At 40.9% G+C, this 263876-nt stretch overlaps 5 protein-coding genes and 1 long non-coding RNA gene across 9 annotated transcripts; 5 read left to right on the top strand and 1 right to left on the bottom strand.

The window, feature by feature from the left end:
• The first annotated feature begins 2687 nt into the window (after positions 1-2687).
• Positions 2688-15616, top strand: wdr81 (WD repeat domain 81). 2 transcript variants are annotated; one of them, XM_020088227.2, is made up of 12 exons: positions 2688-3001; positions 3750-4242; positions 4830-8365; positions 8456-8563; positions 8704-8903; positions 9086-9267; positions 9553-9718; positions 9950-10115; positions 10251-11084; positions 11194-11339; positions 11509-11691; positions 13838-15616. In XM_020088227.2, the coding sequence occupies exons 2-12, from the start codon at positions 3881-3883 to the stop codon at positions 14162-14164; spliced, it is 6210 nt and encodes a 2069-aa protein (XP_019943786.2). In that variant the 5' UTR covers positions 2688-3001; positions 3750-3880; the 3' UTR covers positions 14165-15616. The 2 variants fall into 2 exon arrangements, with proteins under 2 accessions (XP_019943786.2, XP_069389994.1); XM_069533893.1 differs by having other exon boundaries at positions 2714-3001; positions 3737-4242.
• A 384-nt stretch (positions 15617-16000) lies between these two features.
• serpinf2b (serpin peptidase inhibitor, clade F (alpha-2 antiplasmin, pigment epithelium derived factor), member 2b) lies at positions 16001-19795 on the top strand. 2 transcript variants are annotated; one of them, XM_020088231.2, is made up of 10 exons: positions 16009-16297; positions 16699-16790; positions 16981-17051; positions 17161-17235; positions 17359-17632; positions 17810-17953; positions 18129-18317; positions 18473-18615; positions 18745-18949; positions 19076-19795. In XM_020088231.2, the coding sequence occupies exons 3-10, from the start codon at positions 16998-17000 to the stop codon at positions 19426-19428; spliced, it is 1437 nt and encodes a 478-aa protein (XP_019943790.1). In that variant the 5' UTR covers positions 16009-16297; positions 16699-16790; positions 16981-16997; the 3' UTR covers positions 19429-19795. The 2 variants fall into 2 exon arrangements, with proteins under 2 accessions (XP_019943788.1, XP_019943790.1); XM_020088229.2 differs by lacking the exon at positions 16699-16790 and having other exon boundaries at positions 16001-16297.
• Positions 19796-21277: 1482 nt separating this feature from the next.
• Positions 21278-45477, top strand: rpa1 (replication protein A1). The gene is made up of 17 exons (XM_020088228.2): positions 21278-21476; positions 21786-21833; positions 22498-22576; positions 23150-23258; positions 23414-23502; positions 23654-23734; positions 24833-24947; positions 26129-26231; positions 26327-26395; positions 26716-26908; positions 28260-28396; positions 29687-29835; positions 36883-37012; positions 39679-39855; positions 41075-41182; positions 41450-41536; positions 44706-45477. Exons 1-17 carry the CDS (start codon positions 21447-21449, stop codon positions 44808-44810), a joined length of 1809 nt encoding a protein of 602 aa, XP_019943787.1. The 5' UTR covers positions 21278-21446; the 3' UTR covers positions 44811-45477.
• A 29646-nt stretch (positions 45478-75123) lies between these two features.
• rtn4rl1b (reticulon 4 receptor-like 1b) lies at positions 75124-203214 on the bottom strand. Its single transcript, XM_020087960.2, has 3 exons — positions 202345-203214; positions 80788-81239; positions 75124-77875 (listed from the first exon to the last, which is right to left on the bottom strand). Exons 1-3 carry the CDS (start codon positions 202355-202357, stop codon positions 76991-76993), a joined length of 1350 nt encoding a protein of 449 aa, XP_019943519.1. The 5' UTR covers positions 202358-203214; the 3' UTR covers positions 75124-76990.
• Positions 77893-96022, top strand: LOC109629977 (uncharacterized). 2 transcript variants are annotated; one of them, XR_011244517.1, is made up of 3 exons: positions 77893-78844; positions 80082-80205; positions 94824-96022. It is a non-coding gene; the product is annotated as an uncharacterized lncRNA (long non-coding RNA). The 2 variants fall into 2 exon arrangements; XR_002202749.2 differs by lacking the exon at positions 94824-96022 and adding an exon at positions 83726-87130 and having other exon boundaries at positions 77894-78844.
• Positions 203215-204153: 939 nt separating the features above from the next.
• Positions 204154-254108, top strand: dph1 (diphthamide biosynthesis 1). Its single transcript, XM_020088596.2, has 12 exons — positions 204154-204314; positions 206098-206247; positions 214689-214752; positions 231586-231707; positions 234702-234856; positions 236800-236921; positions 240431-240499; positions 241153-241309; positions 243718-243818; positions 249143-249221; positions 251773-251907; positions 252426-254108. Exons 1-12 carry the CDS (start codon positions 204263-204265, stop codon positions 252507-252509), a joined length of 1290 nt encoding a protein of 429 aa, XP_019944155.1. The 5' UTR covers positions 204154-204262; the 3' UTR covers positions 252510-254108.
• Positions 254109-263876: the final 9768 nt, after the last annotated feature.

Here is a 263876-nt window from a genome sequence, read left to right as displayed (position 1 = left end):
CTGAGCCAAGGAATTCCATGTTCTTCGGAAGAAGTGTTTCTGTAAAAGTGCTGACAGTAATTATGTTGCATCGGTGGTATGCTGAGATGAGAGAAGCTTTCAATTTGTTTCCCTGTAATTCTGAGTTTATAAGCCAGTGTGGGCTTTCAACAATCACACAAATAGACCACGCAATTGGCTAATTGTTTACGACGTGCAAAAAACAGTGATTCGTAGAGCTTTGACAAGAACTGCATTCTGCCACTCTGTTCTGTGACCAGTTTTATCTGCTCCGCATGCCCCCATACTTTCAAAGCACCCATTTATAAAAATATAAACATTTAAATACTATTTTAAAAAGTGTCCTGTGTGCTTTTTCTTCCAATTTACCTGCAACAGCATCTTGATGATCTTGTTCATATTAATTTAATCACATCTGTATTACATTTACAGATGTAATATCTGTAATATATATTTATCGACTTGATACACGTCCTCACAAGTTATTCTCAGACATCTCAGAGAATATATCTAAAATATAAGCATTCCATTAGATATTGTAATGACCTAATATATATTGTATAAATATATATAAATATGATGCATTTTTGAATTCCCCTGTATGACAATATACTCTACTTCTTAGTTCAACTGTTTTCACATTTATGTAATTAGCAGGAGTTCTTGAGAAACAAATAAATAATGTACTTAAGGAAATAAGCATGTACATTAAATGTTATGTGTCAGAAATCCAGATTTCAATGTGGCACCAGACAAACTTTGATCAACATCAACTGCAGTAGACAAAGATCCTGATACAGTTACCTCCAATAGACACTACAATGGCACTCAGTTATCTAGTTCTTATAGTACAGATATAAAAGAAGAAAGGAAGTAGTGGTCTTATGATTTAATTATTATGAAACATAGTTAAAGACAGAGAAAAAATACTCAATTAACAACTGTTGAAAGACAAAATGTACTATTTAATTTCCATGCACAGACCCCATCCCTACAAAGTTTGGTGCACAATGCATAGTTTATGGTCTGCACAAAACTGCTGAAGGGTTTGACTGTGAAATTGCAGACATTACGCCACCTTGTGGAGATATTTCTGTCTGCATCCTGGTCAGGTATTAGAGATGAATTTTTATTTGTGTTGAAAGTAGCAGACTCTGACGCTGGAGTCATTTTACTTGGGTCTTACTTGGGTGCGATAAACAGAAAAAAAAATACAGAATCAAAACAATATTTGGTTTAACCCTGTAACTTGACAAACACACCAGACTGTTCCAAATATCCTGGAGAAGTTCTCCTGTGTCTCCTCATGTCAGTTCAGACTGACTCCATGATGTTGAGATCAGGGCTCGGTTGCGACCACACCCTCTGTTGTTGTTTTTAGACTTCTTACTCTCCAAGTTAATTCTTGTTTGGGCTCATTGTCATGCTGATTAAGGACTAATCAGACACCTCCCCCATATTTCTGTGTGATAGATAAGGATCCAAACATATAGAGTGCTTAAAACATTTGCACAGTACTGTAGTAGTTTGCTATTGTCACTTTAAATCAAGAAGTTAAGCTTTTTATAAATCTTATACACTGGACCTTTAAAAAGGTTCAGACAATGTGCCTATAGTAGGCCTATAAGGATAATGCAGAATTTCTCCTCATTACATTAACCTCAATTTATTGTCAAATCAAAGTATATATCAAACAAAAGCGCTACATATATTGCAAAATTGATTATTCTGCTCAGGTAAACAGGCACTGGCCTATCTTCTTTGATTATTGGTGAAGTACATTGACTAGAATATTCTTGATTTGATATCAAAGCGCTGCATGACCAGCAGCAGGTTACATCTCTGACCTGTTCATTCCTTATTCCAGTCACCGCTCTCTATTTTACATTTGCAGCACTGGCCCCAGCTGGGATTTGCCCCTGAAGAGCCCCTGTCCTACTAACTAGTAAAAACAATACTCACAATAAATATGACAATCTGTCTATTTTCAAACCTTTTTAGAAGTAAACAATGCGTTTGAACAAGAAACTATTTTCAAAATATGTTGAGTGAGGTGTGAGTTTGCTTAAAAACACCAACATGACATCAGGACCTAAATGTGCACTTCACTAAATTAGGAATTGTGCACAGGTGTTATGTCGTGTTCCATTAAACCTCAGAGCTCGAAACCTTGAAGTTGCAACTGGAACGCCCCCTCAAATTGGAATTTTGACTTGGACCCCCGACTTCGAAATCCAGTATGGCCCCTTCAAATATCAACAATAGTGAAAGCTGTAGTTTTAACAGTTTATCAGCACTACTCTCGTTAGATGTGTGGTACACATAGTACTGTCCAATTGCTTTCTGTGGACGCTTTACTTATGTGTTAGTATGCGTGAAATGTAGCGCAATGCATTATTCTGGTTCTGCTAACAGTGGCTAGCTGGCTAACATAAACATTGTTCCTGTGTCACTGGAACACTATCAACTCGGGTTATCCGGGTGTGAAGTCTGTCCAAGGTGCAATGGAACCATAGACTGTATATAAAGAATGGAACTCAGCATCAGTCATTCACCTGGCCCCTCTGTGCAAATTGTGGGGCCCTGATGGCCCTGATGGCCCTGATGCAGAAAAATCCTAGACCCGCCCCTGTCTCCTCTGGACAGTCCCTGTTGTTGTGTTTGTCACGTGCTGCTGCAGAGGAAGCGTCAGTGTCCTGCGGCAGCGTCACATGAGCTGCTGTTGTGTGTCACGTGAGGCGTCGCTTCAGCAACATGGCTCCAGTTCGCTCAGAGCTCATCGCCTCCGCTGTGCGTGCCCGCGCTGCGTCCGTCTGCTGACACGCACCCGGAGACACCGGGACACGCAGGGAGCTCCCGCAGCTCCCGCAGCATGTCGTCGTGTTGTGGAGTTCGTGCGGTACAAAGTCAGCGGTGCGTGAGACCGCCGCCGGCGCTGCACCGTTAGCTTAACGCTAGCTAGCTGCACAGGCTAGCTGTCATCTGCTACAAGTGGTGGGAGGTAAATATGAAACAGTGCGCTGTTATTGTGTGATTACACTGTGGCCATGTTTAACATGTGTAAGCACGGTTATTTGAAACTGTGTCGTTCTATATAACTGCTCTATGTTTGTTTGAGCGAGCATTTCATAGCGTTAGCATCTTCGGTAAGCTAACTATTGCATCAAGTTGACGTTACTTCCCCAATTGTCTGAACTTCTTCTTTAAGCTGTTGCTGCTACGTTATGTAAAGTGTTGAATAAGCTGCCATTAGCTGTATCATATTAGCTTATTATAGTATCTACAGTTTAAGTTGACCGCTACTGTCTCTTGGCTGTTATCTCTTGACAGCCAGCTAGCAACCCAGCTAACGCTTTACAAAATAAATTCAAAACTTGTAGCTGCTGTTACTGTGTGAGTGTTGAACTAGACGTAACTAAAGTAGCTCTACACTTGATAAAGATAGTTTGAGATCACTGAAGTTTAAAACGGGAAGTGTGTCAGGAAACCTGCCACCATCCGGGTGTTGATTGGTTTATAAGGCAGAAGAAGTTCAGTCATGTGAGATGGGATCAAACTTCAGGGTCTAGGACAAGAATAACAACACACACAGTGCACATTCATTCAAATCATATTACTCTTCTGTTGAAAAAACTCTTCACTTTCTCCTCTGTAGAAACTGAACACATTTCCACATGACATGGTAGTATTACAGTTAAAGCATTCACAAAGAAGTTGTCGTTATCTAATTGAATAGTTATGTCTTGCAGAAGGAGAAGAGATTATCTCAACCCTTGATGACCTTGATTTTTTCCCTCATGGACGTCTGAAAATAATCACTGGTGTGAGAGGGTGAGGACAACACAGCTGATCAGTGTGTGACAAGCATTGGAGACTCACCATGGATTGGCTGATGCAGATCGTTGAAAAAGACTTGGGGATTGACCGACGGCAGCAAGGCCCAGGCTCCCGTCCCCGGGAGCTGGTCGCCCTCGTTCCTACGCGCTGGCTGATGGGTCTGAGGGAGAGGAGGGTCATGCGCTGTGCACGCTTTGACAGCATCAGTGAGGCTGAAGTTTCCACATACCTTCAGTGTTCCCAGGCAAAATTGCCTCCTGGCTGGACCCGAGTTTGCATTCAGGGTCTGAGGAAAAGCAAGCTCAGCTACAGATTGTCGAGAGACCCATGCCATCGACAAATGGAATTCATGTCGCAGGATTCTTACGTCAAATCCATGCAGTGTGTGTCACAACATAATGTCAGGTACAGTCAGTTATACAATTGTAATACAATTAATTGTTTACTCAATAAGGTTACTTTTCTAACAAAAGTGCAAACATTCTCTGGTTCTTTCTATTGAAAATTAAGATTTCCTGCTTTTTTCCCTCTTTTTATTATCTTGGGTTTTGTGAACATGCTGGTTGTTTTCACTATTTTTGAACATTTAGTTTTTCGCTATTGCCTAAAATTATTTATGGAGTGCACATTGAAGAAAAAATGGTTCCATTATTAATGGACATTTTTGTGGCAGCCCTTATGTCATAGTAACTTGATCATCACTGTTTTGTTTTTAATTCAGTTAAATCTCTACCTACAATGGGACATTTCCTGTGAAGTGAGGTTGCTTAATCATGCTCTTGTCATGATATTAGGGGTTTAACTTAGTGTCACACTTAACTGTTTGCCTTTTTTAATGTTTTAACTCTTAGATTTCAGTAAAATGACATGCATACATTGCATTTATAGGTTAATGGTGTGAGATTTATGTTAAGTTTAAAAAATGTAAATGATGAATAATTAATGTTGATCATGTTTGAGATTGTAATGTTTCGGTTGTTCCTTTTTTTCAGGAATCTATGGCATGAATTTCATTCCAAACTTGTGCAGCCATATGTAGGAGCCAATGAACAGATGCACGTTGCAGCTGTAGATGCAGTACGTCATGCTCTACAGAAGCTCTTCAATTGCACTTTTATTTCATCTGAGAGAGCATCACCATCACTTTCTCCAGCCAGAGAGAGAGAAAGCATCTTACCATCCAGTTCATCTTACTTTTCCAAGTCCCAGTCTGACCATCTGTGTCCAAATGTTCTGCCTGCTGAGTGTCTGCTGGAGACGGCGGAGATGTTGTACGTAATTCTACCATATACTCAGTATTCACTCCAGGATATTGTCTCCTTCAGCCCAGCCAAGCTCGCTAACAGCCATGCCAAAGTGTTGTTCATCCTCTACCAGCTGATAATAGCTCTGCAGGCATGTCATGCAGCAGGTCTGTCTTGTGGAGAGCTCTCTCTGCTGGACATAGCAGTAGATGAGCAGCTCTGCAGCCGTCTCAAGCTCAACCTCGCTCATTATGAGGAACTGGGGAGAGATGGGGATGCAAACAGTAATGCTTCTGGCCGACATGTGCCAAAAAGTGCCCTTCCAAGGGACAGTGTATGTGTGAGCCAAGAGAACAAAATACTTTGCAAAGACTGCTTTGATGAGCTCAAGACGTTGGTTCTGGACTGGGTTCACGGCCGAGTCAGTAACTTCCGCTACTTGATGGAACTGAACAGGTTGGCAGGACGGCGAGAAGGGGACCCTAACTATCACCCGGTGCTGCCATGGGTGGTGGATTTTACTGTGCCATTTGGAAAATTCCGGGACCTCAGGAGGTCAAAGTTCCGGCTCAATAAGGGGGATAAACAGCTGGACTTCACATATGAGATGACCAAAGAGGCTTTGGCAGCTAGTGGGGTTGGTGGAAGTGGTGTAGGTGGGGACCTTAGTGGCTCTGTAGGTGCTGGTGGTACTGGACATTCTGACCACCTCCATGTACCTCATCATATATCTGATGTGCTCTCAGACATCACCTACTATGTCTACAAAGCCAGGCAGACACCCAAGTCAGTGTTGTGCAGCCATGTTAGATCTCAGTGGGAGCCTAATGAATATCCAGCCAGTATGGAGCGCATGCAGAGCTGGACCCCAGATGAGTGCATTCCAGAGTTCTACACAGATCCCACCATTTTCCGCTCTATCCACCCCGACATGCCAGACCTGGATGTGCCTTCTTGGTGCAAGTCTTGTGAGGAGTTTGTTCAGGTCCACCGGCGCCTTCTGGAAAGCAGAGAGGTGTCCCAGCATTTGCATCACTGGATCGACCTCACATTTGGCTTTAAGCTGTCTGGTAAAGAAGCTGTAAAAGCCAAGAATGTGTGCCTGCACCTAGTGGACAACCACACCAATCTGACTACCTATGGAGTAGTTCAACTGTTTGACCAACCCCACCCTCCCCGCTTATCTCCCTCACAATACGCCCCAGCAGAACCTCCTCTCCTTGGCCTTGCTGCTCTTAATGTGCCTTCTCTACACATCCCTCAAATCAACACCATTGCTGACACTGTGGATGGAATGGTGCCAGAGTCCACAGGTTGTGAGTCCAGTGGCTGGACCATGGTAGACAGAGATGATGAGCTGGAACAAGGTACAGAAGCTCTGGACTCATTAGCGTCCACCGGCTCATCCGGTTCTGCATCCTGCTCCGTGCCATTGCCAAGTGTCAGCACAGCGGGAGGTAAAATGGGAGGAGAGCACACAGCACTTATTATATCTCAGTCCCCAAGTTCATTCCCTGGTGATTTTCCTGCTTTACGCAGTTCCATGTTACAAAGAGGTGGGCCAGTGAACAAAAAACATGGGGAGGGAAGTGTAACTGCCTCTGCAGAGGAAATCAAGATCTCCCTCCCTGAAGGCTTCAACCCACTGCAGCCTTTGGAAGAGTTGGAGAAGTTGAACAATTTCCTGGTGAAAAGCCTCCACGCTGAAGTACAGCATCCTGCAGGATCAAGTGAGTGCACAAGAAACTGTGTGATAGTTGAATCTCTAACCTCTCTCACACAGCTCTACCAAAGAGACATGCAGGCCCTGGGTGTTCTCATTGCTGAGATATTCTTCTCCTTTAAACTGAGAGGACTGAAACCAGGCACCCCTCTCAGACAGCGTTTCCAAGCTGTTATGAAACTATGCTCTGCCAGCCTCCGGGATGTGCCACTGTCTTTGCATCATGCTCTTGAGACACTGCTGCTAATAGAGAAGCACTCTGGAATAGCACATAGAGAAGTACCAGATTGTCCACATCCACTCCTCTTCAAATATGATCCCATCTGTGATGGTCTCCCTCCTCCAAACCCCTGCCAGTTACTGAGCTCAGTCATCACCCCTTTTCCATTTCCCTCCTATTTTTCAGCACTTCATGATTTTATCTTTTCCTACCACACTAAGATGGAGATGACATGTAGCACTCAAGGAAGAGATGTTGTCTTTCACCTGTGGCAGCAGCTTGAGACTCTGTTACGTGGTAACATCACAGCTGAAGGTCTTGAGATTCTCTTGCCCTTCATTCTAGCCCTCATGCTTGAGGAGTCCACAGCTGTATACGCTGCCTGGTACCTTTTTGAGCCCATCTCTAAAGTACTTGGTCCCAGAAATGCAAATAAGTATTTACTGAAGCCACTGATCAACGTGTATGAAAACCCTCATTGCCTGCGAGGACGTTTCTATCTCTACACTGACTGTTTCATTCTGCAGCTGATTGTGAGGCTCGGCCTGCAAGCCTTTCTGTCCAGCCTCCTTCCGCATGTGTTGCAGGTCATCACCGGCTTTGAAAGCTGCGTCTCAGGCTCTGGTGGGGATGCGTGTAAAGGCCTGAGGTCTGGCACATGTAATCTAGGAGAGGAAGAGGAAGAAGAGTTTCAGTGTGGTGAGGTGAGGCCATCGTCTGGATCTGTTAGCGGGAATATGGGGGGCAGCAGTGGAGCCAGTGGAGTTGGGGGAGTGGGGGACACAGGGCTGGTCGACTACTCCTCTGGCATCAGTCTCAATGATCAAGTGTTCCTCTCAGAGGCAGAAGACTTTCAGAATGGTTTCTATGTTAGCAGTGGAGCAGGAGTGGCTGCTGGGAAACAGCATAGTCCGAACTCTGCCAACAAGGATCAAGACCAGGAGTCCATAAGTGTGGGGAAACTAAGTGACAAAAGCAGCACAAGTGAACTTTCACTGGGTGATGGAGACTCAATACGGGATCGAGCCAGTCTCAAATCAGCCGACAGCAGCCAGGACCTGAAACATGCGAGTGAGGGAGAAGAGGGAGGAGAGATGGAGGAAGAGGAGGTGACTGAGACTAATGAGGGTAAAGAGGGGACAGATGACTCTATTGTACCCGACCCGGAACTCACTCTTTCTGGTTGTACAGAAGCCTCGGGAGCCACAATTGTTACTCTAGAGGGTGAGTTTGTTAATGGAATGGCACTGGAAGAGACAGAGAAAGGCATTGTGGGAGAGCAGGAGGATGACCATGATCTGGCAGAAGACACTGAGGAGAAGGAGCAAAAGATTCTTCTAGGTGGGTAAATGATGGATGTTTTTGTAAAGCATGTGTTGATCAACTGATTAACTGATCATTTTAACGTTTTAAACATGTTTCCAAACACAGACACAATCTGCAAAACAGTTCGATGGCTCTCAGCGAAGCTCGGACCAACGGTGACGTCTCGATACATAGCCAGAAATTTGCTGCGATTGCTCACCAATTGTTACATTGGTATGAAAATTCACAACATAAAAGTCTCATCTCACCATTTGCACACTAACCCTAGCACATCATCTGGAGTTTGTCCAACCAATGTTAACTGACACTGTTTTTCGATTTCTTCTTTTTCTTCTCATGTTCTCTGCCTGTAGGGCCCAGGAACCACCAGTTTGTGGCCCCTGCATCTGAGGAGAGCAGTCTGGACAGTGTAGGAATGGGCAACGTGTATGAGAAGAAACCTGTGGTCGGTGATCAGACAGCAGGACCTGTGTTAGACTGTCTTATCTACATAGCTCAACTTTATGGCGAACCTGTACTGACCTATCAGTACCTGCCTTATATAGGATATCTGGTAAGAGGAGAAAATCATACCTAAAATATAAATGTGGTGCATAACCACCACCAGTCCCACCACTACCACCCTCTCCTCTTTTTGCCCTAATAAGCTATTTTGCTTCTTCATGGTGAATTCTTCGTTCTGAAATATAACTCATGAAATGCTTTTTTAATCGTACCAATGTGCTTGTTTTCCAGGTGTCTCCACCATCTTCGCAGCGTCTTAACACACGTAAGGAAGCAAGTCTGCTGGGAGCTGTTGCACTAACACAGAAGATCATTGTCTTTCTCTCTGATACCACTTTGATGGACATGCTTATGAAGATCAATCAGGATGTGCTTCTGCCACTGCTCGACCTGCTCACCACCCCCAGTATGGGGTAAATAGCAAAACATCTCTATACACATTCATACATGTATTTTGTGGCAACACAAATGATGGGGATAATTCAAACCTGACCTGTCAAATGTCAGTGTTATGTAACATATTTAATGTAACATATTTAAAAAAAAATTATTTGATATTTGTCATATACTTGAACCTTTTACAATTTTTTAAAGTATTTTACCTTTACATGTTTGTGTCAAAAAACTAATCATAAAACAAGCTTTAATAGATCTGTTATTCATCCTGTGCTTGGTTGTATCCATTCTGCTGTTCACAGGTTCCCCAGCGGGGTGCAGACACGCACTGCCGTCTGTCTCAAGACGCTCAGCCTTATGGCTCTTATCTGTCTGCGCATTGGGAGGGAAATGGTGCAACAGCACATGGCTGACACTCTGCGTCGCTTCTTCGCAGTTTTCTCTCTGCTGCATTGTCTGCAGCCCCAGGTACTCACACAGGCACACATAGGGACTGACTAAGTTTACTTCTCTGTAAAAAATGACACAATGGTGGATGAAAATATGCATAAATAAAAGAGAAGAGTGAGACATAAGAGGATAGGACCTGTCTGACAGACAAAAAGAGAGAAAGCATTTGTGAGTATGGCAGGATGGTTGTTCTTGTTGTATCAGATGATTTAGTTGTTAATAATTTTACTTACATTTCTTATGCTGTAGCTGGACAGCTCCCCTCGCAGGATTGTGGGAGAAGTCACGGTGGTGGATGTTTGTACACCTCAAGAGTCAAACGTGACATATGAGTTGGGGGTCTTGGAAGAACTGCAGACTGTATTTAATCCTGAGATGGCCCACGCCTCCTACATCCCCTTCTACTGTCTTATAGGTTGGAAATTATAGGCTTCATCTTTTGTCAAATACAAAATACCCTTAACTGCAGAGAGACTGCGTAAACTGATCAATTCAAATATACCTTTAAACTTCATGTAATGAATCAGTCTTTTTTTTGTGATTTCTGAAGGTGACATGGCAATTCGTAAGCTGGTTCCCAACCACGAGCTGGTCTGGCAGTTGGCTCAGTCTTACCATCAGAGTGTGAGCCAGGGGACTACAGAGATGAATACCACAGCAATGTCCAGGGCAGAGCTGCCTCCATCCTCCATGGGGCTTTCTTCTGGTTTTGGTAGAAGGGTCAGTTGCAGCCCCTTTCCCGCACCCTCAAGTAGCTCCACACTGCTGGGAGACTCCATCCCTGAGTCAGGAACGTTTGGGAGCCACCTGGTTGGAAATCGTATCCAAGTGCCCCGAGATGCTGATTATGGCACTAGTCCCAACCTGGGCTTGGCCAACTCTTGGGGACGCACCAGCCATACCACCCCGATCATAACCACTTCCTCAACCTTCACCACTCCATCTGTCGGCGCATTAGCTTCCTTTTCCAATGCCTGGGTGACAGGCTCCAACCTGGAGGAAAGTGCCCTGAAGCAAGAACTCCCTCGCAGTGGCCGCTCCCTGCAGGGCAACTGGCTGGCCTACTGGCAGTACGAGATCGGGCTCAACCAACAGGATCCACATTTCCACTTCCACCAGATCAGACTGCAGAGCTTCCTGGGTCACTCAGGCACCACAAAGTGTTTGTCACCACTGGCAGGAGAGGATTACTTTCTTTCTGGTAGTAAAGACAAGACTGTGAAGCTTTGGCCTCTTTATAACCATGGTGATGGAACACAGGAAGTGGAGCCCAGGCTAACGTACACCGACCATCGAAAGTCAATCTTCTATGTTGGACAGCTCGAGGCTTCTCAGGAGGTAGTCAGCTGTGATGGCACAGTGCACCTGTGGGACCAGTACACAGGTACAGAATATCAAGCACAGTGCATGACAGCTCACTAATAGGAATGTGCATCTGGAGCTTATAGTTTGTTTGCGTACTTTTCTATGTAATTAATTTTTTTTGTCCTTAGGCAAGCAGATCCGCTCATATGAAGCCGTGGACGGAAAGAATCCGATTACAGCTGTCACTACGATGCCAGCTCCACACTGCAGTGTTGTGTTTGGGAGTGCAGATTCTGTTCTCCGCTTCATTGATCCTCGCAAACCAGGATTGCAGGTAGCAATTTCACATAGCAAGCTCATTCTGTCAAGACCTGTGCTGTTTAATATCTAGAAATGATTAGCTGCTAGTGATTACAAAAACAGTAGCACTTTTTATTTTTACACTTCTCCACTAAATACTTATTTCAGTCTTGACATTGACAAATCTTTCCCTGTTTCCCCAGCATGAATTTCGTCTGGCATATAGCAATTTGAGTGCTGGGCTCATCCGCTACCTGGCAGTGAGCCCTTCAGGACGCACAGTGGCGGCAGGTTTCTCTTCTGGGTTCATTGTTCTGCTAGACGCACGCACCGGGCTGATTCTAAAGGGCTGGCCAGCTCATGAGGGAGATATCCTCCAAATGAGGGTACATTTGCAGTGTGTGTTCATTTTTAGATGTAGTTTTCTATTTGTTACATCTCTATCACTGAATAGAGATGAATCTGGAACACGACCTCAGGAGGAACTCCGGAGAATTGAGTCCGGACTTTCTCCAGAGGTTGCCTTTTATCCATGAATATGGAGCAAGAGACTTTGCTCAGAGGCATTGACAACAGGAACAAATCCTCCAGAGGATTCAGGTGAGGGGTGGTGCAGCAGTCAAAGGCAGGACACAATATTTATACTTCTGTGGAAATACCATGTTTTTTAATTTTTTAATTTATTTTTTTACAGTACATCAACACTAGCGCCGGTTCTTATCACCACCAACTCTCTTGACATCTTCGTGTGTCTTCTGCGTGTGTTGTACTGTTTCTTTGTCCTGAGATATCTGTACATGTTTTTGTGTCTGTCGCGTGTTAAGAAAAGTAAACAACACCCCCACTCACTCGCTGTGAATCCTATGGAGGATCTCCTGCTGTGTTCTCATATTTATACTCATGGGCCAGATGGAGAAAGTCTGCAGAAATTCTAAGGCAGCAGACGCAGAATCCAGAGAATCTCTGAGTTTGGTGCATGAAAGCATCTTGGGTAACATATTAGTCATTGGTGTGCAATTAATAGAAATAGTTAGTTTAACATTTCTTTTACATTATGTAAATACTCTTCATGTTCTTAGACTGGGGAAGTTAACATTAGTTTCAGCAGAATTCATAAATATATAGATGAGGGATTTTAGAATAGTAAATAGTGTAAGAAATGCTCATAGGCTTATAATTAATGTAAAATGCCTAACGGTCCAGAAAGCAGGAAGAGAACTTGTAAAAACATGAATGAAAACTTCTGACTAAGAAAACAGTTTGCTGTACCTGGTAACTGAGGTAGCCTAAAATAATTTTGAATAAACATAAAACGCTATTAGTTGCAGCATATAAGTAATTTTACCCTTATTCTTAAACAAACATTCTGATATTTTCCGAAAATGTTTACATTCAGAGCCTCAAGTTTCAAATGCAAAAGTTGATGGAGCACCCTGACACAGACAAGTTAGCTAATGATTTTTGTGAAAATATCATATTGGTGGTTGACCTGTGGTATGTTAAGTGCCGTTTGTAAAGTTAATACTTTACTTTTTTACATTTTAACAAATTGCAGCCACATCAAAGACTTCACCGACAAGGTTTTAGTTTGTTGCAATGGGGCTGTTTTCAAAAACGAAAGCAAAGCACAATCAGACTTTCCGGTAAACAAACTGCAATTCACAACCCACGCAGTGCACATTAGTCAGGTACTCACTGTTGACTCTCTTTATCTGACTAACCCACAATATATGTGAATAACTAACTTTTGTCTGCATTGATTCATGGGTTATTTAATGCTAAAACCTATTTTGAATGCACAATGAGAGTTTTTGGAAGTTTTCTCCAGCACTGACCAAAAAATGAGACGCTTCTTGGAAAAACATCACATCGTCTGCTAGAAGGTGTCTCAGTCAAGTGACAAAAATTCAAGGAGACAATCAGCCAAGTGGCTTTTGACATCCCCCAGAGGTAGTGATCCAGAGATGGTGAAAGTTGTACCCAGCAAACTGTTGTCAACAGAACGCAAGGATGAGCAAACTTTATTTAACCCCAATTTAGGTCAAGGATTGTATCTCTAGTTTTAAAGGCACAAGTTTAGGCAAACATGGACACAAGTTACTCATTAGAAAGCTCATGGCGGTTCTCATTTGCACGTTCATATTACTCAGACTTTCCCTCCCCCGACGCTTATCAACCAGTGGCTGCTGTCATATTAATCTAGAAAATTAATTTCGATCACACTGCTTGTCAGATGTTTTAATATTTTCATTTAAGTTCCATAGAAGGACAGTCAGTCAGTAACTAGACGATACCAGCGAGAAATGAAAAGAAGACAATAGATCCGTGTGCTGTTGTTGTCTTTTACACTTTTAAATATTATGTTTAGTTCAGGTTTTTATTATATTCTGTAATGTCAGCATGTTTTCAAAGAAATGTTGTAGTTGCATTGCATCGGTATTAATTATAATTTAATATTCTATTCTATTTTGCCATAACTGGGATATGGCTTCAGCAGTCAGTGACTTGTTTTTTCTTGTTTTTTCTTTTCAGGCTGCTGAGGGAAACTTGGTCATCACTTCATCCACTGATTACACACTTACTGTGTGGAAAGATCTGGAAAACAAGCCTATACGCCAATACAAGTCGCAGTCTGACCCTATCCATGCCTTTGACCTTTACGGTTCGGAGATTGTAACTGGAACAGTGGCTAACAAGATTGGGGTGTACTCCATGGCAGATATCTCCCTGAGTCCTGTCAGCAGCACTAAGCTGAGCTCGGAGAACTTTCGTGGAACTCTGACCAGCCTGGCCGTCCTGCCCACCAAGAGGCTTCTGCTGCTGGGCTCTGAAAATGGCGCAATTCGCTTATTGGCTTAAATCAGTGGTTCCCAGCTACACTCGTACTGCTGACCTTTTAAAGCTAATTTACAAAGACAGCAGGTGTCAGAAGTCTCTCTGTCCCTTTTCCTGTGCTTGAGGTCAGTTGTAATGATTGGGATGGATGTCACATTTTCTAAATTGCTCTTTGAACAAAGCAGCACCAGTAGTGGTGTTTCTACAAGCTTCGCGTCTACGGAATCTCGCCTCCGGCTGTTGGGACTGCATTTAATGGCCACACTATGATGTACAGTAAATCCCATGATTTAAAAAAGCCTATGTATGTATAAAAAGTATATAATTGGAAACTCTTGACAAGGTCAATTCTTCTTTTGACTTGGTCCACTATTCTGTTCAAAAGAATGAATCAGAAGCTCAGGAAGGTGGAACCAAACCTGGTTCTTTTATAGTGTTTACACTTTCCAAATAGATGCATAACAACACCAAAAATACATCGACCTCGCGTTTCATTTCCCTTGACATCAGAATACATGCATATCCAAATGCACTGATTAAACTATGCAGTATTTGTGTACAAGTGTGTCAACATATCTCCATTTTCCACAAGAGTTTTTTCAAAGTAGGTTGTTTGTACGCTTGCTGTTTCGATGACGTCTTAGAGTGGAGAAACTTCAGCTGTTGTCACTCATTTAAGTCAGTTACCAACGCACAGCCTTTATTCTACTGCACATGTATGGCCTGAATTGTAACATTTAGATTCTCACTCAGATTTTAAAGACTGAATGTTTTTATCTACTAATAAATTACTTGAACTTTGCTTTGGGATTTTCTAAACTGTGTTTAGGGATTCTTGATTTCCGCAGTTAGCACCAGTAGCAACATTGGGCGAGTGGGAATCTCGGCAGATGCCATTTGGACTGGGTGTGTCAGTTTGTAGACACAACTTTCTAACTTCTCACTACAACAGCTGACATAGTCAATGCCAAGATAAACAGTTTGTATTTTAACATTTATATGTAACTGCACATGAACATGTCGAGAAAAGTTATACATCAATAAAAATGTGGTTCAACTTGCTCCTTATTGTGTAATACAAATTCATGTACACTAGTGATTTATGTTCCTTAAATCAAGCACAGTTTTCATAAAACCCATAATGAATCTACACAGGGTTTCAAAGCCCAGTATTATCCAACAATCAAAGCTTTGCTCTTTGTATGATTTCACCACTGTTGTAAAACACATTTTGCCTACTTTTCTAATTATTTGCCCAAAGCTCAAAATGCTTTGACAAGTGTACCACACTTTTGATATGTTGTGTTTTTTGTAAACCTGAAGTGAAAAGCTCAATCGTGAAACAATCAGTTTGATTTTAAAGTAAAGTTTGTAGTTGCACGAACAATGTTGTTACAACAGATCCAGGATTTATGTGGACATTTTAGGAGAAATGCTTATTTATTAACTGGTTTAATAAAAAATACTACCATCTTGTTTTGTGGTACAGTTGTTTTGTGTGTGATTCACCTGGATTCATCATAACTCCCTCTCTATCCAACCACTGAGTCACTGGAGTTCAGATTGGACAAAGTCCTCTCTTGTGTTTGCAGTTGAATGTCATGTGATGTAGAAGATATCTGCTTAGAAATGAGATCTAATCTGCTGAATATGTGTCTTTTCGTCTTTATCTCTTTAAGCCTGTACGGACATTTTGATCATAACGTACAAACACATCTTTAGTCGAAGCAGTCAAGTCTTTATCAGTTTAGTGGTTGTATCTCAAAGCCAGATGTTTCCGGGAAATGTTGGTTTGTGCTGCCTGTCATCTGATTTCTGACACCGAAGTCATCAAGTAGTATTTGTTTTTCCACACAGTTTGGTTAACCAAGCTTTAAGCTGTCAAAACATTTAGATGTGTCACGAATTTATCAGCAGCCCGGTGACAGACAAAATAGCTGAGTGTGTCAGGCTTCCATATTTAACCTTGGAAGAGTCTCAGTAGCTGCATTTACAAACAAATAGTGGCTTATACGAGGCCCCAATCAATGTAAGTTGATATTTAACTGTTTGCTGTGCAAATGCCAATCTTTGACTCTGAGGAATTCTGCCATCCACGGTCACTTAGTCGCTCCTTTTTTGGACAAGGCAGCAAGTTTTTTTCTATTTAAATTTAAGGTAAGATCAAATACTATATTATTATATAATATTATATTATATATATAATATTTAAATACTGTTTTGGGGACATTATTGTACATTTGAGTGATTTGAAGTTTTGATGGACTAATAGAAATAGCGCTCAGTTATTCGTGAATTTTCATGTTTGTGTTAAGTCTGCAAAAGGGGCTAGGGTACTATATGAGTCATTACTTAGCGATATGTTCTTTTGAATAATAATAGAGACAAATGGAATTTCTGCCCCATGAGGTGAATAGTTAAGTACAGCGTTTTTATTAAATAATAAATCTCAGATATTAGGATGTGTTGTAGGACTGTCTGTGTGACTACACAGACTTTGCAGTTTAATAATGACATTCCTCGTGCATTGTCTACAACAAGCATATTTTATGTTATAGGCAAATTTCCAGTTGTTCTTGGTTCTTCTGACAGAGTGTGAATAATTAAGGAGACAGTTTAAGACCTGCAGAAAATATAAAGATAAACAAAGGTGAGACTGTCATGTTTTATGACTTGATTTTTTTTTTTGTAACTAAAACTGGAGGAGTGAAAACATGTACTTCGGAGGGATGTTGATTTATTTTACAATATACCAAAGCTTTTTTAACAAGAGAGGTGTATTTATTGCTCCATAAAAGTGACAGACATTTTTCAGCCAACATCATTTCTCTTTTCTACAGTTTTACGTTGTAAGGACATGGACCTCCGTCTGACACTCCTGTTGATCTATGTCTGCAGCCATGGAGTCACTGTAAAGCACTGACATAACAAATAAATTAATCATAGCCTGAAGATTACAGTTTAATCTTTTTTGATTTTACAGGTTGATTAGATTATATTGTGTTCTTTCTACTCAACAGAGCATTGAGGTGACCGAAGATGTGTCAGTTCCCCTGGTGCCTCTTATTCCTTTAATGCCAAGCCAGCCTATAGAGGTGAGAGGCCCACTGGAAAACTTTGTAAAAAGCTCACTGTCACAGCAGCGTGCTGCTCATCTGACTTCACAGTTTGGAAAATATGCCCTTGTGCTGAACATTTTATCCTATTTCTGCTTGCAGAACACAGATAATGAAAGTACAGCACAACCAGAAATTGCAGATAACACAGAAGCAACAGCAATTGTGAGTCCGCCCAACGGGGACTCGTCAGAAGAAGTGCAAGAAGAGGGCTGTCAGTCCATCGGCCGGAGCCCAGAATCGAGGGGGGCCATCGCTGCTTCCGTTCAGCGGCTGGGTGTGCAGCTGCTGCAGAACCTGCAAACGACGCCAGAGCAGCCAAATGTCATCATATCTCCTTTCAGCATATCACTAGCCCTGTCCCAGCTGGCTTTAGGTGTGCAAGTCCCTCTGTAGCTTTTACATGACACATTGTCCCAAAGCAGCTTGTGTGCTACACACACTGCATGTAATTACCACGTTTGATTAATCGTGTCAGCAACTTGTCCCAGTTTATAGTCGCCTGGAGACTGTCACTGCTCTCATCCAATTATTGTGCCCCTCTTCTGTACAGGTGCAGTAAATGAGACAGAGGAGCTGCTGATGCATCATCTCCACCAACACACTCTCCCCTGTTATCACCACGCTCTGCATAACGTCTTAATGCAGCTCAGAAACAACGATCTGCAAATTGCCACACGCATCTTTCTGCGCCAAGGTCACTCCCTAAAAAGACAAAAATATTTTTAACTCTACTAAAAGTTGAGACTACAGACCTGCACCTTGCAGAAAGTGTAGCTGTTTATCAAGTGCTGAACTAAAGAGCAGGTTTAAGAGAAATGGAGTCTGAGAAAAGTGTGTGTGTGTGTGTGTGTGTTTATGGTGTGTTTTAGGGTTTGAGCCAAAGCAAGACTTCATAAACGAATCCCAGCGGTTATACGACTCAGATCCAGCTGTGTTGGAGAGCTTGGAGCAGATCAATGAGTGGGTGGAGAAGGCGACACAAGGAAAGATGACTGACTTCCTGTCTGCTTTACCACCCAATGTGCTCCTCATGCTGATCAATGCTGTCCATTTCAAAGGTGAACGAGAAGAGAAATGTCTTAGAATTCTGCCTCTTTTCTGCATTTTGCTGAGGATCCCAATTAGAATAATGAATGTAATGACTTGTGCTTGTGATCAGCTGGATATTTGAGGTATTTTTCTGACTGAAACTGAGACCCTATGTTTCCTACAGGTGAATGGAAAGCTCGATTTGACCCGCGCTTCACCACCAGAGGCGTCTTCTACCTTGACGACAAGCGCATGGTTGACGTTGAAGTGATGGAAGATGCCAAACACCCTTTGAGTTTTTATATTGATAATGAACTGGAAGCTCAGGTGAAACACAAACACTTATTCTTAAAGGTTTCATTGCTGTTCTCAAAGATGCATCCGCCTCTTCTTAAACATGTAGTTTTGAAAGAAACGTAAAACCCTGACGGAACGGCATTTCCTCTCCCTCTGCAGGTGGCGAGATTCCCATTCCAAAAGTCCATGAGCCTGTTGGTGGTCATGCCTTTGTCCGGCCAAATAAACGTGTCTTCTCTCCTCCCAAAACTCAATATCTCGAGCCTGTATGAGCATCTGCCTAAGGAGAGGGCAGTTCAAGTTAAAGTCCCTAAATTCAAACTGGAGTATGGTCAAGAGTTACAGGATGTTTTTACCAAACTTGGTATGAGATGTTTATTTTTGCGTAACTTCACAGATCAGAATGTTGTTATTCAATGAAGCTGCTACAGACTGAATATAAAAACATGTTATATCCCCTGAGCTGAGCCTGTGCTTTCTCCTCTGTTAGGCCTGGGAGAACTGTTCTCCAGTCCCAACTTGTCTGATATGGCGGATGGCCCCCTGCTGGTGTCCAGTGTCATACACAAGTCCAGCATGGAGATTAATGAGGAGGGTGCAGAGGCTGCTGCAGCTACCACTGTGATCATCTCCCGCGCATCCAACCCCTCTTTCCACCTCACCCAACCCTTCTTCTTTGCCCTCATGGACGATATGACTCAAGTACCCACCTTCATGGGCATCATCAACAACCCCAACCCCGGAGCTCCTGTGATGCAGAGAGGAGAATCTGGAAACAAAGATAAAGTGGGATTCCCAATTGACAAGAATCAAGTTGGCGCATTCGGAGGCCCACCTAAGTAGGGACTGGTAACCTGCCTGGGTTTCCCAGTGAAACTCAGACCAAGACCTTCATGATGTACAGATTAAATGTACAATGTCACTTAGCTGGATCAAAGTCTACAAACAAGTATTCCCTTCAATAGTCAAATATTCCTATACAAAATAATTATAACTTTCCTGCATTATATTACATGTCCGGGTCAGGAGACTCAAGAAATGGTTTATACACAGAGTAAATTATCTGCTTTTCTTTTATTTGATATCTTATAGTTTCCATGGTGTCAGCTTGTAAAGCCAAACTGAAAAGTGTACAGCATCAGTGTGCATGAAGTTGACTTTTAAAATGTGTTATGTAATGGCATAATAAACTGAATTGATCTGGATCACATGTCAAGCTTATGAGTTTTGCTGTGAACTATCTTGAATGAAAAATAGAAGGTTGTACTTGCTGACTTTACAGTTCAAGATGTGTAAATTCAACTGGGCAAAATGCAAAAAAGATCGGTGAGGTGAACTGTGGGTCATTTTACATTCTTACATGGGTATTTCCAGCAAAAGACAGTAAATTGTGGTTGTACATAATAGGAATGTGTCCCTTCTTTTAAATGTAATTTGTGGTATTTGTACATTTTACATAATGACTGAATGCAATGTGAATTCAGGTTAAAGTAACCAAATTCCTCTTTTGTAGTAATTATATATATATATATATATTTTAAACAATCAATGTATTGATCATTACCACCTTATTCATATTTTAAACACTGACACAAAAGCACAGCTTATGTGATTCATAAAAATGTATAGATGTATGTTCTTTTTTTCAAAACAACTTTTATTTCAAATTTTTACAATATAGAAACATTACAGGTATGTGTGCAACAGAAAATACAGTGACAGTACAGTTGAATGAACAGACACATAGATAAATTAATACTAGCAAGAATAAATACAAAAGTACATACATACATTATTACATACATACAAATCATCAAATCGTGTAAATTAGCACGATAACAAAAATGCATTTAATTTTTTAAGAATTCCCTGCACCATCATTAGAAATGCATTGATTTGAAAAGAAATCCAACAGTCTTTAAATGTACAGTGTGTAGAATTTAGTGATATCTAGTGTTGAAGTTGCATGTTGCAGCTGAACACCCCTCACCTCACCCTCTCCTTCCAAACATGAAAAAGAACCTGTGGTAGCTTCAGATGTCATAAAAAGTCAAAAGGTGTTTAGTTTGTCCAGTTTGGACTAATGTAAAAAACATGGCGTCCTACGTAGAGAGGGTCCCCTCGATGTAAATATAAAGTATTTAAATATAATGGGCCTTTTCTGGGGTAAAGGAAAATACAATTCATACAATTTAGATGAAACTAACTATTGAAAACATCATGAGGATTATTCTACATTCAATTTCTGCCAAAAGATCCCTTTCACCTAAATCTTACACACTGGACCTTTAAAGCTAGTGTAAAATGTCCCATTGAAAGGAATAGAAATATACAAAACAGCAGATATGCACTCTTTTCATATGGGCAAATGAAACATTTAAATGGATGAATAATAAAAAATCAGTAAAAACAAAAGTAAGATAAATAAAAAGAAAGGAAATCTAATTCTCATGTCATTCCTCGTTAATTAAATGTAGTTGTCCATGCTCTGATCGCATCATGACGTCACGTTAGGTTGGTCTCAGACCAGTTTTACACGTTTAAATATATATGTATACTTCAATAATTATTATGATTATATAATATGATATTATCATTATAAATAATATAATATTGTCATTATGCATAATATACATACAGTCTAGGGTTTTAATCAGACCCTGTGCGTGCTGACGTCAGTTCGTCCCCGGAAGCGGAAGCTGCAGGGCGGGCACGTTGGACGTTTGGCGCGTTTGTGGAAGCTGTTGGCGCCAGTGACACAACTCCCAGATCATCGTCAGTGGAAGAAGCGAAGTGTTCACCGAGCCGCGGATATTCCTGGAAATTCGTCTCTCTCTGTTCGACATCTCCTCCTCACGGACATGGCGCAGCTCACAGAGGGAGCCATAGAGGTGAGCTCCATGATAGCGGCTGTAAACATGGTTTTCAATGACGAGATAGAGCATTAAGAAATGGCCTGTTCCGGTTCCTTACTGTCTTTGTTCAGCTGACTCCCTCACTGTCTGTAATGTCAATATGAAGCATTAGCTTAGATGCTACCTTTTGTTTGTTATTAAAACGCCACTCAGCGTGTTATTGTCAAACTGAGCTTCAGCGTTAGTTTCACATGTGATGTTGATGACGATAGTTTTGTGTCATCATGCTAAGGTATCAAACTGATGATGTTAAAATGGTTTCACGCAAACATCTTGTGTTTCCAGACTCTGTCCAATGGCTCAGGAGTCAACGACGCGGTGCTTCAGTTGGTGGTGAGTGATACAATAAAAAAACAACACCTCACGTTGTTCCTTGCCAATTTGTGACATCACTGCAATTCATCCTGTCGCAACTCACGCTCAAATATTCTCTTCAGTCAGTTGAAGAAAGTTGACAGCAAAGTGTAGCTGGATCATTTATTTGCTTCAGGGTGCAACAGCTCCAGAATATGACGTACAACTTTTAATTCAAGATAATACAACATGCAGCAGGTTCAGACTGGACTGTGCCACATTACACACGATCTCCAACAACAGCAGTGATGCAGGGAACATGATGGAAACTGAGTGACTCAGCTGCTGCAGGTTTTATTCACCAAAACAAAAGCAGATTTAGTTGAATTGGTTTGTGACATAAAACAAAACTAAACAAAAGGAGCCCACTTACAGGATGAGGGATCACAATATCAGACAAAAGTAATAGATGGGAAGTGAAATGTTGATCTTAATAATAACTTTTTATTTATAGGTGCCTTTCAGAGCCCTCCAGGTCACCTTACACTGCAGATAAAAACACAACAATACAAGAAACAATGTGTCAAAAATATCTATAAAACATATACAATGAAGTAAACAGTGAATAACAATGTAAGACAATCAAAAAGATGAGGAAACTATTACTAACTAAAACAGTGTTGCTTGTTTTTTCACTTTTCAGAACATTCGCAAGATTGAAGGGGGAAGTGGTCCAGCTCGCTTTCGGGTGATGATGAGTGATGGGCTGCACACTCTGTCCTGTAAGTTTGGATTCACTGACTGATTAAGATATTACTTTTGAATGTGTAACATTTATTTTGTCATTCATTAAAAACCATATATATTTAGGCAAAGGCCAGTGCAATACAAATTCACAATGTGAGAAACAATGAGGAAAAAGAAAACTATGGACGTAAAGGTAAATATGTATTTGAGACTATATAATAAAATATGAAAAAACAATTAAATAATGTAGCATATATTAAGTTGATAAAAGTACAGTACATTTATATAAGAGTTAATTTTATTAACTCAAACAATCCTGACTGGGAGAGATCTTGAGAAACTAAAGAGGGATTGGCTGATGCTATATTTCTCTTTTCTGCTTGTTGTCCCGCATGTGTGGAGCATAGCATTTAAAAGCCAATATCTCAATCTCAGTGCTAACATGATTTTGACAGTGCCACATGCATATCATTCCCTTATACCAATATGTAAGGGATGCCAAAGTTCTGACAGTTACTTGTCCTGTTTCTGGGTTTTTTAAAAAATGAAATAAAGAGCCCCTGGGTTGAATCAAGCTGTGACCCTGACTCTCTGCACTTTCTTTTTAGCTTTCATGCTCTCCACCCAGCTGAACTGCATGGCGGAGGACAACAGACTGGCCCCCAACTGCATCTGTATTCTGAAGAGGCACGTGACCAATAATCTAAAGGATGGACGGTATGTGTGATGTCTAAGACTTAAATAATTTTTTTTAAATGTGCTATTATTTGATGGAAAGAAATTTGGAATCATTATTGCACAGCTAAGAATGAGAAGAAATGTGAGATTTGTACAAAGATTTTTCTGTCATTCATGGACATTACTAATTACAGACGGGTGGTGATCATTTTGGAAATCGAAGTCATAAAATCTGCTGAGGAGGTTGATGGGAAAATAGGAGACCCTACTCCATACACAGAGGGTAAGGCTCTTAATAATAAGTGCTACCAGCAGATTAATTACTCTTTGTCTTAACATGACGCTGATGAGCTGATGTTTAGACATACAATAAACTCAACATATTGAGTTTTACTGTCAGCGGAGCCATTACTAATGTCAAATCCTTCTGGCAGGTACTGCTAAAGCCCCGCAGTCAGCTCCAAAGCCTGAACCCGAACCCCGTCTTCCACTGCAGCAACAACATAGAAATGAAGGTGAAAGCCTGTTATTTTTAAAATTCTAACAATGGTCAGAATTCTCATTGATGTGGAAAAACTCTTTTCCTACTAGAGTGAATTCGTAAAGAACCACCAGATGGCAGTATTTCTCTACTGCTTTTTGTAATTTGGTGCAAGTAATTTTGACGAAACTTCTTCCATCTTTAGGTCTCAAGTGTTATTGACACTCACTGTTGCGTCGACGGTTGATCTGTTTCTACCTGTTATTGTTTTTATTCATATTTTGGACACAGTAGAACACATAAACAAACTCTTGAGCACCACTGACCTCCAGGGGAGTTTATATCAACCCTATGAACATAAAGATATATTTATGAAATGCTGTTAGGTGTTAAGTGTAAGCAGTGGATCACTGCATAGCAAATAACCTGGACCAGGAGAGATGTGCAAGCTGTCAGAAGGGTTTTGCTATCTTCTAGTTTCCATCATAGCAGGTATTCATCCCACTAATCTACCGTGTGGGAATTGAGGATGTGGCAAGCACCTTCCTCATCAGCACAGTCATTGTTCATTTCTCTGTGTGCGCTGCTTGATCTGGGGGCTTAATTACCAGAAGTGCAGTAGTTGGCAAAGCGGAAGGACTTAAGTGGACACTTTGAACTTTAATCCTCCGCGTGAGACGCACACAAATCAAATGTGCAGCGCTTGTTCAAACAGAAAATCTCAAAGTCAGGCAGCGCCACTCTCCTGGGGAAGAGCAGCTCCAGTTTGTTATAGCATTTCACACTCTGCCCCGATTCTGTGAAATGTGAGTCATCCTTCTCACCCAAACGTGGGATCACACGTCTCCAACAACTGGGCTTGATGAGATTTTTGGTTTTCTGTTAATCATTCATCCTGTTTGGTTCAAGTTGACGGTTAGTTGTATTTACTTACAGTCATTAGGTATTTTATCTTTGAAGAAACCTCCCTCATGAAGTGAGATAATTACAATGATCACATTTGCAATCCAAAGAAATTGGATTTATGTAATTCATCACTCTGATGAATAATGTATGTGTCTCTCTCTCTCTTGACTTCTTTCCATCACTGCACTTCATGGATCATTTATTTCTCGCTTCACTCCCCAAACAGTGAACAGAGGTTCCAATAGAGACTTCGGGAAGAAGGCCCCATCTGCTGTGCCCAGTACTCCAGGGGGCAGCTCCAAAATTGTACCCATCGCCAGTCTCAACCCGTACCAGTCCAAGTGAGTATGTTCCTGTCTAAGCTTGTACATTTGGAACAGTAAGGATTCTTTGCTGCATACATAAATGCAGTAAAAAACAACAACAAGCAACTAAGCACCAACAAGACCCAGGTGAAGTGTTGTATGTTGGAGATAAGGGATTAATAATTTAATGAAATGTTATACTCAAGTCCTGCCACAGATTCAATGTGCCACTGAATCAGTTCTGTTCATTGTAAAGCTGTAGTTTTTGATATGGTATTAGATTCTATTCTACTGGGTGTAGTAGTGGAAATATATCTGTCAGCTTTAATGACCTAATTGCTGACATATTGAGGTACTGGTGTAAGTCGTCTGATAAGTAACAAGAGATTGCAGATTGAACAGAAACATGAACGTTTTGATAAGATGTCAGTGCCTGGTTTGTCAGCTCATGAACTCATGAAAGTTAATTTTATCTATCTGAAAAGGTGCAAATATTCTGCTTCATAAAATCAAGGTCGCAGGTTTTCAAATAAGAATATTTTGTATTTAATGTCAGAAAACAGCATTGGTTGATATATTGTCAAAACAAAGCTCTTCCACACATCACAGCAATGTAGAAGGCTCTTTGAACATTTAGACCTTGACCAATACTGGATTCGATTCATATAACCATATGTTGAATTGGAAAGGCAAAAATGATGGGATCATTGTTTATTGACTTTGCAGCAATGTATTTCACGAACTAGTTAGCGACTTGCTGTGAAGGCGCAGCTTGAATCTGCATCACCATCTGCTCAGCAGTGATGAGCTCTCTGCTACATGTGCTGCAGACAGCGCTGACAGAGTAGTGGAGCGTGCACTGTTGGACAAACTATGAGATGACACTGTTTCTAGATCACCCCCTTTTCTGCATTATGATCTGTGGAAGGTTTTCACATCGTACAACATATAATCGGAAACCGATGTGTGCGATAAGCCAATATTGTTGGGTTCTAGTTTTCAAGTGTGAAAAACTGAACCACAGTGGGACCGTAAAGGTTTTTCTTACAGAGGTTAAAATAGATGGCAGGCAAATGATAAAGATCACTTTACCGAGGTATGTTATGGAAATGTTGAGTTTGTGAAGAGTCAACAAATACGTGCAGGTTTAATTTCTCTGCTCTGAAAATGAGCAAAACACGGACAGCAGTAACTTGAGCCTCGTCTGCCTCTGATAGGTGGACCATCCGTGCCCGGGTAACCAACAAGGGCAGCATCCGAACCTGGAGCAACTCTCGCGGTGATGGCAAACTCTTCTCCATGGAGCTCGTGGATGAGAGCGTGAGTGTCACATTTTCACGTTATGCAAATAAAATCAAAACATCCTATGTTGTTCATGTCCTAATTTTAATTTCAAATGCTTTATTTTCTGACAGGGGGAGATACGAGTGACTGGTTTCAACCAAGAGGTGGACAAGTTCTACGGCCTGGTGGAGGTCGGCAAGGTGAGACGTTGCTGCAGATGATGATTCCAGGTGTCCCAGTTTTCTGCCAAAACTTTCTTTCACTGTGCCGTTAAAGAGCGATTTGGCCACAGACTATTCTATCAACAGCTGCCACGACTTTGTGAGTTAAAACCACAGAGACTATGAATGAGTCATCTGGCTGCACTGTACCCATACAATAAGCAGCTTATGATCATCTGCCAGCCTGTGTTGATCCCCCCCGACTGTCTGAAGTCGTATCTTGTTTGCACCATTCTGTCAGGTGAAGCGCTCCCCCTGATCTCTGATTAACACGTGCTTCATCTGTGTGTATGAGCCAGGTCTACTACATCTCCAAGGCCTCCCTGAAGATTGCCAACAAGCAGTACACATCAGTGAAGAATGATTACGAGATGACGCTAAACGGAGAGTCCTCCGTCATCCCCTGTGATGACAGCTGTGACGTTCCCATGGTGCAGTGCGAGTTTGTTCCCATCAGTGACCTGGAGAGCAGAGACAAAGATGCCATCATCGGTAAAGAGCCCCCCATCAATAATCTACATTAAAACACATCAGGCAGCTGTCGGGCTTTTCACATGCTTACAGACTCTATTTTTAGATGTTTGTACTCAACACCTTGCAGCACCAGCTACATGTAATCTCAAAAATGAAACATGAAATCCTTAAATCGGCAAAAATGTGCCAAGTAAAGGTTAAGCCTGGCCCGTGAACATGCACAGCAGCAGCAGACACTGAGAACTCTAAGCTTGTCTCAGCAGAACACAACAATGGTATCTGCTGATGTTATGCCTGTGCTCTGCCTGCCTGCAGAGGGGCGCTGCACACAGCTCTCTGACGCAACCGTGTAAACTTAATCCTTTATGTCATTATGAGACATGTTGATAATGTGCAGCTATTATGAATCGATGCAATCCAAATTAGACTGTGGTGGGCTGCCACCGTCTTGGTAATTAATGAGAAACACTGGCTCTGACATAACAAATGGTTAAGGTCACTCTGACACCACAGACCCTGTTTTTGGCCACAACTCATGAATTACATACACTAATGATGAAAAATTTTCCGACACCTGTCTAATTTGATAAAATGATGAAGTGATTTCACTTTGACTTCATGCAAAAACATTTTTCTGGTCATTATGCAACACCATAAATCACAACCAGTGGGGTAGGATCATATTTGCTGCAACTTGACTGGTTCATGCAAGTGTACATTAATGAGAAAGTAATTTTACATTTTCATCACAGTTAAATACATTTAAAATCCCTTTACTCTGTGGTGTGGTATTTTTTTTAACATGATGAATAATGTCGGTGATGCCACCCTTGCACCTTTTCAGATATATAAATCTCAGCATTTATTGTGCTTGATTGCATTAGTCAACAAAGTGTGATTGATTAAATATGTTTGTAGCAACAATTAAAGCCTATTTCACGGGTTCTCTCCCACATTATGAATGTAAGTGGCTGGTGTACAGACTGATGACCTGTATGAACTGAGTGAATTGCTTATTTCCCAGGAGGCAATTTGTGCCTGAAACCATAGGACCTAGTGTGACCTGTGGGCGTAAGCACCACAATGAATATTTATAATATGTACACACAGATCAGCCACAGCATTGAGACCCGGGAACTGGTTTTAATGCTGATGCAGAGCAGTGTTCATATGTGGCTTGTTTTGAAAGTCATATTTTATAGTTTCAATTATTTTCTTTGGCCATAACTCAAGATCACACGCATCACCAGTCACCGTCAATAGAGGAAGTGATGCAGTCTATGTGCCACAATGTGAGTCTTTCAGGTAAGAGAAAGTCAATCAGTGGTTTCCGCATATGTGTAACACTGATTTTTTTTTTTCAATACAGATGTGATTGGAGTGTGCAAGAGCGTGGACGAGGTGACCCGCCTCACAACAAAGTCCAACAAAGAGGTGTCAAAGAGGACGCTCAATCTGATGGACATGTCTGGCAAGTTGGTGACTGTCACTCTGTGGGGAGAGGAAGTGAGTATAAGCTTGAGATAGAGGGTAAAAAAAAAAAAGTACATGGTGGAGATGTGGAGCTTTTTAAATGGCCGATGGAAATCAATACCGGCTCCATAATGCATCTGTTGTGATGGTTACGTTTGCCGCTCAGAACACCATTAGAAAACAACTGTCTTTGATCTGTGAATTTGTCAAAGAGATTTTAAGACTTTTTCAGAGTGAATGATTATTTGTTCAATACGTTTTCTGATCAATGTTCTGCAGTTTCAGAACCAAAGACGTTTAACCGCGCTCTCTGTGTTTATCGGAGGCAGAAATAGTCGAGTGAATTCCCTGTCACAGGGTGATGAAGTAGCGGCTCCTGCAGTTGATTTTTACCTGTGGCTCAGAGGGACTGTGCTGAGTTTGCCACCATTTCTTTCCTCTGACAAGAAGCACAGTGTTCCCTGTTTGTTTGTTCGACAGTTACCGCTTTTCCAGAGGGACACACTGAGCTACATGAGCGGTGTAGTTTTTACAGAACAATGGCAAAACCGAGCAGCAACTGTCTGAGATATTTTTCCTCGTTTTTGAATGTTTTTCTGTGGCCCCCCTCCTCTTCCCATTATTGCTTTACCTCAGTTTGTGTCCCCAAGTTATTATTGTAGTGAAGAAGAATGAAAAACTATGAAAGTGAAAATCCAAGTAAATAAGTAATTATTGAAAAACAAGTTAGTTTTGGTCTTTTGTTTCTGTCGTAATATCTATTATGTGGATAAGAAGACATTTCCATGAGTCTCAGCAAATGTTAACATGCTTAAATGATGAAGTAATGCAATCGTGAACATTCTAAACTTCATACCTGCTCATTATAAGAATGTTTGCATTGTAATTATTGACCATAGACTATGTAGAAAGATGAAGAATAGTCTCGACTAAAATGAGGCCACCCGAGTATGAGCGCAGGTGTCAGTCTCAGCTAACCATCAAATCATTAGAACCTACTTACTATACAAATTATTTACTTTGATCCATGTCCTATCCACTAACAAGGTGGAGCACAGGTTTGTGACTTGTACTGCAAACAGCCACCAGGGAGTATCAAAATGATTTGGCTTCCCTTTTGGGTAGCGGTCATGTCATCCATCTTTATATACAGTCTGTTATGAGCACTGCTTTGCCCCCCCAGAAGTTTAACAGCACCACCAGCATGTAAATTATTCATCTTTTTATACATGGTAGTTGATAACGGAAGAAATAGAATCCAGTCAAATACGAGTAACAAAGTTGTAATCATTGTCGTTTGTCCTCTTCTGTTTCCTTGTGCAGGCAGAGAAGTTTGATGGCTCCGGACAACCCATCGTGGCCATTAAGGGGGCGAAGGTCTCTGACTACGGAGGCCGTTCCCTCTCAGCATCCTTCAGCAGCACCCTGATGATCAACCCAGACATCCCTGAGGCGTATAAACTCCGAGGCTGGTGAGTGAGGTTCATAGATAATGCAGTGAAGAAAATTGCTTATATATCATAGCAGTTGTATACTCATGACAAGGTGCTTTTACAGCAGGTATAAAACATAGGTACACATTTAACATTTAATGCCACAGGGCTCGTTTTTCTTTATTTTTCACCTGGAAGCCGACTTCTCACAAAAAAGTATTGCTGTTGAAATTGAAGAACTCGAAGGGTTTTAACAGCGTGTTTCCATTTCCCAAGTTGTGAGAGTGCATGCTCTGGTTCTCATTACCAAGATTAGCTTTCCCCCATTAGCCACAATGTGTGTGTGTGTGTGGGGGTGTACATCAGTGAAGCATTACATATAAATGGAAATCATACTTGATCTGTGGAAATTTGATTTTTTTTTTTTTACTCCTCTAATCACCTTTCCAGATTAAATGAAATCCAGACTCATTTCTGTGTGATTATGTTGATCGTAGGATATTTTTTATCTTGATGCTTGTGTGCGATTGCGTAGTTTGTGTAAATATGCTCTGTCATGTTTGTTTTCTCTTTCCCACATAGAATAATATGGAAATTATCCAAGATGTCCCTAAAATCAGTGGTTATCTGCACGTGTATTCATGCGTACTGTGCCACAGCTGAATTTGTCAGAGAAACTGCAGCTACTAGCAGATTCTATTATACCACAGTAACACAATTAAGACATGTGACTCTATTCCTTGAAGATTTTCTCTCGGCTTGTCTTGCAGAGGAATAGAGAAACATTTAAAACCCAAGCTTTCATCTTTTCTTTGGGCTCCCGTGCCAGTTCCTCGATACCTCATTTCCTAAATTATTTCTTCTCCCTGCTGTATAACATGATCTGAAATAAGTCTGCGCTGTATGCCTTTAATTCTTTTGCACCAGGGGTGTAGATAAGTCTTTTTTTCCCTTGTCTATCTTTAAAGGAAGACCTCACCAAGTCAGTGTGTGGTGTCGAGGTTTATAGAGATGCATTGGGAAAGGGCTGAAAGAAGTGATGTGAGTTTACATGTGATTGATAGAGAAGACAGTGCTCACATGGACTGAGGTGGGGCGTGGTGATACTAGCATCACTCCAGTGTTGTGGCGAACTGATTGACTCGTCCACCCTGGAGATCAAGCAGGTCACGTTTACACCTCCTCTGTGACATGAAGGCAGATGTCTGTATCAGTGAGTGGAGATCCAGTTGTTTCTGTCTGAAGGGTTTCATTTATTTACCTCCCAGCACCACTCCCTGCCCTGCACCAATAAATAAAGGATGGTGAACAGTTCAAAAATGATGAAGTGACCAGTTCAGTGTTGTGTCTTCTCTCCTGCCTTTGACAAGTTTTTACACCAATCATCCACAAAATTAAAGTCAAGCCATGAAGTGATGTAACATATCTAAAACTACAAAATAAGTTTGAATTCACAGCACAGACAGTTCAGAACGAACCGGTTCAAAACAGGCTGCAGATGTACACCATTCTGCATTAAACATTAAAACCAGTTGCCAGCTTTAATGTTGTGGCTGATCGGTGTGTGCTTGATCAGGGGGACTGATCTGCATAATCACAGCAGTGAAATGTGACTCAACCTGGCAGGTGAGAAAGAGGCAGCTCACAGAAATCACTCGTTTGTGCCTCATCAGTCAGATGTCTTCACTCGCAGTAAATTCCACATGATGGTTTCAGCACTCTGCTCTGGCTTCGGTGAATATAATGTCATGCGATTTCCCAGAATGCCATTAACTGCAAACTACCATTATTTATTTTTTACTTGGGCAAAGGTTCTTTTTAAAACTCTGCCCCTTGTTTGTAAGTAGGATTATGCAAAAACAACATTCAGATTTCCACAAAACGTGGTGGAAGGATTCAGTACGGATCAAAGAAGAACTCATTAAATTTTGGTGCTGATCCGTATCAGGAGGCAGATCTAGGAATTTTTTCCGCCCACTTCCTTAATGATGTGAAATTGGGCATTTTTAAAAACATTTGAATATTTTTCTGAAGGAATAATTCTCTGATCTTGATTAAAAAAAATCAGGTACATTTAGGAAGTGGATATCTTTGGTGCAGCTTGATTGAATTTAAGGAGACAGACTTCAAAGCAGTATGTGCTCTATAGAGTGCCATTATAGTTTTATAATGGGATTATTTTACTTTTTTGTAGTAATAGAAAATTCTGTATTATCAAAACCTCTCCTGGGTTTTCTGCTTTCTTTTACCTGAACAACAGAAAGTCCTGCATCAGTCTGTGTATCCATGCTGCAGCAGAGGCTCTCCACACTTCCTCTGCTCTCTTCTGCTCAATGCCAGAAGCTTGTTCATTCCACCTCCTCCACTAACTGCTCAGTTGGACATGTGGAGATAATGATCCTTAAATGCTCATGTTGGTTTATCCTCTGCAGAAGTGTGGGTCCTCTTGGACAGGGAGTTCCTGCAAATTTGAAGGCATCCTCCTATGAGCAGTTAAAAGTCACGGATGGGGAGAAGCCGTACCCGATTCATAATCTAGATCCAAGTCAGTCATAGTGAGAGCCACAGTGAAGACAAGATTGTTAGGCTACGTGTCTGAGAGGTGAAACACCGCCAGGGATGGGAGTAGAGAGAATGGCCTTGTTTTTTTTATTTATTTTCAGGCTGCATTTCAGAGATGATGCAGTATGTTGCTGAGAAGTAAGTTGTCACAGTGTGTTGTCACTGCTAGACTGCGAGCTGCTGTTGTGTTGCTGATCAGCCCGGTTGTCAGGATGGTACCTGTTCACTGACGGGTGCCTTTAATTATTGCTCTGACACCAGAGATGTGAATATAAGAGAACAAGGAATCAAATGAATTTAACTTTTTCGATTATTAGTTTTACTTTTTGCACAGAACCCAAACCTTTTCTCCCCAGCCTCTGTAAAGGTTCTCTGCACAGCCTTTCTGCTGAAGCATCTTTGTGTTACTCATGCACAGGTGTCTTCAGTTGGAATTATTATTATTTTTAAGCAGACCTTTAGGACTTCCTCAAATGAATCGTCGATCCTTGGTGGGCTGTTGACTCAAACTTTTGCAGCATTAATGTGGTGCCGCTCAGCACTTTCCAGTGTTTTTCTATGGAGAGCTGAGTAGTTTCCTTTAACGTCGCCCTAATTAATCCTGCAGAGATGAAAATAGCTTTAATTTCCTCAAATAAGAATGCTGCCCTGTGCACTAATTTTCTTGATCCTCTGGTTAATCTGGGCTCTTGGTGCATTGTTAGTTTGCACGTGTTGTGTGCACCCACCCAGAGAAGTCGACTAGGGCTGCAACAAGAAATCAGTTTAATCGATTATAAAAATTGTTGGCAAGTGGCAACTCATTTGTTAGTTGATTCGTCGGGTCTGTTATTTTTCACAGCTCACACTGTAGCAACGTCTCCTGAGGTGGAGGCAGTAAACCAGCCAATCCCGTGTCTTGTTTTTAGATAAATAAGGATTGAAATAGGTGAAGAACAATGTATGCAGAGGGCCCCATGCCTGTGTTCGACTTGGTCCCCCAAATTGCTAAATCTGCCACTGTGTATACAACATCATTCTGACTTACAAAAACAATCATTAATTCTGTTAACTACTCAAAACTTTCCAGTTGAAGATATCTTTGATTTGCCTCAATTTAAGATACCTTAAATTAAGTTTGAACTTCTGAGAATGGTGGTGTAGACATCATGAACTTGAATTATGAATAGTCAGAATTAAATTGTAGATATCTGAATCTGGAATTATCATAATTAAGTTGCTGATGTGTGTAATACATTTACAACCAGTATTGTACAAGAAGATGAAGTTGTCTTTTCCTCCCATTAATCGAAAAAAGAATCGACACATTAATCGATTAGTTGCAGCCCTAGACCTGACACCCCCTGCTAGCTTAACATTAAATCTACAGTAGGTTCTTTGTGGAAACTGTCAGTGTAGAAATCACATTCACTCTCGTCCATCTTACTGTGCAGAGGCACTTGTCCATTAGGTGGCAACAGCACATTGAGAGATGGTGGCGCTGCCTTTTCCCACACACCACTTTTCTGTTAGCAACACTCTGTCATGTTTATTCTCAGTTCTCAATTAGTCTCAGATTCATTTATTTAGTCCAAACTGACATTTTCTCTGTCTTTTCCTGATGCCAGTATTTTCACATACACAGAACAGAGAACACATAGTTAGAGCACTAATTAATCCGATGAGAAGCAAACAAGCTATAATACGGTTGTGTAATGAACATGATGATTTGATTTAATGATGCCTCATTTAATTGACTGTTATTTTATCATAATGTTTTACAGTGTGGTATTGATTGGATAAAGATTTATTGTCACCAGCTAAATTTGTGATTTATAAGTCACTGACTCACTGAATGTTTTGAGACAAATTTGGTCCCGGAGGCATTGGACAAAGTGAAGAATCCTGGGAAAAAAGAAGCTGTTGTTCTCCTTTTAGTTACGATTGTCAAAGTGTATTTCAGACAAAGACTTATTCCACACATGTTTTACTGGACCCGCTCATTGTCCTTTAACTAGGACACTGTATTGTTTTTGGTAAATTGTTTCATCGTCAAATTCATTTGTTGATAGAAATTTAATAGAATAGATCAATTGAAGCGAAATATTTTCTGGTCACAGCTTCTCAAATGTAAGGATTAAATGCTTTTCCTTGTTGTAGATATTAGTAAACTGAATATCTTTGGGTTTTAGGGTTTGAGTTTTGGAAAACTTGATGAATGACTTAATGAATTTCAGCAGAACAACATAATATTAAATACACTCTATCCAGCCCACTTTTTGACTCTCACTTTTTTAAAGAAACTTTATTTTACTGCAAATTCTTGCCAGGCAATGATTTGCAACTTCCAATACTGAGATTAAAGCTACATTATACTTTGCCTTCGAATGTTTGCAGAGATGTAAGATGTTCCTTTGTCTCGTAGACTAATATCTTTGTATAGTCTTTATACAGATATGTTGAGGTAAAGTCCATTTAAAACACAGTAAAGTAATATGTGAGCAGGAGTGTAGTTTGCATTAACTGCACCATTTAAATTCCATTTAATCAGAACAATACCGCAGCACATTAAAAACTTCTGTTCTGTTTTTCCATGATATCATTCCTCCACGACGATGCCATTAAAATGAAAGATTACTCATGCATGCAGAACAAACCTTATGTATAGGGATGACGTGAATGTTTTTCTCACAGTATTCTCTTACATACATGATTTTCCATTTGCAGCCTGTGTGATCCTTCTAATTTAAACATGGATGAAAATATAACACCGACGGTGAATCAAACTTCTTTCAAGTTGCTGCTTGTTCTGTATTTGACCACGTGTCAGTCACTGCAGATGTCTCACACATCATGGGGTAATCGTGTTTGTTGTGTGTTTGCCACTCTCAGCCGAGGCATTAGAGCCTTTGCCTGCAGCTGCAAACAGCATTCCCCATCATCCCTTCATGCCCCCTCCTCTGCCATGTCTATGCTGCTGTCCTGTCCCTGTTCTTTGACACACTGACACATGACATGTCGGTGGCGTGCACATGCTTGTCTGTCACCCTGCAGTCGTCTCTCTAACTCTTGCAGATAGTATGTCTCACCGAAGCCACGCTGCCTCTCTAAGCTGAGATCTCCCTGCGTTCAGTTGACTCACGTTGCACATTTTCTGCCAGATCTAATTTGTCCTCCTTTTGTCTCATTGATCACGATCACTGTCTTCGGTGCCATTTCTGTTTCCTGTGCTCCTCGCTGTCTGTGACGATAAAAAAAGCAGCAGCTTTAAAACTTGAGGCCTCTAACAGTTTTCTATCAAATCACCGCCATGTTAACACTGTGAAGCCATCTGCAGTCATACTTTTTAAAAAGCGATGCATTTTTAATCACCTCAGCTATGTTGTCCCTTCACTTTTGTCCATCATCCAACATCTGTCTTATGAGAGATGTTGAGCCGTGACAGAGAGACTGTATCTCCATTAAGTCTAAATTGATTTGTCGGGAATATTTTTTTCCCCCCGATCTCCTAAGTGGGGGCAGGAACAATTACAGCAAAGCAGTGCAGGTACACTAGTGAGGAATTTGGTGCCACCATCACAAATTGGTCACATTTGTCAGTAGTAATGGGAAACTGGCAGCCTCTGCGTTGCTCAGGCCACAGTGTGAACCATTAATGGGGATATTTTCAATTAGTCATGCCTCCAGGAGCAAGGCATTCACTCCCTGTATTTACAACCCGACCTCCCCATTGTGCACCACTTTGCCTTGTGGCCAACAGATTAGTAAGCTTTATTGATTTCTGTAACCATTTTAAACTCCCCCCCCCACACACACACACACACAACTGCATTTTACCTGCACTCATCTGTCGTCTTCCTCTAACCCGCCTTCCCTCTTCCCTTTCCCATAGTCTAAAATGGGTTTCTAATATCACTGTAACAGCCCTGACCCCGGCCGGCTCATCTGTCCCTTTGCTGTTGATTCATTTCACAAACCTCTTGGCTCGACCTGCTTTCAGCTGAGTAACAAATGGATGCTCTGGCTCAAACAACAACAATCAAGGCTAGACAATATAGCCTTAATTAAGTACAATAGCTTGTATTCTACTTATGGAAGAATATTTGCAATTCACATGTATTTTTATACATATTTCTTTAACTGTCTATTATAAGTCTGATTATGTCGGCTTAAGTGATTAGTTGATTATTGGATGTATTTGGCAGCTTCTGAGATAATCAAATGATAGATTAACATTTAAATACATTTTAAAGCAAAATTGCCAAATATTCACTCTTTTTCTAAAATGTGACTATTTCTGATTATTTTTATTTCATCTTCCTTCTGAGATACTAAACAATTTAACTATTAGGTGTTAATTGGACAACATGTGTGAGATAATCACACCAACCAACAATCTCTAACTATAATCTCACAATTGCAGCAAACAGTTAAGTGAGTTCTGGACTGATTTATGTGTAAGGAATACTTTTGTTAGTTAGTGTCTTAAAGCTACACTGGGGTCGAATCGGCAAGTAACTGATATTTTCTTCTTATTTCACATAGGTACGATAAGGAGGGCCATGCCATGGACGGACAGTCTCTGACAGAGATGAAAGGTGGCGGTGGGGGTGGAAACACCAACTGGAAGACTCTATCTGACGTTAAGAACGAGCACCTGGGACACGGAGACAAGGTACGCACACGCTCAGCTTTGCCTTAACTCGCTCAAACAATCACGTTATGGTAACCCCAGACATATTGTTATTCAAGGAGGACTGTTTGAAGATATTCAAGGACGGACGAAAAGGCCTGTGTTGAATCCCAAACAACAAATAGAAGCACTCGCAGTCGAGCTGCATTTGTAATTTAAAATCTCACAGCACACGTGACAGGTCTATACAGTCCGTCTGCACTGTAACCTTGTCACTGCTTTTCAACGCCATGAATCTTGATTATCATTGATTAATAACAATCACCAGGTATGTGTGATGAAAATTGGATCCCACAGACTCTTGATTCTGCTCTTCATTAATCCCACTGCACTGTGGCTGAGTGTTCCATATATCCCTGAAATTACATATGCTCTATTCTTTGCCCTCTGAAATGAGTTAACCGCCTTTAAAATAAGTAAAGTAATATGTATTCTTTAATATCCCTCCTATTTTATTACATTGTCGAGGGAACATGGCGCTCACTAAAGTGTTATGAATCGTCTATGGTGGCTAATTTGACCTGTGTGGAGATCTTAACTTGTGTAATTTAACATAATTTAACACATTAGTAATCATTACAGTGTGGGGAGAATATCCCATTAAGAGAAGGACAATTAATAGATGCAAGTGATTATGATAAGGTACGGAGAGGCACAAGAGTGACAGTTATGCCGTGACTGTAAAAGACAAAATGAAGACATTGGACATTTTGTGTTGTCGGAACTTAAAGAAGATTTGAGGTTCCATTGTTCCTCAGAAAATAGGAGAAATAAAAAAAAAACCTGGATCAAACAAGAGCAGCAGTTATCTTAAAGCCTCAGTTAAGTGAAAAATATGTTTTTGTGAATGAGTAATGTCAGTTTTTTTCTTTCATGCCTGAGGCTGTGAGTGACTTTCTTCTGGTTACGGGTTTATTGTGACTCTTCACGCCTCTTTTTAATTTACGCGCTTCAGCTGTTTTGTCATCTGAAGACCTTCAGTAGAGCTTAAGCAGTCACATCCGTTGTTTTTCTTTTCTCGTCAAATTTCACCTCCAAAACCTGACTAGAACCATTAGCCCCCTGTCAGGTGAAAGGCTTCTCCTGGCATTAGCTCCCTGCTGTTGCAGAGGAAAAGATTGACCCTGGGGTACAGCGGCTCTGGCTTCTCCTCAGCAAGGCATGTGATGAGGCCTGGTTCTGACAAAGGAGCTGAGCTGAGGCTGTCCTCAACCCCTCTGAGACATCCCATACACAGGGGCATGGAGGGTCAGGCCTCACAAGAACGACCCCCACGCTACCAAAGTCTGTTGCAATTAATTATCCCTGTCACAAAGTCTTTGTGTCACAATCTCAAGTTTCCACATTGCTCCCGTGCCCCCTCTGACAGTATGCAGTCGCCCTCCTCTTGTAGCCTTGACACTTCATTTGGAAAGGCCTATGACAGGAGCAAGAAACAATCTCCTCTATCCTCCTCCTCCTCCTCGGAGCTGGTCAGTCATGCTAATTTGATGAGGTGTTTACTTGATTAATTGAGGTTGATGTTTGGGTTGGTTTGTTTTTAAATCAAAATGGTAATTAAAAAGAGACAGGGCTTTTCTCTTTCATTTACTTTTCTGACATTTGTCACACTCTTTTATTCATCCAACGTGGCATGGAGCGTCAGTTGTCCTGTTTTTGAAGTTAATTGGGGTCTAATGTCTTTTCGTGTACTAATGTTATGGTCCGAGGGAGGAAAGAATGGATTCTGATTGTACTTTGGAGACATGTTCTGTTTTTGAATAAATTGCCTTCCTGTTTATTTCTTCAACAAATTTGAGTTTGTCTCAATGAATCAGAATGTCCAATGTTTTTCAGCCCTTTGTAAAAACTAATTACAGCTGCCTGTGGCCTTAAATTGTTCTCCATAGTCAACATCATTTTGTTGACATAGTGGCATTAATGACTGGATGATGCACTAAGACATTAAACACTGCTCCCTGACCGTGAACAGGCAACTTTAGCCTTTATCAAAGCTCTCAGAGGCCAAGTCTCGTCTATGTTGTCACAGCCGATGCTGAGATTACTAGGAGGGCGGACTCTGTCTTAAACAATCAGCCATCAGGGTGAGACGACTATCTGTTGTGTGCATTAAGGTTTTGCCCTGCATGAGTAAAGCGTTCCACTTGACGAGAGGTAATGTGACTCATCTGTAAACATGTAGAAACTGCTCCTCTCTTCATTACAGCACATCCTGAGCTTCTTTTTTTATTTCGTTATTTCTTGTCCAATGTGAAATTCATTTCACTCGCCTGGGTCTTTTCCCCGCTGACCACAAATGTTTCCTGAAGGCTGTTTACGTGCTCATGGTCACCAAGTTCACAAAAGCAACCGCTTCCTTGCTGATTTACATTTGTTTCCGAGCCATTAGGATTCCGGTTGGGAATGTCACCTGTGCGTCTACTGCACAAATGTGGCTTTCCTGTCGGTTCACATACTCCACTACATACTGCTTAAAACGTCATATTTCATACTGGTTCATTCCTGGTTTTCAACCGCCAACATATTCATCAAAGAAGAAACAAAGTTTGTGAAAAGTAGAAAACTGCATCTCGTGAGAAGAGCCTTTCAGTAACTATATTTAGAACAGATCTTTTTTGATGCATTCTGTTGTTTATCTTCCTTTTCAGGCAGACTACTACACCTGCATAGCCACCATTGTGTACCTGCGCAAGGAAAACTGCCTGTACCAGGCCTGCCCGAGCCAAGAGTGCAACAAAAAAGTGTTAGACCAGCAGAATGGCATGTTCCGCTGTGAGAAGTGTGACAAAGAGTTCCCCAACTTCAAGTACCGCCTCATCCTGTCTGTAAGTGACTCAGCGATGGCTTCCCTGAAACTTCTCACTCCTTTTTTCATCTGTGCCACACATGCGCATGCTGTTCTTCCTGCATAGACCTAAACAGATGCTCCTCTGTATCCTTGTCTTTCTCCTGACTTACTCTCCCTTTTTGTCTCTCTGTCCTATGGGACTGGAGCCACTCATTCACCATATGCATCACCCACTATGGTCCTACATCACCCCATCCTGCTCTGTGTGGTTGAATTTAGAGAAGTTGTGCTGTTCCTGTGACTCAGCATAATTAGGACTAAATCTTAGATTCTTTACATTCGAGCTGTGTGGGGTTAATTGCTGCAACTTACCCATACTGTGCTGTTTGTCATTTTACAGAAATATGCAGCAATAAACAACTACAGATTCCTTTTCTCAGCTCATTTGCAAACAGATATTATTTACAAAAAAATAGTAAAACAAAAACTCAGTCAGCATCAGAGCAGTTGCAGCCTGAAAGCATCTGAAATGAGCAGGTTTTGTTTTGTACCACTCACCAGTCGACATATTGTTATTCCTCACAAGCTGTAGCATAAACTGTGAATTTGCTTCCACTGTATGTATCGCAAGTGACTATGTTCCGCCAGCAGAATATAGACTAATTAGAGGATTTTATGACTTAAGAGTAGAGAGTTGTGTTTTACTTGAAGCATCTGGCAACTTCTCTGAAAGACAAAGACGCCTTTATACAAAATTTATACGAGGGTACATTTGTATCTGCAGGATTCTGGATTAAAAGGGGATTTTTATTCATGCTTAAATTCCTCACAAATCTCATGGTTGTTTTTCAGTGAAAATGTGCGTTTCACTCATTCATCTGATACAGAAGTTGTAGAAGTTCAGTTGTTTTTAACCTTAAAAAACTAACTTCTCTTATACAACCTTTGGTGAATAACAGAAGGACAAAGAAAAATTACAATAAACCCAGTGTCTCACTCTTTATTTTCCTCACTGCCAGTTGCTGCTGCTCTGCATCACCTGGTTGAACACAAATGTGTCATTTACTTGGGGAGAAAGTAGGAGAACTTGTTTAAATGCAGCTGATGTTTCTATTAATAATGCAGCAGAATCTTTGTCATTCATAAACATCATCCCACAAATTCATATAGACTCATTTTTTTATATTATTAATTGTGCAGTCCAAGTATGCATTACACTTTCCTACCTATGAACTCTTTTCTTTTTGATCTGTCAGGCTAATATCGCAGATTATGGAGACAACCAGTGGGTGACTTGCTTCCAGGAGAGTGCAGAGGCCATCCTGGGCCAGAACGCAGCTTACCTGGGGCAGCTCAAGGAGTCGGTGAGAATCCCCTTCCTATTATAACACAATGGCCAGAGCAAGAGCTAAAACTTCGGGCTTTGTTCCTGCCAAACATGCACAGACTAATTTGTGTTAAGACACCTACTGTGCTTTGTTCTTCCAGGAATAATTACTTTGAAAGTCACAGGAGTCGTTTCTGAGAATTCACTTATCAGACACACGATATATAACTTGATGAAACTCCCATTTGATTAAAAGACTTTATATACTGTCTGCTTTGATTTAGAATATTTTTCTCACTTTCAGAATGAAACTGCCTTCGATGAAATCTTTCAACAAGCCAACTTCAACACGTTTGTCTTCCGCAGCAGAGTGAAGCTAGAAACATACAACGTAAGTAAAACATGAGATGCCTGCAGGTTTGTTGTCATCCCAACATGCTTGATCCCCTAAAGCACCAACCTTCATTCATAAGCAAAAAAAAAAAAGAAAAGTGGGTTTTTACTGTTCTCCCATTCATTAACAAAACTACCCCAGATTAATTTTAACTGATGCAACCATTTCTCATCTCTAAGAATAATTTGAGTATTTGAACAGTGCACACACAGATTAGTTGCGGCCACCATTTCCTGTCGACCACACGGATAGAGGTTTGCTTTGAGGGGAGCACATAAAAGGATTGATTGGGCTGGGACTCTGAGCAGGAAGTCTGGAGCCGAGCCAGAGACAGCGTCCGCCTTTCACGCACAGAAGAGGCCACTGTGTCCATCACATTCGGCTCAGCATCCTAACTGCCCATGGCAATGCTACAAGCTGGTATTGGCTGCTGCCTCGAAACCCCCATATTCCTTCAACAGAGACACCTGCAGCCCCTCTTTCACTTTATCTTCTCCTCCTCAGTGTTAACAAGTCAGCCATTGTGGCCGGCTCTCGCTTGTTGTCATGTGTACAATGTTGTATCGGCTGATTGCGGGACAAAGCAGGTTCTCAACAGTTGATGATATTCATCCGTCATGTTTAGGGAGACGTCAGTTTTGACCAAAAGTCTCTGACGAGGTTAATAAGAAAGCTGAGAAAACTTAAAACTGAATTATGTCTCAGATCTGCTTGTTTGTCTGGATCCACTCTATATTGATTAGGTTCTTTGGTCACGCCTCACCTCTCCACTAAAGTTCATGGAAACCAATTGAGTAGTTTTGTGTGTACTCCTGCTAATTAACGAAGAAACATGTAATCTTCTTGCTTTGAGGTTATACAGACCCTACAGCAGTCACATGAGGAGTATGATAATTATCCCTCTAATGAGATTACATCTCTAAGATACACTGACTATGTGTTAAAAGGTCAGTCTGTATGTTGGAAACATCCACATCAGACACTTTTTTTTTTTTACACACAGAGCATTAACATTGACCCAATTAATCAATTAGTTGGTTGAAATAAAATCAATCAGCAGCACTTTTAATAACTGCAGCCTCTCGATGCTGTTAAATCAAAACACTCCATGATGATTAATTGCAGTTTATCAAAACAAGTGTGATGAACAGTTTGTTCATGTGGGCGTGATGCATAATGTAATTAACACAGATCCAAATCAAAGTCTCATGCATTCAAAGTATTGATATCATTCCGATCTTGTTTGCAGACAATTGTGTTGTCACTCAAAATGTCAGTGATGGATGATTTTATTTACGTGGAATCAGGAACGCCTGCTCATGGCAGTTATATTCAAACCATTGTTAAAGTCTCATTGTTCCTTTATGTTGTAATTAGATACTGTAACTGAATCTCCACCACATCTCTGTTTCCGCTGTGTGGAGTCTGTTGCACCATTCTTATGGTTATAGTGAAAGGTTGAGGGGGTGTCGAAAGTGGAGAGGTGGTCCGTCAAACTTTGCCCCCTGAGCCCTGCTGGCTCTGTATTTCACTAAAGATCAACCAGTTTCCAGAGCTGAGTAAGAACCACTGATACATCATCATGTGCCAGGATCAAATATGCAGGTTACACACGAGACGGGTATTTAAAGAGCAAATCTGACGGATTTGCAAGTTGCTCAGTAGATATTAGTTTATTCCAGTGACTCGTCGTCCCTGCTGCTCTATATTAAAGGCTGTATCAGAGATGAAACGCCTTGTTGTGCTCGTAGGAAACGGTTATTTTTCTTGGCTCTTGCTTTCTGTAAGTGTTTGTGGCAAGTTTAATGTTGTTAGGAAAAGGTCACAGCCGAGCAAATTAATGTGTTGTTCCTCTTGTGCTTGCTTATGTGTGTATGCGCACACTTGGCACAAATGTCCATGTTTGGAACAACAAACAATGTTGGCTACTTACGTACAAACACAGCTCATCTAAACTCAACCACCGTCGACACTACTGCTTTTAGAATAGAAGACCATTGTTATAAAAATCTCCACCGAGAAATCACAAGTACTTGTTTTAGATAAACAACAGGTGTGCAGTTTTTAGTGAAAGGAGTTTCTGTCACTGTTTGGAGGGAAGATAAATCCTAATTGTGGTAAGAATATAACAACATAACAGACATCTGTTAAGAAGATTTGATCTCAAAGCTTATATATATATATATATATATACACATATATATCTTCAGCTGCTAATCTTCAACTGCTACAGGGGGTGAAATGTGAAAAGAGAAACATTTGAAATAAAAAGATATGATTTATATATATATTTCATATCTTTTTATTTCAAATAAAAATGAGTGTAACCTCAGTTCAAACAGAGAATAACGCTCCTGTTACTAATGACCTTCCGCTGTCTAGACGGCTTTAGAGAAAGTTATGGTTTTAAACGCTGCCTCCTTTTTTGTTTAGTTTTAATTTGATGAGCTACTTTCTGAGTCACTTTCACATCAACACACGTCATAGCAGAAGGGAAGATGTCTGCATCTGTCTCCAGCTGAAGATTATTCCATGTACTGCAGCGTTTGGATCTCTGACTCAGAATGGGAAAGTGGTCTGCCACTTTACGATTTTCCTTTTTTGTGATATGCTGATTTATAAGGTCTAATGCACTTTCATATATTTACATCTAGTAGCTTGTAAGATATAGTTTTAGCCTTGGGGACTACCACAGGCTAAATGGCTGTTTATTCATTCATGTGTTTATGTGCTGCATACATACATGTCAGTGTTAAACATAGACACAGTTTCTGTGTCTTAAATCCTCACGTGTAGTATAATGGCCTCACAGTATACTGATACTGGCGGCATCTGTAAATTCTGACTGTGTAATGTTGCTGATTATTTTAATTTGTTGTGTGTGGCTCCTGTGTCATTGTGGCGTATAAATGAATCAGCAATCAGTGCTGACAACATAGCGTCTTTCCTTGGCCGCACTTGGGAGCCACATCATGTGGGTGCATGTAGTGCACTGCATGTTGCCATACTTGTCAGTGTGAATGCACTTGTACACTCAAAATAGCAACGTGTGAGTATGGAAGCGTTAAAATAGAAACACAGCAGGCACGTCCTGTTCTCTTGGTGTTACAGCAAAAGAAGTGAATGTATGTCATGAGCTGCTTTTTCTTCTTGTCCTCTCTGACAGGATGAATCCAGAATCAAGGCCACAGTGATGGATGTGAAGCCCGTCGACCATAAGGACTACTGCAAGAGGTTGATCATCAACATAAGGAAACTGGCTGCCCAGTAGGAACCTGTGATCTCTGCTCTGTGCTTTGGTTTTGCTTTTGCAAGTTTCCCTTTGTTTCTGTACAGCCAACAAACAGCTCTAAACTTTTTTGTTTTGTTTGATGATTGATGATTTGTTTAGTGTCGTTATGAATCCACCCCTGCGATTGAGTTATCCTCTAAGTGCTAATGAAGCGAATGTTCACCTTTCCTTTTTTAAATAATGATCGGTGGCCTGATTCTGGAAACTCTTCGGTCGGTGAACATAATAGAAGAGTATTGTTTTCCTTTCTGTTGTTTGAAGCGGAGCAGAGAGTGGGTCAGTAAGCCACAAAAGAAATCATCACTGTGTCTGTCTTAAGTCAGCCAGTTGTTCCTGCTTATACTGTGGTCATGTGGGGGATGGGGCTGCTTTAAGCAGCACAGTAGCGAGCACTCTTTTCACCCTCTGACGCGCACTCAAAATGGCTGGGCTGGACCTGCACATCCCTGATAAGAAGGTTTACTCTCAAACACTTTTTTTTGCCCCGTCTGTCACGTACTTGCAAACATAAGCACATATACACATGCACAGTTACAACCCAATGGGAAAACTGCTGCATCCTACAGTAGATGGAAGATGTATTTTCAATGCCTGTAACCGTTTTCTGAGTTCTGTAGTTCTGTGAGAATAAAAGTGTTGGTAACCATGTTATTGTCTTTGACCAGTGATTCTCAGCTCTCTGTCAGTGTTAACTGAAGCACGCAAGAGTAATGTCTGTTTAGCTTACAGCACCTGAGCCCGACCTGTACCAAAAAAAAAAAGCAGGCTATTTTTATTTTAGGAGCTGTGTGCCGTTCAGGGGATTTATTCAAGGGCTGGCACACAATGCCCTCTAGCTCCTCAGCTTTTGCTCAGATGTGCAACAGATTTTCCTCCAAACTTGACTTTCATGTTGTATTAAAACACAACATCAATGGGGCTGCACCTCCCAATTTTTCCTCTGATAACATCTCGGTTCTGCTGAGCGAGGCTTCTGTTGCCTGTAGTTGTAGATGGATTAAACTCTTCTTTTATGGTAAGGAAAGGTAAGTTTGACTCATTTATTTTTATCTTGCCTGCCATGCTGGGAAGTAAGTTTTGGAGTCTGCCCTGCCCAAGCTCGACCTACGTAACATTTGAGAGTTTGTTTTATACACTTTTATAAGTCTGGTTGGTAGCCTCAAAGTTTGGCCTCACTTGATTTAGCAATTTTCACCTAAACCCTCAAGTTTTGGATACACTGATGAGTTGAAATGAGCTTGGTTGGGATGAATTACATTAGTTAGTCAGAGAGAGTTTCTGCTCTGTTATATTAGCTGTGTGTGTGTGTGTGTGTGTGTGTGTGTGTGTGTGTGTGTGTGTGTGTGTGTGTGTGTGTGTGTGTGTGTGTGTGTGTGTGTGTGTGTGTGTGTGTGTGTGTGTGTGTCTTGAGTATATTAAAAACTATTTGACTTTTAGATTTGTTAGCATAAAAAAAAAATCTACTTCTTTGCACAACATTGATAAGGTCTGGAAAAATAACCCTCTTTATTCCAGCATGTCTGGGATCAAACCAGCTACCAAAACATCACCCTTCTGCAATATAGAATTACATATTATTTATCTTGATTTATTTTGAATTTAATTGGCCACAAGCTCGAGCACCTTAGGCACACTGTAACAACAGCTGCTGATCTGTGATCCGTGACCATGTTTGTCTTCCTCTGGCGATGTGTTGATCTTGAAGCCTCGGTCCACAGCTTCCATCATCGTTTACAGATCAGATGCCGTGTGGATCAAACTGGTCTCTAGTTAGAGATGTCGACCATTTTCATCAGCTGCTTTTCACATTATCATTCTTCACATAATTTCATAAAGATATATATATTCAGGTGGAGTGCGAGGTGTTGCAAACAACAGCTTATGTTTATGAGGGTTGCTGATGATGCCACTGTCTTTAGCATACCAAGGAGTTTTCTTGGGCACTAACTATGTTTTTTTTGTAACAATTATATCTGCAAATCATGAGGAGTTTTTGAGATCATTGGCAGTCGACTGTTTTCTGCCCTGTCCGTTTGTTTGTCAGCAGGATTACAAAAACTACTGAAAGGAAAACTTGGTGGAAGGATGAGACATGGACTAAGAAAGAACTCATTCCATTTTTGCAGTTCGATTTTTCTTCTTTAACATTGCAAGATTTTTGACATTTTCACCTCTTTCTTAGGCAATAATTCAAGGACCTTGACAGAGAAATAATAATAAGAAATAATAACATAGATAGAGGACTGATATCTGAGAGAGTGTTATTTGTATTGAAGGGGACTGTTGATGTATATGCACTCAGAGCCATTCTAGTTGCTGCTGCTTTTTGTTTGCACTTGTGGAGCGTGTTGAGACTTTCAGCTTTGCTCAGTGAAGAAAAAAACAACCCTGTGGCTCTGACAGCATGGAGACAAATGGGCGAGGTGAAGGGACCCCTGGAGTACTGTTGTAATGAATGGGGTTAAGCAATGTGTGTATTTCTCATGATTCATGAGTCTGGTGCGTTTCCTGTGCCCCAGGTTATTTGCTTATATGCAGGAGACGGGGCAGGTGCAAGACTTTTGTGTCTGAATATGCAGCAGCAGCCACGTCTGGTTGAGGAACCTGCTGAGCAAACACTGGTCATGTGGGTGCAGCGTTGCCTTTTCCCCTCTTTGTCTGGTGTGGCGGGGGAGCTGGGCTGGAGACGAGGGAACGAATGAGAAAGAGGCTGTTTGCTGGAAAATTGCACCGACAGTCAAAATGTCTGGCAGGTGGAAATTGTTCCAATAATTGTTGCAATCAAATAAAGTAATAATCCATTGTTGCCTCTGAAAACAGCTCAGATTGAATGTGTGGATACAAATGTGTCTGGGACCTCCCTATCCTGTTTCCACTTGAATTGGATTTGCATGTACAGATAGTGTTTGTCCCTCCTGCAGTAGATTATAAGGACAAGTGGTGAGTTTGTGTTTTTTTTTTTGTCGCTGTTGGTGCTGGATGTTCTGAAAAACCCACAGTTGCAACTGTTTTTTCACTGATTTGTTTTGTTTCCCCCTCACAAATGTAGTTGCAGAGATTTATTCTTGGGATAGTATATTATCACTAGATGAAAGCTCTGTATAGTTCTCCCCATGGTGGCAAATATTTATCCCAGAGATTATATACTTTACACAATCTTCTATGCATTAAACAGTTCAGGTAAGAGTGTATGAGATGGACAATGGCTTTTTAAAGCCTGATTTGATCTCTGGTTAGAAACAGAGTTTTTCTACCATCAACCCTCCACTGGAACACTCACTGGTTTATTTATTCACCTGTTTAAATTCTGATCTGAGAATCAGCATCCAGTAACCTTCAGACTCATTTATAAGTAATATTAAGTAGAACAGATGAGACGTATTAAGAATCTTAACTGAAAGAAATTAGAAAACAGGTTTTGTCTGTCAGGAGCACAGCTAGTTCGGTGGAAATTCATCTTTTATTACTGGGACGTTTCTTTTCACTGAAACAACCCTTATAATTATCTTTCAGACCATGCACATAAGAGAAGAGAAATTAGATGGAGAATGTTGGTTCAGGGTTTGTGCCAGAGGTGACATTTTGTTTTTCTCTGTCTTTAAATCTGTCTGGCCTCTGTTGATGTGATTTACACTCTCGTCCGCCCTCTCCACAGAGCAAGTGACTTTCTTAGCTGCTGATTAAAGATCCTCTGAGGAAGCTACTTGTGTTAAGTCCACTCTCTTGGCATAAATATGAATGTTTTTTTCTGCAAAATTACAGGAAGAAAAATCTAATTCAAGTCAAATATTCAGTTTTGGCCAAACTGAGCCATTCGATCAACTTCATTTTGTTCACATTACCTCTCAACCACTATTTGTCCTTTTAGGTTCAGCTTGATTTTCATATTTATTAGGAAAGACAATGTTGAGTTTGTTCTTTTTAAATGATTAGATCAGCACCACAGGGGTGTTTTGAATAGTGCTGCTGGAATATTTTTCAGATACTCATTACATTGACGGAGCAAAAAAAAAAAAAAAAATTAAATAAAGGGAAAAACATCAAAGGTTCTGCACGTCACTGAAATTACTATTCCTTGTGTGGTTTCCGATATCAAAATAACTTTGAAGTTTGACGTTGCTCTTGTAAACCTCACAAAGGAACTGACACCCGATGCTTTGAGACCAGCTCCTCTTCATTCTGTATGTACAGGTGTGGCTGACCTTGTCGAGGGTCTCTTTAATTGGCCGACCTATTGCCTTGTGTGAGAACTGCTCACCACTGATTACTGAGGAGTGGTATCATCCCCGAGTTCACTCAAGTGTCAAGATAACCAGTGATCAGACGGTGCAAGGAGAGAAACTGTCAGAGCCCATCGCCACGCTGCAAATATACAATGCACGTGTCTAGTTTTTCTTTCTCCCACTCAACACTTGTCTCCCTGAATGAACTGAGAGAGCATCATGAACCATCATTTATTGTGTTGCTGATACTGTACCGTTCAGTTTGTGTGCATCATCACTCCATCCACCCTTCAGTTCCTCTCCTCTCGCCTTGCCTGTCCACTTACACCACTTTGCTTTGCTCATCTTTCCAGCCTCCATACAGAGATATATATATTTTTTAAATAGTCTCTGTGGTGTGGGATTTGGACAGGCATTAGTTATGTAACTGGGCCCGTGTTGCATCCATGCCTCTTCCCCTACCCTCCAATTTTTTTTCCCCTCTCTCTCTTCTAGTCACTTTTTTTGTCTGTGTACTTGTGCTCTTGCCTCCTGGGCACCATAACTGTAGAAAGGTACTTCTACATTAGTTCAGACTCACTATGCTTCCCTTGCCTTCTCTGTAGTACACTCCACTCAGGGGCTTTGCAACATTGAAGGCAAAGCAGACAAATCTGAACACCGAACTGAGAGGTGGCCCCCAAGAATGGCTGATGATGTAAGTCCACAGCAAAGTTTGTGGGCGCCCCCTTAAATTCCACGATCGGCTATGTATGTACAGGAGACTGCATCAACACCATGGCCGGAAACCCACAAAACACATCAGCCTGATTTGTCAGTCGCAGACGAGTTTCCAGATCTGCAGTCACCAATCATTGTGTCCGTCTTCAAAGACACGATCAGAGAGCTTTGCCGACGAGTCCCGTACATTCAGATTTCCACCATGCTGGATAATGAGTCTGGGCCTTTTTTAGGATTAAATAAAGTGTGAACAGATGTCAACTGCAGGACTCCCGATCATAAGACTGTGTTGTGTCGTGTGAACTCAGCTTTAGAGGTTTAGTTGAAGACTAGAAGAATCATTTTGAAGATTAGAATGATGCAGTATATACCATGTTTCTTGGTATTTGTTTCTTCCCCCAGGTCCCTTTCGCCTGTGGCTCCCAAAGCTCCTGACTGCACTCACTTTCCCTTTACATTGTCATACTGTGTTTCCCATCAATCTGCCTCTCTGTCCTCTGTGAGCACCTGCACATTATCTCTGTGTTGCAATGGGGGTCCAAGTAGAAGTCCTGCCTTCAGACATGGTTATTTGAATTTATGCCAAGATGTTGTTGGGAAAACCAAATTTTCTCGCTCCTCAGTTTCTCCCTGGGATACAGATTATATCTCCATGTGAAGTAGGTTATGCCGGGGGAAAAGTCACCCCTAGAGGGGGAAGCTGCAGCCTCAGGCCTTGCTACAATATGTCTCAGTAGTCCAGCCCTCTTGATGTCCTGTGTAATGCACCACAGTGACAAAGTAATTCTTTTCCCCCCATCTGCACAGCGCTCAATTTACACAAACCCTCTCTTGAGTTGCCCTCCTCCTCGCAAAGTGAAAAGGAATTGGCTTATTTACTCACTGTCAGTGGAACCTTTTCCTGTTTCTGGATCACGATGAAACGGGCAGAGCGACTGCACCGTCTCGGGAGCTGACAGAGCGCCGGCTCCGGCAGCTCCACACACATCCTGGTGGAGATGATATTTTGACATCTACATACCCCTTGAAAACAAGGCTGAATGTGGAGAAACCCTTTAGTGTGTGAGCTCTAAGGAGAGGGAAGAGGCAAAGCTGCTGCAGAACGAAGGCTGAAAGTTACCATCTACTGGCTCTGCATATGCATTGCTCTGTTCATGTCATCACTGTCTCATTTAAAGCATTTCCAAAAGAATGTGCCGTCTTTAGCTGGGTTCAGAGAGGATGTATGTGTTTCGACCACACACTCCAGGCTATAACAACCGGAGCTCGACAGAGAATCAAACATTAATCTCAAAGTGTCAGGTCGTACTATTACACAAAAAAACAGTATTACACAGTAAAAGGAACATTTCTGTGCAGTCAGCTCTTTGGTCAGTTTGACACATCAGCACTGTCTTAACACCAATACAAGCAGAGCTGGTAGTGGAGAGATCTGTCAAAGCTTGTGTCTTTTTCTGGTGTACGACTTCTAAAATATCAACTCTTGTTCCGTCTCTCACATTATCATCCCAGAAAAAGGCAAAGATACCGCGCCTCAAACACACTGCCCAGCTGACGAGCTGTCTCAGCTTCTGAACTGCCCACTCCATCGCTTTAATTCAGTGGACGCCCTGCAGCTCCGACATCATTGTGCTCCGTGTTTGACTAATAAAATCAACATACTGAAAATATGGGTAGAAGCCAAGGGATGCTTTATGGCAGCCATTAACGAGGGAAAATGAAGGTAATGTGCAGCGTTACTCTGAAGAGCTATAATTAAACAAGAGTGTCCACCATAGGGCGTCCACTGCCAACTGAGTGTCTTGTGCGGAGCTGCGGGCGATGCATGCGTGTCTGTAGTGGGAGAGATAATGCTGCTGTGTGGGTGGGAATGTCTCCTCGAGCCAGTCGTAGCCTGAACTAGCACTCTTTGTTTTTGCCTAATTGAAGTCTGGATTTGGCCATGCAGTGACCTGTGTGTTTCCTGGCTGGCGTTTGAAGCTTTCGTGGTGAAGTAGCCGCAGGAGGGTGAATTTAATGGTCTGTATGTGTTTGGCCAGAATTCAGACTGTTTATTCCATCTGCAGCTTCACCATCGAACCACACAGGGGGAAACGTAACCAGTGGACGAGCTGCGGGAAGATATATCAGATTTATACCTGAGGACATGTGCTGGAAGCTTCACAGCAGAAAGCGAGGTGGCGGTGCAGTGTGGTAGCGGGGCCTTACTCGCAGGCTTCAAAGCCAGGTGGAGATATGTTTGGGTCCACATCTAAATCCCCTCTTTCATGCCTGTCAGTTCTGAACTCGACAACAACCCCATAAGACCTGGGGTGCGCACTCTGTTTAAATACACAGGACCCGCTGTTGTCCCTTGCCATGTTCTGCACCCTGAACCTCCTGATAAAGAAATAAGCCCAGGATCTGGTGTCAGCACGAGTGTCCCTTTCGTCCCTGGGGATTCTGAGAGATTTTCTTTCTTTCTATTATGAATAAACTGTGTTGAACAAGAGGTTAAGGCAGGGGGAGAGAAAACACACTTTGTGCTGGGAATAACAAGAAGCAGAGGATGGAATAAAAATTTCAGACTGGGAGATGATACAGTATTTTGTAAATAGTGGTGGACATGTGATCATTTTATTACAGCATGAACTGGCTGAAAGTATAGGAGGTGTGATTTTTCAAGGGATGCCCCCTAAAAGTTGAGGATTTGAATCATCTGTCGGACATCCCGCAGTCGACTGAGTTGGTTTTGATTTAAATATTTACGTACTTCAGAAATCCTGTTTTGTAGGTCAGGTGATGGCTGATGGCTCTAAATTAAACAGGCTACCCATAAACATCAGCTGCCATTACCAGAGAGACAACTAATGGGTAATGGTGAATATGAAATGCATGTGAATGAATCTAAGTGTCTAAGTATCGTTAGTTTTCTCAACAGTGTCATTTTGAGCATCTGCCCGTCGTTAAGGGTGCTCAACATTTAGATTTTATGATTGGAGGCTTCTTAACTTCTAACCACAAGCTTGGTATTGCAAGTTTTTATTAGATCCTGATACAAAGGTCATAGAACCTGCAAAATGCAAAATGACAACATCAGTTAAACATTTGTCAACATTAGTTAGCATACACTAGTGGTTATACTTTATTTCTTATGGATCATACTGGTTATTATTAAATTATTATTCTTATATATTGATTTACCCAGTACCCAGCCCTGAACCCAGCTTTACTCAGGTTTTCCATCATCATCAAGCCAGAAGAAATGGAAGAAGGAGAAACAGGATTAGAGGACATTATACTAAAAAGGTTTAAAGGTAACGATCCTGGACGTAGACGTGCACATTAGGATCTTTGTCTTTTTTGTAAATGATCCTTCACATGAGGTTCTGCTCCTATGTGTTTATTGAACTGAGCCACAGTGAAGTGTGTTTTATAATCTATAAGAATCTTTATTTGTAAAAACAGAATGTTCTAGTTTAGCAATATTACATTCTGTTGCATCAAGGAAGAGTTGGAGCTGTACAGTACACAGGTTTTTATTGTTTGTGTGTGTGGACCATGTTTTCAAGTGAGTATATCTCACAGTTCACAGTAAAGTCTGCAGATTAGCCACAGAACCCCAGGCATTGTTTTCGAAAGGCTCTCTGCCACTGAGTTGTTTTTTTTGTTGTGATGTCATTATGAATTTTTTAAGAATAAACAGAATTCCATTCACCTCCTTTATTCTGGGGTGAGGCATGAGTCTGAGCGCCGGATTACTTAAAAAATATATATATCTGCACCGTGACTCAGATATATGAGGAGTAGGTGAGAAAATGTTTCATATGATTTAGTGACGTGACCACTTTCTTCTTTGTTTTGTTTCCTTTTGATGAAAATGCCGGTGCACAAAATATGAAATCCATTAAACTATAATGTGGTCCAGCACAACAGCACCAGCAGAATACAGGAATTAACCCCCTCACGATAGAGTCAGAAAAGATATGAGTGTGATGAGAGATTTTCAGAATTACATTGAGTTACATTGTACAGGTGAAGTCTGTCAATGGACTTTGGGGGCCCCAAGCAAAATCGACCTGGGGGCCCTACATCAAACCAAAACGCCTACCAACATCACCCAAAAAGAAACACATGATAGCAAACCACATCATTCCAATCTTCAAACAATTTTTTATAATCAAAACTACTTATCAGTTCCCTAATATTTCATGTTTTACATCAAGAGCCAATGTTTAATTTATTTAGAGATTAACCAAAAAGGTCAAAAAAACTCACAAAGTTGAAGAAAGAAAAACAAATCCTGGATTCCCTGATCCAGATCAGCACCAGAATTGAATGAGGGTTTTTGAGTAGTTTTTGCTTAATCCTGCGTACTCGGAAGAAAACATGAACTCCTTGGCGGAGGTAATTATAAAGGTCATACTGTGCATACATAAATTAAAGTCAAGTATTTAAATCAGTGCAAACCCCCACTATCCCACGTTACATCACACACACACATTTAAACATTCTACTCTTCAACCAAGCTTTTAAAATTCTGAATATTTTGGCAGTAAACTAGTGGCATGGGGCCTCATGAGGGAGTGTCCCACCATGCAGCCTCCTGTACATTACTGATCATGGGGTTCCTACTAAATTGTTCTAAGTAATCAGGGGGTCTCCTCTCAGCTCAGGGCCCCAGGCAATCGCCCTCTTTGCCCACCGTGCTGCCACGCCCCTGGATATAGTGAATACAGTGGTCTCTCACTGTGCATAAACACAACAGAGCAGGTTTTGTATCTTCCGTTCAGCAACCTGTTACCTGTAGTTAAAAAAACAAAACACATATGATTTGATAAATCAGTAGCTGCATCTTTAGTGGCAGCTGTCACTGCAGACCTCTGGGGCTGATGTTGATTGTTTCCAAATAAAAGAGAAGCCCACATGCCATTGTGGACATCCGTATAAATATTGACGTATCTGTCAGCCGGTCTAATCCTCAATGATGGCTTCCTGAGCCTGTAGGGACGTCATTTCTTCAGCGAAACCACGTGTCAGGGTTTTTCTGAAGAATACGTCTAAAGAGAGCTGGTTGGGTGTGGATTTGACAAAACATTGTGAGTAATGTTATCTGCAGGTTGATGTCAGTGGGCAACAAATTGTTGAAACCAAACTGACGCCTCACGTTGAATAGGCCTGACGCTCTGTCGTCTCATGGGGCAAACACACAACCAGAAATTCAGTGTGTGTGCGTGCGTGCGTGAACACAGCGTTTACCACTAGGAAAAGTGCTGGTGAGTCAGTACGCCACATTGTACCAGATCCCCGAAGGCTTTCTGTGGTTCAGGAGGCCGAGAAATAAGCAGAGAATCAGTGGTTCCCACATGTCCAAGTGTCTTATCAGTGAAGTCCATAGACTCTGTATAAAGATGGACAACATGATATAGGTCATAAATAATGTCTCCTCCATGTTAGCAGGTGGGACATGGATCAAATTAAAAGTCAAATTACATGTTGGTTTCAATCATTTTAGGTACTTCTTATCACACGGATGCATGTGCTCATTATTCTGGTAAGTCTGGTCTCAATTAGTTACTTGATACCATAGAAACGGGTGAAACATCATGAGTGACAGCTGAGACGGACTGGTCATTGGTTCAGGGTATGCATCAGTGGGATCTCACTACTGCGGCGCTATCCTGCTTTTGCTACTGTAAAGACTGTGTGGTTGTTCAAACTAGAAAAAGCACTTTATGATGGAAATTTGTTTTTCATTTACAATATTATTGTTACTACACATTGTAGACTTTTTTGTAATCAACATGAAGGAAGCAGTCGTGGTTGAAAACAAAGGAACGTTTGCATCCTCATCTTCACAAAACCAACCAGAGGCAGTGTATATACTGTATCTTACAAAAACAGTATTAGATTAGTTGTTTTTTCTGCCTAGAAGCTTCATGCATATGCAGGCAAAAGCAATTATTTCTGTGAGACCCTTGCAGCCCCTATTAAATCACAGACCGGCCAAATCCTGCATTATCTGCCACTGAAAAACTGCAGCAGTAAATACGATAAACAAGCATCTTTCCTGCAAATATCAAAATTGTTTAATGACACATTTCAATTATCCTCAGCTGTTTTCCCTGCCCGCCTGTGGCAGTATCAGGCACAAATTAAAACGAGAAGCTAAAACTGCAGCTGTAAGGCCGCGCTCCTCAGTGAGAGTGAAACAGCAAATTTATTTTGCGTTTGCCTCGGTGATGTGGTCGTAACGACACATTTCAACATGCGTAGGGGCGATAGAAATATTTCAAAATCACATTTTTCATTGGTTTGCAATTACTGTTGATTTAAAGAGTATCGTGTGCGCAAAGGAGCTGTGAAGTGAGAGTTAATAAAAAGCAAGCGGCATTCAAGGTAATACGACAGATTGGTGTGCTGAGTTGATTTTGTGTGTGTGTGTGTGTGTGTGTGTGTGTGTGTGTGTGTGTGTGTGTGTGTGTGTGTGTGTGTGTGTGTGTGTGTGTGTGTGTGTGCGTGTGTGTGTGTGTGTGTGTGTACTCGCTGAGCAGACAACAGCGCTGAGCCAGATAATGGGCAACAGATAGAGCAAACTGTCTGAATGACAACTCACTCAAAATTGAGTGCTCTTCTCCTACCTGCGCTTATTGATTGAGCTAAAATTGATTATGACTTCAAATGGCTTTTCAGTGCACTCTGAGCTAAGTAGAAATGTGGTGATAGGGTTAAGATATATTGTTGCTCATTAGGTTTGAGTAGAGAGACATCCCTGCCAGGACAGCGAGTCAGCAGAGGCCGTTCTGACCATCACCAGTAACGGCTGAACGATGAGGGCGAGACAATACCTAACAGAGCTGCTGTAAGTTAACTTTCTGCTCCTAGAAGGTGGCTTTTCTCTTCCCTCCATGATTTCTCTTTGACTATGAAGTTCTCCCTCTAAAGCTGCTCACACACTGTGAGCCCAACTGATCACTGGACAACTGGACGGTGTTTACTGGCAGCCGCAGGGCTCCTGGATTGGGTCGACTGCATCCGTATTATTACTCTAAACACTTCTTCATTAACAACATCATTTATGCACAGGATTAGAGAAGCTCTGCCAAAGCTGCTCCTTAATTATTGAAGTCATAGATTAGTTTGAACCACTCTTCAGTGGCTTCAGTGTTTCTGTGGGTGTGCATTAATTTTTTCACATCCGCATGGAAGCAGCAGAAACATACACTAAGATGTCATCTTTTCATTTCACAGGTCAAACAGTCACTTTGTTACACATGCAGCAAATAAAGATCAACATTAGCATCCGATTGAAGGCATGTCTCTCACCATACTCAGCTATGTTCACGGCAGTTTCTAACTATGTTTGCTGTTCTTTGCTGATCTAGTGCACTAAAAGACTTTTTAGAGTCTTTGGGGTGGAAAACCTTCAGGCGGCTTCTGGAAATGATGGTAAGTATGATTCAAGCAAAGTTTCAGGTTAGAAAACCAAAACAATAACCTGAAAGATTTGCAGAGTTGAAGGGAACTGCATAGGGGCTGATAATTGAAATTCGCACAACGCTAATCTTAGTTTTCTAATCTTCTGTTAATATAACGCTCTTATAAACAGTTTTAAAGACACTAATATTGTTAAAAATTAATTACTCTCCAGGGATGTAGAAAGTTCAGCTTCTGTTTGCTATGTTGTCTCTTATTATGATGAACATCTTTTCTTAACGTACATACAGTTTGCTATTAGTTTGATGTGTTTGGTGTTTTTACATCTGAAGGTCAGAGTTTACATTTAATCTGGTTTGTTTTGGCATCACTTTGTAATTAAGGGACCAGGCTTTTGTGTGATGTTTACATACGTCCTGTCATTATGTGGGCTGTGTCTAACTATACTTGACAGTGATTGGTTTGTAGAAGAGCTCACGCCTGATGTCTGTGACTCTGACGTCTATTCAGCTAATTAACTCACTTTTTTTTAAGTGCATAGAGAAAAAGTAATCTTTCCATTGGAATGGAAAAAATTAATGAACCAGGTCAATTAATATTGTTGTCACTGTTATATCAATACTGCATCAAAATTAACATCAACATCATTCAAACATTATATGAGGCGAAGACTAAAAGCAATCCTGTCAGACACTTCTGCTCCTTTTTCTTCTTCTATTGTTTAATGCTGTCTCAACTTCCTGCAATTAAAAATCCAAAACATCCAAAGACAAGGTAGGTGTGAATGCTCCTTAAAAGCCTGAAACACTTGCACATCTCCACAGTGTTTGTTAAAATGTTAATATGTTTTGTTGGGTTGGGAAGAAGTTTCAAGTAGGACTTTCTTAGATAAATAAGGATTGAAATAGGGGGAGAACAACGTATGCGGAGTGCCCCGTGCCTGTGTTCGCCTTGGGCCCCCAAATTGCTAAATCCGTCACGGTCTCCACCTTTATAGTGAGTCAGCATGTTGTAGTGAATTCAGACACAACTTTTGCTTCACATGCGAATGCCGCTTCTTTTGTAAACAAACCTAAGTAACCGTGTTGCAAGCGTTAAAGCCAAAGTTTGGCACTGAAGGTATTACACAAGAACTAAAGACCTCTGCTGGTGCAAACTAAGCACATTCAATATAAAAACATAGAAAAATAAATCAGCTGACAGGATGTGCAGGAAGCTTAAACAATTCTTTGCAAAAATATCAGACACTTTTTCTAGGAAACTGAGCAGAGAATTTATTTTAGTTTATTTTTCATTGAAATCCCCAAATTTCTTGGAGAATAAATAAACTTAATCCTTGTATTTCTGATGTCAAGAGTCCATGAAATAGGTAGAGGAGGGGTGGGCGCCTCTGAAGTCAATGTAAACTGTCATCGCATTGGTGGTGTTTTCTTCTGAAAGGCCCAGGGGGAGAATTGAGGACTCTCCCTTTAGTACAGTAGGACTACAAAAGAGCTTTTCATTCACTGTACATTCTGAGAGAGGAATAATAAGCATGATGCTACGTAAGCTACGGCTCATGACTGGGAACATAATGCAACTTTATAGCGTACAGCCCCTCCAATCATTTTAGATTTTTGCCCTCTCATCATTTCAATATGTGAATATCTGATGATGGTTTGTGCGTATTGTATCTCTTAACCTCATACATCTGCTGGATTTCTGAGTGGCAGAGAATAAAGCCGCTCCCCTCAGGGTCAGAGGCCTCTGTCGTGTTGAGTGTATGTATTTGTGACACATGCTGACAAATGCTTTGTACTATGTGAGTATGCAGAAAGACATTTGACCTGATCACTGTCAGTATGAGCTGATGGTGAAGCCTAACACTATGTCGGCCAGGTGGCTTGAGCAGAAATGTACAGGCTGTGGAAGGAAAAAGAGACACAACCAAACCATTTTTTTTTCTTTAGAAACTTAAGGGTGGACCTCACTTTCTTTCATTTATTTGTTCTGATGAAATGTGGGAAAAACCTTTCAAATTTCATCTGGTCTAAAAGGCAATTGTATAAACTATAAACAAATTCATCTGCAACTTCTGTGAGTATTCATTTTGCTTCTTTGTTTCCCTTAATTTGCTCATTTAATAAAGTCAAGAGAAGACACTTGGGAGCATTTCATCAAAAGTTTTGTTGTTGTTTGTTTTTTCCCCAGAAATATTTATTGTATCCTTTGTTTTATCCTTTATGAAGATTTGTCATTTGACCACTTAGGCCCATGTTCCTCTGAGTTACTCTCTGGGTAGATAGTTTTTGTCATTTTTCAGCTGCACTGAGGTCAGAGACACAGGCTGGTCTGCTCTCTCGAACAAATCAGACTCGTAATGGATAGCAGGGAGGTAAAATACCAACAGGGCAAATGTGTGTGCATTTGCCAAATGATACTTTTAACGAGTTAACTGCAAACTACTTCCTGTAGAATTCTAACAATTGTAGCATAGACAGATTACATATGCAAGGAACAGTAATTGTGCATTTTGCAATTAAACACCTTGATTACATCCATCTATTTTCATCCTTGCAGGACGGTGTGAGCACTGTGTTCTTGCACTTGTAGGAATAAATGCTGAGCCATGTCCACAGCATATGAGAGCAGATCAAAGCCTTGAACTGGGCATCTTGTTAATCAAGTGCATTGGACACTGTGCGTGGCAGCGTCTCTGGGCAGAACTGACACTTGTCGGCAAATGTCAGCCTTATTCTCCTCACCGGGATTTAAAGGCATTGCCTCCCTCCCCTGTGTCCTTGCGGGGGGTGGGGGGGGGGCTGTATTTGCGTGTGTGTGCGTGCAAAGTAAGTTTGTTTGATCTGACAGGCTTGAATTTAATTGCCTGTGATGGGGGCTACAGAGGACATATGAGAAGGACGGACAAGCAGCGAGTGCCTTTTTTTTTCTTTTTTTTTTTTTTGCTCAGCTCTTTTCCAGTGTTGACAGAGAGGAGTGCAAAGACTGGTGCGGCTCCTGTCACTTTGAACCACAACAACAGTGTGTGTAAGCCTCACAGACTTAGAGGATGGGTTATGAAGGTGTGAAATCAAGTTTATCTGCAGCCACAGAGCTCCTTAGGTGCACCTGAAAATATTCTGTTAACCGCCGCAGAGAGTTAGAGGTGCTTCTCCGCCGCCTGCATCACAGCGATCTGTGTTGTTTTTGGTTTGTGTTTACTAATCATGGCATCACAACCATCCTGAAATATTTCAAAGTCTTTGATCAGAAAGCTCGCTTCATGAGAAGATGTATCTTCTGCACACCACACTGATGTGAAGCTGTTCAGAGGTAGTCATTTCAGTGCACAACATTTTTAGATTGTGACAGTTGCCTCCCTGGTGTCTGTGGGATGGAGAAGAGTTACACCAAAGCTGCATGGCATAGATGGAATCTCTTAGAGTCTCCCTGTTGAGACAACTTAGCAAACCAAGTGATATGGGAGGCAGGTTTTTCCAAGGGTTTAACATCTTATTTTTAGCGGCGAGGAGAGAACGGCACGCTGACACGAGTAGCGGTTCCACTGGTCCCCTGTGATAGAGTGGCACTCGCAACGCCGCCTCACCGTTTGCTGTCAGTGCTGTGGGGATGTGACGTGGGAGCTTGATTCTCCAGATCAAACTCCTCAGGGAGATGGCAAAGGACACTGCCGGGTACATTTTTACATTTTTATAGCATGTGCTCTACAAACGCTATCACAACAGACGGCAGACCATTTCCCCACCATTAAATTACAGTGAAAAGGAAAATCTTTACTGTTGTGTGTTTCCTTTGTTCTCTGTTTGTGTTTCCATTTATCAAACCTGTCCCTAAGACCATTTTCCCATTTTGGCCACTTTAACCACAAGATTCATGAGCCAAATCACTTCTCCTTATTACTGTATTATTTATATAATCCTGTATTTTTACATAACCTTATTCAGCTTTTTTTGTATATTGTATTTAAATTCACAAATTACTTTCTGTTTTACCATCTTTTTATTTTATTTTGTATTTCCTTTTACAGTTATTGTCTTGGTCTGTATATATTTTCTTGGCTGGAGCTAGTAAAACCTAATTTCCTTTGAGGATCAATAAAGTATCTCTGATCATGATTAAGGGTAATTATCTTTGAAACTAGTTGAAACAATGCAAAAACTCCATAATAGGATGCTGTCCAGTAAAGGAACACTATGATCTCCAAAATGAGCAGAATTTAATCAACTCTCCAACACAGACTCAAAAGGAAACCACCACAAATCATAAAGCTGGGTGTTTTTAATTCCAGCTGATTGGATTTACTTGGATAAACAGTTGGAAGGTTGATGGAGGTGCAGAAGTTCTATTGCATTACCAGCTGTATTAGAAATCCACAGGGCTGCTGATATTCCTCTGCTGTACCCACATCACATTCTGCATTAAATCATGGACATCAGGGAGCAAAGAGACCTCCCTAACGTGGTGGTTGCACATCTGTGTTGGCCAGCTGTGCCGTCCCAGAGCCAGCAGAAACATGATGGGTAAGGTCGGCAGGGGCTGGACTTCATAAGGGGTTCACACCTGAGTGTGGAGACTTAAAACTGCCGTGTGTAGTCCAAATGCTTTTTAATGAGTCGATTGGTAGTTTGTATGAATCCGATCTGCTCTATGTTATTCTGCATGAGTACACTTACTCTGCCAAAGGTATTTTTCACACTCTTCCACTGATCAACAGTTACATGTAAGCACAGGAGGGTCCACCTGCTGGGTATTTCTGCTTGACACGCCAACACTGGTGCAAAGAAGCCGACTGCGTCATAAGCCAGGAGTCTCTTCACAGTTGTTAATGCTCACGGGTAAATGGAGCCTAAGGCAGGAAAAACAAAAAACTTTGGTTTTAGAGCATTAAAAAATCACCTTTTCAAAAATGTTTAGATGAAGGAATGAGTTGGTAAATACAATTGATTGTGATTTAGTAAAATAAAAAGAACTACGTCCACATCTCTCTGTAGAGTTACTTCAAGCTGGTCTGAAAAGTATTGTTATGTTATTGTTATTGGTATGGATATGTTTGACAGGCACAGTCAGAAGGGCTTTATGGCACCTGTCATCAATTTTTATGAAATAATATAATAATTAGCTTTTTGTCATTGCATCTTTTCATTGTTATTTTAAGTTTGCACTTGTTGCGCCGCACTGGCAGTTTTCACATCTCACCTTTTTTTGGATTTTATATTTTCTCGGTTGAAGATGCAGCACCCTGAAGAAGGATTCACACCTCTTATTGGATAATTGACAACATTTCAACCTTTCTGTAGTCTGCAGCTTTCAATTAATCATGTATAACAGCATGATAAAGAGAAACTCTTCCAGTAAGTCAGATAGTTCTGCAATTTTTAAAAAATTATAATTAGATATAACACCTCAAACATCCAATATTACACATCCTGGCGTACTCTTCTACATGCTGCAAGGTGAGAAACCAACGGTGGAGGTCGGCAAGGTTGCTGTTAATGTTAGGGTTATTTATCTACAACAAGATCACCTACAGCCGCCCAATACTTACTGTAACAAGGATGTTTTTCTGACTTCACACTCCGGCTATTGACCCAAACTCCTGCCTCTGAGATGATATTGGTGTTTGGAGTTGTCTCACCGGAGACACGTGATAAAACGGGGGCCTGTCCTCTGCCACCTGGAGTGATTATTCTGTGCTGAGTATCACGCCGGTCTGGTCCCAGCAGTAAGTCCTGAGCTGCTGTGGCCTCATGCAATTAGCTTGGGGGACTGCAAGAGCACATATCCAATTAAAGCAAAGCTTGATTCACTTGTCACAAAATCAATGCAGATCTGTCCCCAGATGCGAGAGGCAGCTGTGCCTGAAATGGTTTAAACAAAGTGACGTATTTCCTGCCCCTGCTATTATTTTCCCCATGCTCACTGAGTGTGATCTAACAGCCCGGTGGTATTGAAGTACTGTCACGGAGCAGCAAATGAATTGTTAGAGCAACTGCAGCGGATCAAAAATAAGTATTTTGTTTTTCTTTGTTGTTTTTTTTTGGGGTGTGGTGTATTTTGTTAAAACAAAACATCTTTTGGATATTCTGGCCTTAGTGCCGCCTGCCATCTCTCATTCCTGCACATTTCAAATCTTGCACGTTTCAAGACTAATGAAAAAAGAACTGACCAATATCTGAGAGGAGTATTTCTCTTTGATACAACATGTTGTTTTAACTGCATGCTTACTTAACTTCTGGCAGTTGCTGGCCTGTAATCTTACTCATCTTATTCTATTCTCTCCCTTTTATTAATAATAAAGCAAATTAAGAATCAACCCTCTGAACATAGCAAGAATTCTTCAACACAAAGCAATACAGGAACAAAAGAAGTTCTACTTTGTGATTCAGCACTTAATGTTTTTCCTCATGTCCTGCTTTCTACTCACAGTCATCTTTTCCAGGTTCAGAGGTGACTGACAAATCTCATCCTGCTTATACGCACGTCAGAAAATGCTTATGTTATTTTGGAAGAGAAGGACTAACATATTCGTCAGACTTTCGAAATGTCAGTGTCATTATTTTACAAAGTGGCGTATTCATTTTTGGAAAAACAAACTTAAAAGTGTATGTTTGCATATTCTGAGTGAAGTAAAATAACATCCCTGAAGCAGTGGAATATAGTGTATCAGCGCTAAAACACACCTTTCCTCAGGGGTTTTTCTGGTTCGTGCCTGATCAGCTACATCCATATAAAATGTTAGCAGACTTTTATTACTGTGTGATGGATGTTTCAGGTTTTATTGACTTTACAGCTACTTTTATTTTGCATTGTTTTAATCTGTTAATTAATCTGTTCAAATAAAAGTTCAAATGATTTCTAACAATCAAATGATATATAAACAGGTTGTTTTTTGTTGTTTAATTCTTAGGCCTCATTTATTCCCCCACACAAATGTAATTGTTAAACATCAGTATCTTGGAAAACATTGTGTGACCTGCAATTGGGAATATGACCACACGGAAAAGTTGTTGCAGAACCCAGTTGAATCCGTGCAGTCCTGCTTGCCTTCACTTTGCCTCTTGATGGCATCAAAGTGTTTGACTCAAAGTCTCTGGAAATCTATAGAAAAGGATTTGAAATCACATAATTATTAAACATCTGTGATCACGTCCTCCGACCTGAACGACCATACCTGTTGTTTGTCTCTTCCCTCTGGTGCGTCCTGTAGGAGTGTCTCCTGAAATGGCGTCCCCACATAATAAACATCTAGTGTTGAAATGTCATGTTGCAGCTGAACACCCCTCACCTCACCCTCCCCTTCCAAACATGAAAAATAACCTGTGGTAGCTTCAGTTGTCATAAAAACTCAAAAGGTGTTTAGTTTGTACAGTCTAGACTAATTTAAAAAAACATGGTGTCCTCCGTAGAGAGGGTCCCCTCGATGTAAATATAAAGTATTTAAATATAAAGGGCCTTTTCTGGGGTAAAGAAAACTACAATTCATACAATTTAGATGAAATGAATTAGTGAAAACATCATGAGAATTATTCTACATAAAATGTCTGCCAATAGTTCCCTTTCACCTAAATCTTACACACTGGACCTTTAACACATCACCTGACGTCCTCCTTTGTTCCCGTCATGGCTGCAATGGCCAATTGTCAAAATTTAAAATGACAATATGCCAACTCTAATTCCATTCGTTCGATGCAGTTGTTGAATAATGCACTGGGTCAGAAATGCGTCTGTAAAAATCTGTTAAGGAATAGTAAAATCATGTGAAAAAGACGTGCAGATTGGGGTTAGGTTAATTGCAGATGCTAAATTGACTGTATAAATAGTTGTTTGTCTCTGTGTGACTGTCTGTGATACTCTGGCACCTGTCTCTACCAATTTCAGCTGGGACTGGCTCCAGCTCCCCTCACAACCCTCAAAGGATAAGCTGTTTAGATGATTGTTGAATAGAGGCTTTAGTTCCAGAATCACATCTCACTTTGTTGCTTTTTTACACTTGTATATAATACCTCTTATACTACATGTTAGGAAACATTGTACATGGTGTGTGTAAATCCAGATATAGTATGAGTATATGCAGAAGCCTGGCATTTGGCCACTGTCTCTGAGTTCATCTGCAGGGTTTGTTTACTGTAAGCACAGCTGGGGTTTGGCGCTTGCGTGGGTGGTGCAAATCTACTTGGAAGCCATACAGACCCACTGATACACCCATGTACGCTGGTGTATGTGTCTCACAGAGGAAAGGGCAATCAGCATCACATGTATAAATACGTGCTTTTAAGTGCATGCTTGTGTGAGTATTATTGTAATGTGTCAGTGTGTGTGTGTGTTTATCTGAGTGATGTGTGTGCCGCAGGGCAGGAGCGCAGAGAAGCGAGTGAGCTGAGCTTGAACTCAACCTCAGAAGCCCTGCAGCTTCCCACTGAGTGGGAGCGGGTGGATGTGAAGGGACACACTGGCGGCATCTTCTTTTGTTGGAGTGGCAAAACTTTTAGTGATAGTGTAATCACCATAACAACAGATACAACATTTCATCCATCGGGGTTCTGTTTGTGCCTGTTGGTATTACAAATTGAACTTGTATCCACTTTTAAGTCATTTTTTTAATGATACTCTTTATGATCCTTGTTGTTTACTTACATGTTTTAATTGGGTGGAAGAATTTTGCCATCGGACATATGAATCTGATATTTGTTGTGTTCATAGCCTTTGTTTGTAAGCTTGTTTGTTTTGCTTTGATGAGTAACAATGTCATTCCTCTGTTTTTAGTGAATGTAGAGCACTCTGAATATGACTCTCAGGCTTCCTCCCAGCATTTTTTAAATTTGGAATGAATGTGGTTCGCACATTTGTTTATCAAGTTGTTTATCTGTCCCTGTCGTTAAATTTATCTCATGTTGAACTATTGATATTGAAATAATAATAACATTTTGTTTTGTTAAAAACATTGTACTGTGAGAGCAGTATTTAAAGGTTTATATCATCTTTTTATTCATTTCACACCTACAATACTGTTGATCATCATATTCAGCTGAAAAGCCTAAAACCTATGGTATTTGATAAAGAAAAACATGTATCTGTTCTGTAAATGATCTCGGTTAATCAAGCACAAGATGTTTTTTTCTGTTATTTATTAATCCAACTTAAACAAAGGTGTTCCACAGGGTTCTATTCCAAGACCACTCACAATTTTTATAAATGAATAGGTTGTAAAAGTTAAAAACAATTACATTTGTATCATATGTACAACAGCACCCTCTGCTGAAAGGGTATTACCTTGTTTAAAGGCTTGATGATAAGACATAATAAATAAAACACGTATTACCTTCATCCACAGAAAAGCAAATTATTCAATGGACATAACGATGCAATTTATTTGCATTTTCCTGCCTCAGCACTTTAACATATACATTATCATTCAGCACATAGGTTTACAACTGGCAACAACTCAACATTATTTACTTTATGAGGAAGTTACATGACAGTCAATCATCAGCTTTGAGAAGACACTGCATTTTATCTTGGCCTATGTACAAAGTACTTGATGAACTAACACCTGTTTTTAAGTGTAGATCAACTGCCACACTGGCTTTTAAACACTATGCTCAACATAAGTGAAACAATCTGCAGTAGCTTGTAAAACTAGACAAGTTAATCCCTTTTAATCATTTTAAATCCCCTTGGAATGACAGAGCAGCATGAATGCATGTGTTGTCTTTGAATTGATGTTGTCCCTCATGTTGATGTCCTTGTCCCGTTTGTTGTTCTGTACAGCAACGTTTGTATGCTTTTATTTTTTAGGTTTACTATTCCATTATGAACAGTAATCTGGGCGTCCTTGTAAATGAAAGCATGTTCTCAATAGCCTTTCCTGTTCTTATCAAGGTTATAATAATGGTTTAAAAATAAACATGATGGCAGCATAGATGCCAACTTCATAGGGAGAGATTCATTCTTTAATCCTGCAATGCAGTGATGTTTTTAAAATGTTAAAGGTTGCTGTAGCTGATGCTTATCCCTTTCTTTGCGATTTTTTTAAGGGCAAAACCAGAAAGAAACAAACCCCTCTTTGATTGTTAAACAGTGTTTTGTTATAGAGCACAATCAGCACAAAGCTTCAAAGTATTGGCTTCAGGAGTGTTGTCATTGTGCTATTGAAATATGTGCAGAATATATCACCATAATTACCACTGCTGGCCTGTGATCAGGCCCATCAGCTTCAACAAACACCCTTCATCACATTTTAAACTGTGCAGGAGTGTGCTGACTCCTCTCTGCTCTGTGCTTAGAGAGGCAGAGGGGATGAAGTGGCTTAGGGAGGGTCTGTCACTGGCTTGCCTCAAGGTGAGTGACAAAATCTCTACAACATCAGCACATTTCATTCTCTTTGTACCCAGCAGTAAGAGCCAACGAGCCAGTTTGTCAGTCGATCCGAGTTTTATTCAAATTTAAAACTGCGAGATATCTGGACTCCTAAAATGTGCTGTGAAAAAAGCTCAAACTTCAACTTCTCTCTGTGTTGAATTTAACACCATGTCATGCTCTCCTGGAGAATCTCCTTGATAGAATTTCTGAGTTTAAAGTAAAAGAGCAGTAACCTGGAGATCAATCAATAAATCAATAAATCAATCAATCACGACACTTAGTATTGCAGGTAGTTGGATTTTATTACCTATTAACAGAGCCAGACCAGCGGTTTCCCCTTGTTTCTAGTCTTTGTGCAAAACTAAGCGTCTCCTGGCTGTTGCTTAAAATCTGAACATGAACGTTATGGCTGAACTTATAATCTAAGTCTGAGCATGAAAACAAATAAGCATATTTCCCAGAATATCAAACTCTTCCCTTGAACCCAGGTAAATATTCATTCATTATTCATTTGGTTTTGTAAGTTTTCATTTAATGTGTGTCTGCAGGCTAATTTCACGTCTTTTCATGTTCTGGTCACCTGCTGTGCACTGACTAAAAGACTGTTGACGTTTCCTTGGCAATTAATTGTATGTGTAACAATAGTCCACTTGAGTTAAACACTTAATTGTCTAAATTGAAAGGTTCATTTTCAGGAACATTTCTATGAATGTACAGTCACAGAATATAAATGTTACCAGATGTCTAATAAAAATAAAGAACTACTCAATATATTCACAACAAAAATTTAAATAAAACAGCAAAATCGATGTATCCCATCATCTCCTGAATCTGTTTTGTTGTAACCTTTAAACCAAATCTATATACCAAGAAAGTGTGTTTGATGATAATCTCTACAAAAATTAAATTGTAATCTAAGATCTGCTCTTGATTCCCTTACACTTGAATCTATTTTGCTTCTGTTTGAGTGGGAGTTTGTATTCCTGACCCCTGAATTGTGACTAACGGAGGTTCACAAGTTAAATAATTCAGAGATAGCGCTGAGATTACAAAGGTCATTGGATCCTTTTGAAGAGGAGTCATCAGTAAATCTTTATTTCTGTTTTAACCTTTTGTGATCAGAGGATTATCACAGTCTTTTGGCACTGTTTGCACTAAATAAAATAAAAAAACTCACATATGCACACTTTGAAATAGAATACTTAATGTAAGATGGAGTTGCAGTCTGAATTATTTTTGTTTCCATGCTACAATAATAACACCTGGATGTTTGCATAGACTCAGAATGTCAACAGACCTGATCTTACAACTCTGAAGAGTTTTCTGTCTATCAATTCCACCAGAAGAGTGATTGGGGTTGAGAGCTGTGTGTGTGTGTCATTAGCCTCTCGACTGGAGCGTGGACCCTTTCAGGACTGATGGGCTCCGCAGCTGCTTCACACTCAAAACACGACATCTCTGTTTCACATGCCTCCACCGATTGATTGTGTGAGTTAATTGTGGTCATTGATCGGATCGAAAGCCGTCAAAACAGCCTTTTCAGTATGAGCGGAAAGAGGAAAAAAGTGAATAACTAGAGAATTCAAGTTCAACACAATGTGGCTTTTAATTTATAGTTTTGTCCATATTCTCCTCAGTAATGAAATCATACTCACCAATTTGACACAAATACAATAGAATAAAAAATAATGTGGGGCAAAACACAGGCAAGTTAGCAAAACTTCTATTTGAAATAGAAAATTAAGCTGAACTGTGAAATAATGACCAAACTCCCTGTTATAGTTCAAAGTTTCAGGTTCAACCCTGACAGAGGAACTTGCCACATCCTGTGAGGGTGGATGTGACACGTCTACAGGAGATAATCGGTTTCCATTCCAACCTGTGTGCCAGTGTCCTCGGGGTGAGTCACCTGAGCTCCTCAGCTCCTCTCCTACGTCTTTACACACAGCCTCTGCCAGAGGAGCCTGCAACTCTCTGAATGTTTATGTTTAACCAACGTTCAATTTCTCACAAACACTTGACCTGAAGTTTTTTAACTACTTTCATTACTTGTTGATTTACTTTTTAGTCCCACCCAAAAAATAGGAAAATGAAATGTGGCTGCAGCAGAACAGGCTTCATGGAGATATTATGAAACTGGACTTGTGAACCGAGATGAAAACTGGATGGAGCAACTGCATCTGTACTGATTTATTTGGCTTTAACAACTACCTCAATGTATCTATTTGTTTCTTGCCTTGCTTGTCTTTGCCCTGCAGTGTCTGTGCGTTGGCAGATTTGAATAAATTCTATAATGTAATGTGGAAAATAATTTTCCTTTAAATGGACACGACGTACAAGCAAGACTCAGCATTCAACACTTCAGGTCAGAGGGAAATGTGATACTTGAAAAGTATTTCACTAACCATCCCGTCCCTCCTCTACCTATCAACAACAATAACAACATCCTAAAAAAAATGTAACCTACATGCATTGTTATGGAGAAATGTGCTTCGCTGAATTTCAGTAATTTCTCTGCATATTCTCTCTGACTTGAGGTCGAACACGAGAGGATTTGTGAGTCTCTAATCCATGCAGGTGGTGGTGTAGCCTTGGGCGGCTCCGGTCCTCTCAGTTTAGTATGCTGCCTGGCTGGTTTTGCAGAATTGGGGCACACCAGCGCTCTGGGGGAACTTTAAGCTAAATAAATAGACAAAATAAAAGAGCTGGAATAAGAAAGGGTTTTAGAGAAAGAGGTGATATTAGCTTTGTGATTGAGTGGGGAGAATGGGACTGGGAGAGGGAGAGGGAATGGTGCAAGTGTTGTGGCATTTTTGTGGCGTTTCTGCACCTAATTATCATGTCCTCCAGTGTGCCGTCTCCCCTCCCGGCTCACCCACTTTCTTCATCTCCTTTTCAATTTTCTAATTGCCTGGTTTTAATTAAAGCCACACAGTTGTGACAGTGAGTCAATTAAAAGCCAAGGAATGGGCACAGAGTCAAAGGCTGCATTTTTTTTGGGGGGTGGAGGTGAAGCAGGGAGGAGGTTTCCAGTGAGAGTGTTGTATTCACAACACTGTTGCACCTTGGGATAGCTCAACAAGCTTCCTGAGCCTGCATAATGTGTAATCTCTCATGCTGCTGCTATGTGACGAGACCCCATGGTGTGTTGCGGTGATGTGTGAAGCCAGTCTTGTACTTTTTGTTTCTACCAGTTTGTGATGAAATTCCATCATCCCAGGGTGAGAGGGTTCATGCACATCAGTTGTCGTGTCAACATGGACACTGGTACTTATGCATGCAGTCCACCACTCCTCTTACCTTGAAATTCGTCTTTGATATCCAAGCTCTTGCGTCTTGCTTTTTATTTCATCGCCCATGTTATCAGGTCAGTGCGGCCACACGCTGCACGTCTCAGGCACATCTCACACGTGTGACCTGCACTGCTCTCGGGGTCATGCTTATCCCTCTGAGTACTGCACGTGAGTCACAGCAAAATAGAGAAATTAACTTTCGCCACAGTTCCAATGTTTATCTGTTGAATCCGTCACAAACATCAAACATGCAACACTTCCTGTACCTGGTTTAAAATAAAAGCACTTTGTTGTCGTTTGTGTTGATTCCATTCCATTAATTTTTTTATTTAAAAGGTTTTTATGGTAATTGCAGGACCAGAACATGCACAGCTTCATATCTTGGCATTTAGGTGAGTACAAATGCCTGCTTCTGTCCAAGGTAATACAATAGTCATACCGGAAACCCATATAGCAGCTTCGCAGCAGACAAGCAACAGATACGCAGCAGGTCAATGCAGCCAGAACGTGCTGCAGATGCACCCAGTGTAGCCCGGGCATAAGACACTAAGACAACAGTGGACAATATGTTTTTTATTGTGGCTCATATTGGAAATATATAAACTGTGTCGTCAGCTTTGCTCACTCTTACCTCAGCATCATTAGCTACTTCGAGCTATAGCTTCGTCACTAATGCACAATTAATCCTGGGACAGGTTCGTGCACAAGAAGGACCCACTGACTGTTCCACTTTCAAGCTTTTGAAATGCGACACTCCGCTCGCGCCACCATGACACTATCGGTTTTCAAGTGTGACCTGAATGACGAGGCCCCTGAATTGGGACACAGCCGCCACTGATCTACTGCATGTTTCTGAAACGCGTCCAAGCTGACTCCAAGCGAGGCGTCATCAGAACAACTACGTGCGAGCGTCCTTATGGGAGTTTAATTGACGCAGAAGAGGGACTTTTGTGTTAGTATTTATATTCACAGTGTATTTATAGGACGACTCCTGGAGTGTGGTGGAGTAGCATGCACCTATTTCTTTTATTATTTTTTCCTCACTTCCTTTCTTCTCTGTTTCATTACTGTGATATCATGTTGGGTTGTGTTCCCTCTGTGTGTCACTTGAATCCCAGTCAATTCCCCTCCCTCTAACTGCCTCCATTACTGTAGCCCCCCCGCTCTCTCTCTCCTTCCTCTCTTTTCATTTAGTTAATAATACCACATTCCACATTTAAGAAGTTATTTCTCCTCATTCCTTCTTTTAATTATGCAGCAGTGTTTTGGCTCCAGCTTCTGACAATGCGGCCACGTCCTACCTGTTCTTACACAGAGGATGTTTCAGCTGAACTGGGTCCTGACTGTACGCTGATTGCTCCTGGATCTCCTCTGCAGTGAGACAATTACAATTACGTCCTGGTCTTTGATGTGCTTTCCAAATAAGTGGGTCAATTCATGTGAGAGCATGTGAGTCAGATTCCAATTTACCCCCATGTTGAGGAAAATCAAAGAGTTCTGTGTAAAACTCCCCACCGACAAGACAAGCTGGAAGAGATGGCCATGATGCTTGAGTGCCCCAGTTGTGTGGGTGCCATTTATTTTCAGGTTCTTGTTTACATTTATTTCAGCTTCATTACTCCAGAAATAAGTGTAATTAATGTGTTTTTTAAAATTCTTGCTGGGGAAAAGCTAGTGGAGCTCAGTGATTACTTCGATGAAGTAGATGAATTAATGACACAGTGACATGCTCATACCTAATGAGTCAATGGAAGTTTGCAGAATAAACCTATCAATAATGACTAAGAACTTTTGAATTTTACCATATGAAGACATTTTATAAAGTTTATATTCGCACAAGGAAATTCTGAGAATTACTGTTAAAAAAAAGAATTGCATTAAATATCTTGATCTTGATTTTAAGATCCAGTCATTTGCTTTTTTTTTTACCACATCATTTCCAGCACTAAATAAACCAGGACCTGTCATTGTCATGCAACATTGGTCACATGATAACAATCCCTGTCAGGCTCTTGTGATCAATGTGAGCTTACTCCCTCAATGTTGGCTTCTACCACAGTTGATGCCCTGACCAATTTCTAATAAACAGCTGATGTTAGGAACAGCTGCTCGCTTGCCAAAACCTTTACAATAGAAAAGTTTGACATTTTAGCAAACACTCTCAAGAGTTTCTGCAGATGAGAAGTTAAACCATGTCTATTAATATGGTACAAATGGCTTCAGCTAAAAGTGATAGTTTTCAAAATATAATGTCAATACTCGTGTTTCAATACTACATGTATATGCATACTACTCAGCACTGTGCATATACATGTAGAGGGCTGGGTGAAGTGTTTGAGTCCACAAAACACTTTTGGAGTTCAGGGGCAAATAACGTTGCAGCCAAATCCAATACAATTGAAGTAACTTGGGACCATTTCTTCAAACATAAAATATATATACTACTCCTGTGGTGCCATTCAAATTCGATTCAGGACGGCATCATTCACACCATTTTTTGGTCTAAATGTCTGCTGTTACCCTCTTAGCCCCGAGCCGTGTTCACATTCCCGCCTATAAACTGCATTGATATTTAACACACAAATATGAGAGTGATGTTTAAAAGATCTCAGCTGGGAAACCTTACACACAGAGGAAGAACTTGAATGATGCATGACATTACGTGCTGCAGCTGTAAGAAACACCGGTGGAGGTATGAAGATGAAACATGTCTTTAAACCACATCTCGTGATATTCATCAGTGAACAGAGCAGGCTACGATATCTTCTCTTGTCTGGAGTTTAGCTGTCACCCATGAAGTTGTTAAAAACTTTTTAATTTACCTTATTTTTTGTGACACGTACAAAGATCAAAAATCACCTTGCATTCTTAAGTCAATCAAATAAAGTATCAGTTTATAAGTCTGTTAAACTATCCCTGGAAACATAATCTATTCAAATTAATTACTTTTGAAAAACTTTGCGCTCAGCAAAAGTTGAAATTTGTCTTTTATTTACCCTGCAGCAAATAAACTGTGAGTAAATATAAAAATGTAAAATGTTCCATTAACCACTGCTGCAATCGTTGTAAATAAGCACTTACATATTGACATGCATTTCTGTTCCCATCATTTTAGTAAGAGCATGTTTCCATTTCCTCTACTTTGCATTAATGGATCTTTATGTGCACAAACTTATTAGAGAATCCACGCCCCATCAGCTCCTGGAAATAGTTACAAATGGATGCAGGGATGCCTCTTATTTTTCTTGATGACCAGTTAACATCTCATTCAGATCGTGAACATGGACATGGAAAATAGAAAACCAGTTTGGACATGATCACAATGGAGGACATTGACTTCATATAGATATACTGCATATACACTATTTGGATCCATATCAACTAAAATACATTTATTCAGACCAGCATGAGTAGGCCAATTTGTTAAAGATTAAGTGTAATAAAATTAGTTTTAGCTTTTTTAATTTAATTTCTTCATTTGGTTTTTGGTAAGTTCCTAGAATAAAATGTTTAAACAACCAAAATGAGAGGATTTAATGAGTATCGTTAACGAAAGCACAAAAGCAAAACCATTGAAAGACGCAGAGTAAGAGTAGTTACACCAGATGCCAGACCAGCTATCAATTTAAACACAATTACAAAGCACTCTTAACCATGCATATCACCAGTCCTTCTGTGCTCATTTATCATTTAAAAGAATTTGAAAAAAAAATTAAATTGAACACTTACTCGTGGATCAATTTCTATCACGATGAGGGATATTTAGAGAAAAGGAAATAGAATTTATGTTCTAAAGGTCCATTAATAATAATAATAGCTTGGAATATCTACAGATTCCATGTGACACTTTCATTAATAACCTTAGTGTTTCTTAAATGATTTATTGACCTGCAGTAAATCATGAATTTTCTTCCCCCCCCCCCAGGTGGCAAAGTACTTATTTCATGTGTGTTGTTGATAAAATCCCATGTGCAGCAAATATTTCTGTAACAGTTACTGTGTAATGCACATAAATCCAAAAGACATTGCAGGACGAAGCCATAGTTTAGACAGCGAGGTCTGATCAGCGGAGACAGATTGCACTGCAGAGCAAAGACAGAGGGGGAAACAGGGTGTAGGAAAGAAAAGCTAAATTTGCTGACAGAATCAATTTCTGGTATAAATGAATTAAAAGAAACGAGAGCCTGTAGAAGGGAATTGAGCGTGTGTGCCTTCTACCTCCTCTGGATAAGCCCATAAAACCTCAAACGCAACAATAAACAGACTCAGACTGCAACGGTAGACATAAGAAGATATAGATTTTAATATCTTTATAAACATTTTTGTACTGTTGTTCTCCGATGATAACTTACGGAACGACTGAAGTATGGCAAAGAAAGAGGATGATGAGGCATACAGTTGAAGAAAAAAGAGGGAGGTGAGGAATTTGTGCATCAACAAAGTAAAGGTTCTAAAAATATAACAATGAAAAAATACGTAAATAAGCAAATCACCAGGAAATCAACAATTGAAAGACTCCCCCGCGACAGCAGGAGGAGCAGAGAACCCTGTTATCATCATTGATGTCACTGATATTGTTTTTGTCATAGTAATACAGTAAATGATTAATATCAGCACTGCAAGAAGTCCTTGTCTCCGTTGTCTAATGGTACAGTTCACATCACTGATACAAACACCATCTTCTCCGTGGATACAAGAGAGGCACAAATGCTCCAGAGGTGCAACAAGATGTCCGTCTGTCAGTCTGCATTGTGTTGCTTTCCCCTTACTCCTTCAGAAGCACTTGTCTTGGTCTTGGATCCTCACGTCCACAGACAATCACGTCAGTTAATTAAGAGGCAAGATTCTCTCTGCACAATCCCTGTTTTGCCAATGCTCCAATTTTTTAAAATCTTTTTTTTTCTCATCATGAGTCATGTAAGGTACACGCACATTGTTTCCTCCTCATGTTCTTGTGTTCCTCAGAAGTTATGTGAAAAAAACATCTTCCACATGTTCTCAACGAGGGAGGTACGCCTGTGCTGAGGAGGGATCAGCCCAGCACGACCTCAGTGGGAAACTGAGAAAGCCCCGGTGGACCCTCGGGCCACTAAGGCTCCTGTTGTCTAGGTCCATTTTGTGTCTTAGAAAAATTAAAAGAACAACATCTGACACAAGATATAGACAGACTCCTTAATATTCACAGCTTGATCAACCAGAGACAGTTTTTTGCAAGCAAATAAAAATAGCACATGGCAGTTCCCCGTCATCTTGAAAAACAATTAGCAGCTTATTATTCAGTTGCTCAGAGGGAGAAAAGTGGAGTAAGTGAAGATGAAAGCAGAGTTGTGTGTAGAAATGTGGTTAAATAGGCAGAAAGCTTGTTGCAATACCTGAATTAAAAAGGAAAATTGCGATTTGTTATAGGTTCATACAGTGTATGAGCAAACTGCTTGTTCTGCTTATGGCCTTAATACATCTGTGGCTATAGATTTCCAATAGAGAGACACATTCCCATTTCTCACACTGACAGACAATTTATTGCCATGTTTACACTGTCCCTCTGTATGTTTGAGAAACTCATGTTTGGACATACTGTTAAGGGTGCAACAGAAAAATATATTTGGCAGAAAGCATGAGACCAAGAAAAGACTGACACCAAAGGCTTTACAGCTCCGTCGACTTTTCCTTTGTATCTTTTGACAGAAACTTAAAAACCGAAAATTAAAGCTGGAATGATCATTTAAAGACCAAGCTCCTCTGTCTCAGAGCTCAACAACAAGTTTTACCTCACTTGCTCTGTCATCTCTTATCCTTTCGCTCTCTTTTCACCAAAAATGTTGGTTCCGTGAGCTCCAGCTGAGGGAAAAACAGAAGTTACAAAAATAGATTTGATGATGAGACACAGGGAGATGAAATTGTAGTGGCTTCAGTGGCAGTGCAAGCTTGGTCTATGTTCATCTTTCCATTCTCAGTCCCTCCATATTTTGTGCTGCGAGTCTCTGTGCTGATTTTTTTTCAGTCTGGACAGTTAAGCCCCCTACACAACATTTACACATATAATCACACACACACACATACATAAGACACACAGGCCTTGTAGTGCAGGAGCAAGAGAGGGTCTGAGGGCTGTGTTTTTTGTGATTAGCATTAGCAAACCCTCTGAAGGTCAACGGAGGATATTGTCAATATTTGTTGTTATCAAGGCCACAAGGAGGGCGGAGACATGTAGCAATGAATGGGATAAGGATGCCCTGTTGGCTTGCTGAACCCCACTAGGGGGGCGAACAGTGGTCCGGGGGGTGCACTTGTGCTTCCTCCTCGTGACGGTGCCATCTGGGGACGTGTGGTCATGTTTTCCCCCGTCTGTGAAATCTGGGGACGAATCCTCCTTGTCTGCCATGACCTCCTTCGAGTGGACCTCATTGTCACCCTTCCCCTTGCTCACCCTGTTACGAGACTTTGTGCAGTTCCGAGAGCGTCCGGGCCTGGAGGGGTGCACTATGTGGGTCTGCCCAGAGCCCACCGCTATGCTGCGATTCATAGACGGATTCACTGTGCCAGATAAATTGTTAGTCTGGGCTCTGGACTCAGAGTTAGGAACAGTTGGTGAACAGTTGGGGAAATCCTCCTTGCGCAGCTCTTTGAGGTCTTTCCCGACCATATCAGCTGGTGCCTCACAGCCCACAGAGGAGGTTGACCCTCTGAAACGTTTCAACCATTCCCACAGCGTCAGGGCCTTGCAGTCACATGTCCAGGGATTGTTGTTGAGGCGCAGGTATTCAAGGGCAGGTAGCATGTCCAGGCACTGTCCAGACAGCTGTATCAGGGAGTTGTTGAACAGGAAGAGGGTGGTAAGACGTTTCAGGTCATGGAAGGCCAGGCGGTCAACCCACTCGATCTGGTTTTGGTGCAGGAGTAGTCGGTCCAAGGCTCGAAGGCCTCTGAAGGTGTTCTGGTTGATGCTCCACAGACGGTTTCCATGCAGGAACAGGTGGCTCAGGTTGTGGAGGTCCATGAAAGTGTCATCCTGCAGAAACTTCAGGTGATTATCCTGAGGAGAGACAGAGAGCATGCAGTCACTTATTATACATTATGCAGTATTTTCACTCAAATATTGTAACGTAATACTATAAATTTAATATTTGTCTGTAGGCATTTGTATAAATATAAGTTTAACAAACCTTTCAATGTAAAGAAACTCAAAGGAATACACGTACGATCGTAAGAGAGTAACAAGAACAGGTCACTAAAATATGTCAGGGTACATTTGGTTTTATTGTATGGACATTAAAATGGTCTGTATGGTTTTGGTTGTAATTCAGATGTTTAAATGCACATTTAAGTTGTGAGTTGGTTTAAGCTGAACTGTTTACCTTTAAAGAAAATATACATAAATAAAATGTCCACAGAGAAAAGATACTGAACAGAATATTTTGCAAATCTATGCTTTTAAAAAAAAACTTTTTCCAATAAGCTTTGTGTGTTTTGTTTGGGCTGGAGGCCTTACTGTTAGCATCAGTCTAGTGAATGCAGTAAACCAAGAAAACCCAGAACTAATGAACCTCTAGAAAGGTAAGTTAGTTATTTGTCTGCACACCATGAATAGCATTTGGGAATCAGTTTGTGTTGTGCTGTGTGTTTGTGAGCTACTGTTTAAACATGGGAACAAACTGAATGCCAATATGTTTGGAAACCAGGTTGCCTTCTATAGTTTACACAGTTACAGATGTTCATTAAATGCATCGTCTGGAGATGTGGGTAGTTTACGTAGCTTGCAGGAATCCCTTAAATGCATCACCTGCTGAGCTGCTGCACACAGAGGAGACATGTTCACGAACAAGTTTGGTCCGAAGGAAAACTAAATAACTTCAGCAATCTGTGCAAGAGTGAAAGTGGGTCTGGAGCTGTCAGTGTCTCCAGAGGGAGGAAACTACTGAAGTGTCCCCGAGCTGTGAGACAGAAGTTCTCCTCAGCTCAAACTTCATTGTGTGCTCGCTTCCAAACCACGAGGATCATCCAGGTGAGTTCAGCTGTCAATTAGATTTCTTTCAAAACAAGAGTTCACTGCCTGTTGCTCTGTTTCAGTTAAGATTTACTTCGGGAAACTTTTTAATGTGCCATGAATTCTGTTATTTGAGTGTTTGTAAGTGTTGCTCATGAAAACCACAACGAAGACCAATCAAATCAAATATCATGTCAGAAAATTGTAAATGTACCGATTAGTGAAAGTTTACCACAGGTTATTTTACATATTTATCCAAAATTTAGATTTTAAGATGGACTGATGTAAAAAATGTGCAATATTATTTTGAATGTAACTTTAAGGCTCTATCTGCTGAGTTCAATACATTATTTCTTTCTTTTTAATTTTACTTTAAAAACAAACAAACTGTTCAGTACAGTAAACCCCATAGCTTCATGCAGCTAAGTGATTATTTTTAACTTTATTTTATTAAAGGGTTTCCTTGTAAAACGTCCTGAACAGAAACATTCTCTGACAGTTATTCAGAACATTTCAATGTTAGTAGTTCAAGCAAGACATAACACAAGACATTGATATTCTTAAAATGTATTCAGTACTAATATTGAATGTTTATAAAATCCATATTGGAGCCAAATACAGCTTTTGAGTCAGATCCACCAAACAGGCCTGGGCTGCTGTCCTTTGGCACATTTATCCAATAATGGCGTGGATCCAGTTTCTCTTATCTTGCCCAACTCTGGTCTTGAGAATTCATCTGGGCTGCAGCTGACCTCGACGTGGCCCAGACAAAACAGAACGGATCCCCCAGAGTTTTTGCCCGTTGTGCCAAAGGACATGGGCCCAAGCCTGTTTTGCTGATCCGGCCTAGAATAAATGACGGGTTCAGGTCAGATCCAAGCCAAATCATTTCTTCTATCTGGGAGAGCAACACCAGTCAGGATGTTGTGTGCGATGTGAAGTGCAAATACTGTAATTGATGTTAATGAGCTGTTTCGCTGCCCACTCCTGTCGGTTTGATTGAGGTCTAGAAGCTTAACATTCATAGCTGCTGCATAGCTCAAGTGAAACTGTGTGTTTTGTGTTTACTTAAATTGTGTTAAAACTGATATGTATACACTGTGAAATGAGAATGTACAATGAGTGCTATTTAGAAACTGAGAGCAAATTGGAAAAGGGTCAGAGAGAGTTCGCAAGTGTTTTATTATAGTTATTGTAAGTCTTGCCAGTATGAAGTGAAAAGAGATATTTGAACTATAAAATAATTTGTTTGCAGGCTGGATTTGTTTAAGGGATGATTTCTACGCTTCTTATTCTACTGCTTCATCATCATCATGCTGGTCGATGCCCTTGTTTCACCTGGACGCTGATGTGTGGATGTTGGTGCCATTTAAAGAGTGGTAGGAGGAAAATCACACAGAATGTCACAAAAGATTTATATCTTTTTTCCTGAGATCTTAGTTTATATTCTAAATAAGTTTTTTTTTTTTGTGCCCGAGACTAACACGAAGTCCATTTAAAACTGATATTAAGGCTAACCACTAAATTTAATGAAGCAAGTCAATTAACTCAAATTAATACACTTACAATCACAAGAGTAACAAAAACAGGTCACTGAAATATTTCAGGCTAAATTTAATTACATGGTATGGACATAAAAATGATCCGTATGTTTTTGGTTGTAATTCATTTGTTTCAATGTAAATTTAAATTGTTAGTTGATTTTAGAGGAACTGTTTACCTTTAAAGAAAATATAAAAAGTGCACAGGGAAACAATTTGGATTTATTGCTTTGTTTTTTGCCGTATCAAATTGGGTATTGAGAATCATGGAAACTTCATGTTATCGATATCAACAACTTGATTTTTGGTACACATGTATCCTCTTACACAGAATATCACACATGGTTGTATTTGAATTGCACATGAGTTGAAGTGACAGCCAACTATAGTGATACAATGAACCAGAAACATAAAGCCTACCTGCAAGTAGAGATACTGCAGATTTCTGAGGCCTTGGAATATGTTATTAGGAAGCGAACTGAGTCCGCATCGGTAGAGGTGCAGGGCATTGAGCCGACTCAGGCCGTGAAAGGTGTCTTCAGCCAAGGAGCGCAGGTGGCGGTTGTCTCCCAGATCCAGCTCCTCCAGCAGTGTGAAGCCGTGGAAGGTGGAGGGCTCAATGTATGTGATGTTGTTGGAATAAATCCAGAGAGTGACTGTGTTTGAGCTGAAGTGGCCCCGAAGTAAGCGGTGGATCTTATTGTTCTGTAAGAAGATGCGTTCGCTGTCGGGAGGGATGCCTTCAGGGACAGACAGGAAGTTGTGGGCTTGGCAGGAGACAGTGGTGGGTGCAGTGTAGCAGATACAGTGACGAGGGCAGGACCAGGAAAACTCAAGTCCACAGAGAACCAGCAGGAACTCCAGCCCGCAGCCTGTAGTGAACACATACAAAGAAAGAAATTCATTTAAGTTCCTTTTTAACTTGAAAGTTAGATTTAGTGCCCTCTGGTATAGCTCAGAATCTGGAAAGAAGAAATATACAGTAAATTAATAACACTCAAGAGTCTTATCCATGCTAGCAAGAGAAAAATGTACCATGTTTAATATCATCATAGTTTGAAGTCAAGGGATCACTAATGATCCTCTAATGATGCTTAATATCTGCAGCAAATGTCGTGGTAATCGATCCATCACATGCAGTTGTCAGAAGATTTCACCCTGAACCACAAATCTGAATGTCATGATCATGAATGTCTGCACTAAATTTCACAGCAAACCCTTGAATAGTCGGATATCGAGGCTGAAAATGAACATTACAGTATGTGCTGAGATCAGGTCAGGATACAAGAGCACCAAACAGAAGCCTTGATGAGTCAGGTTGTGATTTAGCAAATTAATTCCTCATGTGATTCTGTGCCAGTTGGGGATGTGTTTCTCGTCACGGGTCCATTTAGCGTTTTTGTTTTCACACAGCAGAGATATTGTCTTTCTTATCTGTTCAACTCATGGCACAGTTATCCCCTCTAATATTCTGCCACCTTAGGGAGATGCACTATTAAGCGTGCAATCTCTTGCCTAAGTCCATTGGTACTACTCTGCATCGAGCGGTGCCTGTCATCAGTCTGTTTGAGCTGTTAAATGGGGCATGGAATGCTTATTTAAACTTGTAGTAAGCTGCTCTGAGGCGCTTTCCGATCGGTGTCATGATTCCCCAGAACCCTGAGACAGGGTATGTGACTTATCCACAGTCTCATCTAAAATGAGCACAACTCAAACCCCCCTCCGCCCGCCGCCATCACGAATGTTCCATCTGACAACCCCTGGCTGTCTTGTGCTCATTTTATTATTCACAGCGTGGCAGAGACCTGATTCACTGCCACTAATCGATATGCCTTTGTTGCCTTTGAACTCACCCTGTAATCCTGGGTCTTAATGCTCAGAATTCAGGAGCTGCTGAATTACTCTCCGCCGAGAGACAAGCGTATTTATCTGAATGTATTTTCTTGCCAAATTGTGGCTAAGCTGTGACATTCAGCGTCTGACTCCACTGACCTTTAACAGTAATTCTGCGTCTAGCCACAGAGCCGGAGCGCAGAGCTGCATGTCACCTGAATGGGAGTGTGCTCGGGCACGGATCTAATCCTATTTGTTAAACCCCTCCACTGGGCGACAATGGAAATGTATGCATCCTCCTGAACCAGAACTGTGCCCACTAAATGAGGTGATTATTCACGGTTGAACATTGTCAGAAACTTTAATTTGAGTGTATGCTCACATGCAGGTGAAACGCTGTGTTTTTGAGCCCATGATTTTCCATGAGAGCACTTTATTTAGACTTTTCATTATAATGTCATAACCCGCATCTTCACTTTGTTGCTGGCTGCCAAGACCAAACAAGAATGTATGACTATTTTGTCACTCCACAGTCGACTTCCCATGAAGATGTATCAAGCCTGGCACCTATATTGACTGAGTAAATTGACGAAAACGTTTTGCATTACTCTCGCAAATTACATGTTTGGTTTATTTATCAGATAAATAAGTAATACAAGGCACAGTAAATTTCCCAGCCGCTCTCTGAGGAACATTTGCATAAAGCAGAGGCCACTGGGAACTTGAGACGCCGCTCTCCTGTCAGTTAGTTTGGTATTGGTTCACATTTTATTACACTACTGACCCTCACAGAAGATTCTTCTTTTATAAATAATGCACAAAATGATGGAAATTTAATCTTTCTTTTGCCTTTTACATTTGTTCTGAGATGAAATGATACTTGTTTCAATCACCTGCCTGAGCAGGAATTCATGCAGGATGTTCCATTATTCATAAATCTGATCTTACTGTCACTCTAAAATTATTTTTTTTCGGGGCCTTAAACTATTTCCATTAAATGCATGACTTCAGTGGAATTAAGTACCAGATAGTGAAATTATCCGAGAAGGTGAGAGACACACAGATAAGCAAGGGAATGAGAATGTAGATGCTGCCTAGATAGTGAGACAATTTGAATCAGTGATCTGCTAATCATCTTGGACACATAAGGATGCACCTCCTCGCCTCTCACTCTGCTCAGCTTGTCAGGACAAAGTAATAGATTCTTTACCCTGCTTAATCTAATCCTCTCAAATGGCTGTTTTTACTGCTTTGCCAAACACCGCTCTATTTGTTGAGAAAAACATTGAGACTAAAAGGATGGGGATGGAGTTTAATGTCGTTTTTTCATTCCCTATGAACAAAACCAAAATCTTTCAACTTCATCCCTGGTGAGGCTTTAGAAGATGTGAACTTATGATGTGGAGGCTCTTTTTGATGCTGCAAGTACGATCTTTTCCGCATGCAGATGGAGTGACTGGGGAGAAGCGTACACTCTTTTCCTTGTTTTCTGCAGCACTGAGAGCTTGTGTGTTCTCTTTTACAGCGGCAGAACATGCACTTCCACTGGAGACTTTAACACCTGCCAGCTCACTGGTCTCAGCCCCCATGTATTTACACTGCCAACACTCGCATTCACGCAACACAATGCCACATGTGCCGTACGTATTTACCATTTGTATTTTTCTAGAGCTACAATAAGACATACATTCTCAAACACATGGATCAGGTTTGGGACTGAACGCGGCCAGACTGTGTCAGTGTGACAAGCATAAAAGGCTGACTGACGCTTGTTTACACAGCTTTGAATAGGGAGACTGGTTTTCAGCACAAATGAAGAATTAAGTATTGTGTGGGAATGCTGTCCTTAAATGAAATGTAAGAAATTAATGTGTGTCATAACTACATTGTGCTTTGGCACAATGAGCCATTCAGCTCAAATTGTATTATAAAAATAGCTTTGGACACAACGTATGTATGCAAATGGTGCCTATTAGAATTTGGCAGAATAAAGGAGAGGCCCTGAAAGAGAGATAATAGGTTTTTGGAAAGGAAAATGTGCATCTATTTCTGGTAGGAGTCTGGGCTGTGTATTAAGACTCTCGGCACAAGTGTTTCACCTCCAAGTGTTTCCCTATGCAGCTTTCCGTCACCCTTTCTCCCTGCCTACTGGTTACTGATGGCAGATGCTATTGATGGCTCCTTACAGGGAGAATCACGTTTGACACCGCGACCCTGTCCTCACCAGATTCTCTTTTTTCTTCTGGGGAGTGAAAAGAAAGTGGATAAATAGATGAATAAAACAGAGTGGTGCGGGTCCCTCGACAGACAATGAGAAGGGACTGAGTGGAATATCAATGAAACATAGTTCACACTAGATTTGCCCTCATGAATAACACATCTCTGCTAATAGGAGGGAAATGGTATGTCTGTAGAGTTGTGTGACTCTGTCCATCATTAGACTGGACAAACTCAATTTCCTGTGTCTCTCCAAAGACCCTGATAAGCACCCTGGTGTTTTCGCTGCAGTTATTACCTGATTCTAAATAACGTCTTGGCTCCACACTCAAAGGTGTTTACGGTCATGTTCATGCATATAGCGGTTAATAATGGTAAACTCTGGTGAACTTTCACGCTGTGGATCGAATTAAGGTTTCACTTAATACTATAATATGTAAATGCCCAAAGTTTTTCTGTGTTCAATTTTTTTCAACTACATTTTATACACATAAGTTTAACTTCCAACAAAGTCAGATATTGTAAATCATGAACTTTTGATTTGTATTCGAACCATGCTTTCTAAAAGTAGAAAAGTAATCTAAGATGTTTAGCTAATAAAAGGAGATAGAACTGAAGGTCAGATTGGTGGTCATTTTGTATAACTCTAAACATTGTATGTTAGGAAGAGGCCGAGTTAGTCTGAAGTGTCTATGTCAATAAAGTAAGAAAGCAACTCACGATGATCTGTAATGCATCACGCATGGTGCCAGACTTAATCAGACTATTTATTAAAATAATTTAAGATTTAAGATTAACTAAAATATTACTGCAAAAAATGTGGAAGCTGTTTTTTTTTTTTTTTCTATTTCACGTGCATCATATGTTTACATCTGAATTATGTATTTGTATTTGTTTACATCCCAAATATGTTGTTTAATCTCAAGCATCTTTTAATAGACTTGAAAACAAATTGAGCAATATTTATAAGGAGTCACATCAATAAATTATAAGTTTTACATAAACTTGCTTTCTATTTATGTTTATTTATATAAGCTTTGGTTTCACAGCAAACTGAACAATGCTCCAAACAGATCATCAGCTCCTGACATTTTCAGTGTGGGTCAATGACTATTTTATTTTAATTAGCAAAATTGGAATTAAAGCTTTCACGCAAGCTGTTTTTTACAATATGCAAAGAAAATCTCTGCCTTGCAAAAACCACTGATGACTCTTATTATTTTTTGACTGAACAGCAGACTCACTCATGAGTGACCCTGCCAACAGCTGTGACCAGCATCAGGTCTGCCCGGCAATATTTGTTTTGTTTTTTACAGCCAACTGCAGAATGTAATAGATTCCGTCTAATTTGCCATTTCCCGGCCCCACTGCAGGCAATATAGCCTCATAAGGTTCCCTGACTATTTTTCTAGTGAATGAAAGTAAAATGGGGGAGAACAACGACAACGCTGAGGTCTCGAAATATTTCTGAAATATATCACGTTGCTGTGATATCCCATCTGCTGCAGATGCATGAGTGTGTATGTGTGCGTTTGTGTTTCTGTCTGTACTGGAGCTGGTCTCATCTCATATCTCATGGTAACACACTACACAAATGAGGTCACACAGAGCTGGGTAATTATCCTATACAGTCAATTTTTAAAAAATATCAAGGGTTTCTTTCTGATGAGTATTTTCTGCTCTGACAGTTTTTTTTCTTCCATCTTCTCTTGTGGTAGATATATATCTCTAATATAAATATATCTCTACATATAAGTCAACTTTTACCTCATTTACCTCATCATTGTTCTTCATAAACAAGACTTTTTAATACTCTGGGATATTGAGGCTCAGTGGGACTTGTGCTATTGATTTCATATTTGGTTGTTCTGCTCCATTTTTCATCAGAGCCATGTCTGTCGGCACAGTGTCTGCTGTGCATCTGCAAATTGTCAACTTCAATGTCGTCATCACTTCCTGCACACTAATTGTTTGATAATTTTTTTTCTCAGTTTGGCCTAAATTTAAGCAACACAGTTTGTGATTCTATTCCTGCCGAGACGGGGGAACGGGTAGAGTTTAAAGCTGGGGCTAAAGCTGGAGCTGGAAACTGGGGCCCAGTCACATCAGCATCACATCACAGTGTCAGGGTTAATTGGAGCAGCTTGTTCTCCACAGTATTGATATTTATGTCCGCTAAGTGCTACTTTATGGCCTGTTTAATATTGTGAACAGCAGTAGCCGGTCAATGATGTGGCTCTGTCGATGAATATCTTCAGATTCAAAAAGGGAGAGAAACTTCAGTTAGCGAGAGAAGAAGTTTGTGTGGGAGGTCTCTCTCTCACCTCAATAGAATAGACTCTTGCAACTGCAGAGGGTTAGTTATGATGCTTATTCAACACAATAACGCATTAGGCAAGCAACAAACCAGAGGGAAGTTAAACATGAAAAAGCCAGAGATGGTGTGAGTGACAGCAGTGTTTCTCAGGTTGAGGAATCAAGAGGGCCTAAAAATAACTCATCCAAACAAGCTGCACCATATGGAGCATGTGCAGAATGAAGATGAGGATTTGTTGAGGGTGTGCAGATGAATAAAGCACGACGCAGAAGAAGCCAGGCAGAGAGGCAGGTAGCTGTTATAGCTGTTAGCTCAGCTATCCATGATGTTTAATACTGACATTTTAATGAGCAGACTTAATGGATACAAAGTAGATGCTGATTCCACTTCCTTACAATTGGAGAGACACATCTGTGCCTGCAGGTCTTACACTCGTCACGCTTCCACCGCGTTCTGTTAAACGTTGATGGATGCCGCACACACACACACACACACACACACACACACACACACACACACACACACACACACACACACACACACACACACACACACACACACACACACACTTTCATGCATCACACACACTCCATCGAAGCACAAACGTACACAGGAACGCTCACCAAATCACTGCTGTCGGGGCAACACTGTCAGCTACCAACTAAATTATCATGACAGCACAAAGCCAAATGATTCAAATATATTGCGTTTCCCGTGGCAGTACTGCAGAGCACTGGCCCAACTAAACTAATGGCTCCACCAAACCTATATAAATCATCCAATGTGTGTTCATATATAGTTCATGTAGTTCAATTTAGGTGAGAGCATCTATAATGCACTTCCTATTGGTGGAGTGACAAATAATTATCTTCCATGGTTGATGGTCTACGGCTCCTGGAGGTGTCTAATATAATGTCGGATCTTTAGCTCTTCAAATGGAGAGAAATAAGTCTCATTCACTGCACCTAACATGGATGGTAAATATGTGTTATCACAGCATATGGCAAGTTACATTAGACCTAAATGAAAAGCTTCTCGATACATGTTGAACAGGCTTGTGTTTGACTATCAACCAGTTATTCTAGACTCTTCAGGAATCGCATGTTTTGGCATTTTTCTTGAGAAAAATTAGCTTTGACTGCTGCCAGTGCAAGTAAAGCAGTACTGTCAGGGTCTTTGAGGCATCGAAAACCCACCAGCATGAGCTGTGGTGATGAGTCAATCAGAAAACTACTGTTGAATGTTCATTTAACAACAATTTAAGTATGTGTTGCTTCTCAAACTGGTAAATGTGTTCAAAAGGTCCTATTCGTACCACTTGTTCTTCTTTGACAAGTTAAAAAATGATAATAATAACATGAATTTAATTAAAGGAGAAAACTGCAGTAAGAATGTCTAATTTCTTTATAAATGAAAATAGGTTGATGATAAGATAATTACTTAGTAAACAGATGAGAAAAAGACTGTGGGTTACCACACAAGCACACAAGTGGGCAGAAGTAAATCTGGATTAAATCAGAATTTACTATTTGATTTAATTAAACATGTAGATAATTAACCATTAATTAGGTTGCCTTTTTACACAGTAGTGGGACCAGTCCCATCCAAGCCTCTAATCACACAGATTAACATTCTGCATCCTGGTTCAAACACTTGATTTGTTAGTTACAGTTAACTCTGTTGTGCAGAATGTGTGTTGTGAGTACAGGGCTGAGTTAATAGCTATCAGCAGCAGGCTGGACACTTGTCGGTCTGCCCGGCTCGTCCGGTTACTGCGTCTCGTTCAATCATGCGCAAGTATGTCAAATACAGAGTCCAGCGCTGCCAATCATTGCGTGCCTCTGTCACAGTAACAGCTGCGTCGTGGTGACGATGTGTGACAGCGAGCCGACAAGCAGAGAAAAGGAGAGAATCAAACACGTTGTTTATATTGTTGAACTGTTCTGATGACACCGATGTAGAAGAGGTTAGAGATCTGTTTATTGCACAGTTAAAGAAACATGTCTGTAGCGCCTGTGCTGTCGTTACTCCATGAACCAGATGACCCGGTTTCAAGCCTTGTGTCAGTGAGCATCTGTCCAATGAAGAAACTAAGCAAGGTTTTAAATCATTACTAGCTCCAGGGCTGCTGCTCTTTAACTGAGACCGTGCTTAGATGTTTCTGTTGAAGGGGCAAAACAAAAGAGAGACATTTCCCCACGGAGTTCAAAAATGACTGTGGTGTTCAGGATGGCCAGTGCACGGCTGCAGCCAAAATTAAAAAAACATTTATTTTCTTTTGTTGGATGTTTTTTTACAGTGGAACAAAAAATCAAGTTATATATTATGTTTCAAATGTTCCAAACAGTCTAATAGCATCTAAATCTGCTCCTGTGTCCTTCATTTCAGATACCTGTCGGCTCAAACACTACAATCCTCATAAGAACGGCGCCAGACAAATTTACAGCATGACTTAACAATGTCTGCGTGATAACACGAATAATTTCATGTTTTTTACCAGGCAAATATTCAATTTGTCTTAGATGCAGAGTTGTTATTGTGCCGCTTGCTTTTCAACAGGAAAGAAAAGCGGTAAATTGTGTTGCTGAGTGTTTTGTTGGCTAAGAGGTGTGTTTTTTCCTCAACAATTTTGTGCTCCACCATCTTGCCCTCATATTTTTAATATCGCACATTGTTGTGATGTAAAGTCTCAGCCTTTGTTTGTCTAATCGAATCTTCTATGAAAAATTGCATTGAGTTGACATGTGTAGATATAACATTCACTAACCCTGGAGACACAAACACACACTTTTACATGCCACTAAAAGCTGGATTAATGATTTAGAAGTTGCACAGCCCTCCTTAGGAATCATCAGGCCAGTATAGACCTACATACGTCGCCTGAGAAGTGGCGTTTTCCACCACACTGGTCTCCACCTCCTCTTACGTGACTCTTAAGACAAACTGTACCATCCTGCTGCATCAGCTGCCTCCTGGCATACAAACCTCAAGCGCCCCATATTCAACTGATCAATTATTCATACCAGGTGAGAGTTTGCTGCTCCATGTATGTAATGGTATTCACACACACATACAGAGACTTTCAACAGTATTAACTAATGGCTCCAAAGAGGCAGGTAGAGATGTGAAAGCAAGCAGAAAAGCGTGTGAGGAACGGGCGATGCACCGTGGGTCATTAGTTCAAGAGACAGCAAAATGGCCACGACACCAAAAGGACTCATGTAATGGAAGTGCGAGCTAAAAGACAGAAGAGTGAGTTTAAAGACAGTAGCGAGAGCTAAAAGACAGTAGTGCGAGCTAAAAGGCTGAAGGGGGAGCAAAGGCACGTCTGAGGTTTGACTCGTTTCGACAGTGTTGCATACAGAGTGTAAAAAGAAATGTATATGTGCACTCTAATGATGAAGTAAGCAATATGCTTTGGTTCATTAATACATATATTATATGAAGCAGGTGTAAGTATATTTGAATGAATACTCTGTTTACTCCGGGTAGTTAGCTTAGATTTAGTGCAGTTACACTAGATTAGACTGGTGACCCAGACTCAAAAATACTGAAACACTCAGATAAACTTCTCAAACAACTCCTGCCCTGTGAGCTTTGCTGTTGATCCATATGCTCAGTATACTTAACATGCTCACTATGTTCCAACAGGCAATCCAATCACCAATATACTGGTGAACAGGCCACTCTAAGTCTTAGGAGCTATGACAATGCAATAGTATATTGAAAGAGAGCCTATGAGTGATTGGAAGAAAGTGCTGAACACAGATCATGGTCTGTGCTGCAGAAACTGTCTGTGAAGTTTCTATTTGCATATGTTTAAATTCCTGGTCGTTCCAATTGGAATTGTTGTTGTTGTTGTTGTTGTTGTTGTGAAGCAGTTAACGCTGGCAATGACGCTGACATTGACCCTGACAGGATTTTATATAATCATGCCCAGGGACAGCTGATGCAAATTAGCTATATAGCTAACTCCGGCCAAATGGTTTTCTTGAGCTTGGCTCCTGTTAAATTAACTAATAGATAAACACATTGATGCTGCTGCTGTGGATTCACTTTTCTAAGCCAAATTTTAAATATAATACTTTTTAATAATATTTAATAATTATATAATACTTTTTTCTGAAGGAAAGCTTTTAAGTGCATAGTCTCAAATTCTATTCTTCCCTCCCTTTGAGGGTTGGAGCCCATCCCAGCTTACATTGGGTGAAAGGTGGGGTACACCCTGGACAGGTCTCCAGGTCATATAAACATCTATGGTCAATATCGGGTCTCCAGTTAACCCAACTCCAATCTGCATGTCTTTTGACTGTAGAGCCAGAGTACCTGGACAAAACCCCCACAGTCATGGGGAGAACACACAAACTCCACACAAAAAGCCGAACCAGAATTCAAACCACAAACCATCTTGCTGCAAGCCAACAGTGCTACCCACCGCAACACCATGCCGCTGAAACGTGTAGACAAAGACACGTTCGGTGATAATTTTACATCTGCTTCTCTCCCCTAATCATAGTGCAACAAAAGCTGTGCAGCACTTTCACATTTCCCGACAAACTTTGTATGTAAACCTGTTGAATAGAGGGGCCTTGTCAGACTGTGGACATAATTTGAATTTGTGTGTTTTCTTCAGAAAGTGGGCAAGGAGAGAAAACACAACAGAACACACAAGAAAGGCAAAAAGCAGCTGAGGGGCAGAATAGAAGTGGAAGACCTTGATCTTAAGAGAGTAATCCCATTTCATTAAGTCTAGTTTTTCAGACCCTGAGAGCCTCCCCATTGATCTTGGTGTAATGTTAATTCATTAATGTAGTGGGGCCTCTACAGGGCTTATCACCTTCAAGGCCCCGACTCTCTCTCTCTCCCCCACAGCAAACACACACTCAGCATTTACTGCAACTTTCTCACAATGCGTGAGGGGGAAAAAGACTACTGCACTTCATGTCAAATTGTCATGAAATCACATTCAGAACTGTTTCGCTCCCAATTGGATTCCATTTTGGCTTTACCACTTTTCTAGCCCCACTGTTTTGTCTTCATTCAGTCTGTCTTTGGTTTCATATAGTCCAGCTCCAACTGAGGATGATAACTTATCATCGTTCCATTCGCTCAATTCTCTGCAGTGTATTAGAGTTGCCCTTGAGTCCCTGTTGTGGCTCCATCTAGCAAAAGCTCTCATACCTGTGCCTGTTTATTGAGTCTAAAATCCTGAGGAATTTACCAGCCCTCGCGGTGAAATGTTTTTAAAGTCTAACCAGCAGTATTTTCCTGAGTGTTACCTGTTATGTTACTATAAATTGATATACTTAATGTCCCTCTGACTCATGTAAATGGCTGCTCCTCTTTACGACCTGTCTCTGCCATTATTTACTCCTCTCCTCCCTCCTCTTTGCTGTTTAATTGATTCCGCGGTTGTTTCCCCAAGCTACAAAGCAGGAGGCTTCGCTGGATAAAACACAGTCACTGTCTAGTTGTGATTAAAGAAACCCCGGTCTGGCCGTTAGAGATACTATAGCAGCTTATGGGATTTAGTGAGTCACAGAAAAAGCATAACACCGAACCAAAGATTCACTTCAAAGAGTTCCATCAACAAAACCTTAAAAACATACAACACGATAATGAATTTCTTCCCTGTGTTACTTTGCCCACATGCCTGTGTTTTATCCATGAGGTGGAATGAGAGTCACTGTAAATCACTCGATCTTTCTTCGAGATGTCGTCGTGTCGGTGTGTCGTGTCGTGAGGTCTCCTGCTTTTGCTGCAGCTCTGCCATTTTCAGTTTCTATTTTGTTTTCCTTCCTCTCCATCGTAAACCTGAACCCTCCGGAGGCGAACCACACACACTACTCAGCTTGTGCGAGTGCTTTCCCCTCCCTCTCAGCTGCCTGTCTGCATGCAACTACCACTCACTGGTGACTTCTCCCAATCCCCCCTCTCTCCTTATAAAGCTAAGTGCCTTGCTGCAGACGTTCCACAGATAAGTGGTTTATTTTTCCCCCGCTCCACAGTGATGGCCTGAGACTAATTTACGTTGCATGTAATGACTTGGTCCCTTGAACTTTTTGCGATGTATGACCAAAAAGGGAACCTTCCCATTTAATATTTCACATAAGATTTCACAACCAACCAACATGATAGTCAGACTAGCAACTGCAAAAGAAGATGTCAGGCTCCATCTGAGTTCATATGGCTGGATGATGATGAAACATGATTCCCTCCAGCCACTTTAGCCCCATCTCTCCTTGAAGACGGATAACGAGAAGTAAAGTCAAGGACAGGGAGAGAGAGGGAGAGAGAGTGGGCCAGTGAGGGGTTTGTTTACACATGAAATTGCGAGTGTGGTATTTCAAAGATGGAGGGAGAGAGGCAGAGAAACGAAGGCATGGGACAGGGAGGTCGTCGGTATAGAGAGCTAGAAGAGGAGAGAGGAGGGGAGATCTAGATAGAAACAAAAGGAAAACGATGGATATTGAGCTAAATTTAATTAATTAACATCTTAATTATTTTAAAGTACTTCACCTTTTCGACCGAATAAAAAGCTTAAAGAAAATAACTGATCGTTTAGAGTTACATAAAAACAGTAAACAAGCCTTAAGTTCTTAGGTGAGACAGATGAGCTGAGGAAATGGAGTTCAAGAACTAATACTGTATCTATCCATTCATCCCATCATCATTGGAGTCAATCCCAGCTAACATTGGGCAAGAGGTGGGGTATCCGTGGTCGCCAGCATATCACTGGGCTGACAAGTAGAGACAAACAACCATTCACATGCACACTCACATGCACGTTGATTTAGAGTCCTGTTTAAACTAAGACCAATCTGCATGTGTTTGGAAAGTGGGAGGAAGCCAGAAATTCCCCAACAGGGATTCGAATGGGGAACTCTCTTGCTGTCAGGTGACAGTGCAAGCCACTTCATCACCGTACACCATACAGTGTAGGCTTCTTTTAAATGAAAATTATGACACTGGCCAATTTGAATCAAACACCACAGCGGGGTTAAACGCCAAAGCTCTCACACAATCTCTGTGCCGCCAAGAGGAGAGAAATCCCATCAGCCAGCTGGGCATGAGCCTCAGCTCCTCTAGCACAATCTGGAGCGCTAAAGATGAAGAAATGTACATCAACCACTGGACATGCACAACAAAAAAACTCTGTTATTTAGCACTGAATAGAAAATACCAACTGGCACATTATGTGTGAGTAACAAGAAACTGAGAAAGACAAACGGTCTGGCCACTGAGGCTGGAGGACACAGACACTCGACATCCCTGAGAAAACAGACCCGGTTCTGCCAACAGCAAGATAGGAAAGAGAGCAACCATTCCTGCTACACTACACAGCCCTGCACAAAGACATAACAGCCATGTTATATAAAAAGAAAATACAAATTCCCTCATACCAAAACAAAATTCAGTGTTCACTGATAACATACTGGTATTGCCATAGAAACTGTAAAGATATGTCAGAACATATCACAGCCTGAGGGAAAAGCAGCACAATACATGAAAACCTTTTTCTTCTCCATGTTCCTGATCATTAATTTTCATCTCATCATATCATGAACATACAGTCATTTCTCTTTTTAATGGTGTCTGTCTGGGCAATGTCTTTATGTTATAATATAGGGCTTAATACATACAAATGATACATTCTTTTTCCAAAAATAGATATATACCTTCATATACAAAATATTCATATATGCAGTGAATATGCGATAGATGCGATAGTATAAGTTTTCATTTTTATATAAACGAACAACCACCTTGAGAACAACACACAAAAACACGGTATCCAGAAGAAGAGAGTGTGGAGAAAGAAGACGTATTTCTATTAGCTGAATACTGTATTCCATGAAGTATATAGAGGAGTGAATTGCTTTCCCTTTTGTTGCATTCAGAATACTTGTGAACCTTGTGGAAGAATGCTTAGTTAATTAGTGTTTGGCCATGCTATTGAAGAAAATTGCAAATAGATAATAATAATTTATAATTTGATAAAAGCAGTAAAAGAGAAAAAGAGATCCAGAAGTAAAACAAGTGAATAAGTTGAGGATTACTGTTTCACTCTGTGTGTGTCTCTATGCAGGACTCCTTCACACCAGACTGCCCAGGCCTCATAAAGCACCCCTGCCTTGCATATCTCCCCATTGGGGCTATTATCTTCACACCTCTGTGCCCTCACCACCACCACAAACGCCCCCCCCCCCCACCATGTCGCCCTCTCTCGCCGACCCGTTCTGCTCTCGCCTCAGGCAGCGGTGTCGGTCGGGCCGTTTCAGAGGTTAAACCGGGTCCCACTCAACCATGGGAAGCTATAATGGCGAAAGCCCAAACTCAAACACGCCAAGTTTGCCAAAGTGATTCTTTCCCCTGAGCTCACACTGTTGACAAAATAACAAACTTGATGTGTGTGTGCAGCAGTTTTAAAAGGGATAAAATGTACTTTCCAAAGAGCAGACAATGGAAATAAATGATTTATATAAACAATGAAATGTCTTGATGTGCAGGGTTGAATGACCTGAACAAAATTATAAAATAAGTCATTATTACAGTCCTACAAAATGAATTTTCTTATTTTCTACTCCAACACAACTATAGCTATGGTTTGGTCAGGTGGAGGCAACCACATTATTTAAGGGGGAAATATTCTAAAACTTTCTCACTGTCAATACATTTAATGAAAATACATATTGATTGATCCTGTCGTATGTTTATTTACCCTTTTCCTCTGTATGATAGACCTCCATTCTTGTTCAGTGTATTGATGTGCAGCTGAACAGTTTCATTATTCGCTCCTGTTTGAGTAATGTCTGCAGTATTTCACACCCCTTTTTAAAAGGTTTACATTTTCAGTGATGAAAGAGCCTGGGGCTGAATGCCAGAGGGAAGTCAGAAAATACTTTGTTGACTAATACATTGCTGGTGTAATTTATTCATGGGATTTGTTGACAGTAAGAATAATGTAAAATAAATGACGCCTCGCCCTGTGTAAGGGGAAGTCATGGTCATTGTCATGAGAAAACAATTAATTGTTATGAAATTAAATAATTTAAACCATTGCTTTCAGTCTGAAAGTCAAAAAAAGATCTTCGAACTGAAGTTATAGTTGCTTGGAATTCTTCATTCAGTTTATTTTTTTTGTCCAGTACCTAACAAAAATATTTTTCACAGTGAATATGGTGAACATAGAGATCAAGAAAACCTGTCAGACAAAAGAGGGAGTTCAGTCAGTGAAACCTCTCAGGGCCTCAACATAATATGACTCAAAGTTATGTGGCAAATCAACCAACACTTGATGTTCCTCTGGTTGCTCTTCTGTCTACTTCCCCTGTGGAAATGCTCACTTTTCTTTACAGAGAGTTTTTCTCTGTGGGGTAAAAGAAAAAAAAAAAAAAAAAGGAGTCACGTTCGGCTGCAGTGGAAGTTGAATGTGTGGGCGAGTGTGTAGGAGGTTTGGAGAGGTGGGGGATTCTGTATTGTAGTTGTGCCTGGGATGATGGTGGGGCTGATTAATAAACACCATGTGGTTATCTTCTCTAGAGAAACAGGGATTAGTACAAAGTTAGAGATGATTAAAGGTAGAGCAATGTCAGAATTGCATGGATTCCCTCACAACTGCGAGGCTTGAAATGAAACTTTATTAGTGTTGAAACACTCTCTCTGATAAACTGACTCCCACTCTGCAATAGTTAAAGTACTACATCTCACATTTATGTTTGTAGAAAGGCAGCAGAGACAGGGAGTAAATGAGCAGTATATGCAAATGCTGCTCCGCTCATGGCAAAACCTCTTTTTACTCTGAAAATAGTCCACACCACTACAGTGTGTTAAAATTGTGATGAAACTTAATGTACTTTACTTTAAATGCTACACATTTCACCCTTTAATTCTTTATTTGCTGCATTCAGTCTAACTCCCTTAGTTTTAAATCGATCATATCATATGATCTTTTTTATGTCTCTGTTCCCTGGACCTAACAATTTATTTAATCAACAGGTTAAATTTTGAGAGAAAATCCATCTGTGTAATTCATTTAGAGTTAAACCATATACAAATCCATGAATACATTATCCATAATTTGTGTATTATAAATACCTGGAAATCTAGTCAGACTCACCTGTAAGACCCTGGAAAGTAATTTCCATTCAAACAAGTTGTGTCTCTTTCTTGTGTGACTTCCAGTGTACACTCTATAATTATCGTGATTATTTATGTGTCCACCTTAAAGCCTCAGTGCACAGCACAGTGATAAATTGCTCACTAACCATTGCATGTTATATAAAAAAGGTGGGCAGATGCTCTCTGGTCTCGTATAAATAGAGAAGCTTTCTTTTAATGTCCGTTGATTTAACAGTAGCTGCAACACTTGTTTAAACTAAGCTTGAAAGAACTTGATTCAGATGAAATGCTTGTGTGTGAGTTAAACTAAATTAAAGCTTGAAACTAAAATCAAAGAATTTCATGTTGAAGTCGTGACTCAAATATTTGCAATTACAATTGTGAAATGTCTTCTTGTTAAACTAGTGTATAAACAGTACATGTGAATTGTGAGGATTGGCTCAGATTACAGGTGTTTTCAAATTCTGGTTGCCTCACGAGCATCACTGGAATCTACACAGATATTGTTCTCTACAGACATAAACACGCTCCCACTACAAGATTAGAATATGACAGCGTATCACACACTACACGATATTTTTAATATTATTGTTCCAGGGGTGGTGATGCTCCAGTTCACGTATCTCATGTGACCTCATGGGGAGGCGGACAAAACACAATGTAGAGGGACGTGGAGCGACAAGTTGCTCAGCTGTGAAGAAAATAAAGCCTGAACGAGACTGGATGAGAAACTGGTCGGACAGACGCAGTCAACACGAGTTATCTATTTTTCAGGTGAGATTTCATCTGTCGGTTGTATTATCTGTCAGCGGTAGCACACAAACTGACGGTAACCTCAGAGTGTTTAGCGTTGCTTGGAGGCATTGTCAGCTGCTCCGCTCTCTCGTTGGCTGTTGTGGCTCTGAAGTAATCATCCCGCTAAATCCTAAATATCAAGATGTTTTATAAACATTGGGGTGTCCCATGATTCTGCGAGCAGCTTTGAGAAAGGCTCCAGGGTTGAAGACCAGATTTCTTTAGTTCCTAGGTTTTAAATCCGTGCAAAATTCCTGCAGACTGAGCCCAGTTTTAAAGATTGGGATAAGAAAAAAAATCAAATAATCTGCCTCATCAGGGATCTATGGTAGTAATTTGATCAGACTTTAATTGTTGGTTGTTGCAACATAAGTAAAACTAGAGAAAAAAGGTTTTCAGGTCCTCTAGGATGTGATCCAGTGCGACAACACAGGTTTGTTTGTCACAGCAACAACCAGCCAAAGACATTTTAACACGTCTGGAGCTTATTAGTATTCTGCAAAAACAAAGCAAGTTAAACCTTTTTTTTTACCACATTGTTCGCTGACTGGAGCGGATGTGGCAGCTGCACAGAATATGTGCCAATCTAAACGCACCGTTGGTCATCTGGTGCCAGAAAACACTCAGTCACAATCAGCCACTATCAGCATGACCCGCCTGCCCCGGAACACCTGAATCCGTCTATTCCTGTCTCCCTGCTCGACACAGAGAAGCACAGTAGGCTGATAAACTGCAGGAGGGAATGGGATCACTTTAGAATAAGGTAATGCACAGTATCTCATGTGCTCGCTCTCCTCCCTGCTCTCACTTTGCAGCTGCCTTCAAGATATCTGGATGTGACACGTATTGATTTCATTTTCAAGTTCTCGAGTGCGAAATTCTTTCAGTATTCCTTCGAACATCTTAAGATATTTGTGTTGAGGCTGCGCCATAAAAGCCAGATTCTTCAAGTGTGTGTGTGTGTGTGTGTGTGTGAGTGTGTGTGTGTGCTTGATAGCGTGTAAAGCTTTTTATGATGTCAGCTCCTTTAAGGTGTTACAGTGAGCACCTTCCTCGAGAGAAATACTGTGTGGAGTCATAAACTAGCTCGTCTGACTAACAAGTGCAATTTTTAAAGGCAACACGGTGTCACTCACTTGAATCAGAAACTCTCTGTAGGATTATGCATGTTTCATTTGGCCCTTTCAGTTGATTTCCCAAATCTGCTTTCAGTTGAGCAATTTTTTACTGTCATGTGTGAATGTAGTTGTGGTCAACAATTGTATAAGTATATGAAGGTAACACCACAGTTGTGTTGGGAGTATTTAGTTGTGTATTTGGTTGTGTTGCAAGTATTTTGCTGTGCTGGGAGCATTTGCCACACATGTTATCAAATTGTTGATAAGATGTTTACTCCATTTTTCATTTTGTTTTTAAGTTGCAGTGTGATGAGCTCTCAGGGCCACTTCCATTCCGCAGGAAACAAAAATGTACATGATGCTTCAAAGAAGAGTCACAGTTTTTATTCTCCAAACACATAGCTTGTGAATGTGATGCTGCTGGATCTCAAACAATGAGATGCCAGAGCTTCCTGGAACACGCTGACGAGTTTTCAAAGCTGTCTCCGCTTACAACCACGTTACAATGAGATGGTTATGTAGATTTGACAGTAAGCATTGTATGTGTGGTCAGAAGTAGACATGAAACATGGTTACTGGGCAACAACATGGTGTGTCAACAACAATAGTTTAATCAAAAGCACAATAATATATATCTTTTTCTCCTGCCAATATCTCCACTACAGTAAAGACTTTTCTGACATGAGTTTGTGTCAACATAAAAAATGCCATTGAACAAAAATATTTAAGTGCTGTTATTGTGCCACTGTGTGATGTTGAAATAATAAGAAAATATGTCTAATTGAATTGGTCGTGGATCCATGTTTTTTGTCACCATGGATCAAATAATTGAATCGTAAGTCATGTGATATGAAATAATTTCGTGAGGGAGGGAATGAATGACTATGAATGAATGATTATCCTGGCCCGCTCTACTGTCAATGATTGCCCTCGTGTTTGAAAGCGAGTTAATGCCCTGTGCACTGTACTTGTAGGGAAAGAGAAAATTAACCTTTTTTTTTCCTCACCCAGAGACTAATGACACCGGGGGAATTTGAGGAATAGAGATGGGGTTGCGTCGCAACTGCTTGTCAGTTAAGAAGAATTATTTCCTGTTAAGTGCAGGAGATTTTTTTTGTGTCGTTCCTTTTTCACTCTGCCCTTCTTTCTCCATGCATTACTCTGAGTATTCATTCTGTGTATAGCTCCAGTTAGAAACTACAGATCAGAAATTTCCCTCACAGAAATTACTGAGCTGGGCCTATGGATTGAGCTGAATACTGCGGAGCGCTTTATGGCATTTAGAGTTTTCAGATTTTTACAGTCCACCTAGAATTACAAACTATGCTCTTTGTGTTCCACTCACACAGTCAAATTCACATGTTCTGTCATTTCAATATCCTGCAGATTCAATGCTTATCATCATCATTAGGATGAACCAGCTGGTGGTCAACAACTTTAGATGTGCAGTGCAACTTCCAGTGCAAACGAATCAATATAAGATCAGAGGATGTGTGGGCTAAAATAATACTTAGTGTGATTTAAGATTTACTATTTGTATCCTGCTAATGCAAATGTTTTTGAGCAGCCTTGCCTTCTTAAAAACAAATCCTCTGCTCTGTAGGACTGGAAGCGATCCTCAAGCTACAAGAAGCGAGCAACATCACAGATGACTTTTAAATATGTCAATTTTAAAATGTCATTTATGTCTTAATTTTGAATTGTGTCAAAATCAGAACCAAAAATTATTTCTTTCTTAATCAATTACTGTTCAAACTCTGACAGACATCTGCCTACACTAAATAATTGCTTTATGAAGTAGATTTTCTTCTATATATTGATTAATAAAAAGCTGGGTACTGGTTTTGGGTCATTATTAAAACAACAATATTGGTTTGGTGTTGGAAACAAATTGGAATCTCTCTTTTCCAATGTTCACATATTAATCCATCCACACTGACCTCTTCTCCACACATAAACAAGTCACCTGACTTCCTCCTGTACGTCCATCATCATTTCTACAGATGCTAGAGGCCTTTGCCACTTGAATGTAAACAAGATGTTGCCTAACGCCTCCTAAAATGACTGATGCTGTAGTTCTTGCAGGTTACAATGCCATTTGCAATGTTTTCCTCAGTGTTTAAGTGTTTTCTGATTGATTTTCCCTCAAGACAATCTACTGTCTGTTTCCAGTTTGAAAAGAGGATGAGACGAGCACAATAACGCTGCATCAATCATACATCCCCTCTGTTGCTGTAAGATTAAATATTGTGAATTATCTCTGTCCAACACTGCTCGCCTTTTACGAGTTCATATCAAATACAGTTCATATAGCTATTGCTGCAGCCTGGAGCATCTTCGGAGTCAGAGGGAACTTTGTAAGAGCTCCATCAACATAAATTATGCTCGTAACTTCAGGAGTGGGTGTCGACAGGTTCACACAACAACTACCCTTTGCCCAAGTGAAACCCCTAATGGATTATCCAGTGAAACTGTGAATGCCAAGCTGGATAAATGAAGTCAGTCTCGATTTCCCTGATAAATGCTTGGTTTTGCCGTGGCTCACTGCTGTGTTGTATAGTTGTGAGTCTCTGAGGTGTCTGATTTCCAGCCTCAGCAACCAGTCTGTGACTATGTTGCCATCTGTGCCACCTCTCCGTCTTTGGTGGCGGCTGTTTCCTCCGCGACATCACTCACGTCTTGTCTGCTCTCAGACTCACAGTCCTTCGTCTGTTTATTCACGGCATTTGCGCGGTATAGATTATTCATGTGCCTTGTGGGAGTTCAGGTTAATTTATCCTTTTTAAATATCACACTGACTTCTGTTCCAGTGCATTTTGTAGTTCAGCTGCTGCACAATTGAATTGTGCTTTTGTTAAACCTACACTGACATTTGCTTTTACATTTGAACTAGATGCCATGAATAAATCACACATTTCTAAGAAAGTTGATTTCCATGCAAGAGTTTAAAGCCAGAAAGATAAGAATTAACTTTAATGAAAGCTTGATATTATTATTATGTGTTGCATTTTATCTCTTACACCAAGCTTTACTGGCATTTAACTCTACCCGATTACCACAAAATCCCTTTTCAAACACAATCTTTATACTCTCGGCAGTGGGGAAGCATGTGGCAGCTTGATTCACTCCACATGGTGACTAATATTTACCACATTTTGAGATGGTTTCTCCATTGAGCTGTTACTGGATCGACCTGAAACCTCTCAAAATACTTTACATTAGTATTATACATCAATATTTACGAACTATAGTTGACATTCATGCATGCTTTACCTCCTCTTACATACTGCAACTCTACAGAACATGAATACAACCAATAGCGTGGCCTCACATTTGCAATTGGAATTGGAAATAACAGATAAACCTCCAGGTTACGTCTGATGGCATAAAAATGAACCCTTGTGAACTTGCATAAATGGCTCTAGCTGAATTAGAGCGTATGCTCATCGCCCCTCTGGAGTAAACATGGCGTTACTAGGAAGTGATTTCTCTCAGAACGGTGTCATTTTGTATTTTTACTGATCTACCACAAACCCTCTATAGTTGCTCCAAAAACATCCTGTGTCTCTTGTTTTTCAGCATTTATGTGCTTCTCCTTGAAGAACCTAATTTTTTGCTTCTCATTTAACTCTGACCATCCATATTCATTCACTCTTGGGCTGTCACCTGTTGCTGAACGGTATAGCAGCACTTTCACTGGCAAAACTAACAAGCTAATCCTGCAGCGGACACATTGATTGATGACATTTTTCACATTTCTCCCTCACTTTTCATGATTCAACACTGTCGAATGTGCAGGATACTTTCCACCTCTCAGAGATTACATCCGTTCACTTCTGTTGACAGATGATTGTTTGCTCTAGTTCAACTCGCCCATTTTTTTCTTTGTTCTGTGCTTTGATCGCTGGCCACAGCTTCTGTTCACATTATTTGTGTGGCCAATGGGGCATTGGAGGTTGTTCCAGACCTCCCACTGGTCACACTGGCTTGTTTCTTACTGATAAAAAAACAGTTACACACAGGAAATGCTTTTATTGCTCAGTCCACACAGATTAGAGTCCTGAAAGACTTATGGAGGAAGTATTCACATACAGTTACTAGAAGGACCCTCAGAGTGCATACCTCCTAATGCCCTATCTTGCCAAGTCAAGCAGTTTCCCATTCATTATTATGTAGACTGTAGGCCACCATATTCTAATTTGTCTTGTCCTTTACACTCCAAGAATAACAGCAATAAGAGTTATGTTTTTTTTCAGGCTGTCGTTCTTATTTGACAAGATAAGTGGCCAAAAGTAGATGCCACAAGATGTTTCCAGCCAACTAAACCCTCAGAGAAAGCAGAAGATAAATGATTTTGTTTGAGTTTGACAGCATCATTTTTTTTTGCTGTTGCTGAAGATTTCTGTGTCAGTCTGTGTAAAACAGCAAATTATCCTTTCTTGACTTTGTCATTAAAACCAATGCTCAATTCTCATACAGCGACAAATATGTCATACAAGAGATTCAATTTGTTCACAGCATTAAGTAACAGTATGATGCTCACTTCACCAAATCAGGAAATCCTCTCTTGTTGCTGTTGATATTGATGTTTCTGCAAATAACTCAACTGAATAAGTCAGTGAGCCTTTCTCTAATGGTTGTTGAAAGACATTTTGGAAATCACTATTTTAAGAGAGAGCAGACAGGCCAGGTTTGAGAGAAAATGTGAAAAGGTAAATGTCTGAAGACACTGAGTATCACACATCTGTATTATTTTGGGCATTATTTTTTTTTCCAGACATGCTTGGAATGGGTTGATGTAGAGTGAGCATAAAAAGGTCAGTGAATTACACCCTTGGAACTTGAGTGCAGTTAGGAAAGAAAATGTAGCCGAAGGTGACGTTGTCACTTTGAGGAGAGAACACCCTGCTTGACATTGAGGTAATGAACTCATAACATGTATTTAAATGTACCATCTGCTTGAATGCCATGCATGATTTGGAACAAGTATTTATGATATGTATAATTTAACCCGTTTCTCTCCTGCACATAGCGTTCCAATTCCCCAGCCTATGATTTAGAGTCATATGGCCAAATCTTCTACTAACCACCAATCAGAAAGTACTGAGGAAGGGACTGTCTGACCATGTTTGAGTGGGACCATGTTATTGAATGACATTCTGCTCAGGAAGACATTTCAGAAAAACTAAATCTGCATAATTGCTGCCCTAAAATGTGACAGGCTATCATTATCGCTGGACAGCAGCTCTCTCAGAGATGTGCTCCTTTTTTAGAATATGATGTGGTCAAAATCGAGTGGAAACAAAGCCCTTACTCATCCCCAGTGCCTCTCCCAACCCCCAAACACTTAAAAGCTGCACTGTTGCAGTAATTACAGCCACATGGCTCTGATCATCTGCCAGAAGTTGGATATTTAATCTTATCAGAGGCAATCAACACGAGGAGCAGCGTCCATATGCCTGATGAAAGCCTGTGAATTCAATGTCCCCTGATGTTTTCTTCATTTTTTATTTTGCAAAGCAATATATTTGAATTTCTTCATATGTATTAGCTTTTCTGAACTGAGGGAGTGCCAGTAGCTCTGCCATACTCAATTACAACTAGGCATTCTGGGTAATGACAATTCCAGCTCATCTACATAATGTGAAGATGCACACACATTTGTTTCTTTTTCATTTTTAAAATAATTGATAAGAAACTTGTTCCGAGTATACAATGCCACAATCAAAATGCTCTTAATTGGTTTTATAAATATAAAAATGTGGCACATAAAGACCTAAAAAAGCTCCGACACATCATCTGGCTGACTAATAGACACCTCAGTGAGTAACACCCTCTCCAAACTTTGGTCACAAATGTTTCTTGCAGGTGTTTCTTTCAGGCAGCATTAATCTAAAAGGAGAAACCAAGGACAAAAAAAAAGTATTTAATCTAAAATAAGTAAATGAAGGAGACTTAACTCAGATCTTCTCTCAGCTGAAATGTGGTAGCTGGACAGTCAGAGGACAAATAGGAGATTATGAAATGGAACATGAATAATCCTCCTATGTCGACCTGACGAAGGTCATTTAGACCTGATGTATGAAATGAACCAGCAGTTAGCCAGGTTGTGTGTGGGAGTTTTTCACTTCAAGATCCTAAAATACAGACTGTCACCAGCTGCCATAACACTCACAGGGATTCATGCACTTACACAGTCAAAGAGAGTCACACAGGAATTGTAAGCGAATCATCCTGTTAGTTAAACCCGTCATAGATCGGCCAAGTCCTGTGGGTTTTATGTCTTTAGAAAATGTTCTGATTTGATCGAAAAGAAAACAGACAGCATTTCTGTACCCTGATCCAATGAACGCGTCAACTCCTCTCATGTTGACTTTCATCCAACTGAACAGAACATACAGATTTATTCGCAGTACCCTCTGGTTATACTGGCTCAGTTAAATTACCTGTCACATGTCACAAATGGAACTTGTGTCAAATGTAAGTAAAATCTGCCTAATCCTTTTTTTCTCATGAGTCATAGTAAAGGTTGGAGCTTGACCTCTAACATTTGAGTCAGGCATGGAGACAATCCAACCCTCCTCCTGCTCAGGGAGGAACATGTGAAACAGGGGAGTAGGCAGCATAATCACCACATGACATGGATCTCCACTGCCAGACGTTAAGGCAGATTAGTTTCCTTCATGCCGATTTAGCAGCATCTTCATGGGACCCAAATTGTGTGCCGTTTTCTGGAATCAAAAAAAGAGCTGTTTTCTTTATGGACAGATTTGTCATCTCGCAAATTAATATTTCATAATGATCCAGGGAGTTTTAAATCAGCATCTCCAAGGCAAGTATATACAACCCTAACTTTCTTGGCGTTGCTACAGTGAGTACATGTATTCGGTCTAAGCTCCTGCGAGCTGCAGTTTCCTCTTCAGCACTTGAGCTTGATTGACTTTGCTGTGGTAGAATCCTGCTCTATAATTACCAGTAATTGCATGTTTCCCCTCCATACCAGTGTTTGCATGTGTTGTTTTTATTTTAGATTGCACCATTAAACGATTCCCAACTCTCACTTAGTTGTGGGCGCAGTAATAATTATGCTGATTGTCGGTGCTGGATAAAAGCAGGTAATCACAAGAGGCTTTCAGTATGAAAGGCCGAATTCACTCTGTGTTGCTGCTGCTGATAGTAGATGAGGGGTTGGAGGCTGAGTGGCAAGGCTGAATGACAGTTTTAGGTACACGTGTAGATCTAGGAGTAAATATCTGTCTTTCTGTCTGTATCTCTGTCTCTTTTGGTAGCTGGCAAGTAAAACTTCAGCAAAGGAAGGAAACTGTCTTCCCAAATATGGAAAAACACCAGTCTCCCCAGCCTGAAGACTGTTGTTTTTAACAAATTCCAATTATTTTCCCTTAATGAGCTCCCGTCGTGGTGGATGTGCTCCCCCCCATCATCATTACTGTAGGGACAGCAGTTGCAGTGCTGAGCCTGACTGGCAGCTTACACAGACCTGTTCCCTCTGACTGAATGCAGGCTGCACTCCCTGACAGCTGGAAGCCAGCCTCCTGGAGCACAAACATACACACATACAGATGTATGCACGTACACACACACACACACACACACACACACACACATATATATATACACACACAGAAAAACCAAAAGCCCATAAATGCATGAACTTGACCACATCGTGTAGATACTGAGAATAATGTCTTTCCTTAAATATTATAATTATCTATAAGGTACAGTGTGTAGAATTTTTTGATAACTAGTGTTGAAGTTGCATGTTGCAGCTGAACACCTCACCCTCTCCTTCCAAACAGGAAAAATAACCTGTGGTAGCCTTCAATTGTCATAAAAACTCAAAAAGGTGTTTAGTTTGTTCAGTCTGGACTAATGTAAAAAACATGGCAGCCTCCTTAGAGAGGGTCCCCTTGATGTAAATATAAAGTATTTAAATATAAAGTGGCCTTTTCTGCAGTAAAGAAAACTACAATTCATACAATTTAGATGAAACAAACTTGTGAAAAAATCAGGAGGATTATTCTACATCCAATTTCTGTCAATAGATCCCTTTCACCAAAATCTTACTGGACCTTTAATATCAAGGAAATCAATATTACCATATTACTACCAGGCAACAAAGTTGTGACAAAGAAAGCCTTTGTTTTAGTCTGAGACGCCTGCACTAGTTCTGCCCTTCAATTTGTACAAATTACAGAATAATAATACAAAAATGTTTCCTGACCAAGTTAGATTTACTGTCATGTGACTGTAGCTAAATATCCTCCAGTTTTCTTTATTTTTGCATTCATCTGTTTTTATCTGTTTCTGTCACAGACATTAGACCTCTGAAGATGCTGACATTGAATATGAGTTTGCACAGACTTTAGCTTGAACATTAAATGCAAGTATTGGACATTTGTAAAATAAGACCACAACCTCAATCATTCCATTTCTCTCCAATTCAATCTCTCAAAGAGAGAATAAGTATTGCACTCATTTGCGATTGCATTACTACACGGAGGAGTCTGGAGGTCAACAGGGATATAAAAAGCAGCAGCCATGGTAGACCCACACATGACTGCTATTAACCTGGCATTATGTTCTCCGTCTGTGTTTGATTTAACTAGCAACATAAGTATAGCGGTACATTTTCCTTTCGTCTTTTATATGACTTTCTGAGAATCTGCGGTTGAAACTTCTCAGAGTGCAATTTCTTTGCATTATGTGTCATTCTGATGATTAATATAACTTGCATGGCTCCACAATAGATTTCACATCACATTTCACAGTATTGACTCTGCCTGCTGGCGCTGCACGCAGAGAGTCTCAAAAAGAGGGCCTGGAAAGGAAGCTGAAATAGAGAGCTATTGCATTGCAGAACGTTGTAGCTACACCTTCACCCAACTATAAGGAAGGATGTGAACACAGTGTGTAACATATTTGTAGATTTGTTCCCTGTTGGCAGCTACCACACTATCTGTGCACAAAAGTAGCCAAATAAGTTTGACTTCTGGAAGTTGGTGGAACTGTGTCACGCACTGACATCCATGAAACAAGGAGCTAGTTTGTTTGCATGTCTAGCTGTTAGGGACGTCACTATACATGACAGTCCTCCTCCTGACACACACACCTTGAACCGAACGTAAACAAGTTTTTCTCTTTTCGCTGTGAACTCCTCTGATGGAGTTGTTTGTCCAGCGTTGGTGGAAATGAGGCCGTTAAGTCAGTTTCCTCCTCTCAACTAACGTTTCGGTGGCTCACGCAGACAAAACCTAACCCGCGAGAGTTCTCACCTCGCGGCGCACACATAAATTACGTGACTCGCGAGAGGCAGAACCATAGTTAGATACCGTATTTTCTATCAATTCTTACGGTTCTGAAATCGTGATGTTATCAAAACCGTGGTTATCGCAAAACCGGTTAATTCCAACATCCCTAGCAGCTGTTTAGTATTGGGTTAAAAGGAGGTAACGTAATTTGCCATGATGCATATTTGTCCATAGGCAATGCTGGATTAAAACTATTAAGGAGATCTGGGGTAAATATTTGATGTTAGACCCTGGGTGAGGTCAGTGGTGCGAAGTCTTGATCAAATTTGCAATTAATTCAGTTGCAAAAAAACACTGAAAATTGCAATGAACCAGTAGGTTTTGGTGGTGGTGGGCAAAAGGTCAGTTGCCCATGTAGCAGGTAAATATGCACAAGCACAATAGAGAGAGAAGAACACTGACATCCAGTTTTAGGAAAGGCTTTTATGCTTTGCATACTCAATACATGCTTTCTATGGTAAGAAAAATATTTGTATGAAATCTGTATTAACTCATCTGTCATTTCTACAGAAGTTGCCTTAACGTTTGACTATAATTTATTTTAACTTTGTTTACCTGCAAATCCCCAGTTTGTTTTATCTGAGTGAAGATCCATCAGGCTGATTTACAGACTGCTGAATGTTTGTTTATAGTTTGTTTCATAGTAACGGATAATGGACAGATTGTTTTCTGCCTTTTCACATGTAAAGTGAATTGTAGTTGCTGTTGACTTAACACTATAAAGCAATGGGTGGTGTGTGTGTGTGTGTGTGTGTGTGTGTGTGTGTGTGTGTGTGTGTGTGTGTGTGTGTGTGTGTGTGTGTGTGTGTGTGTGTGTGTGTGTGTGTGTGTGTGTGTGTGTGTGTGTGTGTGTGTGTGTGTGTGTGTGTCAGCCGCTCCTGCAGACCTGGTCAAAAACGGAAAGTAGGATTTCTCCTCTCGCTGTGAACTCCCCCCAATGGAGTTGTTTGTCTCGTTGGTGGCAATAAGGCCGTTAAGTCAGTTCCCTCTTCTCAACCAACGTTTCAGTGGCTTGCGAGAGGCAGGACACCATTGTTGATATCATAATTTTTACAATTTTTACAGTTATGATATCGTGACGTTATGAAACCACGGTTATTGTAAAATTGTGACAACCCTAATTACGAGATTTTGCCCAACACTTTTGAATCATGCACCTGGTGCACGGATCCTTACTTCTGCTGTTAAACTTGCCAAATTCCCTAAATGGACTTGCTCCGTGCACTTTAGACCACAACCACATTAGATTGTTCAAATAAAGCCATAAGTGTCACCAGTTTCAGCCGCCGCAGGTCAGAGTCCCACCTTCGTTCCTCACCCTCTGCCTAATGAGCGGCCCAGCTGTGATCCGGGACTCGTGCACTGCCAGCAGCGAGTGAAGCCGAACACAGTGACTTTGATAGCCGGGCTCAGCTCAGAGTGGGAAAAGAATGAAGATTGACAGAAACGAAATGAAGTGTTTGGGAATATTAAGCGCCATTCTCACTGACATTATTATTCCAGGATTGCCCACTGCAACTGTAGAACATATATCTTGGAGTCAAAGTCACCCCATGAATGACACAGAGAGAAGAAAACATGGCTTAAGGTGATATTTCAGCCAACACTGCCAAACAGCCAATTCCCTGCTTTGCCTTGATTTCATATTTCGGAAAAACTGTTCCCTGCCATCAAAGCAGATTTAAATAGTTATTACTAGCAGAGATGAAATGTTTGTGTAATCATATAATAGCTTGAAAGGTAAAAGACATTTGACTCTAAACATCGTATACATGGCAGACAGTTGGAGTGTTTGTCTGCTCTCCCAGACAACTATTTGCCACCCACCCATTTCTCTGTGACCAAGATCCCCACTCCATCGAAGCGAGATTGCTTCTTGATGACACTGTTCTCACTCCTCAATCCCCACTACTCACAGCCACAAACACTGACATGATTCAGAATGGGGGGAAAAGGAAAGAAAATGATGGCAATGTGGCAAGGTGTCTTGCACGTATCTGGGAATGAAAAGTAAGATCTCTTTTTTGATTCGCTCCCATACTCTCTCATTGATGTCAAATTTCATGGATTTATGGAAGCTTTTCCATCAGTCCTTTGGGATATACACCAACACCTGCAAATTACTGTCACAAACTTTCCCTTCGTAAAGTTCCTGACTACAGCTAAATCCAACAGATCATTTAACTTTTCTGAGTCACTGGATGTCACATAATGACGGATATGAATTTCAAATCAATTTTTTTGTGCACATTATTGTTGAGCATGAAATGACTGAATAATAATATATATATATATTTATATATATATATAATAATAGGTCTGATGAAATATTCACTATGCAGCAGAACTGTGCATCCTAAGCTTATCTCTCGCAGTACACTCCCCTGGTGTACCGACTGTGTCCCTACAGTCCCCCCAAACATTGAGGAAACTTTGTTGATGATAAACTATTGATAAAACTATTGTGTGATGGATGATGCAGGGATGGCGGATGAATCATTCTCGAAGCTCCTTCAGGAAATTTGCACCCTCACAGCCACAAGCTGAAGGCGAAGGAAGACTCCTTCAAAAACTCTACAAAGGAAATTGGAAGGCATCGAAAAGAAAGTAAGAGAAAAGTCTTTATTCTATATATCGGAGGACGCAAAACCATTTCAGAGAGGCTGCACACAATAAAAAACCTTTCATCAGCAGTAACCAGCGGTAGTTTGTCTACCATTCCCATGCTATGGTTTGTATTTTCCTTGATGTTGTGTGAACCCATAAAAAGCAAAGTCTTCTTGTGATAACTCATCACTGTAGGCTGCCAAAAGATTGGATATATGGTATATGGATGTATTTTCTGCAGCAGTTAAAAAACAAGTCAGGAAAATAATCAGAAAGAAATTCGTTTGACAATTATTTTTCATGTTAAGATTTATCTTGCTGTGTCTTGAGGATATTTCAGCCTTCTGCTTGGGAACCATTGGTCGAGAAGACTTCTTAAGCATTTCTTTTTTTATTCTCATAAAACATTTCCAGACAATACTTGGATGAATTTAAAACCTGTGTTGATCCTTGCATTCGTTTATAGATTCACTAAATTGATGTCTGTTGGAATGGGTGAATGCAAAAAGCTGTGAAAAGTGCAATATAAATACAGACCATTTACCATTTATTTGTCCGTACATATAAATAAGACCTGCATCTTAAAAACATTACTCTACAGCACTATGGTGGTCAAATACTCTCAAATGTAGGAATTTACCCTAACCTGATATTGTTCAATTGTTTAATTTCTTTATTATCTTAATAGTCATTTTTTAAATCAAATTTCACTTGTGTCACCTGGAATCACGTTTTCCGTCTCACAGATGCAGTGGCGAGTGGCACCTCTCCAAATTGATTTGTCAGGATTTAAGTCAAAGATATCATTGAGCTGCTCTCTGCATGTGATGCAATGAATAAGTTACAGGCTCCTCAGGGAAACTGGTTGCAGGCAAGTGGAGCATTTTTGTTTCATAATGAGCTTGTGACTGATTTAAGTAGCAGATAATTATAGATTAAACATGTAATCCTAATGCTCCAAAGGCAAAGAAAGATAGTTTGCCAGATTAGTCTTTCAGTAGAATAAGGATTTGGGACTTTGCAGGTGATAATGAGGTTGTGAGACAGAGACCTGCGTCACTCTAATATGCCTTAAAGACAGGATTGTATTCGGTGAAACTTTCATGGGAGGATATGTCCCACAGTGATACATCTTAAGAGAAAATTGTTGCATAACTTGAAGTTAGCTTCCACAGTGGTATCCGGGAACAGCCGCCACTTTCATCCGAGCTCATCACAATTACTTTCGGTGGCATGGCCCACTTCAACACCAACATAACACTCACTCACGGCTTATTATATTCCTTCTGCATGCTGGTCCTTGCAAGCCAGATTTCCTAATTACTCCACCTCATAAAAATTCTCCTTTGCACTCAACCTGGCATTCTGGTGAGAGAGTTTAACTGGCAAGAGTTCAGGGAGTGAGAATAACACCCACCCACCTTCATCTCCATTTATCTATTCCTAATACATTTTGCATTAATGCTAATATTTGTAAATGGTGCGCTGAAATGCCGCTCGGTGTTGTTCGCTGAACTGGCTCAGTGTTTGTAAATGCATTGAGCACTGAGGTAGCTAGAGGAGATAATGGGAAGGTGTGTGTGTGTGTGTGTGTGTGTGTGTGTGTGTGTGTGTGTGTGTGTGTGTGTGTGTGTGTGTGTGTGGTAAAAGTGCAGTTAACTGGCACAGACTGGATGGACAGGCCTGGCTGGTCCAATTACACCTGAGCTGAGGTCAGGAGGAGTGAGCGGTAGTAATGCAGGCCTGCGCAAACAAGTCTGCAAATATAAAACCTATCATCTATGTCAACAGCACTTCATTGCTGATCTACTTCAGTGCTGAATCATCAATCAGAGTAAAGTATCGCTGTGTAATGTTACTTAAACAGTTTGATTTGTAAATTTTCTATTTAATAAACAAGAGTCAAAGTTAACGTTTAGTGAACAACAGCGTCTTACGTTAGGAGTTCTTCGGAGTTCGCCAGTGAACATGCCTTTTAATTTGCGTCATCAATATTGAGGTTGGTTTGATCAGATTTTATTGACAGTGCTGGGAAAATATTTATGGTGATTTAGGATTCCACTGCTTTTAGTAAGACACTAAAAATTCACTTTCAAAGCCTTCATGTTCATCGTCACAGCCCTTATTCTCTATTATTATAGTTCTCTGTTTGAATACCTGATAAATGCATGTTTATCTCTGGTATATCAGATAAAAGAAAATGGAGACTCAAGTTGTTTGGCTGTGTTGTGCTGAAACACCACTTGTAGATATGTGATTGGGACCAATACAACAGTATTTCATATTCAATGGTGCAGGGAAAATATGTCCTTCTGGTGGCTTCAATTAAAGTCTACGCTTTAGTGACGTGGTACATTTTGCATCTAATGACCTTTTTAAAGCTCGTTCAGGCTCCTCTGAAGATGAACAGATCAGTGGCTGTAAGTAACATTGCAGCCTGTAGGGTCAACTAATGGGAATGAGTATTTTAGACACAAGACCCAAATGTGATCTTTTATGCATTGGAAACAAATACTGTAAGTTTTATGACGTTAATATGCATTTCCAGCATCATCACAATTGTAATCAACCGAGTCATGCTGATTATCACCTCCTTCATTTTCCTGCAGTGAGTGGAAGATGCTTCTGTTTGATGGCGCACCACTTTTGTTTATAGCGCTAGCGCTTCCAGGATCACTGGCCTGTATAAAATATTCTATCGTCTGCACCGATTTGTCTTCATTGTGTGAATTGGAATAACACAGAGTCTCTGTGCTCATCCCGGAGGTGTCGTCTCTCATTTTTTCCACAATTTGAACGTGCTCAATTAACATGGGAACAATGCTATTAGGGAATGCATCCATTTGCTTGCCCATCACACAGTTTTATATTACAAGTGGGAGCACATGAACAATGGTGAACATCCTTGGTATCGATGGAAATTTCAATTCTATGAGGGAAGCTGATTAGTCTGACACGAGTATTCCTCCACAGCCTATTCTAACCTGTGTAGTGGTTTATTTCACTGTGTGCAAGTGACTTTCTCTGTGTGTGTGTGCGCAAGTTTGTGTGCATGAGTCAAAGTCTGTTCTTGTAATCAGCCTATTTTATTAGAAGAGTTGTGCAGTGCAAAGGTTTTTTTGTATTACTGTGGGAGCAGGTGGTTTGTCATTTTGGCTGATCGATATTTGATCTTTTCTTTTGTTGTGTGGTGGCGCAATAGAAGCAGAAGGCAAAATAACCGGGGGCTCTTCTGGGGCATCAGGTAGCCCCCATGGCAGACAGAGAAGCCCTTTAAAGTGCTCCCCAGGAGGCACAATGACTGTGCAATTGTTGTGACCGACAGATGAGTTGCAGAATGGATAAGAGGAAAACGGAGCAGGGGAGGAAATTGCAGAGCAGGGAAGTTTTGACGGAAGTGACGCTAACTTGTTTTGTGTTGCTTCCATCGTAACAGTTTGCTCTGTTCACCCACAGTGTGAAGGCCTTCCTCTGACTAGTGAGATTTTTCTCAATCTTTCTTTAATGAGCCTCTCCTCCATCTGATGCGTGCCTTTGTTATTTGTTACTGACTGCTGAACTTCTTTATGGAACCGACCACTCTCTCACTGGCTAACTTAAAGCACATTTATTCATTAAATGTCATATTTTAAAGTATCAGGGGCAGCTCCTCTGCGAGCTCTTACCCTGGCTCCTTCCCATCACACTAGCAGAAGAGTCAAAAATATGCATCATCACAACCAGAAGGATGACACTTACACATAACAATTTTGCTCTCTGCTAGATTGGAAAGGTAATTTACGGGGAAAAAAATGTCTGCATTCTGCTGCTTGGGCATTAAGTGGTGTTTATGCAGGGGGATTGTCACTCAATGTAAATATTTATTTGTAGTCATGCTTCCCTTGATTGATTTTCTGGCAACTCCTTTCTCTGGAAAAAAAGGCAGAGGGATGGTGCAGCATTGTTAAACACAATCCCCCCTGAATATCTGTAACTACAGCCCCAATCCCATACAAATCCATGATAACACAGGAGTCTATCTATTTAATTTTGTACATGCTGTCCCCCATTGTCCTCAAAATACAGCAAACCCGGCATGAAATTGCAGATGCTTTACTCCGGCTAAATTACAGCTTGCGGGCTCAACTGGCGCTTCCTAAAATAGATGAGAGACAAGGGGTCAGTTACACTTTTGTCATGCACTGATAGGAGCAGCTCTCTCCAAGTCTGCTCCACCTGCTTATGTCACTAGAGACAATCCCCTCATGTGTGATGGGCACGAGAGCTGTCGCTTTGATTAATGACACAATAACATTTGCAGCCACCGTCCAGTTCTTTCTCTCAAATGTGTCCCCCTGAACTCTCTGCTTTACCCGCAGATATTTTACTTTGACTCCTTTTATATGTGAGGGTTATTTGAGGGGAAAAGAAATACAGTAAGTTCACTTTCCTGTCTCTCCATCTTTTTCAATTATAATTTGGTTTGTCCATTCAGGAACACTCCCTGACTTTCATTTAACAGTAAATCTAAACTAAAGGTCAAAATAACTGAGGGCAAAATGAGGAGCAGTGGCAGTCGTGCTTCATAGAAAAAACATAGACTGTGGATTGTCTCCACCCTGCACAGACTTTGTGACTTTATACACATCACATCCCATAATGGATCTGTAACTGGCAACTCCCAATATAGAATATGGCTTTCATGACATTGTTATGGTTCATGAACAAAGAACATGGATTACTGTTTACACAATATACTCAATACTCCAAATAATAGACGGGTCTAACCCCTTTGTCTTTGGATCACCTCCGTCTAAAACACTTATGTGCTTCCTCTCTTCCCTCCCTCTCATTAGAGGATCCAGAGAGGGGGCGGTGAAGCCTAATCGAGACAACGTGCCCCTGGCTTGAGTTTCGCTCCCTGGGTTCCTGCACACCCTCTGGCATATCATTGATCTCATTTCAACTGTCTGTTCCTCCCTTAGTGCCCAACTCTGACACACACACACACACACACACCTTACTTGCCATTTGTGTGACTTGCATACCTAAATGGTGTGGTCTTCGTCACCTACTGTTATTAGACTCTACTCTACACACTGATGTGTGTGTGCTGGGCGGTCAGGCTAAGAGCAGGGCAGTGACAGGTTCCGAGTGTGAGATTGATAGGCCCACTGGGAGTTGGACAAGAGATGGATATGGCTGCACTAATTGAACTGTAAGAGCAGTGGAGCTTTCAAAGCAGCCTGACTGAGCACTGTTTTCACTTAAAATAAGTTAAGGCGCCTGTTTCTGCATTTGTGTGTGTGTGTGTGTGCCCTGCATGTGTGTTTGCACATTTGTATCTCCTGAATCTGCATTCTGCCAGGGTTGACATGCCTGCCACAGACAAAGAAAGCCCTGATTGAGATTTAGCTTTGTTGTTGTTGTGAATTGTTTCTGACAGGCTGTGCCGAAGCCCCACGCCTCATCATTGACAGCTCTACTATTAAGTCAGTGTGATGTTACATTTGCTATTTATCAGCAGCCTCAAAAGCCAACTTTATTAGTTCTCGTATGTCAATCCGAGACCTCAGGGAGGAACTTGTTATGGACCTAACACCCTGTGATGTGTACATAGTAGTTCTGCAACACCAGAGGACACACACGACGGGTCACCATACAAGGTTGCACTCACACACACACGCCCATGCACCCACACGACGTGGCCTTCTTCTGTGACAGATCGATGAATCTTTTATATGTTTATCCATTTCAATTCGGTGGCTGGTGTATTATTAAAGTGCTGGTGTGCAGCTTACATTAACCCTCTCAGACAGGGGCAGAGACAGGCGAGGACAGGGCGGCCTCTCTCGCTCTTGTTATCTCGCCGTCTATCATCTATCATCATCTGTTCATCTGCCGCTGTGTGTTTACTCGCCTTGTCTCTCTCCATCTCCATCCTGCCTCTCATCCTGCACCTTGCTGCACGTCGTACTTCTTTCGGTCACCCCACCCATCCGCCTTCGTGCGTATACATACATATATGCTGTCAAGAGACCCTATGCTTTTTCTCTGTCTCACAGGAGCTATCTATCAAGATGAACTGTGTCTGTCTGTCTCTGTCTCTCTGTGCTTCTGAGCCAGGAGATCAGGTTAGAGTCTGACTTTGACTGTGCTTTGGCGATGGAGCTCACAAAAACTTTAGAGAGACCGTCTGGAACAAGACAGTGAGGGGAAATCGAGAGGGCACTGAAGAGGTTATGAATCCCTGTACCACATCCTTTGCTGACAGACAGATCCTCCCTCCTGGCCTCCAGTCAGAGGGTGAGCTGTACCGGGGGGGGATATAGTCGGGATGGACGGGTCCCAGCTGGAGAGACTGCTGTGAGAGGTGACGCTGGCAAAAGCAGTGACATGGGAAGAACCGGGCGATGGAAAAGACAGTAAGAGCACGAGCGCAAAAATGTTTCTTTACAGCTGTATGTCTGTGTTTATGTGTATCCATATGGCCTGGGAAGAAAATATGTGCTGAAGCACTCTAGGGGGCAGATAATGACTGAAAATCCCTGCATACAACATTATAGGTGTGTGTATGTGTGTGAGAGAGAGAGAGAGACGGAGAGTAAAGCCAGACAGGCCATATCAGGCCATGCTGTCTCAATAATCTTTGATTCAGCAAGGCCTCAGCTTATGTCACGTCTCTTTCCTAAACCTGTTTTTTGCGATACACCTTGCCTGGCAATGGGCTCTAGTTACACCTCAGTCCGTCCCATCTGGGCCTGTGGAGGAACACGGTATTCCCTCCACAGACAGGGCCTATTGATTGCTGTGTCAGAGGCCATATTATACCATCCCCTCACCGGACTGGCAGAGGCTTTATTCAGTCCTTTGCTGCCTGTGTGAACAGCCAACAGATGACATTTAAACTATGGCTGGTGCACACGCCCGCTGGACCGAAGCTAACCGCCTTACTAATGGCTACTTTACAGATGGCATTTCACTCTTGGCTTATTAACACTATTAAAACACAGCTTGTTTTGCGAGGGGAAGGCCAGTCACGTTGTTTTGGCCGGACACTTTGTCCTGCAAACATCTATCCATTACCCCTACATATTATTCACTCAGGGTCGGAGGAGGTCAAGCTCCAGGGTCTAAATATTTCCCCATTAGTAGAAGCTTCATATTAGCTTTGCAAACATGACAAACAGTGTTTCATTTCTTCTTTTCTGACCTGTAGGCAATGCTACAGCAACACAGAAGAAAAATAGTTCACGCGTGTGTGATCAAGCATGTAATTCACTTACAGTAAACATAAAGGTCACGCCAGTGTAATGCAATGCCTCAAATGACCACCGTAACTGAAACGTTTCAGCACCAGTTCAGGGACCAGGAGCTACAGCACCGTAAACCCTGCGGCTCGGCCAAGCGCACCAGCTCATTTAAATCCCATTTAGAGAGAAATCCCTCATTATTGTCACGGTATTAACCAGCTTGATGCACACCGCAGCTCAAAGACATGTCAGATTTGGTTTCACATACATTTCGATCCAACTATGTATAGATCCCGGGGTTATTGGCTCTCTGCTCACGTCCGCAGGTAGATGATATGGTCTCATGTGGAAAGAAAGGATTGCCTTTGACCATAATGGAAGCCTGATTATTAAATATAAATGGGGCAGCAACGCTCACGGACAGATGCTTCAAGTGTTCACAGGAAACAGCAGTTTAAATAGTTTTTATGTTGCGGAAACTCATGATAATTTCTGGACATGCTGTCATGTCAGATGGCAGTGACTTGTTTGCAGAATCATGATTTACATGTCGAGCGTACACCATGAAAAAAAGTAATGGTAACAGCATTGAATAATTGGCTATTCAGTTGAGGAAGCAGATTGCAGTTATAATGATTCCTTCATGTTCCACGTAACAACGATGACACGCACAAGGTTCTGCTTTTACCTGCAGGAAAATTAATTGCTATTCGTCGACTTGAAGCAATCCAAAAAATGGCAAACATCACTAAAGAGCAATGTGAGGAATTAAAAGTGTGACTGAATAAATACATAGTGAGTGATTTGAATAATGGGAATGGATATTTCACAATGAAACACTTAACTCAATTATTTGCTTTGCCTCTAATCCGATGAAAATCTAAATGAATAATGCAATTACTTTATTATGCAATTTACCACATATTCATTTTTGTTTAACTGTTTTTTAATTATCTGCAATTTAATCAGTTTTATTTCCTCAGTTCCCTCAAGTAACTTTTTCCTTATAACATCTAACAAACCTGGGAATATTCACCTCATGTTGAGGGAAAGGGTTGTTATTACAGAGCTTTTTTTTTTACACGTCTTTCTTCATCCTCTTACTTTTCTGAAGCACAGGAGCCTCCGTGTTTTCTCAATGATTCCCTTTTGCTATTCAGTGGCTGCAGCTGCATCTTGGTAAAAATCCTCAAGTGGTTCATAATCAATTGCAAAAACAGCTTTTTGGGTGTTTCGCTGCCGCATCAAGCTTATTGCTATTGCAAAGGCATTTGAAACACACCTCTCTTATTAGATTTGTGAGAAGAAAAATAGGAAATGCTGCTTGGGAAAGTGATAGAAGAATAATGATCTGGTTCTGAGAAAATAGGAAAACTGAAGCGTTATTAAAGTGTTTAGAAAGTGGCAGGAAAGTGAAAACTCATTTTTAGTTTGTTTTGTGGAGCGATTGGAGGCTCCAAAGACTTTGTTTTTTTAACATTATTTAACTCACTCCATTATTTATTAGTGAATGTCATTAAACTTTTGATTAATCAGAAAAGCCTGTCAGTGATGTTTGTCAGAGAATCCAGCTGATCCACCTTCAATCTGCGTTAACGCTGCCTGAAAGTGTTGTCCAACAACAACACCGATGAAAAACAACTGGTGTGTGACATTTTCCTTCACATAATTAGGGCGGTATAGACAAGGACTCAGGAAAACGAATGCAGTTTTTATGTCAGTGCTAATAAGGTGATGAATAGTTGGAGTCACTGTCCTGTCGTAGGATGAGAGGAGAGCTGGATGTTGGGGTTGAGGCGGGAGCTGAAAAAAATGGTGAGTGACAGAGGAGTGTGGGATAGCGGAAGGAGTCATCAGATCGGAGAGAGAAAAAAGGGGGGATGCTGTCAGTACTCCTGAGAGGACAGGTGTGGACCACGATTAAGACTGAGTTTCACTCGCAGCCATCTGGAAACAGCTTTCACTTCACCCGCAAGGGACAGGACATTTGCAACCATCCACTGCTCTGTGCACACGCACGTGAGGACAGACACTCATGTATTCACAGACACACACGGCGCATCTTTATGAGTGTGCTGCTGGGGTGAAACAAACAAACCACAGTGATGCTGCAGTTGAACTGGAGGCTAGGGATGCTTGAGATGAATAATGAATGCAATAATATTTCCCACCATTTTACATCTTCCTCCTCCAGATCAGTCTCAAAAACAGACACCAAACCCGGCTATAGGTCTCAGTCCGGCTGTCCCTACCACTCGGCCGGCTCAGCCCAAATCATTTTCTTTCCTTTCGCAGCTGCAGGGTAATAAGGGAACAGGAAAAGGGAGGGAGAGAACGAGGTAGAGTCTAAATGAAAAAACGGTCCCGGTTTAACATCTTCTCTTTCTGGGGCACCGCTAAGCTTTATTGGATTTTTTTTTTCTTCCTCCCACTTTCGTCAAATCAGAAAGAATTTTCTCATAACCTTTGGCACATGTGCAATGTCAAATTTAATCACTTTCCTTGTCAAAATACACTGGACATTACATTAAAATGCAAAGACATGGACAAATAGTAATTTAGTGTCTGACAAGTATTGCGTATTATCCGGTTCCACCATCCTTGTTGGAAAAAGTGATGCTGGAGTGTCTGCTCTGCATCTTAACACTACTTTAATCAGAAGATATATGAGATTCAGGAGTCTCATGAAGCCACTTAATACCCGGCCTCATTATTGTTACACAGCACAATAACTGAAAGATAATCCTCAGACTGCTCTTTTCGATTGGAGACGGCACACTGGTACAGTCAATTTCAGCTGCATACCATGAGGGTCAAGATTCTAAATAGAGCTAAGGCCTTGAAACATAATAGCATGACACAGTTTTGGGGCAGAGATGGGCTCTTAGCTGCGTGCGTCACCAAAATAATACAGTGTGTTTTTAATGTGAGTAGAACAAGGAGATGTTCCCGCTGTAGAAAGAGGTCAGACTGAATTGTCTTAGTTGTTGTTTCTCTGTGTGAAACGAAAACATGGAAACCTACTTTACAAATATGCAGCTCCTCCATTCACACAAACGCCCACGCAGCCATTTGTCCATCCATTCACTCGCCCATCAATAACACAGTAATATAATTTGCTGATGAGGAGATGTAATACATGTTAAAGACCAGTCATAATTGCTTCTAATGGCCCGTAGATGATCACACGTTCTAAACTAGAGAGTTGCCCCCTTTACATTTTATTGCAGTTATTATCTGTCCCATTAATTTTAGTCTAGTTGTTCAGAGGACTCAGGACCAGAAATGTAGGAATTTAATAATATACAATAGGAATGCACTCATTCTTCATTTCTTAATTTAGCCTATAATGTTTCATGTAAATACATACTCCTAATAAAGCTATACTGTAGTGGTTTTTTTGACAACAAAACACAAGATTGAGAGGTTTTGGTGATTCAAATGTTCAGCCTGTACTGCACGATCTGTCATCCAGTTTAAATTTGAGTGTTTTGATATTGATGTTACATCAAAAACTCGTCTCAATACATGAATTATTGATGTTAACTGATAACAGAGTCAGTGAACGACTTTTAACAGTCTGACCAATGCATTAACTGCAAAGCTGCATTTGAATGGGGTTTGTATTAGAGTCATTTCCTGCTCGCTGATCTCTCATTAATGGATACTTCATCATCATCAGCTCCGGATCTTTTTAGCCCCAAAACATGCTTGTGTTCATCACTGGGATGGAAGAAACAATTCATTAAAAAGCAGGAGACTAAATGTTAGAAGAGACTCGTGGGAGGAACTGAAATCAGAGTATTAAAACCAATATAAAATGCACTAATGACTTTGCACAGTTCTTTATCTGATGGCTGCATTGAAACAATACTGAACAAATGTTTGTATGTCAAACATGCATGACTCACCAATTAAATTATTATTGCATATTGTCATCACCTATTTTTTGGTGTTGTCAGAGGAGACCAAAATTGAAATAGTAATTTGTATGTGCTTTTATTCAGAAATGAAACTAATCTCAATTATGTGTGAACACAGCAGTGAAATAAACGTTTGGTTTAGAGTGGCTCGTATGGCTCAGTTTGCTGGTGCTAAGATAACTTGTATTGTTTGTACACTGTTAACAAATGAGCTTTTATGGGGGTTGATGAAAAGCTGCTATATGGCACTCCAAATATTCTCCAGATATTCTTGCAGCTATCAATACTCCAACTGCTACACCCACAGCTAACAATGCCTTTCTGCTCTCAGTTATTACACACCTATGTCATCAGTAAATAAACTTGGTTATCTCACACATGAGAATGCTATTACATTTTCTGTTATGTTTCACCAGGAGGATGTCAGAGATAAACCCACTCAGCACAACCTGAAGATCTCTGTTGTCTGATGAGCAAAGACATTTAAAAATAAAAATCTTCTTTCAATGGATGAATAATGCAGCATGGTAAAAACTACATTCTAATAATATTCAGTCTGTAAAGTCAGTAATAATTAACCCTCTTTGCGGTACTCGGGTCCTGAAGACCAGGACCCTCTTTAACAGCTCAGAATAACCTACTTAACATTATTATATGACCTCTTTACATCCATTTATCTTCTATTAGAGTGGATGGATCACCAGGTTAAAATGTTAATATGAATTTAAAAAGTTCTGTTTATTAAAGTAAAGTGAAATAACCATCTTGTGGTCAGTAGCCAACACCAACAAGTGAAGAAGCAGGAAACGGTGTTAATTAATGTCAGGAAACATTATGATCACAGTGAAGTTAACCTTTGACCCTCTGGATATAGAACGTCATAATCGTACAATATTATAAGTGTAAGTTGAGTGTATGAATTTGTGGATTGTGACCTTTCACCAAAAATTTAGGACAAACCAGCAGATAACAAATAACATAATGTCTCCGGCCACGGCTGTTGTCGAGACATGAAAATAAAAAACATTTTTGCCGGTGGGATGAATTCTATATTTCGTAATCTTTTTTGTGTATATAAACCTTGATAAAGAGGTCTCTCAGGCTTTTCTATCTTGTATATTTTCAATTTTCTTTTCTTTTTTGAAGGTCACCGATGAAGAAAAAAAAAAGAAGGAAAGTACAGACTTCACAACACCTTTTATGTTACTGGCCTCTGGCTGACGTCACTGACACTCATATATAATGTACTGCACCTCCACGTTCTTCTTCGGGTCTACAAGTTCAGTCCTGTATATACTTCAGCATCTGCATTACAGAAGTGACCTTGAGCAGGAACCTTGTCATTTCTACCTTCTCTGGTCTGTTAACTTCACACAAGGATCAATATACATGTATTATCACAATGGCATTGTAATGAGAATCTGTATGATTGGTTATCTCAATCAAATCTATCACAGAAGTGCCAGAAAGACAATGGAAAACTGTATCATGATATTTTTTTCTGCTGCCTATTTAAATACAATCCTCACGCAGCACTGCAGCATACAGCACCAGTGCGTAGGCCACAGGAACATCTCCACCAGAATTTGACTCCACCCAGTGAGCAGGTTGAACCAGGCGGCCGGCTAATGGGCCGGTGTGGTTCATGGCTGGGGCCGTCGTTCCTAATGACCTGTAACAGAGCAGCACTTCCCTGTACAGTAAGAGCACTCAGGAGCCTCGTGAAATCTAACGCCGATCTCATTTTGTAGCAGCGTTTGCTTCCTCTATAACATGGCATCAGTGGTGGGCGTGTATAATAGAGTGAAATAGGCTCCGAGCAAGCAGTCTGACAGCAGCGGCTCCCTCTGTCCACCCTAACAGTTTTACTACATTTGTTACAGTTTCCTCCCCACTCCCTGTCTGCTGTTGACCTACAAGCATTGTTGACCTGATAATAAAATCTGCCCCGGCTCCGAGAATTTCTTTCCACTCCACATTTATTCAAGTCAGCCTTGCGAAATTCACTTCTGCATGCATGTACACATGGCTGAGCTGGTCCATCGCGGAAGGAAGGGGAACGAGAGAGAGCGTGTGCTGATGCTTCATGGCCCCTAATTGCATTGGAAGTTAGGCCTGCTGTTTCCCTGTGTCGGCCCTATCAGTCACACTTAGATGAAGCCAGAGGGGAAGTAATATGGGTAGATTGGGCCTGAGTGGCGTGGGGAAGTTACCGGGGAAGATGGGAGACTGCGCAGTGATACTGTGTGAAGTACCACATCCAGGGCTTCAGCTAGCTGTGGATGGATGTGTGATGGTAATGAAGAGAGATGAGATAAATCTGATACTCAGAGGACTGAAATGTCTCACACACGCAGTCCTCCCAAGAACGGCCCTGTATGGATTATGCACAGAAACGCTTGCCAGCGATAAACATCATTCGGCACAGTGCGGTTTCTGCAGTGTCTCCACTTTTAAATGTTTCAAGGGAGAAACTTAGAAGAATAGTATGCCCTGATATAGAATATGAAGGGAATGTGCTGACATAATACCATGTTGGTTCTTGACTCATGCATGCCTTGAAATACAGATAGGATAGAGATCCACATGATCCACAAGCTGTATCAGTGGGTAATGGACTTTAGTACACACTGAACAAGGACTCTGAGAGATGGAGAGCAAGATAGGCTAGCATTTTAAAATGTCTGTACTCAATCTGGGCTCTGTCGAGCTTGGTGGGAGAGCAGTGTCAATGGGATTATTCAGTGTGCCTGTTTTTAAGCATGTACCAGACACTTTAATGCGCAGCTAGCCCCTACCCCCCCCACTACATGTTCTCTGAGAATATGACGTTTAAAATATGCATTGATGCATGTCACTTGCAGTCAGAGTGCATTTCTATCCCGTTGCAAATCAATAAAATATCGATGTGATCTACTTTTTACATAATTTATACCAAGTGTGTAAATAATCTCTAATATAATAAATAAATCCACCTTTGACAAAGCTTGTTATCTAAGAACCAAGTAAATAATCCAGTGCTTCCACAGAGCAGCAACATCATGAGAAATGAGAGAAAATGAGAAATGATTCTGTTTTCCTACCCTAGCCTGGTGGCTAATGATCTCTGAGTGTCTAACAATATCTCTGGGAGAAATGAATGAGGGGGTTGGGGTTGCGATTTTATTCAAATTAGGGTAAAAGCCATCAATAACACTCTTTAGTTGGTTGCAAGTATAATGCTTTCACCGTGACTTCAGACCTACACGACAAAACAGTCCTGAAATATCTGAAAATAGCTCCTTCCTCTTTCTCTACCTACTAATGAAGATTTATGGCTGCTGGTCTCCAATCATAGGCGATTTACATAACACAACGGGTAGCCTGCCACCAGTGCAGGGAGAGCAAGGGATGGCAACGCAGAGAGAGCCATTGGGAGCTTTGAGGTCCTCCAGCAGACATGACACACTATTAATATGCATACATACAGTTTGTGCCTGTGTGAAATAATTTGGAGGAGATGATCATATCAGTCACATTTATGAAGCAACAACTCTAAACAGAAGATATAATGGTGGTTAGTACACACACACACACACACACACCTGCAACCTGGCACAAAAATGTCCCAACTGGGATCAATAAAGTTCATCTAATCTAATCTAATATAATTTAATCAAATACTGGATGTAAATATCAGAAGCAGTTTTAGTTTTAAAAATTCACACAAGATGATTTGTCTTTTACAAAGCTAAATACAGCTGTGACTCTCTGTTACAGCTCAAAAATATCCCATTCACATTAGATGACTTCATGGAATAAATACTATATTATAAATTATAATCAACTATAACAGTTTAAAGTGATGTGTTTTGAAGGTCTTTTACGGATAATTACAGGTCTCATGCAGGGAAGACAGTCCTGAGTGATTGAAAAAATATAATGTCACCATTTATGATATTTATTTGTCTCTGAATGTTAATTTCTGGCAAACAACATTACATGCATTTGTTAATACAGCATTAAGCCTAAAAAATACAACCTTATTTGTATTTATTTAAAGTATGTGCTTTAAAATCTGTATTCAGGTACGTACTCTGTCATTTTAATCAAATGCACAACATTGATTTCAAGAGTTAGCATTTATAAGTCTTGACTTTACAAGGGTTTAAGAAGGTCAGAGAGATAGAAAAACATAAAATGTTGCAACTGCAATTTCAATATAATAAATACATAATAGTCAACCATTCACTCTCACATCCGGACTCAAAGTTGTGTAGGAGAAATTGATATTAAAAAAAGATTAGTTTTGAAAAACGGGTCAAGAGCAACTCCCCTGTGGTTTATTTTAAACGTTAAAAAAAGGTAGTGAAAGGAATCTGGGCCTCGACTTTCAGGATGAGAGTGATAGTCATCAAAATGTCATTTCACTTCCACCTTTTAAAGGGACCCAAGAAGCAGGTGGACATCCCGAAGCCCGGGGCTTGGAAAATCAATCAGGAACTTAAGTGAGTGTGAGTTCCACACAGTTCTCTTGTGTGGCTGTCTTGCTATTCCTGGGTTAGCTTTAATCATCACTGATCTTTCGCTGCTATTCAGAAGCTCACAGCTCCTTCTGCTCAGCCGAAAGCCTTTGATATGGAGAGGTGTGAAACTGGCTCTCATTCGCTGAACCCTACCACCACCAGGCTCACCATCCCATAGTAATTCAGTTTGGAGTCACCGGTTTGTGAATAGATTACTTTGCTTTGCATCTTTAAAAAGGTATCTGGAGAGACCCCCCCCCCCCTCACTGTCACTCTCCACTCCAAAAAAAGGAAACTCCTATTAAAATCAAATGGAGATCTAGGTTGTATTGGGAATGAATAGTTGACCTATTGTTCAATTTGATGTGGACAGGTGAAGATTTGACATCTGCAGCAATGCATCCCACTCGTCCTTCACTCTCAGGGTCTTAAACAAGCCGGCAGAACTGCCTCAGGAGCAAGAGCAGTGTGATACAGATCCAAGGTCGGATTTCTGATGCACTTATCAGAAATGTTTTTGATGGGCAAATAACAACAGAACAGCAATACCTCCTTTGATTCTCTCTCTTCCTCTCCTCTCTCACTCCTTTTTTTTCCCCCTTTCACTTCCTTGTATCCAGCAGATCAGACCACTCGTGCTTGATGCACTCTGATCGTATGTTGAGATTACATGCTTCATAGCTTTGCCAGCACTTAGGATGTTGCCAGTGAAGCAAGACGTAGTCTGGTAGGGGGCAAGGATTTGAAGTGACTGTATTAATAATTATGTAGGTATGTATTAGTCCTTCAGTCTAAGTAGTGCATGTAGTACATTTGGACAGGCTAGAATCGCCTCCTCGTGGTGTGACACTTTATCTGTGTTGTCATTTTGCAGTTGCATCACAACCAGCTTATTTTCTCATGTTCTCTCATGATGTCTGTTCTGTATGCCTCACCGCAGTGCCACGTCTAGACAGTCATTGTTGAGGCAGAACTTGCCATATCACTGATCGATGAATCACCCGGCGTGATACATGCAGCACAGCTGGGCAGTATCATTTTCCTTGGAGCCACAAACACGACCACATAGGTACAAAGATTTTGATATACTTCACCCCTGACTGGGTCTATATATACTGTAATAGATAAGATTTTTCCCTACAGGCTTCCCTGCTTATACCAATCAATGCACTACATGGAAAATAACCTGCTGCGATGTTATTATCATGTGTGAAGAGAGCCGGTGGGATGTAATTTCAAGGGAAAGGGCATCTGAAGGGCGTCTTTATCCCAATAGGTTACAACAAAACCTATGAATTACTTATGGTGTTGTTGCAACTGACATGCCCACACTCAAGATTCCCTCCCTTTATCCATCCTTCCCCCTCGTCTCTGCTGGATAGTGTAAAACTCCACTGACCCCAGGCAGCTTGCAGCCTTGCGTCCAAACCCCACAGACCAATTTTAGTCTTTGCGGACGATGTGTTGACATGCCATTAAACAGAAACAGAAATGTTGGATAAATATTTCATCAGCCGAGAGAAAGAATAGCAGGGCGAGAGGACGGTGTCGGTTTTAATACATGCGCAGAATCTTCTGAGAGCGAAGACGTGTTTTTTGTGCGTGAAGGAGTGAGCGAGTGTAGAATGTGGTGGAGAGGGGAGGGATGGATAGATGGAGTGGCAAAATGTGACAAGACAATGGGAACATAGGAAAAGTGAGTGAGAGGGAAGAGAGTGTAAACAGAGCGAGCATGTCAATATGTTTTTGCTTCCTCGGTCAAAAAAAAAAGGCCTAAGGGTACGGACGTCTTAGCTTAGCCACACGTTGTGTAATTAATATAAAAGAGGCCATGGATGGATATACAGAACAGTGCATATTCTCAGAGAACATGTAGCAACCATAATCTTGTCCCCACTGAAAAATTCAAGACGATTGTGCAGTGGAGAAACTTCACCAAGGGAAAGAAAATACAATCCAACACCAAGGACTCACTCAAGGTCATTTCTTCCTTTTTTTCCTCCCTTTTCTTCTCTCACAACAGCTTTTTCAGAGCAGAACCACTTTGTATCATACAGACTTCAATCACTGCGGGTTAACGAAGCAGCATATGCTCAATTATTTAAGGAGTCGGCTCAGTTTTTAGAAGAGCAGGTTAGTTTGCAATGACACATCAATATATCTGATCAGCAGCAAAGTGGGGCAGCTACACAGAGGTGCTTTGTATGAATAGAACTATGTTGTCCTATTTAGATAGTCATGTAATTTACTTTATTAAGGCTTAACTATTATATATGAAAAATCTATCAAATCAAAAGGAATGCGTTCTCCCTTCTCTCATGTTAATATCTACATGCAATGAATCATCGAATGACAGATGAAGCTGCATTTTATCCTCCAATGTCACATGATATATGAGCATTTCAATTTTTCTAAATTCTTCCTCTACTCGGAGCTTAAAAAACCCCTAAAAAACTCCAGGCAACTTCAGTGCAAGCAGAGCTGTGCATCTCTTGTTCAGTGTGCAGCCTACATTTCCTCCTCCTGAGATTGGTGACTCCCTGGCGACTGTCTGGTCCAATTCAGCCCAGTGCTGATGGTCTGTGAAATCCCAGTTCCTGGAGTGCTGGCTTCTAAAACATTCATCATTCCCTCACTTCCCTCTAGGTGCTAGCTCAGCCTATATCAGAGGATTTTGACAGGGGCTTTTTCTTTGGCCCCAATGGAAGATTAACAGAGCCCCCATCCCCCTGCCCCTTGCTCAAAGAGCAGGGTCAGATAATGGAGAGCTTTCTAATCACACTACTTTTCTTCTCCCTGGTCAACAGGCCATCCAGGTCAAGACCCACGCGCTTGCTTCTTTCAAAAACCAGCAAATGCTGACTCACCTGGCATGTCTCTGATCCGTTACCTCTGGGTAATGTAGTTGAGTTACAGAATTGGGACAAGCTTTTTCTATGTGATCCTTCAACAAGTCAAAAGATCCTTGTGGAAAGTTAACCCTTTGATTTCTGCAGCACTGAAACTACACTGCATAATCAGGAGCCAACATTTTGCTGATGGTATTAAAATTCACATTTCCCAGAAGTGTTGGGATGTAACAATGTTTATTTACGTCATTTCTGTACTTAAATGCATTTTTCATAGATCTGTACTTAAGTAGATTTATTTTAAGGCACTCATTATTCAACTATATACATCTGTACTTTCTACAACACTGCAAATGACAATGCATTGCACATACTCATGTGTTTTTTTAAATATTTAAAATTAATTAATAATGAGAGGGGTAATTACATTCACTAGATTTGATTAGAATGATTAGGCTCTGCCTCTTGCAGCAGGAGGATCACTGGTATAAAAATACCTAAATTCAATTCAGAAAAGACCACCGCCAAGACTCTGCCATAGTTATGCAGTCGACTATTTCATTGTGGAATTGGCTGCACTGGGCGAATACTTTTAATACTATATAAGTACTCAAGTAGAAACATTTATTTGGTACTTTTACTTGAGGACATTTTTGTCTAACTTTTGAAAATCTTTGAGTGTGTGCTCCAACACTGTATCACAACCTGTTTCTGTGTATGACTTCAAAAGAGGTGATGGAGGTTCATTTTCTATCTTTGCAGAAGTCAGAGCTTACACAGTTATTTGTTGGTATTCAGCACCAGGCCTGCATGCTGCTTTACCTTCACATAATGAAATTAGTTGATGCTTTAAATCAGCCTGACGAATGAGCAGTTTTCCACAGTCCTCACCATACCTCTCTACACATGCAGCTACAGGGCTATTAAATAAAGATCAATACAGAACAAGAGATCCATGCAGATACTTGTACTCATTGGTTCTGCACATTTGTGTTTGAAAATCTCCTGTTATAGTCACAGAGGAGGCAAAGGGCGCAGAGAGGAAAAAGAGGAAAAAGGGATTTGCACTAAAGTTACAAGTAAACAAAGGGCAAATAAAAAGATTTAATTATGTAAAACATTGAAATCTATGGTTTCTAAGGCCTCAAGATCGCAGCTATTTTTTGTCTGCAATGGGAATAGATACAATCAGCATTCCCTCCTGGGTCAAATGACTCTGCAGTAGACACAGGGTTTCTTTTTTGGCAGTGATGGAAACATGACACCAGGTTGAATGCGCTAATATCTTCTTTATTTCAGCAGTCAATATGCTGACGCTGCACCTTTGTCCCTTACATCTTGGGGACAACATGCAATAGTAATGTTTTTCTTCGTACCATGCAAAATGTAAGACAGCGAGCTGAGAGAGCTTACAGCCCGTTTGCGATGAACATGACTCATTGGGGGAAAAAAAGATAGGCAAACTCCTATACCACCAATAGGAAAGGAAATTTAAAAACCTGCATATAACCAGATATTTTGGTTTAAAAGAGGTTTTACGTAATGCAAATAATTGTGAAGTGTATCTACGTCGCAGTGGCCCTTGTTAACTTTGCCTCACATAGATGTAGTAGCTCAAAATGTATATACAGTAACCTTTTTTTGTGTAGCTGTTTAGCCTCGATCAGAGCAAACAGAACATGTCCTTCAGTGCTCTCACTCTCCACCTGTACCACTTTCTGCAGGCTCTTCTTCTCCTGTGTAAATTCAAAAAACCCTCATGGTATTTCCCCCCCCCCCCCCTCGTGTTCATGTTTGATTCTATTCGCTGTGATAAAGAACCAGTTCAGAGGTCTGGGCTCTGATGTTTGTGTAGTCATCCAAGGCTGGGTCCTAAACAAATGGATCTCTTCCCTGTTTCTGCTGGTGCCGTCTGTTGACACATCCCTGAGTGTTCAGCTTTATCACTATTCCTCAGAGAGAGTCCAGCCAATAGAATTAATTGCATTTCATGTTCTGTTTGTATTTTCAATTGTTGCATGCACACTCTGTTAATTCCTCACCGTGGTTGTCTTTATCAAGGTAAATCCTTATATTTAATGGCCTGCCTGACAATATAACATCACAACGACCTCACTCTCACCCGTCAGCCATTTGCTCTTTGTCTCGGTGGTTGATTGTGTCCTCGGCCGCAACCAACCATGAAAATAAACATCCTACTGATAAAGAGGAAGACAACTCCAAAGGCTTTGCATCTGAAAAATCTGCCATTTTTCTTTATGGCACTTTAACGCGGCACAGTCGGCCACTACAAGTTGGCAGATCAGCTCCTCAGGTGAGAAGCTTGAGTGGAACAGTTACTGTTCTGTTCCTGGGACTGATAGAGACCAGAATTACCACTGCAAGGGCACCTTGAAACCTTGTACAGTATGTGGGCTCATGTCCACCATGGTCATGAAGTGAAGATACTGTCAGAGTGGCAATAAATAACATACACAGTCTCACAGGCAGTATCTTTTCCTCTGTGAAAATCGAGGCAACTATCTTTTACCTGCTACTTGTGTTTTTACTAAAGAAACTACGTTTGACGTGAAGCTGGGGACTAAGCTAACAGCCTCCTGTGTATGCTGGGATATTAGAATTAATGGGTGGCCTGATTAATTATCAACATTATCAACACCCATCAGCTGCATGACAGTCCCCTTCACTGGTCAGCCTGACACAGCCACTGAGACGCACTAATAACTTTGCTCATCTAAACAGAATTAAACCTGAAAAGCCTCGGTTATTGGAAGGATCACTCCAGACCTGCAGCTGAATAGCCGAAAGCAGGAGCAGTCACAAGTGATTTAAAGAAAAGTGCACATGGAGACAAAGCAGCATGCAGCATTAAAAGGAATGTTTTAGAGGTGATCCGATTACATCAGTAATAATGTAGCCATATTGCAATCTGAATCCCAAACTGTCCATAATGCCTAAACTCTCACAGCAGCATTGTGGTGTGAACAAAATGTCTGCTACATTCAGCTATTGTGTAAGTCAAAGCCTATTTGGAAGGGATAAAGGGCTTTCTTATGAAGTTCATGGGGGAGTCAAGTTCATTAGTGGTTGTGATTGAGTAGGAGGTGTGAATCCAACATGAGTCAGGGAGAGGAAGAAACAGAAAGAGAGAGAGAGAGAGATGATGAGAACCACTGAGGATTTCACTTAGAGCTGAGCAAACCACAAACTTTAGCCACCTGTCAATACAGGGGTGATTTGATGCTAACTAACAAAACAACACAGTACATTCACTTCTCACTCTAATCTATTTTTCTGATAAAGTTGTCAGGGCCTAAAAATTCAGGTAGAGTTGGGCTGTTTTCTGTTTTTTCTCGAGCGATTACTTCCATATTCAGAACACTTTTCTGATTCCCGGAGGATGTGATGACTGGGAATAGGTGCAGTTGCCAACTGCAGTTAATGGCGTCCCAATAGTTACCTCAGTTTTGGAAGTCATTTCACCATTCACCTGCTAGTTTCGTCACAGTGAGGACATGATGCATTTACTTGCTGCAGAAATCCAGCATGTGACACAAGCGGCTAAATGACTCCTAACAGTTAAGAAACAGCTCAAGCTCAAAATGTTCAATAATGCACCCTTCTTATGAACTTAATTTAGAAACTGCTCCTTCTGCAGAGACGCACAAATGACTTGCAGCCTAATGAAATACTTGTATTTATGGGCTTTAGTAATCTGTTGGTGTTTATCAGCAGATAAAAGCTAACAAATTAGCAGCTTTGCTCATTTCTTCCATTTGATAGTTAACTCCAAAGAAGATAAATGAAATGGTTTTGCTGACAGATATGAACAAGCTCTCCTGGAAATCAAGGCTAAAAGCAACTTGGAAATAAAATCACTTTTTAACAAGGCTTCCACTCATGAGCGGTGGGAGACTGAGCTTCCACGCAGGCCAATTAAGTCCAATAAAATAAACAAGACTGGAAGCGACCTGATGAAACAGTGACAGTTTTATTTGCTGACAGGCCTCATTAAATCAGTTAAGTGTCAAACAGGACACAGAAGGCAACTATGACAAGAAGCAGAACTAACATCGTCCAACCTCAGAGGTTGTAGAGAATCGCATCACATGATAAGTGAAGCCGGAGCTTGGACGTTTGTTTCCCCTGAATGTGCAGCATTCAGCATGATGAGTGAGAATAATTCTGCTGAAATGGGAAGGAAATTAATCAAAATATAAAATGCTTCCAAGACACCGTGACCTGATGAGTCGAGCAGAGCCGCAGCAGTGTACGACCTCACCACTGACATTCAATCAGTGGGAGTTTGGGTGAGAATAAGCCGTCTGACTGACAGTGTTAAAAGGGGTCAGGAAGTCCACGGCTATTGATCAATTATTGTGAGCATGTAACACATACACACAAATACACTTTCTGTCTCTCTCCCCCACCACAGGAAATATACCTCATTTCAGACTGGAAATCACTCCCTTCATTCCATGACAGCACGCGTAGTAAGACACGCAGCCCTTTGAACACAACCGACACATCTCCTTGTTGTGTATTTACTACATCACACCCACGATTGGGTTGATGGTATCTCCTTGAAGCCTCTGCAAAACATTTAGCCATACATTATTAAATGTCCTTGTCATTATTTCTGATCATTTCTCTAGTGTGTTCCTCTGAAAAAAGATCTCCCTTGTTCAGCGACTCCCAGGTGGGTAAAGACAGACAGAGGAGTGGGTGGCAGTGCCGGTAACACTGGGAAAGAGATGGGTGAGAACGTGTTTGGTGGAGAGAAGGGGAAATCTGATCAAATGAGCCAATCCCCATGTTTAGTGCTAATGATGAGCCTGGAGGAGAAGCCGCTATCCGCTCAGCAGATGTGTAAGATAAAAGCTATATGAAGATTGCCTGGTCCATTATGGGTAACTGCCTCCACTAAAATTTTAATGCGATGCACAGAAGAGACTTTACATTACAGTGAGTGAGCTTCTGTATTTTTCAAAGACTATCACGTGTTCCTGGGCTGACTTTCTACCTTCCAGGCAGCAGTTCAGTTTCTATTCAAAGTGCTATTAAAATCAGCGTGAACAGCAGAATATTTGAGATCATCACGTCTTCAGCTATTCGTCACAATGAGTCAAGTCAACTTCTTCAGGGGCCATATTCATCGTATTTGAAAGTGTTGCTTTTAAGCCAAATAGAAGGCTAAAATTGAAATTTTGACAAGGAGGCTGTGAAGTTCAGAATTTTTTTTAGAACACAAAGGATTGCTGATGTGCAGCATACTATGTAATTTCAGATGTAGGAGAACTGGTGGTTTAAATTCTTGCATGCAACTGCAGGGACATGTGAGTGTAACACTAGATACTGTCCTCCAGAGAAAAAAACATCACTCTGCACAAATTACAGCTCTACACTGAAAAGAGGGCTTAGTTTGATGTTAGAGCCACAAAGCCTGCACAGGCTGGAGTTAGATGGGCAAACAAAATTTCAGGGTTTGCCATTGTTTGTTTGCTTCCCATTTCCTCGTAACAATCAACCCTGGTTCCTTGTTATCATGACCATTGTAACCTCACATTACCAAACAATTTGAAATCCATAACCTTTCTCTAACCAAAATGTGTTTGTGCCTAAACCCAAACCTTGAAGCTAGCAGTCAAATCAGAAATTTGATCATTTTGCACCGGTTTTGCAAACCACTCTTTCCCACATATCAAAATTGGTTTGGCCCAGATTTGACAAACATCCTACATTTGGCCCACGAAACACATGGAATGATGGCACTTGCGCGGTCTGCTCTTGTTTGCCAGATCTGGGCCACTACCGCAATACCGCATGATAACCAACGATAACAAAGGTGGCCCAAATTTGTTTTGGGATATTTGTGCCACATTTGCATTTTCTTATTTTACATTTTGCTATACAAGCTTAAACAACGTGCCGTCCTGTAAAGCAGTTAAAAACCACCATTTTGTTGATGAGTCTACAGGAGTTATTTTAACTTCCACTCTCTAAGAGGGAAAAGCTAATGAACTATATCTAGTGGTTTGCCTGAATGGTACTGTAGGAAATCAACCTTTGGCACAGGCCTATTCAAATGTTATGGTTTAGTGCTGCACTTACTAAGTCGATTTTGTTTTCGACAGGCTGAAACATTCAGAACTGCTGATGTTGTCCTTACAAAGTATAATTTCCAGTTGTTGCACAAATACAAATGTTTTTTTTCCTGAACATAATAAGGTCTGCCTGCAAATAACCAACTTTCTTTGGGCCCAATTACCGTCTATTTATTGACCAAGGCGATCCTGATTGATGTGTGTTCACAGTGGGTGATCTATGATTCACAGCCATTCTTTCTTTGAATATCATCACTAATACTCCACATGTGCATTAATGAGTCATGGCTGTAATTAGGTTGATGAATAATTCATATTGTTGGTATTCAAAATTGTCTGCACGTGATACATGCGTCGAGTTCATCGTTATGCATTATTTGCCTTACAGTACAACGATGAAAGCCTGTAATGAGTGATTGTTGCAAGGTAGATTTCTTGGAAGAAAGAGAATTCTTTAATTAATTAATAATACCGTATTTATAAACTCTATAATCTTCTGTTTTAGGCTGTAAACACGAGTTCACATGTTCCATCAGGCTAAACCATAGCAACAACAATTCATGGCTTTATGTAGTTGTGGTATTGATTCTAATGTCTATCCGTCTACTTATCTTAACCTTTGAGCGACTGGTCTAACTCCCCAATCCATAATCTCTGGCTTCATGATGTGTGGAAAAGGGCAGAAAATCCACATGTTAGCTTCACGGTGGAGTTCCCTCGAGTCAACTGTCAGGGGAGTCACAGTATTGAATACTTCCTGATCCCAGCATTACCTCCAGCTGTTTATACTACTGATGGATATGATTAACAGCTGCGACAGCTGTGTGTGTGTGTGTGTGTGTGTGTGTGTGTGTGTGTGTGTGTGTGAGATAAAATGTAGTGGAGACACTAACTGTACTGGACTCACACAGAAGCACTTTTCAGTATTTTGTGCCTGTCGGTCCTGAGTATTGAGTAGTCCAGTAATAGGAGTGTAATAAATTAAAAATCACGGTTCACGTTTTCTCTTTTCAGCCAAAACAAGAAATATAAAAAGTTAAGAACATTGATAAGGGCTGCTTATCCTATGCTATTAAAAACACCATTGAATTTGTGATTGGATTGTGGACCTCTGACCTGGTCGGGTCATGTTGGCTGTTGCTACCTACTTGATTTTTTTACACAACACGTGCTGGTCGGGCAGTTTTCTCTCGGGCTCGGTTTGTGTTTGTACAGGAAATCGTGGTCTAAGCTGCACTCTATTTGTAAATGCTTTGGTCTGGTCTCAGTTGTTGCGGGAGACTGCTTAAATGCATGGGGGGCTGGGGAGGTTCTATGTGCAGTGGCTGCATTCATTTATTAAACACATGATTACCCGAAAGGCCCACACACATTTTTTTGCTCCAAATACATGAACCATCAAACCCCCAGTCTTTGATGCCAACATGCTGACAGATATTGTGGCAGGTGTGATCCCATTTCAAGACCATCTGTAGTTCTTTTTATTCCTTCCATCTTTCCCAGGAGATGCTTGCCTGGGTGTCACTTTCTGAAGATGACTCATGGATTCACCCTTTAACAATAATCTACACATGTCTCACATGTACATGTACAGGCACACGCCAACAAGCACACACATTCCACACACGTGCACAAATGTTCTCCCTCTTCAAGCGCAGGGACAGGCACCATTTCTGACTCATCTTTCCCCCTCGCCCTTTGCTCCTCTCATTTTCCACCTGTCTCTGATCCTCTACCTCTTTTACAATTCAATCCAGTGCCTGTTCCTCCTCGTCCTGACAGGGGAGTGAGCAGTGAGAGAGCAGGAAAGTAGGAGTTGTCCCCTTTGGGTAGCTAAGCGATTACCGTTTGAAAGATCCAATCCCTTGCATCATACCTCTCTCAAACCTCCTCTGCTCTCACATTACTCTGTGGGAACCCGTTTCTGCCTCCTCTGCACGTCTGCAGCCTCCACTCCTCCTTTCTTTATCTCCCCTTATCCGTTTATTCGTACCTCCTTTATTATGACTCCCCTTGTTGTCTCTAATCCCACCCACAAGTAAGCTATTTAATTCATGCTTATTAGTTTCTATGTTTGTGTATCTAGGCACCAGGCACCAGACTGGAATACACTGAAACTGTATTTAGAATTGAGGAGAGATAGAAAACAACAAGACTTTTTGAGAAGAGAATCATCCTGTAAGTATTTCAAAAAGATCCCTTGTGCATTCCTGTGTCTACACATGCACATCCACACTCGCAGTTTTCCTGTATGTGTGTGTGCAAGCGTATATCCCAGTGAGTGTTAGCATATGATGTGAGCTGCTTCAGGAGCCATTTCTGCCTTATCTGGCTGAGTGAAGTGCTGGCTGTCCACTGCCCACTGCTTAAATGGAAGAGGACTAATCCCTCTTCTTAAAGCCCACTCTAGTAAACACCACTTCTCCAAAGCCACCCATGCACTTGCAGCCTGTCCAGCATCGTCCCCTGTACACACATGGATCAGGTCATCTGGAGCCTGGGGTGTCTTCACGAAGGGGGAAATTATTGCGTACGCCTGATATCATATCGTATAATTACCAGTTTTAGTGAGAGTTGAGGGAAAAGATCTTGGCACATATGAGCACTCAGCCATTATTTGTCCCTCAAATACTTGAGCGAGGCAGAGCAGGCCTGGGTGCACCTCACAAGCAGGCCTCTGCATCAATATACCAATCTGCCGCATTCATTACCCTTCATCTCCATGATAAAGGGAGGAGATATTATTATGGAAAATGGAGCAGAGTTAAAATGTGGGAAATCTGATCCATTTAACAGCTGGAAAGGGGAATAAAACCACATATGAAATGCTATTAAATGGGTTTTCATATAAACCTTGGGGTAATGTTTCCCATATATGTATATAAATTTAAATATATATTCAATTGTGAAAATGATCTACTCCAAGCTAGACATCTTTAGGGCATGATTTCTTCTAATGTAAAAATGATTACTTCTTGCTTTAAAAAGTGCTCATTGCTGACCAGTACACCAGACATGGAATCAGCGTAGAGACAATCAAAGATCGCTATTACTGCTGCAGCTTTTAATCACTTCCTCCAGAATACGATACCTGTTTAAATACACACCTCATTCTAATCCCATTGCTACAGTCTTAATTACAGTTGGAACATCTGGAGCACATGCAGCTTAGTAACATAGCATAATGGTTTGACATGAAGTACCGTTTCGGGCTTGTTATGCTTCGTCGTGCACGAGGAGTTTGACAAAACAGCAGTTTAAAATAGTTTCCTGGCCCCAGCAGAGCAACTGAAGGCCGACATCCACTTTCCTTTCTACTATGCAACAAGGCATTTAACAGGAGAAGGTCAGATGCGAAATAGAGATCTGTCATATGAAGTGACGAGTTTTTGATGAGAAAATTCATCAAAATCACTGTATCTGGCAGCCCTGTGATTTCCATCCTAACACTTCCTTTAACCGTTTTGGGTGCATTTTAAAGGTGGCTTGAAATTCATTAAAGTGAGCTTTGCCTGCACGCTGCACTCTGCTCTGCATGGATGGTTGGCTCTCTACTCAATCAAGTTTGGTAAAAATATACCAACATCATCCATTCCTCCGCAAGTCAGGAACAGTGTGTAATGCGGCATGCTTTTTCCATTATTTCAGGGTGGTGTTGCTTTTGATATTTTTTTCTAGAATTACATAGGGCATGAAAATGTGTTCTTCTGTGCTACAGGACATCTCACTATACCATGCAAACAAAGCAGCTTTTCCAAAAGGAAAATAGAACATGGCAGGTTCTTTTCTTCTTCTACCTATTTGCAAATGATACAAACTCATATCCTGCATACAGATTCCTGTACAGAAAAGGAATACCAAAGAAGAATACTTAAACCGGCCCTGTGATACACTGGCAGCTTGTCAAGGATGTATCCTGCCTCTCGCCAATGTCAGCTAGGATTTGCCCAGTTCCCACTGCAACCCTCAGAGGATAAGCGGTAAAGATAATAGATGCATGAATGGATGGAATAATTAAACCCCTTCAAATGTTTGTCACATAGTTTCGATGCCAGGTTTGAAAAACAAGATGCATGATAAATCAAAACTTGATAAAAACCAATATGAGACGGGAGGTTAATCTAAGTCTTATTTTGTTATGTCAACAATTTATTAACTTTTTATTAAATGTATTTATTCAAACCAACCGACATACGCTCATGCAGCCTTTGCAGTGACCTGTGGCAGAATTAGGGTTAATTAAAGTTCAAGTCTGTTGAAATCCCTGCAGAGGACACAGAGGAAACTGTGGATCGAAGAGTACTTATTATGAAACGCACGCTGACAAGGCAGGGCATCACATTCTATAACAGCCTGAGTGGAGGAGGGTGAATTAGAAGATTGAACCACATCAGAGTTGTTGATTTGTTGAGTCAGGGTGAGACTGGTCAAGTCAGGATGTGTCTCAAAGTTCCATTAGCATCCCCCTGCACCTGGGAGACCGCTTCATGCTCTGGGTGCTCATCAATCTTTCAGGATTCTCGCCTGCAATGGCAAGGTGGCTCTGGAGCTGGGTCACCGCCAGATGTAGCACAGCCAGACAGAGCTGGTCCAAACAAGCGGAGACAAGCCGCAGCAGCCGGCTGAGCTTGGCTGCTCTGCCTCGGTCTGGTGGAAGGGCACACCAGAGGAGCTCAGCCTCTTTGTTTGTCTGCAAAGCAACAAAACAGTCCAGCTCAGCACAGTCAGGGCTGATATTAAGGCCACAGTCAATGTGTGTGTCAGACGCTTCAGTAACAACAGGGAATTTGGAGAGCTGGGACGATTCCAGGAGCACCAAGCATGCTGGGTAAAGTGCATTTCTCTCTGCCAGTGAAACCACAGAGTGCTTTGATCCATTTTACTCATCTAACCCAATACACACAAACACAGAGGCTGTCTGAGACCGTCTGTCAACTGTCAGAAAATACACTTGGACTGAGCCCTATCTTTTTCAAATTCACTCGCCACACGAAAGCAGGAATCACATTTTCCGTGTGAGATCTGTTATAGGTGTAACCCTACATTGTTGCTGTCAGGAAAAACTAATGAGCGTCAATTCCCATTCATCACTTTTCACTTCACACAAATTCCAACCAGCACACACATCCCATCTTAAGCAGCAGCCGGGGACATACTCCAGCACACAGCGGGAGCAGACACTCTGTTTGCTGCTGATTCTGTTTGTTTCTCCTGTTTGATGGAGTTGAGTGTCCCCAGGGAGCATACTGTGGGCAGCCAGAGAAGCAGAAACGATCGGCGGCCTGCTTTTCAGGTTGTGCTCACCACCACACCCACAACGACAAAGTTTGTGTCTCGTACAGAGATGGTTTGGATTTTAACGATAAAATGGCAGCGTTTAACTGGAGATGCATTGTGAGGCTCCTGATAATGACGCTCTCACCAGTCATTAGTATGTTGATTCCTGTTAAAGTTAAATGATGATGGCATCGTAGAGTCTTTGTATTTCAGAAGGACTGCAATTAACCTTTTTAGCGATCACACAGGAAGACTCATTGGAATACATTGTTAATCCAATGATTATCGTCTGGTGGATGCACTTGAGTTCTCCCCGTCCGTCAGCTAATTCAGTTAATTCACTTTGTTAAACACATGAAGTGAGTCAATAATTCTTCTGATTAGAATTGGATTTGCAATTGTGAATGCGTCCATCAGGTTTTTCTCCACAATCAGTTAACATGCCGAACACACAGGTCCATGTAATTTACATGTTAAGTTGCAAAATAATCGGCACCTTAAGTACAAAGAATGTCAAATTCTATCAGGGAATCAATGTGATAAATGGAAAAGAGCATATTACCCTTTTGTTTTGTTGACTTTTCCTCCACTTGAACTGTTGTTTCAGGTCTCAACTAAAAGTGCTACAGTACAAAAAAACCAAAAAACGTTTATAAAAAATATTTTCTTCTGGTCTGAAAAAATCAATAGGCTATATACAAAAATACTTAAGTTGTAACCTTTTCCTTTGTTTCAGATGGATCGCACATTAATGAAAGTTATCTTAAAAAATCATATTTTGTTTTTAAGTTATTACAACAAACAAATTATAACATATTTGTAGCTAATGAAGTTTATGTATATTATTTTTGTTTGTCGAGAAAATCATTAGAGCACTTCTTTAGAGAGTTATCTATCTTTCTGTTTGACCTCTGGAGTCTAACTGACCCCAAACACTACAAAACATGTTACAAAATTCAAATGGCAGAAATCTAAAGACAACTAATTTAGGATTTAGAATTAGGTAATATTGAACACAGATGGAAAAATGTTGAAAACAATTGCATTTAACCATGTTTTATAGCTGCCAAACAGACCAAGTATTTTTTTATACAGAAGGTTCCCATACAAAAGGTTTAGATTAAAAATATTACATTAATCAATTCTGTATCAATTCTTCCTTTTGCCTTTTAAGACAAAACTCCTAAATATGGGGGAAAAAAGCCCCACTCTTCTTGAATCCGCTTGGAATTTCTTCCTGAATTGGTTTTACAGGCAAGTGATGAGCTCCAAATGACTCTCATCTGTCTGCTGTGCTCCACAGCATCATAAGAGCACTTGCCGTCACAAGAGCACTATTCCCTGTCAACCACAGTGCAGCCAGCCAAACCACAGGTCCAGCTACATTTGCTGTCTCAAATCCGTTTTGCGACTCGGTTAAATTACGCCCTGTAGGTTGTACAAGGTTTTTGCTTATATGTTTATGGAAAAATGGAATAGACTGGGAAGGCAAACTATTCGTATTATTATTCACTGCAGAGCTCAGTGACAACGGGCAGCCGCTCATCCCCGTCGTCCTCTCACCAAGCTATTTCTCCTGCTCTCCAAGAGTCCCATCTGTTGTTAGAAATCTATTTATTGATAACTATTTCCCTCTCTTGGTTTGTTTTTGTGCCTCAATTTAGCCCCCAGAGCCATTCCAGCATTTCAAGTGTTTGTCTAGCAATTCAAAAGTTTAAAACACAATGGTGGAGCCAGAGCATGTCTGCAACCTGGTTAATATTCCAACAAGTGACAGCAGAGTGGAATTTGAAAGCAAAGTCCTTTCAAAGTGGTTCATTTAACTTGTTTCTGCCCACACTCTGACATAGTGGAAAGACTTGCGAGGAAAATCCCAATTAAGATTTGAAAGGCTTTAAGTGGTCATTTGCTAAAAACTAAATTTGCCACTGCTCCTGCACAAGAAAAATTAAAATGTTGCCAGAAGTGATGGTAATTGTTGTGACGGAAGGTGACTAAGCCAGAAAAACACAGCAGCGCACCTCATCTCTAACAAAGCAGCTACAGGCAAGAGAGAGTTTAGTGTCTGGAATCTGTGGAACTGCAGCAGGTTTTTAAGGGTGACAGTAAAGGTTGAAATTAACAATGATGAAACACCATGAGAAAATGAATCTGAAAATTTCTACCATTGCAAAATGGTTCTAATGAAGTGAGACAATATCAATTAATAAGAGAGGGGGGGGGGGGGGGGCGGGGGGGTACGCACAGGGTGAATCAGGATCAGGAGCGAGAGATAAGAGCTGAGTAATGGAGGAGAAAGGTTGCGGAAGAGGAAATTTAAAAAGTGAATGTTTTCAAAAAGATTCTTACACTCCATTGCATGGCTAAGGAGGTCAATTTGAGCATGGCAACAAACCGCTGTGCTTTAATGATTGATCTTCCTAATCTGATGCAGATCATTAGACAGAGGCCCAGACAAGGCAAGCATAAAAAAATCAGTAAATCTGTCCTCTCCAACAAAACAACACAATTCTTCCCACTGCAGCACTTGCTAAGTATGTTTGGCAGCCTGCTTGGAAGCATCCAGCAACGTCGAAGGAATAGATCTGTCCTCTTTTCACTGACGACTGCCAAAACCTGACTGTACAATGCTGAATATGTATAAGTCAAATTGCCAGCGTCTCTTCTTCTCTTCACTCCATCTTTTCTTGCAGCTAGTGGGAGGTGTGTGTGGGGGGCTAAGCCATGTGTGATGGGCTGGTGATTGAATTTTCTTATTAGCAGTGACTGATCAGGATGGGTATGTGGCAGGAGGCGACGAGCTTTGAGGGAGAACCGGCCCAGCTGAGACACAGCCTCACTGCTGGTACGTTAACAGCAGTACACACACACATATGGAGGGATGCATGCTTTCCTGCGGCGTGACAGTGCTCATCTCTCTATCTCTCTGTGTGTGTGTGTGTGTGTGACAGCGCCGCGTGTTAACGCTGGAGCCTGTCACATGCTCTCCATTATAAATGAGGATGGCTCACTGGGGCAGCTGGACCAAGCGTGGGGCAGCTGGGTAATTTGGAGAGTTGTGGCAAGTGGTTTGTTGGCCCAGCTGTGTGAGCTGAGCTGGTAAAATGGCTCTAGATTGCATGATAGAGTGTGTGTGTCCGTACACAGGCCCGCTGCTCTGCATGTATCCGCATGCCTCTGCCAGAATGGCTGCACCGGGGGTAACTCATCTCAAACCCTTGATGTAGACAGAAGGAATAAACAGGCCTGGAAGTGAAATGACACTTCACTGAAATATTGATCATCCTCCACAGCAGAGGGAGAATGCACAGACACACACAGAGACAGATAGAGGAAACAGAGTAATGCAGATTTGAGGTTAAGGTTTCTAATAAAAACTATCTCGCAGCACATGGCATTATACACATGCACATTTTTATCTTATACTTTGAACCCTACACTGATAATTTGCTGGGATGTCAATAGATGCTGAATTATTTATTTTCATTGATTCTGTGTTGACAACTCATATATTGAGGATCCTGAGATAACTTTAAATAAATGAACAGATAGGCAAACCACAGTGCTGTAAATGGAAATGCAGCTACTATATCGGCCACTCTGAGCAAATAAATTATTCAGCTTACAATCAGCTCACGTTATCTACAACCACATACACACACACTCTGCAGGTGTAGGTAGGAATGGGGGTGGGGGGGATTGGGTATTTGATAAAATAAAACTTTGGATTGTTCTGTCTTGCACTCAAGTCCTTAAAATACCATGAGAGGTCAAGTTCCCTTTAACAAATCAATTAGCACCATCTCCCTGTGAGCCAGATTACTGAGGAGTGAGAGGGAGTGAAAACTGGAGGCATTGTGAGGAGGGAGAGGGCATGTGGAGGGAAGCACAAAAACGGAGAGGCCTTTGTTTTTCCTTCTTTCTGCCTCACTCTAATTAGACAGGCCAGTGTGAGCAGAATCCCAATGGCAGGATGCAGGGAATAATAGATGTAGAAAGGAGAAATGGAAAGCAGAAAGAGGAGGGGGGTATACCATGACACCAACCTGGGCCTACACAAGGAAGAAAGCTGCAGAGGTAAATAAGGTCTGGTGCTGCGAGACGGGATGATAAAAATTTGGCGTCTGCAGAGCAGACAGGTGGGGAGGTTGAGATTTTCTCGGTAGAAAGAAGAAAAACAAGAAGCAAGACAACAAACAAACCCTGTGTGTGTCTCACCGCAGACAAAATGTAATTTAGGAGAGATGCTGAAGAGTGCAGCAAGTGGCTCCTCATCCTTTGGAGCTATCAAAGACCTTAATACTCTTTGCTAGTTCTACTCCTGTCTGAGTGATAGGCTCACTCAAAGGAGAGCTGTGTGAGGCTTTTGCAGACAATGCACTGTCATCCAGGTTAAGTAAACAAATTATTGCAATGTCCCCAACCAATGTTTTTGTAAAATATATGAAAATATCAAATGTATCCTACAATATCTGCTCATGTAAACAAAAGCACGGTGTGTAGGTGATTGAAGGCACTTGGTTTTCAGGAAATATGAAGCTTGTGGCTATGTAGTATATGTGGTTACAGTTACACAACTAATCTGAAGAAAACATTGTTCACAAGGTGAAATGAAATTTGAAACCAAAGCAAGATATAGGAGACAAAGCCCTGGGCCTTAGTCATGTAGTTGTCAAACCATCCAGCTCGAGCAAAAGCTAGATGCATAGTTTTGTTTTCTATTATCAGTTGCAGAGAATGATGTTTTAGCAACTGAGGTGTCTTTTTTTTTAACAGCACCCTAGGGCTGCTCAATTATGGCAAAAATCATAATCATGATCATTTTGGTCAATCATGATTACTCATTGAGTTTGCAAACATCATGCACCAATCTAGATCGTTCCGGTCACTTTGACACTGATGCTCTGGCTGTATGAGTCACTTTACGTCTCGTCAATATGTTTAAATAAATGTCTCATAAACATTCAAGCGAATCACACATACACAAAGAAAACTTCAGGACTCTTCAGGTCCTTATAACGTCTGATTAGTGTTAACGTTACCTGGCCTATAATGGTCGTCTGAATTAAGTGTCACCTTCACAATCAAGCAGGGCATTATCACACACTGTCTCTAATATTAGGGCAACATTAACTCTGATTTATGTCATGTTCTAGCAATTATATTAACATGAACAAATTCCATATTTGCAAACGAGGTACAGCAAAGAACTTGACTGATTGCAGTTACACGATCTCAGTCTGTAAACTAATGAAAAAAATACACGTGGGACTTTTAGGACTTTTTTAATAAGCGACACCTCTCTGCGAGCCTGTAAATGTCGCTGTCAGTTGTGTCAACTTTCAGCGTAACTATGCACTAGCTATGAAAGAGCGTCTCTGCAGAATATTTGAGGGAACAAATGGATTATATGCCTGGAGCTCAGCCTCATCGTCATAGGCCAGATTTGTCATTCGGCAGGATTTAAAATGTCTTCCTCCAAGCTCTTAAAATGGCTTTCCTTTATTTGTGCCACTATTTGGATACCCAAGCCCTCCGATGAGTCAACACGAGGCTAATTTTTTTTTTCAGGTGCCGAGAAGAGGATTTCCGGACTGATGAATGTAAGCGAACCTGACTTCAGTTCAACATTCATCAAAGCAATTTCCAAATATGAGACTTTAATACGCTGAACATTTTTCATTATCACGTGGAAAATGATATAAAGTATGAAAAAAGAGCAGTTGAACTCATTTACAATGACAGAGAAGAACCTCACACACATTGAGCAGCCTAATACAATGGCTGCTCACAGAGGAGATCTAAGGTGGCTTCATCAAATATTGAGCAGCATTTCAAACACAACTGTCAGACTGCGATTGAGAAAAGCAGACTTGAAAGTGAGATAATCCATCAACACATTTGAACCTGCAAACACTGATGACCCATTTCTCCCCAACACCTTTTTTCAGCACACTTAAGTCAAAGATGCATTATTAATGACATTTATCTTTCACCTCCTCAGTGTGTGGGTGCCAGCGCCAACATTTGTGTGTCTGCTGTTTATAACAAAGAAGAATAACTCAAAGCTGGATTCAAGGAACTCTAACAAAGAGATAATAATGGTTGAATGATACAAACAGTTATAAAATAATTTTCTTATCTTCGACAGAAATAAGTTCCTGCCAACTCAAGTGGCAGAACAGTTGACATTTGATTTCTATGAATAAAATATAAACTAACATTTGTTTAGGTGTTTATGTGGGCTTGTGTTTCAACCCTTTCAACCCACATACAATGCTCAGATTTTATAAAAGGTATCTCTTTCATATGAGAGCTTGGTTGCTATGCTTACATGTGCTCCTTCAATAGCTTTTGAATGGCTGTGAAGTCCATATCCCAGCATCACATTGAATGGACCTGTTTAATGGTGTGTTTTGTCTAAACCCTGTCTCTAAATGGAGGCTAGCAAGCCCTAACAATGTTCTGGAAATTTCCTGGAAGCCTGCTACTCTGACACAAAGCTTCATGACCACTGTGGATAATCCATCTGATTCAATTTTTTCAGGAACTGTAATTAAATTTCCTAACGATCGAGTCAGTATAACAGTGGGGTACTGGACGCTGAGTGGAATTGAAGTTCAGAGGAGCGAGACCTCCGTAATGAAGCTTATTCATTTAAAGCATATAGCACACCGCCAAGCAGTGCTATCTCACTTTCACCGTGTAGTTGCCAAATGACCCGACAAAAAAAAGAATGATATACTGGACTCTGTGCAGCAGCAGCAATAATCCAGTCTAATAGGAAAACCTGGTGGAGATCGCAAAGACGCAACACATGTTTTTTAATGAGGGAGACAATTAGGCTGTGATTCGAGGGTTCATGGGTATGAGATTGTTAATTTCAATTACAGGATACATCAGTATCCACCTCAGCTCTCTTCCTCGTCTGTGGGGAAATCTCAGAAGTGCCACTGTATTAGGGAACACAACTGTGTCAGGAATATTTTGATGAGCCTGCAGTCAATATCAACAGCACTGAAAAAGGGGGCCTGTGCTTTGAAGACGGGAAACCTACTTCTACAAATGACATTTGAATGTCGGGAGCTGCTTCCTTGCCTGAAGATAGAAGTGGTGATCCTTATTTCTTATGTAGAGAGGAGTCTAAACATCTTGGTTACTTGCCCATGAGTGAAGTGAAATTGAGTTTTTGATCAAATGCCTGGGTGCAGGGACTGCTCTCCAACAAAACCTGTACCAGACAAGGTTTGCAGCAATAAAGCCCTGAAAGCAAATTCCTAAATCTATTGGGATCTATATTCTACACCTTACCTCCAGCTCTGGTTAGTGACTGAAAGGTTAAGATTGAACCTTTGGGAGAGTGAGAGGGAAAGTAACAATTGAGGTGATGCCAGAATATCGTTAGAAACCCTCACAGTTGCATAGGAGGGCATTAGCTGACAGTAAGGACACAAAAAGACATTTATTGTAATGCTCTTAGATAACGGAGAGAATCCGCCTCCTATCTCACTTTGTGGATTTATTCCTTTTGTAGAACCTTGCTGCAGGGAGTCATTTGAGATGAGAGCTTGGTTCATTCCAGGTTGTGATACTGTTATGCACGATGTCAAGGTGCACCCTACCGAGTTTCCTATGACATTTTGATTGAGCTGGGATTGCGATTTGCAGATGACGCCTTCTATCTGGCTTAAGTGGCTTTTGATCTTTGGCGTGCGCTGACACATTTTGCAGTTGAGCGCGACGAGTTGGGATGAGCATCGCCACCTTAAAGTGTGAGGATTTTCTGGTTTCTCCATCCACGTGAGAGGGGATAACATGTCTTCAAATCTTACTCATGTGTGACAGTAAGTAGGATCCTGGGATTAATGGTGGGTGTCGGCTGCGGTTATTGTAGGTTTTGTGTTGGGATACAGTGGTAAAAGGGAGTGTGGGCCACAGATTGAGGCTCTAAATTTACGGCCATTTGTGAGATTTTGGAAGAAAATAGTGAGTTGGCAGTGATGAGGTTTCATTCTGCGTGATAAAACGAGGACGCCTTCTAAAAAACACATTAAGTTGTATAGAAGCTGGAGAAAAAGAACATCTGGTCTCTCCCTCCTGGCATCATAACCCTTAAACAGATTACTGGGTGGAGGACGGATGGATTGATGGGTACATGACTGGAAAAAAGAAAAATGAGCTAGAAACATTGTCACATCCACAACTGTTACAGCAAAACTGAAAAACATCAACATGAAGCCTCTGCAATGGCATCAAATGGCTCCACTCCCTAATCTTTACTGTAATGCCATTATTATTGGTGACATGGTGCCGGCTCAAAAGCCATGATATTGTGCATCACAGAGTCATTTTGTGTTCATATCTCACAATTGGATGGGGAGAGTGGCGTGCTTGAAAAAAAAAAGGGAAACAAAATTAATCTAACGAGCTTTTGCTTGTTAAGTACGTGCTCTGTCTCCAGCTGAATGACAATGATGAGACATCCGCTTATACCACGACGTGCATTCCATTGTGAATAAATGAATATGTGAGCACACTGCAAAACAAAAGGCAAACAGACAAATTAATTCAATGAAATGAAAAGCCTGCGTTGCCAGATAAGCCATAAGGCTTCGCCGCCGAGTTATGAAATATGTCGGCGTTTGTTGAGCCACGTGAATACGGTGGCTGGGTCTCCATGTTACAATCTGTCCATGCACTGTCCCCCGTATAGTTGGCTTGTGGCACTGGCCAGATCTTCTTGCATCATTAATTCAGCATCTCCCTGACGCAGTGTTCTGGCTGCTTCCTCTGCAAATGGGCAAAGAAACTGCAGAGACACATAGAGGTAAGAAAGCAGTAGAAAAACTTTCAAGAGAAATGAAGAAGTGTAAGTGGTTCTTACAACCTTGACATAAATGGAGAGGTTTCGGCTGGATTGTGACAGCGGGGCCAGAACTGTAAGTGCAATTATCTGTTGCTGACTATCTGAGTGATGAACTAACACGATTGGTCGGCCGGCTGAGTGCTGGGTTTTCTCCATTGTCTGTTTTATGATGAATTGTTTCTATTAAGTCATCAAGAGGTCATTTTTTTCCCATGTTGATGTTTTAGATCCCTGGAGTCAACGTTCTTTCAAAAATACTCGAATGTAGAGAATTTGGAGTAGTTTTTGGAGACTTTTTCTACTTTCTATAGTGGAGAGTCACCAGTACCACCCTGTAAGGGTTGGCTTTCCCTCCACAGGCACACTTCCCTATGTGTGTAATTCAAATGTTGCAGTTATAAAATCAGGACTTTTGCAGCACTGCAGCTTGGACATGGAAGTGACTGCTGGTGCTCTGCTCCCATCACTATTTCATACTTATTGTGTTATCTGACAGAAATAGAAAAACATCAAAATGAGAACAGCTTAACTTGGAATTTGTATATGTATATATTGTGTAGTATATGCTAATTAGTGTAATATGCCCTCTCGTGATATTTAGTGACTTTCTGTGCAGAGTTTAGAGACGTTTCATTGAATGTAGCTGTTTACAGTGCTTTTACAACAGTTTTCAGCAACACCCTCTATTTCACACAATGATCATTCACACTCCACTTCAGGTTTTAATCGGGTCTTGTTGCCATAGGGATCTGCAAAGTGAACCCATATGTATTTGAGGAACATCAGGCGTGGTCTGTTTTGAAAGGTTTGGCAGAGAGAGAGACCATGGAGGAGCTTAAAGATAAATATGTATTATGTGTGTCTTCTACAGTGGGATAGATGAGAGAGAGAATCCTTACCAAGATCCACATCCAGCTAGACCCACAGCAGTGCGTCAGAGCCAGTGGCTACCCAGGGGGTAGGAGGCTGCAGCTCCAACTCCAGCAAGGCCACTTGGCTATCAGGGCTGCTAAAACAGGCATGGTTCTTGGCAGCGAGCTTCAAAGACGAGGGACCTGCAGGGGGTGTCCTGTCTGATGGGGAGGTGATAAAGTTCATCCTGCCAGCTACCTCTGAGATATGAAGCAGGGAAGGGTTGTGGGCAGGACTGAGAGATATGTCAGTAAGGCAGTAAGAGATGGATGGTTAGAGTACAAGCTGCACCAAGTAGCTCTGAATCCTGGGTAATTAGGGAGAGCCCTTGATGAGAGCTCAGTCTCACAGCCGTTAAGACCCTGCTCACAACCTAAGGAGATATTTTCCACTGATGTACTTTATTTCCTGCCACACCTTACCTGGACTGTGGACAGAGCCATTGAGTTTGTCCTGGCTCTCTGTTGCAGACTGTTTGAATTATTCCTACTCAACAGAGACAAAGACAAAAGAGGGGACAGGAGTTTCCAGCATGTGACTTATCTACTGGACAAGCTATGACAGCATCCTCGCAGCACGCTGCTCCGCCTGAATGAGCTCATATGGTGACCAAGATGGGTAGTGTCCTTATCACTCAGCGTAAAACAAAGGCAACTTGAGATGTGCAGATTTTTCAGGAAGAAACAACTTTCCAGGAACCGACGTTAAACACATGTAATGGATGTGAGATTAACAGCATTTACAACAGAGAAGAAGGAATTGATATGCCTAAATTGAAGAAAGTTTAATGTGCCTAAAGGGCATCTAAAGAGCAAATATGTTGATGAACATAAAATCGACAATTTGAAGACACAGCTTGAGAAAATAAATATTTGAAGCACTTAAAAGTTCAAGTTCAAATTGATTTTTTTATATTAATGATGGTTTTGACTGGTTACTCATTAATACAGTGTTTAAATAGCAAAAAAAAGAGAAGGCAAGATGAAAACTCAAATGGTGTGAACAGGGGAAATGCCATATTAAAATGCAGCTCAGTAAATGCTCGTTATTTTTGCACTTGTACAGTCAAAGATGAAAAAAAGACTCTGCATTATATTACATGAGAGGAACACTTCAGATTAGTGGAGTGTAAAGGGAAAAAATGAGTGAATTTGAATGTGTTCCATAGACGATTCTCTGAAGTGTTTCCAGAATGACGGGAAGGTACATGAAAAAGGTATTTAAGCATGACAGTGGGGCTGGAATTAGTTAAAGCTAGAGAATACTGCTGCCAGAATCCCTTCTGTTCAGTCAGAGACAGGCCTGCAAGTGACCTTGAATATATACATAAATGTATGAACGCATGGAGATTATATAGAAATATTTACATTTAAATTCACTGGCACAGTGAAGTGTCAGTTGTACATTGGGAACATTGCACAGATATCAGCTGTGATTAAGAAAAGATATTGTTCAATCAAAGGTTTGATCGATTTTGGGATATTCACAAAAACGTGTTGAGATCATAATTCCACAGAAACGGATATCAATCCTCTTGAGTGTCTCCAGGTTTGAAATGAAACAATTAGATGCATAAAAGGGGGAAAACATATTATCATGTAGCCTATACTATAAAATAAGTGTATTGTTCCAAGAGTCAGTCAAAGGATAAAAATGAAAGAAAAAAGGCAAATGAGGAGAGAGAGCAAGAGCAGTGTGAAAATTGTACCCCGACGCACATATGTAAGTTTCTGTTTTATTCAATTTCCATTTTACTTTAGCCTTTTACCAAACAACTTCAGAAACATAAGAACAATGTAAAAGTACATAAAGTAAAACGAATAAATGTACGTTGAGGTTAAAAAATGAAAATTGGTTATTACAGTTAAGAGCATAAAAAATAAGCTGAAGTAGAATAGGATAAAATATGAGAATAGAAGTTGCAGTGCAGTGCAAGAAATGTATAAAAAGACTCATATTTGACTCAATAAAAGATGGTGGCAAACAGACTTGATTTATAAGAACTGAAAGTTGTAGCACAAACAAAATATAGCTGCATACCATTATTAATATTTATTAATAAATCAGGTATTACTTTATTTGAATGTTTTTATTGTGCAACAACGATGAAGTATTTAATGGCAGAAAGATGACATCATTAGTGTCCAAAATTAATTTTACCTAGAGCTCATAATATAGTCTAAAATAATAAAAAGAAATAAAACTCACTAGACACAAATGGGTAAAATGGATCCACCGTTGCCGTTGTCTGTTTATAAAGATGGACGACATGCTCCTAAAAGTGGAGCCAAAGTGTCCCTATTGCCCCCTGGTGGCTGGCTGCAGTATAGGTCATAAGCGCTGCCTCCTCCATGTTGATAGATGGGACACGGGCGAAACTAAAAAGTCAAAATCCACTTAAAAGTGTTCACTTTTGTGGTATGGACTGTTTAAGATGGAAAATTGCTGCTTTTCAATTTATGTTTTGCACAACTGGATATATGAATGAAAAACTAAAATGAAAAAAAAATATACAGATAAAATGTTAAACGATTGGGTGACTTTGTAATTCTTTTTTGCAGACAGTCTATCTCAAGCAACTGTAAATCTGCGGTTACATTCCCTGATGTGTCTTAGCATATTATTCTGAGTTATAGGCCTTCATGTGTTCCATTTCTCTGTGGCTCTCACTGTGCCTCCTGCCATTTTTTAAAACATTTATTTACCAGGAGAAAGTTGACTGAGCAAGTTTGCCCTTTGTCTTTATAGCCCAGCTAAACAGTCTACACACATTTACACCTGGGACGTGCATGGTGCAGCCACAGACCATTGCTATTAGTCACCGCGTCCCTTCCGGGGCAGTTGTGGGTTCACTGCTTTTCTCAAAAGATCATTAACAGTGATTGTTTGGGCAGAGAGGAATAAACTTGATTCATTACTTTCCCCTTCCGGCTTTTATCTGCTCATCAGGGGGCATTAAAATTCTTCGGTGACAAGTGGCGCTCTCTTACTGTTTGGCCACATTATACCTCCATCAGCCAATTTGGATTTGACTGTGTATAGTGATATTTTGTGTTTTTACCTCCCAATCAAACAGTCTCTTCAATTATTCTCTCCACATCAGAGGAATTGAAGTCAGCTGTGGGTCACCTAAAACATTCATCAGACTTCTTATCTGTCGAACACTTCTCATTAAGACTCACATTAACTTCATCATGCAGTCAAAACAAAGGAAAGCATTAATGACTGTAGATGTGAACTTCCACTCTCTCTCTTCTTGTTCCTTTTTCTCTGCTCCCTCCCACTCTCCAGTGGCACTACTCCTGTCGCTGTCTCTTATTCCCATGCTATAACTATATATCATGTCATATCATACATTCTCACTCCACCATCCGTGCATACATACATTAACCTTTGCACAGTGCATTAGAAAAATACCATAACAAATAATGTGGAGGACTGGAGGGGTGAAAGGTTAAGTGGTCTACAGGGAGCCTTTTCCTCTGCCTGCCAGTCCATTATTAAAAAAAAAAAGCAAGCAGGGCAGTGCAGATACCACAGGCTTTTTCTTCTCGGTCCCAGAAGAGAGCTTTACACGTTCAACGTCTTCAGAACCCACTGACCACAGAGTCCACCAGTGTTTGTTACAAGTCATAAAAAGACAGGACCCCTAAAACTATTTACAGTATGATTTCAGACCACAGCCACACTAAACCTTTTCAGTACGTGGATAGAGAGGCTGGCTCGACCAACACAAAACACTCTTTTGATTTGTGGATGACATTCATGTTGTTAAGTCCTGTTTCTGGAACAAAAACTAAACTAAACGTCACAAATAGAAGCTGCTACTGTCACTTCGACTGTGGTCCTGCCAGTCACGGGCTTCCATTGTTGTCGAAAATTAATTAGAAACAGCTCGCAGACACACACTGCAGCGTGGACTGATATAACACATTGTGATGAAAAGCTTGTGTACTGCACTTCAGCTCTGGCAGAAAAAAAAAACAGGTTTGACACAATTGCTGTGATTTTGAATTGAACGAGTCATGCGAAGAAAAACGTGGCTTGTATTGGTTTAAACACCATGCACTATATTTATATTAGCAGCTTTAATCAAGCTTTGACAATAGGAGGCCTTTATGATGTTGGGTCAAAGAAAGTACAGTGACAATAGTTGCCTCTGATTGCGTTATATGTATTGAATTTATGCTACGCTATATGCCAACTTTAGTTAAAGGACTATGAAGGTTCCTATTGGTAAAATAATTTTCCTTTCGTCACTTTTTTGTTCATGTAGTTTTTCACAGTCCACAGTTATCAATAGATAACTTGATTATTTGAAAAACATTATTCTCTTGCCAGGTCATTGAACAGGCTTATCCGGCAATACAGACATTGGTCAAATATGTGTTTTTATATAAATGCAGCGTGTACAGTAGAGAGAACAGCAATCTCCCTGAGGAGTTCTGTCTGGCAAACTCCTTATCCTCTTTTGAAACACTCAAAGACATGTTTTTATAGTTGTGCTTTCTCCTACCTATGATCCTATGGACAATTTTAATCATTATTTAATCATCATTTATTCTATCTTTTTACTCTTTTCTAGTCTGTAACTTTTTTTCAAAATGTGTATTCTAATGCTGTGTGATCTTTAAAGTGTTTTCAATAGTTTTCTAATGATTACCTTCAATTTTTCACTTGTAATATTTTTGTTTAACTCATACAGCACATGGTTACTATAAGGTGCTGTTTAAATAAAGTTTATTATTGTTGTTATTCTGTACTTCCCCTCAATATTTTCTCTAATAATTATATTTCTTTGGTATATGCTTTGTTCTCAATACTTGGCAGCAGTGTAAAGTAATTAACACTAATTAATCAACAGATCAAACTAACACTGACGCCTTTAGCTTCCTATATTTATTTGTATCTATTTTTACTCACATATTTTGACACTGTGCAATGCAGCTAAAGTAGTACTTAGAAAGTACTTCAAATAGAAGTGGTTGGACAACAGTGTGTGTATTTCTATATAAGTTGGAAATGTTGTCTACATAAGTGTATGAAGCAGTAATGTATGAATGCATTACCACTTCATTCAATGATAATTTAATGTAGAGGAATCTAAAATTCATAAACCTCGGAGATGTGAGCTGTTCCCTCATGCTCATAAATTAATATCTCTATCTAAAAAAGCGTGAGTAACACTGACGTGGGGAATCTTGTTTCAAGTTTTTTCTTTTCAAAAACTAAAGGCTGTGATATCTTTCCAAACACCTCCACCCACGCTGATGCAGCAGAACCTCTTAAGTCAGTGAGAGGGTGAATAGCCTCCAGTATGAGGAGGAAAAACCAAACTTCATCCAGCAGCCCCCGAGGCACTAGGTGTGTGTGTGTGTGTGTGTGTGTGTGTGTGTGTGTGTGTGTGTGTGTGTGTGTGTGTGTGTGTGTGTGTGTGTGTGTGTGTACATTGGCCTACAGTGCACTTGCTTTCTCTGGATCATTCTCTCTCTGGCTTTCACGGCTGCTCGCTGTATACTGTATTTAGTATTTAGCCAAAAGTGGTGTGGAGCTACACACCATTTCCTCATGTTGTTTTAGGGCATCAAAGCTTTATTCAAGTATCTAGCTCAATTATTTAAGCTGGCCATGGTCAGTGGTTGGGAGAAGGATAATTTATTGATGGCAATGTGAGTGCAGCTGTATGTTATTCACTGCAGGTTGGTGGAAATGGAGTGAGAGGGCGCTTTGTTTTATTTTGCTTGTGACAGTGAGAGTTGGGAAATGCTTTGTCTCTGTCACTCTGCCTTTCATAACCAAACTTACAGTGAAAGATTCAAACAAATATCCATTCAGATGCTCTTACACTGTTACACATCATTAATATGATGAAATGTGGTAATTTTCACTTTTTTCTTCTGGCTCCACTTTGTTTCAACTTGTCTCAGCGACTGTTTGACAGTAATTTCCCAGAGTTACTAAATCCAGGTGCCAGATAACAGCACCTGTACAAAAGACAGGATTTCCTTCTCTCCAGGCATTTCAAGGCTCATTAATTGTAAAATTATTGGATGTATTATCACAATCAGAGATGCTCAATTAAGATTATTATGGTGTCTCTGTGTCAGCTTCTATCAGCACCTTTGAACACAAAATGAAACTAGAAAACACCAGGCAACTATGTGTTGTGTTATATGAAAATATACAGATTATTTTGTAGTGATTTAATAGCTCATACATGAAGACTAAAGATAACATTTTTGTTATAGATGTTGGGAATCCATTTCATTCTATATTAAGATAAAAAGTCTACTGATATTCAATTTACTAAGGTAAATTGATTTATTTTGGCCCTAATTCTCCACAGGGTTTTCAACAAATGCTAATGTTACTATGGCTTCCTGATTACATAAAATTGTTGTGTACAAGATATATAGATAAACAGACAATTTTATGTTTATATCAAAGCTCAGAGACTTAAATGAAACAATCAAAATCTTCAATTGTTGTCATTATCATTAAACTCATTAAACTCAATTCAAACTTGTTTTCAAAAGACCAACTGGGACAACACATCCACCTCTGGCTGGTGGGATGATGGATTTTTGAAACAGCATTCTGGCATTAAAGGAAAGAAAAGTGATTGGCCTGATGGGTACAATAAAAGGTCAACATTTCACATTTTACAAGATGAAGTATCCTCTCACTGATAGATCCGAGGGGCGGGCTGCGTCCTCCTTCTGCTGTTTGAGTCAACAATAAACCCTCCCAACCCTGTCTCTCTTTCTCTGCACACCCTCATCCCACCGCTGCACTTTTCACAGCCCAGACGACCTTACGCATTGTCAGCAGTTGCTGCATACATACTGTCCTCATTAAACTCTTTTATGATAGTGATGAAAGAAACAAAATGCCATTTTAAGGACATAAATCAACACAGCTCTCCAAAAAGCTGTGGTTGGTTATACAGGTGGCGTATCATTGTTTCTCACCCTCCGGATCCACAGCCTTCTCACTGCTGTGGCTGAGTGTTTCAGCCTTTTTATCTGTGTCCATTTTACCACCAGCACAACATGTCGCAGCGCAAATACAGTCTAATAAATACCCGTATCTCCTCCAGTGAATAGTAAGAGTGGAAAAGAAACCGGGAAAGAATGATGTCCGTGTATAACTTCAAAAATTCAGTGTGATGGTGTAGATCAAAAGTGATCTATGTTTTTCTGGCCATCGATCACTGAGACACGCCGGATGATTTATGTTGTCTCCGCATAACACTGCCGACAAGAGTAAGTCACGCCACTTGTTTTCATCCTCCCCACCCAGAACCCAATAATAAATGACCCATCACATAAAATGTGAGATTGAAGGCTTTGAATTTATTTTACATTTACATTTAGGGAGGTGTTTAGTGCTGATGGTGCCACGGTGGTTCGGATAAAATCATTTTGATGTTTTGTAGCCTCTGCCGACGGAGGACTGACGGAGATCAAACACAAACAATGAAGACAATTTTTTTGCTTTTACATTGGCAGCCATAAAGCAAAGTTTTTCTTTATCACATCATGTTTCCATGACCCTTTCACACGACAATGCTTATTGAGTGAATGCCAGTACCAGACTAAAACCCTGTCCAAGGACAAGTGTCTTCACACACACATTCAACACACACACACACCCACACACTCTCTCTCTCTCTCTCTCTCTCTCTCTCTCTCTCTCTCTCTCTCTCTCTCTCTCTTCAGTCTCTACAGTACACTGTTTGTGTTTGATGGCAAGTCCTGTACAGGAGCAGCTGCAGACCCTGAGCCTGCCTATATATACAAAAACATGTCTCAACCCTGCTGCTGCTGGAGGACACTCATCCTCATGTAGGTTTCTTATTTCTAAAATCTAAATGTCTCAGTCTGAGAGTTGAGTGTATACACTCTAAAGACAACCCAATCTATTCATGCTTTAGATCCTTGGGTGCTTTCATGGTTGAGATTTTGTTCAAATGAAAGAAAATGTAGCTTTGTTGTAACAGTTTGCGAAAGGCCTGAGCTGTTAATATGACATTCAACAGCTTTGTAGCATGACTGCAAAAAAGTCACTGATGCACTAATGAGACAAAGGAAATCTTGTGAAAAGCCTTGAATGAAGAAAAGGGTCATTACAGGTGTAGATGTACATCCATGGTTTAGAGGTTGTTCAAATGTCCTCTCTTACTTTCTTCTATATGTAGCCAATAAACCCAAGCAAATAAAGCTGCCTCAGTCCACAAGTGTTGTTCTGGCCTCTGTGCTGATGAATGTGTCTTTCTGCTCACGAGGGACTCGACTCAGGTTCAGGTGCATAAAAACTGTGTAAATCAATGGCTCCCAATAGAAACGATGTTGAAACTACAGAATAATTTACTTGGCAGACAGATTTTAAACCTCTGCAAAAATGCTGAGCTACAAACAATAACTTTCTTTTTTCTGACAAGCAAAACAAAACCCAGTTTTTCACAGTACATCTTTTTAATACGCAACATTAATCTTTGTATCACCAAGCAGCATTCATTTCCCTCTGAAAAATAGTGTGTACGTATACACAGTGGACATAATCACTTTAACAGCAGTACCTTGACTCCTCTGTGTCTGTGTGTGTGTGTGTGTGTCACCGCTCTCCTCTTGATTCATCCTTTTCTCCCTATTCCTCCATCCCTCTTTTCGTAGCTAAAACATGAGGACATGCTTCCATGTAAACATCCACAGCGATCTTCAGCGCAGCGGACCATTTTTAACATATCACAGACCAAATCCCAGCTAACCCACAGTCTGCGTAACCCGCATCCACTCGCATGCCTGGAGGCGTGTTTGTATTGTACACATGCAAATACACAAAAACCACCTGGTGCCGTAGGGTGCATGAATATATGAGTGGGGTGGAAGTGATGGGTAGAGATATGAGATTATGGGTAGAGGCTGCAGTGCGGGGGGGGGGGGGCACTGCCACCAAGCAGCTGTTAGGCTCTGCTGGCCTGCCGTGTGTTATTTATTGCAGCACTGGTTCGCATCTCAGCGTGGTGTCTGCAAAGTGGGTCAGCGTATTACCTACCTCCCTCCTCTGCTTCTTTCCTCCATCACTATCTCAAACTCCTCATCACCATGTCGCCCCGTTTCGCCAACTGTGATCTGCCTGACAACTACATATCTGGCATCCTCTCTCTCTCACTCCATCTCTCGTACCTCGCCGTTAAGCCTCTCCTTTTTGTTTCCTTAAACTTGACTCGCTTTCTTCACACCGCGCTGATTCCTTTCATTATCGCTCTAATCCTTTCTTTTCCTGGCTGTCCCCTGATCATCGCCTCATCATTGCATCTCTGCAGTCTCCCCCATGTAGCCTCAACGAGAGATTGAGGGAGAGAGAGAGTGGGACAAGGGAGGAGGAGGTAGCCAGTAAACAGCGGGAGTGAACTAGTGCAGCCCAGACGCCAAGTGAGCTTCATTAGCAGCCTTCCACTGTGATTCCGGATTCACATTAAAAATAATAAATGCACGGCATTCCCGGGAGAGAACATGCATTGCCTCACATTCGCACACTAAACACACAAATACACAAACACAAACAGTCCCATGTCCCATGCTCAAAGGCTTTTTCAACAAGCGCAAGTTCATGGACGTTGACTTTGCATTTCCTCATGCACGCTCAGCGGGCCACAAGGCTGTGAGGGTACACCTGCTGCGTCATCAAGGTTTCTCCTGAAACGTGGCCTGGTTTGGTTTTTGGGCCCTCAAGGTTTAAGAGCTGCCACGGTCCCACAAGTGTGATGAGCCGAGCCGATGATTTGCAATCCCCTCTCCGAATGGCCCGAAGCCTTCATCAGGATCCCAATCCCAGCAGCCCCTGAGGCATGGGCGGGGCACCAGCCTATTCCCACTGCTGGGTTGCTAGGATACAACACTTGCACCTGCTACTCTATGGGACAGATTATTAAAATGTACGCCAGCACCTCTGCTCTAATCTCTCGTTCCTATTCATCCTCATTTGCAGAGAACAAGTTCAATCTTAATTTAAATAGTTTGTAAACACAGACGATCCTTCTGCTTTGTCCACCAACAACAAAAATAATCCTGTCAAACCCAGTAACAAGCTTTAAACAGTTTTTTCTCAACCTTTCATGTTTCTGGACTGACTAGAAAAAAATAGAAGACGACGAAGAAAAAACACTGAATCTAGGCCATGCAAAGTCTGAATGTTTCATATTCTGCTTTTGGAAAATGCATGCACGCGCAGTGAGAATACGATAAAGAAAATTAAAACACTCCAGCAAGTCTTGCAGCTGTTGGTTTTTCAGAACCCCTTCCTTTACTTTCCTACCCATGGTTCCTCCTTTTCAAAACAATACAGAGCATGTGCCTGACTTGTGAAGAGGAAATTGCTTTGGAGGCATTGCAACCAATTAAAGGGTGCGGTGCTACTCTTTGAGGAAGTGCTGCAAACAAGACAAAGCGGTATGTTTGTAATCTAGCCCTGTGTCTCCTCACTGGCCCATTCTCATCAATCCTAGCTACAGCAGGTGGCAAAGGGGCAGGGAGGAAAAGAAGTAGCGCTATGCACCACGGTCACTTCATCATCACCCTGCACCAACCCACCACTTTCACGCACCCTATTTCCTCATCCACGAGGTGCTATAAATGTCAGCAGTGTCCACCCTCCTCTTCGGCCATGCCCATATACTGAGAACCAACCCCCTGGGACTTGATAGATGTTTCTGTCCTTCGCTGTCCACTCCTCTGCTACCCCAGAGAGCATAAGGCTATACACTGGGCTGCATAACAGGCATCAGTCATTTGAGCTCACTCATTGTGAGGCAGTGATGTCATGGTGACAACCATTACTGGCACTGGAAACAAATTAAAACAGCCTATTCAATGCAGCCAAAACAATCTTTTCCATTTTCACAAATATCCCATTTTTACCTAAAACAGCACATAATCTTCTCTTTGCATCCCTAAAAAAAACATGTTTCTCAGCGAACAAACAAAAGCTCCTGTGGCATAAAAGATTCACCTTGACAGTGGCCAGTTCTTCTTAACCCCAGCGCCTGATAACAGCGACTGGAACACAAGACCTGCAGGGCTGTGAAACAACAGATGAAGCTCTCTGCAACAGTGACAGAAGACTGTATCCAGTAAAGACCTACAAGCCATGTGGTACATGTCCCATTGGACCACTGCTCATCTCCTCTGCTCCCTTTGTCTCTGACGTTTACTTACTGCGTGCTTGTGCCCCTTCCTTACATCTTTGTAAAAAAAAATCTTGTTCATCTGTCAGTTTTTCATCTCCTGAAGGACGATGGGTATTTTTATCTTTTTGTTTCTTGCTTGTGTCCCTTTTTTTATGCTTCTGCCCTACAGAAATGAGCCTACTGTTCTTTTGGCCTTAATTCACTGTCCAAGTGTCATACTCTGCGTCAACAATAAGTTTCGCATTGGAACAGAAAACATTCATCTTAAATGAGTTTGGTGTGTGTATAATTAATAAAAACATTAAGCGGTTAATCTTTTAATCAGAATAATTCAGTAGATGATTAGGCAACAAGTTTGACAGTGGGTCTATCTATGTAACTATATCAGTGCAAAAGAAACCTTCCTTGTGTGACAACTTAATATCATGGCAATCCTACAAAATACACACATGCTAGGCTTCTTTGTGAGGTTTATGAAGTCCACTGACACATGTGATATTGGACTATGGTAGAAAAAGCAACTTGACTTTTCTCCAGGTGATTGATTTCCTCTCTCATGTTCATTCATGTGGGTGGCTGTGTGTGTGTGTGTGTGTGTGTGTGTGTGAAGGTTTAAATGTGCCGTCCTCGTCTTCCTGTCTAAGATCCACGGCAAAATGTGTGCTTACTTAGGCAAATGTAACCTTGTTGGCCAATTGACTTAATGTCATTATGTGTTGCGGGCTGCAGTGTGTATTATGCAAACTGTGCTGTCAGGCTGGGTCTTTGCTAACGGTGACAGGTACTGAGGGAGACAGAGAGAAGAATGTGGGAGATCAAGGCTCGGACATCACTCTTATTGTCAGCGACTGCATAAACAGCCAACTTGGACCAGGCTGGGTACACAGACCTGGCATCCTGACGCCTGCATTTTCAGTGTCATGGAGGAGCTTCATTGTCTTTGTTAGTAGCATCGGACAACTCCGCAGAGGATTTCAGGCTCTGTCCTCCGGTCCTTTCACAGCACTGAATAAGAATTGCAATGCTCCAGTCTTTACTTCAGTGAGTCAGTGTTGAAGAAAAATATGCGTGTGACAGAAAAATGAATGTATGAAAGCCTAAACCAGCTGTGGCCTGAATGTGTCAGGTTCAAACGTCACTTTGTGTATTGAGTGAGGAATAGAGCATAAACGGGGAGGGCACAGAGGAGCTTTATGGGGTGTCATCAGCCTTAATGGAGTCCGAGAGGCAGATGTACACCATGTCCACTTGGATTGTTCTATAGCTCCTTTCTCTCTCTCATTTTCTCCCTCATCCCTCTGTCGCCCTAAACACATATTCCAGAGCTATTAGAAAATGTCATCTGGAGCAAGCACACAGAATCACGCTCAGGCACATTCAGTAAATATTGGCTTGACACCCATATTGCAGCACTTCTTACTACTATTATCCTTGCCATCACACTTAGAGTAATTTCATTCTCGTATTCAATGCAGCATCATGTTTCTTCCTCGGAGCAGATGAAGTCTCAGTCCCCTGTTTCATATCTGTTCACATCTCCACAAATGTAAACAAATACGATCGTTTTCCGGCGTCGTGCCATCACATCTTTCCACATTATTTGCCATTGTTCGACAGTGGCTGCTGGTTTCAGCTCCTTGTACCATAATCCACCACTGTGTATTGTGAAATGCCTCCCTCTTTTCCATGGTTTCTTGTCTCATTCTCTCACCATCCATAGCTTTATCTGTCCCTCCAACACACATTATTATCCTAATGATGTTAAGAAAATGCACATTTTAAGACGCTAAATGACTCAGAAGGTATATATTCATGTAGCATTTTTTTCATCTCATCAGTATCTCCCTTCCACAGCCCATGTGGAAGAAATAAAAGAAGACTGTGCATTGTTTGGTGCCCTTGATGAGGCTTTGCCACCATAAATGAAAAATAATCATTTCTCTCTGACTGGTTTCATGCTGCTCTGACATCAACTCCAAAGTCCCACAGAATAGGGGAAAATTAGCTTCAGACATGATCGCGGCAGTTGAAACGTGGATTTCCATTTGCCTTCTATCACACAGGTAGCAGTTGACTGTGCATCACGTGTGGTGCGCTACAAGCGCCTCTGAGCTGAACACAAACGCAGATGAAAGAACATCTCTGTCTGCACACCAGGTGGAAAACATGCAAACAGTTGGAAGACACACCGCTGCTGGCTGGGAGGTGATTCATGAGCAGCAACTGTGAAATTAACAAAAGAAAAAGAAAAACATGAGGGATTTTCTGTTTACATAGTTGTCCAGTGTCAGTAAATTGGCAGCGATCAGCTCAGATGAGTTTACATTGGTCTGATTATAGTTGATATGATTAAACAATTAGAATTTTAAGGGATAATAAGCACTGAGATCACTGCTAAAACAAACAAACAGAAGTATAAGTGCTGGACGAGGTCACGGCTGCTGCAGACGGGGCTCTCTCTGATGCACCCGAAGCAGAAGTTGACTTGAAAAGCTTATTGTGCCACTGCTGTGCCATTCTTTGAAAAACATATTGGACATGCGTTTAATTTAAGCTCTGAAGCTCGGCATGGCTTTCTTCCTGGAGTAGAAGGGCTGAGTTCAGAGGGACAGGCAAATGAGTGGCTGGGGGCAGACTGGGTCTGAAAAAAGAGCTTCCAAACAATAATGGCTTATTAAATGATAATTAATACTTTCAAGATACTCAGAACAATAGAATTAACGTTGTGTCCACATCTGGCATGTTCCTTGTAGATATATGGCACGTGGGACTAACATTTAATATGTCTGAATATGTACTTTTTAATGTTCACAGCCTTAAGCTAATTCTGATTATCTTATCGACAGTATTCTGCCATCATATTCACATTTAACATATATACACTAGACTGCCTCCAAATGCATAAATCTACATTTCATTTCATATCAAATCAGTGCATCGGCTAAATATGAATAAAACTAGTCTCAGCAATCATTCCCTCACAGCATGGCACCAAATAAAAAGGATTCATCCGTAAATAGCAAATGTGGTTACAACTTGCAGGTTGCCCATGAAGCTGCAGCTGTCTGGGAAGCACAGACCCGTTAATCACAGCATGCTCCAAACAAATGGCTGATAGGTCAGACGGTTTACCAGCTTGGATTCTACACTCCAGACCACACACTTTCAACATAAAGAGACAATATCACAGCTTGTTGTGTAAAATTGTGGTAATAATGTAATTCAAAAATAAAATCATGATTATTATAGTATTAACTGCGATGCTTGATAATTAAGTAAACACCCCAGTTGTTACCAACATCTGTGACCTTTATATTTGTAAATGTGTGCAATGGTGCTTTACATGGTATTGTGCATATGCATTGGACAGATTGTAGATCATAGAAAGTGAAAATGGGAGAAATATACAAAAAGATTCCGTGACTGGGTGTATACAGGCGCCATGCTCTGGTAAAGATATGAAACATTTTATTCGCAGACTATTTGCAGGTATTATGGCCATGAATATACACAATGCTGCATATCATATAATCAGGAGTCCACACATGAACAGATGCCGTTGATGAGCTGGAACACCTAGCTCGGGTCTGATGGAGAAGATTAAAAGGGAGATATAATGTATGTGTATCTATATTCATGAATTACGGTGCATCAGCCCATGAGGGGGCTGCAGAAGGGCCAGTACAGGAGGAGCCAGGATACAGTTAGCAGATGTGCTATCCAGCAGGAACACAGGTGGAGGACAGTATAATGAGAAAAGGGAGGCCATGTGGACCAAACTCCCTCATCTGTTACCATCCCACCTATGATGAGTACATTTTGGGGTCAATTCTGCTTCATTTACCCCCCTCCAGGACAAACTAGATTCTAAATCCAGCCATATGGAGCCAGAGCCAGGACAGTGGAGCCCCTTGGCTCTGACCTGTTGGCACGGGATCATTGATGGGCAGCGCTTTCCTTTGCTTACCTGCTGGGGCTAAAAAGCTTTATTGAATTAGGATAGTGATGAAGACGATGGGGAATCGAATGCTTTCAAATGAGCTGCATATTATATTTGGCTTCTCACAAAAGAAACAGCAGTTATAGTGTTATATTATTACTGGAAGGTAGGCGCCTGCATTAACATATGATACAGAGGATCAAGTTCATGTATTCAGCAGCAGGTACAATTGTTGGCTACTATCATGTAATCTTGTGCATATTGGTCTCCATCATGCCAAATGATGGTATTTACAGATCCAGCACAAGGTGGTTAAAAAGTGAAATGTTTAAATTATAGGTTCTTTTTTTTAAAACTATTTTACCATTACAAACAACTCCAACACCCAGTCAATCAAACAGCTGCCAAAGGATTACCTGAGGTTTGACTATCACATTTTGTTTAAGAGATTTCCTCCAGACCCCTCTGAGCCTCACATGCGCTGGGTTCTGGTGATTTGAGATTAACAATCATTCAATCCCCACTGAGATACTCTCCTTCTCCATGGGATGTGAACAATGTTGCACGCCCAAGAGGGCAGACGAGGGGGAAGGTGTGCTCGAGTAGGGCTGCCACACACATCTGCTCCAGCCTCTCCGAAGGCCCAGAAAGTAATTACAGGATACAGAGTGATAATACTGTATGCCACTCACTCAGCCACCCAGACGTTGGTTTGAAATTTGCAATCAACCTGAATTTCCCATTAGATTCAGACATGGCTTTTGCTGTGCCAGCGGCTGGTGCAAAGCTAAATGTACGTGGGCACAAGTGCTGACCTGGAGCTATCATTGCGTCCCTTTGTAATGCTGGATTTTGAACTATTGGTTTTGCTTTATTCCGATTTACTGAACAAACAAATCAGCTGTAAGATGCTGGCGTGCCATCATTGCTCCGGTTAAGTCACAGGAGCAGATGTGGGACTGTTGGTGGGCTTTCAGAAGTGGATAAAACTGCATTTGCATTTTTGCCTTTTGAAGTTGCTCTTGTCTGACATGGCTGTTACGGATGGGTTGCACAGCAAATAGACTTAGCCTGGGCATGGCACATGTGGGAGATCACGTACAGGCCTGGACAGAGGAAAGATGGTTTTGGTGCCCTGCTTGTGACAACAGCATGCAGTCACAGATCTCTCCTTTGATGGCGGCACCGTATCCTCAGCACCTGTCCCATCCCACTAACCCGCTGACAATCCTGCAGAGGACATCTCTATCTCCCTCTCTCCCTCAAACGTCAGCAGCAGCAGCCACGCTCCTATATTTTGTTTTACCATTGCCTCATTCAAGTATCAAATTCCTTCCACTATACACAGTGAACCCTCTGATTCCAACCATCATTGTTCATTACCATCAGCAATTACAGTTATCTGAGCTTATTACACTGGAACAGACCTGGAGAAAACTTGCTAAGCATTGATTGCGATGACAGTGAAACTGGAGAATGAATCGCTCTTGGATATCACAGTCATTTATCCACATCACGTGTCTGCGTCCGTGTGTTCACATCACAGACATGGACAAGATATCGTTGGCTAGAAAAGATTTTCGCAGTTACTCCATTTCACATCATGTTTATTTTTTCGGAAGTCTCTGACAGCAAAATACAATACCTGCAATATATATTCTATCCAGGACTGGTTTACAATAAAGTTTTGGAAACAGTACCTTATTTTTAGCGCTGCCTGCTCTAAATGAGCCGCGTGCCCTTTCATGTAAGCAGAGACTCTCTCTGAGTCTGTTTTTTAGGGGTTGAATTTAGTTACCCTGGATCTAGAGATACTGATAAGATGCAGGATCACATGGACAAATGGTCTTTCCCTTGATAGAATATGGGGAGTCATGTGACAGGATATACTGCAGGTCTTTTAGGCCAAAGACATAAAAGCAGCACTGTGGTTTGCATCCCTCTCTGCGTTTGACCTCTGAGCAGTAAAACAGTATTCACTACAGATGGCCTGCGTGCGCCTCGCTGCTCATTGCTCGCCCAGGTAACATCGCTGTCACCTTGTTACCCCCGACTCACACACACCAGTCACATAGCCAACTGACAGGGTTAAGAGCTGGCATGTGCCCAACAGCCCTGGGCACACCTCAGTGCAGCCAGGGGAAGCTCTTAAATGACTCACTTGAAGGAGCTCTCGGTCAATACACCCACCACTGCCTCGGATGCAAATGTAAGCTTCAACATCACATCAGTGTCACGTTTTGTGCCAAAAACCAGGGTCATAACTCAGTCGAACCTGAATAGACATGACATGATTCAGTGTGGCTTACTCTTTTCAAGAACACAATTATATCCAATGTAATTTGCATGAGGACTCCAGAACTTGCCAGGGAATCGTCAGTATCAGAGTAGTGCAGTTTGGGACACCACATGGTGCGTAGCAAACAGTAATCTATAGATCATTTGATATATAAATCATTTTCTCAAAGCAAACAAACATAAAAAACCAAAAGATCTGAATCTATCCAACAAAAGCACCTGCCACATTAACCCAGCTCTCTCATTATGTCTAAATACACGATCAGAGAGCAGTAAATAAAATTATTATAATGCCAGGTCCAAGCACATTTGAACTTAAGTTTACATGTTTAAACAGCTAAAATGCCTCACCAGAATAACTGAATATGGTACATATGAAGTATGTTTTCAATTTCAGAGTGTTTGTCTTTGCTCTTTTTACTTGATATGTATATTCATATGTATTCCTTGAAAAACAGAATCTTAGACAGATTTAAATGAGAGATTAACTCCATGAGTCGAACTCGCAACAGAAAAAAAGAGGATGCTAAGTAACAGAGAAATTCATGTGAGAGTTAATATTTTGGGCAAGACATATTCATTAAGTCACAGTGGGTAGAGAATATACATTTTATGGATATAAATATGCATACAATTTGGAAGTCTACCTTGTGTAGGATCTGTGCAGGAATGCAATCAATATTTATAATGTATAATGATGTTAGTTTAAATGAGCCATTCATGTAGACATATGGATTGGGTCCTCTTCCATAGAGCCTGCCAAGTTTCTAGCCCAGAACAAACCAACACTGGCTCAAAAGGAAAGACCCTCCGTGTTTTCCCACTACCTGAAGGACACTGTGGGTTCTCCTACGCTCTAAGAATGAAAGGGCTGAGGGCAGAGGTATTCAGTAGATTGCAATCTGCAAATTCACTGCGAGATGCCACTGAATGTTTCGCCGAAGTCCATTTGGTAAAGTCGTCCGTGCACAGCATAATTATATTCTTTGCCATTACTGCAGGAAATAAACTTGCAAGCACTTTGTGTTTTTAGTTGACGAGTGCTGTTTGCAGTTTTTAAGATCCAAACCCTTCTGTCACCCACTCACCTCCCGCCTGCCCGTCACATTACCACATCCACGCTGTCTGTCGACGGCAGTATAACGCTCGATCATAAGATGCAAACACACAGTCAAACATATGGACGCACAAATGCGCAACAGCCCTGCAGCATTTTCATCTGCAGATTCACAGCAGTGGAGACTGCAAGAAGGAGAGAGAGAGCAAGAGTGGGAGAGACAAAAAAGAGAGACAAATAAAGAGAGAGAGAGAGAGAGGGAGAGATACATAGCTGGAAGATGTTTTGCTCACAATAACAAGCATAGTGCACTGCTAACTTCAAGGAGCCTCCAGCACAGATAAACACAAAATAAAATACTTTTTACAAATATGCAGCCACTGGGAGGAAAAAAACATCTTTAAACAATACCACATGAATGTTGAGAAACCCAGTGAACTCCAACATGCACGACACATGCTTGTACATTATTTATGCACATGCAATATGGTAATTGACTTAGACATGTAGCAGCACTTATTTTTCATATATATGTTCATATATATGTTGGGGTTCGTCAGGCTCTATGTCTGTTTGTTGCAGGGTAATGTCACAGTCATTATGTCACAGTCAACAGTTCCCTCATTAAACAACATTTAAATTCACTAGAGCCAGACTTTTTTTTAAACTACAGTACATTGGACAAAGTCATATCAGTCCCTTAAAAATACCAGAATTGTTTTTTTTAATCAAGATCCATGTCATATTCTTGAAGAAGTCAATATTTGCAATGTTCAAGAACCTAAAAAACAAAAATTCTGCATCTGCCCACAGACATGAATCCTCACCAAAATTGAATGAAGTCTTTCTTGGTTTCATGCCCCACCCCTCTACAAATTGTCATGGAAATTGGTTGAGCGGTTTTTGCATAATCCTGCTAACAAAAAATAAACAAATGCAGACGACATCAGCTCCTTTGTGGAGTTTAATAGCTGAAAATGTAAATGTGGTTTTCAGGGGTTTGAATCAATACCTCTCATATGCACTCAGTGTGGCTCTGTCATGTTGAGTTTGCACAAATAAATCAAATAATTTGAGAGGGATTTGGTGATAAGTTGTATGTTTAATGTATATGATTACATATAAGTTTAACTTTATTTAATTAACCAACTCAACGTGATAGAAAACACTTGATTAAATGTTACCCTTTGCATTAAAATACATGGAATTTAATGTAATTGAATTGAATGTGTTATTGAAATACATTAAGTAAATGTTTTAGGAATAATTATTATATTGAGGGCATTTGGCTCATTGTCGAATTATCATCCAGTTTAGGGTTTTCCAGCTCATTGTTTTGGTTTCATAGCTTTCCTGTTTTGATTCAGTTTAAGCTCTCATCAACAGTTGCAGCAAAAAGTGGAAGAAGTATCCAGATATGTTATAAAAACCCCTGTAATTAGGAGAGACTTTGAACATCAGTGTTGTGTTTACAGCTTGTTCAGAAATCAGTTTTTGCAGCTCTAAACTTACTGTGACAATGTTCCCGTCCCACAGTGCAGCTGGCTCTGGTAGACGAGCAGTGACTATGAGATGCAAGTCTGTGTAAAATTATTGCTGAGAGACAGTGTCTTTGTGGAGAACTGTCTGTGTCAACAAAGTCAAGGACCTAATATTGAGTTGGTATAGTGCAAATGAAAATAACAGCATAACACTGATAGAGTTATTTTTCTGTCAAATCATCCTCAAGCAGTATTCTGTGTTGGCTCTCGCCCACATCCTGTGTTTGCTTCAACAAATATTTCCTCTTTTGATATACTCTCCCATCAGGAGACGGCAATGAAGCAGCGGAGACAGGAAGAGTATGTTCGCAATCTGGCGCCTGTTCACGGCTTGTAAATACACTAAACTGCGCACATGTACGCTGGTGGGAGGGAATCAATGGTGCAAATACCTTCTAGACTATTAATAGTGTCCTCATTGACATTCATCCGCACAGAGGGCGTGTGCCAAGGTGGATCACATGTGAGGGGAGATACTGTGTTTCTGCGCTTTCAGATCTTTGGCTCAGTGTGCGTGCGTGTGCAGTGTGTTAATGTCAACATGGAGCACAGTGGGTGAGGCTCATTGTCTTTGAAGACGTCAGGAAGAGATGAAAGGGCTTACTCTTGCTGGTGCCCCCACCTCCACCCCCACCCCACATTAACCCTCTCTACCGACCTCTCTCTCTCTCCGTAATCCAATGACCTACCGAGCTCTCTCTACCTCCTTCTCAGCTTCAATCCACAAACATTGTCATATTGACATGCTCAGGCCATACCACTTCTCCTCTTGTTCTTTAAAGGAAAATGGATCGGGCGGAGGTGAGTCCTGATGCACTCTTGCTATGTTGAATGTCCCATCGGGTTTGTAAATAGATGGATCTTTCCAAAGAGCAGATACGAAGAGGAGAAGCCCTCTCAAAGAAACACTCGTCTTTTGTTCTCCATCCAGCTCTGTACAACCACAAGCATCACAGCCACGGCTAAACACACTTGATGTATGTTTACATTCCCCACATGCAAAGTTCAGCTTAGTGTACCAAGGTAAAGTTGAAAATAAAATTGTGCCCTTCCCTTAAATCCCTTGGTGTGGTGCCTCTCTTTCAGGTTGAACACAATTGTAATTATGGGTTGAAGGATATTAGGATCTGAACTAACAGAGGGATAAGCAACTTCATTGTTCAGTCACGTCCATAAGCACTTTTTTGCCCTTAGGTTTGTATTAAAGGTTCAGTGTGTAAGAACTAGATGAAAAGGATCTATTGGCAGAAATTAAAAATGAAATAATCCTAGTGATGTTTTTACTGCATACTATCCTGTGCTGTAACTAAAAACACACACAACTCATTTGCATACTATACTAAAAACTTCTCACTTTTTAGTGAAACTTTTTTACAGTTGACAATATTTAATTCATAGCTATGAAATTCAAAATCAAACCAAATGGGATTTATGGTGTTAGTAAGTCAAAAGTCTGATCCTTCAGGGTACCGTTGTAGGTAGGCGTGCACGGTGTCCTCAGGTTGGTTCTTAGTCACTGCCCACCACCAGGCTCCCACCCAGCTCCTTCCTCTCCCCAAAACACCAAGATGGCAGTTGCCAAAATGCCAAACTTTGCTTTGAGGTAGCAGTTCACAAACCAGTGGGTGACATCATCACTCTTGCACTCTTGGGAGCAATTCAGTAAATGAGCCGATTTCACTGATGTATGTTAAAGCCTGTCAGTAGTTTAAGTATAAAGTTTCACAGGATTTTCAGTTGTGTATGAGTGTATAGTTTGTTCAGGTGTGTGTGAGTATTTCAGTTGTGTATGAGGATGAGTTTAACCCTGATGGCTGCTAAGCCCTAGGCGTCGTGCAACAAGGAAAATAACAGAAATAACCAAAGGTCTTGAGCTAAGTTTTAAGATCAGTCAGAGCCTGAGCTGTTACTCAAACACAGCACACAGTCACCTGACAACAACATGGACGTTGCCAGTGAGCTCACAGTTACTGGACTACTTAATTTGCTGCTGCCTCGCATTTAGGTCAGTCCACTAGGGCCTGCCAACAGCTCCTCTCTACCTGCTCTTCCATCGCAGATGAGACTGTCTCAGCTTTTCAATTACTCTGTCAGTAAAGCGCCAATGGCACAAGGGTGAAGCAGTAAAGGGCTGAGCTGGGCCCTCCCCTTCACTCTCTGCCTGACTCCAGGCAGGATGTCCCATATATTCATCAGCAGCATCGTGAATGTCAGAGAGGAGAAGAGATTAGCTCAGTGTCAACCCTGACGGAGGTTAATGCAGGAGCAGGCCAGCCATTTGTAGCCCAAAAGGAGATTAATTACTGTCTGACTGTGTGTCCGCAAGCTTGAGCAGTGACTATTTCATTCAGTGTGCTGTTTGTTTGTTTTGTGTGTGTGTTTGTATGTGTGTCATATATTGAAAATCTTCAGTGAGGATCATTCCGGGTTATCCTTGCTTTTTCTTCTACCTGTCCACGGCACCATTTTTTTGAAAGTAGAAAGGGCAGGACATTTTATTTGAGTATTTCATTAGATTTTCCAGATACACAGAGAAGACAGATTGGCAAGTCAATGCCAAATTACATCCACTGGTGCACACTCTATTATAAAACCTTTTCTCTCATGTAGGTGCTGCCTTACTCTTCAACATTTCCTGTCATGATCTGTTTTGCTTTTATTCAGTATTTACATTATTTGGAAGTTCATCCCCTTCATTAAGGATTTAATTCTATAACTGAGCAAAGGTACAATTATGTAGATATCGTTCGTCTCTTTCACTAGAGCTTTCCAGTAAAAAATGGTATTACTATCCAGAGTTACATTCTAACATTGGCAACCTCTAATGGCTGTAGTAATTATGAAAGAGGCAAAGGAGGAAGGTTATGAAGAGGGCGGAGGGTGGGTTGGATGGATCAGTCAACAAAGGTTTTGGACAGGATACTGCTGTTTGTGTCTTTTTTGAAACTATTAGAAACCATGACAACAAAGGTCCCTCTAAATGTTTAAGGAAGTAATTATTTTCATCCAAACCACTTCTCCTAAAACTAAGCAAGTCTTTTTTTTGTACCTTCACCTAATCAAACTGTGACCTCTCCATAAATTTATTTATTATCATAATACGTCCTGAGGGTTTGTATCAGAAGGAAGGGAAAAGTTAAGGATAAGGAGCACTTGTTCATTTCTTACCCATCTTTTTCCATTTCCTCTCTCATCATAGCTGCCTGAGCAATTCAAAAGGCACCATAACTCAACAAGAAAAGGAAATGAGACTACCAAGGGAAGGGTTGAAGCTGCACCAGAGAGTTTTGTAAGAGACCTTCTACTGATCTATTAAATTACTGCTACTCACTAATAAAGGGCACTAAAGATTTTAATAGCACTTTAAATGTCAGAGGATATTGAAAATACATTTTTAATTGGGTAAAATTTGTAATACTTTTCATATTCCATGTAAAACAGGATTTAGAGAACAGGGATGTTACGTGTAGTTGAGGTTCAGGGAAAGGGCAGAAAAAGATTGAAAAGTTGCAGCAACAGTGACAGTGACCCTGGATGTGTTTTTATGGAAATATTTTTTTTGTGGGCAGCCATGCAAGCATCACGAGTTGCTTCCCATAAATCTGAGTTATGTGATGGGTTAAATTATACTTATGTAAGTAGTGCCGCATGGTGCTCAGGCCGGCTCGGATTTGTGAGAGTAGCTGTATTTCTTTCCTGTGAGAAATGACCCTCATAGTCTTCACGTACAGACAATTTTTTCTGAATGTTTGGTGTTGCAGTAAGGCTTTCATGTGGATCCACAGGCCAAAACCCTTCAAGGTCATTGAGAAGACAAGGACCTAAAGCAGGAAACACCGTGTAGAGCAGGAATATATTATCTTTTCTGCTGCCACTATTTAAGGGCAAATAATAAATTCCAACCACCCAACAGGAACTACAGCTATTATCAAGGGAAATCAAGGGCCAGGGTGAATTACAGCTCACAATAAGCTCAAGGTGCAATGCATGTTTCTAACACAGCACCTGTAGCGGCCTGCGGTAGGAAAGCAATTTGTACCCTGTCACATGCTGACATTCTCTGTCTTGTGTAATTCATAGCAGGTTCAGATTTGAGTCGGGTCTCACTTTAGAAGATGGAGGAAGCTAAATATCTGAACTTTGCATGGGGACGGTTTGGACAGAAGAGGCTCAACAACATATAAAGGGCTCAGGGAGGTGGAGTAAGTTGTTCTCTGTCCCTGTGGTGATCCACTCTGATGAGAAACAACAACACTGCTAATTGGCCACAGATGTGCCAACACATATGTGTGTAAGAGAGAAATTGGGACAATAACCTCTTCCACCTTCCTTCCTGTCTTGTATACCCACAGGCTCTGTTTGTGGCCCTGCAGGTTTCCCTGCTACGTTTCATCCTGCGTTTAACTGGTAATTGGTTGAGCTGCTGCAACAGCAAGTGGATGCATCCTATCAGGTCAAAAATCATCACTTCAATTCACACATCCATTGTGATTTTCTGCCGTTATTATTCTAAGGAGTCGGCCTAAGCCAGGGCTCATTTTCACAGAGAGTTCCCATTTCAATTAAGTGTGTAAAAGTGGTTTAATCTAAAATCAGATACAGCCGCATTTGATGGCCGCATGCGGTTGTAATTAGGGCTCAGTGGGATCTGTGACCCTGGAGGGAAGCAAGCTCTCTACGGTCAGACAACAATCACTGACTTCACATGCGGGCTGCCTGCCTTCCTATGCCACAGAGAAAACCCTGCCTCCAGCCAGGTGACATTACTTTCAGAGGCCGCATTGAGAAAACGTGTTTTTCATTGGCTGGGTAATGACTGTGAATGTTTTTATAGCTTGTCAAACAACAGGCTATTTTCAATTACCTGCAGACGCAAGCATTCGAATGCCATGAAATTGAGCAATGGAGGAGTTAAGAAAAAATAGAAAAAATGTAAAACCCTGACATCTCCCAGTCACAGGTATAATTCCTATAATTTATTATTTCTGTACCAGCTTATATATTGTAAACATGCTGACATTCACTCACTTCCACAAAAATCAATCAATAAATCAGTCAAATTGAATCTGTATCGCCCATATTCACAAATCCAATTTGTCTCATAGGACACCCTCAGCCCTTAACCGTCAACAGGAGTAAAGAAAAACTTTTAAGAGGAATAAAATCTTAAAAACCTCAGATAGAGCCACATGAAGGGGACCACTCTCAGGAAGGACAGAAGTGAATAGATGCAGCTGAGCACATCGCCAAGATAACAATGTTTATAACATTGATGAGAAAAGACAATGTCAGACGGAGACGAGCAGTAGTAGCAGTTGTAATTATAGAGGTATTGCCAGCAATAGTATACGTTGTTGTTCCAAAGAATGAACAAGAGCTGTCTTAATTACTTTTGTAATCTTGTCACATCCTATTGAATTCATTTGCATATATGGTAGTTAGTGAGCTTGTGCAACATTTTAATGGAAACACCTCTTTCTTTCAGCATAAACGTTGGTGGCTTCCACTGTGGATTTGGAGCTGATTTCTCAATTGTTGAGAATGACAATTCAAATTCAAGTCTCTTTTGTTTCCTTTTCACAGCCTCTTTTCCATTTAGCCTTATGTCTTCTGTGCTGCTCAACTATTCAACTAAAATACCTTTTCTTATCGTTCCAACTGTCTGCCCTTTTTTCTCCGTCCTCACTTCATTAAACCCCCCCCTCCTTTCTCTATTTGCTTTGGTCCCTCCATCCACATCCCTTCCACCCTCACATGCTGTCACTCTCTCTATCCTCCGCTCTAAAGTTTACATTCAGTGGAGGTTGAATTCTCTATTAATAGAATAGCAATGTAAGGAGAGAAAAAGGATTCAGGGGAAAGAGAGAAAAGAAAAGCATGCACCAATTTTGTTTCTGTTTACTTCATTAGGGCTTTATCCCATAAAGACATTTGCACTTGCATTTGCATGCGATGAAGAAGCCATTTGTTGGCCAAAGAGCATGGGAGTGAGTCTGGTTATAAAGGAGCTGACAGCAGGGACTTGTGGTCAGCTCAGTTTAGAATCTGACTCATTCAATCACATAAACGCAGATCGAGAAAGGTGAGAACCTGTACTTCCTGCCTCAAAATTAATTTTCTGTTCCATTTCTGAAAAAAGAGCAGAAGGGAAAAAGAAGCAGGCAAGAGGTGAATCTTTCCTCCACTTATTGTAATGAAGGATATGTGGCTGCAAGTGAGCAATGATAAATCCTGCCAAAAGAGTGCAGGCCTGAAAAAGAGTTGGGAATAAAGAGCCCACTATCTCAGATCGTAATCGCAGTATTGCACAGCTTAAGGCATTACTGAATGCCATATCTATCATGATAAGACGGCAGAGAAATGATCCTGTAAACTGATTCTCTCTGTGATCACGATACACAGCAAGTCGCTTTTTGGATGAGTGTCTTGACTCAGATGTGTGGAGCTGGTTGTTTATATGTCTTTGCCATGACCACAGTTTAAAGTGTACTGCCATTAAATAGTGTTTGTTATTAATGACTGACACAACTGCTGCTTTAGTTCAATTCGTTTCCATTTGATTGTTAGTAAATGTTGTTTTACTGCTTCTTACAAAACATATTTATTATTTGGATTCAGTTTTAAGCAGTGGATCTAACTTAGATCTTTCAGGGTCTATTACCTTCATTGCATGAACATAAAGTAAACAAGCACTTAACTTTGCTGTATCCAAGAAAGTTTCTCTTCATCATCAATGGTCTAATAATTGAGCATCTTTGAATACCCTAGAAGGTATGACATCTAAAATATGAACACAAATTAAAAATTAAACAAGGACCTAAAAATTAAAGCATTCATTGTGAGTACACGTTTTTGAGAGGCTGTGGCAGAGGAGCCGGTGGTTCAAAGAAGTGCAGGCGATAACATTTCTAAAAGATGTGTTTAAAAAGAGAGGTTATGTAAAGAGGCCAGACCCAGAGTCAAGTGCAGCTATGGCAGCGAGCTTTTATGTGTGTACTCCACCTGTGATAGCAGGGAAATTATTGGGCCAAGGCCGTGCCATCACAAACCCTGTTTACAGTCTGATCCCATGTGCCATATAATCTTTTGAACAAGGCCATGAATTATACTATAATTATATGTATAAATATGTATTTTGGAATGTGGACTCTGTAACTCCTGAGGCATGTGTGAAAATGGTCAGAGTGAGGTGGGATAAAGCAAGTTTTAGGTAATGTGCGCAAATAACATCCTGCAAGTGTGAGTCATTACCAAACCACGAAGAGAAATGCACAAATATAAAAATAACTCCGGCTTGTTTAAAGTGTTGCATTATTAAATTTCTCAGCTGCTGCTGGTGGTGGTTAACTTCTCTGTTTCCTAAATCAAACAGTTTTTCAGTAGCAAAACTCTGGTACTGATCAAGTAGTGCGGCGGCGTCCGCACAAGCTGAACAACTTCTGAAGCTCAAGCGTATCAGAGCCCTCTGCTGCGGCCTGAAATAAAACTAAGGATCAGTTCATGATGCCACCGGAATACATGAATAAATATGTGTAAGCCACAAAAACACATCTGCGTGATCGTGACACCACATAACAGTTCCTGGGCCTATATGACAGAAGGAGGCATATAGACAAATGAGTTTAACTGATGGAAAAATAGCAGGGCAACACACACACACATACACACTCTAGACACCTGTGTTTCATTATTTGAAGCATATAGTTTTAACTTGTTTATGTTTTGGGGGGTTATTTGGTTTTTTTAGTTTTTTAATACATAAATATGCTCTTGGGATTTCCAGGAAACTTTGTTAAAGGATGATAAATGAACCCAGAAAGACATAAAACTTTTGGCGGTGAAATGGACAAGGGGTGAATCCAGGCATTGTTTATAACTGTCACACATTATGCGTTTTCTTGTTTTTTTTGGAAAATTTCTCAGGGAATAATTCATAGAACTTAGGACTGATATCTATGAGTGTGCAATTTTGTGCCACTTGAATGAATTAAAGGGGACTGCTGGGCCCCTATTACATAAACAAAAAATGTATTTGGGTTATTGTGTGTCAGTGAGAGTTTTTCTACAAACCCATCATTTACATCACAGTCACAGGATCACATTTTTGCTGCATTACTCAGTTTATTCTGTTGTTGCAACCATTTGTCATCAATATCAGTCATGTTAACTTTGCTCTCCTCTCTACAATCTCTGTCCTGACATCCCGACACTTATTACCGCTCAGAGCCTTCACCCTGTTTATATCTCAGAACCTATTGGTGAACCCAGAGTCACAGAGGCCCTGCTCTTCTCATAGACACAATCGTCTATCTCAGATTTATTTCACTTCATATGCAGCTACGTCCAGGCTCCTGTCTCTGCAGTTCACTTAGGCCCAGCACGTAGATGCACAGACTATCACATAACCACAGACAGCGCAAACACACACACACACACACACACACACACACACACACACACACACACAATCCAGGAGGGGAAAGAATATGAAGCTGTAATGTATCAACCCTGCTGGCATGGCCTTTTCACAGAAGCTGTTGTGGGTCTCTTAACGCCCACACTTCTTTCACGAGCAGTGGCAATATTTCTCCACTGAATGACTTGGATGTAACTATACATCAGCAGAAACTCTGCGGTGTCTGTATGAGCGTCCTGGAGGATAGAGAGGCAAACAGTTTCAGGGCTTGCAGGGTTGTCTCGCCCTTTGTTTCTGTGCTGTCATGTCGGAGAGGAGAAGTTGAGACGAGACGGGTGGAGACGATGCTGGGAATATGAGGGAAGCGTGAGAGACAGCGTTTGATGTGTATTAGTGCATGTGCATGTCTGATTAGACAAGAGAACAACAGCACATCTCTGTGGCTTCATATTTCAGCTCCTCCTCATTACTTTCTCATTCAGTATCAATAACAAATTGCTCTGTCACACAGTCTGCAGTGCAGGGCTGGCAACATGTTTATTGTCTCCCAAAATAAACCTAATTTTAGCAGGGATTACAGAGTGGCTTCAGGTTAGCTCCACATTTACTGTATTTCCCTAAAGACACACAAAACACATTTACGGATGAATGTTCAGTTTGATTGGACCTTCAAAACTGTGTGTATCTCCAGTAACCAGCGCATTTCATATAGTGAACCTGACCAGTAATTCACTCAGTATAGCTCACTATACTGCTAACCAATAGGATGACAGTACTCTGGATCACAGAAGCTTTTACAGAATTGAACTCTGGAAAAAGTCTGGAGTTTTGTTCACAAATGGAGAATATTATTTTTCTTTCTGCGAATCTAGGTGTAAAGGGTTTTGAGTGCATGGTCTGTTGTGACTTTTAGAAGTTTGAGACAGTGTGTTGAGGCAAGAAAGAAAAACAGGATTCTGCATTGTCATTGGAGTGTGTTCTGCAGCTGTGCTTGCCGACTTGTAAAAGTCACAGCATGCCCCGGGGATAGAGTGACCTCTAATTTAGGAAGTATCGATTGTCATATCTTTGTTTATTGCGGAAGAGTATGTGGTGCTGTGAAGAGATTGTATCAAAGACTGCGTCTGCTCACAGCGAGCAACCACAAGAAAAGGTGGCTGCATTCATGCAAACTAAAAAAAGTTTGTAATGGACCAATGCAAGGGCATTTCTGACACATTTCTTCAAATGTGCTCTTAACATTCAAAATGTAAATTTAAATCTTCCTCCTCATCTATTTTTTCTAATACTCTTCAGCTTCACTTCAGATTAATACAAACAGCAGAGGCGGAGCGATGCTACTTGTCTGCAGTAAGTGCAAGGACAATGATCGAAGATAATGACAATGGAGTGTTTTAAAAGACACTACAGTTTGTGGAAAGCTATTATGTCCCCACACTTTCATATGCATACATTCACGTTTCCTTCATATTATTATTCACATTATAATCTACTGCTGAAATTTAAGTTTGATTTTAAATCAGTTTCTCTCACGAGGCAGACTTTAATAGTACAGTCCATGATTAAGTAATGGTTACCCACAGATTTCTCCTTGTGCCCGTACATGAGTCTTTGTCGGCACAAGTCAGAGTTGAAGTAGCAACAACATTCACTTGTTATAGGGTGTGCGAGCACTCTTACTTCCACTCCTGCAGTGAGGTACATGCACCTGGTAGCCATTGCATCGATCTTAACTTCTTCACAGAAAAATCAATAACCATCCCCCTATAGGGTTTTCTATAGTTATCCTATTCATAGCCACTTCCTGTTTGTGTAACGTTATATGAGGTCTTTCTTTTCTCCCGGCTTGTTAACATGACCATGAAATTGTCATCAAAACTGAAAGCACAGATAAAGCAGACAAAGACAAAGAGACAGTTTCTGACTTGCTCTGACCATGTGCCTATTGGCACAGCTGTCATGTCTCATATCCGCCTCCCAACACCCTCCTCCTTGAGGGTTGTCTGGATTTTCTCCTTCCAGGTATCCTCCACACCATTACCCCCTGTAGTTTTATACCCAGAAATGGACCTGGCCACATCATACGCCATCTGGTCCCCTGCTTCCTGTAGAGTCAATACCTCATCAGGGTCAACCGGGTAGTCCGTTGGAACCAAGCAATGTCGGCTGGAATTTTTATTTTCTTACATATCTCACCTTTCACATGCAGGCACAGCAGGATGTGGACGCTAGTGGGCAATGACAAGTAGAAATGTGATCATAATATCTACTATGTAGCCTGTATTGTAGCCTATAATTGAGCTTCCTCATTGGAGGGCCAGAAAGTCAACAGATGAGAGAGACAAAAGAATCAGCTCTAAATTGAAAGTGGTTTTATTCATCAACAGTGTGGTTTTGCACAGGCCACTACGACCTGGTGGAATCACAGCAAGACAATGTTAAGCTGTCGATCTGAGAAACTCCTCAAGGAGTCGTTTTCCTCACAACTAAAGAAAGATGAAGATGGCTTATTGACAAATATAATGCTCCACTTTGTGGACTTCCTGAAAAAATACAGCCTGGGACATTGTCCTGTGGCAGCAGATTCAATACTGCTGACACACTTGGCCTTTTACAAGAGTCTTAAAATACTGTCACAGGAGGAGAACGAAGAACTTAGAGATGTTTGGTTGAAAGAGTGAGAGAAAAATTACTTATTAATTCTTTGTACTTTTCCAGTGATGGTTCTATATACACACAGCAAGTAGTTCCTTCCCAGTAAACGTATTTATGATGATTCTCAAGGATAATTTGTCAAACGTTAGAATAACTTTCATACTCTCCGAAGAGTGCAATTAAAAGCAAATGATACTCAGTGCATGAAGCAAAGTAAAGTATTACAAATACAAGCTTCGTGCAAATATCAAGAGAATGATTAACTGCAGTAGCCTATTTAGGGAAAGCTGTTTCAACAGAAACCAAATATTTGTCCAATAAAAGCTGCTTCATCTGCTTCTAGTAAAGCTGGATACTGCAAATATTATCTTCTATCTGATAATGGGCAATGTAGCCTAGTGTATCAAGACAAATGCAGCACATCTAATGTAAAAACTATTTGCATATTAAATGAAATCTCAACATAAACATTAAACAAATATAATATCTAGAATAGTTGGGTGGTTGCTGCTGTACAAAGACCTGAACCATCCTCTCTCTGCCGCTCTTACAGAACAAAAGTCAGGCGGTTCCAGCAACGTTCTCAAAAGTCACTGTGGATGCTGTCCAACATCATGAATATCAACAAAGTCCCAGTGTTTCACATTGCAGACATGCAACTGACACTGCACTTGATGGTAGTCGTCATGGAAACAGGCCGTGTCAGACATTCTTCATTCATCCGACAGTGTTGTTTGGTTCTTATATTGTTCTCCAGTCTCTCTTCTTCGGGTGAGAAGGACTTCTTGATCTCACACATCCCACAACAGAGAATGACCAGTTGACACTGGGACCACTTGATATTACTGTTGCAGGATATTAGATTGGATTAGATTAGATAGAACTTTATTGATCCCTTTGAGAAGACTCCCTCGGGGAAATTGAAATTCCAGCAGCATTACAGGAAATGAAAACAAATAATAAAAAAGAAACAAATAGTAAAAAAGACACTAGCAGCACACATATTTAAAAAAAAAAGTAAACAAATGACAAGTTATTTAAAAGTTGTGTTGAGATTATTGCAAAGTGTTTAAAACCTATTGCACAGTGATAGTGATACTAGAAAGGTAAAGATGCCAAACCATTGTTTTATTAGTAAAGGTACCTTAAGAATGACTGTTTGAATAAGGGTTAATACTTTACATTTACATCTCACTAAACATCCTATAAAATAATATGGATGAAGTTAAAGGTCATGGTGACAGAGCTCTAAACAATGATTATCAGCCTGCATAGTACAACAGTGCACTAATGTAGAAGAACACAAATTACTCACGTTAGTGGTTTTACTAAATTGTAATTTTTGATAAGTTAGATCTGAAAATGACAATGAAAGGAGATCATTTTCAAAAATATCAAACTTCTTGAATGGCCATCCATAGTTTCTGGTTTAGACATATTTCCTGCTGTAGCATTGCATCATCAATAGCAAGTTAAGAAAATAAAGAGCTGTAATCAGCCAGTTTAAGACAAAGAACAACACAGAAAAGTTGATTCAACTTTGAACCTTCAGTGACTCGTGAGGAGGGCACAAAGTTTGCTCCCTGTGGCGGCTATAGCTGTGCACTGCCGAACGTTTCTGATATCCGAAGACAATGGTTGCGCTCGGTTTCCCTCACCTGAGAAACTCTCATCTTGTTTTGCAACACCTCACTTTTCATCTGTTTACTGAAGAGGCACATTTTTAAAAATAGAAGGTGTTGCCAGATTAATAACGAGGTGTTTTCGCACACTCATAATGGGATATCACCTCTCTGGAGTTCTTCCCAACATCTCCTAAAACTCTGGGGTATAACAGGGAAAATGTAGGATCAGAAGGATCAGACTATTTTTTCAACTGTAACTTATGAGATGTGTGCACCTTAATTTTTATGATATTATAGGGACTCAACCCACCTGTCAGACCAATCACTCTAAGGATAGTCACTTCAATTTATTGTGTGAACTAAACATGAATGCAAAAATAAATAAGTAAAACTATTTTTGGCGACTCATCTCCCATTTGTGGACAAAACTAGTCCCTACAATGTTAACAACCTATTGTAGGGTTCAGTGATTGTCAGCAAGTTTGCTGGTGCACAGACCTTTTCCCTTCGCTGTTTTCATTCAACACCAACACAGATAAGCTCGAACCGACACACAAAACCAAATGTTTGAATGACCTCAGAAGACTGAGTGGGGCGGAAAATCTCATAAACACTTGTGTGGTGCTCCTGGACTCCAGCGGTGCGCACAGTGGGGTCCCGATGTCTGAGACCACTTCCCAACAATGATGTATCTAATGACGATGGGCTGAATAGGGACAAACTGTGAAGTGTCAACAGGGTGCTGGGAGAAGTGTAGGATTAGATTAGATTTACAGTAACAGCACCTCGCTGTTATTAAATAGAGACTAAAAATCACATTTCTTTTAGCCATGTTGGTGAAGCAGTGGAGCATTGTCAGGAGGAAGTCATGGCAGCAGGCTATTTGCCCACACCTTTGAGTATAGCCATTCAGAGTAGGAATAAAGGCCTCTGCTGCAGCTGCAGTGTTTGTTGGATTGTTGAATATCATTTGACATCCTCCCTCCAACTGCCTGGAAAGGTCCTGCTAAAGGGAATGAATTATTTCCAGATAATGAAGTGTGAAAAAGTGTTTGTGTGGCACTTTTCATTTCACTTCCAACAACATCTGGATGCAAGACCATGAAATGTTCATGAAATAAAACCTATAAAATATAATCAAATCTGGCGACCCATAGCCGAATGGTTAAGACACTTACATCATTTGGTCACATGCCTGAGTATCAGGTTCCAGATTCAAACATCTGGCCGGAGGCTTTAATGTGTCTCATTCCCCTCCTTACTCACCCATTTCCTGTCTAAACTTCCTGAATCCAAACAAAGAAAAAAACACAAATTGTGCTGCAACTAGTGTTTTGCCCTGTATCTCTAACCTCTGGGATGCCATTGAGAATACTGTAGGGAGGTTTTTTTTAATTGCCAGTTAATAGGTGGCTCTCCACCAACCTCTTTACATGTCCTCCAGCTTAGAGAGCCTTCGCAGGGGCAAAAACCCAAGGCTCTTTTCCCTCCAAGATACTTTAATATGAATATTTGAGCAAATTATTTCAATATTTGAAAAGGCAGCAGCAATTTCCATCATATATGACATATATCTCATCCACATTAGTGTCAGCGGATATGTTCCTCCACTGCCTCCTGAATACCTGATGACTGACACATCTGACAGTGGCTTTAATAACAGAAAGGACATGTTTATATGCCGGTTATCCAACGTAAGTGAAATAACGTATTCTACAGTTGGCCTCTCTTATTAAACGTGTCTCTCAGGAGGCATCAAAGAGTGTGAATTTTAAAAGGCTATTATCCTCATATTAAGCCTCGCTTTATGACACTCACAATGGAGAGCTTTTTGATTGCATTATTTCATTATTTTCCTGTGAGGCTCTCATTTACATGTGAGTAAACAGTGAAAACAAGCGACGGCACGGACGGAAGTCAAAGGCTGGATGGAGACCTTATTTATCTTTCCTAACAAGAAAGCATTTGCAGTTGAGCCCCGTGTACACACAGAGCTGCAAATTCAAACACACACGTGATGCAGAGAAACAAACGGAGGCAAACGTCTAGGCACAAACACCCACTTAGCTACAGCCAACACAGCCCACTGTGCAGGGGCCCCACACCAGGTTGTTCTACTTAACTGACGAAGGAAAAGGAGTGCAATGAATGCCAATACTACACTGGAGATCGCTTTCCTCCAGACATGACATTTAACGAGTTAGCGTAGCTGTCGAAACAAGTGCTCTGCAAAGCGCAGCAGGTGATGGTGTGGGAGACAAACAAGGAGTGAGGGTGGGAGGGGAGAAGAGGGAGCAAAGTCGGGCCCAGAGTGGTGGTCAAACAGCTCCTCAAATCATCTGACAGAGCAGCATCATACAAAAACTTGAGAGCTGAAAGCTGAGGGTCCACCTCCGTGTTGCCGCCATTAACACTCTATTCCACACCACTCTCACACCACACCCATCTATAATTACCTCCGCTTCAACCAGCACATGATGGGCTCTGTGCAGTAGTCCTCTCTGAACCGAGGCTGATCACAGACTGCCTCACTGTGGACACATCCAGCCCTGGAGCTATGCCCTGGGGAGGAGAGGCCTCTGGATTTCATTGCAAAGCTCTGATTTAGCTGCTCCTCTAATGATCTCGATCAGGATTCTCCACTCCGAATGTGATTAGGTGCACGCAGGCAGACAGTATTTACATTAACACTGCAGCCGGCGCGGAGAGATGCTATCTAATACAGTAAATCCACCTCCCTGTCTAGGCAGCCTGTTGATTATCACTGAGAGCGGTGTGAAACCACAGGCTGTCCCCAGAGCAAGATAGAGGTGTTTAATGACAGAAAACGCGCTCCTTTATCATATCTCGTTGCCAAGTCCCTGCTGCAACATGACTAATAGCACAGGTGAATAAATGCAGTGCTGCAAGGAGACATTCTTTCAATGCTCATTCAAAAGCAGTATCATTATGTTGCCAAATCCTTACTGAAGCTGCCTTGGCGAACTAACCCCTGCATTCATTTTCCAATCCCTCCCCTGAACAACCGCTGTTGCTCCCTCATTACCATGCATTGATCGGAATAAAACTCTGAGTTGCTCTGGGTTGCACGGTCCCCCCACATTCGGCTACTGCCTCATTAAACTGCTATTCATAATCCCTGTGGCCTTTAATGCTAAATTCATCCCCTCTGTGTTTTTCTGTAATATACCCCCCATTACCAGACACTTGAACAAGTTAACACTGGACGTGGTTTCCAGTGCCAGCAGTGGATGTAATGACAAGCACATACAAAACTAAAAGGAAAGAGAATGTGGGACTTTAACGTGACTTGGCCTGAATAAATACAGCTACTATCGCCCTTTAGAGGCCTATTTAATGAGTATTACATAGTATTGTATAGATGTGTATATATGGATTAAAGGTACAGTGTGTAGAATTTTGTGATATCTAGTGTTGAAATTGCATTTTGCAGCTGAACACCCCTCACCTCACCCTCTCCTTCCAAACATGAAAAAGAAACTGTGGTAGCCTTTAATTGTCATAAAAACTCAAAAGGTGTTTATTTTGTCCAGTCTGGACTAATGTAAAAAACATGGCAGCCTCCGTACAGAGGACCACCTCGATGTAAATATAAAGTATTTCAATATAAAGGGCCTTTTCTGGGGTAAAGAAAACTACAATTCATACAATTTAGATGAAACAAACTAGTAAAAACATCATGAAAATTATTTTACATTAAATTTCAGCCAATAGTTCCCTTTCACCTAAATCTTACACACTGGACCTTTAAGATGTGTGGGTGTGGGTGTACATGAATAAAGGAAAGATTTATTTTACTTCTATTACTATGACATACATACAACTATATTTGATTTTATTTTTATATTATTGTGTGAGATTACAAAATGCCATTTATTCATATGAATGCAGATCTAGAGTGCAACATTTCGATTTCAATCTACAAATGTCCAGAGCCAATTAATCAACTCTCACAATCAGATCCTCAGACCTTCAGTGTTTACAGCTAAACTCATAAATCAGGGACCAACATTTATTAGGTAACACTGGTGAGATTTAAGGAAACACTCATTTAATAACCATCTTACCTAATTTTCCAGGCCTTTGAGACAAACACCACATGCTTTTTTATTCTTGAGTCATCATTGTATGTAAATAGTCTGCATGTATACTGAGGGAATTCAAATCAGTTCAAATCCCCAAATTTGAGTAGTTATATTATGTTTCTATGCTTATAATTATGCTATATCTAATTTATTGATGTATTATTCAGACTCTCTCTGCAGTTCTGTTTGACGTTTCTTCATTCAGGAATAGGAGAGCTCACTAAACCTGACTGATCAATTTCTGATCATTTAAAAACTTTGATTTTTACAAAATCAGTAGTTTTAATAGTTGTATCACAAACTATTATAGAGCTTTTTGAGCTCATGTGTTTCCACTTTGAGTTCTGCCAAGATTCAAGTTATTGAGGATGCAGGATGATCATGTGCACAGGAAGTGAACTGGAAAGTGAGGAAAGAAATACAGCTGCAAAAATAATAGCATAGCTATAGTCCTCTCTGCTATAGAAAGCTTCTTTATCCATCCGTATCTCTCCTTCCCCCCTCTCCCTCACTCTAGTATCTTCCTCCATCGTGCTCTCCAAGGATCCCTCTCATGTTTTCTGCAGTGGCCTATTAGAGTGTACATCCAGCCAGTGCCATATTAAAACTCTGTGCTTGTGGACCCAGATAAAGATGCCACTTTTTCACTCGATAGTTTGATCCATCTCAGACAGCACACACTACATTAATATTCTCCCATAGATCAGAGACAAAGCAGCCCCAGACCCTTGTGCTGTACTGACTGGTGTGTCATCTGTGCATCGTCCAGAAAGAGATGGAAAAAGACAGGGAGAGGATGAGGAGGGGGTACTCAAATATATGGTAACACTGCATGAAAAGGTGGGTTCCCCGGCCACGGTGGCAGGTCAGCTGCGAGGGGACGAATGTGTCGGTCTCTTGGGTTTTTTGGTTGTATTTGAGAATACAGCGAGTGTGTGTGTTGTGTTGAATGAGTGTCCCTGGCAGGTTTCCCTCAGAGTGAGTCAGGCAAGAGACAGAATTCTTATCCCTGGAGAAACTGCCCAACCTTCTGTGCCAATTTTGGCCCTGTTGCTGGTGCATGATGGGAAAGAAAAATATCCCTCCCTCCTTTTTTTCCCCTCCCCTGTGAAAAGCACCCTGACCTGAATACAGATTCAGATGAATAATACTCAGTCTGTAGACGAGGGCAGACACAACTTTTTGAGTATTCATCATCTAAACCCCCCCCCCCCCCCCCCCCCCCCCCCCCTCTCTCTCTCACTCAGACTCTCTCTCTCTCTCTTGCCCCCGCTCTCTCTCTCGCCCCTTCAAGGTGAGATTTTGAGTGTGCGGAAGGTGACAACATGCTCCGGTTTGTGAACCACGTGAGAAAGCACAAGAAAAGACAGGGAGAGCTGCGCGAGGAGGGAGAAAAACAAGAAAATGTGACTGCGCAGTTGAGAGCTGCAGCCCCAGATTCACAATCATACTGGGAATCACAACACGTTTTAATAATTCAGGATGAATAGAGGGGGAGAAAAAGAAAATCTGCAGCGAGCAAGGAAGCCAAGGAAATGACAAGGAGGAAAAGAATCCAACAACACTCTCCACATGAAATCTTATGGTCTGGAGACATGTCTGAACCACTGCTGTAGGATTATGCTACACGTCAGCATATGGAAATTCTTTGAGCACAGAGAATTGCTGTGCTGCTGGATACTCACGACCATGGCTCACTCACATATTCTCATAGCTACAGTCTATTTCACCATGATGTCTTAGGCTTAATAATTGAGGAACTCTTGATTTATTAATTGTTATCTGTTGAACTTACTTGCCAAGGAAAAACTAGCCACCAAGTTCCTGTATGAAACACGTCAACAAAACAATCTTTGTGCGTGGTACACCATGTTCTGCCTTTACTTGAGGACATATTTAACATACCAAACAAAAATGAGGGTTTGCACAATTATCGCTGTTCATTTTTTTTAAGTTTGTTGTTGCACATGTTTGGTTTCTCAAACAATTGTTAGCATTTATTTCCAATAGGATTTTGTATCCCTGCATGGACGAAACCGCATCTTATTATGTTTCGCTATCCTTATTCCTTGCACTGGCTACAAGGTAGTGGACAATTTGCCAATTAGTCTAAGCCCTTGTGATTTTGCCACTTTGCAATTTTCATTAATTATTCATTCTGAGGCCGCACACACAGTTGTCCCAGACAGAAGGGCTTGAAAGAGAGGAAGTGCTGCGGTGAGATGTGATCGGATCTGTCGACGCTGATCTGTTATAAATTCCACCGCTTAGCATGTCTGTTGTACTGTCTTTTATCTGGATAAACATTGATATAGATTATATTTATATCTATAATGCATTTTTTTGTCTGAAATGGGACCACACTATCTTCTTTATGTAGAAATTTGTTGGATGTGAGCAGAAATGTCGTCTCTCTGTCTGCAGAGTGTTTATATCTGTACGCCAGGTTCTGCTCAGGATAAGAAAACATTTTTCTGTGACCTCTGTTACCTGTTTAGTCCGTCCTTATAAATCTGCATTCAAAGGAAAACAGTGCCAGTCATCCTGCCATCTCGGCAAGAGGCGGCGGTTCAGACAGAAACACCTTGGCACATTGTTTTTACTTTCTATCTCCTTTCAGCAAAGCAGTGTTTTTTGTTGTGACTGGCGATAAGCTGGAGCTGTGTGACTGTTTACAGAGCTGCAGAGGCTGAGCATGCCGAGCTGCAGGGTCACAGGACTGGTGCTGAGAGGTCACGGCCTTTATGTTCAGACAAACTCTTCAGGGACCGTCGCTTTCTTTGCCCAGCATAAGTCGAAACACAAACAGTAACACACACCCAGACACACACACTTATACACACAGTTTTTGGACATGTCTTATTAATCATGAGCCAAAGATGAAGGACGGAGACTGTAATGTGCGCAGCAGGACGGAGCTGACCGCAGGCCGGGGCAACAGACCTGGTAGTGAATCAGCACCAACCCAGACAGATGTTGCAAATGTGTTTCTCAACACATGAGACTCATCTGTGCCAAGAGAGATGAGATAGAATACTAAGTCCATGCAAACTTTGTTCTCAGCAAAACTTGATCGGTGTACAACCATTTTTAAAATATCAACTTTGAAATCATCGATCATGAAATTATTATTTTTTTTCAACCTCTATTTTCAAATGAAAGCACTTGGTCTGACATATTTTTAATTTCCTTCATCATTCGATATATATCAGTGCTGATTCACATCAGAAAGAACATGAAAATTGCATGAATTATCTTTGTTGTTTGGAAAATAAATGAAAAAGACCTGCCTCCTATTTATGAATTTGTCAGGTGTCCTTGCAATAGTCACGTCAAAGGCTTTTGATCCAGATCTGTACTCTGTGTCATTCATACTCTTCATGATCTCTCACACGGAACCTACTTTTCGACTTTAGTCTGGTTTTCAGAGCTTTGTAGATCCCTATCTAGATACAGTATTTTGACATCTGCCATGTCTCATTTTTCTGCCATGTCAACTCCAGCTTGTTTTATTTTGGCATTGAAGTATTGGTGAAGACAGAGTTACTGGACTGGGCTACACCTTCCAGGCTGGATCACACGTTAATCACAGATACATAGTGACAGAGGCTTTCTGCAAACATGCATATTGTCTGGTGTGACGCGCACTGCAGTGACACGGCAGAACGCTAAGAGGAACTTCTTAATATGACTCGCCAACTTCCATCCATAAGCACATTTTAAATTTAAAAGATGACCTTTGTGTTGTGATGCAGGACAAACATCAATCATCAAAACTTTTGAACGAATGCAGCTGTTGGTTGTTGAACAGGAACAAACAGAAACGCGAGCATAGACTGGATATAAAGATGGACAACATGACAGCTCCCCAAAGAGTGAAGCCAAAGCATCTTGATCGCCTCCTGGTGGCTGGCTGCATCATACGTCCTAAAGTATGCCTCCTCCATGTTCGTGAATGTGACGTTGACCAAACTAAAAAGGATTTCTGTCATTTTGGGTAGCTCTTGTCACACAGAAGTGTTAGTCTTTCTGGTAAGTTTGGTTTTAATTACTTATTTGATGGTTTAATAACAGGGTAAAAAATGTTTCACTGAAAGTTATTTCATGGATCAAATTAGTTAACACAGCAGAGAAAAAAACATAACTTTATAGTACAAACTGTTTTGTTTGTCACACGTGTGACCATAATATCACATTCTTCAGGAGGACTGTGTGGGCCACTCTGAGTAGATGAGTAGTGTATGGAGGGAGAAAGCTGAGGCCTTTCAGTTTTCTGCAAGTGTTTGGTGTTTGCACCTGCTAGGTGGGAGGCAGAGAGCTGAAGAGGGCTCATACATACACGGATGTAACAACAATGGTGTTAATATCCAACGGTGAGGGAGAGACAGAGGTGTGTGTGTGTGTGTGTGTGTGTGTGTGTGTGAGATCGCCCCAGCTGCTCCCACACAGCGCCAATAGCTATTCCGATCAGCAGGATAAAAGGGCCATCATCGCATGGTTTCATAAGCTTAGCTACTCCGTGCAGAGATGAAAAACGGACTAAATGTATGCATTGTAACAGACAGCACAGTGTGTGTGGCAGGTAGCTGTGAGCGGCCCAGACAGATTGGGCTCCTTCCTCTCGCCACCACATCATGTAGCTCATGTTGCATGGAGACTTTGGGACAAGGATGATATTTAAATCATACGCAAGGTGTAAAATTGGGAAATAGACACAGCTGCCAGAAAAACACGACTTCTGAGGAAGGGGAAGGGGCGCTGATGGTGTTTCTTTTAAGCTCCATGTTAACTGATTATTTTTCTTTATCTCCTTCTATCTTATTTTCTTTCTTTGAGTAATTATTATCTTTTACCTAGAAATAGACAACAGTAAACCACAAACCTTTAAAGCAATCTTGTTGCAACACAAGTGCTTAAAGCACCTAGAAATAATGTGTTAATTATAAATATAATTATCTTTCCAGCCCCTAGATAAACCCATTAAACAGTTTTCTCAGTAGTTGTGTAGCATTTTAAGATAATTGTTCTAAGATTTTAAAATGGTGTTCTAGACTGCACCTTAATTATGCATAATGATAAACCTTATTCACAAAGCACCTTTCAAAACACAGTTACAAATGCTTCACAAGACAAATATGGAAATATTGGCCGAACAGTAGAACAATTAAAAACAGTTTGTACAGTAATATATGGGGTTGTTGCCACTGTTATTTATTCTCGACAAATCAGCCAGGTCAGGTTTCAGAAACAAAATTATATTAGGAGAAAATATAACTAATTGATTGAAAAGAATATGTCAACCTGGAAAGTGAAGGCTTTTCCTGCATCTATATTTCCATCAGTTTTCCGTCTGACCATGTCTTCATGAGTTGCATGAGCTTAACACCTTTTTCTCAGCAGTTATCAACCATGTTACAGTGAATGTGTGCTTGTCCTGGTCAACAGAGCTTGTACATGTGCATAATAAAGGCCTGGTTGTTCCTTGAAAATGCAGAATAGCGGGAAATGCTCATTAGTCTCTCAGGTCAATGACACCATCCCAGGAACATATATATCATCCTGGACATCATTATAGCCCATCATCCTCTCATCCTCTCTGCACCTCTCTGACTCTCTCATCTTCACCTCTGTCCATTCAAAAATGCTTTTATTTTTATTGTTGACAATGTCATTGAGTCTATGCACAGGCACTTCCCCTGCAGACAGAGATGCTGTGTAATACTACAGTCTTGCACACAGACGTCTCCCTTATAGCTCCTTGGCATATTTTTCGGTCTCTAAACGAGGATGTTAAATTCCCCACAGAGTGTTAAACCAATATGTAAATGCAAGTCGAGTAAACAATGCAGGCTGCCAAACACAGGCACATTAAACACACCAGAACATGCTTCCGGGATGCGGCCAGGTTTTAGTTTGTTATCACAGCGGGTTGAGAGTCTGGGATTGGTTGACTGACTAATACGCAGATACAGGAGGGTTCTGTCTGGAGAGTGGCTCTAGAGGATATTTTGCACTCGACTACCTAACACGCTGCGACTGTTAACCTCCCCATCCATCAGTGGAGAGAGCAACCGTGACACAAAAAACCTGCTTCTTCCATTAGGAGCCCTGACAGAGCCTAACGCTTGTCCTTGTGCTCCCTCCCTCTCTTTTTGGCCTGTATCTCTCTGTTACAATAATGAAGTCTTCTACCCTAGTCTGCTCATATGAAGTGAGCAGCTAAACATGTCTTTGATAATACTTTTTTTTTTTTTTTTGGTTGCCTTCTCCTCGGTGCCTCTTTGTTTTCCCTTGATGCCCACGTCTTCCAGGGATGAGGGGACTTACATTGGCGGTGGTGTGAATTAGCACACAGACATATGGGGATGAAAGACCAGCTCTTATTATGGCCTAAATGCATGAGCACACTTCTGGGAATAGAGATGTGTAAATGAGCTCCAAACACCAAGTGCTGTCTATTCTGGGCTGTTGTTTTGCTCTTTTAAATAATTGACAAGGCTGTGCTTGTGAAGAAAGGGACAAATCTGCTGAGTTAATGTCCCAGCCAGAGGAGGTTTAGCACCAAATGCTATCAATCCTCCTACATAGAATTGTTACCGTTGAGGCAGTCCATAAATCTTGCGTAACCCCAGCTCAACAATAAAACAAGTCAGTATTCCACTAGTGTGTGCTGTTTATTGTTTCTCCGGAGAGCTGGCAGGGGATGACATCTGCTATATTTACCCTGTAGATTGCATTCCATTTCCAAACTACACTTTAATGTCAGGCAGGTCTCTGCTTTGGGGATTGGGACATATTAGTGGGATTGCTGAGGGCAAACTGTAGGTTGTTGCAGGCCATCTGAGGAATGAAGAAATTTGTCATTTTCGTAAGAGTTGGTGCTGTCAAGGGTGCACACATGCTTAAGATGGGGATCTTCTACTGGGGTGTTGGTCCAGTGTTCATTTTCAGACAGTGGCATCTCTGTTCCTAGGCCTCCTGTGGGAATTGAACGGCGTGTGATTGAGGGCTTGACTGGGAGCAGCAGCTATGAGACACAGTGTACGTGGTTCTGACTGTCTATTAGCCCGACAGTTTTTTTTCTGTCTCTCTCTTTTCTCCATCTTTGACTGAAGGCGAGGCAGGATGCAGCTTTCTCTTCCAGGGGCCTTGCCAGCCACAACAGATGGGTGGGAGCCTCTCTTCGCAATAAAAACAGCTCTGAGCTTTTCCCCTTTTGCTCACCTTTGAAATCCCAACAAAAAAAAACTACTCCTGCACTGCCAAGGGAGGCAAATCCATATTGGTGGAGTTTTCATACAAACGGCCCGGCTCTGCTTTTAGACCAAACCGCTGTGACATCTGTCCCTTTGTTGTTCCAAAATGACTGCCAAGCACAAGATGAAAAAGTGCTCTGAGAGCAGTTGGCTTTTCAAGTAGCTTCATCTTAAACAGGGAGGCACCTGGATTTTAACCTGAGCAAACGTGCAAAGGAAAGCACCTCATTAGGATGCACAACTGAAAGCCTGTAGGAAAAAGGTGATAGGAATGTAAAACAACCAGGTCCCGCTTTCACTACTCCTCACTACTGCCTCCGCTCCATCTTCAATCAAGGTCTCCGCAGCCACACCTTTTTCCAAAGCACTGCAACATCATTGTAGGAGGCAAGGGACATGATGGTGCACAATATTAACACGCCTCAAACAGTCTTAGCACATGCACCATGTGTTACAGTCCACCACAGCGTGTCAAGCCATGGCTCTGTTCTCTTTACCAGGTGCTGGAACAATTAACACGCTTATCTCTGGCACACAAAACAGCACCTTGCACCTCTATTGTGACTTTGCAGCCCAGTGTTGATGATGCAAGGTTTTAATGCCACAAATGATTTCCACAAGGGACCAGCGCTGAGGAGCAATGCTTGTTAGGGAATGAAAACAGACAAATGTCAAGGACTTCACTCTAATTCAGAGCGGAGAATGTGAGAGAGGTCCTTTCTGCACCAGAAATAGATTTCAACTTATTTAGGTAGGCTGTGAACACAGCAGGACATTTGTGACTTCAGAAAAGAGTCAGAAATGAGCTGGTAAATTGAAACTAGTGATTCCAAACCATTCTTATCCCCATTGTACCAGCCGTAATAAGGTCAAAACACGGTTCTGCTGCTGTAAAAGACTGAATTTAAGACCATTCAAAGACAACTCTGAAGGATTTGCATATGACAAAATGTGTGATTTTTGGAAAAGACCTTGACCCATTTTCTGTAATTACTTCAACTCCATTTATGGCTTAGTCCTGCCTTTTAAATAATACTCACCCATTCCTTTCTTCATCTATCTTTTGGATTCGAGACAATCCTCTTGTTCTCCTCAAGCCACGATTTGATCTCTTGCCAGACGTATTTCATCGATTCCCTTTTGAAATATTTAATACAATGAACTTATACTGCTTTCAAGGAACACAGGAACAAATAGTATAGCAGTCCTTCTTTGCATTCTTTATGAATGTGAGGACAGGTCAAATCTAACTTTGTTTTCCAGAAGAGCTTCTTTTCGGAGATTCACACTAAAGTCCAATAAAAATGCAACGACACTCCACAATTAAGCCTCCATTAGGTTAGAGTATCATCACAGGACCCAGCATGCATCGAAAGCACAGGGCAGAAATAATCCCTACAGGTTGCAGCAATTACCTGAGCTCTGACTGTTCCTAAAAGCCAGTCTCAGACGTGACAGACATATGAGCACCGATAACGTTTGCAAGAACAGAGACAAGGTAGATATTACAAGCACTAAGCTCAGATATGACTATGACAGTAGCCGGTCTCATTAAAGCCGGGGACCAGGGGGCTGTCTCTACCGAAGCTGATGTGGAACAGGAGGTGAGTGGACTGACAGAGCCAAAGACATGAGCCGTAGGAAAATTGAAAGATGATTGTTGTTCCTTTCCCTCATCACATTCCCCACTGCGTGTTTTTAATTTCACACAGCGGCCCGAGCTGAAATTTTCATCTGCGTCCATCTTTAAGCCTGTGAACTCCGGAGACTGAATTAGCCGTTGTTTTCATGTCAAACATCACTAAATAAATGAGTTCTGACTGTGACGTGGATGGAGTGTGACATGAATCTCAGGCATTATTAAATAACATGAGTCAGATAAAATTGGACTTTGAGTCGCAGAGGAGCATATGCATGCCAGTGTGTACATACTAAATACATGATGGTGCTAATGAGCTTACCGAATTGCAAATCTGTGTCTTTCTTTACTTTGTGTGTGACAGACGTTCCTTCATCCCTTTTCTTAACCTCTGCTCTTTTCTTGTGATGATGCGCCACTCAATCTTGAGGACTTGCTAACTCTCAATGGCAAAAGGGCACATGCACAGGTGCTGGTGGGGCTGAACTGCTGTCCTCAGCACACAAAGGCAATGTCGCTGGGGGAGGATGGCTGAGGAAGGGGCAGAGCTGTCAGAGTAAAAGGAGAGCACATGGGATTACTGTCAACAGTCTCGGGGACTGTCTCCCTCTGCCTCTCCCCCACCTCTCGTCCTGTCTCCTAAGATCCATGGCATTCTCATTGACATTGACCTTTAAACTCTAATTAGCCACTTAATCAAAAATTAATTATTAATATTAGAAAAACCAACAGGGCTTAGGTTGTTTGTCTCTTTCACCTCATTATCATCCGCTAATGACCACCCTTGCATCTCATTTCCACAACAAAGGCTGAGGAGATGACGTTTGCTCAAGAATCAGGTACATTTTCTTTAAAGGTCAAACACAAGACGGACAGTTTTTCTTTACTGGTGCATGTTCTGTAATGTTCACCTCTGGCTCCTCTTCCAAGTCGGACTGTCCTGTGGATTTGATCATTAAGATGTCTCTTCAGACTGCGTTAATAAGTGAGTCCTTGGCTGCATTAGAGCAACACTTCCACTTCTGAACTCAGAGCCCTCATGCCCTAATTCAGTGTGAAATGGTTGACGGGGAAGTGTGAAAGTATCTCCCGAAGAAAAAAAGAAAGTTCATGGAAAAGGAGCATGCACACCAGTCAGAACTGTCGTCTCTACACACACACACTGCACATTTATGCTCTCACAAACGACACACAACAGCTTCCATTGAAACTCGCGAGCATTGGCCACTTGATGGCTTTTGGATTTCAACAATCTCCTTTGAGTAAATAAGATGTTTGGAATGCACTGCAGCCAGAGTGCATTGTGGGGCAGCATAATAAATGCAACTCAGCTATCCAATGATGCTCCCCTGCCAATAATCCTTGATGCTGTGTTTCATAGTCTAACTCTACACACCATCGATGGGTCAATTTTTGCAAGTGCTTGTTTAAATTTTAAATCTGTGGTTCTATGCAAACACTCCCATGCATGTATTTTTATTGATGTTTTGATCGACCAATCCTACTATTTTAAACAGAAGAAATGTAGATGATCTTAAAAGGAATGCTGTCCTGCTCTCAGATTTGCTTTCTATTTTTCAGGCGGCTTATATAGATTTACAGGATCAGTTGAGGTTTATATTTTTCGGTCCTCTCTACATTATCCTCTTCACTTCGCCTCAAACCACCTCTCCTCCCAACCCTCAGTCATCAGTCCATACTGATGGAAACACAAACCGGGCTGAGAAGTACAACAATGCAGTGTCGACAAGGAGTGATAGCGGAAGGCTGACACAGTGAGAGGATTAGGAGGATGATAATATTAGCAGTGACTCTGTACTCTTTAAATAGAACTCTCTCTGGGCGTTGACGATGGCTGGAAGTTTGCAGCACATCACAGCGACAGATGAGCATTTATTGCTCTTGTGCAAATTCATGTAGTCACATCAAGTCACTTGCATGGGGTTTGCTTCAGGGCTTTGACTCCTTCCCGGAAAACCCTGTTTGTCGCTAACAAAGGAAGTCCATTTGCTTTTATAACTTTGGTATTTTGCAATGTAGCGTGAACAAATGAGCAGAGCTAGGAAACTGCAGAGCAGAGGCTACAGGTGTTTCCTTTGTACCACATTCATTGTGCTGAGCCCACTGATGGAAAATCCCTCAGCCTTGTCTGTTAGTACTGAAAACAACATGAGCAATGTGCTACTTTAAAGTCAACGCTTGTGATTGCTGCTGATTTACAAAATATGATTACGAGATGCTACAGCATTTCATAATGGCTGTACAAGTAATTATCTCTGAATATTGTCAGTCACTAAAGATGGAAGATTAAGTTAGAGACTGGGGTTTGCGTCTGTGTGTGTGTGTGTGTGTGTGTGTGTCTGTGTGTGTGTGTGTGTGTGTTTTTGACATGTTTATGACACGAAATGTTCCTAATTTGATGTCATCAGTATTCATGTACACCGGTGTTTACAAACATAAAGCTTGTATGATCTGTGCTGTTGTTACGACCTCCTTTGTTCCCTCAGAGCAAAATTCCATTAAAAAATGCTCATCACTTTAAATGAGGTCAATGCAAATGCGTTTCCCAATTAGTCTTATCTTGCAAGTCTGACACTTACACAAAGCAAACCTGCCATATTTGTGTGTGCATGTCTGTGTGAGCGTACCTGTGAGCGTACCTCTGAGTTTGTGTGTGTGTGTGTGTGTTTGCACATCTCTCAGCTTTTGTGAGTGCAATTTCAGGTTAAGAAGTTGGATTTATTGTTGACAATGGATTATCTTAAACTTGAGGTATAAGGTTTGCGATAAGGTGTACTGCCGATGCTTAGAGCAGCTTATCGTGGTTTTTGCATGTTTTAGCCTTTTAAGTACAAGTTGTGCTCGTGTTGTGCTGGTTTTCCAGAGTATGACACAGATCGGAAGCGATTTCCTTTAGCTCCGAGGCAGCCACCAGTTTCTCTTCATGTCAGTTCAGTAAGAAGATTCTACTCGTAGAGGCTTTGCTTACTTGAGATAAATGATCCATCATGCTGTTGTTGCCTCCATGTTTGTCACAGGTAATGCTGTCAGTGTGTGTGAGGGACACAGACGTAATGAGGGATAGATTTGTTTTGTCTTTGAAAAGCTCTGTATCTCATGTTCAATCTGACATGTACTCATAAATCACCGGCAAAAATACTTTCATTCTACAATAGCATCACCACAGAAAAATGGAAGGGCTGAGAATAAAGAATGATGATGATTTTTGGTCTTTGCTAATTGATTGTCATTGTTCTGAGATGAATAGAAAAACAGTGGCTGCTGAAGTGAGAAAATCTATCGCATCCAGGGCGGAAAGGTGAACATACAAAACACATCCAATGGAAGCACAATGATCAGTATTATGCTTATCTTTGTGTTTAGGAGCTTGGGCCATTTACCCAAGTGTTTCCTCTCCATAGAGTATGTGAGTTGAATACCTGTTTGTGCTTCTCTGCATGCAATCTTTGCTTAACACAACCCACCCTAAAACCAGAAGGTGCCACCGAGCAGAATAAAAAAGCCCTTAGCTGAACTTCCTACAATAATCCTAAATAACATGTAGCAGTAATTAACGCATGTCAAAGTATGGTATATTCAATGGACACCTCATCTTTTCCATCTCAGAGCTGTTCTGACACATCATCCCTTGTGTCCACTCCATGGCTGACTGGTTCTGAGAAAAAGAGAGAGGGACAGAAAAGAGAAATGGACAGAAAAGCCGATGCAGAGATGGAGCGATGTGTATGCTTGCATGGCTACAAAGATGCTCGCATGTACAAAGACATATACTTACTCAACATGTACTTGTATAAGCCGTAGAAAAGACATACACGCACTAGGAGAATCAAAAACATCAGTCTGATTGTTCACACAAAGATACAAGGGCTGTGTCGTCTCACCTGCAGTTAGATACACACCACAGCTGATGTTGTACACATATAGACATATTTGTGGATTGTATGGATATGACACAGCAATGATCAACCTGTACAAACCTGTGGCCCACAGATAGAGAAATCAGCCGACTCTCAGAGTGTCAACCGAAAAGGCCATTAGGAAAATCTACGTGTCCGTTCCATTAACACGGTAATTAGGCTCAGTTATAGCCATGATGTGAAGTCAACCCGAGAGCTGCTGCCAATGCATGTCAGCTGAGACACTGTCCATGTTTGTGAATGGTGGATTTGTCACAGTGAAGGCTGCGTCTGATGCATCAGCCAGGCTCCCTCCAATGTGTTATTTTAGGTGCAAAAAATTTAAATTCGCCAGAGAACTTGTGCGCTGTTCCTGCCAACGGTGACGCATCTCTGCCTCACTGTTATAGACTCAGACATGCTGGCATACTGAGCCCTTTTGGCAGACTGGTGAAATCTGTACTTTGAGGTTGTTTGTCTTGAATCAAGTGGTTTTCTGTCCGGCAGCGAGGAGTGGTAAGACAGCTGATTCACACAGCCAATAAAAACCTTGGACAAAGCAGGGATAGAGCATGTTTAGAGTACAAATCCTCAGACCCAATCATTTTGAAATCAGCTCCGTGTTTGACTCAAAACATAAATGGAAAATAAATGTGGGCCCTTATGTGCATTAGTTCATCACAAACCATAGACTTGCATTTGTGTGATACATTAAACCCCAAAAAGAATCTTCTGAAATGCACACTGTGACTCATGCTAGTTCTCTGAAAAGATCCAGATGTAACACATCATGAGACTGAGCTGTTCTTTTTTTTGTACAGCCTAATCGCTGATGAGAAGCTGTGAGGATTCAAGTTTAGACAATAGACCTCTTTCAAAGCTGCTACAGCTATAAACACTCATCATAATGGCGCGTTTCATTGCAAGTGTTGGAACAGCAATAATCGATCTGATGTGTGTCCCTGAGGCAGAAACACACGCTGCAAACAGATGCTCTTTTCCAAAACACACTAAACAAAACAAATATGATGCAGAGAGAGAGCATTGTAAGGTGACCCCCAAAGGGATGAGTGTGTTTGTCTCTCTCTATGTTTGTGTTAAAGTTAGACTATATCATAATTCAAGATTCAAAAGGTTTTATTGTCATTGTACAAGTACAACAAAATTGTGTTTGGTAGCTCTCTGCTAGCCAGCAGAAATAATAATAATATAATTCAACAAATATAAAAATACTAATAACAATGCTATAAAAATATCAATGTGAAAAAATGTACAGCAGGTTTACAATGTGTAGATAGTGCAGTGTGCAATAGTGAAGTGTAAACAGTTGGATACAAAAAAAAACTGTTCTATATTTTAGCAGCCTAGTGAGTTCTGGCTCAATTAGGACTGATTGATATGCAGCTATAGGGGTGGGTGTGTCTGTGTGTGTGTGTGTGTGTGTGTGTGTGTGTGTGTGTGTGTGTGTGTGTGTGTGTGTGTGTGTGTGTGTGTGTGTGGACACACAACCGATATAAATATCAAATGTACAGGCTTGTTAAAGTCATGACAAAGTGTTCCAGAGTAGGGTGTAGGACCTCCAGGGGTCCCTCAGGGGGCTCCACAGGCCCCAGCTAAATGAGAAACAGCTTAATTTCACCGTTCCCTCCAAGATAGCACAATGGGAGAATGTATTACTGTAATCTATTCTCATTAGAGCTTAGACAACCTACTGTTGTCAGCCACCCAGAATAGACAGTTACATGGATGTATCTGGCCAATTAAAGCCTAGAGACAGTTCATTGGGACCAGGGATCATCAGATAAGAGAGTGGGGTCTCATCTGTCAGGGGGATCTTGATATTAAAAAGTTTGGGGAGTTATTCCCTTTTATACGGAAAGATCATGAGAGTGCATTGTGTCGCCAGTGGAGAATAACCTTGTGAACTGCGGCTTGATCCATCTCATCTCGATGTAGTGACACGCAGCATATAATAATGGCTCAGCAGAGTGCAATGCACGGAGAGATAGCCTTGTGACCCGGGCACAACTCATAAACTGCAGTGCGGCATCAGCTGTATCCCTGGTAGTGGGTCCCCATGTTTCCATTTCCCAGAATCCTTGTGCTGCTGTGCAACTTCAAGATGCACTTCAAATAGCGTGTCGTCTGTAATAACATCTCCGAGGCAGCGTGGTGCATTACAAAAAGCCTGAGTCATATTCAGACCGCTTTTACGCGTAAAAGGAGCGATGATGGCGCACTGTGAGAGAGCAGGTTCCACCTTACAGAATGCGGAAATCAGCCAAACAATCACTGTGAAGAAGACACATAAATTTAAAGTTTTGACTCACCCCTTCTGAACATCTTGCAGGCCTAGGTGTATTTCCTCTTCTGTCCTCGGAGAAACATCTATTCTTATATTCCAGACTCCAAACTCGTGCGCTTTTCAGTTTTGAAGTTCAGCTCCGGGGGCTCGATCGTGTGAAATTGTCACTTCGTCTCTCCTCTGGATTTTTCTTGCGATCCACCGTATTTATTTTTAATAGAGTTGTACTGCAGAGTGGTTTGAAGAGCGCCGACAACCAACAATAATCTCCTGCTCCACAAAGTCTGGCGGAGCTCGGTCGGACCAGGGGGATATTACGCGGCAGTCATCGCGGAGCAGACGCGCAAAAACCATCCCTTCAGTCCGGGATGAAGGTAACTCCTGAAACGCATGATGATCCTCTTGATAGCCAACTCCTTTTTTTGCAAATCAGTTCTGGGGGCAATTCGACGCTGAACACAAGCTCTCTCCAGAAAACAACCAGTCAGATATTTAAATCCAAAATCTCACATTCTCCTCTCGGTGTCTCAGAGCCGCTCAAATCGCATCATATTCGTTAAAATCTCTAATTAACACAAGTTATTTGGATTCACATTCCGCCTCTGATGTCGGATTATAAACGCAGAGTCCTCAAATCCTCCTTAATGTAGACTTTGATGCCTTCGGTTTCCTCCTCTCCTTCCCCTATCCCTCTTTTCTTTCCAGCTCCCCTCTCCCTCTTGTAATTGTTGGATTTTCTGTGATCTTGAATCTCTCTGCTTCTCTCTGCACCTTTGGATCACAGCTCGGTGATGCGCTCAAGGAGGGAAAAAGTGTGTTGTACTGCCTCAGCTCCTCCACCGGGCAGCATCCTGCTCCACATCCCTCTCACTTCGCCTCTCTGTGTGTGTCTGCGCCAGCCTCACACACACACACACACACACCTCCGGTATATTTATATTCTCATGATAACTAAGAAACTCTACCCCCGCACACCATACGATGTTGACACTCCACACACACACACACAACAGGTCTTTATATCCATATGATCCCCCCCCCCCCCCCACACACACACACACACCACACCACAGGTCTTATTCATATGATTCACTCTTCTAACACACCACATGTCTTCATATTATGACACTCACTGAAACCAATATGATATGGGTTTAAAATGACATTTAAGTTGTTAAATGGATTACATTAATCATCAGAGACACACACCGAATACACACACACTTCTACCCTAACCCTACCCCACACTAAATGCCTAACCCTATCCTTAACCTGACCCAACCAAAACCAAATTGTGTATTCACCTTGACATAAAAATATAAATTGAAGGGTTTATGTTAACAGATTCAGGTCTCAACACCCACCCTTTGTAAGAGTTAGACTACACGAACGTCTTGTTTTTATGTTCTATCATAAGAACAATATATATATATATATATATATATATATATACATTTGCATTTAATTATTGTGCCTTATACAGTTATATCATATATATTGTTTTTGGTTTTACTTTAATCTTCTTTAATTCTTTATTTTTGATATATTGGTATCTTCTAATTTTACATATTTCTTCCTTTGTGTATGAACCTTATGTCAAGTTTTTTGTTTTATTGATGCATTGCACTCATTTTCTCTTTTTAGCTCTCACATTTGTTTTATTGTCTGTTTTGTTATGTTGCTCTATCTATCCATCTATCTATCTATCCATCTATCTATCCATCACTTGCTTTATTTCTTTATTTTTTAAACTTTACTTTATTTACACAATGTGTAAAACACATTTAAACTGCCTTATTGATTGCATTGATTTTATTGCAGCTGTATGTCGCCACTGCGGACAACGATGACATCGGTGCTCGACTCCTCTCCTCTGTTCTCTTCGTTCGATTGCTTTCCCCTTTTTCTTCCTCACATGTCTTCTTGTTTGGGATGACAAAAACATGGCTGCTCCCACGAGTGAAGTCCAGCTTGTTCCTGCTAAAAAGCCCACAGGTAAATATGAGTGCGCTGTGTTCAGTATACGGATATAATAGTCGATAAATGACCGTCAGTACTTTGTGTAGACTCCTGACTTCCTCGTCCGTAGGTCGGAGCTACACGGACACTGTTGTTTCCAGCTCAACAGCAGTTTGGTCATGAAGCAAACACAACATGTGTAAAAGCAGCTTCTCACCTCCATGATATTTACTGGTAACCCAGCTGTTTCTTAACTAAGCTGCTGACACGATAAAACACGTGTTTGGTTAGCCTCATAGTTAGCATCCAGGAAGTGTTGAGTGTTTTCCACGGGTAACGTCTGTCTGTCTGTCTCTGTCTAAACAATTTTAGGGATTTCATTTACAGTTGAATATAAGAGATCATCCAATTATATATTTTATATTCAGTGACATTGAACAGCTTTTGTCTATTTCACTGATGGTGTTTGAACTGTGTTTTCCTCCTGACGAAAATACAGGCAGCTGTATTCTACGCGGTGCAAATAAAGAAAACGCGTGCAAAAAAAAAAAGAAGAAAACAATTGTATCATCGATTGACTTCAATTTTAGATTTTTTTTGTCAGGATTCAAGTTTTTACCTGTTTTTTCAAATGTATTGTCCAAATATGTTACTTACTTTGACTGGGCTGTAAAATTAAACCAGGTAAATGCAGTAATTTTTAATTACATATCTGTCATAGAGAAAAAGCTTAACATTGTCATTTTCTGTGTATCTGGTGACAATTTTCAGACTCAAGGAAAATATGGGAACAATTGGACCTGGGTATACAAGAGTTTGTCTTTCACATATGAAGAAAGCAGCAGGAGATTTTCTGGGTCAGACGCATTCAGAACATTTAGGGTGAGGGGTTTCATCTTAGCAGGGCAGCAGGAAGCAGGACATGATATATAAATTCCGCTGTAAGATCAGGTGTTTTTGTCTGCAGGACATTGATGCATTCTTACATACAGCCCCTCCAGAAAACTTGAAGAGCATCTCCAGAGCTCGGTGCATATCTGAAAGCAGCAATACAAAGACTAGTTTAATTGTTGCCTGAAATAATATAATTTTGATTGTCTGAGTTATTTATTCAAAACCAATCATGCTGTAAAATGATGCAACATTAGGTGTTGCATCATCTTTCTGTCGATAGTGGAAGTGCAAAATCAAAAACCACCTACAACCTTTAGTTCCCAGAGGGCTGTAAACAAATTACTAAATTTGGCCTGTTTCAGTAGGCATATGAAAGAAATGCAATGATTAAAAAATGTTGGACACTGTCCCGGATTTACAGAGTTGCGCTTGTCATTCAAATCCTGCCTGCACCTGAGTGCAAGCGGGGGAATGCTGAGCTCAAACTATGGCAGCAAAATTATAGCAAACCCTCCTCTAGTGTTTCTCCCATTTCAAAACAAGCCAGCAGCTTGTAGAAAATTAATTTGAGAAGATGCTGCAAGGACAAATTTGTCCAATTCCCCATCTCTCCTAACCTCATTACGTGAGGCCTATCACTGCAGTGTTGAGGGATGCATTTGCAGAGTCTGTATGAGAGAAAACAACTTTCCTGACCTGTATTAGCATCTCACCACACCACCAACCCCCCAATAACTCCAAACGTGTCTGTACTTGGTGAAGAAGATTTGGTGCAGAGAGTGACGCATACAACCTGATGTAGAACATCACAGTTAACTTACATGTTCAGTCAGTGGAGTATAAGTAGAGAAATGGTCATTAGATATGGCTTTGAACCTGTGTTCCCTGCATTGCTAACAGCTCAATTGTTTAACCTTCTCTTCAGTCCGAGGACCACGGCGGGTAGCCAATCAAATTCCAGATGAAATCCTTCAAGACACCGAGTTACAGGAGGCGATTAAAGCCCTGCCTGCAAATTACAACTTTGAGATCCACAAGACAGTTTGGCGAGTGAGACAAGCCAAAGCTAAGAGAGGTGAGCTCTTTTATTTCTATCCCTGCACACTTGATTGATTATGATCATGATTAAAAGGCTTTATTTACCCGTTTAACAAACGTCTACATTTTAAATGATAGAAAAGCAAAGGTTTGATACGCTTCACTGACCGGGGGTCTGGGTGGGGTCCTTACTTAAAAAAATGTTCGGTTTAACCTGACATGATGCAAAAGCAGAGCCAACCATGTATTCCTCAATGTCAATACTCCCAAGTGCAGTCTATGTTCGGCTAAGTGCACACACAGATGCACAGAAATCTAAAGTGCTTGTGCTAGAGGCTTTTAAATTGCAGAACTAACTTTTGAATTAAGTTACATTAGCTAAACTGGAACAGAGGTTGGATGAAGTCATTTGGAAGTAAAGGATCTGTCATGAATACACAGTGTTTATTTACATGAGAGGAATAACTCACATTTACCATCATAAATGGAGCAGAAATGACACTTTGTTGAAAGTTATAAAATAAACTGACACTACATTACATAGTACACCATGCCCTTTGTCACCTTGATTCAGATATAGTTAATGTCCATGTAATATCAGTGTGACCAATACAAATAGTAGCTGAAGGACTATGAGTCCAGCAGTGAAGTACTTTCTTTTCTATTGTTACCCACACCTCATTATCAGTTGCTTTGCAGCATTATTGACCATATGCATCACAGAGTGAGTGTCTGAAGACACAGAACACAAAGAATCCTGTAACTTAAAAACAGTGTGTGCAAGCATTAATATAAAATACAATCCGTGAGCACATCTGTGCTTTGACCTACTTTGATGACTGTAACACTCTGTAACCTGCAAGGCTCACACAGGTTTTTCCACTGTTGTGACAAATTAATAAAATAATCCTTTTCAAAAGGCCAACGAGGTGATTTTGGTATTTAAAACCTAACCTCACTGAAGATATATGAAACAACATACATAAAAAAAGTACACATTTAAAGATGTGACGTATCCATCTGACACACAAATGACTTAACGCTCACACTCCATGCACAACATTTTCAAGTAAAAGAAATCATATTTTTGGCTTTGGCCCTTATCAAAAGCACCATAAACAACAAACATTTCAAACAAAAAATATTCTCCTTATCAACTACAAAACTGGGAAGCAATTTCTGTTTCCTCCCTGACAGAATGTCCAGACGTCATATCTTTTGATATGAATCCTTTTTTCATTGGTGTTATTTCAGGATGCGAGTGATTAAATACAGGACAAAGGTGAAGAGAGAAGCATCTGATTTGAGCATAAACTCGGGAGTTGAGTTACTAAACCCTGCAGTGGGTTCGTAGCCTCAGGACTAACAGGACAGAGTGGGAGGCTTCACCGACACTGATGCTGTGTCGTGTGGCAACAAACAACAGAACATCTACAGCCGTCAGCCACACAGTGTAGTGGAGTCGACTCTGGTTTAGCGTTTTACATCCTCAATTGATATCATTTAAAATCAAAGTAATCCAACATCTAAAATCAAAGAAAATAATTGTTTTTGTAAAACTGAAAACTGTTGAAAGAAAAAGATAACCAAACATAATAACCAAAAACAATAGTGCTGGGCTATTTGGTAGAAGTATGATTTGAGAGATGGTTTAAAAAAGAAAGTGATGTTTCAAGTCTTATTCCTCAGGTAACTCCACCCACACCCACTAACCCCTGTGATCAACAATCAGAGCTGAATCTGTTCTCTTGAGTTACAATAACTTTGGTCTGAAAACAATTGAATCAATCCTTTAGTAGCATAATTGCTTCAGCTCCTGCCCCTCATGCACTGTTTGTGTATCTTTAGACTTGTGTTGCAATGGTTGCTTTTAAAATAACTAGTCCATCACTGATGAACGTGTCAAAAGTCTTCCAGTCATTCCTGCCTCAGGTGGAAATATGCAGATGGCATGCCAAGAGGATTGAAACATTTTTTTAGATGTTCCTGTGGTGAGTGTGCTGTTTACCTCAGCACTGCTGGTGTGACGTTTTTATTTTTTAAATATCAGAGCGTATCCTCTATCTCTCAACTCAGAACACAACATACCTTATCACCCCTGTCTCTCTGTTCCCCCTTTGTGTCCATCTGTTCCTTTGTCAGTCTTTGAACTCCTGTTGAGTTTCAGAGACTGTGCTTTTGAAATCGAGGAATGAGGAACATGCAGCAGAATTTAATTTTAGCTGCCGTTTGCTGAGTTTATAAATAGTCCAAAGCTGAGTTGTTTTCCCTAATTTTCTCATTTGAATCTTAATTGTGTTGTTTTGATATGATTTGCTCAGCATCTAGACTCTTTACACGAGCAGCTTAGTTCTTCAGATTTTCTAACTGCTTGGCAGTCGGTTCTCTTGATTTCTTCTGCACATTTATTTAAGATAAAGACGAGAGTAATGGTAATAAAGTGATAATAACTAGTTGACTTGAGTCTATGGTGGTGTTTAAGAATGACTGACATGCCTCAGATATGAATTCACACATATCAAAGGTGTAGATGAAAGTTCTTTGTGGTTTGAACCTTCCAGCTGTGGTCAATATCACTGAAGCTACTGTGTTCACATGAAGTGACATTTTAATTGTAAAACCACAGACTGTAAAGGTAGAAATAGCATCTCCACTTCCTTCAACTATCCAGCAACAAAGCCAAAACATCCTAAGTTCAAAGGCTGCCGTCTTGTCCTGAGGACATCATTCAGAGTTTGCACAGTAGCAATCAGGGGAGTGGAACCGTGAATTCGAGGTCCCGCTGACCAATCGCGAGTTTCTCAGCTGTGAATCATGATGTTTCTCCTTATTTTTATATCATCAAAACACTAAATAAACCAAACTTACTGGGAAAAAAATGAACAAACATCAGGGTCATTTGTGAATTACCTGACAGAAAATGACCGAAACCATCTTTGAGAAAAATTGATTGCAGGTGTATTTTGACTTTTTTGTTTGGCCAATGTCCCATCAACTTACATGGAGGAGGCAGGGTTTATGACCTATACTGCAGCCAGCCACCAGGAGGCAATTAAGATGCTTTAGCTCTTGGGGAGCTGTCACCGTTCCTCTTTTTTCTATCTTCAGTTTAATATTCATTATCTGAAACTATAGACAGAACATCTTCTACATTGTCGATATCAGCATTTGAGAGCAATGAAAATCAGATTATGAAATGTTCATTTCCATTTACCTTTATGTATGTCATTCTATTGTAGCCTCCAGTATGTTACACAACTTTTTCAGACTTGAGACTACAGATTCACACTCACTAATTTTAGACGAGACACTGAGATAAAGTTAAAGAAACAAAAAGCGGTGCGGCCTTGAGTCTTCGGGGACCTTGAATCCATGAAAGTGTCTCGCTTGGGGGATTGTGAAATGCCCGGGGAGTTGTTCTGTTTCCCAAGGTCTTCTCACAACTAAACTACAGACATTCAAAAGCTTAGCACAGTTGACAGTTTCCTTGTGTAGGTTTCTTTGAGCTCCAAGACAATAACAAAAGAAAAGAGAAACATTGGGCATTAAATCCTTCTTTCTTCCCTCCAAGGCACAGTGACTTTTCTGAGTGCACAGGGTGTTAGAAAATAAGAGAAAAGCTAAAGTGACAATGCAGTTATAATCAGAATTGTAGAGTGTAGTTTGAATTGAGGATTGCTCAGTGCTGATGTGAACTACACATCCAACTGAGCCACAGATGGCCGGCCACACTCAACAGAAGTGCTCACAAGTCTAGAATGACTAAACATCCATGAATGGGGTCTTGTTTTTTTTCTCAGTTAATTAATGGTACTTTTTTTTAAGTCTTTTTGTACCACCACAAATGACAGAACGACTGTCTTCTCTCATACCCAAATATAAAATGACTCCTCAGTAAGTATAGTCAAAGATGGCCTTTTCTCCACTGTCTGAACAGGGTGTTCATTTATAGAAAACATGACAGTAGTCGAGAGCGCTGGCTGCCAGTGTAAAGTTCAAGCAGATCAGAGTCGGTGCTATCTACAGACTGGACACACACATGGGGACACAACTGCTTCTACAGAATGTGGGATTCAATACATTTGAAAAAAGCTGGAACCATAAAGTGTTTGGTAGTTATGCTTGATAAATTATGAAAACATTCCTTCCACCCTATAATTGAATCTGAGCAAATATTTCAATCAACAAATGTGGTTTCCGAGAGAAAAATGAGTGTGTGATACTCTGACTAAATTCAAAATTCTAATTCAAAATCTGTGTCAATTCACGCTTTTGTACTTTATATAAGCCCATATTGTTGAGGCTTCCATAATGTGGACAGTTAAAATAATAAAATAAATCACAATATTATTTTTTTTGTAAACTTCCATCCATTGTCTTCTTATTGGGACGGGGATTGGTTTGCTGAGACAGTCGGCTAAGCAGGTTGCTCCGGACGTCACTCGACCCAATCACACCTCCCAGCTCCTCCAAGGAGATCCCATGGTGATCTCAGGCCAGAAGGGACGTTGTCCCTCTAGCGAGTTCCAGGTCCACCTCTGGGTCTTCTCCCAGTTGGGCCTGCACGGTAAATCTCTAATGGGAGACCATTAATATGACTATATGCTGGAACCACCTCAACTGTCCCCTTTTGACGTGAAGCAGCAAGGGATCTACTCTGAGCTCTCTCCAGATGTTTGAACTCCTCACCCGACAGAGAAACTCATTTCAGCTGCTTGCATTTGAAATTTTGTTCTTTTAGTAACGTCTCCAAAACTCATGATCATGGCTGAGGGCTGGAGCGTGGATCGATAAGTAAATCGAAAGGTTTGCCCTCTGGCTCAGCTCCCAATTTATAAATTAGGGGTCTCTTGTAATCCCAAAAAGGTATCATCCAAATTACCTGGCATGACTCAGACATAAAAATATGTATGTGTGTATGCACATATTGCATTAACAATCAGATTTTCTCTAATACCATTCAAACATCAAGAATGTGGGATTTATAGTAGAAGTGATTAGTTTTAGCTACATATGCTTAATAAACTGTCACCTGGGTATTTTATATTTAGTGATTTGATTAATTCATTTTGTCCCCTTTTCCTAATTTTAATTTGTAATCAAATCTCTGCTTTTGTTGTTCCTCTTGCATTCAATTGACATTTGACAATCTAATCCTAAATGTTGCTGTATGCACTCACACACCCAACATTTTAATCTACGACAGGATAGACTTGATCTATAGCCTTACTCTGGTCTCTCTCACTATAACCCCACTTTTGAAAACACTGAGTAATCCCTTGGCTTTGACAGTCAGTCTGCCGTGCACTGGTAAATTGGTTTTACCCGCAATTTCTTAAATTTACTTCCTGTCCTGGATTGTTAACATAATCCCACACGCAGCTCTCTTGTTACCTGTTAAAACAATAGTTGTGTTGGAGCACAGCATCATTAGATGGCTGGCGATTGGCACTTCATGTACGTGAGCCTTCTGACACTGCAAATAGAGAGAGCTGTGCGTATGTAACAGACGTTCACAATAACTGGCATGTCTGTGAAAAGAAACAGACAAAGCTGTTGTTTTTTCCTGGGGAGCACTTTCAATGTTGGAAGCAGTTCATCATGTTTGCATGCAAACCCAAACATGCATTCAGAGTCCCACCTCCAGCATCTGACTCACCTTTTGTTGGGGGCAGCAGACGGAGCGAGCTCTTTGCTTCTGTCAGCCGGGGCAGAGGTGTGCTCTGAAACCTTTCTCTGTTAATAAACTTGCCCTTTTCCAGGTAATGACCTGTCTCTCACTGTCTGCATGAACGCTCGGTGATCCCTTAACCTTTCATCAGTAAGTAGTGCTCTTGCTCCTCCTCTTCGCAGCGCTCCATCTATCACTCCATTTCATGGCCATCCTCCCTGAAACCGCTCAGCCTTTTTTTCTGTCCCAGCTTCTATTCTTTAATGCTCTCTGGCACAGAAGTCTTGAAATTGTTTCAGGCCTAGTCAGGTGAATTGAGTGTCCATTGAGACGTTGATGGATTTATTGACGGTGTGACAGCGTTTGACAGTGGGGCAATTGTCACTGTTGTCTTTGTGTCCATGTGTCTGACTTGGTGAAAGGGGCTTCACCCTGAGGTAGTCAGCATTTAATTAAAGCAAGTTTGTGATCATTTTAACTTTTAAACAGAAATCAGTTTCTTCACAAACACTTCTAAATAGACATAAGAGACCTGTAGATTCAACAAATTTAATCAAATGTTCCTTTTTAGTTTTCTCCTCTAAATGTGTATGTTTATCTGCATCTGAAACAAAGGATTCCTTTCACACACTCGTTTTTCTCTCGGAAAACACATTTGCTGATTGAAATGTTTGCTCAATATTCAATTATAGGGTGGAATGAAATGTTTTCATAATTTATCAAGCATAACTACCAAACACTTTATGGTTCCAGCTTTTTCAAATGTATTGAATCCCTGTCTTTCTCTGTTTCTGATCACTGAAAATCTGCTTCTCTCTGGTTTGGGACTGCTGGTTGAATAGGCTGTTTATATTCTTACTTTATTGGTAAAATAATCATATAAATTGATAATAAAATATCATGAATTTCAGCCTTGATTAGTATAAAATATATATTTTTTAAATTTTAGACTAAAAGGAGGAACATAGGTTTCACAACACTCTTTTGCTTTCCTGACTAAAGTCTGTCATTCGTCCTTTCATCTACTTGATGACCCTGCAGGGTTACGGTTGACATCTTCACTATCTGAGTAGTCTCTGATACGAACATGTCATCGTCTTTATTTGATGACACGAGTAATGTTTAATAAATCGTGGACTCATGATCTACCAAATAATATAGGATCTTTAGTGCAAAAACCACCAGCCTACAGCACATTAAGCTGTTCATCCCCTTTGAATTCCAATCATTCATGATAATATTTCTTTAAGTGAAAGCAATAAAGCTGCATTTCTGTTTCTCTAAGTTAAGGAGAGTTGGGATTAAAAAAATAAATCAAAATTTAGGTGTTTATGCTTTAATGGAACAATCATTAATGCAGTGACCTTTTTAACTATTTGGTCATGTATAATTAGTAAAAATATCTCAGATTTATAGAGTGCTTGGAAAATAAAAGAACCTGAAGTCTTAACACAATCTTGTAATCAAATAACATTTAAATTAGAAAGTGCAGCACAGTGCGGAAGTGGTTACTGAACAGAAGCGACTGGTCAAGCAGAAATAATGAGGTTTTAGATTGTATTGATGGAACTAATGTTGCCATAGAGCCAATGTTAACAGCAGCGTCACGGACATTTGTAAATTGATCAGAAATGTGTAATATACTGCTTTATATGAATGCTTTATGTTTTTGAGGAATATATGCAGTTAAAAATAAAGTGTAAATGGTAAATAAAAAAATTTAAATTCTGCAATTAGGAAAATAATTGAAGCTTACATTCAGTCAAATGATTATTAAGAGTTTTATGAGGACTTCCAAAGGGAACATTGACTTGAACAAGCTGATTAGGGTCCGAAGGTAATAACTGTTTTCTTTTCTTTCTTAGAAGCTCATATTGTTACAGTTAAAGTAATTTATTTCTTATCCCCTGCACACACATTGCTAATTATTGAGAGTTCCATAGAAAAGACACTTATTTAACATTCTGCACCTGCTTTTTAGAGGTGGAACATTTTTCATGCAATGCCAATTCCCTGGATTTATATTAGCAGCAGATTCAGCAGAGAATGCAACACATCGCCTGATGATCTCCAGGCGTCTTTTTCCTGATTTTTCTTGAAATTAATATGCATAAAGAAAATAGTCGTACCTCACCGAGAGCAGGCAGGTTGCAGCTGAGATGATAAACCCTTCAGGCCCTTGCTCATCTCTTGTTGCAAAGAGATTCTGAAAATAGGCACAAACCACTTAGTAAATCCTGGTTTAATCAAGGTTTTCTAGTGGTTCATCTAAGTTGGTGTCACACATCAGTTGGTTGCCTCTCATCAACATGCAGCACCATCAGAAGGACCAGTGTAATTGGACACTTGATTTTAGTTTTACAGCAGCTACATCAGTTTGTCCATATATAATTACAGCTTTGAGACATGAACTTGTGTAAAGCTCAGGGAAAGTCGTGTTTTTTTGTGTGTTTCAGCACTAGAGCGAGTCAAATGTGTCTCACGGAGCCGGTGGCAGGCAGACGGGGTGACAGTGAAAAGAGCGAGTTTAATGCTTCTGTAGATGCCACGAGCTGTGGAGCTAGACCTGCAGTGATTGGTTTGGACTATATTTCCAAAAGCCTGTCACCTGCTAAAATAAACCAACAGTGCTGCTGTGGCAGAGGAGAAATTGCCCTGAACTGTCACTTTTTTCTGTCAGTGGAGCACTCTGAACCAGTAGCAGTGGTTATGTATAGTTGTGCTGCCCAGGATTTATTAAAGAACATGTTTCATCGCTCTAACACAAACATTTAAATTTTCTCTTTGCTTTTTTCCTCCCCTACCAGTGGCTTTGCAGCTTCCAGAGGGCCTGCAAATGTTTGCCTGTGTCATCGCTGACATAATTGAGAGGTGAGAAAGTGCTTTTGTATTTTGATTGCTCAAGATATTTGCTAGTGTGTGTGAGTGAGCTGCAGGTGTAGGAGTCATGCCGGTAACGGCCACTTGATAGTCATTAGGAAAGCAAGAGCGTTATCGTAATTCCCCACCTTCGACTCAATCAGGGATTTAAACAGAAAATGAGACTCAATTACGCTCTTTTTTTTTTATGACAGAGAAGATATCACAACTTGCTGCGGTCACAGTTGGAGAAGGGAAGAGATATTATTCATGTTAATTACATCTTGTTTCAGTCTACATATGCCCTACTGCACAGCGGCACTCCATCACACAGACACTTTTTTTTAATCCTGCAGCAAGAATGGCTCCAGGATTAAAGTGCTCCAGACCTAATAGTTTGTCTTTTATAGCACACTGTGGTTTGGCCTACACTGTGCCAAATTGAATTTGTTCTTAAGTGCTTGGTAAATAGAAACGCACATTGTAAAATACACTTATGTGATGGCCACTGAGCACTATAAAAAAAAAAAGTTTTCTTCTCTTCCTCCCTGTTTAAAGTCACCGTGCTGTCACTTCATCTTCAGGTGACAACTGTTTCTCCAGAGCACTCTCTGCTAAGTGTTCTCTCAAAGAAAATGGCTGCCATCAGTAAGAGTGGCTTTCTCTCATAGGTGTCCAGTCAATACTAACCTGATTACAAGATGGACAAAGTGAGGAATAGAGTGGCGTGGGTTGCCATAAACTTATCAAGTAGGCTGTATATTTGATTTCATTCAGGAAATTTGTATTATTATGCTCTTCTTGCTTACATGTGCTTCACATTACTATGCCGAGATGCCAAGGCCCATATATTTACTTTATAAATAACAAAACTTTATTTTACTCTCAGAAGTGTTGGGAAGGTGGTCGTTTCTTTTCGTCTCAACTCTTTTATCAATCCTCTGTTTTCACACCATCAGTTTCTTCATCTCTACTCCAGCCACATCAGACCTCCATCACTATCTCTCTATCACTCTATTTACAGCCACTTCTACTTTGTTATCGCAAGAAAAACGTGCATTTTGATGATAGTGTCTGGTCTTATCATTCCTGCTGCTATCATTCTGAGAGCTACCACCGTGTGTTGCATTACCTGTCCACCACACACCCATGCAGTCCACATTTTTGTGTTTGAATAGTCACTGTCCATCATAATATTTGCTAAATCATGCCTCATCTCTTCTAATGAGAGCAATTAGCAAAAAGTGATTCTCACTGTTGTTGCACCTTGTCCTCTGTTGCTAGCCTGTCTGTAATTTCGCACCGTCCGCATAGTTTCTCCCTCAGACTGCTGCAGAAAAGATGATTCTCTAGTTTTCCCCTCATTAGGTCCTCCTGTATAGTTTCCCTCAAGCCATTTTGCTTCTGCCCTTGCTGTCTTATCATGTAGGAATTTTCTTAGTCATTTCAGTCTTTCCAGATTTAACAGACTTGTTCTTTGAATCCTTCTAAGCCTGTGTGAAGTACTACACCATCCATCTTGTGCATGCTGGTTGTCCAGGATGGTATGACAACAGATCCATCCTTAGGGATATTTACAGTTTATTTCAACTTGGCTCCACTTTTTGCTGTTTTGGGCATGGTTCTAATGGTTATATACTTTTACTGACTGAGATCTGGGAACTTGTTGGTATAGATGTGATAAAATCAGATAAAGGACAAACCAAGTGGTCAGGCAAACAAAACATCTTGTTCTCTACTTACTGGTTGGCTATGATATGGGTCATAAATCCCAGCCAGTTCCTTTGGAGGTAGTAATTGGTTATTGGATGTCATATTAATGGGGTAAAACAGAGGTTCACTTATAATTCGGTTGGTTGTTTGTGGACGATGGCTGATTGAGAATCTTCATCAATAAGCTTTGTGATGTGGTGGCCACAAGAATGGCAATTGTTGTTGACAGCCACATCACGTCTAAGGGCTTACGGGAGTAATCAGTGACTCTAAGGTCAACATTTTTGGTGGCTCTGAGGTTTTATCTCGATGTGGTGATGAAACTGTAACATCTGTGAAGAGGAACTAAAGGAACTCATGGTCTTGGTCTTAGTCTGTCACCACCTTACACTGTAACCAGATACTACAGATAGTGCCCTAGAAGTCAGACTAATCTTGATAACAATCTCAGAATATGGCTAATCCCTTCAAAGGCTTAAACTGCAGGTGAAAGCTGAAAGCGGTCAGTTTCTGGATGTTTAATCCGAATACTCCCTCTATCCCTCAACCCCCACCAGCAGGAAACCAGGATCGCCTTCTGAGAAACCTGTCAACAATTTAATCTGCCAAATAAATAGAAACTAAGTCAAGTATCTCAAGTGAAAGGTAAAAATAGACACAGAGAGAGAAAATTGAAATATTTGCAGCAGATACTTGCCGCAGCAAAGAAAATCCAGTAAATGGGCATGAGCATCCTAATGTGGATCTGGCATTGGATTGATTGGTGTTTGGAACGAGTGAATGACAGTAACATTTGCAGGGTGACACAGCAGGCAGTTGACCTTGTGTCTTTTAGCTTATATCATGGTCCCAGGAGTTTGGTCGCTGTGCCATCACCATCACTACCACAGTCCCTCGTTCTCTGGAGACAGGGCTGAGGTCCATATCAAAAATGGGGATGAAAGGGCTAAGCTGTCCTCAGTGTAAGGAGCTTCAGAGGGATGGACTGCTAAGTCTTAATGAGGACAAGCTGCTCTGAATTATAGCCATGCTGCAGTTAATACACTTAGGTCAAAGCACCCACCCTTAACATATGCGCACTTTGCAGTCACAGTCTCCAGTGCTTAATGTCATGTAGGTTCTACATCTCCCTTCCTAGCATTGCATGGTAATATAGATTATTGTTGTTGCATCTATTTATCTGTCTGCCTGCCACTTACAGTCTAGCACTCTCATTCACACTAGCATCCAGGGGAATAGAAGTTAAGTTCTCCTTTTTACACATTTACCATGACACTGCACCACAAACTGGGACCTCTAATGTGACCTTACAGTTGGATCAACTCAATTCTGACTCGAAAGTTCCTTTAAAAAGGGGATAAAACCAAAGTGATGCAGACTTTCTGTGCCATGGGTTTCCTTTGCCAGGCAACATTTAGGCTGTCCCATCATACTTGGTGGAGTTTGTTGTGACTCTAAGTAGCCTGGGAATAATCTTGCTGACACTACTTAGGGATGAATGAAGTCATTACAACATCCTTACACAAGTGGTTGTGAGGTTATGGGAAATATTTAAACCAATGTTACCATTAATTTTATTTACTCAGCACGCCCTTCCTAATTTGTAAATAACCACATAGCTCTATTCTATACCCTTTAAGTTTTGACATTTTCATAGACGTATGATCTCTGTTTTCAGAAGCAAACAAAAGAGAAAAGGTTTTCAGAATAGAATATAATAAATCTGTAGGTTGTGCTGGCAGGCAGTGATGCATGTGCTGTCACTGTACCATATGTTTTATTGGCTTTGACATTATGCCAGCTGTCTTGTTCCAGCTTTGAAAGATATTTCGATGAACTTACTTCAATATTTACTACTGCTGCTGTTGTGACTGTGAAGTGAATATAAAGAGAGTCGCAGAGAGCAGGATGTGCAGGGCTGTCGCCGTGCCCTAATCCTGAGGAAAGCAGTGGCATTTAATGTTAATCATTGTTCTCCTGGCACAAAACCCTGGCCTCTGCATGGAGATGTTGGCCTGTAACCTAATCCGAGGTCTTGTTCTTTGATATTTGGTGGTAGAATGAAAAATTTGCTGAGCAAACAAGGCCAAAGCGCTCCTGTTATCAAAGTAAAAAAAAAAAACACAGTGAAAGATGAAGCATTGCTCTTCGTGACTGAACATAAGTCATCAGAATCCATTTATTATGGATCACAAGAGAGAATGGAGTTGTTTTAATTGTGCTATTGTTAGTTTCACATGGACACAGGACTCCCTATTGGACATATTGATACTCAATCAATTCAGAAATCGATCAACTGAAATTGTATTTTAGTGTGAAACATGGCTTCATTCAACAAATTACATAGTTTAACACCATTAGAGTTTAGGTAATTAGTTCAGAAAAGATTGTCCTCTGTCCAATAAATGACATTTTAATATTTTCGCATGCATATTTTATTGTTGTTGAATATGTTTCAATCTGTTTCTACCATTTTTTTCAACCAACTACCTTAAACAAAGCTATTTCGTTGAATTACTAAATGAAAATAATCGGCACATCTACGGTAGTGCCCATGTTTTTTATATTTATACTTCTGATAGGCTGATGAACTGTGTGGATCTTCTATTTGTTCAACTTTTTTATTTAGAATCTGTAATTGTGGGACAACACTTGAAGGAGTCAGAGGTACAACATTGGACAGTAAGTAAAATGCATATAGTGAAGAGAGGCAGGACAAGGAGAAGAGATTAGCAATTTCAAATGTGTGAGTAATATCTTACTGAAAGCCTCACTAGTCACCAAAATATTAATTTTTCCTCAAACTGGCAGTTGCCCTAAACCTATTCACCACTTACTAAATCCTTTAGTTACATGCATTTTGCAGAATAACAGTCAGCAAAAGTATAAGTATATACAGTATAATGAGGCCCACATTTTTTAATACTGAAACAAGAGTAGGAAGGAAGCTTACCTAAAAATGGCCTTATAAATAAAGATAGACCAGTGACTAAGCCTGCACATTGACAGAGATGGCCAACCAGCCCCTGCAGTGTATACAGTGATGAGTCAGAGATTTGCAATTTGTAAGAATCTCAAAACTGCATAATAAATGGTGTCTAAGATTCAAAGACACTCCACTGATGGAGTCAAAATAAATCACCATGACGAATCTTAAAATGTGGCCCAGAAAAAGAAAACTCTGTTAGTCATGATGGTGTAAATCAGTCTGAAAAATGAACCAAATCAAAGAACTAAGTCATGTTTTACTTTCATCAAACATCTTAGCATACATGTAAAAGGCATTCCATTTAACGAATATCCATCAGCTCAATAACCAATGAAGGACACCAAAATCTCCATTCAAAAAATAAATCAGTGAATAATTACATCCAAATCCAAGCATTAATTGTGCATGGTAGATACAAGTTTTCAGACTAAAAGGCAAGCAAAGAGAGGGTTAAAGAAGCCTGGCAGTTTTTTGTGTTGCAGGTGTTTAATACTATGGAACTCTGAAATATTAAGTGCAAAGGGAAATGTCAGGAAAATGTGTGACCAGCAGCACCATGGTTGTCAGAGGAAAAGTGGAATACAGTCAGGTTTCATCAGTGAGACGAACTGAGTCTTCTGGAGTAGTTGTGTGCTTGTATGTATGATTCAACAAAACATGTGATGGAAGACGCGCACTTGGTGACCCCTCTGACAAACTGTACCTGTTTTCTGTCTCTGTCCATCACGTAATATTCAAGATACCTGTCAACATCGGCCCCAGATATCTCAAGTAACAGTGATGTCAGATACAGTGTGTGTTGGTAAATCAAGGTTGAGTGTACACACACACACACACACACACACACACACACACACACACACACACACACACACACACACACACACACAGCTTCAAGACAGCTCTAGGTCCTTCACTGTAGCCGTCTCCATCCATCAGAATAGATCCCTGTATATTCTGTGTGGCAGGTTGAATCATTTCTTTGGGAGCAGCAGCCACAGTCCACAGCCTCCCAGGGTAAATGTCAACTGTACCATTAGGAAGAATCCCAGCAGGAGCCTTGAACGCCTCCTTGTCCTCACACCGTCACAGTCTTCACAGGTCCTCCACACAGCTGAGCTGTAGCAGCAGATATGGTGTAAGTGAGTGAGGGAATTAGTGCCAGGATATATGTATGTGCACGTGTTTGCTTTGCACATACGTGCACCATCTTCGAGTTCATGCCGCCTCTCACTTCAGTCTGCTCTCCAGCTATATGAGAACCTCACATATGCGAGATTGTCATATGAGCTACTGATATTCCAATATCCATGTGCTGTCTAATTGGCCCTCTTGCCAGGAACATCCCTAATGCATACCCAAAGCTTATGCTAAGCTCCCACAATATCTTATCATCAGCAACCACTTGCAAGCCCTATAGAAACATGTCAGCCACCATCTTTTTCTCATCCTCTATCCTTTGCAGCCTATAGACAGAGGTATGGAATTGAAGATAAAACAGGGAGGAAAAAGATCAATCCTTTCATCAAACAAGAATTCAAGGGAATCTGAAAAGGCTACCTCCCCAGGTAGTTTGGTCAGAGTAGGAACTGGTCACCTTTGACACTGATTCCGTCACAGGTGAATTTATAGAAGAGAGTGAAAAGTGAATCAGCCACACCTACATCTCGCAGATTTAAAAACCCAGAGAACTAGAAAGATTCCTGCTGTTCATCTCTTCACCTTTTAAAAAAATGTCATTGAGGGAAGACGTCATTTCCAGGCAGTTTGAAAATCCTGATAGGTGCTGACATGTTGTAATGGGATATCTTAGCAGATAGAACTTAGGAAGTTGCCGGGAAAATGCAACCTGGAGATACAGTAAGAAAAAATAAAAGCTGTCATAAAAATGGACGTGACAAAGCAAGCCAGATTTACGATGTGATGAGACAAATCTTCGCTGTTTTGAACCCAATGTTTATAAAGAAATTTAATTTAAAAAAAGAGGTGCTGAGAATGAATGCAATGTAATACAAAATTGGAAATGTTTTGTCGTGACTCAAAGATTCTTTTTTTATGAATAGTTTAAATTCCCATTATCAATCTGTGATAAATGAAAAAAAGACAACACAACCGATTTAATATCCAACACAAGTTTCCTCATCAGAACAAAGCTCCAGTGATCAGTTTTCAACCTCAAAACACATCAGACACCTGATGCGTTCACCAAAAAGACTGAGTAATGGTTTGGATTGAGTGAGGCTAGATTTCTCCATCATGTCTCACTTAGTCCCTCAAAACCACGTGGACCCTTGTGTGTCCTTTGAAATCCAAATGAAACGTTGACATGGTAATGACTTTTGGCTGAAGTTGCTCACTTCACCAGTGAATAGATCCTGGATACTTCTTGTTTTTCAAGTGAATGATATAAACTAATTTCCCTCTTCTCAGCAGTGTGTTGAAGAGATAAGTAATGCTCAGTGCCGAAGGTTACAGCCCCCCCAGCACACTGCCAGGCAGATGTCCATGTAATGTGTAATATTATATAGCCTGAAAAGAATACACTGGGAGAATAGTACATATGCTTTTTAAAATGCCCTTTCCACAGTAATTACTCTGACATTATCATTATTCGAAGAACACAAATTTGGATTGCACAATTGGCAAAATAAAATGACTAGAAACAATGGGAAACCATAACTTGAAATTCTACTCTAAAGTGATGATGACCACTGAAATATTCAGCTTTCATTGATCCATCATAAAAAAAACAGCTTTTCTTATATAAACATGAATGTGCATTTTGTCATATTTCTAATAGTCTCATATTTAGCCTGTTTTGTTTAAATGTTATGTGATAGGTAAAGGGGGGGGACAACACAATCACCAGGACCCACCTTTATTCATCAAGTGTAGAGCGACACCATAACGAGAGGGCGTTACCAAAAATGACGTCGGAGATGTAATGACAGACAGCAGTTTAAAGAAATGATGACAAGGAGCATAAAGGGAGAGGACAGAAGTCAAAAAGCTGGAGGAAATGAAAAGAGAGGGGAGAGTGTTAAATGACTTGAGGGAACCGGGTGAGAGATGATGGAGTGAAGCCTTAGGCGTGAATGAAAGAGAGATTAGATGGATGTGACTGCCTCAGTTGACTGCATCAGTTGCAACAAGAAAAGTTTTTTATAATCATTATTTGTCAGAGTTGACTGAGTTGAGGAGTGTCTATGTAGGGCCGTGTATGATTCCACTTCCAGGGTTAGGGTTAAATTGTTTTCAATACATCTAGAGTGTGAATTTTAAAGATCCCATTTTTCTCAGCTTCTTTTGTATGATCACTTTTAAATGCACAATATTTTGCAAAAAAGAGAAGCTTTTGAAAATGTTAGTTTGAATTGTTTTGGTTTTTTTCACTTGCATGAAATCTGATCATACTATTCACACACTGTGTCGATGAAGCAGAGTTGGCAGAGGGTTGGGTGATGCAAAGTTTGTTATTGTTAAACTCTCAAACCTGTCAAAAACATTTTCTTTCATCCACGGAGTATTCAGAAACAGGATATTGGTCATGACAGGTTGCATCCGGCAAATATTAAGCAACAAGTTTTTCCAAGACATTCGTTCTCTTTATTTCTTTATGAAAGTTTCTATAGCCATTAAAAACCTGCTTTTTGTTGTTAGGCATGAAGTGAACAGTTACTTATTGGAGCTTTTCAACTGAACAGCTGCAAATATTGTGGATGTGTGAGTCAAAACCGTTCAGTTAGGAGCCATTGAACCAAAACAATGAGCTGAAACATGCTAAACATGCCATTATCACTTTTCTTTGGTCCCTTATCATGATTCCTGTCCTTATAATCTCACATAACTACTGTGATAACTTCTAGTTTTCTGGTTATTTTTTGGAGATTGGATCTATTCCTGGTTGTAAGCCGAGTCCTGAGTTTTTATCTCTGAGAGCAATGTCTGTTGTTGTCATATCACCATTTTGTTTTGATTGGATTACAGCTCTTTTAAGCACCCTGTATAGTTGGTGATGTCTTATAAGATTGAAAGCCCAAAAACAAGCATAGAAAAAAAATCTAAGCTGAAATGAAATCCTCCACCACATAGACCTGGAGCATCAGTCAAATACTGTAGTTGACCATCAGATCCCTTGTTTGTGTTTTGGTGGATTATCCACTTTGCCATTTAACTGGCATGATACACAAAACAACATAGTAGCCTCCTGTTCTACCTTATCAACTGTGGGAACGAAGCACTTGGTTTAATTTCTGTAGACGGAAGCATCTCAGTCTTTTACTGAGTGTTCACAAGCAACGGGGGTAACTGTAATGTTCTTTTTTCGTCACATAACACACATATTTTAGCCCCCTCTTCTCTTTTTTGCATTCTGGAGATAACATCATAGATTTAGAGTTATGCTGAAACTCCCTCTCAGACAGCATGTCGAGATTCACCGATTCCCAGCCATGACTACTTTATGGGTTACATTCAAGAGCAGCTCTGAGGGAGGGGCTCACCATCACAACGATTTCCAGCTATGACCAATGGAGGAGAGCATTGTCCAGCAGCACAGCCGTTGTACTCTATGCTGCAGTTTATGGCTCTGTCTTGATAAAGCTGTAGGCTTTTCCATTAATGACCCGAAGCTCAGGCTTTTGAATAAATGCCATGACAAATAGATGAGATACACTCACCGAAATAGCAGTAATGATCTTGTTTTTTTCGGGGAGTTAAAGGATTATCTAATGGTATTACTGAAAACATCTGTCTGAGCGCCATCCCATTCTCACTGCCTCACACCCCTCTGTTTACTTATTCCAGCAGATGTTCAGCGACTGCAGTTAAACTGTCATATTTCACTGGGGGGCTTGTCTCCCAATTTACTTGGTAGAAGACAGCTAGTCCAGGTTTCATGTGTCAACATGACAATGAAATTAATTAAAATTGAAGGGGAGAGACATCAAGTGTGTGTGTATATATATATACACACACACACACAACAGAGGGAGTGGAGATCATTTAATCCTCCTGCCCAGTGCCTTTGCCATTTACATTTTTGGAGGGGAGTACTTTGTTGGGGTATTTTCTGTGTTATATTGGCAGAAAGCAGATTATAGATATGAGATTTGCTAATATTACAAAACCAGAAAACAATTCATCTGTCTTACATATTCCTCTCCTGTCCTCATCGTCATCATCCTTTTCTCCATCTGTCTTTCTTTGCTCCCGTCTTATATTTTTCAGCTCACATGTCCTCCTTGTTTACCCACTCAACCTTAGTGCTCACTGGACTTTATTTTGGCTTCTGTGTTTTTGATTGAATCTTTTTGACTCCTCATTTTTCCAAACTAAACTGAGAGAGGAAAAAATGATGGTTCATCTTTGCTGAGCTTCACTGCAGCCCCTGTCTCTTTTCCTGGGCCAGTCTGCCGTGCCCCCTGCCAAAGCTCTCTCACAGACACACAATGAGCTGATGTCTAAAATGTAATGGAATAAAAGATGAACCGTCACCAGATGTAGGGAATAATTCACATGTGTTTTGTTTACAGGAGGTGTGTGCGTGTGTGTGCGTGTGTGTGCGTGTGTGTGCGTGTGTGTGCGTGTGTGTGCGTGTGTGTGCGTGTGTGTGTGTGTGTGTGTGTGTGTGTGAGAGAGAGAGAGAGAGAGAGAGAGTTAAGATGCATCAAGCTTTCATTTATCATGTATTTGAAATATTAATGGTAAATATACAAAAGTTTTAAAAAAATCATAAAATGGAAAAGAAAAAAAGAAATGCTTCTCCTTAATCCCTGGGACATGACCCAACAAATAAAGCGTTAAATAAAAAGAAAGGAATAAGGAATTCCTTTGTGTATAAAAACATGCACGCACATACTAACCCTATAGTCTGGGTGTTGTGGTTGTGCTACTAGCAGCAATAGTATTTTTTCTTCTCCCTTACATAAATCAATACATTTCAAAATATGTTAAAACTACCTCTGGGTTTAATTCTAGTTATTCATCTCTTACCTTGAATTTTTTTTACCATGATGAAAGGCCATCTATCTTTCTTTTGTGCTCTCATGGTTGTCACATATTCTGGTGTTCAGAATTGCTCTCACATATTATAGTCCACCTTCAACAACTGCTGTCAAATAAAGCTTTGACAAAAGGATGCACTAGTGTCACCGCCACTGCTTCACACCACGCTGTGCCGAAAAGGGGAGAAGAAACGGATGAGATGCTCTCTGAAGTCTCACTGTGTATAAATAGTACAGTATAAAGGCTTAATGTAGTAGAGGCACATGATGTCATTAAAAATGTGTATTTTTATCTATGGCAACCACAGCTTTTCACACCAGAACAAAGGCCCCTGGTTTTGTGACCCTACTTTTTTTCATTTTAACATTTTAACAGTGAAAGGGATCTTTTGGCAGAAATTTAATATAAAATAATCCTACACTTTATATTTAAATTCTTTATAATTACATCTTGAGCAGGTCCTAACTATTGAGGCCACCATGTTTTTTAACAGTCGTCTAACTAGACAAACTAAAAAGCTTTTGATGCTGCCACAGGTTCTCTTTTATTTTTGGAAGGGGGGAATGAGGTGAGGGGTATCCAGCTGCAATATTCAATTAATTCACTACATGTCATTAAATTCTACACACTGAACTTTCAAAGTAAACTCATCATCATACAGTTCCTTATGCCAATGTTTTAACAATCTTTATCAATTTCTGTTTTCAGCAGTTGACAAAAACAAGTAATAGAAGAACTGTTCATTTGGAACTGCCTTCTGAGTTGGGTTGCTTGAAGGAAGCTAACTGACAGCGTAGTTTAAGAAAGACAAAACGAGAGAGCAACTTATAACAGTCAAAAATGTAGCGGTGAGACTTAAATTAACTTGCTCAGACCGTGGTGTAGTTTCAGTTAAAGTCAGATGAGGTTGGAATTATTTTTAAATACAAGGATGCATTGCTTTGTGCACTGACCTCTCCTTTTAAGCCTGCTGTCCTGCACTGTGCTTATATTATTTTGTTTTTTGTCTTTTTCTCGTTTCTCTTTCTGTCTGTAAATGACAGACATGATTTCACTATGAAAGTTGGTCTTGCAGTGAGATCAAGGACTCCGCTAAAATGGCCCTTTTCCAAGTCTTGAGAAGCAGAAGTCGTTCTGAGTTGTCCATTAAAATAGGCCTTGATTTGAGATAACTTAGGTATAAATGATCTGCTTTTGAAATTAATTTCTGTGACAGCAGCTGGTGGTGCTTTGAGAAAAGCTACCACGAGAATCTGGGTGAAAGATAAACAGGTGGCGTTGGAATTAGACAGTTGTGAAGCTTCTTCATTTATCCAAACTGTTTTACCTGTGCTGTCGTTGTTAGATTTGGTGAAGGCCTTGTGAGTATTGAGAATAGCAACCCTCTGGATTATTTTACAAATCATGTGTCGTCTCGTAAGGCTATTTCTTTTCCATATGCCATTGTTTAACCTTGAAGAAGGCCCAAAAGCATGGCAACGTTTTATTAGGGTTTTTAGGCCATTTCGTTGGATTCCATACAAAGCGCAATTTACTCTGTATTAACAAATCTTAGTGTAGACGCCACAGAACTCAAATAACATAATTTGCCTGACATGTAAAGAAACCCACAGAGAACATCCCATCATGCACTGGGTGAAAGGCAGTGAATACTTTAAATAACTTAAAGGATGAACATATTCACAATCCTGCTTTTTTTCAGGATCACTAATCCATTTACAAATGTTTGTATGATTATAACAGAAAACTCTGGACCCCTTGAGGAAACCCACACACCATCGCTAGAACATTAATTTAGAAAGAGCTTTTGCTTTCATGAGAGAACTGTGATAACTACCAAGCTATTATGCTCCTAAAGCAGCACCAATGTGATGGGTCTCCCCTGTCGTACGTATATGGTTATATGTTTATTTTAATGACTTAATCAGAAGGCACTTGTGCTTTAGGTTTAATGGAAATCACTATTCAAAGCACTGTGATGTTGACTATTGACCTCAAAGGATGCAAATCTTTAAAATCTGAAGAGCTTTGAAGAATCTCTAATTATTTTTTTCGAACCCATTTTGCACTTGAGCGGCAAAGTTAACGCTGAACAAATTAAATCACATCAGTAGGGAAATAATGAGGCATGCAAATTTGCAAATTGGATTAGCCCACCTGACGACAGCAACTTTGAAAAGCCGATGTTTTGTTTTGTCTTTGTTTTTAATCCGACAGGCTTGTTGACCATCTCCACACACTTGCCAAGCAGATGCATAAATGAATGACAAGTAACACTAAGGCAGTTTATGAGAAGTTCTTCTTTAAAGGGGCTTGACTGCACTCTGCACAACAGTACGGCGAAACATCTTTAAGACTCATAAAACTTTATCTACTCCTAACAACTGCTTACAGTAGAATATGTGGGGGTTGGGAAGTTAAGCAGTAACGTTTTCCCTTCGTTCTTTATTCTTCTTCACCCTTGAGCAAGGCACTTAACCCTCTTTCTGGCACAATGGAGATGGAATCAAAGACATGAAAACAAATGCATTTGAGAAAGTCTGAACACAACTTCCATTTTAGTGCTTTTTGTCAAAATTGAATATCGGCACACTCAATATTTCTGTGACTGATGTGCTTTAGTGTTGTGATTTGGACTGTTGTTACTTGTGTTTTCCCAAAGTATAAAGCTGTGGTAATAGATCTGCATGGTTGGTTTGATTGATTCTTGGGAACAGTTTCAATTAGGACCAGTAGTTTTTTACCTGCACAGGGCTGGTTTGTTTATTTTTGTAATGTTGGAGCAATTATACTCATCCAAAGAAGTATAAAAAGTATTGCATTACATATACATCTATATCATCAGCATGTTTTAACCTTGCTGGCTCATAAATATGGATGTTTGATTTGTGTACATGCTAAGTTTCCCTGCATCAAAGTAAAGCTGCAAACTTTGACAGAGCTGTCTGCTTGACTTTGGGAATATCTGAAACACAACTGTTGAAGTTGAGGACTGATACTATATTCAGCACCTTCCAGGTTTGTGTGAAATATATTAATGTGATGCACTGTTGCTTGAAGCTTGGTGAGTTCACTTTCCCTGAATAAATAAAGTACCAAAACATCTGCTGTTAGCAGAAATGCTCCCATAGCCCTGTTCACACACTCTACACCTGCAAACATGCAACTGAAAATGTTCAAATGTGAAGAAGAAAAAAATGCAAAATAGTAAAATCCATAATCTAACCTTATTGCTTAGCCCAAAAATACTACAGCGTAATGTTAGTTTTAATGTAGTTTTGAGTCTTAAAGTTAGAAGCATTTTGAATTGTAATGCTTTCTCAAGCTGATGGGCCCAAATTATAAAATTACCTGCATCTCAAAACTCTGCTAACCTTCAACCTTCAACCCAGTAATTTTCAACAACAAATAAGAATCATCGCTGACAGAAGGGCTTTGTGTGTCCTGATGGTAAGGAGACAGATTTTTCCTTCTTTGTCTGCTGCAACATCTCTGAGCTGTGAGGCACCGGTGCCAACAAGCCCCTCTTTCATGGCAGCATCAGAGGAAATTCTTGTCAAAGTGAAGAGAAGGATCTCATCCCAGAGGAAAGGAGCTGAAAGATTAAATTGCTTTCATGCACTCTAACACACCAGGACAATAATGGAGCTGAGTGAGACAGTATTGATATAAAAAATAAAAAAAAACAGAAAACACACAAGCTATTTAAACTGTTGATAAACAGTGATACATCAACTCGAACTAAATCCACAGTTATTTGCAGCACATACAAGCGCACTGCATGGTTTTTATAACAAAGATTAAAATCAGTCAGCAATTTCTCGCACATATTGAGCTGTATGCTAAAGAGCTAATTAACAAGAGCTGTTATAGAGCTCACAAGCTTCTCTGACATCTTAATTAGATCTTAATGACATTTCAGTTGGAATGGCAAAACTGCGTATCTCTTGGATGTGGCAAAACCAGTGCTTGCATAGGGAAACGACTGACACTGGTGTGCAGACCGAAATGGAGGGAAGATGGAGTGGTTGAACAGAGAGAGATGGAAATTGGTTGAGATTGAGGACATTTGTGCTTTATATGTACCCATTAGTCATATTGTGAGCCCTGTGTGTTGGCAAATGGATATGCTTAACACTGATACACTTACTTTTCTGTCCTTCCTCCCTCTTTTCCTCTCTCCCAATGGTTGTGGGACTATACGTCAGCAAGTAATTACTCTGCCCCTGTCCCAGCAGCATCACATGTCTCATATGCTCTCTTAATTGGATTCTTAGCATTTATTACCATGAAATTTCCAGTGTAGTCACTCTGGAAACAACCGGATATGCCTTGCACTGCCAATGACGTTAGAGTGATAATGGTATTTCTGGCAGATAGATGGCTGATTACATACAGTAATCCTCTGTAGTTCTGTGTTTTGCATTGTAGATGGTTCTGCATGGTCTGCAGTGAGTTGCAGTGAATAGCCTCTCTCTTTCTTTTTTTTTTTTTTTCTTCTTTTTCTGGTGGGCCGGCTGTGTATTTTTAGCTGAAAGGTTCATGCATGTTTATGCAACTCCAAACAAAGTCAGCAAACTGCAATGAAAGAACAATGGGCTGCAGTGAATGAGAAAACAAATGCACAAGTCCACAGTCCTCTCACTATCTGTGTGATTATATCGTTTTTATTAACACATAATTACCTTGCTGCTCTCTGCTGCACGTGTACGGAGTGCAAACACACACACACACACACACACACACACACAGGCAAAATCCAAACCTGACACGAGTTAGGGTAATTGATTAATATCTTCAGATGCAAATATTTATTTATCAGATGAGTTGTTCTGTCAGTGTTTTCCTGGGCTCAGCTGGCCTGCACTGCCCTTCACTTGAGAGCAGACATTAGAGTAGAAGAGACGGGCAGAAAGTGAAGGAGGGAGGGAGAGAGAGAAGAAGAGAGACGGAGGGGGGGGGGCACTAGGGGACAATGATGAGAAGCCTAGAGAGAGCACAAACCAGAGATTACATCAGAGAAAATGAGGGAGGAAAGGCTAAATAGAAACTTTGCTCCACACGAGGAGCCGAGCAAAGGGATAAACAGAGAGAGTGAATGTGGGTTGAAAGATTGTGCAGCAGGAGACACATTACTAAGAGTCTGTCGGTTGCTTCAGATGCTGTTCTGTGTGCAGCCCTGTCTGTTTATCACTTTCCTCTTCTCTCCCAATCCCTCAATCTCATCTCTATTCTCCCCCATTCTGTCTAGCCTACATCTGTCAGACTACAGCCGCAAATACCTGGCAACTTCCCCCATTTACAACCACCCCCTCATCAACCTATCTTTCTTCCTCCAGCTTCTGTTCATTTTCTCCTCTCGCTTGTTACTCTCTGCCTTTATTCATTTTATTTAGCCTTTATGGGTTTACGTAGCATTTTATTTGCCCATAAAGGGTGATAAAAACAAGAGCTGGTTTTTCTGTAGTGCAATCAGCAATTTGTTTTAACAGGTCTGGGTCCACAGATGCCCGTGTAAATTGGTAGTTTTCCTCTCAAGAAGGCAATGAATATTTTTTATATTACAGCCACAAAGTGGAACATACGGCCTACATGGTCTCTGCTCTCGCAACCTACTTGTGGCACAAAGCATCTAGTCTGCATGGGTTGTTCTGGTGCTGCAATTACTAACTTTTGCTCAGGTTGTGCAGGCAGATGTGCTGCAAATCCAGGTCAGAGATAGACAGCAAGGCCACTTCAAACTCCAATCTGTTGATGTGTACCAGTCATAGCCCTCTTCTCTGGTTTCTCCTTCCGTTAGAGGAGCTTCCCCTCTGCGGTCAGGCTGACTGGTGACCTATTAGCCCTTGTCAGACAAAGAGTTAACCACCACACAGCTTTTGCCACACTCGACCCAGTGGCTGCCGAGCTAAAGAAAAGCATCGTCTCACCCAGGCTGGCTGTGAGTCAGTCATTGACTAAACATGTGGTCAGATACTCCATAGTGTACTCAATTTGTACCAAGTGGTTAAGGATTGATCTTATTCAGCTTCCTCATGATCACATCGTGCAGGGCATATTATGTGTATTGATCACTCTACTAACGAACAGGAGATGCACATGGTCCGTGACTGCCTTCATTCTCTGTGTCATGCCAGGTTCACTGAGGCGGATACCATTGTGATGGGAGATGTGACATACGGGGCCTGCTGCGTGGACGACTTCACCGCCCGAGCCCTGGGAGCCGATTTCATGGTGCACTATGGACACAGTTGTCTCAGTGAGTCCCTCTAATGAGTCTGTGAGGATGTTTGTCTCTCCGTCACTCTGCATGCAGATTGTACTGCACTAAGGAATGTCAAGTTAACAAGCATCAAGGACTCCCACCTACTGAGAGCAGGCTGCATGAAAAAGAAGTCAGACAGACGGTCTGACTTAAACACAGAGATGGAGCTATTGATCAATGGAAAGCAGAACTAGTTAGTGCTGCCTGCCCAGCTCTAGCATGGAAGGCATAGCAGACCTTTGGAGCCTGGACATCACATTTACCCAGAAGATCAATGGGGAACATGCATTAGAGCAGTCCTTTGAAAACCTTGAGTAGCTTTTGAGGACCTTCACCCTCGCCCCCGCTGTCTCTCTCTCAGAACACGGGCGGAAATGCTAAATCAATACTTTTGATATATCCCTGCCAGAACAACCTCACCCTTCCTAAATACCAGGAATGACCAACAGAATTTTAATACACTGAATAGCTCTCCCTGACTTTGTTTTGTGTTCGCCTGTGTTTGTGTGCACATTCATTGTCTGATATTCTTCGCGTGCACGCGTGGACGTTTGCAAAAGAGACAAGATGTGAATCCCGTGTAAGATCAGAGGAATCAAATAAACGCAAAGATATAGGCACCAAACTAAAATCAGATGTTAGTTAATGGAATTTTGGCGAAGAATTGCAGATTGCCTAGTGCATGTGTGTATCTACGTGTTTCTGACCTTCATCACTCTATCATGTGGACACCATCTGAACTGTGTCCGAAGATGTCAGACACCTGTGGGAGATTAAAGACACTGTGTTGTGGCTGACTCATAGAGAAACCGCCTCTCCCGCACTCTTTTATTTCCCTTTCATTTCCCCTGAGGTATCACCTTTTGAATATTGGTGTCATCTCATCTTTTGTCTTCATAAAAGCAACAAGGCAATAACAGTGTCGTCATGAAACCAAGTTTTATATTTATATGAAGAATGGGAATTTAACCATTTTGGCAGTTTCATATCATTATGAATAGGCTGAACAAAAAAAAGACCAAGATAAAAAGTGACAAGGGTGAGATTGAGTAGGCGAGAAAGAGAAATAAACCAAAAATAAAAGCTATATTTATTTGCCTTTTATTTATTTAACTGGGATCATTTCCCAAGATGGAAAAAGCACAGAGGTAAAAAAAAAAAAAAAAAAATCATGAAACTGGCAAGACGTTGCTCAGATAAAGCCAGGCCAGCTGTCACAGCTTTAAGTATTACTAGACCATCTCCCACATCAACAGATCCGCACTATTTTGGTGGCATGATTCATTTAAGAAGAGCTTCATGAAACAAGACATTGCCAAAGCACAAACAACTCACATTTTTTTTAAAAAAGGGTCAGTTTACATTCATATATATCCATTACTTAATATTTATGCTTTTCTACTATACACATTGAATTTCGTAGCTGCTGTTAATATCACCACTTATTCACTGCAGCAAATTTTGCAGCCAAGTGAAATAAAAGTTGGATTCCAGTATCACCCAGATTGAAGTGCCGTAAATATTATTTTAAAAATATAGATTAGCACGAGCACAGTATAGAGGGGAACCAGTTTGTAAGATATCGACTTGTAAACAGGCCAGAACACTATTAGGTCCAACCTTCTCTTAGTCCCACCTATTATGACTATGGCTGCACATTTGTTCGCATGGACACTAATAAGCAGCAGCACTGAGTGACATTATCACAATAACACACAAACAAATAAAACCCATTGATGGCACAAACGAGTCCCTGTCCATCTCATTGACTGTGTCTCTAATTGCAGCGTCTAAATGCTCTCAGGCTACCATGCTAATGTGAGCACGGATCGATGTCACTCTCCTTTGCCCTTTTACGTTCTCGAGTGCCTATAAACACACAACAGACAGCTGTTAGTCTTAGTCCGGATTTTTTTACTCAACCCTCTCAACCCTTTTTAGCCTCATGATATATTTAACTCCTTGGTTTCTCACTCATCTTGTGGCTCGCAGCAAAGCTCACCTTTTTAAGTACCTATCCTTCCCTCTCTGTTGAGACGTGAGCTCATTCATCATGTCTTTTGCCTGTTAATTGACAACCCACCCCCAACCCTCAAATACTCACACACACACACACACACACACACACACACACACACACACACACTATCCCATTACTTTTTCCGCTCCTCTCCTCCATGCCCCATCTTTTGGATTTTATACAGTACATTATTAAATCACCTACCCCCTCCCATAAATTGAATTTCAATGTTTTTCAGTCTTACTTTCATAGGGATTTCCTATTTCTCACATTCTTCAATTCTGTTTCCATTCTATCTGCCATCACTTCTCTGTAAACATATGTATCTCTCAGCTCTTCAGTCCCTCCCAGTGTCCTCTTCACCATTCACCCAGTTTTCTACCCTCTTGTCATGCTTTGCTCTCTCCTATCTCTCTCTCCCTCAGCGTTGCTGTAATCTAGGCCATCAAGTGAGCTACATTTGCTTATAAAACATTTGCATCGTAGTGGGCCATCTGCGTAATTACAACAAAAAAAATTTCCCTGGCTCCTGATCTGCAAATTGAATGTATCACCAGAGGGAAGAATAATTATGATGATCAATTCTTCGTCCTTATCATACCCCTCTCCCCCTCGTTTCTTGAACTCTCACTTTTTCAGCACCTCAGCGTGACTCTCTCTCCTAGGCGCTTCTGCGTCGTAAATGGCCTGTGAAATTAATGGCATTAATAGTAATCACATGTGTCCTTCTCCTTCCCTAAATAATTGAGGTCTTTGCATGAGTTCCTGTGTGTGCCGGAGACTCACACAGAATGGGTTTCAGTTATTGCACACGTTTGCGGGCTATACACGTGTGTACCACGTTCCCCTATAGATGTATCGCACGTTAATGTTTGAGGCGCCATAAATAGTGTACATACCACAGGCTTACCTGACATAACAGGGTGAATAATTCATCTGTTTTTCCTTTGTCTCTGTCTTTCCTGCAGTCCCCATAGACTCCACAGCAGGGATCAAGATGCTGTATGTGTTTGTAGACATCCAGATGGACAACGCACACTTCCTGGACACGGTCAAGTTCAACTTCCCTCCTGGACAATCCCTGGCACTCGTTAGCACTATTCAGTTTGTGGCAGCACTGCAGGTGACTGAACACCAGGGACTGTATATGACTGTATTTGTTGTGCATGAGTCCATTTTTATGCAGAGAAAGCTGAGGTAGATTTAGACTGTCTTTATCTTTATCTACGATTTTCTCAAGTATTTTTTGTACAATACAGTATAGGATCACACACACACACACACGCATGCACACACACACGCATTCTTTTGTGTTTTTGTACAGGCAACTTTTCCTAGTTCGTGGCTTTCATGAACAAGCTCACACACCACACTTAAGTTCAGTTCAAGAGTGGGTTTTAGAAATCCAGTAGCAGTTATTTTAGATCAGAAAGGTGGAATGACCTTGGAAGGCCTCTCGGTTCAGCGTCGTGCTCAGCTGCTCTTTACATAAGCAGCAGCAGCAGCTATAGTAGAACACACATTTTCTTCTGTAATGCCTTCTGCAGCTCTCACTTGCTGTGTTGCACCAACCACACTGTGGGCCTTCACTAATGTAACCACTGTTTATTTTAAAACCACACTCTGCTTGTGTGGGTCATAATTTATGTTGTGGTGTTTGAGTGTATCCATGCGTGCATGTCTCTGTGTTTGCAGTCGTGTACTTTATGTATGTGTGCCTCCGTCTCCATCTCATGTCTTATGCTGTGTAGGCTTGTTGAGGTTACAAAGTATAGGCGGGAGGAGCTGGGAGTTCATCTGTATTCCCTGTTGACCACCTTAAATTAGCTTTAAACTGTTCAATTTATTCCTCCAAGCGTACCAATTTTTTTTGTTCTTCTTGCTGGAATTGTTTCTCATCTTCTCACCTTGCTATAATAAATGAGAGTTTTCAATAGGTCAATTTTAGAGCTCTCTTTTCAGAATGTATTTATCTAATGGTTTTGAATCATAAAAGAGAATGTTTTGCATTCTTTGTAAAACATGTTATACATGTTGCTGGATCGTGAATTAAGTTTCTGAGAGAGTTAATGACCCGGTCAGGGTCAGTGTTGGGGCCTTTTCTATTTCTTTATTTGGCCTCTCTTCATCCTTTATCTTTTGACTACTTCATTCTCGTTTTCCTTCTGGATAAGTATCCCATATATTTTGTCTTGAGTGCATTAATTTCCTGTGTTTATTTTCTTATTTGTTCTTTATTCTTTATAACTAAGAGAAGTGATTTGTCAGAATATGTGCATACATACAGACACTGTGTTATGATGAATATGAAACAGGCTGAGATTGCCCATCCTTAAACTTATTTGCTGTCCTTTATCATCAACTATTTAAAGATGGACGACATGACTGCTCCTAAAAAGTGAAGCCAAACTTCTTGATCACCCCCTGGTGGCTGGCTGCAGTATACGTCATTAAACCCACCTCCTCCATGTTAGTGGATGTGATATGGACCAAACTAAAGATTTAAAGTACACAGTCCATTTTTGTCAAAGTTTGTTTTTGTCATTTTGGGTAGTACTTAACACTATGATATTTGTTCAAGTGTCCATTGTCCAGTAAATTTAGATTTGATTTGTTAACTTATCCCATATAAATGTCCTGATTGACAGCTGAGTCTGGCTTGCCATTGGTTGAGCATATGTATTTGCAGAGCCACTGTTCCGTGTCTCCACGATCACTACTGCGCACATTCTATCTCCAAATGCTGTCAAATGCAGATGGCAGCACCTGTATTTAAGATATTTTGTCAGATTTTTATACAATGAGAGGAAGAGGAGACGTATCGCCCATCTTAATATAAAGTCTATGTCCTTTTACATAATGTCTGTTTTGTTATCAGCTTCTAATGGTGTGTACAAGTTATGAATGGCATCTAAATCTATAGTGATACTATAGTGATAAGAGACGATTGCTTACAACAATGCCAGCTGAGGGCAACTTGAAAACATGGGAGAAGTTTCAAGTTGAGAAACACAAATCCTGTGAAATCTCTAACTTTCTTTCTCTCTCCCCTCCTCCATGTTACAGGCTGTGAGTGCAGCGCTCAAGTCAGAGTATGACATCCTGGTCCCACAATGTCGACCCCTTTCACCAGGAGAAATTTTGGGCTGCACCTCCCCTCGCTTGGACCGTCACGTCAACGCCATAATGTAAGAAATCTCCTTTCTCCTGTCTTCCTCCTCGTAGTTTCAACCCAGGCCCTGTCGTTTCTTCCTGTTCGTTAGTGGAGATATCCAGATATCCAAAGACAGCCAGCCTTGACTCATCCAGGCACAGCCCCCTCCCACTGTGGCCAACAATAATTACCCCTGCCATTACCATGCCCAACCATGTGACACATGGAATAATCAGTATGACATCACACCAGACATAGCGAACAGTGACAACTAGTCATGTCTCTGTGCTTCCGATCAGGCTTCTGTTACATCCAGCCAGAAACAGCCAGATGCTGATCTACAATGGCAAAGCTAAAAATACCGTCACACTGTGCAAAGCATTGAATTGTATAAAGCCAGACAGACGCAGACACTTTTGGTTGTTTCAAAGCAACCACTGTTCGCACCTACTGTTAAAATCAATAAATGTCTGTAATTTAGTTTCTGCTTGTCTGATCGTCCTTGATTTTCTCCTTTATTTCCTGTAATTTGGGGGGAAAGATGATTAGACTCTTCCGTTTCTTTACCTCAACATAAACAGTGTCAAAAGGATGCTTATGCCACTGTGCTGCAGGGAGGAGTCTGCTCCCTCAAAGCAACAGGTCCAGGCACCAATCAAACTCTCATGCAGCTCTATGGTAGAGAGGATCTTGAGCTTTATGGTGCTCAGCGAGTTGAAGGAATTCCCAGAGTATAATTAGTACAATTATATCTAGGTGCTCAAACCCGAGTACGTCTGATCCGCACACATCTGCCATGTGATTAAAACCTTCCAGTGCATGACATTAAAACGGCTACTCAAGGACAACCTTTGCTGCAAGCATGTTCCAGGCCCTCTGGGAGAAAGAGGTAATGTGCCTGTGTCTTTGTTCATGTGGAGGAAGTAAAAGGGTTAGGGTACACATCACCTACTAATTCAATGTGCGTTGTCTTTGATGTGTGAGTCGGGGTGTGTAGGGGTGCGGTGGGAGAGAAAATCGATTCGCCTGCTTGAGAAATAGTATGCTGCTCTCTCTCCCCCTGTCCTCCCTCCCTCTCTGATGTGTCTTCACACACTTTTAATGCTCTTATATTTGTGCACTTCACCTTAATTAATTGATTATCCGCTGCACATAACAAGCTCTTTTAAGAAGTGCAGGGTTTTGTTCATCACCTTTAAAACTACACTAAATTCATATTTAACATTAGGTTATCTTAACCTTAATTAGCAATTAGTCAGTCCTCCAAAAATGTTATATGCACAAGTTATAATTGCATTTTACCAAAGCTTTGAACTACTTGAGCATAATGGAGAATGAGCAGGGGTCCATTAGTCTTTGATGTTTGTCTTGAAGCTTCAGAAAGGGCCCAAGTCTGTCTCATTTTATAATGAAGAAGTATTTTAGTAAGAAGTAGGATGTATTCTTAAAAGCTCATTGAAAAGAGTTATAAGAAATGATCTGCAGACTATTTCTAAGTGCTGCCTCTACTCTTGCTCTCCCTCATAATAGAACATTATGAAGATGTAAATGTGAAGATAGGGTGTTGCATAACGCAAAGACATTTACCATTATAGCGACCGTTTTTTTACACAGAACAATAGAATATGGATGGAAGGACTGTGATCGTAGAGGGAGCTGGAGTCGAGCGTGCCACTTAAAGCTACAGAGAGCTGAGGACAGCTGTGGCTGAAGTGCAGCATTGTTAGGAGCGTCATCATGTGAGGGCCTTGGATGTTGCTAAGCAAAGAGAAGCTCTGCTCAAGTTTGTCTTTTTATTCAGTGTTTTATTCTTGTACACACGAGCACTGTGAGAAATAGAAGTGTGGGCAAGTAGCCACAAATGCACAGAAAAACACATTACAACCAAAAATGTGTTTACGAATAAAGATCAGTTCCTCTGTTTCTAAGATCAGAAAATGAACATTAGACAAGAGTTCTGTTTCCTTGTGTTTATTAGAAGTGATTAACAACACATTTGTGAAATATTCAAGAATATAATACTCATTGCCACTTGATGTCACTAGCACCAAAACAAGTGCTTCATCAGCCACTCTTACCTCATCCATGTGTTGTCAGTAGCATGTTATGAAGCCCAGTGAAAGTGGCTCCTAAAGGCACAACCAGAAGCATAGCTGAATAAGTTATTCTATGTATGGGAGAGCTAACAAAATAACAACCCAACTCGCTATGCTGCACAGTGTTAAAATGGAGCTGTTACATCTCATCCATGGTTTGTGCTCCCGTCAGTGTCACAGCCTCCATGTCAGATGCTTTGGTCAGTAAATGTGCTTTTAAAGTTAATTTTGGGCTGCGTTCACTCTTGCAGGACCGGACTGGTTACCCAAACCATACCAGCTAGATTGTTTGTGTCATGGCTTGGGCTTGCATGGCTGTTCCTGGGACAGGCTCACTGATCTTTATTGATGATGTAACTCATGTTGGAGAAAAGCTACAGAAACATTTTGTCCCCCAATTTACAGAGGAATGCATCAAAACATTAATGCAGGATTTTCATCATGACCCAAAACCCTATAAAGGACTTTATTGGGGGGGAAATAGTGGGAGGAAAGTCATTAACTGGACATTAACCTAACACAGCAGCATCTCTTGTGAAGAGGAGACTGAAGAGAAAACCACCTGAAACAAACAAGGACTGAAAGAGGCTGCAGTAAAAGGCTGGACAAGCATCACATATGAATAATACAACAGTTTGTTGATGCTAGTGGCTCACAGGCCTGATGCAGTTCATCTAAATGTTATTCACTTTAAGTTGCTCCGTCACTTTTTTTCTTACAGGAAACCAAAGCAATCTAATGTCCTTAGTTGTTGGAAAAAAGTAAATGTAACTAGCAGGGAAAAGAAAAAACAGTTCTGAACTATTGTCTCATATTCATCTTTTAATCCTAAACCCAAATGTCTTCAGTGTACAACAGACACGAAGGAAGGACCTTGTCAATCCAATAGCTTTGAAGGGGACTGCATTTCAAACCACCCATGGTCTGTTCTCAGCAGCTCTAAACACTGACCAATTAGTGGGTTTAATTCCATGTTCTGTCTCAGTAGGCCTAATGAGACTGTACAGTAATGAGTGGGGGTACCGACCTGAGCCCCCTCTAACAGCAAGATTCCTCTCAGCTTCACCCTGAGAGGGGGCTTCATGTAAGAGGTCTCTGCCTGAGCTTGTCTTCGCAGGCACCAACATGCCTCTGTGTACTTACAGTTTGTCAACTCTGCCTGCGCTTTTGCTCTGGTGAATCCACAGCACCAGACACGAGGTTAATTGGAAGGACTCGTATTCTCTGTAAACACCATGCTTCAGTCGTCGGGGTCATATTATTCCTGGATAGCAGAGGTGGGCAGGACCCCAGGCTCAGGCCTCCTGCCTCTGTATCTCCAGGGAAATAGTCAGAATGGGAGAATAATAGGCCAGTGTTTATTATGATTGGACATTCAACTCTAGAGGGACTGTCCTTACTCCTTTTCTTTACCTTTAACATGTAATTGATTGGTCTTTTTCTCTAGTTATCTGGGAGATGGAAGATTTCACCTGGAGTCAATTATGATTGCAAACCCAGATATCCCTGCCTACAGGTACTGTGAGACAAAGTGCCACCATTTGTCTTTGGATTGTTGTATTTCTCTGTAATTTATACACTGACATCAACAAAATGTTAGACTCACACACAATTTGGGAGCAACTGAAAGAAGTATTTGAATTGCAAATGGTCAATGTAAACAACACACTGAAAAATATTTTTGAATACCTATTGTGATACGTCCAAGAAATTTTCCTAACGTAGATAAGTGTTTTATTATGTTACTAAAATTTGGAAAGTCCTTTGCTGTCATAATAACCTTATTACAGTGATAACATATAGTCAGGATAAAGTTATTTTTTCTGTTAGGTCTTGTTTGTATGCAAAGTGAAATCATGTTGTTATAGACAAATGCTCCACCACACAGATCACAGGTCTCTCTCATAAACAAGATTCAAATCTCAAGTGAGACCCAGACAAGGAGATTAGATGCTCAAAAATACCTCCATTTTCACAAAGATACCTTGACTGCTGTCATACTTGATGGCTTGTCATGATTGGATTTGTTCATTTTTTCTCACATTGCTATTTCCAAGATACATACTTGAACAATAAATAGTAATGTGTATTATAAGGTTTGTCTGTTAATGTCTACATGCACATTTCATTTATGTCTGTGTATTTGCTTTTTTCTGTGTTACTTTGTAGATATGACCCGTACAGTAAGGTTTTCTCCAGGGAGTACTATGACCACGAGGCCATGCGTGCCTTAAGACTCCAGGCTGTAGATAAGGCTCGTTTGGCCCAGAGGTGGGGCCTGATCTTGGGCACGCTGGGCCGACAGGGCAGTCCCAAAGTCCTGGAGGTGAGTGACTGCTCCATCCTTTCAACTTGTCTGCTTGTCCCGAGGCCCCTTATGCAACGGTTTGTAATATTTTTCAGTGTGAGATTGGTGACATGAAGTGCTAATAGGACAGCCAGCCTTCATTCCAAGAGCTTATTATTTCACATTTAGGATGATGCAGCCGAACAGCCATAGATATTCTATCCTTCATCCCACTGTTGGCCTCAATGTTTGCTGCTCTGGATGTCAATTTAAGCAAAATTGGCTACGTCAATGAGGAATGATCAAATATGAATAAATATTTAAAAGCCACAAAAATACTTTCCGCTTTCTCTTTCAAGTGAATATGAGAGTTGTATCTGACTCTTGGTACCCGCTCTATAAAATTTTGAATTGGATACACTTTCTATCCAAGGCTCTGATCAAAGTTGCTCTTTGTATGTATCAGTTGTATCAGTTCAGAATCAGAAGTCATAAATTGTATGTATGTGCACACTCTCACAGGCTGGTCCATTAGGTGTAGACTCATAAATCTTTACAAGCAGAAGTCTGGGGTATCGATCAATTGACCGAGAAGCCCTGTCTGGTCACTCTGAACCCGCAGCTGCTCCTCCTGTTGCTTCCTCCTTCCATCTGTTTTATATTGCTCTGTTCATTCTTTCTTCTTTGTTTTATATGGATGTATTTAGTTTTTCTGTAACTTTCTGTATTGATTTGTTTTGGATTTGCCTTCCTTACATGATCAAGTCTGAAATTGATTTTAATACCATCATGGCAGAATTCATGCACCTCCATCACTCACTGTGAGCTTTATATTGTTGCGCTCCTGTTCCTATATGATCAGTCCTAACAGATGAAGTTAGCAGTCAGGTATACATTTCAACCAGAGTGAAAATGGGATGGATCAGAAACAAAATTTGTTAAAAAGAAAAATAGACCAGCTTTCCCAAAGTGATCTGCTAGGTTTAAGAAGTGTAGTGTGTTAAATAAGGAGATAGCCCTTCTCTCGATAAGAGCACAGTCGAAGAAATGTCTCGTGACATTCAAGGACAGAAGATATCAGAAAACACACATACCTTTATCTCACCAAAGGAACATTTTGTTTCACAGCCGCCTGCATTCCTGAATAAAACCTCGCCAAAACCTCAAAGGCAGAGGAGCACGGAGTTCCTTTCACTGGCATTTTCACTTACTGATTAATTAAATGACCTCTGGTGTCTGGATGCAAGGGGCCCGATGCATATTCAAATGTTGAGCAAAGCTAACGGCTAGAAACTGGCAAGGAAAACTGGCCTTATTGTTGTTTCTTGTGTGTGTGGGGTTATAAAGGTTTACGATTATCTCCCTCGTGATGTTGTGTACAAATAGAGGGAAAGCTCTGTGTGTATTCTCAGCAACAATCCGAGTGTGTCCTCAGTGGATTGTGCTGGCCTTTGCTTTGTTCGCAGTCCTGTGATCTTTATGAACATCGTTTCTAGGCACACCCAAGGAGTCAAGACATCAGTGTATGACTGTCTGACTTTTTCTTTGCTGATGATGTAGTTCTGTTGGCTTCATCAGGCTGTGACCTCCAGCACCTTATTGTAACAATTAAGTGTGAAGTGATTGTCAGCACTTCCAAGTATGAGAGTTCTTTACTTTGCAGGAACAAAAACAAAACGTTTGGGAATTAATTGCTCAAATATCACTTGATATTGTCTATCCCTGAGTGTAAGATGTTATATGAGACTGACAGGTGGATGTGTTCAGTGTCAGCAATAATGTGGGCATTCAGCTGGATTTTCATGAAGAGGGAGTCTGAAGCAAAACTGCCCTCTCCTATAGTTCTAACTCTGGGTGTTTCTGAAATAAATTGGCCTTTGAGCACCCAAAAAGTTTTCATCAATGCATCCGGGTCCATGTAGGGAAAGGTTGAGGTGAATGAACATCCATAAAGAGGTACTGCTGCCTTTTCCCGGGATCTTATCCGCATGCTTCTCTGTGGAGGCATTAGGCCAAAGCCAGCTGGACAGAGATCTAGAGACAGTCCCAGAATATGCTGGAGGGATTACACATTCGGACTTGGCCTGAGAGCACCAGGAGGGGCTGAAGGACTTTTGGAGAGGAGAGGGATTTGTCTGTTACTTTCCTTAACTTTCTCTCACCACAATGTAGACTTGGGTAAGCAGCAGAAAATAGAGGAATGGATATATGAGGGTTCAGAAAGTGAGCGCTGGATAAAAAAGTCTTTCTGGTAAGATTGACTGTAGATCAGAAACTTTAAGATGACCCTTAGGAATGCTTAAGCATTGTGTGTGTTGGGGGAAGTCATGGGCTATGTGATCTGCAACTTATCATTTAATACAGTGGAGTTTCACAACTAAAGGCAGAGTTGTGTTTGATGGTTTGAAAACTGGTACATATACTTGACCTTCTTTTTCTTCCTATAGCACCTGGAGTCCAGGCTTCAGTCGTTGGGCAAGTGCTTCACTCGAGTGCTCCTGTCTGAGATTTTCCCCAGCAAGCTGGATCTTATGTCAGATGTAGATGCGTGAGTATGAAGATGCACAGATAAATCGAACGCAACATTAAAACTTACCTGTTTTTGTATCATGGCTTTAATGCACACCATTATTTGGCCATGTGCTATTGGCCCCTGTGAATATACACCAAGCCTTGTAGAAGCAAACCCAAATGTTGTGTTTTCTCTTTAGAACACAAATACAAACAAATAACCAAGACAGCACTTTCCGTTGGTTTAAAGCCATACACGAGGAACCGATGGACAATGCATGTGAACATTTTACTGTTATGTTATCTCCATAAAGAGTAGAGGTTTTCATCAATGTCTCTTTGTTAGTTTGTCTGTTTATTTGTCAGCAGGTTAACACAAACAGTAGTCAACAGGATTTCATCAACTTTGGGGGGCAATGAAGTATGGACTAGGAAAGTACCTATTCAATTTCAGCACAGATCAGAGTAGATCCAAAAAATAAAATCACTTTCCTTAACAAACTCAACATTTTCAACATCTTTGTTAATTGCTCAGGAAAACAACATTTAGATCTTGATGGGAAGAATCACACCTTTATGGTGTTGACGTCTGAGTTTGAACAGTTTAGTGCCAATTATCAGACTCCTTTCCTTTCCCCTTTATTTTTCTATAATAAAAGCTAGACAGACGTGTGGGATTGTTTGGCCTTGGCGATGGTACACTCTCCACTGAGTGCCATTCTAGTTTGCACTTAGGGTTGAAGAGTTTCTTATTCATGATTAGTTTTCCTTGTCCGCTTGCTGGCTTCCTGCACCATTAAAGTTTAAATTAGTTCATTGTCTTCCACATGTGAGTGAAAAATGTCTTCCTTTGACTCATTGTCTTCTTTCTTTCCTCATTGTTACTTACTGCTGTGTTTTTTATAAAGATGGGTAATATATCTTTCTCTTTATGGACTCCAGCAGAGCTATTACTATCAACGGCAAGTAGTCACCTAGACATTGCATTTGAAAAATATTCTGTAAGCATTATTAGCTTGTCGCAAAAAATGAGAGTTGGCATATTTGAATTGTGCATTCATGTCTTGGTGAGATCCCATAGTTTTTACTTGTGTAATGAACTGGGATGCTTAATACAGTTCACTTATCATAGACACTCAGGGCGTTGAAAAAACATTTATATATGATATGCATGAATAATCAGTTAAAATGCTTACTTTACACTGAGCTATCACAATAAGGAGGAGTATAATAAAAACTACAAAAAAAATATATAGTTGCCCTTGCCCAAGATGGATTTTTATTTATTCATTTTACCTTTCGGCTCTAAATTATTTTTTAATTAAAATATATTCTGCCCTATACCTGAAACCGAAGAAACTGCAAACACTCTTACACACATACCTCATAAGCACTTAGCCTGTCCCTCATGTACTAAAAAATATTAGTGAAGTGAGACGGCGCTGATGCACACGTTGATCTTGTCTTTAAAACATGATCATTATAATCACAGTGGCAGCGACTGAATTATTCTGAACCAAGTTATTGCTGTACTTCAAGGAAAAGTGCTCAGACTTGAAGGTGCAGTCTGTCTGATTTATTTGACCTCCAGCCACATGAACAGAGGTGAAGATGGACAAGGGATTAGTGAGACACTGATGTGCAACAGCTCCAGCCACACTCACATGCGGGCACAGGCACTCACATGGTCCCACACACACACGCACGCTCCCCACGCTCCCCACACTCCCTTCCGATCAGCCTCTCACCATGGAGATCTGGCCGATCTGTGAGAGGTGTGAGGCAGGAGTGGGTGAGAGAGGGACAGAAGGTCTGAGAGACTGAAAGTGAGTTGAAGAGAAAGAGAGAGAGATGCAGAGGTAGTTGAGGGGGCTGCGAAGCGAGGGATCGTGGTGATTGCAACATTATTTTTTCTTTGTTTTTTGGCTCTCCTCTTCAGACTGATGCACTGTATAAGTGCACTTCCAGAATTATGTAAGTCAGGCACGATCCGGCTGACCAAAACAAACCCTCGTTAGAGAGAAAAAAGCTTTTCAGCAAGGTCTGTTTCAGTTGCATTCAGGGTATCGGTGTCAAGAAAAACCAAAGCGCTTGAATATAAAATTAAGGCCAGATTATTAGAAACATCTCTCAGTATAACAGATCATAGTTTAATAACACAACCCACTACAGCCTCTATAATGATCATTAAATGGAATTAACAGTTCTCTAAAGCAGCACTAGAAACAAATTGTAAACATTATAATGTTACGAAGTGGAATCTATTACAGAACTGTACAAGCTATAAGTATATCTATTAAATAGGACTTCTCATGTAAATACACAAGAATGACTGCACCTATTATTATTTATACTTCTGATTGTTATGAGTGGTTAAACACATTATGACGCTGTGCTAAACATGTATAAATAATCTACAAATGCAGTTTCCTCTCTTATGAGACAATTACTTTCATTCATTATGATGATATTTCTGGGTATTTATTCCAATGTGAAACAAGAAAAATGCAAAATGTCAGTGTTCCTTAATGAATCCAGGTTTGAGCTGAAAATGGAAAATGAGGCCTCGTCTTTGAAGACAATACACACTGACAGCTTTGTTTGCATCATGAATCATAGGTGTTTATTCAGAGTGATATTGTTAGACAACATTGAGTGGGTCTCTTCAGTGAATATTTAGTTTCTCTTCTTTTTCTTCTGTTTATTTTTCCCTCAGTGCTCATAATAGATTGTAGGAATGCAGGTATCTTGCCCAAAGCTAAAATAGACTTAACAAACCAGCAGGTGGTTGAAGCTGTATTGAATGCTGTTGTGGTGAAGGAGGGATAGAAAGGAAGAGAGAGATGGAGAAATAGACAGTGCAGTGGTAAAGGATGCATTAGTGCTCAGCACTGGTGGACACAGTGCACTGTACAGAGCCTATACCCCCAGGCTTTCTCTGTCATTAAACACACACACTCATATACAGAGAGGCACCATTAGCATATGCTCCTAAGTGTGTAATTAGGCAGCCTCCAAGCATGTTATAAACTATTGTACAGACTTCCGCACACCACACACACTTATCTCAAGTAGACCGCAAATGCCACCCAGTGCACTGCAGCCTTTTATCTTTCTGTATTTTTAATTTTTGACTCCATTGAAATCAAACAGTTTGCTTAAAATTAAATTAAATTTGCCGTTTAAGGTGAAAAACACTTTCCATTTTCTTGCAGTGCTGAAAGGTTAATTATTCTTGCTCTTGGTGGTTCAAGGGTGTGAACATCGGGCCATGCAGGTAGAGGTCCTCATAACAGTGTCAGGGTGTAAGGGGCTGCAAGGTAAAGTGTCCACACCGAGGCGGGGGCTAGTGGTGCATACCTGCACCAGATAATATGTGATCCTACCTTTATATATCACCGAATGATCTTCACTGCACTCTGCTCCTCCAAGCCTTATAAGTCTCTATGTGTTGAAGGGGTTCTTATTTCTACTAAAGTAAGCAAATTACAATTTGGGCTGCATCCTCGGGGCAGTACCTTGCATGCCACCATGTTTTTCACTGAGCTGCACCATTCAGTCAGTCTCGGTGCTAATATTAGAATACTCCCCTCCAGCTCTATGTACCAATCGACGATGTGCTCCTCAGGAGGGATCCTCTCTGCCTTCTCTTTCAGACATTCCTCTCAGAGCTGCAGCCACAAGGATTTCATTCTTATTAATCCCCCTCCCTCTTTAACCTCCCCCAGCGTTCTTTTCTCTTCATTATAAAGACGTGCACACATACTGTTGATACACTGCACAGATGGAGAAGTGCACACACATGCAAACTGTCAGTCTTCCTCGTTGTAATTAGTTCCTTCTTCTTCCTGTGTTTATGGGCTGAAGCATATTTGATACATTTGCAGTGTTTGGCTACGTAATGTGTTCCAGTTATGTTTAGAGGCTGATGGACTTAAAGGTCATGCTTCAGTTTCCATCTCTCCATCTAAACTCAGTAAACTTTGGTTTGAGGATATCGCTGCTCTGTGCAATAATCTCTGACTCAGCTACCTTTCAAATTAGAAGGATGAATAGGAATTTACTCTTTGGGAGGAGCCTTCTTTTTTTTTCTTTAAGTGTTATTTGAAAATGAGTAAATGTCATGCACTTTTACAAAGGGGGACAGACAGAGGAGTGAGAGTCAACGGTGCAATAATTTCTGCAGCTGAGAAACTGTGTGAAAGTGGGAAATAAAGTAAAGACAGATGGGGAAGTTGATGCGGTTGCGTCGATGAATTTAAGCGATGACGGCAACAACAACAAAAAATTCCATCTGTGCCTCTGCACAGGCCTTTACTCCTTTTCCTAAATTTCAAACAGTTATATTCTTATTGGCATTTACCTCCATCTAGTGTTGTCTCCAGGGCTTTTATATGCACTGCAGCTAAATTCTTATTTTGTCGATATTTCTGATGGAGCTCCATCGTTGGCATTGGGGACAAGGGGAGATCTGTCCCACAGTAGAGATGAAGCTGTGGATAGCATTGATCTGTGAAAGCTAACCCCCGTTGCCCCGGCCGCTGCTCTCTGTCTCCATTTCCCCATTGTTCATTTTTTCCCCTCCAGCTGTTTACATCTACGCCCTCCTCATCTCTCTATCATGCATTTTCCAGAGTAAACACTTTTCTCCCTGCCAATCTTCCTCCTCTCCTCTGCCTCTGTTCTCTCTCCCCTTCTTCCTTTCTGTGCCTCTTCTCCCCTCCTCCCTCTGTTTTCTTTCCCATCGTTGCTCTCACTCCCTATCACTGAATATCTGTGTCCTCCTCTATCTCTATTTCTCACCCCCTCCCCATCTCTTTCATACACAGCCCCCCCATCACCACCACCACCCTGTCTGCCAGCTATGTAGGCTACATCCGTGGAGACCTGGCTGGTGCAGCTTTTTAATTCACACTCACCTATCCTCTCCATCTTTACTTTCACTGCATTCCCTCCATCTTTTCAGTTCTGTTCACTTCGCCTTTTTTTTTTTTCTGTAAATGCCTCCTGCAAACCAAGCCTGCCCACCACCACCACCACCACCACCACCACAAAACCTTCCTCCCTCTCTTCTCAGACTCCCTCTTTCACTGGCGAGCTGTGTATTCAGACAGTGCAGCATGGTAGCCTTAAAGCTGTTGCAAATCAGGACAGATCTCAGATGCTGAAGATCAGGTGGAGGGAGGCGCCCTGCACAACCCGTTGCATCACGTATCCACATGCAGTGTGGAGTTGCAGATGTGCCCTGCCTGTCTAATAGGATCTCAGTCTCTCTGCATTTCAGACTCCTTCTAATTACACATTTGTACTCAGCCGTTGATGTACATCTGAGCACATATTTGTACCTTGTCTTTTCTACAGGTGGGTCCAGATCGCTTGTCCACGCCTTTCCATTGACTGGGGCTCAGCTTTCTCCAAACCCCTGCTGTCTCCGTATGAGGTAAAGCAAGAGGGGACACACACACACACACACACACACACACACACACACACACAAGCACACACACACAGTACAAAGACCCCTTGACAGATGTCCTGTTGAAGCTTCCATCAGGAGATAGGGAGAACTACTACAATGTTTAAGTATTAAAAATGGAGGAGGGTGGTGAATTTGTATAGGGCTCGTCAGGGCCTACTTATGCTGGAAGATGGAGCTGCACACCTCCTCTTCCTCTCCCTCCTTTTTTCCTTTCCCTCTATTCCTTTCTATAAAGCACACCAGCATACATACATATACAACAGCATCAGCAGCAGCAGACTAGCCCCCCCTACCGGCTGATAGGAATACAACCCCACCTCCCCTCCTCCTGCAGCTGTCTTGTTTTTCTTAAGGGAGAGAGATGGATCGGACAGCAACTCATAAAGATCCATTTCAAAGAAAGTGTTTGTGTGCCGCTGCAGCTGCTGGAGCAAGCCTGTGAAAGAAACAGAAAAAAAACAGCTCGCTTTGTGATGGGTTTGGCAGTTATGTGCTATTATGTGACTTGGCTGGTTACCATTTGATGTCAACTATTAATTCATTCAATTTTCCTCAAAGATTTGCTACTGATTTGAATCCTTGTGAAATGGCTGCGAGGGGAATTGCTTGTCTTGAATATTAGATTTTGTTTTGAAACGGTTGCTGTTTTTCCTCCAACTACAAGTCGACGTGCTCTGCCTGTGCTGCATTTCAGAATGAGGCTATTAAGAATAATGATAGCATTCACCTTAGGAGAGAAAGAGATGATTATTTCGTGTTGTTTTTTTGACTGAGGTCCATAATGGTGCATTTAACGTGTGAAATTCTGCCCGGCTGTAATGAGGAAAGTAGCAATCTGTTTTCTTAAACCTTTTGTGTTACAGCTATCTTCGCTTCACCCCGGCAGCCATTTGAGAACAATGTCGTCACATTTAAATAATTTGCATCTACAAGTATGTCTATATGTGGTAAAGTCTTAATTCACCCACATCTCTACGTCTCAGTGCACTTTTGATTTTTCACTGTGGCTTTCAGAATGAAGATGAAGAGGAACGAGATGGGAGGGTAAAGTGAGCGAGGAGAGGGGCGGAGGGTGGTGGGGGGGCAGCATTTATTTTCAGTGCGTCTCATGTTATATTTATAGTCAATAAGACACACTTGGCTCTCCTGTCAGAGCAGGGATTAGCAAGAGTTGCTAGCTTCCACAGAGAGAGAAGCAGTCGGTGTGAGAGGGGAGAGGAGTGGAGCAGTGCGTAAAAGCTACAGAAATGAGAGAAGGGTGGAATAAGGGCAGAGGAGAAAATGAAGAGGAGGAAGAGTGGGAGGAAGAGTGGGGAGAGACCAAAAAAATAAGATGTTTAAAGATTTATCGGAGTATACAGGATTTTTTGTTTTTTGTTTTTATTGGAGAAAATACTATAAGGATTTAGTTAACCCACATATTGTATTTTTAATGTCTGGATGTAAAGGAAGAAGGCTTTGTTATTATTTTGCTATACCTGAAGGACACAAACACACAAATCAGATGTATAATACATTTTATCCTTTAAACAAACATGTATACATAGCCTGCAGCGCAGTACCTGGGTTACCCTGGGAAAACGTGGGAGGAAAAATGAACCAAATTTGCATAATTTTCAGCTCTTGTTCATGTCTTTTTCCATGACTGATTATTTTTTATCCTTTTAATGTTCCTCGTTCATTGAAGGATTTCAAAACATGTGTAATGCAGGTGTTGCATCCCTGTTTCAATTTAAAGATGCAGTTGCTGTAAAAGAGAACACTACCTTGCAGTGTTGGTTCACACCATACGAACAAAATAAACAGAGCTACACACCAGCTGTGAATTATATCCCAGTAGATGAGTTTTTATCACTTTGAAGCTGCAAAACAAGCAGCTTCTTTTGAAATAAGTTCTTTTATCAGTCAAATTAGGTGTTTTTAGGTTTCATCATATAAATATTGTTTTCTCATCATGTTCCTATATGATCCCATGTTGTGTGAAGCTGAAGTTGAGTCTGAATAGAAAGATGAATGAGCAGTTGGGTAGATTAATAAAAGAACAATCCAATTACTTGTCCTTTCATGCGCGTTTATTCATCTGTTCAGTCATTCAGGGGTTCTCTCTTTCATTCACGATCAGTATTCACCAGCACTTCTCTTCCATATGGAGCAGTCTGCACTTATGTCACAGCACTGTCATGCCACTGTTGTAGCTCTCCTCCAGCAGCTGTTGTGTCATGCAGTGCAGCTGCATTGGGATAACGTGACAACGCTGCCTGTTATCCCAGCTTAATATTATGACACAGCTCCTGTCGGTATATGTTGCGTCTTCTCATCACTCTGTGCTTTCCTCCAGGAGTTTGCCCAAAAACTGCAAATCCATTAGATAACAGGAGGGAAAAAACTGCAGAATCATGCAACATAGCAGCCCGTAGGATGCTGGTAGTGCACCTTTAGCTTGTCAGATTTCTTGTTTCTTTTTTTTTTTTTCATTTTTAGCACAATTTGTTGTTATTTTCTTGTCTCTCAGGCAGCTGTGGCTCTACAGGAAGTGGGCTGGAAGGAAGTCTACCCCATGGACTTCTACTCCAATCAGAGCCTGGGGCCGTGGGCGCCCAACCATCCTGACAACCAACCTGTGCGGCCCACTCGCAGACAAGCCCAGGTGAGCAGGGGCGGGAGATAACAAAGACAGGGGAGGGGGAAGGGTTAGGGGGAGGAAAGCTGATGGAGTGAAACCGCACTGTGTTCAGGATGTGTCCGCGGTGGCTTTTATCAGACACCACACTGACACCCAGTGGCACAATGGCAGCAGGACATGGGTCTCGACATCTCTGACACTCACATGGGAGAAGTTCTGTCAGAACGTCCCTGTTCGTGATTTAGGGTCTAATTAACAGAGAGGTTTTGTTTCCTTAAACTGAGTGAAACTGAAACTTCTGTGAGGGATATTTTCTGGCGTAAAGCCCAAACTTCTTCACAATCTTCATTATGACCTTGACTTTGATGTGCATCATCCATTTTCTCATTTACTAAAAAAACAAAAGAGACAGATATTCAGTTAATTGCTGCTTTGTGAATACTCTCTACAAAAGCCATATTGCTCCATATTACCACTAATCTGTCTGAGGTAGGTACTGTCACTGTTCCAAGTGTTAATGCTATCCCACTGCCTGCCTGCAGAAGCAAGGCTCGGAGCCAGCTCTTCCTACAGGCGAGCGGTGTGGGCAGACCGAGTGCGCCCCCTGTGGCTGTCAAGGGGAATGATGCATCGTGACCGGTGCCGTCTCTGACTCGTCATGTGCCTGCCGCTGCTGCTTCACGACTGGAGGGAGGTCAGACCAGAGGAGGAGACTGGGTATTTGTCCAGACTGACTATCAGTGAGCCGAAAGCCAGAGGAGCCCTCGGCCCCTCCTCAAAGGGATTACCAGCCATAAATAATCCCCCATCTTACAGAGCACAGCAGATCCAAACCAAATTCATCGCCCTCATTCACATTTTTGGCATGAATGCTGATCCAAAATACATGCGACAGAGAGAATAGCTTTTGTGTTTGGGCTCACACATGTTCACGAGTCAGATTTCCATGAAGCGCCGCTCTTGGCTGTGCTAAGAGAGGTATCCTTCCTGCAAAGGGGGAAATGTGTGAGCCTTTTTGTAATTCACAGACAAGACGCACGAGCTGACCTTGAACACGTTGTATGGAATTAAAGTGTCTATTAACGTGGGTGGTTTCAGTCAAATGAAATCCACATGTCCTTGGACAAAGCACTGTTTGTTGTCATTGATTCACAGACAGGCACAGACATATTGTATGAGGCACTTTAGTTGATGTACAGTGTGTGACTTTTCACACGTGTGGCGAAATGTGGACAGTGGAAATGCGATACATTGTGACATGACCTTGTTTCTCTTTCTTGCTTTTCTAGTCTAATTCTGAAACAATAAATCATAAACGGAACCCGACTCCCGGTGTGAATGTTTCTGATAAATTATAAATAAATGCCTCCCCGTAACGATGAGCCTGTTTTTAAGGCTGCGGAGTACGAGTTCCTAGATGCATGCAGTGCTAGTCACGACTGCTCTCTATCCTCATTATTTATTGATGGTCTGTCAATAGATAAATAAATAAATAAACACACACACTGTTGCTGTTCGGCTGTTACAGAAGAAACTGATTGACACAACCTAGCATCCTGAAAACCTGTGAACCCTCTGCAAGATGCAGCACATTGTCTAACGTGGGCACGGCCCTCTGTGAGGTTTTTTTTTTTTTTGCCCGTTACTACCAGGCTTCTCCAGGCAGATCCTCTCTCTTCTTTCCACCATTGTATCTCCTTGGCAACAGAGGCCAGTGCGATGCAGCCCGTCCCACCAGATGTCCGTCTCGTGATGTTTCTTGCATGTTCCACCAATGGCTGTTATTTTGAAGATCTCGGTACGTGCTACTGTACAGTGCGGGATGTGCAGCGGTCAAGAATACATTAGTGAACAGCAGAGCTCTCTCTCCCTCTCTCGGCTGATGTTTGATTTATTTTTTGGCGAACTGTATCAGCAGGAAAGAGGGGATAAGTTTAATGCATCTGCTTTCCTCTCCATCTGGAGCGTGCAGTTTTTAATCTTCTGAGCCCAAAGATTTGTTTTGCTTTAAATGTTAATTAAAATTTAAGCCATTTTAGACATGGCAGATGAAACTAATGGATATTTAAACATCCTAATGAAAGATAAGTAAGGTCTTTAATACTTTGTTATAAGGTATACCTACTTTGATGTATACCGCTGTAAAATGTTTGTATTTTCAAAGCTGATGATACATTTTTGTCAGTACTTCTGGTGTGAAACTGGATTAAAATACTTGGCAAAGATGTTTGTGGCAGGTCGTCTTCATTTTAATTAATCAGAGATCAGATTGAATATATATAGTTTTCTATGTGTGAAAATTCTCTGAACAAGGAATTTTAATTTCTATTTTCAGTTTCCTGCTTGTTTGATTATTGATTGTTTTCTTTGGCAGCAACTACTTTTATATTTGTTAAATATTACAGTCTAGTCACTACATAATGCAGTAATGCATTTATCACCATAACACAAAGCAGCATACAAGTATAACTAATGACTGACCAAGGGAAATGCTTATTTATCAGCCTATCTTTTCAAATTCTTTATTTTTTAATAATGTTTTGCTGAATGAATGCAGTATTATATATTCCAGTGGCACGTGGCTCTACATTTCTTCACTGCACATAGGTTTTTGATGGAGTATTGTATGTGTGGTAGAACATATAGGTAATTATTCTTCAAGGTAGAAAAACATCTGTTCATCCCAAACTGCCTGTGTAAATTTAGAATAATATAAAATAGTGCAGTTGCAGCAAACATCTTGAACTCTACAGAAGTGAGTTTCTGAGCATAGTAAGATGGAACCTTTTCAAAGCATATCCTTGTTACTTGATTTGGCTCATGGAGGCAAAGTACGGGAGTTCGACATGAAACTTAATGAGGCTGTGATGCTCAGATCTGTTTTTATCTCTGCCAGCTACAGACAGACGGTTGAGTGAGTCATGTAAACCCCAGTCAGTCTGGCCTGTTCTCTCAGATTCTGCACCAGCCATGCCAACAGTGGAGTGAACACCAGGTGGTGCTGTTTGCCTGTTGTAGTCACAGCCTGTGAAGCATTCCAGTCACACTCTGTTCATTGTGGAGAGGCTTTGTTGGGCATGGCAGCATGTGGGTTAGTGAGTGTGCTTGGCAGAGTGCAAGTACCCAGTGTACCTTTATAACTGCTGTGTGGAATTGTTCCCAGATGTGGAAGGAATGTGACTCTGCTCCGCTTCATCCTCCTTGGCATCGTATCTCTTCCCCTCTCCCCCGCACCCTTCCTGTCCTAAGTGTGTTTGCCATCACACTCCCTCTGCCATCGGAACCCAATTTCCTGTCCTGAGGGCACAGCTTGCCTCAGAGACTTTGTGACATGTTTATTATAAGTGTAAAAGCTCTGCAGAGGCCACAGGTTCGAGTCTGCACTCAGCACAACAAGTCCCTGGGTCACATACTGCTCAGCAGGTTTCCACTGGTCCTCGTTTCCCTGTTTGAGTCGCCTACAGCAGTATGACTCCTTCAGCTGCCAGTTTATACTCCCTTGAAAAATTCAAAGGTGATGCCTGAAATAACATATTTGTACTGAATATGAACCATTTGCCTGAGCTAATGTTTCATGGCTACCTGTGAGCAGGGAAAACATGTCGGCAGCCGTGATGAATTTTGTTGTTTATTTCCCCGACCACAGAAAAGCTGAGTCACATCAGCCTCTCACCGTCTCCCCATCTCTCTCATTGTTACTGTCTGTCTAACACCTCTCTATATGTCGGGCATGTTCACTCCAGGTAAATGCATCCTCCCAAAGCCTTTGTTATAGTCTAGCATCCATTTGATGCTCATGTGTTTCTTATTATTACCGGATGTTTCCGTCCAAAGGGGAAATCAAGCATGCCACTACAGTGAAAATAAACAGAAGAGGAGGAGATTTGTTTTTGCAGTTTATTTTTCCATCAGCGTAGCTCTGAGGCAGATTGTGATTTCTGATAGTGAAGGGGAATGAATGGCAGCCGAGGACATGTATATGATATCAAAGTCTGTATTTCAGCATCTGCTTCTCTCTCTCTGTGTTTTTCTCTGTTTTTCCTCCCTTTGTTCTCTCTGCCACTCACCGTTGAACACATTATACCGGAACAGACATTAAAACACGATGCGACATGTTTGTGTTTACATCTGTCAAGACTCTCTTTAGATGGGTGAGAAAAATTGTGGAGAAAAATAAAAAGGTAAGAATAATAATGCTCGGCCGCAGACGGATTCTGTTTGAAACATTACTTAAAGTATCAATAATAATAATGGAAGGCCAGAAAAGTACATCTGTAATTTGATTCTTCATTATTTGCTACATTCACTGACATTTCACTGAGGAGGTTTGGATTCCTGTGAAAAAAATCTTCTAGTGTGTGCAGTCCCAAAAGTTGTGTTACCTAAGTGAACTGGACTTTGTCAGTCAAGGTGTAGTCAGTACAGTTGATATGCAGTGTTGTTTCCTGATGCCACATCTGGCTACAGAACACAATGAGAGGAGAAAATGGAATCGAGAATATCTTATTCAGATCTAATTTGATTTAGTTACTTTTAAGTGCAATGTCGTGATTATGTCCAGAGGTTGCTGACTCGTGTGTTCATGTGGGAGAGAGGAAGCCTGGGCGAGCAAACACGGATGTGAATGGAGGTTGCTGGAAGGTTGAATAAGAGTCTTTAGTGGAGAAAAAAAAAAGAATAAATGGTGTAAAGAGATGACTAATTCTGCGTGGGAGGTCAGCCTGTCCCTGATGATCCGGCCAAGCGCCACCCCAGCACAGGGCTCGTCACAAAGTCACCTTCTTACTCAACCCACTGTTTTCGTCTCATCGTGTGATAACTAATTGAGATCTTTTTTCTCAGACCAGTGGGATGAAGCTTAGTGGAAACATGAGAACTCGCTGGGTTGCTGATTTTCAATTGTCGCTTTGTTTGAAGGCTTTTGTGCATTTTTATAGTCGTGTGGTTTAATGTTGCCAGGGCAGCTGAAGAGATTAAAAACGAAAAAAGAATTTTTTCGAATGCAAAAGTTTGAAAATAAAGATGTTGCTTGTTTATTATACGAATATGTAGATGTTGTATAAGTCATCAGTAATCAATGAATCCATGATATTTGTTGTTGTTGTTATATCACTTGGCCTTTATCCATTGTCATTTTAAACAATTAGAAGCAGCCACCTCTGGTTGAAGGTTTACAGTCCCAAGGGGAAAACCAAAACACTACTGAAATAGTTTTGTTCCAGCTGCAGTTGTTCACTTGAACGGTTTATAGCCAAATTTGCACATTTGTTCTTTTCTGGAAGCATTTGAGCACTTTTTGTCATGGTTTGTGTGGTCCTGTCTTCCGTCAGTGTTATAATTTTGTACTGTGTTTTGGATGGATGCCTTCTCTTTTATTGCTGCAAAACAAATAGTAACCTAACTCCCTGTATTTACTGGAATCTCTTCTCAATATTTAGACAGTTAAATCAACTATAAAATACCAAACTAGCCACTTTTTCATTCCCTTTTCTATCAGAAATCAAATTAACTTCAGTCCCTAAATAGGGATTGTACTTGAGGGATCCAGTGGAATTTGAAGTTACTCGAGAACAGAATGGATCACACAGATGTACCAGTAGTTCCTGCAAACAGAACCTTTATAAATGAAGAGATTTTATAGCATTAGTTTAGTTTGGGTTTTAAAAAAGAAACCGCAGTCGCTGACTCATTGTTAAAAAGGTTTGAATGACTGTGCAGCTGATGGTAAAAGCAGGAATGAGTCATATGAGAGTGATGGACTCCTCAATCAGTAAAATGATTCCCACTGATCAGCAGATTCACACAAAAGACTAAAGGTTAAAAATTATATAGCAGTGTGCTCACCACACTTGATATTCTGTATTACCATGATTACTTGAAATTTTGCAAACTTTATTCTAAGAATTCAAAAGGTTTGTTCTTCACAAACACTTGATGTCTGAATGTACAACATATATCCTTAAATAAATGTATGAATATTATGTATACAATATTATACCTGTTGCATTTCATTAATAAAGTTGTTGCTTTCATGGCAAAAGTTATTAACTTATCACCGGCCTCCAGCAGGTATGTCTCTAAATCAATTTGATATTCTCAACTTATGAATAAAAAATCTAAATAAAAGATTATTAATATTCATTCATGTATTAATAGTTTATTATGAAGTCACTGAGTCATCATGAGGTCTTTGTTGAATAGGGAGGCATTAACGTTTCCTTTTCATATTGTTGCAACAGGTTTATTAGACGATAAAGACACTTTTTGACCCATCACTGAACTTTCCCAGTCTAATATGTCATGTCATTTATTTTTGTTTTCTCTATATTCTCAGATAGATGAGAGGAGGGAACACAATTTCAGCACTCAAAGGATTTTCTGTCCCTTTATTCTGCTGAAGTTGGAGACACATTACCAACTAAACGAACACCTTCAAAGTTGTTCCCTAGCGTTACTGGAAAAAGGTCATTTTGTGTAAAATGTGTAGATTAAACATTGTGAATTGATGATATTCGTGATCTCTCAGGGAAGCAAGTCTATACTGTGTTACTGAAGGAACTTTGGAGAAGAATAAATCTTAGTTTGATGAAGTTGCATTTAAGTTTTGAGGTTAAAAAAAAACCCCAAACGTTTAAGACAGAGGAAGATACAGTGTATTGAGCCTGAACCACCACCGAAGTCTTCAGCCTAAAACCTCACTATATTTAAAAAATATTTCTTCCTACATGGAATCAAACTTCTTATTATGTATGTTTATGTTAATTTATCTTTTTTTAATCAAAAACTGCTGAAAAGTAAAAACAACTCCTAACTTTTAGAGACCAAGTCTCACAAATCAGAGTGATTAACCAGCAGTGGTGCCGATATGAAGTGAGTCTGGGTATCTGAGCAGTGAGCGTTAATGTGCTGCAGCAGGAAATTATTTCAGCATGTAGAGAGGACCGTCACCTGCATGATGAAAACTGCACCTTCAGTATCAGGTTTTAAGTCAAAAGTTGAACTATTTAATTATTAAACCAACACATCCTCCTTGTTCGGGCTGCTGAAGGCGTCGGCTCCCTGCCAAGTCCAAGGTCACTGCCATGTGGCTGAACCTGAGCTTTCACTTTGTTACTAAACACAAATTCAAATCATTGCTCGTGACAAAGATACAAATACACATATGTTCAGTGTTAATTAATTTATTGATAGAAAATTCGACATTAAATGGGTTCAGTTCAAATATACATGCAAGTGCTGCAACCTTGAAATGAAAAGTGAGTTCAGGAATGATTAAAACCAGCAACTTTTCATTAGAAAATAGAGTTGACAGGGAGCATCTGCTGTAACTGAGTAGCAGTTTCAGGGTGTTCCCTGAGCTCTTCTCCTGGCAGAAGTAGATGAGTTTTCATCGGGAGAGGATGGGTAGCCCGATGCTGCTCTTCTGATAAACCTTCAAAACTAAAAATGTATCTACATATCAAGGAGTCTCCATCTGGATATGGATCCACTCAAATATTCATTTCAAATAAAGAGCAGATATGTGAAGCTTTTTTTTAAATGGTTTTCAAAGTTCAGTTCAGTTAAATACAGTATATAAAGGCAGCTAGGCTCTTTGGTTTGTTATAGAGACATTTTGAAGAATACATCATTTATTTTTTTATACCACCAGGATTCAGGTTTTTGTTTAATCAAATGAAATGCATTTCATAAATGATACACTCGGCTTCAACTGCTTTAAAATATGCTCATTCTCTCTGTGGTGAAAAATGTTCCAGCGGTGCACTTTTATTATTTTTGTCATTTTTGCACCACTCTGGTTCAGATGTGTGTTTGCCCCCTAGCGACCATGGCTGTAGACTGTTACCAGTGGTGCTGTTGCTACAGTAACAATCTAATGCCACGGTCACCATGGAGACAGCGGGAGAAATATGATTGGCTGTGGTAACCACTGACGTCCTCTGTGATTTGATGATGTTGGTGGTGCAGCCTTCACTAGTGCTGAGCTCCAGAAGGAAACTTCATATAGTACAGCAGCATCTTCCCACTCGTCTTAACTCTCACAGTCACTGAGGTGAATTCTCTCACACACGGCAGAGGTTTGCCAGACGTCAGTAGCCATGACTGTAGACTGTTACTGTACTTTGCAGGAGTTTTAGCAGTAAGCAGTCTAGAGCCAAGGTATTGATGCACTGACAGATTGTACAGAGCAGTGGCATCGAATTAACTCAGGCTGCAGAGAGGAAGAAATCATACGAGCTGGTAACAACATGCAGAGGGAAAAGTGTGTGTGGGGAGTGCAATGTGAGAGCGACACCATGACGCACCCCTTTGTTTAACAATTACATTTTATCCATAATTACATTACTTTGGAAAAACACGATGTGAAGTGCAGAGAAAAAAGCTCTTAAGTGCTTTTTACAGTTACCTGGCATGTCTCTGTGTACTCAGCCATTTGTCAGAACAGATTACATCCTATGACACATGCTCACAATAGCTTTTCCTTCAAGAGGCCTGGGGCTGTGTGTGTGTGTGTGTGTGTGTGTGTGTGTGTGTGTGTGTGTGTGTGTGTGTGTGTGTGTGTGTGTGTGTGTGTGTGTGTGTGTGTGTGTGTGTGTGTGTGTGTGTGTGGGCCATACTGGCAGTTACATAGCACACTTGTTGTATTTGTGGTATTGATTTCCATGCCGATTATCTATGAGTCAGCCACAGGATATGGAGGGACAGGAACACAGGGTGGATTGGTCGCTTATGCAAGCTCAAACTGAGTAACTCTCAGACTGACGTCAGCAGACAGACAATTTGAGTCCTTGCTCTAATCTCGTGTTTATGTACAGGCTGTTTTCAGACTGTGTGGACGGTGTATTTTTAAATGGGGAGTTTTGCTTCTGAAGGAATCTAGAAGGGATGGAGCACTGTGAGCACAAACAGTGTGACCAAAGTATCATCAGAGGTTACGACTGACTTACTTTTTCCTGTCATATTTTGGAGTCTCACTCCACTTGCGGCACTGCAAGTTACTTACGTACAGCTGTAATAAACATAGAACAATCATGATTGTAATCCTTTAAAAATCAGATCTATCTCTGAGACAGACCAAACCTCTGGACTCTGCCACTGTCCATGGTCCTGAACATCATCCACAGCTGGACATGTGTCTGTAGCTGCAAATATCTCCGAAGATGCACCTGTCTGTTTGTAACCGTTAGCTGGAGGTCAGAGTCCTGCTGTTCAACTGTGGGACTGATCTGAAACTTATTGAGGTCAGAGTTGAAGATCTGCAGGGCACATCAAATTTTCCATATGAGCATATTTCTCATAACTACTTGTATTGAAATACATCAGCTGAAGATCAGTGCCGCAGCTTCATGTTGTAACACAGAGTCGTTTAAATTCAGGCCACAGGTCACGTTCAGCACCATGGACAGCGTCGCCTCAGCCTTAACGTGGTTATATCAGCATCTTTAATAAAATCCTCAAACATCTATTTGTAAATATTAAGTTCATGTTCTCCACTTCTCTCTGTCATGTGTCCATAAACTCGCTGTGGATATGTGTGAAAATGGAAAACCTGTGGTCGAGGTTTTGCTGAACCGAGCTGCTCATCATCATTCTGGTCATATCCCCCCCTTCGGGAGTTACCTTTGGGGAGATTTCATCAGACCCCCGGGGGCCCTCCTCATCCACCCCCTCACCTCCCTCATCTCTCCATCTCGTATAGAAACACATCGCAATGCAGGCGGATGACACGCGCATGTATAGGCGCCTCGCACTGTGTCTTTAAAGCCCTCTGAAGGGTGATTGGGAGTCGTCTGCATGTGCGCAGGAATGACGCAAAATTGACTTCATCTCCAGAGCGCGTCACGATGTAATTTCAACATGGGGGGGGGGGGGGCAGGGGAGCTGTGGAGAGAGAGAGAGAGAGAGAGAGAGAGAGAGGGGGTCTCTGCAGGAACACGCAGAGATAAGTGGTGGTTCTATTCCTTTAAGATTGATGCGTTGCTGCGCTTTATAATCTGACTCAATGGCACCTGAGTACATGTCGTCCCATCCATGACTATACGTTCACTCCTGGCTAACAAGCAGCCGCGCCGGGACGCGTCCCAATGATTCATTCAAAGAAAAAGCAGAAAAAGAAATAAAGCGCAGGTCGTGATTCGCTCACTGTCTGCAGGGATGCAGCCTGGTTAACATGCAGCCAGCGTCGCCTCCACCCTACGAGACATGCTCTCCTCTTTTTCTCCTCCACACTTGTCACTGCCCATGTGCGCAAAAGTGACTCACACTGCAGTAACTTCCAGCTCCTGTAATGTACCGTACGTTCACGACACGGCACGCAGGGAGAAATTCAATGTTTTGACGGGCTCGTCGCCTCTGCTGTAATTTCTGGCCGCACGTGGAGTATAAAATGTGTTTATTCCAATCATGCACTAAACGATGAAATGGCACAATGGAGAGGAACACTTACCTCCTGGTTGGCAACGCTCCGGCTGAGGTTTTCTTCTATTTGTGACTCGGATCAAACTATAAAAGAAGAAGCGTTTTCCATCTGGTTCAATTATAACCCGATGGTGGCTGATTCATTAATTCATCTCACATCCTATTTAACCTAATCGTCCGGCGCTGGTGCGTAATCTGCACCAAAAGCCTGGATTATTATTATTTTTGAATGGTTTTCCTATGTCGCGTCTCCCTCTCGCACCTCGGCGCCTCATGAAATTCAGCGGGCTGTCCCGGTGATCTGCTCTTATAGACATCCCGTAGTACTAGTAATGGAGATGGGAGGGGACACTCATTCATTCAGAAGCATCTCCTACATGGACCGTGTACGTGGACCCTGACGTCATCGAGGAAATTTGGTCAACAGGACGACGTCAAGGGTTCCGTGAGGGTAGGGAGGGAGCAGGGAGATGAAGGAAGTGTTGGAGGAGAGAGCTGGTGGGATGTTGAGGGGATGAGTAGGTGGGACGGGGACAATGTTTGGCTCTTTATTTGGTCCAGTGATGCTCCCATCCCTCCTGGACATGCTGGTATTTGTCAAAGTGTGTCTCATGCCCCCCAGGAAACTGATTCAGAGGTTTATATGTTTGATCCTGAGCAACAGCTTCTCACCAGAGGAGGCAGAGAAAAAGTGAAGGAAACAAATGTCACCTGGAACCTTCATGTTGTTTTTGTGTATTTAACTGTTCGATTATATGTGTACTATTAGAGTGTCTGTTCTGAGCAGTGTCTTCCTCTCCCCATCAAAGGGTCAAACACACATCATGGGAAGATAATTCTTCTTCTTCTTCTAATTCTACTTCTTCTTCTATACTTCCACTGCTTCTTCTACCACTACTACTTCTTTCTTCTTCCTCTTCTTCTATTAAGTCTTCTTTCTTCCCCTTCTACTACTTGCTCTTCTTTGTCTTCTTCCTTTCGGCTACTACTACTTATTTCTTCTTCCTCTAATACTACTACTGCTTCTGTCTTCATCTTCTACTACCACTGCTTCTACTTTCTTCTGCTACTACTACTTCTTTGCTTCCTTCTTCACCACCTAATACTTCTTCTACTTCTACTACTGCTATTCTTTCATCTTCCTATTCATCTTCTTCCTATTTTTCTCAAGCATCATAAATGGAGTTTTTAAACACACAACTTCTGTTCTATACATTTTTAAAACATCCGCAGACATAAGACAGCGCCAAAACAAAATGGTTAATCCAGTAATAGGTTACATCTCATGTGTAAAATGATTTTCCTGGTAAAATCCTTGCAGTTCTCCTCAACATCTCTGATGTATGTGAGAATCAGCGGAGAACAAATACTAAATCCAACATGAATCCAGTTTTGGCTTTAAGCATTTTATCAATTCAGTCAAAACCTTTTTTTTTCTGGCAGTCTCCGGAGATGTTTTGATGGAGTTCAAGTAATGAGAGCAAAGAGAATCTCTGAAAAAAGTGTATACGTTGAGTTTATTTGGACAAATTCTCTTCTCAAGGTCAAGATTGAATTCTCAACCTAACAGTGAC

The sequence above is a fragment of the Paralichthys olivaceus genome, chromosome 11, assembly GCF_024713975.1.
Source record: "Paralichthys olivaceus isolate ysfri-2021 chromosome 11, ASM2471397v2, whole genome shotgun sequence".
Taxonomy (NCBI): Eukaryota; Metazoa; Chordata; class Actinopteri; order Pleuronectiformes; family Paralichthyidae; genus Paralichthys; species Paralichthys olivaceus.
This window is presented reverse-complemented; position numbering and strand designations above follow the sequence as displayed.

What these genes read in the sequence shown, in the direction of transcription:
- rtn4rl1b (XM_020087960.2), bottom strand. An exon ending in TGCAGTATCTCTACTTGCAG is followed by an intron (nt 77,876 to 80,787) that starts GTAGGCTTTATG and finishes GTCTCTCCTCAG; the next exon opens with GATAATCACCTGAAGTTTCT.
- serpinf2b (XM_020088229.2), top strand. Translation starts at nt 16,998, where the DNA reads ATGGACCTCCGTCTGACACTCCTGTTGATCTATGTCTGCAGCCATGGA. An exon ending in TCTGCAGCCATGGAGTCACT is followed by an intron (nt 17,052 to 17,160) that starts GTAAAGCACTGA and finishes TCTACTCAACAG; the next exon opens with AGCATTGAGGTGACCGAAGA. An exon ending in ACGCATCTTTCTGCGCCAAG is followed by an intron (nt 17,954 to 18,128) that starts GTCACTCCCTAA and finishes GGTGTGTTTTAG; the next exon opens with GGTTTGAGCCAAAGCAAGAC.
- wdr81 (XM_020088227.2), top strand. Translation starts at nt 3,881, where the DNA reads ATGGATTGGCTGATGCAGATCGTTGAAAAAGACTTGGGGATTGACCGA. An exon ending in GTGTCACAACATAATGTCAG is followed by an intron (nt 4,243 to 4,829) that starts GTACAGTCAGTT and finishes CCTTTTTTTCAG; the next exon opens with GAATCTATGGCATGAATTTC. An exon ending in CTCACCACCCCCAGTATGGG is followed by an intron (nt 9,268 to 9,552) that starts GTAAATAGCAAA and finishes TGCTGTTCACAG; the next exon opens with GTTCCCCAGCGGGGTGCAGA.
- rpa1 (XM_020088228.2), top strand. Translation starts at nt 21,447, where the DNA reads ATGGCGCAGCTCACAGAGGGAGCCATAGAG. An exon ending in TCACAGAGGGAGCCATAGAG is followed by an intron (nt 21,477 to 21,785) that starts GTGAGCTCCATG and finishes TTGTGTTTCCAG; the next exon opens with ACTCTGTCCAATGGCTCAGG. An exon ending in AGACAAAGATGCCATCATCG is followed by an intron (nt 26,909 to 28,259) that starts GTAAAGAGCCCC and finishes TTTTCAATACAG; the next exon opens with ATGTGATTGGAGTGTGCAAG.
- dph1 (XM_020088596.2), top strand. Translation starts at nt 204,263, where the DNA reads ATGGCTGCTCCCACGAGTGAAGTCCAGCTTGTTCCTGCTAAAAAGCCC. An exon ending in CTATGGACACAGTTGTCTCA is followed by an intron (nt 231,708 to 234,701) that starts GTGAGTCCCTCT and finishes TCTTTCCTGCAG; the next exon opens with TCCCCATAGACTCCACAGCA. An exon ending in GCAGTCCCAAAGTCCTGGAG is followed by an intron (nt 241,310 to 243,717) that starts GTGAGTGACTGC and finishes TTCTTCCTATAG; the next exon opens with CACCTGGAGTCCAGGCTTCA.